The 214,450-nt window shown below is 41.8% G+C and overlaps 2 protein-coding genes across 5 annotated transcripts; one reads left to right on the top strand and one right to left on the bottom strand.

Annotated features, from left to right (window-relative positions):
- Positions 1 to 9,605: 9,605 nt before the first annotated feature.
- On the top strand, positions 9,606 to 29,603 carry pld6 (phospholipase D family, member 6). Its single transcript, XM_052022500.1, is given in 3 exon segments — positions 9,606 to 10,628; positions 28,852 to 28,928; positions 28,930 to 29,603. Coding segments are annotated over 3 exon segments (660 nt in total). The 5' UTR covers positions 9,606 to 10,222; the 3' UTR covers positions 29,107 to 29,603.
- Positions 29,604 to 35,676: 6,073 nt separating this feature from the next.
- LOC127573910 (myosin phosphatase Rho-interacting protein-like) lies at positions 35,677 to 214,165 on the bottom strand. Of its 4 annotated transcripts, XM_052022491.1 has the most exons (25): positions 214,033 to 214,165; positions 199,390 to 199,467; positions 194,781 to 194,846; positions 127,573 to 127,724; positions 112,962 to 113,046; positions 92,068 to 92,254; positions 90,490 to 90,625; positions 90,121 to 90,384; positions 74,451 to 74,592; positions 73,383 to 73,499; positions 72,677 to 72,733; positions 69,409 to 69,477; positions 68,280 to 68,369; positions 65,665 to 65,774; positions 59,623 to 60,169; positions 57,507 to 57,623; positions 50,850 to 50,997; positions 50,156 to 50,273; positions 49,094 to 49,253; positions 48,655 to 48,774; positions 48,261 to 48,347; positions 47,250 to 47,409; positions 46,612 to 46,697; positions 44,708 to 44,768; positions 35,677 to 38,127 (listed from the first exon to the last, which is right to left on the bottom strand). In XM_052022491.1, exons 1-24 carry the CDS (start codon positions 214,153 to 214,155, stop codon positions 44,736 to 44,738), a joined length of 3,252 nt encoding a protein of 1,083 aa, XP_051878451.1. In that variant the 5' UTR covers positions 214,156 to 214,165; the 3' UTR covers positions 35,677 to 38,127; positions 44,708 to 44,735. The 4 variants fall into 4 exon arrangements, with proteins under 4 accessions (XP_051878451.1, XP_051878450.1, XP_051878452.1 ...); XM_052022490.1 differs by lacking the exon at positions 44,708 to 44,768; XM_052022492.1 differs by lacking the exons at positions 44,708 to 44,768; positions 90,121 to 90,384.
- Positions 214,166 to 214,450: the final 285 nt, after the last annotated feature.

The raw sequence follows: 214,450 nt of genomic DNA, 5'->3' as shown, positions 1-214,450 counted from the left end.
GGGAAAAAGTCAGATCTAACAGGTAGAGAGGGTTTGAGGAAGGAGAAGCAGAGTACAGGCTATAAAAGTAGTAAGGTGGATGGGCTAAAGTGCATTTACTTAAATGCAAGAAGCATCAGGAATAAGGGAGATGAACTGACAGCTTGGATAAGTACATGGGACTACGATATTGTGGCTATTACAGAGGCATGGCTGACACCAGGGCAGGAATGGATATTGAATATTCCTGGTTTTCAGTGTTTTAAAAGGGCTAGGGAGGGGGGGAGAAGAGGAGGAGGGGTGGCAATACTGGTCAGGGACACTATTGCAGCTGCAGAAAGGGTGGATAATGTAGAGGGATTTTCTCTAGAGTCAGTATGGGTGGAAGTTAAGAACAAGAAAGGAGCAGTTACTCTACTGGGAGTATTCTATAGGCCCCCCGGTAGCAGTAGGGATACTGAGGAGTGGATTGGGAGGCAGATTTTGGAAAGATGCAAAAATAACAGGGTTATTATAGTGGGAGACTTCAACTTCCCAAATATTGATTGGCACTTGCTTAGTGCCAAAGGTTTAGACGGGGCGGAGTTTGTTAAGTGTGTCTAGGACGGATTCCTGTCACAGTATGTTCACAGGCCGACTAGAGGGAATGCCATATTAGATCTAGTTTTATGTAATGAACGGATCTATCGGTGGGTGAGCATTTGGGGGACAGTGACCACTGCTCCATAACCTTTAGCATTGTCATGGACAAGGATAGGGGCAAAGAGGACAGGAAGATATTTAATTGGGGAAAGGCGAATTATGAGGCTATAAGGCTAGAACTTGAGAGCATAAATTGGGATGACATTTTTGAAGGGAAATGTACTATGGAGATGTGGTCGTTGTTCAGCGATCTCTTGCAGGATGTTAGGAATAAATTTGTCCCGGTGAGGCAGACAAGGAATGGCAGGGTGAAGGAACCATGGCTGACAAGAGAGGTGGAACAACTAGTTAGGAAGAAGAAGGCAGCATACATAAGGTGTAAGCAGCAAGGATCAGATAGGGCTCGTGAGGAATATAGAGTAGCAAGGAAGGAACTTAAGAAGGGGCTGAGGAGAGCAAGAAGGGGACATGAAAAGGCTTTGGCAAGTAGGGTTAAGGAGAATCCCAAGGCTTTTAACTCGTACGTGAAGAGCAGAAGGATGGCTTAGAGTAAAGGTAGAACCAATTAGAGGCAAAGGTGGGAAGCTGTGCCTGAAAGCTGTAGAAGTGGGTGAGGTTCTCAATGAATACTCCTCTTCAGTATTCACCAAGGAGAGGGGTCTTGATGACACTGAGGATAGTGTTGGTGAGGGTAATGTTCTAGAACATGTTGATATCAAGAGAGAGGATGTGTTGGAGCTGTTAGAAAATATTAGGACAGGTAAGTCCCTGGGGCCTGACGGAATATTCCCCAGGCTGCTTTGGGAGGTGAGGGAGGAGATTGCTGAACCGTTGGCTAGGATCTTTGAGTCCTCATTGTCCACGGGGATGGTACCGGAGGATTGGAGGGTGGCACATGTTGTCCCCTTACTCAAAAAAGGTAGTAGGGATAGTCCAGGGAATTACAGACCAGGGATCCTTATGTCTGTGGTGGGTAAGCTGTCAGAAAGGATTCTAAGAGATAGGATCTATGATCAATTAGAGAATCATGGACTGATTAGGGACAGCCAGCATGGATTTATGAAGGGAAGATCTTGCCTCACAAGCCTGATAGGGTTCTTTGAGGAAGTGACCAGGAAGATTGATGAGGGTAGTGCAGTGGATGTGGTGTACATGGATTTTAGTAAGGTGTTTGACAAGGTTCCGCATGGTAGGCTTCTTCAGAAGGTCAGAGGCCAAGGTATCCGGGGAGGCTTGGCCATGTGGATTCAGAATTGGCTTGCCTGTAGAAAGCAGAGGGTTGTGGTGGAGGGAGTGCATTCGGATTGGAGGGCTGTGACTCGTGGTGTCCCATAGAGATCGGTTCTGGGACCTCTACTCTTTGTGATATTTATTAATGACTTAGATGAGGGGGTGGAAGGGTGGGTTAGCAAGTTTGCAGATGACACAAAGGTCGGTGGTGTTGTGGATAATGTGGAGGGCAGTCGAAGCTTACAGAGGGATATTGATAGGATGCAGAGCTGGGCTGACAAGTGGCAAATGGAGTTCAATTGGGAGAAGTGTGAGGTGGTACACTTTGGAAGGACAAACTCCAAGGCAGAATACAAGGTAAATGGCAGGATTCTGGGCAGTGTAGAGGAACAGAGAGATCTAGGGGTTCATATCCACAGATCACTGAAAGTTGCCACACAGGTGGATAAGGTAGTTAAGAAAGCTTATGCGATGTTAGCTTTCATAAGTCGTGGGGTCGAGTTTAAGAGCCGCGAAGTAATGATGCAGCTTTACAAAACTCTGGTTAGACCACACTTAAAGAGTACTGTGTCCAGTTCTGGTCGCCTCATTATAGGAAGGATGTGGAGGCGTTGGAAAGGGTGCAGAGGAGATTTACCAGGATGCTGCCTGGATTAGAGAGTATGGATTATGAGGAGAGACTAAAGGAGCTAGGACTTTACTCATTGGAGAGAAGGAGGATGAGAGGAGACATGATGGAGGTATACAAATTATTAAGAGGAATAGATGGAGTGGACAGCCAGTGCCTCTTTCCCAGGGAACCAATGCTTAATACAAGAGGGCATGGCTTTAAGGTAATGGGTGGGAAGTTCAAGGGGGACGTCAGAGGGAAGTTTTTCACCCAGAGAGTAGTTAGTGCATGGAATGCGCTGCCTGGGGTGGTGGTGGAGGCTGATACATTGGTCAAGTTCAAGAGATTGTTAGATAAGCATATGGAGGAATTTAAGATAGAGGGATATGTGGGAGGAAGGGGTTAGATAGTCTTAGGTGTGGTTTGAAGGTCGCACAACATGGTGGGCTGAAGGGCCTGTATTGTGCTGTATTGTTCTATGGTTCTATGGTTCTAAGTTTTTACCTGGATTAATCTGGGCTACCTGGCTTGACTTTGGCAATTTCCAGGTATGCTTTTGGTTCTGGCCTACCTCTGCTGAGCCTGTTCACAATGATTACAACCTGGGTGAATTCCCAATTAGCCTGAACTTCCAGCTTGGGCTGGTGAATTTTGTCTCTGAAATTTTGAACTACCCAGGTTTTGCTCTTTCTTTTCACCCACAGTGAGAGCAAATGAGATAACAATAAACAATCACACCAATAATTGCAGCTGGCAAATTTTACATTGGCTTTCTTACACTCTGGTCTAACTAAGAGACAAACAGTTTTTAATTCACATTCTGTTCTTTACACATTTTGTCCATTTTTTTCTGCCAGTCCTATACATTTAATATTTAATGTATAGACTTGTTACTACCTGGAGGGAATAACAAATGGAAATGATGCTGCTTGAAGGAAAAAAAAATCAGGATCATATGGTAAGCTCAAGGGACTGTGGATTCTTGAATATATTTCCTTCAAAGGGATGGAATAGGCATGATGGGCTGCATGGTCTCTCTCTGCACAGTTTGATTCTATGACTGCCATTGCTTAAACATCACAGCTGGTGATCACACAGGAATGATGCTATGAGTGAGCCACATTTTAAGCATCTTGCTTTCCAGCGAAGAACTTCTTGGCTGTTTGTTCTGCCCTCCCACTGACTACAACAACCAAATCCCATTAATAGTATTGTCAGCCATCTCTGTCTAAATAAATTCCGCTGATAACATCTCAAGTCTGGCATCTCATTATCCTCTATGCTTTCTTACCTCTATTTCTCATTTACCTGTGAACTGACACATCTAGCATGCTGCTGTTTGTAGGTTCTAGCTGTGGGCAACTTGGTTGTCCTACTTCTGACTTCACAGTAGTGAGCACAGTGGTGTAATAGATGTTTCCTCACCACTCCTGTGCTATCTGTGTGGAGTTCTCCCTCAGACTGCTTAGGTTTCCACAAGGTGCTTCAGTTTCCTCCCAAATTGGTAAATTGGTTTATTATTGTTACATGTACTGAGGTACATTAAAAAAAATTGTCTTGCATACCGTCCATACAGATCATTTCATTACAACAGTGCATTGAGGTAGTACAACCTAAAATAACAATGCAGAATAAAGTGTTACAGTTACAGAGAATGTGCAGTGCAGGTAGATAATAAGGTGCAAGGCCATAACAAGGTAGATTGTGAGGTCAAGATCCATCTTACTATACTAGGGAACCATTCAATATTCTTATAACAGCAGGATAGAAGCTGTCCTTGAGCCTGTTGGTACATGCTTTCAGGCATTTCAGGCAATGGGAGGGGGGGAGAAGAGAGAATGGCTGGGGTGGGTGGGGTCTTTGATTATGTTGGTTGCTTTACTAAGGCAGTGAAAAATGTAGACAGAGTCTATGCAGGGGAGGCTGGTTTCCATGATGCGCTGAGCTGTGTCCACAATTCTCTGTGGTCACAGTTGCCATACCAAGCCATGACACATCCGGATAGGATGCTTTCTAAAAAAATTGGTGGGGTCAAAAGGGACATGCCAAATTTATTTCGCCTCCTGAGGAAGTAGAGGCACTGGTGAGCTTTCTTGGCCATGGTGTCAACATGGTTAGACTAGGACAGGCTATTGGTGACGTTCACTCCTAGGAACTTGAAGCTCTCAACCCTCTCAACCTCAGCACAGTTGATGTAAACAGGAACATATGCACTGCCCCCCTTCCTGAAGTCAATGACCAGCTCTTTTGTTTTGCTGACATTGAGGGAAAGGTTGTTGTCATGACACCATGTCACTAGGCTATCTTTCTCCTTCCTGTACTCAGACTCATCATTATTGGAGATACAGCCCACTATGGTGGTACTATCCACAAAGTTAAAGTGGTGTTACAGCAGAATCTGGCCAAGCAGTCATGTGTGTATAGGGAGTACAGTAGGGGGCTGAGGATGCAGCCTTGTGGGGCACCAGTATTGAGAATAATCGTGGCGGAGGTGATGCTGCCTATCCTTACTGATTGTGGTCTGTTGGTCAGGAAGTGAAGGATCCAGTTGCAAAGGGAGGTGTTGAATCCCAGCTCTAGGAGTTTGGCGATAAGTTTGCTTGGAATTATAGTGTTGAAGGTGAAGCTGTAGTCAATAAACAATGGTCTAAGGTAGGTGTCTTTACTGTCCAGATGCTCCAGAGATGAGTGTAGGGCCAGGGAGGTGGCATCCGCCATAGACCTCTTTCGGTAGGAGGCGAATTGCATTGGGTCCAGGTTATCTGGGAGGCTGGAGTTAATGTGTGTCATGACCAGCCTCTCGAAGCACTTCGTGATGATGGATGTCAGAGCCACTGGGTCATTAAGGCACGTTACCTTGTTTTTCTTAGGTACCAGGATGATAGTGGTCTTCTTAAAGCAAGTCCCACATCCCAAAGATGTGCTGGTAAGTTAATTGCTCCTGTAAATTACCCCATTGTAAGTAAGTTGCAAAAGGGGAGGTAATGGGCATTTGAGAGAGAATGTTCCAGGGAATAAGGAAGGAAAAGAGACTGGTGGGATTGCTGAGCTGGGAGCTGTAATGGACTCAATGGGCTGAATGGCCTCCTGTGTCTTATTGAGTAAGTCCACACTTCATAAGACACACCTTATTTTCCATAACATGTGCTGTGACATCCCAAGGTTATGAATGGATGCCATATAAATGTTTCTTTTCTCTTACCCAGTACAGATAGCTGTCATAATGGATGAAGCTGAAATGAAATGACCATCAGGCTCCAGATACTTCAAATTCATCAGCAAGGGCTAAGCTATGAGTAAAAGCTCTTGGGGCACTTGCTTTGAGTATGGATGTCTGTAAATTTAATAGGTCATTTAGTGGAAATGGGTAGGGCTAGAAATGAAGATCTCTGGTACTGAATGATTCGGGGTGTCCTCTTGTGATGGTCTGTCCATCTAGTCTCATCTTTTCATGATGCTATGAATTCTGATTGCTCTTTATATTAGACGTTTCCAAAGAGCCCCTGTTATGGTTCATGAATCATTCATACACCTGTGTACAATCTATATTCTGTTTTGCTGTTGTGGTTTTAATTTTACTGTATCACCTGAGTTCTCAATACATATAGTTTCAGAATAACTGCAATTGTGGGGTTACATTTGTAAAGACTGGTTGAATTTCGAACCTCCAAATATGTGGCTATTAAGTCATCTTTGACATAGAAGGTTAAATGTAATTCGGGTCATCCAAGAGGAATTATCTCCTTATGAAACACAATTGGTGTCATCTAGGCTCAGTGGAAACCATTCCTTCTTTCAGAATATTATGAATTCATATTTTCTAGCTTTTAATGCTTAATCTAAATTTTTGCTTCAGTGCCTGAGGGAGTGCTGTCCCAGGAATGTCACTTCAGTTGAGACACTAAATCCAGGGTCTGTCCATGTCTTCAAGTAGACATAAAATATCCCATGAGTCTAAGCTAAGAGGTGCAGAGCATTCCCCAAGTGCCTTGGCCAACATCTTTCTCCATCCACCTATGACAAGAGACTATTTGATCAATCACACCAATCACTGTGGGCAGTCCTGATGCACATTTTTGACATTGAAAATGTCAACAATTCCTTCTCTCCCCCCCCCCCTCCCCACCCCCCACAGATGCTGCTCGACCTACTGAGTTCCCCCAGCAGATTGTGACTCCAGATTCTAGCACCTTGTGTCTCTTGTGTCTGTACTGTGGCAGAATTGGCTGTGTGCCTGTTCTAACAATGTTGTTATGGCTGTATGGCTGTCTGGAAGGGCTTGAAAGAATGCAGTAAAATGGGTTGAGTACTGCAAAGTAATTAGTATTATTTGAGAACTAATTTAGTACCCAGGTAATCAAGTCAAGTTTATTGTCATGTGCACAAGTGAGATACAGTACATGAAGATCTTGCTTGTAGCAGCATCACAAGTACGTAGGTTCAAACAACACACAGAATATATTTATATATACATTCTCTGTAACTGTAACACTTTATTCAGCATTCTGGTTATTGTCTTCCTTGTACTACCTCAATACACTGATGTGATGAAATAATCTGGATGAATGGCATGCAAATCAAAGTTTTCACTGTACCTCAGTACATTTGACAATAATAAAACCAATTTTAAATTATACATAAAATTACACCATACAGTGAAAAAATAAACTGTGTAAATACAAGACCTTAATGCAAAAAAAAAGTCAAAATCAGAGACAAGTCCATGGTAGTGCAAGAGGTGGTCCATAGAATTCCTTTGCTGAGGTAGAATTAGGGTTGTACAGGTAGATTCAAGAACCTGAGGGTTGTAGGAAAGTAGCTGTTCCTGAACCTGGTAGTGTGGGACTTAAGGCTTCTGTACCTCCTGCCCAATGGTAGCAAGAAGAGGGCATGTCCCAGATGGTGGGGATCCTTGATGATAGATGCTATCTTCTTGAGGCAGCACCTCTTGTAGATGCTGTCGATGGTGGGGAGGGCTGTGCCTGTCATAGACTGGGCTGTGTCCACTACTGTCTGCGGCCTCTTGCATTCCTGTGCATTGAAATTGCCATACCAGGCCATGATGCAACCAGTCAAGATACTTTCAATAGTACTCTAAAATTGTACATTTCAATATGTGCTGAATTAAAGTTCATGAAAATGTATTGCCTTAATTGGGAAGATTTCTGGTAGTTGAGCAATATTCCATGGGCTAGAGGAGAATGATTGAAAGTGACCAGGTTCTGATCACAAGCTTCACTGGCTAACTGCATGCTACATCAGTCTGCACACTCCACTAGCGAGCATAACATGGGGTTTTAAGACTGAGTAGTGAAGTATTTCTCAATCATTAAATTCATTAAACTCCCATGGTAGGACATCCAAATGTCCTTTCAATATTGAAAAGACCAAAGCTATTGTCTCTCTCCCTATCATAGATGCCATTTCCCTGCAACCAATTCCTTTCCTCAGCCTGGCAACCATTTGAATCAGAAACAGATTTAAGGCATGATCCCAAGATGACCTTTGGACAACACATCACTGAGGAGTTTTAATCAAGAAGTATTAAACAGTGTACAAGATGAATAGAAAACAGTTACTTCCTTTAGCAGCGACAGCAATAACCAGGGAACATAGAATTAAGTTAAATGGTAAGAGTAGAGGAGAGCTGAGGGAACATTTTTCTTCCAAAGTCAGAATAATAGGAATCTGAATCCTATTGTCATAAAAACACCGTGGATGCTCGGTAAAGTTGCCTGACTCTGCCCTGCCAAATGAAGGGTCTTGACCCAAAATGTCAACTGTCCATTTCCCTTCATCAATGCTGCCTAGCCCACTGAGTGCAGATTTGGTTGCTATGACGAAGGAAGGACTTACTTTTCCTGGAAGATTTAAGATATCTTTATTAGTCACATGTACATCGAATCACACAGTGAAATGCATTTTTTGTGTAGAGTGTTCTGGGGGCAGCCCGCAATTGTTGCTATGCTTCCGGCACCAACATAGCATGCCCACAGTTTCCTAACCCGTACATCTTTTGGAATGTGGGAGGAAACCAGAGCACCCGGAGGAAACCCACACAGACATGGGGAGAACGTACAAATTCCTTACAGACAGTGGCCGGATTTGAAGCCAGGTCGCTGGTACTGTTATAGCATTACATTAACCGCTACACTACTGTGCCTGCCCAGTGCAGTGCAGTGTAGATATTCCACGATCATTTTTAATGTTATTAATCTTGTGATGAGGTGAACAGAGAGGGAAAAAAGATACAATCCATTGAAGGATTAAGCAATGCATTTTTGGGAAAGTAAACAAGGCAAGAGAATACACCATTGCAGGAGTATAGAGGAACAGGAGACTTAGAAATACCTCAGATACTGTAATGTAGAAGGAAGGTGGATGAGGTGACTAAATGTGTGCAGTATACTTTACTGGCTGAAACATACAATAAAAGAATGCAGAGGTCTGCTAAAACTGTATGAAACACGAGCTACACAAGAACTAGAGGCTGGTGGGTGATAGGTAGAGAAGGATGAGAGAGAGGAAAAGGGATAGATGGAGCCAGGTTGCAGGGGGCATGGAAGTTGACACAGAGGCTGGAAGGTGATAGGTGGAGACACAAGAAGCTGCAGATGCTGGAATCTGATAAGTAAGGAAGGTGATAAGTAGAACCAGATGAGGGAAGGATGATGGGCAGATGGAACAACTTGGTGGAGAGCATCAAAACTGCATGATTGGAATAAGGGGTGAGAGAACCTGGGTGAATCAGGAGAGAGGAAAGGAAAGAGAGTAAAGGAGTACTATCTCCACCTCCCCCCACCTGGCCATCATCCCCCTCCTCACCTGGATCCACCTATCATCTACCAGCCCTGACTCACTCCTCCCTTTCTCACCTCTTTATACTGGTTATCTCCCCTCTACACTCTCAGTCAAGAATGCAGGGTCTCAACCATCCTGCCTCCACAAATGCTGACTGTCCCAACTCCCCCAAAGTTCCTTCAGTACTCTGTTGCTCCAGATTCCAACGTCTGCACTCTTGTGTCTCCAGATTTACAGGGATGTTGATATGGAATTGTAGTTATGAGGAGAGCCCATCTACGCTGTTTTTAACGTAGATTGACACTGGAGATTCCTTGAGGGAAGACTTAGTCAAGGTGCATAAGATTGTGAGAGGAAGTGGACAAGGTGAACTGAACATTTCCCTTTTAGCAGAGTCCCAGCTTCTGACATCATTCCCACTCTCCTCCTCCCTCATCTACCTATCACCACCCTCACCTGGATCCATCTATCACCTGCCAGATTTTGCTGCACCCGTTCCCTCCACCTATTTATTCTGGCTATCTCCCATCTTTCAATCCAGATGAAGAGCCTCAACCCGAAATGTCGACTGTCCATTTCCGTCTATCGATGCTGCCTGAGGAGCGGAGTTCCTCCCGCGCCTTGTGCGTTGGTCGAGATTCCAGCATCCGCAGTCTCTTGTGTCTTCTCTCTAGCAATAACTGGGGACTGGAATTATGTTAACTGATGAACGCAGAGGATAGTTAGGGGAATCTTGGAGGGGGTGGTGCCTGGAATTCACTGCCCAATAAATAGTTCCGTCGATGCAGAACCCACCTCCCACCACAAGCGCTGTGGCGGAGACCAGTCCGCACAGCAGCTCCGCCAGCGTGCGGGGGTGTCGGTCAAGACGTGGATGACGTCACGGAGCCCGGGGCCGTGCGTGCGGCTGATTTGGCGGGCGGCACGCGGCGCGGTCGGTTGGGCGAAGGCGTCGCGAGGATGTCCCTGAGCGCGTGGGCGTGGCGGGGCCTGGCGGCCGCGGCTACCACACTGCTGGCAGCCGAGGGGCTTTACTACCTGCTTCGTTACGTGAGGTGGCTTCGTGAGCAGCAGCCCAAGGTGCTGTTCTTCCCGGCGCCGGTGACCTGCGTGCGGCCGCTTCTGCTGGCGAGTCCCGGGCGCTGTGACTGCAGCCTGCCTCACCGGGAGAGCTCGCTGAGCAGCCTGGCCCGTCTGCTGCTCGCCGCTCGCCGTTCGCTGGACGTCTGCGTGTTCTCCATCTCCAGCGCCGATCTGGGCGGCTCGGTGCTCGCCGTGCACGGTCGCGGGGTGCGCGTCCGCGTTATCACCGACTCCGACTACATGGCGCTGGCCGGCTCGCAGGTGGGCACCTTCCGGAAGGCGGGTGAGTGACATCTGCCTCCAGCTAACCCCGTGCTCGACGCCTGCGGTGGCCGGTCTTCGTGGTTAACACGCCGGCGTCACAGTCCCCACATCCCGCAACCCACCCCAACCAAGAGCCGGGTTTGCTCGGCCCAGGACCTGCACTGCCTACACTCCGAGTTGTCTCGGCCCTGCCCGGACCCGCCCCACCTGCACGGCGAGTTTGCTTGGCCCGGCCCCGCTGGGATCTAAATATTGCAGCGTATTCAATATCTAGAAAAGACAGACAAAATGTAAATGGAGAGATAAGAGGCTGCAGATGGAATCTGGATCAAATGCTCAAAAGCAGGGTCTCTACCTGAAACGTCGACAATTCCACCAACTACCCCCCTCCCCCGTGCTGCTACTTCCCAACCCCTGAGTTTCTCCAGGGGTTTGCATTTTTTTTTCGCTGATAAAGTTAATAAGCTAAGGTAATGCTGTTACAGTATGAATGAACAGTACAGCAGTTTTAAGAAAAAACATCTCAGACCCTTGTATAGAATTGGAATCTGTTTGAGTGGTGCTAAGAAGCAGCAGGGGACAGAAAACATTGGTGGGAATTATTAATGGGTCTCTGGTAAAGTAGTGGTGTACTTAATGGGGGAAACTTAAAGGTATGAGGGAGAGGTTGGATGGAAGCTATGTTAAAGAGTATGATAGTGACTAGCATTTAAAGAAATAATACATGATTCATAGCAAATATGTTCCTTTCGGCATGAAGACACAACTGGAAATATGGTACAGCTACTTATTGCAAGTGAAATTAAAGATGGTATTAAATCTAAGGAAAAGGCATATCCAGTTGCCAAAAAAAGCTGCAAGCCTAAGGATTGGGGAAATGTACAATTTGGCAAAGGATGACAAGGAAATCAATAAGGAAGGGGAAAATAGAAAATGAGAGTAAACTAGTGAGAAACAAAATCTGAATTTCTATAAGTAAAAGTGAAATTGCTGGCAAGAGCAAATGGGGTCCTTTATGAACAGCCAGGAAAATTTATAAGGATAAAGATCCTAATCCTTTACCACCTATTTCTGGCAACTTTATTAGCCTCTTTCTTTGATTTAACACTATATTTTCTCCTCTCAGCTATGGATGGACCACTATTTGTGCTGTTTTTTGTGCCTTAAAGGAATATTGTTTTGCAAATAGTGTATTATTCCTTTAACTGCTAGCCAGTTTCCCAATAAATCACAGCCATCTGGTCATTCATACTCCCATAGTTTCTTTTGGTTAGATTTAAGATCCTAAATTCACCCTTGTTGGCATCTGAATATCCACCTTCAGCTCTCTGCTCTACAACCCACAAACATTCACCCATACTACACATTCCTATTTTTCACCTTTCCCATGTCCCTCTTGCTGTTTGCCCCCTGCCCCCCATCTTGCCTCCTACCACTTCCTACAACTGATTGGTGACTCAACTCCAGTCTCTGCACTTTTCCCCTGTCAGTGGCCCTCTCCTGTACCCTTGCCCCCTCTAACTGTACCTTCCCATCCAGACTCCTTTATGATCCCCCGACTTCTTTCTCAGGAGTTCTGTTTGTGTACTAAATCCCTGAAAATCTGGCCATCTACCTCACTGCTCTTCATTATATTTTGTGTGCTGATTAACTTAAGTGTTCCTTACAAAGCAACAGTGACTGCATTTGGAAATGCATTGCCTCCCAAAGTGATTTTATCCTTCTGGAGCATTCTTTACTGGTTGTTGTTTTATGGTCCACAGTATTAATGAAATAGCTTTGAAACACCAAGTAACTATGGGCATAAATGTGCAATCATCAATTTTGCAAGTACTTTACTGATGCAAATGATGCAGTTTTCATCCCATGAGGATCAATATTTTGTTCTCCATATTTTTTGTTGCCAAGAAAGCTGTTAGCATGCAAGTATTACTTAATGAAGGCTCATACTTAGATGGAGGTAAATTAACTGATGTGCCCAAATTGTTTAATGCATTTGGTGTTCAGAAATATTTGGCAAATTAAAACATAACTGCCACAGTTATCATGCCTTTTTTGGAAGACAGTTGAGAGAGAGCTGTGAGGAGGATTCAAAATCATAAAATACATCAAATTGGAAGTGATATAATTTAACCTGAACTAGGGCCATGAATCAGTATAGAAAAAGCATAAAGTATGAGTTGACCATGCTAGATAGGGAAACTACATTGAAAGTTATGACAATAAACTACCAATGCCTAATTTATAAATTTTTAATGCACAAGCAGTCAGATACAAACAAAACAGGAAAATTGATCAAGAGAAGTAAAAGATAACTTTAGATCAAAGGAGCTCCTTTTATCCTTTTAGATCTTTTGATCCTTTAGATCAAAGGAGATCAAATTTCCTCCCACATATCAAACAAAATGTGCAGGTTGGTAAGTTATTGCCCCTACTTTGTAAATATCCAGTAGAATTTGGTGGGGGGGGGGGGGAGGAGGTGGGCCAGAATAAAATGGGTTAGGATAGGATTAGTGTAAAAATGGGTACTTGATGTTTGATACGGACCTGGTAAGCCAAAGAGTCATTTTACATGCTATATCTTTCTGACCCTATTGAATAGGCTTGTACATTGCCAAAATGTAGCAAGGCTAAGGACTGAAAATTTTCCAAATTGCTATATTAGGACCTAAGGCATTTATTAGAAAAAGGAAAGCAGAATACAAGAGTAGGCTAGTAAGAAACAAAATTAGGTATTTAAAACTTCTGTAGATATATAAAAAGGAAAAATGAGCAAAAGTAAGTATGCAGACAGAAACATGAACTTATTTTGGGGAATAAGAAAATGGCAGTGAAATTGAACAAATTTTGTCTCTTTTCATACAAAAGAGGTGGCAGGGAGCGAGGAAGCCTGTTGGGTTAAATTGCATTTATTTCAATGCAAGAGGCCTGACAGGTAAACGGATGAACTCAGCATGGATAGCTTACATTGGGCTGGGATATTATAGCCAATACAGAAACATGGCGAAGGGAGGGATAGGACTGGCAGCTACAATGTTCCAGGGTACAGGTGCTATAGGCAGGATAAAGGTGGAGGAAAAGGAGGGGGAGTTGCATTTCTTATTAAGGAGAACATCATGGCAGTAGCTGAGATGAGATTACTGAGGGATCGTCCAGTGAGGCTTTCTGGGTGGAGCTGAGAAATAAGGGGATGGTCACCTTGATTGGATTATACTGGAGGCCCTCTAATAGTCGATGGGAATTAGAGGAACAAATATGCAGAAGATTGCAAGAAAAATAGGGTTGTCATTGTAGGGGATTTTAACTTTCCTAATATTGACTGGGACTGTCATAGTGCTAAGGGCTTAAATTGGTGGAATTTGTTAAGTGTGTTCAGGAAAGTTTCCTCTGGCGATATATAGAACTGCAAAGCTTGACCTACTCTTGGGAAATAGGGTAGGACAATGTGACTGAGGTGTCAGTGGGGGAGCACTTTGGACCAATGACTGTAGTTATATTACTTTTAAATTAGTTATGGAAAGGGAGGATCTGGTCCACAAGTTAAAGTTCTACACTGTGGCAAGGCAAACTTTGATAGTATTAGATAGGAAATTGCAATAGTTTAATTGAGTAGCTTATTTGCAGGCAAAGGGATATCTTGCAAGTGGGAGGCTTTAAAAGTGAGATATCGCAATTATGCAGATCTTGGAGAGTGAAAGGCAAGGCTGGCAGGAATAGGGACCCTAGATGATGAGGGATACTGATGCTCCTGTTAGGAAAAAAGAGGCAAGGGACAGCTACAGGCAGCTGGAATCAAGTGAATCCCTGTAGGAGTATACTCAAGAAGGAAATCAGTGGGCAAAAAGGGGGCATGAGATAGCGTTGCAGAGAAGATTAAGGACAATCCAAAAGAATTTGTGTATATTAAGGGGAAAAGAGTAACTAGAGAGAGAATAGGGCCCCTCAAAGACCAAAGTGGACACCACCTCCGACCACTCAGTCCTGGGTGCGCGCACGCCCTCCCCCTGACCACTCAAATGGGTGAGGTCCTCATTGAACATTTCTTCTCTCCTATTTTTACAGTGGAGAAAAACATGCAGACTTCAGAACTTGAGATGGGTAATGGGATGTCTTGGGGATAGTCCACATTATAGCAGAGGAGGTACTGGATGTCTTGAAGCATATGAAGGTAGATAAATCTCTAGGGCCTGATCAGGTGTATCCAATAACACTCCAGGATGCTAGAGAAGAAATTACAGGAGATGTGGCTGAGATACATGCATCATTATTAGCAACGAGTGAAGTGCTGGAAGACCAGAGGGTGGCTAATGTGTGCCTTTATTTAAGAAGGGCTGCAAAGAGAAGCTTGGGAACTATAGACCATTAAGGCTAACATCGGTGGTAGGTACTTTACTAGAGAGGATTCTGAGGGATAAAATATGCAAGCATTCGGAAAGACGGGTTGATTAGAACATAGAACAATGCAGCACATTACGGGCCCTTCGGCCCACAATGTTGTGCCGACCTACATAAACCTTATCCACATTCTATCTATCTCCCTCTCTACTCCACCTCCCATAACCCTCTATTTTCCTTTCATCCATGTGCCTATCTAAGAGTCTCTTAAATGACCCTATCATATCAGCCCCTACCCCTCCAACCCCCAACAGTGCATTCCAGGCACCCAACACTGTATATTTAAAAAAAAACACCTACCTCTAACAGCGCCCCTGAACTTTCCTCCACACACCTTAAATGGGTGACCTCTAGTATTGGCCATTACCGCAAGGGGGAAAAGATGCTGGCTGTCCACTCTGTCTATGCCTCTCATAATTTTATATACCTCTATCAAATCTCCTCTCATCCTCCCTCTCTCCAAGGAGAAAAGCCCTAACTTGCTCAGCCTCTCCACATAAGACATGTTCTCCAATCTGGGTAGCATTCTTGTAAATCTTCTCTGCACCCTCTCCAAAGCTTCCACATCTTTTCTATAATGTGGTGACCAGAACTGAACACAATATTTCAGATGTGGTCTAACCAGGGTGTTGTAGAGCTGCAACATTACCTCTCTGCTCTTAAACTCAATCCCCTGGTTAATGAAGGCCAGCACACCATACACCTTTTTAACCACCTTGTCAACTTGCATGGCAACTTTGAGGGATCTATGTACTAGAACCCCAAGATCTCTCTGTTCCTCCATACTGCTAAGAATTCTGTCATTAACCATATACTCTGCCTTCAAGTTAGATCTTCCAAAGTGTATCACTTAACACTTCTCCGGATTGAACTCCATCTGCCACTTCTCTGCCCAGCTCTGCATCCTGTCAATATCCCATTGCAACCTTCTACGCTGTCTACTACACCACCAACCTTCATATCATCTGCAAACTTACCAACCCACCCTTCCACCTCTTCATTCCAAGTCATTTATAAAAATCACAAGTAGCAGGGGTCCCAGAACAGAACCCTGCAGAACACCACTAGTCACTGACCTCCAGGTCGAATACTCCCTTTCTACAACCACCCTCTGCCTTCTGTGGGCAAGCCTATTCCAAATCCACACAGCCAATTTTCCATGGATCCCATACCTCATGAGCTTCTGGATTAGCCTACCATGGGGAACCTTGTCAAATGCCTTGCTAAAGTCCATATATACTGCCACTCCACCTTCAATCTGTCTTGTCATTTCATCAAAAAGCTCTATTAGGCTTGTGAGGCATGATAGGGATAGTTAGCACAGCTTGGTGCATGGGAGATCATGAATTTGATTAAGTTTTTGGAAGAAGTAACCAAGAAGGTCAATAAGGACAGGGTGAGACGTAGTCTATATGGTCTTCAGTAAAGCCTTTAAGGTTCCGCATGGTAGGCTGCTATGGAAAGTTGGATCACATGGGATCCAGGGAGAGCTAGCTAATAATTGGCTTAATGGTAGGAAGCAGAGGTGATGGTGGAAGGTTATTTTTTTGGACTGGAGGCCCTTGACTAGTGGTGTTCCCGAGGGGTTAGTGCTAGGCCCATTGCTATTTATCATATATATCAATGACTTGGATCAGAATGTACAAGGCATGGTTACTAAGTTTGCAGGTGACACTAAAGTAGGGAGTGTCATTGACAGTCAAGATGATTATGACGATTTACAGATGAATCTTGATCAGTTGGGTAAATTGGTGGATGAATGGCAAGTGGAGTTTAATTTGGATAAGTGTGAGGTGTTGCATTTTAGGAAGACATCAGGGTAGGACATTCACAGTAAACAGTAGTGCCCTTAGTAATGTTGTAGAACAGAGGCATCTAGGAGTACAAGTACATCATTACCTGAAAGTGGCATCACAAGTAGACCTTTTGGTGGTGAAGGTTTTTGGCACACTAGCCTTCATCAGTTGGAGCATTGAGTATAAAAGTTGGAATGTTATGTTGCAGTTGTACAAAATGTTGGTGAGGCTGCATTTGGAATATTGTTCCGTTTTTGACACCCTGATAGGAAAGAGTGCAGAGGAGATTTATGAGGATGTTGCCAGGACTCGGACTGAGTTATGGAGAGAGGTTGAGCAGCTTGGGACTGTTTTCATTGGAGTGTAGGAAAACGACAGATGATCTTATAGAGGCATAGGTAGTGTCAATGTGCACAGTCTTTTTCCCAGGTTTGGGGAATCAAGAACTAGAGGACATATGTTTAAGGTGAGAGGGAGAGAGGAACCTGAGAGGTAATGTTTTCACCCAGAAGGTGGTCAGTATATGAACATAGAACAGTACAGCACAATACAGGCCCTTCGGCACACAATGTTGTGCCAAACTTTAAACCTCACCTAAGACTATCTAACCCCTTCCTCCCACATATCCCTCTGTTTTAAATTCCTCCATGTGCTTATCTAGTAATCTCTTGAATTTGACCAATGTACCTGCCTCCACCACCGCCCCAGGCAGTGCATTCCATGCCCCAACCACTCTCTGGGTTTAAAAAAAACCTTCCTCTGATATCTCCCTTGAACTTCCCACCCATTACTTTAAAGCTATGCCCTCTTGTATTGAGCATTGGTGCCCTGGGAAAGAGGCACTGGCTGTCCACTCTATCTATTCCTCTTAATATTTTGTACACCTCTATCATGTCTCCTCTCATCTTCCTCCTCTCCAAAGAGCTCCCTTAGTCTCTCCTCATAATGCATACTCTCTAAACCAGGCAGCATCCTGGTAAATCTCCTCTGCACCCTTTCCAACACATCCACATCCTTCCTATAATGAGGCAACCAGAAGTGGACACAGTACTCTTTTAAGTGTGGTCTAGCCAGAGCTCTTTAGAGCTGCATCATTAACTCGTGGCTCTTAAACTGGATCCCTCAACTTATGAAAGCTAACATCCCATAAGCTTTCTTAACTACCCTATCCACCTGTGAGGCAACTTTCAGGGATCTGTAGATATGGACCCCCAGATCCCTCTGTTCCTCCACACTACCCAGAATCCTGCCATTAACTTTGTACTCTGCCTTGGAGTTTGTCCTTCTAAAGTGTGCCACCTCACACTTCTCTGAATTGAACTCCATCTGCCACTTCTCAGCCCAGCTCTGGATCCTATCAATGTCCCTCTGCAATCTTCGACAATCCTCTACACTATCCACAACACCATCAACCTTTGTGTCGTCTGCAAACTTGCCAACCCACCCTTCTCCACCTTCATCCAAGTCATTAATAAATATCACGAAAAGCAGAGGTTCCAGAACCGATCCTTGTGGGACACCGCTAGTCACAGCCCTCCAATCTGAATGCACTCCCTCCACCACAACATTCTGCTTTCTACAGGCAAGCCAATTCTGAATCCACATGGCCAAGCCTCCCTGGATCCCATGCGCTCTGACCTTCTGAAGAAGCCTACCATGTGGAACCTTGTCAAATACCTTACCAAAATCCATGTAGACCACGTCTATTGCACTACCCTCATCAATCTGGTCACCTCAAAGAACACTATCAGTCTTGGGAGACATGATCTGCCCTTCACAAAGCCATGCTGGCTGTCCCTGATCAGACCATGCTTCTCCAAATGCCCATAGATCCTATCTCTAAGAATTCTCTTGAATAAGGGGACAACATTTGGCACCCTCCAATCCTCCGTACCATTCCTGTGGACAATGAGGACTCAAAGATCCCAGCCAAAGGCTCAGCAATCTCCTCCCTGGCCTTGCAGAGCAGCCTGGGGAATATTCCGTCAGGCCCTGGGGTGTTATCTGTCCTAATATTTTCTATCAGCTCCAACACATCCTCTCTCGATATCAACATGGTCTAGAACATTAACCTTACCAACGCTGTTCTCAGCATCATCAAGGCCCCTCTCCTTGGCGAATATGGAAGAGAAGTATTCATTGAGGACCTCACCCACTTCCACAGCTTCCAGGCACATCTTCCCACCTTTATCCTTAATCGGTCCTACCTTTACTCCGGCCATCCTTCTGCTCTACACATAAGTGAAAAATGCCTTGGGTTTTCCTTAACCCTAGTTGCCAAGGCCTTTTTGTGTCCCCTTGCTCTCCTCAGCCCCTTCTTATACCCTATGTTTCTCAAGAGACCTATCTATTCCTTGCTGCCTAAACTTTATGTATGCTGCCTTCTTAGGATACAGAATATATATTTAGAATTCAGTGGATACAGGAACTGTGGTGTACAAAGGCTATAAAAGGAAAAGAAAAGCTTACAAAAGGTACAGAGCTAGGTAATGTTAGAGATCTGGAAGAGTATAAGGCTAATAGGAAGGAAGTTAAGAAGGAGATTAGGAGAGCCAGAAGGGGGCATGAGAAGGCCTTGGCAGGCAGGATTAAGGAAAACCCCAAGGCATTCTACAAGTATGTGAAGAGTAAGAGGATGAAATGCAAAAGAATAGGGCCTATCAAGTGCAGCAGTGGGAAAGTGTGTATGGATCTGGAAGAAGTAGCAGAAGTACTTAGTAAATACTGACATAAAGTATTCATTACAGAAGAAGATCTGGGATATTGTAATGGGGACTTGCAGTGGGCTGAAAAGCTTGAGTATGTAGATATTAGGAAAGAGGATGTGCTGGAGCTTTTGGAAAGCATCAAGTCGGATAAGTCACCGGGACCAGATGAGATGTACCCCAGGCTGCTGTGGGAGGTGAGGGAAGAGATTGCGGAGCCTCTGACTCATCTTTGCATCATCGATGGAGACTGGAGAGGTTCCAGAAGATTGGAGGGTTGCAGATGTTGTTCCCTTATTCAAGAAAGGGAGTAGGGATAGCCCAGGGAATTATAGGCCAGTGAGTCTTGCCTCAGTGGTTGGTAAGCTAATGGAGAAGATCCTGAGAGGCAGGATTTATGAACATTTGGAGAGGTATAATATGATTAGGAATAGTCAACATGGCTTTGTCAAGGGCAGGTCCTGTCTTACGAGCCTGACTGAATTTTTTGAGGATGTAACTAAACACATCAATGAAGGGAGAGCAGTAGATGTAGTGTATATGGATTTCAGCAAGGCGTTTGATAAGGTACCCCATGCAAGATCTTATTGAGAAAGTAAGGAGGCATGGGATCCAAGGGGACATTGCAGTGTGGATCCAGAAGTGGCTGGCCCACAGAAGGCAGAGAGTGGTTGTTGAAGGGTCATATTCTGCATGGAGGTCAGTGACCAGTGGTGTACCTCAGGGATTTATACTGGGACCCTTGCTTTTTGTGATTTTTATAAATGACCTGGATGAGGAAGTGGAGGGGTGGGTTAGTAAGTTTGCGGTTGACACAAAGGTTGGGGGTGTTGTGGATAGTTTGGAGGGCTCTCAGAGGTTACAGAGGGACATAGATAGGATGCAAAGTTGGGCTGAGAAGTGGCAGATGCAGTTCAACCTAGGTAAGTGTGAAGTGGTTCATTTTGGTAGGTCAAATATATTGGCAGAATACAGTATTAATGGTAGGACTCTTGGCAGTGTGGAGGATCAGAGGGATCTTGGGATCCGAGTCCATAGGATGCTCAAAGCAGTGCACAGGTTGACTCTGTGGTTAAGAAGGCATATGGTGTATTGTCCTTCAATCGGGGAATTGAATTTAGGAGCCGAGAGGTATTGTTGCAGCTATATAGGTCCCTGGTCGGACCCCACTCGGAGTACTGTGCTCATTTCTGGTCATCTCACTACAGGAAGCCATAGAAAGGGTGCAGGGGAGATTTACAAGGATGCCCCCTGGATTGCGGAGCGTGCCTTATGAAAGCAGGTTGAGGAAACTCTGCCTTTTCTCCTTGGAGAATGAGGGGGGGACCTGATGGAGGTATATAAGATGATGAGAGGTATTGATTGGGTAGATAGTCAGAGGCTTTTCCCCAGGGCTGAAATGGTGGTCACAAGAGGACATAGGTTTAAGGTGCTGGGGAGTTGATATAGAGGAGATGTCAGGGGGTAAGTTTTTTTTTACTCAGTGGTGAGTGCGTGGAATGGGCTGCCGGCAACGGTGGTGGAAGCGGATACGATAGGGTCTTTTAAGAGACTGTTGGATAGGTACATGGAGCTGGGAAAGAGGGCTATGGGTAAGCCTAGTAATTTCTAGGGTAGGGACATGTTTGGCATAGCTTTGTGGGCTGAAGGGCCTGAATTGTGCTGTAGTTCTTCTACGTTTCTGTGTTTCTTCCTCCTCACTAGATGTTCAACCTCCCTTGTCAACCATGGTTCCTTCACCATGCCATTCTTTCTCTGCCTCACTGGGACAAATTTATCCCTAACATCCTGCAAGAGATCCCTGAACAATGACCACATCTCCATAGTACATTTCCCTTCAAAAATGTCATCCCAATTTACACTCAAGTTCTAGCCTTATAGCCTCATAATTTGTCCTCCCCCAAGTAAATATTTTCTTGTCCTCTTTGCTCCTATCCTTGTCCATGACAATGCTAAAGGTAAGGGAGCAGTGGTCACTGTCCCCCAAATGCTCATCCACCAAGAGATCTGTCACCTGACCCAGTTCATTACCTAATACTAGGTCTAATATGGCATTCCCTCTAGTCAGCCTGTCAATATACTGTGACAGGAATCCATCCTGGACACACTTAACAAACTCTGCGTCGTCTAAACTTTTGGTACTAAGCAGGTGCCAATCAATATTTGGGATGTTGAAGTCTCCCATGATGATAACCCTGTTATTTTTGTACCTTTCCAAAATCTGCTTCCTGATCTGCTCCTCTGTATCCTTGCTGCTACCAAGGGGCCTATAGAATACTCCCAGTAGAGTAACTGCTCCTTTCTTGTTCCTAACTTCCACCCATACTGACTTTAGTGAGGATCCTGCTACATTATCCATCCTTTCTGCAGCTGTAATAGTGTCCCTGATCAGTAACACCACTCCTCCTCTTCTCTCCCCTCCCCCCCCCCCCCCCCCCCCCCCCATCCCTTTTAAAACACTGAAATCCCTGGAATATTCAGTATCCATTCCTGTCCTGGTGACAGCCAAGTCTCTGCAAGAGCCACAATATCATAGTTCCATGTATTTATCCAAGCTCTCAGTTCATCACCCTTATTCCTGATGCTGTTTGCATTTAAGTAAATGCCCATCCACCCTACTACTTTAATACCCTATACTCTGCTTCTCCTTCCTCAAAACCTGTTTATGTTAGATATGGCTTTACTCCATGCACTTCTTCCACTGACCTAATCTCTCCGGTTCCCATTCCCCTTGCAAAATTAGTTTAAACCCTCCCGAACCACACTAGCAAACCTGCCTGCAAGGATATTGGTCCCCTCGAGTTCGGGTGTAACCCCATCCAATCTGTACAGGTCCCATCTTCCCCAGAAGATATCCCAATGATCCAAAAATCTAAAACCTTGCCCCCTGCACCAGCTCCTCAGCCGTGCATTCATCTGCCATCTCCTTCCTATTCTTACCTTCACTATCATGTGGCACTGGCAGCAATCCTGAGATTTCTACCCTTGAGGTTCCTGTTCTTCAGCCTTCTGCCTAGCTTCCCTAACCTCACTTTTCAGGACCTCATCCCTCTTTCTACCTATGTCGTTTGTACCAACATGTACCACGACTTCTGGCTGCCTTCTTTCCTGCACAAGAATGCTGTGGACCTGATCAGAGACATCCTGGACCCTGGCACCTGGGAGGCAACATACCATCCAGGATTCTCGCTCATATCCACAGAACCTCCTGTATGGAATGAGCAGCAGAGGAAGTGGTTGAGGCAGGTACATTAACAATGTTTAAAAGGCACCTTGACAAGTACATGGATAGAGAAGTTTTAGAGGGATATGGGCCAAACGTAGGCAAATGGAATCTTGGTCGGCGGTGGACCAGTTGGGCCAAAGAGCCTGTTTCTGTGCTGTATGATACTATGACTAATTTAATGGAGAAATATCCAGGACCTGGTGATTTGCATTCTGGATTATTAAATAGGGTGTTATGGTGATAGCAGATGCACTGGTCATTATCTTCCAAACTTCCACAGAATCTAGAATAGTTTCCGCGAAAGGGTACTAAATATAAGAAAGGAAGGAGAGAAAAGGGGAGCTATAGACTGGTTAACCTGACATCCTTGGTATAGGGAAAATGCTGGAATCTATTATTAAAGGCACTTAAATAATAAGAGTGAGTAGAGACAGTGTGAAACTTGTGTAAAGGAAATGGTGATTAACACATTTGGGGATTTTTCTTTACTCTTGTATCTAGCAGAACAGATAGTGAACCAGTTTAAGTGGTGTTTTTTGGACTTTAGAAGGCCTTCACTAAGGTGTGACATGACATTAAATTAGAATGCACAATGTTAAAATGCTGGAGTGGACTGAAGATTAGTTAACAAGCAGAAAATAGTAGGAACTAATAGGTAATGCTTGGGTTGCAAAGCTGTAAACACAGGTTGGTGGGGGCCCCAACTGTTCACAATCAATGATTTGAATGAAGAGATTTTGCATAATATATCCAAGTATGCTGACAATACAAAGCTAGGTGGCAGTGTGGGCTGTGAGAAGAACGTAGAGAGGCTTTGAGGATTATAGACTAGCTAAGTGAAGACTATTTAAATGGAGAAAGATTGCAAATGGATCTAGATGTTCTTGTGTACAAATCACATTTATCTTTATTGCAAGAGGGTTGAAATTTGGAAGTATAGAATTATTGTTAAAATTGTACAGGATACTGGTGAGCCTTTACCTGGATTACTGTGCACAGTTTTGGTCCTCTTAAATAAATTTGCATTAGAGACAGTGCAAAAGAGATTTACTAGGTTAATTCATGGGATTAGAGGATTGTCCTGTCCTGAGTGGCATAAGAATTATGGAAATATACAACCCTTTGAGGGTGGAGGGCTGACAGGCTAGATGTTACAATATTTCCACCAATGGGAGAATTTTGAAACAAGGGAAAATAGTTTCAAGATTAGAAGGTGGTCGTTTAAAACTTGAGGTGCATAGGAAATTCTTCTCACAGGTTGGTGAATTTCTGGAATTCTCCATCCCAGAGAATCGTGGAGTCTGCATCATTGGATGTACTTAAAGAGGAAGTAGATCAATTCCCTGATCTTTCAAAAATTTATGGCTATGGGGAATTGGCACAGAAGAGGAGATGAGGCCTGGAGTAGACCACTGGTGATCATATTGAATGACTGGGAGGCTTGCAGGGATGAGTAGCCTAATTGTGCTCCTATTTTCATATTGGCAGATGGAATTTCATGTAGAAATGGGAGGCCAACAGAAGTGGAGAATTTTTTTTTAAATGGTGAGAGATTGAGGTGGTGTTTGTGGGGGGGGGGGGGGGGGGGTGAATGCAGGTCCTGAGAGCATATTGGAAGGCAAACAGTATGTTGATCTCTGTGCAAAAGGATTTGAGTGCAAGGGTAGAGATATATGTGCACATCTGGAATATGTGTGTCGGGTCTTGTCTTCCTAGCTAAGATATACTTGCAATTGAGAGAAAGCAGCAAAGATTCACAAGATTAATTTGTAGAATATTACATTTGCCCTAGAAGAGTGGTTAAATTGACTAAGCCTGTGCTAGCCTCTCATCAGAAGTAGGGAAATGTTGGGAATCTACAATGAAAGGTGTTAAGAGAGGACACCCAGAAGAGAAAAAATTCTATATTGATTCAGCTCATTCCCATTAATGTTTGGACTATTGCATTGAATGACTCTGAGGATATGACCAGTAGATGAGGAGGGAAATCATTGGATGTGTGTTATTTAGAGCACATGGAATGGGGGTATGAAGTGAGAATAGGTAAATGGACAGAAAGGAAAATGTGAGAATAACCTTTCTTGGGTTTGTAGGGTGCAACTGGTGGGGTACCACAGGCCACAGCTACTCAGAATTTGTATCAGTGATTTGGCTGAGGGGACTAAATGTCATATTTCTAAGTTTGCTGATAATACAAAACAACGCAATATTGTGAATAGCGAGGAGGATGTTAAAGAGGCTTCAGAGATATAGACAAGCTAAGCGAAGTGGGCAAGAACATGGCAGATGGGACTATAATGTGGAAGAATGTGATGTCGCGCACTTTGCACAAAACAGTAAAGCAGTTTATTTTAAATAGTGACAGATTAGGAAATGCGTTTAAAGGTGTCCTTGATCATAAGTCACTGAAATCTGGCATGCAGGCGCAGCAAGCAGCTGGACTAAAAATGATAATATCGGCTTCAATTATGACAGGATTTGAATATAGGAGTAAAGTTGACTTATTGGAGTTCTACAGGGCCTCAGACTGCACCTAATGTATTGTGTACAGTTTTGGTCTCCCTTATCAAAAGGAGGATATACCTGCCATTTACTAAATGCAATGAAGGTTCACTAGATTTGGTCCTGGGATGGTGAATTTGTTGTATGAGGAGAGATTGTATATTTATATTCTGTTTAGAAGAACTAGAGGTGATTTCATTGAAACATACAAAATTCTTACAGGATGAATGTGGGAGAATGTTTTCCTGGCTGGGAGTCTAGAAACAGTCTCACAATAAGTGATAGGCTACTTAGCACTGAAATGAGGAATTTCAGAGTGTGTTAAATATTTGGAATTCTCTACCGTGAACAACTGATGGAAGAGTCATTGAGTTTATTCAAAACACATTCATACATTTCTGGATAGTTGGGCAGGCATGGTAATGTAGCAGTTAGAGTAATGCTAGGAAGTTGTGGGCATGCTGTGTTGGCGCCGGAAATCATGGCGATACTTGCGGGTTCCCCCAGAACACTCTATACAAAAGATGCATTTCACTGAGTTTCGATGTACATTATGACTAATAAAGATCTTGTATTTAAGGTGACTTAAGTAAATTGCACTAAAGTAAACTTGTAAATGATTTGGATGAAAATATAGGTGGGCTGATTAGTAAGTTTTGCAGAGAACCCAAAATTTGGTGGGCTTGTGGATAGTGAGGAAGGTTGTGAAAGGATTTAGCAGGATATTGACCAGTTGAAAACATGGGCAGAGAAATGGCAGATGGAGTTTTAAACTGGACAAGCGTGATTGTATTGGACTTTGGGAGGTCAAATGTCAGAGGGAATTGTACAGTAAATGGCAGGACCTTAAGTATTGATGTACAGAGGGACCTTTGGGTACAATTGCAAGTAGATAGGGTGATAAAGAAGGTGTGTAGGGCATGCTTGCCTTCCTCAGTTGGGGTGTTTAGTATCAAAGTTGGGAGGTCATTTTGCAGTTGTGTAGAACTTTGGTTAGGTGACATTTGGAGTATTGTGAAGTTTCTGGTGACCATATTTACAGGAAGGATTGTGGGGGCTTTGGAGCAGGCTGCTGAAGTAGTTCACCAGGATGTTGCCTGGACTAGAGAGTATTAGCTAGAAGGCAACCATTGGACAAACTTGAATTGTTTTTCTCTGTAGCATCAAAGGCTGAAAGGCAACCTGATAGAAGTGTATAAAATTGAGATGCATAGACAGGGTAGTAGTCAGAGGCTTTTTCAGGGTGGAAATGTCAAATACTAGAGGCCATGGGCTTAATGTGAAATGAGGAAAATTTAAAGGACATTAGACGGAAGGTTTTTACATAGTAGTTGCCTAGAACACGATGCTGGGGAGGTGGTGGAAGCAGATACAATAGCAACGTTTGAGGCATTTAGACACTATGAACAGCAGGGAATTCAGGGATATAGACCACATGTAGGCAGATATGCAGTTGGAATTGGCATCATGGTTGGCACAGACATTGTGGGCTGAAGGGCCACTTCCTTTGTGCTGTGCTGTACTGTTCTAAGTGACCGAGGGAGATATAGGAATGGATAAGAAAATGGCACTGAGATGGAAGATCAGCCATGATATTGATGAAAGGAAGAGCCGATTCCAAGGGTCTGATTGTCCTACTCCTCTGAATATTTCTGTCGTTGTGTAGTCTGTAGACTTTACAAAATTTTGTACACTTCAATTAGTTCACCTCTCATTCTTGTTAAGGTTACATATAGAATACTTAGCTGGGGTGTCTAGAACCACAAGTGATGGTCACCTGAGGAGTTGGCCAGTTAGGACAGATGAGACATTTTTGACCAGGTGATAGCAAATCATGGAATTCTGTATTTGGGTTGTGGAGGTATTGGTTTATTATTGTCACTTGTACTGAGGTACAGTGGAGAAACTTGTCTTGCATATCGATCGTACAGGTCAATTCATTGATGTAGTACAAGTAAAAACAATAACAGTAGAGTGTCACAGCTACAGAGAGAGTGCAGTGCAATAAGGTGCAAGGTCACAACAAGGTAGATGGTGAGGTCATAGTCCATCTCATCGTATAAGGGAACCGTTTAATTGTCTTATCACAGTGGGTAGAAGCTGTCCTTAAGTCTGGCGTATGTGCCCTCCAGTTTTCTTGTGGTCCTGGGCAGAGCAGTTGCCATACCAAGCCGTGATACATCCAGATAGGATGCTTTCTATAGTGCATCGGTAAAAGTTGGTGAGGGTCAAATGGGTCAAAGTGAATTTCTTTAGCCTCCTGAGGAAGTAGAGGCGCTGGTGAGCTTTCTTGGCTGTGGCATCGATGTGATTTGATCAGGACAGGCTGTTGGTGATGTTCACTCCTAGGAACTTGAAGCTCTCAACCCTCTTGACTCAGCACCGTTGATGTAGACAGGAGCATGTACACTGCCCCCTTTCCTGAAGTCAATGACCAGCTCTTTGTTGACATTGAGGGAAAGGTTGTTGTCATGACACCATTCCACTAAGCTCTCTATCTCCTTCCTGTACTCTGACTTGTTGCTGTTTGAGATATGGCCTACAATGGTGGTATCATCTGCAAACTTTGCGATGGAGTTAGAGCAGAATCTTGGCCGCCACAGTCATGAGTGTTATAGGGAATAGAGTGGAGGGCTGAGGATGCAGCTTGTGGGGCACCAGTGTTGAGAATAATCGTGTCTGGAGGTTATTGCTGCCTATCCTCACTGCAGTCTGTTGGTTAAGAAAGTCAAGGATCCAGTTACAGAGGGAGGTGTTGAGTCCTAGATCTCAGTCTGGTGACAAGCTTGCTTGGAATTACTGTATTGAAGGCAGAGCAGTAGTCAATAAACAATAGTCTAACATATGTGTCTTTACTGGTCCAGATGCTTCCAGAGCTGAGTGTAGGGCCAGGGAGGTGGCGTTCCACCTGTAGACTGTTTCAGCGATAGGTGAATTCAGTGGGTCAAGATTGGGAGGCTGGAGTTGATGTGTGCCATGACCAACCTCTCAAAGCACTTCATGATGGTGGATGTCAGAGCCACTGGTTCAGTAGTCATTGAGGCATGTATACCTTGCTTTTTCTTCGGTACTGGATGATAGTGGTCTTCTTTAAAACAGGTGGGAACCTGAGATTGAAGCAGGCAGAGGTTAAATATGTCCGCAGATACTTCTGCCAGCTGATTAGCACAAGATCTGAGCACATGGCCAGGGACACCATCTGGGCCAGGTGCTTTCCTCGTGTTCACTCTCCAGAAGACTGATCTTACATCCTCAGCTGTGATTACAGGTTCAATTTGCTTGGAGGCCGTCAGGGTGGGTGGTGACAATCCACTTGCCTTCTGTTCAAATGCACATAGAATGCGTTAAGTTCATCAGGAAGGGATGCGCTGTTGTTAACTGTGCAGCCCATCTTCGTCTTGTAGCCTGTTATGGCATGTAAGCCCTGCCATAACTCACCAAGTAAATTCGAGGTAGGGATAAAAAGATTTTTGGATATTAAGAAAATGAAGAGGGATGGGATTAGTGCAGGAAATTGACACTGATGTCAAAGATTAATCATGATTTTATGGAGTAGCACAGTAGGCACGAGAGGCTGAATGGTCAAATCCTGCTAATTGTTATGTTCCCTTATGACAGGTATAGAAGTCCGACATGATCAGGATACAAACTACATGCACCACAAATTCGCACTGATTGATGGATCTATTCTTATAAACTGGATCTTTGAACTGGAGTGCCCAGGCTATTTTTAGAAATAAAGAAAATGTAATAATAATTAAAAACATCGATATTGTGAAAGCATTTACAGGAGAATTTGAACGACTTTGGAATGAGTATGATCCAACAAAGTACAGCTTTCTGCACAAAGGTAAACGGAAACCACCAATTTAATCCTGCATGGATTCTACTCATTGGCAGTACATGGGGACTTTTGGATAAAGAACTTGTTTTTCCTTGAAACTGTATATTTTTATAAAACATTTATGATTAAAAAGACAAATGACTACAATGGATATCTATAGAAGTATATTTCTTATTGATATTGAATTTTCTGCTAAAATGCTCCAGTTCAAAAATGGAAAGGAGAAAAAGTTATTTTTGGCTCTAAATTAACAACCCATTTTTTATAGTGTCTATAACAATAGGAAATTGCACATAGAGTATTGGAAAGTCACCTCCAGGAAAAAAAAGTACACCCATTCTCTGCCTAGTGTACTAAGACAGAATCCCCCACTAGGCAGAGCATTGATGCAAGAAATGAATAGCAGCAGCTAAAACATTGGTTAAAGTGATAAGGTTTTTAAGGAGTGTCTTGAATTGGGAACTACAGTCAGATTTTAAGAAGTATTTCTGGAGTTTAGGGCCACAACAGCTGAAGGCACACTTGCTATTTGGTGAGTAAAGTGTGTGGATGTATGAGAGGCGAGGGATGGGAGGATACTCGGACTTCATTTGACTCGATCTGCGCTCCAAAAACATTGCAAAGTGTATTTTGGACTATTCCTTCCCTTCATTGGTGCACAGTACTGAGATTCTTCTGACATCAAATATAAAATGTACATTTTTGTTTTAAAACTTCTAGTGACCTATACTGCAGTAACTGCCAAATGGTTTAAATGCTGTTGAAATATGATCCCTGGACCAGAAAAGTGTACAGACAAAGTCTGGAAATGAAATAGAACTCATTTTACCCTACTGTTAGATTTGTTCATTTTGGAAATAAAATGCATGTTATTTTGCAGCCATCCTTATTTCATCTCATTATTGTTCTATCCTTTTGCATCTTAATTGTTTGACTAGTATGATGACTTTATAACATTTGAGTTTGAACAATAAATTGATGTAGCCAAAGGCCTTGGGGGTTAGAAAAAGCATTTGAAATCATCACTAATCTTATTGCCTATGGGAGATCATGATGGGCTATTATTCTTGTTCTTAGAAGAATTGTATCATTTTACACTGTTGCTGTCTTTACAAATTAAGAACATTGGTTTGACAATAATACAGTGCACCCATGTATTAGAAGGGTGCACTGTATTAATTCCTCAGATTCCATGAAATTGAATTGTTATTCCTTATTTCAGATTTTTGGTAGTAATTTGTGAATTCTGTAAGGGTGAATTTCCATTACTTGAACTGCCTTAATGTGGGGGTAGACAACTACTGATGATTTGGGATGATTTCTACTTGGAACATTATGTTTGATATCAAAAGGCTTTCCAGTATGTGTAGCTGGTACACTTGTGGTTTTATACACTTCAATAATGTTGGGTGTTGTAATTGATAATACTGCACTTTCATCTGAGTTGTGGGATTAATTTGTTAACACTTAAGAGCACTGAAAATATGTTTACATGGCAAGTCTTAACCTAACAGAGTAATTTCTTCTTTGAACCAACACCCCTGTGCCTATCCAAAGCATTCTTGACCTAACTTCAGGGAATTGCATTCCATTTTACAGCAGCTTCTGCTTTAGTTGCAGTGTAAATTCACCATTGGTGCAAGATAGGGGCAGTTAGAAGTGAACAACATTACCTGTAACTCAACTTGAAAATGCTTCACCAGAGACATCAAGTGTAAACAAAATGGACACCTTTCAATGGTAAATTAGAGGGGGATTCTGTCTTGAGTACACTAGGCAGAGAATGGGTGTACCTTTTTTTTTCTGGAGGTGACTGCTGTTCATAGTGTGGAGAAATGTATGTTACAGCACTTTTTTGCTCCAACTATCAGTGAACTATATGTCAAGGACTTGTGTTGTAAAACCATCATACAAACAATACTTCTGTAGCGTCAAAATAAAGATGACTTTAAAATGTGTTGATGTTGGATCTATCACTTAACCAAAATGATCAATGAATTAAATGATAGTGTTTGGGTATTGACCTTGACTGTTGTGAATATAAACTGTTGGTATTGGTCCTTGAACTTGTATATTCTGAACTTTTCTATTAGTACATATTGGGTCATTATCTAGTGGTTCACATACTGAAGCTACCTTTTGTGAATTTCACTTATACAAGAAAATAGGAACAGGAGTATGCCACTTGGCCCCTCAAGCCTCCCTGCATTCAATATGATCACAGCTAATCTGTACCAGGCCTCAACTCATCTTCTGTGCCTGTTCCCCATATCCCTCAAATCACTGATCTTTCAAAAATATATCTACCTCTTTAACTGATGATCCAGCCTCCACAATCCTCTGAGGTAGAGAATTCCAGAAATTCACTACCCTATCAAAAAGTTCCTACATGCCTTTTGTTTTTAAATTACCTCATTTTATGACTATGTCCCCTTGTTCAAAACACTTCCACAGTTGAAATGTGTCAACATCTATCCTTCTCATGCCCCTGTAGGATCTTGTTGAAACATATGCTCTCCACTCATTCTCCTAAACTCCAAAGAATGCTTCAGCTACTCGTGATATGACAACCATCTCATCCCAGGAAGTACCTTAGTGAATCTCTTTTGGATTGCCTCCAATGTAAGTATATCCTTTCTTAAATAAGTAGACCAAAAATATGCACAGTACTCCTGGTGTAGCCAGACCAACACCTTGTACAATTGTAACAATATTTTAACCCTCTTCTAATAAAGGCAAAATTGCCTTCCAAACTAATTACTGTACCTGCCTACTAACTTTTCATGATTTGTGCATAAGAACACAACATCCATCTCTACGCCACTCATTTGCAGTCTCTCTCCATTTGCCTGCCTTTTGTTCCTCATACTAAAGTGCGTGACTTCACAATGCCCCACATTAAACTCCATTTGCCAGATTTTAGTCCAGTCACTTGACCTATTTATCATCTTATTGCAGAGTCCAAATATCCTCATTGGCATGTACCCTCCCATCTATTCTTATGTCATCATCAAACTTGGAATAACACACTCTGTCCCCTTGTGCAACTCATTAATTGGGGGCCAAGAACTGATTATTGATATTCCACTAGTTATGCCCTTCCAGGCAAAAAAAATACCCATTTATTTGGATTCTTCATCTTCAATCCATTCTAACACACTTTCACTAATACCCCTAATGTTCCCCAAACACCATAGCTTATACACCAGCCTTTTATGTAACACATGGTGAATTGCCTTCTAAAAGTCCAAATACACATCTCTAGGTTCAGCTTGTTACATCTGTTAGAACCTCTTAACAAATTTGTGAAACAGTATTTGCCCCTCTCAAAATCATGACTTCTAAATCACCAGCTATTTCTTCTTTGATGATAGATCTCAGTAGCTTGCAAATAACAGACATTCAGCTAACATGCCAAAAGTTTCCTGTTCTTTATCCCTTCCCCTTCTTGAACAAGGTACTCACATTTGCTGTTTTTCAATCCATTAGTACCCTCCTAGAACTCATCAAATCTTGGAAAAACTTCTTCAACCAATGATCCACTGTCTCTGCATCTACTTCCTTTAAAAACCCTCTGGTGCAGGCCATCCAGTGCTGGTTTTCCAGTACCCAGTCTCTTGTGATCAGAATTGTTACAAGTTCTTCCATACTATTTCCATGCTAAACTGGCCCATCTGTTAGCTTTGGAATATTTGCACTGTCATTTATCGTGAGGCCTGATGCCAAGCATTGTTTCCTGTTATTAATTCCTCAGTCCCACTGTCCAGGGTTTCCACAGTTACCCTCTTGTACTTTTTAAAACGTTATTTATACAGCACAATAACAGGTCCTTCTGGCTCAATGAGCTTATGCTGCCCAGTTACACCCATGTTAACCTACTAACCTGTACGTCTTTGGCAATGTGGGAGGAAACTGGAGCACCTGGAGGAAACCCACGCAGTCACAGGGAGAACATAGAAACTTCTTACAGACAGCAGTGGGAATTGAGGAATTGAACCCCTATAACTGGTGCTGTAATAGTGTTGCACTAACCACTGTGCCGCCCCCTCTGTTTGCTTTGAAATGATTTGCTATCTTTCTGTCACTATTCATTCTCCATGTTATCTTTTTAATTACTCTCTGCTAGTTGCTGAAAAATTTCCTGGTTCTCTGGTCCAGCACTACCCTTTGCCACTTTGTAAGCTAGGGTTTTTGATTTACTGTTTTCATTTACCACCTCTGTTAACCACAGATGGTTCAGCTTTCTCATGGAATTATTCTGTCTAATGGAGATAAATTTCTGCTGAACATTATGAACTAGCTGCTTAAATGTATGCCACTGCTCATCCACTGACCTATCATTTAGCCTAGTTAGTTTGTCCACTCTTGACAATTCTACTTTCATAACATTGTAATTGCTCCTTAAGTTAAGGATACTGGTTTTAGAGCTGGGGTGTTTGCCTTCAAACTGTATTTGGAATTCTACCATGTTGTGATCAATACTTAGTATGAGATTGTTAACACAAATCTTTTATTCATGCTATCCCATGACACATGACCATATCTAAAATATGCTGATTGAAATTGCCCATGATGATTGCAGTTCTCTTCTTCCATGCCTCTGATATTTCCCCATTTGCGTTTATCCAATTGAGAAGCAACACCTAGAGGGCCTACCGCCTCTTTCCTCTGCTAGTCCTTATTTTCATCCAAACTATCCACTGCTATATCACTACTCAATACTGCATTGATACCTTCCTTGATTAACAACGCTACTCTATCTTCTTTCCCTTTTTGCCTCTTCTTTTGGAACATTGAATAACCTCGTATTACGTTCTAGTCCAGGTCATCCTGTAACCACATCTGTGTAATAGATATTTAATAAACTCATTTATTTCTATGTATGCTGTCAACTCATATCTTGTCACAAATGTAACTTGGAGTTAGATAAAGAGCTTCAGGCTTTAACTTTTTATAGTTTTTTTTTCTTGGGATTCAATTTTTGCTGCACAATTTTGCTTATTTTTCACCTGATGTCATACTTTTGATTTTCTGATGCAGGGGCTCAATCCAATTTCTTTTCCCCCTCCACAGATGCTGCATGACCTGCTGAGTGCCTCCAGCAGTTTGCTTTTTGCTCAATTCCAGCATCAGCAATCTCTTATCTCCTTTGATTTTGCATTCTCCACTTCCAGTATCCTATGCCACTGCTCTTTCATTTCTTATTCATTTATTAAACCAACTGGCACCAGACCCATTACTCCCACTAAAGCCCTATTGATAAACTATTTTTGTGATTTGCCAGAACACTGGTCTCAGCCCAGTTTAGATACAGCTTGTCCCAACGGAACAGCTTCTTCCTCCCTGTACTGATAGGTACCAGTCCCCATGCATCTGAATCCATTTTACCCACACCAACCTTTGAATCACACATTTAGTTCTCTAATAATCTGCCAATTTGCATGTGGCTCAGATAATCTGGAGATTAGCTTCAAAACTTGCCTGTGCTCTGACACTTGCACTTTTCAAACTAACATACCTTATGATTTTGGTTAATTATCAATGTTGGGAGTATTCCCTTGCTACTTTTAGAACAAGCTAGGCTCTTTTATGTCAATCTGAGTGGACAAACAGGATCTAATCTTGGTATTTTATCCAAAAGACCAACTTTGTGCATCACTCTCAGTACTGCATAACTGTCAGCCTACACTACTACTAGCTCAAATCCATGAGCCTATAATTGCTATCACTGAATCAAAGCTGATAACTTTTATCTCTAAATGTTTGAGGAACTGAAATATGGATGCATACCTCAGACAACTGCTTTGATGGTATTAAATTTTAATGTCTATCTACAGATGGGTGACATGTCGTTGCTGGAATAATTTTCCTGCTTTGGGAAAATAACATGGCTTGCACTCCACATTTTTTTTATTAGCTTTGTAGAGTGAGTGTTATATGAAATGAAGAGTTGCATAGCCCATTTGTAAGACAATTAGGTCTTCAGTATTTGTAATTTTCTTTCTTAAAAGGTAAAACAAACAAGTGAAGGGAAGTGCACAAATAGGATATGCTGAAAGCAGCAGCCCAGCTGGTTGGTTAACCACATATTTGCAATGCAAATTAGAACCAGGTGGCACCTGAAACTGTAAATTCAAAGGGCATTAAAGTTTTGCAGCCTAAATTTATATTAACTATTTCCCAAATAAAGATGATCATTTCAATACTTGTGCAAATGTTTAGTGTTTCAGTGGAACATGATTAGTATTCACAATGAAGCCTTTCCTCTTTAACAATTGTATCAGTAACTGTTTAGAAGTTTATCAGTGTAACCATTATACAAGTTACAAGGTCCAGGTCAAACATTAAAAATGAACTAATAGTAGTACAAGTTTGGATTTCCCTATTTTAAATGCTCCAACATTGCAGTCAAGAAGCAAATATAACAAGTTACCAGTTTGATAACAGTTCACTATACTAAGTAATACTATTTACAGACTAAGTGTCCAATGCCTTGTGTATTAGAAATGTGGAGTTTAAAGCAGTAAAGAAAGAAAAATAGTTGTAACGGGCCTCAACTCTGGCTGTCCTGCTCAAAAACCACAAGAGTTCAGAACCACTATGATTCAAAGTCTATTTATTTATCACTTTCACTACAAATACAATTTCTGACTGTGGTCCTTCAAAGATCACTGCCTCAGGCCACAGGAAATGTACCAAGCATCAATAAATCAGTGGTGGCTGGGCAGAAAGTACACCTGAACCCTGAAAAGCAGTGCTTCCATAAATAAGTCACACGTACAACATAACGTGCAGCATTTTCTATAATAGTTAATACTTGAGACTAGTTCTAGTATCAGGGTTGATGCACTCTGTTTGACCAGTTTCTTTCCCAGCTGCTGAAGTGGAAGCTTGGTGATATGTCAATGGTTTATGCCTTATGTTCAGTAATTAAAGAATTGTATGCTTTAGAATTTAATGATTTAAAGGAATGACCTCAAACAAAAGTTTTAATACCCTTTTTTTGTTGTATTCCTTATATTATGCACATATTTGGAGAGAAAACTAATACAGTTGTTGGAAATCAAACATCCCAGCCCCAGACAATGCTTAGGTGTTCCTGGGGGTACTGCTTTTAATTTGGGGCATCTATTATTGGTATCAAGCATTCCTGCATCAGGAACCTCACATCTGACTCCTGTAGCAGTCCATCAAGCACAGTACAGATGTAAAAATGTTTCTCAACAGTTATCCCATTGCCTCATTGTTCTTGTCAATTTAGCTATATAATTAACAGCTTTTTGGGAAAATGCTGATTGTCCTTCAGCACAACAAATTTGTCATTTCCCAATGAATAAAGACATGTAATATGACATTGGCAGATTAGGGTAGCTCCAACACTGCTAAAGAAATTTAACATTTAAATCATTTGAGAACTGGTGAAATTACTTCACTGGGCAGAGGAATACTTGGCACAAGGGAAATCAATTGCAGTGGTTGGGAGATCTCAGCCCCAGACATTGAAATTACCCTAAGAAAATCCTACAGCAAAGGCCCAGCCACCCACAGCCACTTCCCTCCAGGTTAAAAGTGAGTATGTCTGCTGATGGTTGTACGGTTTTTATTTCCAGATAATAAAGCAGTCCACACATACAGAAAACCCTGGACAAAATTCAGGCATAGATGAGTAACAATTGCACCATTTGATGATTTCCACCAAAAGCATCTATTACTGCTGCCTGTCATGTGGTAGCATTATCATCAGGAATATGTTGGGTTGGAATGCAATGCAATGATTAAGGTTAGCCTCAACCACAAAGTTTGATAGAAGTGACAAAACAGCCTGCTTTGGCACGCTATTCAACACCCTAAAGGTTTGCACACTCCATCAGCACAACAAAACAAGTTCATGGTAGCACCATCAAGGCTGCTTCTACTGAGTTCACTAAAGCACTGCCATTGTCCCTGAGAAAACAAGGACACCAGCATTTGCCAACACTGCTTAATTCAAGATCCCCTTAGCTGCAAAATATCCTGACTTGGAAATATATCGTTCCTTTGTTTCATGGTCAGAATCATGAAATTCTCTAACCACAACCCTGGGAATTTTTAATTACATAGACTGCAGCAATTAAGGCAGTATCTCACAAAGCTGTTAGGGACAATAAATACAGGCAGTGACACACACACATTGTGAATGAAATAAAAACACATCCCCAAAACGTTGACTCAGAGACAGATGGAGTACTTATTAAGCCACGTGAAGCACTATTGGACCCTTTCTGGCCTCCCCATTTGCTGGCACCACCTCCTATTTTAGTTTTTCCTCTTCCCATTCAATGCCTCGACTTCCAGGTACTGCTAACCTCCATAATTGTTGGTTGAAAGTCTATCTTTGTAGTAGATCCGTAGCAGTGGGAATGCTGATGGTGCTATCCAAGAGAAATAGACAAAAGGCTGATACTGAGCCTTTGCCCAATGTCATTATACAGAAAAGCATTTTCTGGATTCTGTGTCCATCTGCCTCTTCAATTCTCTAGTTATGGCTTTGATCTGGATTGTCTATTGGCAAGTGAACAAAATCGCCTGAGAAAGTAAGAAAAGCTCTTTGTAGCACCCCCCCCCCCCAACAGCTATCTGACCATTTGTCTCCTGCTTGGGTACAAAAAAAAACAAAGAACAGCAAATTTTGTATAGGGAATAGTACAGGAAGTACTTCTCTAATAGTACAGAAAAACAAAGTCAATTTTTAATATATATATATATAAAAAAAACAATCAGGTTACTTGAGAGCGCCTTTTCTATTCAACAACGCATTAAGTGCAACTTCAAGAACTTCAAGGTGAGGCTTATGAACTTGAACATATATGTTCACATTAAGTGAACTGAAGTGCAAAGTCAGAAAGAACCACATATTTGTTCTCTAAAGGATTAATTATTGTTAAGGTGAGGCAGTTTATTTAATTTGGAGGTGCAGATATGGCCTGAGGCAATGATGTAGCAATCGCCTCCTAATCCTTGGGTTCAAATAATTTCATCCGCTCTTGCACCGTGAGACCTTCTTTCAGGCTCTAAAAAGAGAGAAAAAAACAAGTTAGATGTACTGTTGTTTAGTAGTTAGATGTATTGTTATTTCTGTCCAAAAAAAGGATGCTTTGCTTTTTATTTGTAACATGGACAGGATTGAACTTATTGTGACTCATCATTGCTGGTGAGGGAAGTGAATAGCCAGTGAATGATGGAATTTGGGAATTAAACATTCGTCCACAATCAATGCAGGAACCACATATGTATCAGTTTCTTGCCATCCAAAATTACCATGAGCCACGCATGAAGTCTGTCTCTGTGACATTAATTATTGCTAAAAGCATGCACAATGTAGTTCAGTCACTCAGCATCCATATGTCAACAACCATGTATAGAATATCAAATTACTGTGGTACAACTGATATGTCCATCTCTATACAGGTTTAACATGACAAGAACCACATTTGCCCCACTGAACCACATCACTGGTTACATACATAATTGTTTTCATGGCTTCATACACCTTTAAACACATCCAGATAAAAGATTGAGAAAATAAAATCTGAAATTCTAGAATGTGAACTCTTATTAAGGGAAGAACTTGTGATTCATCACACAATCTAAGATCAAGATGATGATGTATAGTTCCTCAAGTGTTTATTTCACATGGCACTGGCTCAATATTCCTCACTGCACCAAAAACACATCCTGCAACAGTTGTTCACAGCATACAGATATTTCTTTTTGGTCCATTTCAGAAACTTCAACATAGCAGCAAGGGTCGAGTAGATAGGAGGTGCTATAGTCAGTTTGGCTTCCTATCATTTATATTTTGAACCAGCCACCTCCAATGCAATTTTTCTTTAATAAATTATTCCAACCTTTTTTTACAACGGTGGTGTACAACATTTCTGCAAACAGAATCCAGTCCAAGGCCTATGAATGAAACCTTTTTCAAAAAAAAATCTGGTTACAGGTGATTAATGATATTTTTAGTCCTTGAGAGGAAGACAAGTTTAGTACCAATGTAGTTTCTGTTAGGATTTGTACCAAACTACATCAACCTAATAATGGGCTCCTTATTTTAAAATATGGAGAATTGAGAATGGTGCTGACATTAGTTTAATGGCATAATTTATATGCATCAATTTTATAACAATATGAGCTCTGGAAAATCAGTAGTATTCTGGGTTCGTGATCTAATTGTTGATTTTAAAACATTCACTGCCTTACAAATTAAACAATGCAGGAGAACTGAAAACAGGGAGGCACTTCAGGAGTTTATAAAGTGTGTGGGGGAGGGGTACTTAAAGAAATTAGGGCAAAGAGGAGTCATAAAATATTACCGGTAGACAAGATTTAAAAAAATACTGAAACATTTTATAAATATATTGAGAGTAAGAGGATAACCAGGGAAAGAATAGGGCCCATTAGAGACTAAAGGGACAGTCTGTGCATAGAGCCAGAGGACATAGATGAGATCTTAAATACTTCACTAACCCAATGTAACTGCACTGTGTAATGAATTGACCTGTACGATTGGTATGCAAGACAAGTTTTTCACTATACCTCTGTACAAGTGACAATAATAAACCAATACAAACTTCTTGTCTGTATTAAGAAGGATATTGTAGTTAGAGAACTCAGGAAGGGAGAAGGTGAAATTCTAGAACAAGTTACCATTAAGGAGGAGGTATTAGATGCATTAGTGGACTAAATGAGATGGAAACCAGGCTGTATGGGAGGCAAGGAGGAGATTGCTAGGGCTTGATGGAGATATTTAAATCTTTGCTGGCTTCGCCTGAGACCAGATGACTGGAGGACAGCAAGTATGGTATCTGTCTTTATTCAAGAAGGGCAGCAGGGATAAGCCAGGTGTTTGTGTGTCTAAACTGAGTGGTAGGGAAGTTATTGGAAAAAATTCTGAGATATAAGATTAATCTACACTTGGAAAGGCAGGGATTAATCAAAGTAGTCAGTAAGACTTTGTTAGGGGGAGATTCTGTCTGAGCAACTTGACTGAATTTTTCAGAGGTTAAAAAAAAGTATCGATGAGGGCATTGTAGTTAATGTAGTCTGAATGGACTTCAGTCAGCCCTTTGACAAAGTACAACCTAAGGTTAAAGGCAAGTTGGATCCAAAACTGGCTTAGTAATAGGAGGCAGATTGTGAGGGTTTCTTTTCTGATTGATTGCATCAGTGCTGTAATCCTTATTGTTTTGTATATTAACATTTTGGTAGGAATGTAGGAGGTGTGGTTAGTAAATTCACAGATGACATAAAAAATGGTGGTATTGATAATGAGCTGCACAATAATATTGATCATCTGGTCCAGGGCATAGAATACAAGAACAGAGAGGTTATGATACAACTTTATAAAACATTGGTTAGGCCACAGCTGGAAGACTGCAGTTCTGGTTGCCACACTATAGGAAGGATGTGATTGCACTGGAGAGAGTGCAAATGGAGAGTCACCAGGACGTTGCCTGGAATGAAGCTTCAGTTATGAGGAGAGACTGGATAGGCTGGGTTTGTATCCCTCGAATAGAGGGGACTGAGGGGGAACTCGATGGAGGTATACAAAATTATGAGGGGCATAGATGAGGTAGTAAGAAACTTTTCCTCCCATAGCAGAAGTACCTAGAACTAGAGGGCATAGGTTTAGTGTAAGGGGTAAGAAGATTAGAGGGGATCTGAGGAATTTTTTTCAGCCAGAGGGTGCTTGAATCTGGAACATGCTGCCCAAGGGGGTGGTGGATGCAGGTACCCTCACACATTTAGCAAGTATTGAGACGAGTAATGAATTGCCAAGGCATAGAGGGATATGATCCAAGTGCTGGTAAATGTGATTAGTACAGATAGGTACTTGATGGTTGGAATGGACATGGTTGGCTGGTGGGCCTGTTTCCATGCTGTATGACTCCTTCATTACGAAAAATTTACTATCTATGACAGAAAGCCATGAAATGGAACCTGATCTTGTCATGTTTGTTGGATCAACTAACTCTCCCCTCACTTTCAATGCTGGAATACATCTTGTATAAGGGGCCATTCCTGCTGTGTGCAAGTTACCAAGCAGGCCAGAGAGGAACATCAAACTGTCTGGATGTGGCCCATGTTTGTAGGTTGTTCCATAAAGAATCTACTACATACACACATAGCACATCCTGCCAATGCTTCAAGTTTTCGTGTAAATATTACCAATAGCTTGTCCGGGTCCAACCATGTAGACACTGTGGCACAGAAAGCACATCAGTGCCTCTACTTCCTCAGAAGGCTAAGGAAATTCAGTGTGTCCCCGTTGACCCACACCAATTTTTATAGATGCACCACAGAAAGCAACCTATCCAGATGCATCACCACTTGGTATAGTAACTGCTGTGCACAAAACAGCAAGAAATTGCAGAGTTGTGAACACAGCTCAGTCCAACACGAAAACCATCCTCCCCTCCATGGACTCACTTCCTGCTGCCTCGGGAAAGCAGCAAAGATAATCAAAGACCCCTCCTACCCAATAATTCTCTCTTCTCCCCCCCTTCCATTGGGTAGAAGATACAAAAGCTTGAAAACATGCACCATCAGGCTCAAGGACAGATTCTAACCTGCTGTTTTAAGGCTCTTGAAGTGACTCCTCGTATGACGAGGATGAACTCTTGATCTCACAAACTACTTCATTGTGGTCCTTGCACCTTTTTGTCTACCTGCACTGCACTTTCACTGTAACTGTAACTATATTCTGCATTCTGTTACTGCTTTTCCCTTTGTACTACCTCAATGTATTTATGTTACAAAATGATCTGTGTGGACACCATCAAAACTCACCTGCTTGAGTTCAGAGATATATCCCTCTACATTGACAGGATCGAGATTTTCACTGTATCTCGGTACATGTGACAATAACAAACCAATTACCAGGTTTCAATTGCCATATTGTCAATGCTGATGGAAAAACCAAGACCAGTCCAGGCCTTAGCTTTGTATCTTTCAATGATCTGGTGACTAATTCATGTTTGTAGCTTGTTCCACATTTCCAAATAATCAGCTGAAATCAGTATCAATAGATTGATAACAGAGAAAGGAAACATAATAGTCAGCACACACCTTGTTTAAGCCATTTCCAGACTGGCACAGGTGGAAGTCAAGAGACTTAGAAGCATTACAGCACAGAGGGGGCCAATGGGTCATCAAGTCCGTGTTGGCTCCCTGTGGCCCATTCACTTTATGGAACAGTAACAGCTGGGGTCTCAACAATTAAAAAGGATGCAGAAAATTTTAGAGACACAAGAGACACTACAGATACTGGAAATCTGGAGCAATACACACAAAATGCTGGAGGAATTCAGCAGGTCAGGCAGCACCTATGGACGGAAATGAACAGTTGACGTTTCGGGCTGAGGCCTTTCATCAGGACTGGAAAGAAAGAGGGCAGAAGCCAGTAATGAAAGAGTGAGAGGAAGGGGAGGAGCACGAGCAGGCAGGTGATAGGTGAATCCAGGTGAGAGGGGGTGGAAGTGGGAATGATGCAAGAAGCTGGGAGGTGATAGGTGGAAGAGGCAAAGTGCTGAAGATGGAATCTGATAGGAGAAGGCAGTAGACCATAGAATAAAGGGGAGGAGGTGGGGAACGAGAGGGAGGAAGGTGTGGGTGATGGGCAGGTCGTGAGGGCAGGGAGGGGAAAGAGAAGGTAAAGGGGCCAGAGGGATAGGGGAAACCAAAGGGGGGGAGGGGGTGAACAGAAGGGAGTGGTTACTGGAAGTTAGAGAAATTGATGTTGATGCTGTCAGGATGGAGACTACCAAGATGGAATATGAGGTCTTGTTCCTCTAATCTGTGTCGAGCCTCAACTTGGCAGTAGAAATTGGCAAAAATATTTAAGTGTTGAGAGAATGAAAGAAAGAGAAATTAGAATGGACTCTTCCCGTTTTCCCAATCTTAGACAATTAAATTAGGGGCTTGTTTTTTATGCTGTTTGCTGATGTTAGGAATTTCCATATGGTAAGGAGAAATAGTAGCAGTGAGTGGGAGGGTTCTCCTATTTAGTCACTGCAGAATCACAGTCTATCTAGGGAAGAGTTCAGGGTAAATCTCAGAATTGTTCCTATATAAAGATGTTAGAACATTTTCCAAAGTAAATATCCTAATCTGCCCTTAGTTTACAAGTCTACAAGTTTACAACGGTTCTGCTGGGATAAGGTGTTGGATTTTAGTTAGTTCAGTAGCAACCCTGTGTAGTCTCCAAATCTCATTTTAATCTAAATGAAAATTCACCTGATTTGTGTTCAGAAGATATATCCACTATATTAACAGGACCAAGATTTTAGTGTGTTTGAGTGGAAGAAAGGGAGATGATGTCTAATCAAACAGAAATTCTGACTTTTCAGTAGTCTTTTTTAAAACATAATTGTATTGTCATAGTAGACAAAGAATTGAGTGACCAGCACAAAACAAATTAACAGCATTTGCAGTGAGTGGATTGAAGCTCGATCAAAAATATCGGTATCTGATTACATGTGGTTAAAATAAAACATGTTTCAAGTGTTTTGTTTTTCAGCCTTGACCTTTCTCAAAACGTTGTGCACCACTGATCAACAATTACATTGTGTTATAAACAGTTAAAAATCTAAGTACTGTTTCCACCGATATTCTCTGTGGTGTTTCCACAAGATTCTGAGAAGATTGGTAGCTGAATAGCAATTGATACTGAGCGTGCACAAACACCAGGCAATCAAAGCAGATAATTGGAAATAGAGTGAGGCTTCAGAACAAAATTTAAGAGAGAGTTACAAAATAATGGTAGTTAGCTCACTGACACTAATAGCAGAGCATGTGGCAATAATAAAAAAAAAGCTGTGGTTTCTTGGCAAGTAAAAGCCAAGGGAAGGAGATGAATCCCTAGAAAGTGATTATAAATACTGCCATACCTATAATATTATAAAGCAAAAGTAGCAGACATTGTAGAAAAGTATGACCAAAGTTAAGATATCCACCAGAAGGAATGGTTGAAGAACTGGTTTAGTTGAGTCAAAGGCTCAGGAGCTATTACTCAAACTTCTTAATGGAATAGATAGATCGAACCCTACTGATGTACTCACAACTGCTAAAATGTAGGCTGATGGATGGCCATGGGAAGGTTTATGTTTTAAGTTTCACTACTTTACACAGAGTGTGACTGAGTAGAATCATAGACCCAAAGAGTCAATGGAGCAAAGGTTGTGGAAAATTTAAAGCAGCATTGGGCAGGTAATTGAGGATTTGGGATGGCCATTAGGAACCCAAAGGCTTTTTCAGTGCTGGTCTCAGACCTTTTCTTGACCTCTGCCCTCAGCATAATTAGGTAAGGAAATGCCAACTAATTTTAAGCCTAGAGGCTTCAGAATGGCCATCAACATCCATTCATGCAACTTACAAGTGGATGGCATGGTTAGCATAAGGTGAGAAATTTCTGCAACTTAATGACACAAATCCATTTCATTTTGTTCCCCACCCTACTCCCCCGACTTCCATTAAGCAACTAGCCATTACACTAGGCTGACCACAGAACATAAGAAGCAAGGCAAGACCTTTAAAATAAAAACATGAGGGATATGCATGCAAAATAGGGTATTCAACCATCCTGATACCTACATAATAGAAAACTTGACACTTGCATCTTTCATCTTTCCCATGTGACCCATTCTATTACAGACTGTTTGAAGAAGAACAAGAAAAGAAATATTGAGAACTAGTGGAGCCAGGTAAAGCAATCAATCTTTTTACATCAGAACATATTGGGTTTCTTGTTGAACAAGAAAAAAATACATGTCAAACCCACGTGTGCTTTAATCTACAGCTTCATACCATCAAAGTTTAACTGATGCAGTAAAGCACCTAACATCAGTTATCTGAAGGGAGCACCATTCTACAATAGTAGTTAGGTTTAGAACAGTAGAGTATCACTAATGAACAATCTGAAACGACTGAGATAGCTAACTGGACTTCTAGAAGTTTTGTGTTCTTAAAAATTTCCCCCAAGCTCTAAGAATTAAAAACACCTGCTCTATTATGCATAAGATCATGGCCGAGCCTGTAACTTGTTACTTTCCTGCTCAGTGCCAACATGCTCCGATTCCTTAGTGTCCAAAAATCTATCCACCTGTGATTTTTCTTCCTACCCGAAGTGAATAACCCATATTTCCAACATTGATCTCATTGAAACATACAAAATTCTTATGGTGCCTGAAAGATAGATTCAGAGATGATATTTTCCTTTGTTGGGGCATCAAGAACCAGGGCAATACTTTCAAAATAAGGGTTGGGCAATTCAGGACTAAATGGAGAGGAAATTTCTTCACTCAGAGGTAGTAAATCTTTGGAATTCTACATCCATGGTGGCTGCAGAGACTCAGTTGTTATAGAGTCAGAGATATACAGCATGGAAAAGGCCTTTCAACCCAGCTGGTCCATGCTGACCAAGATGTCTATCCAAGCTAGTATATTCAAGACAGAGATTAATTGATTTTTTTTTAAACAATAAGGGATATGGGGTTTGTAACAAGAAGTGCAATGAAGTGAAAGATCAGCCACCACCTTACTGAATGGTGGATCAAGTGCAAGGGCTCAAATGGCCTACTCCTCCTCCTGTTTATGTTCTGTTGATACTCCATCCAACATAAATGTCCATCAGCAGGCTCTCTGCATCCTCTTCACAGCTCACTTTCCCTCCAGAATTTGAATCATAAATACAATTCAGTGCCATAAATAATGGCATTTCATCTCAGTCATTGATGTCTATAGATAACGGTTTAGGACTAATGTTCGTGGGGAATGGTACCCCACTAACACAGCACTCCCAATCCTATGACCATTGACCTTACTTAATCTTTCTGTAGTAGTTTGCCGTCATCTACCCTGTTGTCAAAATACTGCTAACTGCACTGAACTGAGAACATTGATCAGCACACAAACCTGAAGGCAGTGTGACTGAAGAAAACCAAAGTAATGTGACCAAGTGAAGGACAACCTTTAAACTGAGGAATTTTATGCAGCTTAGATGGCAGTTTAGTCCAATAGGTAGCTCTAGAACTAGGGCTGATGCAGTGTGATCCAAGCAGGAAATTTATGTAAACCCCTACTGTCATATTTTCGGGGAAATTTGGGATGCACAGAGAGCTGTGGGAGGGGGAGGAGGTGGTGTTCCAGCTTTTTTCAAAGCACAGAAATAAATACAAGACAGCTAGGGGATGAGTCTAAATATAGGACCATGGAATCTTTTCAAAGGCAGTGAGATTTAGTGAGGAGGAAAGCAGACACTGAAATTCACCAAAACTGCTAGAATTCCAGAGTGAAATATACTGATCAGATGGTTTTTCATAACAAAATACTAATTCCAATCTTTATGGATGTTCTAGATCCAGCTTTGTTCTTTTTAACTGGATAATAAACATTACTCATATGAAGGAGATGACAGAAGAGAAGGCAGGTGTTCAGTAGTTCAATATCTCACTGCCCAGCAATCCGAGTCAGTTTTTCACTATTTGTCCAGTACTCACCTTTGACCTCAGGGACCTCATAGACCTGCCAGAGCTTGGCTTGTCCTTCTTCAGAAAATCAGGGTTACTTTTTGATTTCATGATGTCTGGCAGTGGCAGATTAAAACAAAACAGAAAAGCAGAGATAAATTAAATATTTGAGATCATTGCACTGTTGAAAGAGATCAATCTTGCATCAAAGTTAAGAGGTATGCTGAACTGAAGAATGATGCAACTTATAACATTTTGAGAAGCTTATGTTGAGGGCCACGAATGAAAATATGAGCTGTGAACCACGTCTAGAGCACTGCTGAACACTCATGACTGCGATTAATCTCTGACAACTCAGGCACAACAACAAAGAGCGTGGGAAGACTATGAAGGGAAAAAGGGGGAAGCCAATCTGTCCATTGGGTATGGTCTGCCATTTTTATTAAACATGGCAGCTATCTGGAATCCAAATTCCCAGTCTTTCCTCACTTCCAAAGTAAATGTTTTGTTTCTTTTAATCATCTCTGCAATTGGTCAGAGGGATTTAAGTGTACAGAGTTTAGTTGTGTGCAGTCACTATAGGAAGGACCAGGCTACCTCTCTGACCTGTGTGCTATTCAAATAATATTTTCCTGAATTTTGAAATAAAGGAACTCTGCCATCTTTACCATAGCCAGTAACACCACGGTCTAATGCCTTCTCTCCCATTGCTTCAGTGGCAACTTTTAGTTGTTCTTTCAGCCGGTTGACATCACAATCAGCCTTTGCTCGAACAATGCTCAGCTCAGTGTAGATACCTTTATACTTATCTGTAGCATACTTCTTGTCCTACCAAAAAGTGCAAAAAGATAACATTAAGTTAACTGACTTAGTGGAGTTTTTAAGACAGAAAACTGTATAGAATGCCTTCTAGAAGAAAAGTTAACATTTATCACAGAAAATAACACTAATGTATTTTTACAGCATTGGTTTTGTTTTAAGGAGCTGTGTTTGGGAATCACAAAGCTGGTTAAGAATGGTTCAGTTAGTAATATAGAAAGGGTTACTGAGCTCTGGTCGGGAGAAAAGGACTCAATTTACATTATTAGAAAAGTAGTATCTAACACAGGGATATCATTGGCTAGAATTACATGACTGAATCACTATGAGAGATCACTATGCCAAAAGGCATTTTAGCACAAGCATAAACCATTTGGTCCATCTTTTCCCTATGCTGAACTTGGGTCCCTCTTGGGACAGATTTCAGAGTTCCATTTTTCAACTTTCAACTCCTATCTCATTTTCTCAAGTTTTTTTTAATAATTAAATTAATTATTACTTTTTGAATGTTGTAATTTGTCTAACAAGAAACACCACGCAGCAAAGCATTTCATATTACCATAATCAAGTGTGAAATATCTTCTAATCTGCTTCACATTATTCTCGTTTTGAATCTCTGCTTTATCAATTCCATTTATCATTTTGAACAATTCATGTCTCCCCCCCCCCATTCCTACTTTCAGAGAAAGCAGTCCTATTTCCTCCATATTTCTGCACATCTCAAACTCTTGATGTGATTCCCATTAAGTCTATGTTGCATTAGATCTTGTTTAGTGATGATACCAAAACTTCAGATGTGACCCAACTCTAGTTTTATATAATTACTGTAATGTATTTGTTACACATCTGTATTTACTTACCCTCAGTGCAGACTGTAGTTCATCCTTTAGAGAATTAATCTCCTGCTTCAGATACTGGATTTCAGATTCTTTGACCCGCAATAAAACCTGCAAATTTAAAAAGTTAGAAACCTTACTTCAGTTTTTACACTTTTCCTAATTGATAACTTGAGAGTCACTCAGGAAATACTTGAGCAGACAGAAGGAAAGGAAATGTGCAAAGGAACTTGTGTGATTATGTATGACTGTGTACAGGTCTGAGGTTTTTCTTACCATTGTGAATAGCAATTATTTGGCCTTCCATGTTGTCTTAAGATCAGAGAGGAGACCCTCAAACCGACATTTAGAAAGAGATGACAAAGACACACAACTTCAACAAACCAAAAAGAAATGGTACTTATGGCCCTGCCCTTACCTCCAGTTCGTAGACATCTTTCCCCAGTGAGAGAGGTGAGCCAGCACCCTCTTCCTTCCCCTCCCCAGTAATCAACACCCTTAATCGTGCAAATTCTGCAACCAGGTGCTTATTTAGCTCCTGTAAAATAAACAAGAAACAAAAAGATGGTTTAAGGAATACAGCTGCCATCCTGTGATAGTATGGGGTAGTCATTCAATGTTTTGATTGTAAGCTGTGCAAATCTGAAACATTTATTTGGAAAGCTAAACACAAAGTTTTTTTAGTTACGGAACATGGTTTCAGTCACATTAAAACATGCACACAACTCCAGGGGGGAATCACTGGATAGTACTCAAGAATAAGAATTCTGGATGTGTTTCCCATTCCGTGGTTCTGGGGCACAGATACATTTGTCCTTGCTGTCTAGCACTGTGAATACTACACTGTCAAACATTACCTGGTTGTGGGCATTTAGCTCCTGATTCTCACGCTGACACTGCCGAAGTGCCTGCCGTTCAGCCTCCAAAGCTTGAGCCAGGTGAGCATTTTCTAAGCACTTATGAGAGTACTGTTCTGACAGAACTTGCAGCTCCCGTTGGATAGAGCCCATTTCTTCTCTGTGAATTAGAGAAAATAATCAAAAGATCAGTGAGAGGACAATCATATTAAAAAAAATTAAAGTAGACAGATGTTTAAAAAAAAATTACTAGAATACATCTGATCCTAGACGGAGGTCATTCTTATATATAATAATCTTTTTCAGTTTGGTCAGTATGGATTTAAAAACCTTCATTTTACAGATATCAAGATCATGATTCAGAAAACTAACTTTTCAAGGTACTGTATGGCTGGAGTATGGTTGGATTGTCTGAGAACTTTATATTCCAGTACCCCGAGCAAATCTAAAATCTACAGATAAAGAAGTCCCAACGGTCTTTTGGTTTGTTGGTGCTTTTGAGCTCTAATCTGGACACTAGAACCAGAAGAGAGAAAAAATCATGAATGCTCAAAATTTCAAATACAGCCAGATAATGCTTAAGTTAATGAAAATCGAGATGCTAGAAATCTGTAAACAAAAATACTTAGTATTCCCCATCACCTCCATAACTTAAAACTAATTTGTGTTCTCTTCCCTAGTTTTGACAAACAATCTTTCCATAGATGTTGCCTGACCTACTAAGTGTTTCCAGCATTTGCTGTTTTAATTTAATTCTTCAGTCAGGTTAGATAGCATCGGTGGAATGAGAGTTAACTCTTCAGGTTAATGATGAATGGATATTGATGCAAAATGTTAATACTGTTTCGCTCTCTACAAATTCTGAGTATTTCAGCACTATTTTGAAAGCTTGATACTTGGACTTCCTGATGTTCACCAGGCCTAAGTACTCACCAGGGGTGAGAAACAGAGATACCTGTAACCAAAGCTGGTAACTGTTATTACATTGTTATACAAGTAGACCTTAATGGCACAGAGTATTTTGCTATCAACTTCTGAATGCTATTGTGAGGGAGCACTTACTTGTGCTGTCTGCCCAGAGCCTCTATATCTGCATTCATACCACTGATCTGCGACCGGTGGGTTTTCTCTAACTCTCGCTGCAACTCCTCTCTGTGGGCATTCTTCATTGCTTCAATAGCTACAAAAAAACAGGAGACAACAAAGATTGGCTCAACAACAGCAACTTCTAATGCATAGTTATTTTAACATCGTAAAACATTCCAAGGAGCTTCACAGGAGAGTTTTCAAACAAAATTTGACATAAGATTAGGTAAAGAGATACTAGTTAAATGACAAAAGAATTAAAAAGGGAAATTGGTGAGTATGTGGGAGAAAATAACTTGCAGGCCCGCAGAATGAGACATGGGGGAATTGCTTTGCTGGGAGCTGGCATGGACTCAACAGGACAAATAGCCTCCTCCTGTCTCATAATAAGTATGTTGGTATGTACGTTAGATACAAACAGAGGTGACATGGATATGCAGTTGGAAAGTGTTGGTATTTATCACCTAGAGATCAAAGGAAGAAACAATTTGATTCAGCCTCAGACAATCGGCAAGGAGAGGGATGGATTCAGTGGCGGGGACGGATAACAGTGAATCATCATGAGGTTACACGTAACAAAAAGAAACTAATTCTGAATTTGGAATCAATTATTGATGTAAAAGAAATTCAGATCCTCATACAAATTAATTTGTATATAAACTGTTTCTACCAGCTACAGTTGCAGCAGTTTCCTCAGCCAGTAGGCGGTCTTTCTCCTGCTCTAGTTTCTCCAGTTCACGCTGGTGCTGTTTTTGTAGCTCATCAATCACCTTCTGATGTGATTCTTCCATTGCTGTGAAACCACGCTCACAGGTTGCCTGCAGGAATGGATACAGGTTCGTTTACATTATATTGCATTGCAGTGAATGTTTAGGTCTGCTTCAACATATGTAATTGTAGTAGGTGATGCCCCTTCAGTATGAAGTTAGGTTATCCACTTTGGTAGGAAGAATAGTAAAACATAATATTGTTTAAATGGAAAACCACTACAGAATGCTGCAGAACTGACGGATCTGTGTGTTTTGGTACATGAAACTGAATTTTAGCATGCAGGTACAGCAAATAATAAAGGTGGCAAATTGAATGTAAACATTTATTGCAAAGGAGGTGGAGTTCAAAAGAAGTGAAGTCTTGGTACACTTTATAGGACTTTGAAGGGACCACATATACAGTAATGCACACACTTTTGGTCTCTTTATTCAAGGAGGGAAGTACTTGCACTTGAAGCAGTTCAGTGGAAGACTCACTCACTGCAGTTAATTCCTGGGCTGAGGGGATTGTATCTTATGAGGAAAGATTGAGCAGGTAAGGACTATACTCAACAGAATGATAGGTGATCTTATTGAAATAAAAGATTCTGAGGGTAATTGCTGAGAGTTTGTTTCACATCACGGGCGAATCATGAACAAGAGGACATAGTTTCAGAATAAGGGCCACCCATTTAAGACGGAGATGAGGAGGGAGTGTTCTACTGAAGGGTTGCGAGGTTTGGAATTCTCTAACCCAGAGAGCTGCAGTGGTTAAATCACTGAGTCAAGGCCACGTTCAGCAAATTTTACACAGGAGAGTCAAGGATTAGAGAGAACAGGCAGGAAAATGGAGGTGTGGGCACGGTCAGATCAGACATAATCTAATTGAATGGCAGAGCAGGCTCCAGAGGCAGTATGGCCCACTCCTGCTTGTGTTCTCATTTTCAATTGTATCAATAAGTAAATAACAAATAAGACAGTCACATCCACTTCCAACACTCAAGTATCATATAGTGGGATTCTAAATGCAGTTTAGTAATAAATGATCTGCTAATCTACTTGGATATTTTAAATCTAACCAATCACTGGAAAGTACCCACAAATGCAGATAACATTAACTAATTTTTTTTGTTTTCAGCTCTTCAATCCTGCTCCCCCAATTAAGTGCTGTAACCTACTGTACATTACAAATATGGAACATAACACTAAAACATCGAAGTAAAATATTAATTCAACAGAAATCTTCAAATTTATCAAAGGTGTCTCTAGTATTTTTCCAAGTTCTGCTGTGGTGCCCTCTAGGTGCCTCTGTCCCAGTTCATCACATGCAATATCTTTTGGGCCTCCAGATCCTGGACCCTTTCATGCAGCAGTAACTTGGAGTTCAGCTCTGCTTGCTTCTCAGCTTGCATCAATTGTCCACCAGCCTCCTGGACTCCGCACAGAGCACCTGTCTCTGAGCAGCTGTCAAGTTTTGGTGACCACATTCTTAGCAAGAATTTGAAGTTTTGGTGAAATCTCATTTCTAAATTTTCTCTTTGATATTACAAAAATATTTCTGAATGTGTAATCTTTTGCTCATATTGGTCACATGAATTGTGTTTTTCTGCTCCATTCTGTTTTAAAAGCTTTTGCATCTCATCTTGTAAACTTTCCAGTTTCTTCATTTGCTTTCCATGCTTTCATTCCTGATTCTGATCAATCATTTTGCTTTCTCAACATCTTTTTAAACATTTTATTATTGAGCTCCTGGGCACTCTAGTCCCAGCAAGAGGGGATTATATGCTTAAGGCCTTCTTCCATTCCCATTAGCTCCAGTTCCACTTCCAGTTCTTGCAGAGAGATCTGCCTTAGAGATTCATTTTCTTTTGCTAGCCCTGCATGAGCACAAGTAAAATCATGCCTTTCTTTCAGAAATATCTCTTGATATTTTGCCTGCGCAGCACTGAGAGTTTTGCATGCTCTTACCATAAAGAATCTATAATCACCATACAAATCTTTATCTATTTTGAGTTCCTTCTTATACTCTGTTCTTATTCTACAGAATACCTAAGTAATCTGAGTTTGAATCCTAGTTCCATGTAATAGGGTAGAGGATAATCTTTATTGTTTTGCACGTACTTCAGAGACTTACAAGAACTTCTGACAAATGCCTTTGGCTTCCTCTACAGGAGTCTACAGAGCTTCGAATAATTGCTGAAAGAAAATAACTTGTTCCTTCAGTTGTTCAGCTAATATTTCTCCAGGTTCTTCTGAAAAATATCATTTCATTTTGTTCTCAGAGAAGTGTTTCTTCAACTGCTTAACATATTTATAGCTAAACTTCAAGCCTCTTCCCTTTTCATTAATTTTTCAGGTAAACAAAAACTCTGGCTAGTTCACACACAATACATTAGTTCATACTCTTGGGGTCTCTTAGGTTTTCAAACTCCTCCATAAGCTGCTGTATGACATTGTTAAACTGTGCTGTCTTGGAAGCTATTAAAAGCCACCTCAGCATGTTCTCTTTCTGTTCAATTTCCCATCGAGTGTCCTGAATACATTTCATAGATTTTCCCATTTTTGTGCCGAAGGACTCCTGCACTTCTTTGCTATGCTTCAATAGATGCAGCTTCAGGTATTCCACTGACAAAATCATTGCAACATCACCATCTACCCTTATTGCTTTAGCATTTCCTTTTCATTGATGTTTTCCTCAAGTTCTTTACTTCTATCTTGAATTCTCCTGAAATTACAGCAGAACCTACTATACTGTTCAGTTCCCTAGTCACATCTTGAACAGCAAATTCTGATGACAACAACTGAGTTTCATTTCTGAGACTATTTTTCACCATCCAGAACAAAGGCTTCAAAAGTTAGCTTATCAGCGAAGAGTTTTGGTCGTCTTCATCTGAAGTCTCCTAGTGCCAAAACTCTTTCTTTTTCTCTTACTAGGAGAAATTGACCTGAGTAGTTCAACACCATAGTCAGATGTGCTATGGTGCATCTGGCCATGAGGTTCTTGCAGCTTTTTGTGCAGTTGCTGCAAAAATCTGTCCATTTCCTCCAGCAATGCAAAGCATCAAACTATTTTCAATCTCTAGCAAACTAGAAAGCTTTCTTTGCCTCAGTCTTATCTCTAAGGTGGCACTGGACATTCAGTTTACAGGTACCTATCAATGAACAAACGTGGCTCTACTTTAGCTGAATTAACCCCAATTAGCTGCAGGTGTCTTGGATTAGTTTTGATCTGTGTGCCTTTGATCAGCTGAACCTGCATTGTCGTTGAGTCAAGTTTGGTCAAACCATCCTAGAGCTCCATTTCAGTTCTCATCAAATGCACAAGATTTCTACTGTGCTGCTCTTCCATCTTAAGAATTACATTTGTTTCTTCAAGACAATGAAGTTTGTTCTGTTGTGTACAGACAATACAAAATAACCATTCATGCCTCATTTTCTAGAGGTTCAGTGTTATTGCTATTTTAGAAATTCCTTTGCCTTTTAGTACTCCTCTAAATTTGTCACTTTCTAGCTTGAGTTCCTCATTACTAAGTCGTAATGCATATAATGTTTTATTCTAGTTCAATAATTTGATACTTAGCAGTATTTAATTGAAACTGTAAGTCTTCTCTACAACTGATACTATTTTTGTTGGAGCTGGCAGAGCAGAGTTTCTGCAGTGCTACTCCAGTTTCTTCTATGCCTCTGCCAGGCAACTCCCCAGAGCAGTCATCTTTATGAGGGCTTCAGTAAATTTTCTGGTTTTTTTTGGCTTTAACATTCTCATTTACCTCTCTGGCCTCTTTTAGTTCTGCACTTTTAGCTTAAAACATTTTTTGAGTTAGCCAGACTACACCAGCTAACTTTTTGTAAGTATTCTCCTATTGTGAAATACAGTCTGTTGGCTCTTTAGCTTGGCAGTTTCACTGTTAGCCTTGACCAATTGATTAACCAACTCCTTACATCTGCATAGCACAGGAACAGGCCCTTTGGCCCACCATGTCTGCACCAACCACAATGCTAATCTAAGCCTGTACATGATCTGTATCCCTCTATTCCCTGCCTTGCCTATTCACGTGTCTGTCTAAATGCCTCTTGGTTGTTGCCATCTGATTCCACCACCTCCCCAGGCACCTACCACTGTCTGTGTAAAAAAACTTACCTTGCAAGTCTCCTTTAAACTTTCCTCCTCTACCTTGCCCTCTAGTGTTTAATATTTCCACCCTCGGGGGGGGGAAAAAAAGCTGTCTACCCTATCTATGCCTCTCATAATTTTATACACATCAGGTCACCACTCAGCCTCCGATGCTCCAAAGAAAACAATCCAAGTTTGTATAATCTCTCCTTATTGCTAAAATATTCCAATCCAGGCAATATCTTGGTAATCATATTTTGCATCCTTCCTGCATGACTCAAACCCCAAGATCCCTCTGTACATCAATGGTCCTATGGATATATTTACTGTATACATTTCTCTTGCACTTGACTTCCTAAAATGCATCACCTCACACTTGTCCAGATTAAACTCCCTCTGTCATTTCTCCACCCAAATTTCCAACTGACTTATATCCTGCTGTATCCTTTAACAACCTTTCTTACTATCCATAACTCTACCAATTTTTGTGTCATCGGCAAACATCCAAATCATATTACAAACAACAGAGTCCCAACACTGATCCCGGTGGAACACCACTGGTCACAGACCTCTAGTCAGAAAAACACCCTTCTACCACTACACTCGTCATCTATGACCAAACCAATTTTTTTCCTTGTTTACCAGCTTACTGTGGATCCCACGTGTCTTAATCTTCTGGACCAGCCTACTATGAGGGACCTTGTCGAATGCTTTACTAAAGTCCACGTAGAGAACAGCCACTGTCCTTCCTTCATCAGTCATCTTTGTCATCTCATCAAAAAACTCAATCAGATTTGAGAGACAGGACCTCCCTTGCACAAAGCCATGCTCACTATCCCTAACAAGTCCATGCTATTCCAATTGCAAATAAATCCTGTCCCTATCTTCACCAATTATTTCCCTACCACTGGCATAAGGCTCACCAGCCTGTGATTTCCTGGGTTATCCCTGTTGCACTCCTTAAACAAAGGAACAACATTGGCAACATTATCCAGTCTTCTGATACCTCACCCATAGCTAAAGAGAATACAAAGATCTCTGTCACGGATTAAGCAATCTTCTTGCTTGCCTCCTTTGGTATCCTGGGATAGATCCCATCAAGTCCTGGGGACTTAGTCACCTAAAAATTATTCAAGAGACCCAGCAGCTCTTCTTCAATATCAAAGTGCCCTAGAATATCAGTATACCCTTCCCTGATCTCAGCATTATTTATGCCCTTTTCTTTGGTAAATACCAATGTGAAGTACTCGTTAACAACCTCATCCACTTCCTCCAGCTCCACATCTAAATTCCCTTTGTCCTTGAGTGGACCTACTCTTTTCCTAGCTATGGTCTTGCTGGTCTTGCTCCTAACATAAGTATTAAAATGTCTTGGGATTCTTTTTAATTCTACTTTCCAAGACCATTTCACATCCTCTTTTAGCCCTCCTAATTCCTTGTTTAATTTCTTTACTGATTCCTTTACATTCCTTGGATCTTCTCATTTTCAGCTCCTAGTTCCTCTAGTTCTTGCTCATTACCTGTCCCTTCTTGCATGGTGCAATTTAGTTGTCCCTGCAGTTTTTGTTTATCCATCTCCTGCCTGTGAATTACAGCATTTGCTTCCTCATAGTTTTGTTTTAAAGTCTGCATGCGGAGTTTGAAACAAACTCGTTTTGGAGATCTCTGTTTAATTTCAGGAGTTTTGGCCAGGGCTGATCAGGGCAAGTGTGTTCCTTGATGATGAAGTTAGTTATTCCAAATGCAGCTCCAGAGTGCCACATCTCTGGCCTTGCTGAATCAGTATTGCTGATCTTGTAGGTTAGTTCACTGCAGTCCTCTTTCCTGGCTTTGCTCAAGTACAAAATCCTGTTGCTTGTTGATTGGAACAGCGAGTGTGGGAAGAGCTATGACAAATTTTCTGATTTCTAGAGAAAATTCCCATCAAGACAGATCCACAAAATATTGCGAGGAGTTTGAAATACAAAGAATGCAGAAGCAGTAGGAATCAAACAGAGCCATGCAGAACTGTGAGCTACAAAGTCATCCAATGGTAAAGGGTAAGGAGAAAAGCAGATAAAAAGCTCAGGATACATAGTCCTTCAGCTGTGCCATCCTGATGATAAAAGCGAGAGAAGCGACTCGTGATTATAATCTGAAAAAAATTTGGTTTTGCTGCCATATGGTAACATACAAATGGAGCTGTAAACATGTAGCAAAATAGGCACAAACTAATTAACCAAAACCATTCTGGAAGGGAGTACAGTACTGCATTTATTATATAATGCACAATGTGGTACTGAGATTTAACACATACATGTACATGCTTTAAAAAAATCATCCCTCAAAAAACCTCTAAGTTCCAAAACTGATTATTTAAATACAGGAATGTAAGTAGGAGCAGAGGACATTTTAATATTGATTAATCACATTGGGCGTGTTACAGTCCTAAATAGTACAGCATAAAGGCTGTAATTGTGTTTACCTGCAGAACATAGCCATCCCTTGCACTATGCTCTCTTTCCTGTGCTGCCTTCAACTGCTTCTGCAATTCTCTGTTTTCTTCATGCAACCTGGAGACCTCCTGATATAATTTCTCCAGCTGCAGAGATAAGAATCACAAAATAAAGTTGCAGCTTCCTACAGTTGGGATAAATGACAAGGAACCAGAGTTACAGCCTTCTACTGAGGGGATTAAAGTTCTTAATAGAGATGCTAGATGTTAGACTAACTTCACACAGGGGATGGATAACTGAAATTTATGAAAGAATTATATGAAGAGGACAAGAGTTGTAACTTGCAAGGTAAACTCTTGCAGAAGAAAATTGATTTGTTCACAAGAGGCTGAGGGGTGACCATCTAAAGGTTTATAAAATTATGAGGGGCATAGACAGGGTAGATAGTCATAGTCTTTTTCCAAGTCTAAAACTAGAAGAGATATGTGTAAAGGGAGAGGGGAAGTATTTAAAGGCGATATGAGGGACAAGTTTTTCCACAGAGGGTGGAGGGTATATGGAACAAGTTGCCAGAGTAAGTGGTAGAGGCAGGTACTCTCACAGCATTTGGACAGGTGCATGAATAGGCAAGGAATAGAGGGATATAGGCCAGATGAGACAAATTGGAAAACCTTGTTCAGCATGGATGAATTGGACCAAAGGGCCCATTTCTGTGCTGTACAACACTGCACAGGATGAGATGAACAGGTGAATCTGCATGGCAAGTAGATTTAAGTATGTAGTACAAGCAAGAGCTAGTAGAGGCAAATAGAGTGATTTACTCTGAACTCCTGTTCAGAATTAATGCTAACTTGAAGTTACTTTCATTTGTTTGAGTCCTTTAGTGCCCATTTATTGCAGCATACTGTGGAAACCTGTTTTGTGCAGAACTTGCATATGTTTCAAGTGCCCCAAAGAAACCACAGATTTTAGGCACATTTCATTTAAGTTCAAATTTTCTTGCTAAGAACAATTGAAGAAATTCTCCATCACAGAAGGTTCCTAGAATGCACACTGCAGGTAGTGCTGGTGGTCACTCGTATGGTGGAAAGGGTGAGGAATGAAAGAGGAACCACCTGCTGGGATATTGCAAGGGATATTGGAGGACGTTTGAAATAGTCTGATAGATACAGTATTTTGGGGGGTGAGAGAGGAGGTGGAATATGGAGCAGTGTTATATAGTGCGAAAAAACTATGTAGTTCAATGCAGAAAATATGTATTAATATATTTTGGATGTCAAAATGGGGAGAAGAGTACTATCTTAACAAGCAAGCTTTAAAAATAAGGAATCACTGCAGTACACGAAGATCATGTCATAAAACAGAAATCCTTGGCTTTTCCAGGCTCAGGAATAGCTCATTTATTTCATGGTCACTTCTACTATTCAGTGAGATCAGGACTGATCTATAACTCCATATCTGCCTTTATCTAAATCCTTTGACAGAATTTTGTTAACTAAAGTATCAATCTCAGATTTAAAACTAATAATTGACTGAGCGGCAGCTGGCAATTGTGGAAGAAAATTCTAAACTTGGAACATTCTCAACTTCATATTTGCAAGGTCTAGCTGTAATTTTTAGATTCTGCCATGTAGTCCCAGTTGTCCAAAATTCACAAACAGTTGTTCTCTATCCACCTTACCGGTTCCCCTTAATATCTTGTAAATTTCAGTTAAAGCACCCTTAATCTAAATTTCAGGTTTATAACTTGAGTTAGGCAGCTTTTGAAGTATTTAGACAATCTTAGCGAATAAATAGATATATACCAAAGAACATAATTAGGAGCAGGGATTGACCAACTGGCACTTCCACTAAGCCTGTCCTATACTAATATATTTAAACCAATTTTCCCTCACCATTCACCCATTCCGATGAGAGACATAAAAGCAATGAAAATAAAAAGGTATTAAATTTAAAGAGGATAAGTTTTGAAAGAGGAGAATTTTTAATTAAAGGATGGTCATTTTGTTCAAAGTTTCTTTTTGCATTCTAAGAGCTGATTGTAAGAGATTAACATCACTCTCATTCATACTTTCAAATATTTCTATGATCATTTGAAAAATCAACTGTAGGATCTCCCACTTTGTAGGATTGGTTATACTTTACCTCCTTTTCTAGCATTAATGTTAGGTCCTGTGAAGGAGATCTACCTTCAGTGGAAGTCTGTACAGTGAGAATTGGAATCTGTTTCTCCTCACGTAGTGGTGTACATTCTACTTGCTGCCATTGATGTTCAATTTCCACATCAACGTTCTTAGGTCCTGGGCGGATGGATGTTGTAGTGGCCTCATCCACCTCCATCCTGTTTACATCATCAAGACCAGTTGATTCAAATCGCTTGCGCCTCTCCTCTCGCCGTCGTGCACGGTCCAGCTCAAGTTCCCGGGAGCCTGTTTCAGAATTAGACACAGACTTGAGGAACAGAGTAGTAGTTCTGCGGACATTTCCTCCACTGGACTGCTGTTGCCCTGGGCGAAAGTCTGCCCAGTCAAATGTTTTTGAACGCCCTTCTTTCCTTCGCTCCAAAGCCCTGCTTTTCTTTTGTTCAACTTCTAAACCAGCTCCATCAGTGGAGGTCAGTGCTGTCGGCCTTCCATCTATTGATGCACCTTCAAACAAAGTTTTCACTTTAAATTTCTCTTCTGGCAAGCTTCTGTTGGAAACCAAATAAAAATTACAATCATTAGTGTTAGAACTATCAGGTGTATATATTCATACAGTAGTTCTCTTCTCGATTCCCTTTAACTCTTCCTTTTTTTGTTCATTTATTTTGCATATACACAAACTGAATAGATTTGATGAGGGTGGGGATAATGCAAAACAAGATCACAAATACAATGTAAATGTAAAATACAAACAAATAAAAGCTGGAAATAGCAAGTTAGTGAAACAGAGTTAATGTTTCAGATGACCTTGCATCAGTGGCGACATAGGAGAATGCAGACGCTGGAATCTGCAGCAACAAACAATCTGCTGGAGGAACTCAGTGGGTCGAGCAACATCTGTGGGAGGAATGAAATTGTCGATGTTTCGGGTCGAAACCCTGCAGTAGGACAGAGAGTGGAGAGACAAGATGGCCAGTATAAAGAGGAGAAGGGAAGTGGCAAGGAACGATTCTGAGGCAATTGGTGGACTGGGGAAGGGTGTAAAATGACAGGCAAGTAGTGCCCGGTAGGGGAGGTGAATGGGCATCAGTGACCTTGCATCAGTATTTGGTGATGTGGTTATAACGCTGCACGGTCAGTTTGCAGCCAGAGTTCTGGCTTGTTGATTCAGAGACACGGGTTCAAATTCAACCACAGCGGTAATTATAATCATGAAACCACGTAAAAACCTATCCGTTCATTAATGTCCTTCAGGGAATAAAATCTGCCATCCTTATCCAGTCTGGCTTATATGTGGCTCCAGACCCAAGAATGGAATTGTCTTTGAAGTGTCTCCATATTTTAAGGGTAATTTGGGATGTAAAATAAATGCTGGCATTTCCAGCATCTCATGAACAAATTTTTACTTGGGAGCATTTGGGAGAAAGCCTTAACTAAAAACATGCAGGATAGTGCCATACATAAAAGAAAATGAAATGGTGGTTAACTAAACAACTTTATTCAAGCAATTCATAAATATGGTCACTGCAATTCAGGGAAATTTCTTTACCCAAAGAATTATTAAAATGTTACCTCATCGAGAGATTCAGGTGAATTTAAGGGAAGTTAGGCAAGTGCACTTGGGAGAAAGAAACAAAAAGACTGGGTTACATAAGAACATAAAATAGCAGGAGTAGGCCAAATTGCCTTTCGTGGCTGAACAGGATCACAGCTGATCTTTTATATTTTCCCACGCATATCTTTTTCTCTCGATTCCCTCAATAATATTAAAGGTTAGGTGAGGCAGGGAGGTAGGAGACTGATGAAGCACAATCACCAGCATTAACCAGTTAGGCTGTAATAAACCTCTTTTAGTAAAGGCTGGCTGTGGCTGTGATGTAATTCTGATACTCATGTAGCCACCACACAGAATTGCAATTTTGCTGAATAGCAAAAGCTGCAAACAGTAGACAGATCAAGCAACTCAAAGAAACCAGTGGATCACATCAAGGCTCTGCTGGTTGTGAATGGTGGGCAGTTATACAGCTAGAGGGAAGGGGAAGCAGCTTTCTCATCCTCAGTGGTATTGGAGCCCACACGTGACTGCATTAGGCAGAGGCATTTGTTATGCAAGATGAGTTATCTTGGCCTCCCTTCAAGTCCCCACCTTCGTAATGCCCAGCCAATTCCATTCATTCTGTTATAGGGCTGAGACCACCAAATAAATCACAGATGATGGGATACAACAGTCCAACTCTCATGCTGAAAGCTTTGAAAATCTCAAGTGACCCTTTCTCCAAGAATATCTCCACCCTCAACAATGGCTGGGCATTGAGTGAGAGACAAAACTGAAACACCTTCAGCCAGATGTAGCAAATAGATGGTCCACCTTAGCTTCCTCATGAGATCCCCACCTTCACTAAAGCCAGGAATCAGCCAATTCTATTCACTCCATGTGATACAAAGCAATGGCTGAGAGCATGGGAAACAGCAAAGCATTTGGAGCCAATGCTCTGTCTTTACCTCTCACCGTCTTGGTGAAGCAGCCAGCATAATCAAAGACCCCACCCACCCAGATCATTCTCTCTTTTCTCCTCTCCCATCAGGTAGAAGATACAGGAGCCTGAGGGCACATACCACCAGACTTAAGGACAGCTTCTACCCCACTGTGATAAAGACTATTGAACGGTTCCCTTATACAATGAGATGGACTATGACCTCACGATCTACCTTGTTGTGACCTTGCACCTTATTGCACTGCACTTTCTCTGTACCTGTGACACTTTACTCTGTACTGTTATTGTTTTTACCTGTACTACATCAATGCACTCTGTACTAGCCCAATGTAACTGCACTGTGTAATGAATTGACCTGTACGATCGGTTTGTAAGACAAGCTTTTCACTGTACCTTGTTACAAGTGACAATAATAAACCAATACCAAATACCAATGTCCCCGTTGTGGTACAGAAGACCCGTGCTTCAGAACTAACTGCACTTCCAGCCAAGCTGTTGCAGCATGGGTACAACACTGGCATCAATACAATAATGTGGAAAAATGCTCAGGTACAAATCTAGTACGTCATGGATAGTAAATGAGATACAGAGGAAGACAAAGAAAAAAAAGGCTCTTGTAAGCACCAGTGAGAACCAGACTGATTACAAAGGAATCAGTGGGGAAGTGAAAACTAAAGTAAAAGAGGCAAGGAGAGCACATGAGAAAAGATTAGCCACCTTCATAAATGGGAATCCAGAAGTGCTCTATGGGCGTATACGTAAAATAGTAAAGAGCGAATTCATGGAAGAGTGGGGATGATTAAGGATAAAAATGAGAACTTGCACAAGTATCATGAGTGGTAGTGTTAAGGTACTAAACAGAGAACTATGTATCTGTCTTCCCCCTGGAAAGAGGGAGCTTCCAATGTAATTGCGAAGGAGAGAGTTGAGACACTCAATACATTAAGTATTAATGCATGGGGAGGTACTTAAAGTAGATAAGTCACAAGGATCCTAGATTTTGAGGGAAGGACAGGAGGAAATTGCAGGAGAACTGACCATAATTCTTTATGCTCTTTGGATATGGGAGTGGTGACAGATGACTAGAGGGGAGTGAATGTTACTCTCTTGTTCAAAAAGGGGGTAAGGATAAGCCCAGAACTACAGGCCAGTCAGTTTAACCTCAGCAGTGGGAAAGCTTTTAGAAACATTGATCTGGGATAAGATTTATGGTCACCTGAAGGAAATAGATTGTTACAGCAAATCGTGATTAATGAATTTGTTAGAATTTTTAGATGAGGTAATGGAACGCAGATTTCCAGAAGATACTACAGGCTTATGAGCAAAGTTAAAGTATATGTCATAAATGGGATATCAATACAAAGCTGGCTAAGTAACAGGCAACAAAAGGTCATGGTAAAGCTGGAAGGTGAATAGTGTTGTTCCACAGGGATCACTGTTAGGGCCATTGTGTTATTTTTGATCGATACTATTAAACTAGGCTTGGGGTGCGTGCTACAATTTCCAAATCTGCGGCTGACACAAAACTTGGCAAACACATCCTCCCCAGCTTACAAACACCCAACTTATGTACAGCCTGTACACACGAGCAAGCATTTGGGAGACCGGTGGGATGGATTTGCCAACTCCTGCAAGTCTCTTCTGCCATGTGGGAACTTGGTTCATGGCCACATTTCCGACTTGCGAACGGTGCGGGTTGCGAACAGTTCACAGGAACGGAACCTGCTGTAACCTGGGGAGGCCCTGTATTGTGAACTGATGGGATATCAGTGATAAATCACAGCAAAATATAAACAAACTGGTAGAACAGACAAACGTTTGGCAGATCAAGTTTAATGTAGAGAAACATGAAATGATGTACTTTGTTAAGAATAACAAGAGGCAATATAGAATACAGGATGCTCTTCTAAAAGGGGTGTGAAGCAGAGGGGCCTGGAGATATGGGTGCACAAGTCATTGAAAGTCTCAGGGTAGGTTGAGGAAATAAGCCATACACAATTTATGAATACAGTATAAAAACAGAAATGTATATAAAACAGCTTAAGTATTAGATCCAATCTGGTCACTACAAAATAGGAAGGGTGTAAAGACATTAGAGGAGGTCCAGGAAAGACTTAGAAGAATGATTCCTGGGGTGAGGGATTGCAATTGCAAGGAGAGACTGTAGAGACTGGGAATGTTTTCTTTTAAAGAGAAGTCCAAGGGGAGATCTGATAGATATAAAATGATGTCAGGATAGAGTGGATAGTGGGAGCTTTTCATGTTGGTGGAAGGGTCTAGGACTACAGAGGAGAAAAAAAATTAAGTGTAACAATAAGAACTTCCTTATGCAGTGGAAAAAGGTTCCAGTATGGCATCATGAGGGAACTGGATAAATGAGAGGAAAAATTTGCAGGGTTACAGAAAAGGACTGGGTGGGGCGTGGGGGTGTTGGCGTAAAGTGAGTGGAACTAGCAAGTTGCTGTGGTAGAGAGATAGCACAGACATGATGGGCTATATGGTCTCCATGTGTGCTGTAACCATCCTTGGGTATGCTTGATTGCAGTAACAGGGAGATACGTCCCTGATGTCTGCCATAGTGAAGATCAAAGCAGGAATCCTCCTCAGCTGGCTCCACCCAGTGGTGGAACAGCTTCACCAAGGGCTGCAGTGGGCCTTCCTGTCTTCTAGCAGTGCAATGGGCATGAATTTTGAAACCAGATCTTGAGAGCAGCACCAACCACTGTACTTCATCTTTATTAACCCCATAAAAGATTATGAATCAATGAACTGAGAGGGATTATTGAGAATCCTTTTCAAGTCTGGCTGTCCTCAGAATTTCCTTTACAATCGTACATATGCCACATGATGATAAACCAGCAGGTCTACCACAGACCCAATCCCAGTGCAGACTGGGGTCAAGCAAGGCTCTGTCATTGCACCAATGCCCTCCTTAATCTTGCTCAATACATATCTGTATCTTAACTCCACTGCTCCTTACTGGAGTGGAGTTAATCCTATAGGGTGAATGACTTCCATTGCCCTAGCTTGCAGCAGCTCTTTTTGCAGTGGGGTACATTATGTGGCAGAGATCAAGGTTACTTGATGATAAACACCAGGTACAGTCAGTCAAAAATAACTCCATTATGTTATATATGCCTTTTTGATTTGCGGGTTCACAGGCAACCCCATGTTACTGGGGAGAGGGTTGCTGTGTTGCTAAGAAATGGCCCATATCATGATTTTCCATGACATGTCGCCACATCATCTGTGCGTCAAGAGATGCAAATTGGAAAAGATGTTTATTTATTTACCTTTATCCACCACATAAATTCCATGAGAACAAATTTTATTCTGTATCTCAAATTTTTGGGTGGTGATTTGTGAATTCTGGAAGGGCGAACTTCCATTACCTGAACAGCTGTAATTCAAGGGTCGCCTGTACTATATCAGAATCAGTTTCACTCCTTCCATTTAATTTACGAGCATCACCACGGACTGCACAGCTGCTAATGTTATATCACGTATTATGTGACAGTCGCTCACGCACGTGCTTCCTAGGCACCTACCTGGTCACATCTGGTGTATTTGCAGGATGTATGTTTTTCATTATTGCCTGGATCCAGTTCCGGCGAATCCCTGATGTCATGGCAGACAACGTGTATGCTTTCCCTTTTGTCTAGCTCATTGATCATAAAAAGATGTGTCAGTGTAGTCAGAGTCATACAGCATAGAAAGTCAGTTCTTCAGCACACTGAGTCTGTGCTGACCAAGCACCTATATAAACTGATTCCACATTCCCCTCAACTCTCCTCAGATTCTACCACTCACCTTTACACTAGGAGCAAGTTACAGTGGCCAATTAGCCTAATAACCCGCACAACTTTGGGTGTGATAGGAAACCAATGCAGTAATATGGAGAACGTATATTTCCATGTAGAGAGTACCAAAGGTTACTGGAGCCACGAGGCAGCAGCTTTACTAGTGTGCCGCAATACCACCCCCAAATACAGTGTAAAAGTGATCCAGCTTTGGACAGGAACTGTATAGCAAAAAGTGCTAAGGAAAGTAACTGACAACTGGGATTGCAATTTGCAAATATTGATGATAGCATGTCTCCAACTTAAAAATAATTCATAAATACCACATTATTACTGTTTTCAAATCATTATGGATCAGGATATAGACCAGTTACAGAAATGGAGAAATGGCAGATGGAGTTTAATCCAGGCAATTGTGAAGTGTTGCATTTTATGAGATCAAATGTAAGGGGAAAGTATACAGTTAATGGCAGGACCCTTAACAGCACTGATCTACAGAGGGATCTTGAGGTCCAAGTCCATAGCTCCCTGAACGTGGCAACACAAATAGATAGGGTGGTAAGAAGGCATATGGCATGCTTGCCTTCATTGGTTGGGGCATTACATGTAAGAGTCAGGAAATTGTATTGCAGCTGTATGAAACTTTGGTTAGGCCACACTTGGAACATTGTGTGCAGTTCTGGCCACCCCATTGCAGGAAGGATGTGAAGGCTGTGGAGAGTGTGCAGAAGAGGTTTACCAGAATGCTGCCTGGATTAGATGGTATTAGCTATAAGGAGAAGTTGAACAAACTTGGATTGTTTTCTCTGGAGCGTTAGAGGCTGAGGGGGGACCTGATAGAAGTTCATAAAATTATAAGAGGCATAGATAGGGTAAACAGAATCTATTTCCCAGGGTAGAAATGTCAAATACTGGAGGGCCTAGCTTTAAGGTGAGAGGGGGGAAAACTTAAAGGAGATGGGGGTGACAAGTATTTTTTTTATACAGAGTGGTAGGTGCCTGGAATGCACTGCCAGGGGTGGCAGTGGAAGCAGATACAACAGTGATGTTTAAGAGGCTTCTAGATGGGCACATGAATATGCAGGGAATAGAGGAATATGGATCATGGACAGGTAGAAGGGATTAGTTTAATTTGGCATCATGGTCAGCACAGACGTCGTGGACCGAAGGGCCTGTTCCTGTGCTGTACTGGGAGTCAGACTAGAATCTAAACATGGAGCTTGGCTGAATTATATATTAAAAAAAATGGCAGTCAGTTATATGCTGAAGTTCTGGATGTTTACATGCAAAATAGCAGTGATCCATGAGAGAACTGTAGGCTGGAAACAAAAAGAGGGATTTGGATGATTTCAAGCAGCATGACCAAAGCTTAACTGTTTCAAAAATCTTTTGAATTCCTCAATTACTTTTTCATCATCTGTTGCCAATTAAGCCATGAATAAAATTTGGAAAATTGCAGTCAGGGATACTTTGTACCCATCAATGTGAAAAATCAATTAAAAGTTCAATATACACAAGAACTGACCGGGATAGCACAGCCAAAGCATATACAGTCACAGTTTACAGAATGAACATAACCAGTTCATGTTTATCCACTGATCTTAGAAAGGTTAAAACAGCAAAGGTTTAAAAAACATCTTAATGAACATTTGACATTTAAGATAAAGAATAGATGATAAACTGTTTTTTGATTGGGCACATAGGTTAAGAAAGAAACATTTCCAGGTTAGGCAAGCTTCAGATACTGAGTCATCCTCCCTCTACACTGATACAATAAACATTTCACTGACTAAATGGAGCATAAAGCTCTTATTTCATATCACATCAAAGAAGAATGTTTGCCAGTTGAGCATTAATGGAGGAAATAATTTCTCTTGGAGGATCGATTCCCTAGCATTAGATTAAATAGTATTTGGGTGTGACTGAGAAACCAGAATGGTAATGAATCACTGTAAATTAATTTTGTCAATAATCTCACAGCTGCTTTAAGAACCAACCCTCAACCTGATAAGACTACTGAAAACACTACTAAGTTTCTGATCCATGAGTGAGACAACAGACAAACCCCTGAGCATTTATCCATCAAGAGGAAGTTAGAAAACAATCCAGTTATAGATTTTTAAGCTATCAAGCTCAATATAAAGGGAAGGTTGTCCAAACACAACCATATTGAAAGTAATACACAGTTTCATTAAAAGGGCCCAAATTACTGTGACAATACGCACACATACCTATTCTGCCTGCTCGGAAACAAAACTCTGGCTCAATACAATAAAAGTTCAAATGATCCTCACTGTATGAAATCATTGCTTCTTTTCATGAATTTATTCTGGAATATAATTTCAGGTGAAATCTATACTTACAAGAATCTGGAATCCATAATTCCTTTGAACTTCATATTCAGTCACATCATAGCAGCTACTTAAGTCAATCTCCCCATCTAAATCCACCGCCTGTAGAGACAGAAAGGAAAACCTTACAAAATGTAGGCACTATTTACAGCCAAAGAGGTCACAGTCTCAAAGTAAAAGATAGATCATTCAGGATGACGGTGAAATGAAATTTCACCCAAAGGGTGGAATTATCAATATTTTGAACACAAAAACTGATAGATTTTTAGATATTAAGTGAATCAAGTGCTTGGGGCAAAAGTGAAGAAAAGCTACATTGAGGCAAAAGTGAAGAAAAGCTACATTGAGGTAAAAGTTCAGCTATGATCTCATTGAATGGCAGCAGCTCTGAGGAGCTGAATGGCCCATCCTTGCTTCTATTTCAGAGCTATGCAGCGACCAAACTTAACTAATAAAATTCAGTCATTGTATTTTAAAGATTCAAGGCAAGTATCAGGTATTACTGTCTTTCAAGGTTCAGTTAAAACTAGATTGCAGCATACACAGCACTGGATTGTGTTGGCTGTTTTACATGGACAAATTTGCTATTCAGCATTTCTCTGTTTGCCTCCCACTACGCCAGAGCCGAAAAGCAAAAGACTGGATGATGCCAGCTTCCCACAGTAACTGCAACAGTACCATAACACATGCTCCAAGAACCAATCTAGTCTCATTGGTGTTCAGCATAATCTTGCCCACCAAATATCATTCTGTATCATCCCTTTGATATTGGGTCGAGCAGATCACAAATCCCCGACTTGGTCCCCAAGCTGTGTAACACTAATGGATTTCAGCTGTTGTATTTAACAGAAAGCTTCAATTGTCCTTGTTCTGTTTCGATTAAACAGGAGCAATTTAGCCAAGAGTCATTTTATTCACAACCTGCTGTAATATTCATATGGGAGTAACAGGAGTAAATAGTTCAGACCTATGCCTCATATTTCTTTGTATGTCATCACTAAGCCAGAAGGTTGAATTGTTGACTATCAAGAAAGGAAGTTTAGGGCCGAATCTGAAAAAAAAAATACACAATACAAGCCATAAAACATCACTGGCTTCCCACCAACTGCCCACTCTGCAAGGTAAATATTGTCCCACTCACCTCCTCTGCTGCAGAATCACGGTAATACTTTAGAACCTTGTCATTCAGAACAAACCAATGCTTCTTCCACTGTAAGAAAACAGAATACGTTCCTGAAACTTTCTTATTACCACATCCTTCTACCCTCCTTTCACCTATGTAGAAGTGCAAGAAACTGATTTCTATCACACAGTATGGACAGGAGAGTCTCCATCACTGCTGAAGGTGGACAGCTTTCAATTTTATGATTTCATATCAATGTTAGAAAAAGAGAATCAGAAATACCATGGACAAGATGGAACAGGAGCCTAAACAGGGTTGAAAATATAACAGTACTAGTTCTCAAAAAGTAAATAACAACACATATAAAAGTGCTTCACCTCCAGTCAATTAATTTGAAGATGTTTCTGGGGAGATGATAAATTGCTCTGTAAATAATTTTTCCTTCCATACCTTATTTCATACAAAACCTACAGATCATGACTCATCACTGGATGCCACCCCACCTGGAAAGGTTTAAATTTAGGCTTAAGGGTTACATGATTTTAACAGTGTTTTAAGATAAAATCTTTATTAGTCACATGTACATCGAAACACACAGTGAAATACATCTTTTGCGTAGTGATTTTGGGGGGCAGCCCGCAAGTGTCGCCATGCTTCCGGCGCCAACATAGCATGCCCATAACTTCCTAACTTGTACGTCTTTGGAATGTGGGAGGAAACCGGAGCACACGGAGGAAACCCACAGAGACACGGGGAGAACGTACAAACTCCTTACAGACAGTGGCCGGATTTGAACCCGGGTCTCTGGCACTGTAAAGCATTATGCTAACCACTATGCTACCGTGCCTGCTCATTAATGTTTGTTGCTTTCAACAGAGGACAGATTGATAGATTCATACAGCACTGAAACAGGCCTGTCTGCCCACTGTGTCCATGACAACCATCAAGCACCCATCTACACCAATCCCATTTGCCCTCTCACTTCCCCATCAACTCCCCCGTCCTTCAGAATTTTAAAAGTAAATTAAAAGAGAAAGACAGTGTGATACTTTTTATGTGTTGAGGAAAAAATGTTCAATTTTGAAATCATTTGCAAATAACAAATTGGTAAATCAGCAAGAAAGAGAAAATAATTTGCAAAAAAACTAGAAAAAAACAATTGTAAATATTTATGTAAGCTTTTATAGGAAAGAGATGAATGAGTTACATGTGACTCTTAGCAAGCAAAGACACATGATATAATGGTGAATAAAGAAATGGATGAGAAGTTAAACAGTTTGTTTTTGTCTGTTTACACATCAGAAAACAACAACATCTAGAAATAGTGGCAGACCCAGGGTTCAACAACAGTGAGGAACCTGAATAAATTATTAGCAAAGAAATAGCAATGGAGACAATAATGGGACAAAGGCCAACAAATTGAACACGGACGTCTAAATTCAGGGATTTAAAAGAAATGGCCACAGAGTTAGTGAAAAGATTGGTCATGTAAAATAAGGAGGGGGGGGGGGAATAGGGAACTCTGGACCAGTTAGCCAGATAGATCTAGTAGAATGTTAGAAAATTTTAAGAATTTATTATTAGCATCTTTGTATGGAAACGGAAAATCTTGTGTAGAAATAATGGCAGTTCTCAACAAACTATCCAGCATTCCCCCCTACTATAGGTGCTACCAAGTTCAGGGTTCCCATGTACACGTATACACACACACACAGAAAAGGGAACGTCCTGAATTGCTGGTAGCTGGTAACCAATCTTTTCTGCTCTTTGATGCTGGACTCCTGATGGTCTCCAGCTACAGGGCACAAAGCTGTGGAAATTCATTTAACATTTACAGTAGGAAATTCATCCAGACAAAGTGCATCAGGTTACAACTGGCATGGACGCATCCCTCTGGAGGGAGCAAGTTTTACACAATTTATATTTTTGAAATGTTTTAGCTGATTTAATTTTTTTTTAATTGTTTTAAATAACAAAACTCTTTCAGCATTTTTCGAAATGTCAGATACATTCAAAATAGTCATTGTTTTAGCACCTTTGACATCTGGCTAAGCTGGGGGAGTAGCTCAGCCAGCTATCAAACTTGTTCAGTATTTTTTAAATCAGTGGGGTTATTCTACCCCCTCTTCCTCATACAAAAGGATTTACCCTGAGGAAGCCTTTCTACTGCAGGGCCTCACCATTGAGGATGGAGCTGGCATTGTCCACAAGTTGGCCATGAATGCAATTTTAGAAATTCTTTGTAGGTTTGAGGCAAGCACAAGTAGCTTACTGTTGAAAACAAAATTCAAACCATTATGATTGGTCAGGTTCATATTTTGTACATGAACCTCAGAACACTGACACACAGATAAAACTAATCAGAAAATTTATGGTATGTTAACTTTTATATAAGAACATAGCGTAATATGTTAGCGCGACGCTATTACAGTGCCAGCGATCGGGGTTCGATTCCCGTCGCTGTCTGTAAGGAGTTTGTACGTTCTCCCGTGTCTGCGTGGGTTTCCTCCGGGTGCTCCGGTTTCCTCCCACATTGCAAAGACATACGGGTAGGTTAATTTGAGTTTAAAATGGGCAGTGCAGACTCGGTGGGCCGGAAGGGCCTGTTACCACCCTGTAGATAAAATAAAATAAAAATAAAATGAAAATAAATAAAGCTAATGGTGTCTTGATAAAACTGTACACAATACTTCCTACAGTTTTGATTCCCCACTAAATAAATAAAAATAAAATGAAAATAAATAACTGGCGTAAAAAGCTAATGGTGTCTTGATAAAACTGTACACAATACTCCCTACAGTTTTGATTCCCCACTAAATGAAGTAAATACTTGCCTTGGAGAGTTCATTAGAATTCAAGAAAGATTTACTAGTCCTAGTCTGATTTCTGAAACAAGAGGATTATCCTATTAGAGAGAATGAGTTGGGACACTAAATCCATATTACCTGGAGGTTAGGATAAGAGGTGATCCCACTAAAATACACAAACCTCTTGCTGGGCTTGAAGATGGCTTGTCAGCTGATGAGACTGAAACTACACAGCGTTTCAGAATAAGGGATCGACCATGGAAAGTCATGAACCTTGTCTTGACTTTCATGACTAATAAATCTCTACCCCAAAGGGCTGAGGATAAATGATCAATGAATATAATGAAGACAGAAAGTGATATGGGGATGGAACAGGAAGAAGAAGTGTAAATAAAATATTAGCCATGACCTTACAGAAATGCAAATTTAACCAATCCTTTGAAATGAGGAGGAAATGTACGACTATTTTAGTTTCTCACCTGGCCATCTGCAGAGAGCTTTGTCATCCAACCTTTCTTAAAATTCAGCAGGTCTGGCTAAAAACAGGAAATAACAAGAGATAAAAGACTGTCAGTCGCTTAACCAATAAAAAATTGTAAGTGAGAGGAAACTCTGCTACATCCTCTGATTAAGAGCAGGTGGCAGCATACAACTGAGAACCATACACCAACCGCAGCTCAGAGTCATGGTGAAACAAACTTGTATTCTTTGATTGGCTACAACCAGTAAGATACCTTTATTAGTCACATGTACATCAAAACACACAGTGAAGTGCATCTTTTTGCGTTACTGAGTATGTTCTGGGAGCAGCCCGCAAGTGTCATCGTGCTTCCAGCACCAACATAGCATGCCCACAACTCCTAACCTGTATGTCTTTGGAATATTGGAGGAAACTGAAGCACCCAGAGGAAACCCACGCAAACACACGGGGAGAATGTACAAACACCTTACAGACAGCGGCAGGAATTGAAGCTGAGTCGCTGGTGCTGTAATAGCATTACGCTAACCACATCACTACCGTGTTGCTCTTTTACTTCCATTCCCACACCTGTGTCCTTCCTTCAGCTCACATTTTTCTCCCTGTTTCTCTCTATACTTGCCACCATCACCACCTGTCAATCTTGCATTTTGTCCATGTTTCCCCATTTCCTAATATCCCAGTGCTTTGACATTGGATCTTGTTACCGTCACCGTCGATTCAGTTGTTCTCCTGTCCAGTGACTTAGCCCTGCGATACTGCGGAATAGACACTGCAGAAATGTCTGGGGCAGAGTTGATCTGGTTTGAATCAGACACAAAGTCCTATGGTGATAATAAGCAAATAAACAAAAGGTTAATTATTTATTACAGCACTTGTTTAAAGTACAGCTAGTCCAACACTGAAATCAATACCAGAATAATCTAAAGAAAGCATCTCCAACTTGTAGACAGGCATGTTATACATTGTTTTAGAGAGATGTTGGATAAAAATTTCAGAAGAAATGTTTTTGTAGCCCCACTGGAAATATGAAAAGAAAGTAGACTTGGGAACTCCTGAAATGATCAGTCTGAGAGAGAAGTCTAGGCAAAAGTCAACAGAAGGGTATATCAGGTTATATTGATACTATACAGACCAATTGTGAGACCAATTAATTGGCAAGGTAGTCCTGAAAGGCATGGGCTGACTGGGGACAGTTATGCATTTGTACAGAAGTGGTTGGGTGCAGCCTTGGAGAAGGGACAGGTGTTTCGGCACAGGTACATAGCTTTCAGAATGCCAGCATGAACACAGTGAAATGAATAGCATCATTCTGTGTTGTAAAGTATTATAGTTCTTAACAAATCTTGTTGAATTTTTGGAAAATGAAAATCAGTGGACAGACAAAGGGTGTAAGCTGATGCTCCTCAAATAGATTTCAGACAACATTCAATGAGGTATCACATTTGGAATGCATGGCTTTAAAACAATCAATTGCTCCTTGGAACAAGGAGTTTTACACATTAAATAGAAAGAGCAAGGAAATTATTTCACACTTGTAAGGAGAGAATTTTGTTACAGTTGGAATACTGCATGTAGTTTGGTACATTACAGTAGTTAAATCATGGTAAAAGAAATGGGATGGTGAAAGTTCAATAGGATAACACCAGGCAAGCAAAGAAAAATTAGTGCTTTTCCATTGGTGCTGATGATTGAGGCAAATCTAGCGAAAATCTTTACAAATCATAGATTTAAATTGGTAACTCATGGAAGATGGAAGAGTAAGTTGCGCTTACTCTTTTCCTTGGATAAGATCTCCTCTCACTTCGACCCCGATGTCTTCCACTGCAAACATTAGCCTCAGAAGAGGAAATGCATTCCACTTGCTGGGCTCTCTCAATCTCCAGTGCCTCAAACAGTTCAATGACTTGCGACCTCCTACAAGGGAACAATGGACACTTATCACATGACTCATCCATAAGCACTCAGCTTTAGATGATGGACTACTACACCTTTTAATTCATTCAACTTGTTTTCGGATATGCAACATTTAAACGGGATAGTGTGAGTACTAGAATTTTTGACAAAAGAACAATGTTGTAAGATTTTGTCTGTGCCAGATATAATAAAAGAACTCCAGTAAGATTAGTCAAATTTGAAAGCTAAAGCTATTAGTTAATGTCCTGGAATGTACAGTTTATTAAACAATTGCTGTTCAACTGTAATGGGATTTACACCATATATATTTTTAGGTTGCAACAATTTTCTTATCAAAATGCAAATTATTTGCTCATCTCATAATATCAAGGCATTTAAAGTTAAAAACAGATGAGATAAACAATGAATCAAAAATAATGCATATTACTGTGTTGGAAGCATATTTTCTTTGGATATTTCACAGTAGATGTGGAAACAGTGTAGATTACAGAATTGATAAAAACTTGACAGCAGCTGCATATGAATTCAGAGTTCATTTGAAAAGACTTTACCTGGTCACTATAGAATTCACTGATGTGTAATAAAATGGCTTGTAAATCTAGAATAAATTCTACTTCCCCTTTGTCATTAAACAATCATCATTAGTTCTAGAATGCAATACCTTCAGTGTTAGTTTAGATTATTAGATACAAATATATGTGAGATGAACAGCATTATAAGAAGACAGCACTAAACTTACTTGATTTTAGACCATGTAAAACGTCACCATATTGCATAGTTAAGATTACTACACTGTTTACTCAGCCAGGATCAAAAACGTGTTACTGATTAATTGACACCATGTTTTGACTGTGGTAAGAAGGGTAAACAGAAGAACCTAGAGAAGGAAGAAGCTACGGCATTGAGAGGTCCTGGGAGGAAAATAAAGTACAAGATACTTCAATGAATCTTGTGAAGCAATTTTTTTTGTCTTGCTTGCATCTCCTGATGACTAGATCATTTACTGTTGGTCCTATCCCACCTTTCCAATAGTGAGCCCACTTAAATCCATTCTCATGTAATTTCACTATAATTCTTACATTATTTATTAAATATTTATTAATTTCCTCTTTAAAAACTGGATGCTTCAAATGTCTCTTGTAGAGCATTCATGTTCAAATCTATCATGTAAAAAAGCCTCCAGCCTTCTCTTTTCATGTTATCCTTAGTTAACCCACATCCTTAATTAATCCAGAGTGGTAATTTTTTCCACTTTGCAATATCTGAGGTTTTCAAGTTATATTTGACAATGATGTATTTTTATGCTCACCACCCTTCATTGACTGGAATCCCAACATCTAACTGGAGTGTCTAAATCAGATGGCCAGTGCTGCATTTAATCATAGAACTACACAGCACAATACAGGCCCTTCGGCCCACCATGTTGTGCCGACCTTCAAACCACTCCTAAGGGATAGGATTTATGAACGCCTTGAGAATCATGGACTGATTAAGGACAGCCAGCATGGCTTTATGAAGGGAAGATCTTGCCTCACAAGCCTGATAGAGTTCTTTGAGGAGGTGACCAGGAAGATTGATGAAGGCAGTGCGGTGGATGTGGTTTACATGGATTTTAGTAAGGCATTTGATAAGGTTCCTCATGGTAGGCTTCTTCAGAAGGTCAGAGGCCAAGGGATCCAAGGAAGCTTGGCTGTGTGGATTAGGAATTGGCTTGCATGTAGAAAGCAGAGGGTTGTGGTGGAAGGAGTGCCCTCGGATTGGAAGGCAGTGACTAGTGGTGTCCCGCAGGGATCGGTTCTGGGACCTCTACTTTTTGTGATATTTATAGATGACTTAGATGAGGGGGTGGAGGGCTGGGTTAGTAAGTTTGCAGACGACACTAAGATCGGCGATGTTGTGGATAGTGTGGAGGGCTGTCGGAGCTTACAGAGGGATATTGATAGGATGCAGAGCTGGGCTGACAAGTGGCAGATGGAGTTCAATCCGGAGAAGTGTGAGGTGGTACACTTTGGAAGGACAAACTCCAGGGCAGAGTACTGGGTGAATGGCAAGGTACTTGGCAGTATGGAGGAGCAGAGGGATCTGGGGGTTCATATTCAGTTCACTGAAAGTTGCCTCACAGGTGGAAAGAGCAGTTAAGAAGGCCAATGGGATGTTGGCTTTCATAAATCGCGGGATTGAGTTTAAGAGCCGCGAGGTGATGATGCAGCTTTACAAAACTCTAGTTAGGCCACACTTAGAGTACTGTGTTCAGTTCTGGTCACCGCATTATAGGAAGGATGTGGAGGCATTGGAGAGGGTGCAGAGAAGATTTACCAGGATGCTGCCTGGATTGGAGAGTATTGAATATGAGGAGAGGCTTAAGGTGCTAGGGCTTTATTCACTGGAAAGGAGGAGGATGAGAGGAGACATGATAGAGGTATATAAAATATTGAGAGGAATAGATAGAGTAGACAGTCAGTGCCTCCTTCCCAGGGCACCAATGCTCAAGACGAGAGGTCATGGCTTTAAGGTTATGGGTGGGAGGTTCAGGGGAGATGTCAGAGGGAGGTTTTTCACCCAGAGAGTGGTTGGTGCATGGAATGCACTGCCTGGGGTGGTGGTGGAGGCAGATACATTGAACAGGTTCAAGAGTTTGTTGGATAGGCATATGGAGGAACGTGAGATAGAGGGATATGCGAGAGGAAGAGGTTAGGTAGTGTGAGGGTGGTCTGATGGACGGCACAACATGGTGGGCCAAAGGGCCTGTTTTGTGCTGTATGGTTCTATGGTTCTAAGACTATCTAACCCCTTCCTCCCACATATCCCTCTATCTTAAATTCCTCCATATGCTTGTCTAACAATCTCTTGAACTTGACCAACGTATCAGCCTCCACCACCACCCCAGGCAGCGCATTCCATGCACCAACCACTCTCTAGGTCAGAAACCTCCCTCTGACATCCCCCTTGAACTCCCCCCCATTACCTTAAAGCCATGCCCTCTTGTATTGAGCATTGGTGCCCTGGGAAAGAGGCGCTGGCTGTCCACTCTATCTATTCCTCTCAATATTTTGTATAACTCTATCATGTCTCCCCTCATCCTCCTTCTCTCCAATGAGTAAAGCTCTAGCTCCTTTAGTCTCTCCTCATAATCCATACTCTCTAATCCAGGCAGCATCCTGGTAAATCTCCTCTGCACCCTTTCCAATGCCTCCACATCCTTCCTATAATGAGGAGACCAGAACTGAACACAGTACTCTAAGTGTGGTCTAACCAGAGTTTTGTAAAGCTGCATCATTACTTCGTGGCTCTTAAACTCGATCCCACGACTTATGAAAGCTAACATCCCATAAGCCTTCTTAACTACCCTATCCACCTGTGTGGCAACTTTCAGTGCTCTGTGGATGTGAACCCCCAGATCCCTCTGCTCCTCTACACTACCCAGAATCCTACCATTTACCTTGTATTCCACTTTGGAGTTTGTCCTTCCAAAGTGTACCACCTCACACTTCTCCGGATTGAACTCCGTCTGCCACTTGTCAGCCCAGCTCTGCATCCTATCAATATCCCTCTGTAAGCTTCGACAGCCCTCCACACTATCCACAACACCACCGACCTTTGTGTCATCTGCAAACTTGCTAAGCCACCCTTCCACCCCCTCATCTAAGTCATTAATAAATATCATGAAAAGTAGAGGTCCCAGAACCGATCCTTGTGGGACACCACTAGTCACAGCCCTCCAATCCAAATGCACTCCCTCCACCACAACCCTCTGCTTTCTACAGGCAAGCCAATTCTGAATCCACACGGCCAAGCCTCCCTGGATCCCTTGGCCTCTGACCTTCTGAAGAAGCCTACCATGCAGAACCTTGTTAAACACCTTACTAAAATCCAGGTAGACCACATCTACTGCACTACCCTCATCAACCTTCCTGGTCACCTCCTCAAAGAACCCTATCAGGCTAGTGAGGCAAGAACTTCCCTTCACAAATCCATGCTGGCTGTCCCTATTCAGCCCATGATTCTCTAAATGATCATAGATCCTGCCTCTGAGAATCCTTTCTAGCAGCTTACCCACCACAGACGTAAGGCTCGCTGGTCTGTAATTCCCTGGACTATCCCTACTACCTGTTTTTGAATAAGGGAACATGATAGAATGTTGAATCAGATATGATACAACCAGAGATAAAGATGGGGTAGTACATTTACAACAACCAGTATCCTGTTTACAGAGCTCAGTAGCAGTTTCATAACTTAAGATTATGGCAGCTTGTTTAAATGGCAAGAACAATAATTGCTTTATTAATAGATCTACAGGGGTTACAACGAGGTATTCTGGGTAGACCGATATTTTAAATTTAGTGCAGCTGTTTCTGGAAACTGTTCACCTGCACTTTTTCAGTGGATTGACAGGAGAGGTGAGAAAGTATGCCGTATCCAGCTGATATGATCTCCAGTAATCCTCATTAGTTATTTTTTGCACAAAACACACAGTTGCTGAAATCTCCTAAGCATTGCACATAGGTAACACAATGCAGGCAGGCTGGCTGGCAAGAGCATAACAGTGGACTAATCTTAACTGGCAGTTAAACAAAAAACAAAGTAAATCATTCATGGTAAAATGAAGGTTTGATTTCTTTGACAAGGAGCAGGCAGAATCAGTCTTCTAGAATCTGCAATCAAATGGATGCGTGGCAGAGGGCAGGTGACATTGCTGGACACACAGCTAAGAGCAAATTACCGGCAACACCTGCAAAAGAGCACTGGACAATCAGAAATGGATCAGGAAAAGAAAAATCATCAGTAAATCATTAACTGTCTCCACTGGAGGTCATTCAAAAATCACCTGTGCATGCCAGTCTATGGTAAATATTGTAGGACTGGGGCTTGGCCAGTCCTTTAATATTAAACCAAAACAAGAACTTAAATGGTAACTAGTTAAATGCAGACCATAGCTAGACAGCAATTAAACCATGTCATTACAAGCTTTATCTGTGATGCTGTCAAGGTGGTTGTCAAGCACGAAATGCTAACAGCCCCTTCACTTCGACGTGACATTTTCCCATTGCTCCACTTGTTCTCCTTCCTTTTCACACGTCTTTCACCTCAGAGTTACATCATTTCCATCTACCCATTTCTTCTTTTTCCCTCCTTCACCTATATCAGCACTGTTTTGTTGTTTGTTTCCTTTCATTTATTTTCCACTTCCTTTGTTTATTTTTGTCCTGTTCCTTTCTGTCACTGAATGAAACAACAGGATAGGAATTCATCCTTGATTACATGCCCTATGCACTTAAAACAGCAGCAGTTGTAAGATCTGATTCCACTGAAGTTGATGGATTTCAGAAGCAGTCAGTGGATATCAGGAGTGCAATACATGGGTAAATATTTAATGCAAGTGACAAAGGACAAATTTCTACTCCAAAAACTTTGAGGCACAAACAAGTTGAAGGCAGCAGTATTAGAAGTATGGAAGCACCTTTGGGGTTTTGACAAGGGAGTACTTTAAAGGCAGCAGCATCACTGACAACTGCGATAGCAGATACCGGAAGGAATGCTGAAAGTGCTTTCATTCATCTGCTACATTCCTGGTCAGTTAGGAGAATAAGTCTGCTGCACCCTTGGGCTCTCAACCAGTTAGTGTTCCAACCTCCTTCTCAATTTCCAGCCTATAGCCACTGATCAGTAAGTATGATAAACAATAATGAGAAGCATTCACCCTAGTAAATACTGGCACCCATAAATGAATTGCTGATGAATCTCAGGCACACATACGAAGGGCTGATTAACTGAGCGTGCAATGAAATATCATAAGCCTTTGATGAAAAACATGACGATGCTGGAGGAACTCAGCAGGCCAGGCAGCATCCGTGGAGAAAAGCAGGCAGTCAATGTTTTGGGTCAGGACCCTTCTTCAGGACTGGAAGAAAACTTCTTCAAAGTGGGCATCCTTGAAGAGACTTCACAGTGGAGCAGTAATACTAGAGAAACAAAGGACTGCAGATGCTGGAATCTAGATGAAAAACACGATGATGCTGGAGGAATTCAGCAGACCAGGCAGCATCAGTGGAGAAAAGCAGGCAGTCAACATTTTGAGTTGAATGTTGACTGAAATGTTGACTACCTGCTTTTCACCATGGATGCTGCCTGGCCTGCTGAGTTCCTCTTGCATCATCGTGTTTTTCATCTAGATTCCAGCATCTGCAGTCCTTTGTTTCTCATCGTAAGCCTTTGCCTACTGCAGTCATCAGTAAAATAATGGAACGTGTTATCAACAAGTTATGAATCAGCAGTCATCTCCAATAATGTGCTCACTGATGCCCATTTTAATGTTTGCCAGGACCACTTGGCTCCAGACCTCATCACAGTTTTGATCCAAAGAGGAGACTTCCAGAGAGGAGGCAAGAATGATTGCTTGTGACATCATAGCAGCATTTGACTGAGTGTGGTATCAGGAAGCCTTGGAAAAACTGAATTCAGTGGGCATCCAGGAGAAAAAACTCCAATGGTTGGAGTCGCACCTTACACAATGGGTGGAGACTCAGGTTATTGGTAGTCAATCATTCCAGCCTCAGGATATTGCTGCAGGAGCTTCTCAGGACAGTGTCCTATGTCCAAATAACTTGCTTCATTGATATTCCTTCCATCATATGGTCAGAAGTGGGGATGCTCGCTGGTGATTGCATGTTCAATTTCCTTCAGAATTCCTCAGCAAATGAAGCAGTCCACACATGCACACAGCAAGACATGGCCAGTATTCAGGCACAAGCTGATAAATGACCATGACACAGGAGTACCAGCCCATGACCAACAAAAGTCAAATCATCATGTTTCCCACTATCAACACCCTAGGGGTCACCACTTACCAAAAACTCAACCGGACCAGCCACAAATACTGTGATGAAATGAAAAGGTGAAAGGTTACTACAAGTAGCTCATCTTCTGATGCACCAAAGACCTTCCACCACCATCAAGAAACAGCTCAGGAACATGACAGATTAATCTCCACTTGAACTCAAACTTGACATGGATAGTAAGTACCCTCCCACCACCAGCATACCACAGTTACAGTATGTACATTCATAATGTGTGGAGTCAGTTATACAGGTCCCTAGGCCCACCGTGTCCACGCCAGTCATTAAGTACCTACCTGTACTAATCCTATTTTCCAACACTTGGCCCCAAGCCTTCTAGGCCAGGGTGTTTCAAGCGTTCCCCTACATCATTACTTTTACCTCTGTGATTTGCCTTCATTTAAGGCCTGTCGCACACTCCCAGCAAAGTGCTCAACCCTTTTTTTGTTTCTAAACTCCACTTATGTGACCTCATTTGAAGATTCTTCCAGGCTTTTGCATCCCCTCCCCATTCACACCTGAAGGTTCTATACCCTGGAATGTTGAGTTGTCAGTCCGGCCAACCTATTGCCATGTGTTCATCAACACCCTCAGTTCATCTGTCCTATTTGTCAGACTCCTTGTGTTGAAGTAGATGGAATCCAGCCTTCTGTACTCCCGTTCTGCATCCCCACTCCCTGCCAATAGCAATAGCAAACATCCCGTGCGAGTCACTGGAACCCTTCTAGTTCAGGTGAAAGTCGTCCAGTTTATACAGGTTCCACCTTCCCTGGGAATTGTCCCATTGATCCAAAATTCTAAAACCATCCCTCCTCCAACATCTCTTCAGCTAAGCATTTATCGACCAATTCCACAGCCTCTGGAAGAGAGGTCCAGATTTCTGTTGCACATTTTTGTGAAGTGCGTACATCATGATTATATTCCTGATTGAAGTGGCTTCAATTTTATCATTTCTCCTCTATCCCACACCAATTGCTCACAATCAAAGCGACATACATAAAGAGGAAGATAGACAGTAGAAATAATCCACTGTTTAAAGTCAGCTTCCATGCTTAACCACTGTTCAAAATCTGCATTGCCAGACTAGATCTTAATACTTTGTATATACCACAAGCTAATCATTGCCTTTTCCCATCCCTACATTTAAGATTTACAATATGTCTAAGAGCAATAGTATTTTCCTCTCCAACATGGGAAATGTAGAAGTTGTGCTTTCGTTGATTCTGATGTCATTCTTTGAGATTAAGAGACCATTCCCTCCATCACCAGCACACCGTCACTGCAATATGGACTATCCACTAAATACAATGGATATGTATTATCAAAACTTCTTCAATTGCCCCTCTTAAATCCGTTACTTTTCTGCATCAGAGAGGGGAATCAGGAGAATAACATTACCTCGAAAGCGCAAACCTTTCAAACTCTAGATTGATCACTACTCCTGTTATTGTTGGGTTATAATCCTGGAACTCCCTGTCATAGACATTTGGTTTCACCAATGTGAAGAAAGTGCTGTGTAATTAGTAATAGGCTTAACCCAAAGTAAAGCAAACTTGCACTCATTGCTGCATATCTCAGAGGCTGGCAGGAGATGTTACACCTGATTTCACACTGGGAATTTTATTTGCTCTAGGAACTGCCCATTTTTAACCTTCCAGCTTAATTTTAATCTCACACTGGCCTGGAACACAACAATCTTGGTTACTCACAGAACAAGATTTTACTAATTCTGTTGCTCCTGAAAGCACGTTATTCAAATAGAACACTCTGCCAGGCTTCTCCACAACTCTCTACAGCCTCACTGCCCACTGACTCCTATTGCCCACACTTAGGGCTGAACACTCCTTGCATCCTCTACCACATTTATGGACTAAAATGTAGACCCAGTGGGGTGGGGTGGGGCGGGGCACAGGGGCTAAACACCCTCTTACTTGATGACATGTAAACAGAATATAGAAGCACCACAGAAACCAGGGAAACATGGAATGCTGGTCGCCACAAACCTTTAACCAACCTTTGGTTTACAGTGACCCATGCTCTTATCTGGACTTCTCCAAGGAACAGCAAAAAAATTAGGCTACACTTCATCAACGTACTCTTCACTGACACCCATGGCCTGCAGTCTCAATTCAAGACTCAAAAGCCTTGACTGCTCTACAGTCAAGGTCATTTTCAGCTTCCTAACTTCAGGGTCATTAGTGACTGTTGCAGCTAATCCATGCCAATTCTCAGTTTGCTTCTCAACACTGTATTAGGGATGTCACCCAAGCTGCATTCTCAAGGGAAGAACGCTCAATCTTATTTTCTTTTAGCCCAGTGTAAGTGGCACTTTGGGCACAAGCACCTGTTAGTGCTTCAGGTTTCTCAAAAACACAAGTGCTCAGAAACAATGCCTCAGCTCCCGAGTAACCAGCTGTCAGGAACATCTGGCCTTCGCCTTGGACAGCCTGCACACCGCCTTCCCTCCTGCCTCTATCCCATCTTTACACAGGCCCTCTATCCTATGGTTGATTTCTGTAATAAAGGCTCCAGGTGATTCAATGAACCTGGGTGCACATTCACTTCCCTTACTCCTGAAGCACCACTTATTGCATGTGGTGCTTGTGCAGTGCATGTGTCGATTTAAGAACTTGGATTCCAAAGTTGCAGCTGCACAGCTAATTTCTGGCAGCTGCACAATGTTGTTACCAAGGAAAGTGGTACACATTTTAATGATGGTTGCATTAAGAAATCTTTACCTTATCAACACTTTAGAAAACAGTTTTGGAGCACTACACTTTTTTTTAAAAACAGTCCCAAGTCAAAGAAGATTTTAAACCCCTACCGTTGGCAGAAGGGTGGCCCATTATCATTTTCTCAAAAGTAAGTAAGGGCACAAAATAACCTTGTCACTGACTTCCAATTCCAATACTGATGTACTGAAGAAAAATCTTATTCTTGGAGAAAGCTGAAGCAATCAGCTACATCAAGTCATCCACAATTGTAATACTGTCTAACACCACGTGGGGGCAACAGACCACTGATCTTCAGAGCAATACAGCAATACTTTTATTTCAGGTGAACAAGCTTTTTATCTTTCAGTATTTTGATAAATCTGCTGCAGCTTGTCATAATTCTCTGATTTAGCTTATTCCAATTTTTCTTATCATTAGTCATCGATCTTACAGTATTTCACCTCCAATGCAGTTTAATTTACACTGATTAATACATATGTCAGGAGTCAAAGGATATTTGTACAGGGTAATAAACAAATAATTAACATTTCACCAGGATACGTTATGGTCCAAGAATTCCCAGGTGGGGTGGGGTGAAACTCATCCTTCCATGCTGAGGTAAACCATTCTTCAGATCTTGACAATTCATTTCCTGATGCTGATGGAGTACAGAGATGATTCTCAAAAGTTTCCATTCCAACGTTCCATTCCGCAAAATAAGTTTTCTCAGTGAACGGGCACATTATCAGAAGATATGTTTCTGTCCAGACATTATTACTTGATTCATGGCAAGAAATTTGCTGCTTCTAGCAGGAGTACATTTGCGATCACAGCGCAAAGAAAAATGTTCCTCCATTTCCATTTGTGCTCTAACTACCCCAGCTTCCTTTGAATTACACCCCCACCACCAATGGCTCCCATCCACTGATAGGAACAGCCTTGTGCCTGGATGGTGCTGGTTTTGCTAGTTACTTCTAAATCTGTTTGAGAGCGAGACTTAAGACAGAAAAACACAATAGACCATGATGCCTGTTGGTCTGCAACCCTACTCACTCCCATCGTGCCAGAGGTGGCTGGGCTGCTTCATTTTCTGACCTCTGGGTGAATAAGGTCACTGGAAGTGCTCTATGGTCCAACAGTTGCCATTTCAATTTTGCACAGATGGACCTCACAGCCAACATCAGTGAAAGTCTGTGGCCAGAGTGAGAAATTTGAAAGTGCAGCTTTAGAGCAACCATTTATGCCTTGCACATGTACACTCATGCCTGTATTGGCATCTCCAGTTTTCCGTCTTCCCACTTAAGAGGAATAACTGATAATACAGTTCTCTAGTCGTGGGTGGGAACATATGTAAAGGAACAGGCTCTCTAGCTTGTACCACCATTCAGTTAGAAGGTGGTTGATCTATATCTCAGCTGCACCTACGTGACCTAGTTCCATAACCCTAATATACGCTTGAATTCAATTTCAATGACCAGATTTGGAAGAGGAGCAAGGGAGGAGAGAGTTTGTGATTTCTACCATCCTTCAAGTGGAGAACGTTCATTCAAACATAGTCTCTGAACAGCTGAGCTCAGTCTGATCTATATGCAACTCCAGTAACACCAATATGATTTACTATGAACTGCCACTCAGTTCAGAGGACAAGCAGTGATGACCAGTAGATCCTGGCCTTGCCAATGACACATGCACACTGTTTCTCTTTCCTTCCCCTGGCCTTCCCTGCTTTCTTTAAGGTCCAATGCTTAGGGATGTCATTTGGGAATCACTTTCTTTTCATACTTGTTTCAATTCTTGGTGGCAGTGGAAAGGAAGGTTTCTGTGGTCAAGAAGCAATTATCAATTATAATGAACATTTGATCATGATAAAGATGGAAACTAATTAATGTATTAAAAAAAACAGAAGAAACAGGTGCAAGAGGTGTCATTTGGCCTTCGTTCCTGCTCCACATTTCAAGAATTAGCTATGGCTAATCTTCTCCCATTTCCTGCACTGTCCCCATATTCCTCGATTCCTTTAACATCCAGAAATGTATCAACCTCATTCTGAAGACAATCAATGACTGACCTTTCACAGCTCCCCAAGGTTAAGAATTCTAATGATATACCACCCTGGGTGAAGATATTCTCCTCATTTTGATCCTGAGGGGTCTAAAACTTATTCTGAGACTGTGGCCCCTAGTTCTAGACTCCACAGCCAGGCAAAACATACTCCTTGCGTCTACCCTGTCAAGCGCCCCAGTACATTTCAATGAGGCCACCTCTTTTTCTTTTAAACTGTATAGAATAGATGCCCAGTCTTATACGATATCCTTATATGATAGACCTGCCATCCCAGATCCAGTGAACCACAATCAGTAAGGATAGGCAGCAACAACTCTGCCATGACTATCCTCAACACTGGTGCCCCACAAGGCTGGTCCTCAGTCCCCTACTTTACTCCCTGTACATTCATGACTGTGTGGCCAGATTCCGCTCTAACTCCATCTACAAGTTTGCAGATGACAACACCGTAGTGGCCTGAATCTCAAATAATGATGAGTCGGAATACAGGAAGGAGATAGAGAGCCGAGTGACATGGTGTCATGACAACAACCTTTCCCTCACTGTCAGCAAAACAAAAGAGCTGGTCATTGACTACAGGAAGGGGAGTGGTGCATACGCTCCTGTTTACATCAACGGCTCAGAGGTCGAGAGGGTTGAGAGCTCCAAGTTCTTCAGAGTGAATATCACAAATATCCTATCCTAGTCCAACCACAGACACCACAGCCAAGAAGGCACACCAGTGTCTCTACTTCCTCAGGAGGCTAAAGAAATTTGGCATGTCCCCTTTGACCCTCACCAATTTTTATCAATGCACCAGAGAAAGCATCCTATCTAGATGCATCACAGCTTGGTATGGCAACTGTTCTACCTATGACCGCAAGAAACTGCAGAGAGTTGTTGTGGATACAGCTCAGCATATCACAGAAACCAGTCTCCCCTCCATGGACTCCATACACTTCTCGCTGCCTCAGTAAAGCAGTCAGCATTATCAAAGGCCCCACCCACCCCAGACATTGTCTTCTCCCACCTCCCATTGGGCAGAAGATACAAAAGCCTTAAAGCACATATCACCAGACTCAAGGACAGCTTCTATCCCGCTGTGATAAGACTATTGAACAATCCCCTAGTATGATAAGGATGGACTCTTGACCTCACAATCCACCTCGTCATGGCCTTGCACCTTATTGTCTGCCTTCACTTTCTCTGTAACACTTTATTCTGCATTCTGTTGGTGTTTTCCCTTGTACGACCTCAATGCACTGTTGTAATGAAATGATCTGTGTTGATGGCATGCAAAACAAAGTTTTTTCACTGTACCTCAGTACATGTGACAATAATAAACCAATTTATTTACCAATTTACTTTTACTGCACCCCCTCTACAGCAGGTCTATCCTTTTTTTTACATAATATCACCAAAACTGTACAGAATACTCCAGGTGTAGTCTCACCGAGCCATCTTTACTCTTGTTCTTAAATCCTCTAGCAATAAAGGCCAACATACCATTTACCTTTCTAACTGCCTGTGACACCTGCACATCAGTTTTCAATAACTTGTGTAGAAGGACACCTAGGTCCCAATTTCTCATCTTCAATATTTCTATTTTTCCTACCGAAGTGGTTGCCCTCACATTTCTCCACATTGTACTTCATCTGCGATGTTTCCCACTAGCTCACTTTGTCTAAATCCCTTTGAAGCCTCATCTCTACATCCACTCCCACTCACTACCCAACGGCCAGCTGTAAATTCTAACCACCATCAATGAACAAAGGTTCTTTTATTAGTTTAGCCTTCTGGCATTAGCCAGTATCTGATGACACTAACTTTGAAAAGATCGTTAAAATATTAAATATTTCACTTGACTTCCCCAACCATTCAACTGCTTTACATGGTATCAATACGGAAAATCAGGGTGTATTTTTTGTGCACAATGTTTAGGAGAAATTGCACAAAAACAGAAACACACATTTTCTAGAGAAATTCCTGGAAATTTTTTAAGATGACCTTTGGCCAAGGTCAGTCACTCCAAACTGCAGGCAAGGGAAATTTGATTCAATTAACCTGAGGGGGCTCTTTAAAGCAGCGGAGTTAAATTCAAAATGTTGCTATGTCTGCAAGAATCTTTCCTTAATGGCAATTAAAACAGTTTGAGAGTCAGGTTGTTCACTTGTTTAATCAAGTTACTGCATTATTTAGCCCCGAGGGTGAGAAATCAGGCATAACCTGCCAAGCAAGTAGAAACTCTTCACCACCAGAAAACAAATTGCAAGCAGCCATCCTTGTCACCTGGAGTATCAGCAGCTTGGGGTTTCTGTACTAATTCTTACATCACATGTACTGCAAAACCTGATGCCCATTACTGGTTTCCCAGTCTTGCCCAATCTCTCAGGCATGTATTTAATGGTGGACACAAGTTGTTTTTGCTGAAGAGTAAAATTAAGGTAATTGAGCTAATTACAGTAACAGTAATTGAAGCCACTGGTACACAGTGCGAGGTCCTTTGATGCTCAACAGGTTTTCAGAGAGACAAATCCAACTCCTGTGCTTTCAATCTCCTGTAGGTCTGTTAGAGACAGACTCAGAAAAAAGATTTAGCCTTCCATGCATGTACAATTATCCAATGTCTATAAGGCCACAATGACACCAAATTGTAAACTTCCTGACATTCTTTTTAAACAAAATGTTGTAATTTAAGAAGTGCACTGTTAATAACTGGGCCAGTTCAACACGCTCTGCATACATGCACTGTAATACAAGCTTATATCAGAATACCAAGACACACTTGTGTCAAAGGACTGGAAGCAATCTGGGGTCAGAAAACAGACGATTCCTTACCGGACAGCTTGAAGGTTTTTGGGAGACAGAATATGGGAAACAAATAAATCAATAACAGCAAGTTTTCCATACACTAGCAAAGTTCATGAACTCGTATTAACTAATTTTCAAGGTGATTGCTACTTGACCATGCAGACCTTCCTTTCTGCTAACACCAGGAACTTAATCAAGTTACGCTAGTACGGTATCAAACTGATTCATACTCGGCTCCTTCAATGTCAGTCTTAAGCAGTGAGGAAAGCAGAAGTCCAGGGAAGGAATTAAGTGTGCAGCAGAACATCTGAACAGCACGGTGAACTACTCTCCTTTATAGATCATAACCTCAAAGTACAGGTCCTCCCCAGGTCACCAAGGATTCCACTTCTGTGAAGTGTTTGTAATCTGAACACTCCGCAAGTCAGAAATGTAGCCATGAACCTAGTTCCCACGTGGCAGAAGATACCTGCAGCCCTGCAGCAGCTGCCAAATCCGTCCTACCGGTCTCCCAAACACTTGCTGGTATGTACAGGCTGAACACAAGTTGATCATTCGTAGGTTGGGGAGGACCTGTAGTTAAGACTCTTTGGAATAAAAGAGTCACAAGTATTGTAGAACATTGGTGAAAGGACTGAGTGCATTTTAAATAAGGGATTGAAGAACACATGGATAAGTTGGAATATAGAAGTGAAAATGTAGCAATGGATATGACACAAGTGGAAGCAGGCACCCCAAGCCCCAATTTAGTCCGTACCAGATGCCTCAGATAAATTCCAACCACCACCTTGCTGAGGAATGAAACATGGAAGAGGCCTCAAAAAGGTTATAGAAACTGCAACAAGCTGCAGTCTAAAATACATGCAAAATCTGAAAGGAGGAGCACCATGTTTGAACATGTTTTGTACATCAGAGTCTCCCTCATATTCTTGGTAAAAGAACTTTGTATATAAATCAGATGCATTTCAGCAGCCAAGTCCCTTCCAGCTCAATTTTTGCTTTAAATTAAAATAACAGGGGCTTAAGTGATAATCCTTGGTCAGAAACTATAGTGCATTAAAGGGTATATGAAAAAAAAAGTCAGTCAGATTTTAACAATTAATTTTTTTCCAACTTCAGTTTCTTACCTCCTTTCACGTCCAAATAAGCGATCCAACTCCACTCTACCAGGGCTGCAGGTTTGCAGCTGCTGCTCCTGCTGCTCATCCACTTGAAAGACCTGTTTGTTGCTGATCCTCTTGGCTCTGGGAACAAATGCAAGTGCAGCATAGTCCCGACTGGTCCTTGTAGCTGGGGAATGGCTTGGCTGTTCCCCAAGCCTGCTGTTTGAGCTTGCTATGCTCATCATTGTCACATCACTGGTCTCGGAGTCCAAGGAGCTCTGGGAAGAGCTAACACAAGAGCCATTGGAGAGAAAGTTACCTGCAGGAAGGAAAGAATTGCTGTACAGGCTAGAGTGGCACGGGACTACCATGCCACTTTCAGAGGAACTATACCTGTCAGTGGTGTTGCTGCTAGGTGAGGAGGTTAACTGCTTTGAGTCAGGCTTCAGCTTCTCCAGAGAAAAGTAGCCACTCTCTACACGTTTCTTCTCCTGGCCATCCAGTTCATCACCATTAACAACACTTTGTGCTATGTTTAGGAGGAAGACAACTTGTTTATAAACAGAGCAATTTTCATTAAACCTGTACCTCACCATACTTGTACACATGACAATAAACATGACTTGACCCAAGTATGAATATACAATAATCCTCTAAGCAAGGCAGCCATGCTGATAACACTACCTTAAATTCATTACAATGAAAAGCAGTAGAATTTTACCATCACTAGTGAAGGTAAATGATATGGTGAAGTGCTGCTCTCTACCCAAGGCCCAATCATTTAAGTCCTAGAGTTGCTGTAGAGTATGCTTTTGTAGGAAGATGCTATGCTTGCAAAGCAATGAACAAATGCAACTTGTACAAGAAGAAAGAGCAAAAAAAAGTTTATTTTATTCAAGCCTGAAGGTAGGTATGAGCTTGTGTCAGAGGAAAACCCTGAAAATTTAATGATATCACTGTACTAAGCGACTTGGCCAGTTTAAGTTGGTTAAAACACAAGTGGTGAATCACTCAAAAAAAGATTTTGGACACGAGGCACTTGAAAACAGAATCATAGTCTGAAAACAATCCAGGTCGTCTATATGCAATATTTGAGTTAATTCTATTTCCATATCATGCTCCTAGATTTTATTCTTAATATTATTACAAATTAAACTGACCAATTGTTCCAATAAGTTTTGTAATCAATTGTAGTGGTTTAACTTCCCCATAGCTCCAGCAACTTGTGTTTGATCCTAACCTTGTGCGTTGCCTGTGCAGAGTTTGCAAATTCCTCCCTGGGTTTCCCCTGGGTGTTCTGGTTTTCTTCCACATCAAAAAGATAACTCTCCCTGTTGCAGGCAGGTTGCAAACAAATCAAACAAGAGTTGAGGGGCACAGGAGAGAGACTAAGTTAAAGGAGCTACAGCAAAATAAGGGGAAAGGGAACTAATGGATTGCTCTGCTAGGAGCTAGCATGGTCCCTGTGGACTGAACCAGTATCTGAAAGATTTCTGACATTTCATTTTTAATAAGTACATAGATTGTTTTACTGCTGCTGTGTACTTTAAGCCAGTGGTGCATGTCAGTTAACAGTTTCATTTTGAATAACTGGATTCTAGGAATATCCCGAATCACAGCTAGGAATTTTCTACTGTTGTCAGCCAGTTCCTATGAAAATAAACGCTGACAGAGAAATTAGGTCCAATACTAAAATGCAAAGCCTAGGGCTAATTCTGAGTGTGTTAGGACAAATGCGGAATATTTCATCAGAAAGTCAGGAGGAAATCTGTAGTGACTGGCAATTTAAATTAGGGCAGGTGTTATGACTGCCCCATGCAATAGGCAGCTCCACCAAACAAAAAGGATCTCTACAAAATAAGCCAACTTATGGCCAATGGCTGGCAGAACCAACATTCTAGGAAAATTAAGAACCTAAGTTAGTTCCTGCTCTTTTCCCCACCCACCCCAATCCCTATTATATCCTCTCACCTTCTTTAGGCATTGCTGATGATCCAGTAGGAGACTGGGCCTGTGAAGAACTTCTCACCAGGTTACTGACAACATGTGGATCGTTGTTTTTAAGCTCCTCTTGCCAGAGTGTTGACTTGGTGCTGGGAACTCTCTCAGCACTTGGTATACTGCTACTGGTAACTGCAACTTTAGCAGGGCCAGGTTCCTGTGATAAGCAAGACGACAGTGTCCATTTGATACATATATCCATTCATTATCCAATTTGCATTAAATTAGGAATGTGATATATTCAATATATAAATTAATAATGGATACCAATAACTTGAGAAGTGGGATTCAAATAAGACTAAATTTTTAAGGCAAAGACTTCAGCAGCTGAATCCCTTGATTAAATGTCAGCCTTGAAGCTGCTGGCTAATTACCCTGCGTTTTTAAATCTAACGCACTGGGATTCTAAGGTTTGAAATGTAGTCCAGAGTACCACAATAATCTCAATGTTGTAGTAGTATTAAAACAGCATTGTGGATCTCCCTAATTCTATTTGTGGAGGTCCCCTAGAGACCAAAATCTTCAAATGCAAGGTTGATAGAACAGTATTACTGGATTTCACTATGTAATACCATGCTGTCAGTTTCAGCATAGCATATTCTACTGATCTGTTGCAAATTCAGGCTCAGATTTGTGATCTCTGCAGCCAGCTTTTGGAGAGACTTCCACCTACACAGAAGTATTAATACCTACTGAATGGATGCTGTAGTGAAATAGCCCGGAATTATGAGTGAATTTGACCGTCACAGGCAAAACAGTCCATGCACATATCAGCATGTATCAGAGATCACAGAAAATTATAGATCACAAAAAGGACAAAGGAATTTGAGTGTTGGTCCTCTACATAACATGGTTTCTGGAGAAATGGATTTAGTAGTAGCTGTTTGTTCAATGAGTATATAAGAGAGTTGATTTTTAGACAATTGAGGTTGGAGATGACAATTTTAGACAATTGGAGATGAATTTTGTACACTCTACCACTGTTGATGACATCCGAAGAAAATTTTCACCAGAGACAGTGTTGGGACAATCAAAAATCATAGCAAAAAGTCAGGAGTCAAGTTTGCTGACTGGTGCTAAAACATGTAGAAATGGATGCAGTTTTGCTCTACCCTGGGTTAAGCAGATTTTCAGCTCCTCCAAACCTGCTTCTGTTTGGGTTATATGAAGGAATTAACCAATTACAGAGCAACTCCGATAATTCGGTGCCAGGCTCACCCATTATTTACAGTGTATGACCTGAGGATCCAGTGTATAAGAGGGGTGTGCAGGTGTCTGGGGTCCGGTGTGTGGGCGGGTACACAGCTGGGGTAGGTGTCAAGTTCAGAACTCAGGTAGGTTTACAGTCAGAACCAAGGTCCAGTATGCTAGTATATTTCCTGTTTCTTTTAAACTCACTGAGTTCATTGTAAAATTTATTAAACTACTGTGTAACATGGAAAAAGAAGTTAAATAAAAGTGTGTTGGGGAATTATTAGGAGTAGCATCGAAAAATCTCTTGATCCGGAATGACCAAAACCATGAAGGCGCCCGATTACAGTACCTAAAAGAAAACCTGATACATAAATCAAGGAGGAACATTGTTTGTATGAATATCAACCACAAGCTCTACTCCAGTATGAAATGCAAGTAGTATGACTCTCCTGATAACTGCAGCCCCCACCACTCCACACCTTATGTTCATGGCTCCTAACTGCTCAGGTCTCCAGATTCATTTGCACAATTACCATCAAAACAATTCATTCTGCCAGCCACTTTAAACCTTCCAAAATGGAAAGGTCCGTAACTGACTTGCTTCTCTGCTCATCTTTTATAGAGAACAGACTTACTGACGAATCACCGATAACAGCGGCTGGTAAAATTTCAGTCACATCTGGTGCAACAGTGTCACACCAACAAGTGTGATGCTAATAAAAACAAAGTCACTGATAATATACCCTAGATACTGAGAACCAAATAGGATTTCAGCTTTAAATAACAGTGTCTCATGCAACAGACAGAAGCATAAATTATAAATATCATGCAAGGATACAACAAAATTAAAATATTAAAATATCTTAAATCAATTAAATATATTAACTCACAAACCTGTCATTTGTGGATAATAATCATGACAACCTACTCTGTCAAAAGCTCTTCTACCTTTATATTCTATAAATACAAAGACCGATGGGGTCATTCCTGCTATTGTTTAAGCTCACTTCAGTTTGTCCAGGAAGAGCTCACTAAAACAGGTTTCCTGGCATTTTCCAAAAATATACTTTCAGCTAATTCAATTTCCACAAAAAAAGGATTCTTATTGAAGCTTTCGTGCTTAGAAATTCAGTGGTACCACACCCATTACTTAGATGGAATAGTGACAGGGGACTCTTTAGTCAGGGGCACGAACAGGCACTTCTGTGGCTGGAAGCGAGACTCCAGGATGGTATTATGCCTCCCTGGTGCCAGGGTCAAGGATGTCTCTGAGTGGGCACAGGATATTCTGAAAGACAAAGTGAGCAGCCAGAGGTCATGGTCCACATTGGTACTAACAACACAGGCAGGGAGAAAGACAAGGTCCCCACAGGTAAGGAGAGAGACAAGGATTTAGGGAGTTAGGTAGAAAGTTAAAAAGCAGGACCCTGTACCACATGCTAGCGAGGCAAGAAATAGAAAGAGAGTACAGTTGATTGTGTAAAAAAAGGTGCTGGTGCAGAAGGGAGGGGTTCAGGTACACGGATCAATGGGCTCTTGCAAGGCAGGTGCAATAAGGACAGGTTGCAGATAAACTGGAAGAGAACCAATACCCTCACAGGGAGTTTTGCAAACGCCACTTGGGAGCATTTAAACTGGAGTGTCGGGGGGGGGGGGGGGGGGGTGGTGGGAACCAGAGGTCAGCAAGGTGGAGGGATTGAGAGGAAGGTAGAGGTTGCATCAAGTAAGGCTGAAAGGAAGGATAGGCAGGACCAGGTGGGACTGATGGGTTGAAGTGTTTTACGGATAAGGCAGATGAACTTATCAAGATTAGTGCTGTGGCCATTACAGAGACTTGGTTGAGAGTAGGGCAGGACTGGCAACTCAACATTCCAAGATTTAGATGTTTCTGATGCAATAGTGTATGCAGATAGTATGTAAAAGTGGAGAAGTTGCACAACTGATCAGGGAAAATGTCACAGCTGCACTCAGAGAGTAATAACCCCAATATTGACTGTGATTCCCTTAGTGCCAGAGGCTTAGATGGGGCAGAATGTGCTAGGATCATCCTGGAAGACTTCTTGAAACAGTATGTAGATAGACCAACCAGAGAAGGGGCCCCATATTAGACCTGGTATCAGGAAATGAGCCTGGCCAACTGATCGGAGTTTCAGTGGGAAAATATTTTGGGAACAGTGGTCATAACTCCATAAGTTTTAAGATAGTTATGGACAAGGATAAGACTAGACCTCAGGTTCTAAATTGAGGGAAGGTTAATTACAACAGTATTAGGCAGGAGCTGGGAGAGTAGATTGGAATAGGCTGTTATTAGGTAGCTCCACATTTGACATGTGGGAATCATTTCAAGGCCAGCTGGTCAGTATTCAGGACAAAATGTTTCTATGAGGAAAAAAAGACAAGGATGGCAAGGTTTGGGAACCTTAGATGATGAGATGTTGTATCAAAAAAAGAGGAAAAGGAAGCACATGTAAGATATAGGAAGCCGAAATTGGACAGGGCCCTTGAGGAAGCAGGAAAGAACTTAAACAGGGGATCAGGAGGGCTAAAAGGGACCATGAAATGTCCTTGGCAAGTAGGATCCCAAGGCATTTTATAAATACATTAAAAACAAGAGGGTAGCTCGGGAGAGGCCAAAGAAGTGAATTTATACCTGGAGCCAAGAGAAAGTGGGTGCGATACTAAATGAGTACTTTGCATCAGTAATCACATGGATCACATCAGTAATCAGCAATGACATGGAGGATAGCGAGATCAGGAAGGGGTATGCTGATATAAAGGGGCATGTTGACATCAAGGAGGTGGTGATGCTTCTTTTGAAAAACATTAAGGTGGCTAAGTCCCCAGAGACCGATGGGATCTATTGCAGGTTACTGAGAAATGCAAGAGAGGAGATTGCTGGGGCCTTGAGACCTTTGTGTCCCCTGTAGCCATGGACAAGGTCACAGAAGACTGGAGAATAGCCAACATTGTTCCTTTGTTTAAGAAGGGCAATAGGGACAAACCAGGAATTACAGGCCGGTGAGTCTTACATCAGTGGTATGAAAATTACTGGAGATTCCTAGGGATAGGATCTACTTATAAGTGGAAAAGCATGGACATTATGAACAGTCAGCATTGCTTTGTGTGGGATGGGGTGTCTCTTAAAAACTTGATTTGAGTTTTTTTTGAGGAGGTGATGGAGATGATTGATGAGGGTAGGGCAATGGATGTTGTCTACATGAATTTTAGTAAAGCATTCAACAAGGTGCCTCATGGTAGGCTGATCCAGAAGATTAAATCACATGGGATCCAGAGAGATTTGGTAGGTTGGATTCAAAACCAGCTTGGCCACAGAGGACAAAGGGTGATGGTGGAGGACATTATTCCAGCTGGAGGCCTGTGGAGGTGTTCCACAAGGATCAGTGCTGGGACCTTTGTTTTTTGAGATATATGATTTAGAGGAAAATGTAGATGGGCTGAAATGACACATGGAGTTTAATCCAGACAAGTGTGAGGTGCTTGCGAGGCAAGTTTTTTTTTGGCTACACATAGAGTGCCTGGAAACCACTGCCGGGGAGGTGGTAGAAGCAGATATAGTAGCAACATTTAAGAGGCATTTAGACAGTCACATAAACAGGCAGGAGGTGGAGGGGTATAGACCATGTGCAGGCAGATGGCATTAGTTGGAATGGCATCATGGTCAGTGTTGATATAGTAGGACAAAGGGCTGTACTGTTCAATTTTCTTTGCTAAGCAAATGTCCCAGTCTCAACATAGTGGACAGTAAGCACACACTCATTATGAGCCATGTCAGTTCAGGGAAAAAAAGGTGCCTTGCACCAGAATTTAAGCCCTTTCCAAATGCAAATAATACGCTTAATTCATATTTAAGGCACTATGTATAAAACTGGATTGCAAGAATGCAAGCAAGATTTAAAGGAGTTATCTGTTTGGAGCAGGTTGTAGCATATGCACCTCGTCAAGTTCCAATACAGCCCCACAGACCACTGCCACCATCTCCCAGTCATCTTCCCTGACTTTAGTGCCATTCACTTGGGGATCAGCTGCCCACAATTCATTAAACCCAACATTGCACAAAATTCTCTTCAGGATTTTTATTTCTTAAATTGAATTGATTTCTTCATCCTTTGGCTCCCCAAACATGGTGGGTACTGTACTAAATAGACAAACAAGCATCAAAATCAGTCTGAATGGAGTTAACCAATCTAAACTGAGGCAGAAGTGCTATAAATGGGCACAGCAGACCTGGGTGATGAATGGGAATATTTGTATTTCTGCTCAGATCACTGTACAGAAGTTCCCTGTGAAGTACACATGTGGTTGTTGAGCAAATAGTTAATAGTAAATGTAAAGTCAAGATTATCAGCTTTTTAGGAACAATTGTTAGGCAATTCCCTTTATTCTCATTTTCCAAATCTGTTTACATAATTTCAGCTGTGGCATTCAACCATAATTTACAATAGAATTACTATAATTATGCCAAAGTTGTTTGGAACTCTTCCTGTGCCTAATCTCCTTCATCTTAATGTTGTGTTTCTCCTGGCCTACTCTGATGGACTTTCTTTCCACATACTTCACTTAAGTGGTCATCCTTTGTGCATCTTAGACAAAGGACCACAAAACACCATCTGCTCCATTGTTATTCTCAAGTCCTCTCCTGTTTGGAAACACAATGCACCACTTTGAGGCAGCTCTTCTGCCCCAAATCACAGGGTACTGCCCGTGGGCTACAGTATTTGTTCCAGTATTGCCCAGGATACAGTCTTCCTCCAATAGTATTGTCAGTGCCAATGAATGTTTGTGAATATGTCCTCGGATTGTGACAGGTAGATCGATAGTTAAAAGGCATAGAGGTGCTTTCCTTTATGCACCAAGGAGTAGAATAAAGGAGCAGGGAAGTTATGTTAGAATTGTTTTCAATGTCGATGAGGCCACAACTCATGTACTGCACAGTCCTGCCTACCAGATTGCACTGGAGAGGATGCAGGGCAGGGATTTCCAGGACTGGTGAACTTTAGCTGTGAGGCAGGAACAGATGGGCTGGAAAAGAGGCTGAACAAAGACTTTTTTTGAGCTATATAAAACGATGAGGTGCCTGGATAAAGGAGGAGGACCAATTTCTCTTGGCTAAAGGGTGAAAACCCAAGGGGCATCGCTTTAAACTATGGTAAGGATGATAGGGGTCTGTATCTCACTGCCTCAGTTGCCCAAAGAGGAAGAAACTCTGATCACATTTAAAACAGTACTTGGATGTCTGTTTGAAGAGCTGTGACCTGCAGGGCTATAGACCTACTGCTGAAACCTTCTCTCCCCCCACTGGCCTCTGCATCATGAATTTCCAGAGATTAATCTAAACAACTGAAAATCTTACCACATTTTTCTCAGTGTGCAAAACTGTCCTTGTTCACAATCACAAAAGTGCAGCTGGTAGAGGTGCTGCCTCACAGTTCCAGTGGCCAGAGTTCAAACCCAAGCTCTGGTGCAGTCTGTGTGGAGTTCGCACGTTCTCAGACATGTGGGTTGGCAGGTTAATTGGCCATTGTAAATTACCCCTAGTATGTAGATGAGTGGGGAGTTGATGCAAACATGAGGAGAATAAAATGGGATTATTAATGTATGATAAGTGTAAATGGGTGCTTCATAGTTGGCACTGATTTGGAGGGCAGAAGAGCCTGTTTCCATGTTGTATGACTTATACGAAAATACATAATCTTGAGTCGAATTTTCCTTTCTCCTGTATTGTGGCTGTATGCAGCAATGTTATTGCAAGTGTCAGAGCCAAACCTGGTCCATGGTTCCCAAGAAAATTTTGCCTTACGGAAATTCTTTTTTTTAAAAAATATTTCAGATGTGAGCCATCTCAGTAAAGGTCAGGGACATTGAAATTATCCTCAGGAAGATTGTCAATTTTATTAAAACACTTTGTTGATGGTACAGTATATCATTGCTATTATTTCTGTTCTGTCTTAGCCAAAGCTCTCAGCCACCTGCTCTACAGCAAGTACTCTCTTGAGAACAGGAGACATAGCTACTTCACAGGAAACAAGCTTCATCTGCACATGGAGCTGAACAATTGATAATATCACTAACCACAGAAAGTAAACAAAATCTACTGAGCCCACTGAAAATTAAATATGAATATTTCCCAGTAGCTTGATAAAGAGGTGCTTCACTCTTGTGGTGTTCAAGCACACATTCTAGAGTAAGGGTCAGTGTGATTGGTTGACTGTTCTCAGCAAGAAGGCTGTTTGTTGACCATTTCCTTTAGACTGAAAAGAAAAATTCACTCTTCTCTACTTTCTGGGGACAACTTTGGAAAGTACACATACCAAGTACTATGAACCATTGAAACGTACAGCACAGAAATGGACCAATACAACCCAGCTCGTCCACGCCGACCATGATGCCTATCTATGCTGATCCCATCTGCCTGCATTTGACCTATATCCCTCTATGCCTTTCCTATGCAAGTACCTGCCCAAATACCTTTCAAACATTGTATCTACCTCTACCACTTCCTCTGGCAGCTCATTCCAGATATTCACCACCCTCTGTGTGGAAAAACTTACCGCTCAGATCTCCTTGAAATTTTTCCCCTCTCACCTTAAACCTGTGCCCTCTAGTTCTGGACTCCCCTGCCCTGGACAAAGGCTCTGACTCTCTACCCTATGTTCTTCATAATTTTATGAACTTCTACATGGTCACCCCTCAGTCTCCACAATCTAGTGATAATAAACTCAACCTACCCAATCTCTCCTTGTAACTACAGTGTCCCATCCCAGGCAACATCCTGGTGAATCTCTTCTGCACTCTACTGCTACCACATCCTTCCTGTAATGTGGTGACCAGAATTGTACACAATACTCCAAGTGCAGTCTAATATTTCGTGCAACTACAATATGACATCCCAACTCCCATAATCAATGCCTCAGCCTGTGTAAGTGAGCATACCAAATGTCTTCTTCCCAACCCTATCCACCTGTGTCACCATCTTAAGGGAACTATGGACTTGCACACCAAGGTCTCTCTCTACATCAACACTTCAAAGGGCCCTGCCATTTACTCCATATATCCTACCAGAATTTGACCTCCCAAAATGCACCATCTCACATTTGTCTGGATTAAATTCCACTTACCACTGCTCTGCACAACTTTCCAGTTGATCCATGAACTGCTGTATCTTTAGACAACTATTTTTTTTTATTATTATACATTCAAGGGGTGTGGGCTTTGCTGGCTGAGCAGCATTTAATTGCCTAGTCCGAGTTGCCCTCGAGAAGGTGGTGGTGAGCTGCTTTCTTGAATCGCTGCAGTCCTTGAGATGTGGGTATACCCATAATGCTGTTAGGGAGGGGGTTCCAAGATTTTGACCCGGTGACAGTCAAGGAATGGCAATATATACATCAGGATGGTACGCGCTTGGAGGGCAACTTCCAGGTGGTGTAGTACCAACACTTTTGCTGCCCTTATCCTTCTTGATGGTCACAAGCTCCCAGATGTTGATGAGGAGGACTTTGCAGAGTCAACAGGGCAGTTTTTACCATTATCGTTTCTGGTGCCTAGGTCGATTCTGGATTTCTAGTGGTTTATTACAACTGAATGGCCTGCTAGGCCTTTTCAGAGGGCAGTTAAGAGTTCACCACATTGCAGTGGTTCTGGAGTCGCGTGTAAGCCAGACCAGGTAAGGATGGTGAATTTCACCTCCTACAGGATGTTCAGTGAATGAGATGGATCTTTAAACAATTGACAATGGTTTTCATGGTCATCATTTGACTTCTTAATTCCAGAATTCGAATGTGAATTTATTAGCATCTGCCGTGGTGGGATTTGAACCTAGGTCTCCAGGACATTGGCCTGGGTATCTAGATTATCAATCCAGTGATAGAAGATAGAACAGTACAGCACAGAACAGGCCCTTCAGCCCACAAATGTTGGGCCAACACAACTAATCCCTTCTACCTGCAGAAATCCCATATCCCTCCATTTTCCTCTCATTCATGTGCCCATCCAAGCCTTTCTTAAAAGCCCCCAGTGAATTTGCCTCCACCACTCTATTAGGCAAACGCATTCCCGGCATCCACCACTCTCTGAGTAAAAAACGTGCCCCTGACGTCTGTTCTGATCCTACACCCCCCCCCCCCACCTTAAATGCATGGCCTTGCTCAATAATGGGAAAAAGATATTGCTTGTCCACCCTCACTATGCCCCTCATAATTTTATACACTTCCAACAGATCACCCCTCAGCCTCCACCGCTCCTGAGAAAAGAGCCCAAGTTTGTCCAGCCTCTCTTGATAACACATGCCCTCTAAAGCAGGCAGCATAAACCTCTTCTGCACCCTCTCTAAAGCCTCAACATACTTCCTGTAGTGAGGTGACCAGAAATGCACACAATACTCCAAAGGCAGCCTAACCAGAGTTCTATAGAGATGCATCACAACTTCTTGACTCCTGTACTCAATACCTCGATTAATGAAAGCAAGTATTCCATAAGCCGCCTTTACCACCCTATCTACCTGTGTAGCCACTTACAGTGAGCCATGGATTTGCACCCCAAGGTCTCACTGCCCTTCAACACTGTTAAGGGTCTTGCCCTTTAGAGTGTACTGCCTCTTGACATTAGTCCCACCAAAGTGCAACACCTCACATTTATCTGGTTTAAACTGCATCTGCCATCTCTCTGCCTACATCTGCAACTGATCTATATCATGCTATATCCAGTCTTCTACACTATTCACGACTCCACCAATCTTGGTATCGTCTGCAAACTTATTAACCCACCGATCAACATACTCATCCAGGTCATTTATAATACGACTCCACCAATTCTCATGTCATCTGAAAACCTCACTAATTAGACCACCTACATCCTGATCCAAATAATTTGAATATAACACAAACAACAATGGTCCCAGCACCTCCCATTACTGACTACACTAAGAACAGTAAATTGAATGAATTTGTGGATTGGACCAAACTACAGAGGAAGAAGTGAAAATGGAGGAAAAAGAATCAACTGCCCAGTTCCATCCTTAATTCAGGCCATATCTGTGTGAAGTTTGTGTGTTCTCCATGACCGTGAGGGTTTTATTTCTCGGCCCAAAGGTGTTCTGCAGGTTAGCTGGCTGCTGTAAATTATCTCTAGTGAGTGGGTGGTACAAGAAAAAGGAGTAAGTTGATGGGCATGAGAGAGAGAGAATAAGTTGCAAGGAAAATGGAGATATGGGACTGATGGAAGTGCTCTGATGGCTGGCATAGACTCAATGGGCCAAGTGTCCATTTCCTGTGTAATACGGAAATATGAGAAAGAATGAGAGATTTTAGAATTAGCACCCTCCAACCCCCACCCCCTAATTCCAAAATTTTGGAGGGGGTGGGGTGGTGGGGAATCTGAGGATCTGGCTCAAGAGGCTTCAGTGTCAAGAGGCAGAGTAAGTGAGTGGTCTCTTTCTTTCTTATTGCACAGTTAGAACAGTGGGGAATGGCAGTCAGGGAAGTGGTATGCTCCTCTTGCAGGATGTGGGAGGTCAGGGAGACCCCCAGTGTCCCTGATGACTACACTTGTGTGAAGTGCATCTGGCTGCAGCAAGTTGCAGATCATGACAGGGAACTAGAGCTGGATGAATTTTGGATCATTCGAGAGCCTGAGGGGTTGCCTAGGCAGTCACACCTAGGATGCAGGTAGCTGGGTGACTGTCAGAGGGGAAAGGGAATAGGCAGTCAGTGCAAGGTACCACTGTAGCTGTTCCCCTCAATAACAAATATACTGCTTTGGATACTGTTGAAGATAACCTACAGTGTTTCTGGCACTGAGTCTGGCTCTGTGGCTCAGAAGGGAAGTGGGGAGAAGAAGAACATGACAGTGATTAAGGGATTCATTTGTTAGGGGAACAGCCATGAGATTCTGTGGGTGAGAATGTGACTCCTGGTTGGTATGTTGCCTCCCAGGTGCCAGGGTCAGAGATGTCTCAGATTGAGCCCACAGCATTCTTAAGGGGGAGTGTGAGCAGCCAGAAGTCATGGTGCACAGTGGTACCAATGACAATAACTAGGATAAGGGATGAGGTCCTGAAGAGTGAATATAGGGAGTTAGGAAGGTAGCTCAAAAGCAGGACTTGAAGGGTAGTAATCTCTGGATTGCTGCCTGTGCCACGAGCCAGTGAGGGTAAGAATAAGAAGATCTGGCAGACGAATGTGTGGCTGAAGAGTTAGTGCAGGGGCCATGGTTTCAGATTTGTGAATCATTGGGATCTCTTCTGGGGAAGGTATGACCTGTAAAACAAAAAGGATGGGTTACACCTGACCTTGAGAGTGACCATGTTTTTGTGGTAGGTTTGCTAGAGCTGTTGGAGGGTTTAGACTAAGTTGGCAGGGGGGTGGGAACCAGAGTATTAGGTCAGATGATGGAGCAGTTGGTGTAAAGATAGATGCAATGTGAAGAGAGACTGTGAGGTACGGTAGGGTATAAAGGCAGTCACTTGGATGGGTTGAAATGTGTTTACTTTAATGCAAGAAGTATTAAGAATAAGGGTGGTGAACTTAGAGCATAGATCAATACATAAAATTATGATGTTGTGGTCATTAGAGACATGGCTGTTGCAAGGGCAGAATTGGCTGCTTGATGTTCCAGGGTTTAGATATTTCAAAAGGGATGGGGGGGGGGGGGGGGGAGGAGGGTGGGGGTAGTGGCATTGCTAATCAGGGATAGTATCACAGCTGCAGAAAGGGAGGACGTTGTGGACAGATCGTCTACTGAATCGGTGTGGGTGGAAGTCAAACAGGAAGGGAACAATTGCTCTATTGGGAGTATTCTATAGCCCCCCACCCCCCAAAAGCAACTGGGGCACTGAGGAGCAGATAACTAGGCAAATTTTGGAAAGGTACAAAAATAACAGTGTTCTCATGGGTGACTTCAACTTCCCTAATATTGATTGGCACCTCCTTAGTGCAAAAGGTTTAGATGGGGTAGAATTTGTTCGGTGTCCCCTGGAAGGATTCTTGACACAGTATATGGACAAGCCGTCTAGAGGAGAGGCCATACTGGATCTAGTACTAGGCAATAAACCTGGTCAGGTGACAGACCTCTCAGTGGGCAAGCATTTCTGAGATACTGACTACAACTCCTTGACCTTTAGCATAACCATGGACAAGGATAGGAGCAGACGATATGGGAAAATATTTAATTGGGGGAGGTCTAATTACAATGGTATTAAGCAGGAACTTGGGAGCATAAATTGGGAACAGATGTTCTCAGGGAATGCACAGCAGAACTGGGGAGGTTGGTTAGGGAACACTTGCATAGGGTCCTGGACAGGTTTGTCCCAGTGGGATGTGGAAAGGATGGTAGGGTGAAGGAACAATGGTTGACGAGAGGTGGAACATTTCTTCAAAAGGAAGAAGCATACTTAAGGTTTAGGAAGCAAAAATCAGATGGGGCTCTTGAGAGTTATAAGGTGGCCAGGAAGGAGCTTAAGAAACAGGAGAGTTAGAAGGGGTCTTGAGAAGGCCTTGCTTAGTAGGATTAAGGACAACCCTAAGGCATTCTACACATATGTGAACAACAGGAGGATGACAAGGATGAGGGTAGGACCACTCAGGGATAAAGGGGAAACATGCCTAGAGGTGGACAAGGTATAATGTGCTGGAGCATGTCGAGGTTAAGAAAGGGGTTAGTGTTGGAGCTTCTGAAAAACATTAGGGTAGATAAATCCCTGGGGCCAGACAGGATATACCCTGGGTTATTACAGGAAGTGAGAGAAGAGATTGCTGGAGTATTGACTATGATCATTGCATCCTCCCTGGCCACAGGAGTGGTACCAGAGGATTGGAGGATGGCAAACGTTGTTCCGTTGTTCAAGAAAAGTAATAGGGAAAATCCTGGGAATTACAGACCAGTGAGTCTTGCGTCAGTGGTTGGGAAACTATTGGAGAGAATTCTTAGGGACAGGATTTGCAAGAATTTCAAGAAGCAGTCTTATTAGGGATAATCAGCATAGCTTTGAAAGGCACAGGTCATGCCTCATGAGCCTAATGGAGTTTTTGGAGGTGACAAAGCAAATTGATGAAGGTAGAGCAGTGAATGTGGTATATATGGATTTTAGTAAGGTGTTTGACAAGGTTCCCCATGGCAGGCTCATCCAGAAAGTCATGAGGAATGGGATCCATGGAAACTTGGCTGCGTGGATTCAGAATTGGCTTGCCCATGGAAGGCAGAGGGTGGTAGTAAATGGAGCATATTCTACCTGATGGTCAGTGACTATTGGTGCTCTGCAGGGACCTGTTCTGGGACCCCAACTTGTGAATTTTTTATTGTATAAATGACTTGGATGAGGAAGTGGAAGGGTGGGTTAATAAATTTGCAGATGACATGAAGATAAGGTGGTGTTTTGGATAGTGTAGAAGGTTCTTGTAGGTTACAATGGGATATAGACAGGATGCAGAGCTGGGTAGAGATGTGGCAGATGGAGTTCGATCTGGAAAAGTATGAAGTGATGCACTTTTGAAGATTGAACTTGAAGGTAGAGTACAAGGTTAATGCTGAATTATTAACAGTGTGGAGGAACAGAAGGATCTTGGGGTCCAAAACCATAGACCCCTCAAAGTTGCCATGCGTTGACAGGGTGGTTAAGAAGGAATACGTTGTGCTGGCCTTCATTAGTAGGGGGATTGAGTTCAAGAGCAGAGGTAATGTTGCAGCTCTATAAAACTCTGGTTAGACCACACTGTGCAAGTAGACAGTGTTACAGTGGGGAATTGAGGCTTTGGCTCAAAAGGCTTCGGCATAAAGAGGCAGAGTAGGTGAGAAGAGGTTTCTTCTGGTAGGTTCTCTTTCTTTCTTCGTTATTTGTTATTTTCTTTGTATAAAACAGTGGGAATGGCAGTCAGGGCAGAAGTATGCTCCTCCTGCAGGATGTGGGAAGTCTGGGAGACCTCCAGTGTCCCTGAGGACTACACCTGCAGGAAGTGCATCCAGCTGCAGCTCCTCACAGACAGCATTAGGGAGCTGTAGCTGCAGTTGGATTAACTCTGGATCATTCGGTAAACTGAAGAGATGATAGATGGGAGTTACGAGGAGGCAATTACATCTAGGGTGCAGGATGTAGCTAGTTGAGTAACAGTTAGGAAGGGGAAAAGGAATAGACAGTCCATACAGGATACCCAGGCGAGCATTTCCCTTGATAACAGGTATATCGTTTTGGATACTTTTGGAATGGGGGGGGGGGGGTTGGTGGGGGGAGGGTTGGGAATGAATAACTGATCGAGAGCCACAGCAGCTGGATCTCTGGCACAGACACTGGCTCTGTGGCTCAGGAAGGAAAGTGGGGGGGGGGGGGTAAGAAGGGAAAGAGGAGTGAGATAGTGATAGGGGATTCATTGGTTAGGGGAACAGACAGGAGATTCTGTGGACAAGAACGAGACTCCCAGATGGTATGTTGCCTCCCAAGTGCCAAGGTCAGGGACGTCTTGAAGCGAGTGCGCAATACTCTTAAGGGGGAGGGTTGAGCAGCCAGAAGTCACAGTACACATTAGCACCAATGTCATGGGTAAGATAAGGGATGAGGTCCTGGAGTGAGTTTTGAGAGTTAGGAAGGAAGTTGAAATGCAGGACCTCAAGGGTAGTAATGTCTGGATTGCTGCCTGTCCCAAGCACCAGGGAGGGAAAGAATAGGTGGATAAGGCAGATAAATGAGTGGCTGAAGAGTTGGTGCAGGGGTCAGGGGTTCAGATTTGTGTATCATTGGGATCTCTTCTGGGGTAGATATGACCTGCACAGAAGGGACTGGTTACACTTGAACTTGAGGGACCAATGTTCCTCTGGGCAGGTTTGCTAGAACTGTTGGGGAGGGTTTAAGGCTAGGTTGGCAGAGCGATGGGAACCAGAGTTAGTTGATGGATCAGTTGGTGTAGATGTGATGTGTACAGAGAATGTGAGGAAGGATAGGCAGGGGACAGGGCTTAAATGCAAATCAGTTAGATGGGTTGAAATGTGTTTACTTTAATGTGAGAAGTGTTAAGAATAAGGGTGATGAACTTAAGAGCATGGATCAGTACATGGAATTGCAATGTTGTGACCATAGAACCATACAGCACAAAACAGGCCCTTCGGCCCACCATGTTGTGCCGTCCATCAAACCACCCTCACACTATCTAACCCTTTCCTCCCGCATATCCCTCTATCTCACATTCGTCCATATGCCTATCCAACAAACTCTTGAACCTGTCCAATGTATCTGCCTCCACCACCACCCCAGGCAGTGCATTCCATACACCAACCACTCTCTGAGTGAAAAACCTCCCCGACATCTCCCCTGAACCTCCCACCCATAACCTTAAAACCACGCCCTCTTGTATTGAGCATTGGTGCCCTGGGAAGGAGGCGCTGACTGTCTACTCTATCTATTCCTCTCAATATTTTATATACCTCTATCATGTCTCCTCTCATCCTCCTCCTTTCCAGTGAATAAAGCCCTAGCACCTTAAGCCCCTCCTCATATTCCATATGCTCTAATCCAGGCAGCATCCTGGTAAATCTCCTCTGCACCCTCTCCAATGCCTCCACGTCCTTCCTATAATGCGGCGACCAGAACTGAATACAGTACTCTAAGTGTGGTCTAACTGGAGTTTTGTAAAGCTGCATCATCACTTCGCGGCTCTTAAACTCAATCCCACGACTTATGAAAGCTAACATCCCATAGGCCTTCTTAACAGCTCTATCCACTTGTGAGGCAACTTTCAGTGAACTGTGAATATGAAGCCCCAGATCCCTCTGCTCCTCCACACTGCCAAGTACCTTGCCAGTTACCTTGTACTTTGCCCTGGAGTTTGTCCTTCCAAAGTGTACCACCTCACACTTCTCCGGATTGAACTCCATCTGCCACTTGTCAGCCCAGCTCTGCATCCTATCAATATCCCTCTGTAAGCTCCGACAGCTCTCCACACTATCCACAACGCCGCCGGTCTTAGTGTCATCCACAAACTTACTAACCCAGCCTTCCACCCCCTCATCTAAGTCATCTATAAATATCACAAAAAGTAGAGGTCCCAGAACCGATCCCTGCGGGACACCACTAGTCACTGCCCTCCAATCCGAGGGCACTCCTTCCATCACAACCCTCTGCTTTCTACAGGCAAGCCAATTCCTAATCCACACAGCCAAGCTTCCCTGGATCCCTTGGCCTCTGACCTTCTGAACAAGCCTACCATGAGGAACCTTATCAAACGCCTTACTAAAATCCATATAGACCACATCCACCGCACTACCATCATCAATCTTCCTCGTCGCCTCCTCAAAGAATTCTATCAGGCTTGTGAGGCAAGATCTTCCCTTCACAAAGCCATGCTGGCTGTCCCTAATCAGTCCATGATTCTCTAGGTGTTCATAAATCCTATCCCTTAGAATCCTTTCCAACAGCTTACCCACCACAGACGTGAGACTCACCGGGCTGTAATTCCCTGGACTATCCCTACTACCTTTTTTGAACAAGGGGACAACATTCGTCACCCTCCAACCCTCCGGCACCAGCCCTGTGGACAACGAGGACTCAAAGAGCCTTACCAGCAGTTCAACAATCTCCTCCCTTGCCTCTCGAAGCAGCCTGGGAAATATCCCGTCAGGCCCCGGAGATTTATCTGTCTTGATATTATTTAACAACTTCAACACATCCTCTCTCTTGATATCTACAACCTCGAGAACATTACCCTTACCAGCACTCCCTTCCACGTCATCAAAGCCCCTCTCCTTGGTGAATACCGAAGAGGAGTATTCATTGAGAACTTCTCCCACTTCTGCCGCCTCCAGGCACATTCTCCCACCTTTGTCTTTAATCGGACCTACCTTTACCCTAGCCATCCTCCTACCCTTCACGTACGTGAAAATGGCCTTGGGATTTTCCATAACCCTACTAGCCAACGCCTTTTCATGACCCCTTCTAGCTCTCCTCAGCCCTTTCTTAAGTTCCTTCCTCGCTACTCTACATTCCTCACGGGCCCTGTCTGAACTTTGCTGCTTATACCTTATGTATGCTGCCTTCTTCTCCTTAACTAGTCGTTCCACCTCTCTTGTCACCCACGGTTCCTTCACCCTGCCATTCCTTCTCTGCCTCACTGGGACATATTTATCCCTAACATCCTGCATAAGATCCCTGAACATCGACCACATCTCCATAGTACATTTACCTTCAAAAAGGACATCCCAATCCACACTCCCAAGTTCTCTACTTATAGCCTCATAGTTTGCCCTTCCCCAATTAAATATCCTCTTGTCCTCTCTGCACCTGTCCCTGTCCATGACAATTTTGAAGGTTATGGAGCAATGGTCACTGTCCCCCAAATGCTCACCCACCAATAGATCCTTCACCTGTCCCCGGTTCATTTCCTAAAACTAGATCTAGCATGGCATTCCTTTCTAGTCGGCCTGTCGACATACTGTGTCAGGAATCCCTCCTGGACACATTTAACAAATTCCGTCCCATCTAAACCTTTGGCACTAAGCAGGTTCCAGTCTATATTTGGGAAGTTGAAGTCTCCTATTATAACAACCCTGTTATTTTTGCTTCTCTCCAAACACTGCCTGCCAATCTGCTCCTCTACATCTCTACTGCTACCGGGGGGCCTATAGAATACTCCTAGTAGAGTAACTGCTCCTTTCTTGTTCCTTTATTCCACCAATACGGACTCTAGAGATGATCCGTCTACAACACCCATCCTTTCCACAGCCATAACAGTGTGCCTGACCAGTATCGCCACCCCTCCTCCTCTTGTCCACCCTTCCCTATCCCTCTTAAAACACCGAAAACCAGGAATATTCAATATCCACTCCTGCCCTGACGTCAGCCACGTCTCAGTAATAGCCACAATATCATAGTCCCCCATACTTATCCAAGCCCTCAGTTCATCTCCCTTATTCCTGACGCTTCTTGCATTTAAGTAAACACACTTCAGTCCATCTACCTTACTACTTTTATAGCCTGTATTCTGCATCTCCTTCCCCAAAGCCTCTCTACCTGTTTGATCTAACTTTTCCCCATCCCCTTCTTCCTCTGACCTACTCCTCCGGTTCCCTTCCCCCTCACAAACTAGTTTAAACCCTCCCGAACTACCCTAGCAAACCTAGCCGCAAGGATATTGGCCCCCTTCTGGTTCGGGTGTAACCCGTCCTCTCTGTACAGGTCCCACCTTCCCGAGAAGAGATCCCAATGATCCAGAAATCTAAAACCCTCACTCCTGCACCAACTTCTCAGCCACGCATTTATTTGTCACTTCCTCCTGTTCCTGCCTTCACTATCGCGTGGCACCAGCAGCAATCCCGAGATTGCCACCCTTGAGGTCCTGTTCCTCAGTCTTCTGCCTAGCTCCCTGAACTCACTCTTCAGGACCTCATCCCCCTTCCTACCTATGTCGTTGGTGCCAACACGGACCACAACTTCTGGCTGCTCTCCCTCCCGCTCAAGAATCCTGTGGACCCGATCAGTGACATCCCGGACCCTGGCACCTGGGAGGCAACATACCATCCGGGATTCAGGCTCACTGCCACAGAACCTCCTATCTGTTTCCCTGACTATCGAGTCCCCTATCACTACCGCATGTCTCTTTCCCACCCTTCCCTTCTGAGCAGCAGTACCAGTCTCAGTGCCAGAGACCTGGTTACTGCAGCTAGGCCCCTGCAGGTCATCCCCCTCAACAGCCTCCAAGGCGGAAAACCTGTTACTGAGGGGAACAGCCTCCGGGGTTCCCTGCTCTGTCTGCCTGCCTGACGACTTCTTCCTCTTCCCTCCCCTAACAGTCACCATTCTATCTGCATCCTGAACCTCAGATGTACCTGCTCTAAAGGGGGGGGGGGGGGGGGGGGGTGGTGACTGTCTCCTGATGGACCGTGTCTACATAACTCTCTCCATCCCTTATGCTGCACAATGTTTGTAGCTGCGATTCCAGCTCATCAACTCTGAGCCGAAGTTCCACCAGCCTCAAGCACTTACTGCAGATGTGGCCATCTTGGACCGCAGCAAGGTCCACGAGTTCCCACATCAAACAGCTGCAGCATATGACCATGTCCTCCATCTGAAGGTAGTTACAGAGACTTGGCTGTCATTACAGGGACTTGGCTGTCATAAGGGCAGGAGTGGCTGCTTGAGGTTCTGGGGTTTAGATGTTTCAAGAGATGGGGAGGGAGGTAGAAGGGGTGGCATTGCTAATTAGGTAGTATCACAGCTGTAGGAAGGGAGGACATCATAGAGGGATTGTCTATTGAGTCAGTGTGGGCAGAAACAGGAAGGGAGAAATCACTCTATTAGGAGTATTCTTAAAGGCCCCCAAATAGCCACTGGGACACCGAGGAGCAGGTAAGTGGGTAGATTTTGGAAAGGTGCAAAAATAACAGGGTTGTTGTCATGGTTGACTTCAACTTTCCTAACTGATTGGCACCTCCTTAGTGCAAAAGGTTTAGATGGGATAGAATTTGTTCTGTGTACACAGGAAGGATTCCTGACACAGTATGTAGACAGACTGACTAGTGGAGAGGCCATGCTGGATCTGATACTAAGCAATGAACCTGGTAAGGTGACAGACTTCTTAGTGACCACAACTCCCTGACCTTTAGCAATAACCATGGACAAGGATAGGAGCAGACATTATGGGAAAGTATTTAATTGGGGGAGAGCAAATTATGATGGTATTAGTCAGGAACTTGGGAGTGTAAATTGGGAACAGATGTTCTCTGGTAAATGCACTGCAGAAATGTGGAGATCATTTAGGGACCACTTGCATGGGGTTATAGATAGGCTTATCCCACTGAGACGAGGGATAGTGTGTTCAGTTCTGGTCACCACATTGTAGGAAGGATGTGGAAGCTTTGGAGAGGGTGCAAAGGAGATTTACCAGGATGCTGCCTGGATTAGAGAACATTTCTCATGAGGAAAGGTTGAGCGAGCTAGGGATTTTCCCTTTGGCGCGTATGAGGGAGAGAGGTGACTTGATCGAGGTGTATAAGATTATGAGGGGCATAGATAGTGAACAGTCAGCACCTTTGTTCCCAGGGGGGCAATGGCCAATACCAGAGGACATCTGTTTAAGGTGGGTGGAGGAAAGTTTGGGGGAGTTGTCAGAGGTAGGTTTTTTAAAAAGTGGTGGGTGCCTGGAATGCACTGCTGGGGGTGGTAGTAGAGGCTGATATAATAGGGACATTAAAAAAAACTAATAGTTAGGCACATGGTTGTAAGAAAAATGGAGGGTTACAGGCTGTGTAGGAGGGAAGGGTTAGATTGATCGTACAGTAGGTTTACGTAGGTCGGCACAACATCATGGGCCAAAAGGCCTGTACTGTTCATTCACATACTGCCACAAACTACGTTCCCACATGGCAGAAGATGCTTGCAGCCCCACAGAAGTCAGCAAATCCATCTCATCGGTGTCCCAAATGCTTGTATGTATGTACGGGCTATACAAGTAGTGTTGTCGTAACCTGGAGAGGACCCATAAGTGCATGATATCCATTTCCTGCAGGCAGCCCTGCTTCTCAAACTCCAAATCTGATAAATGATTGTTTTGTGTAATCTGAGAACATTTTAAAATAATTTTAAAATGAGTGGTACACACATAGTAAGGCTAAATTCCACTAAGTACAATGTTTATCTGACATGTGTTTACCTACATGATGTCTTCCCACATTTTCTTTACCTGTAGAGTAAGAGGTTCCACTTTCCGTTTCTTCTTTTGATTCTGTTTATTGGTGCGTGGATACACAATCAGTGTTTCAAACCAGCTGAAAGATACACAAGAACAACACATTAAACAGCAACTATTCATGTCTCAGAATTTTATTTATAACAAATAGGAGTTTACTCATGTTAAATACAAAGCACAAAATACAGCATTTTGTGGCTATGCAAATGGTTAGGAGTAACAAACAATGAAAAATCTATAATGCAGAACTCAGCTGAGTAACACGGGCCAGTACAATAGATGTTAATACTAGTATTGATTTGGTACCAAATCATGTCAAATGTATTGAATTTCTATTTGGTTTGCAGCAGGTACATAAATATGGTTTACCATCTTATGAGTTGATATTGCAAACAACATAGCCCAAAAATGAAAATGCAAAAACTTTGGTTATATCAATGTTTTTGAATTTAAATTTTCAGTCGCTCATATCACAGTGAGCTAAATTTACTTTAATCTTTATTTAGTCTTTAACTGCACTTGCCTCATTTATTTTGTCAGCCCATGATCTTTTCTGCAGCTGAGAATCTCACTGTCTACATTACAAACTAAACATCTATAGTTAATTGTAGCACTGTCACCTTGGAGTAAAAAGATTACATGTTCAAGTCCCACTGCAGAGACTTGGACACAAATATTTGGGTTGGCACATTAGTGCAACACTCAGGAATTTCTGCACTGACAGAACTACCATCAGTTGAGTTAAACTGTGGCCCTCTCTCTTGCATGGGTGGATATAATAGATCAGAAGGCAATATTTCTCAGACTGGGGTTGTTTTCCCTGGCAATCTTGCTAATACTGAGCTGACTATCCACGTCACAAACTCATCATTTGATCTTTATCATATTGCTGCCTGTGGGACCTTGCTGTGCTCAGATTGGCCTCCACATTTTTTTGTTACAAGTGACTGCACTTCAAAAAGTACATAATCGACTATATAAAAAAAATCTTTGAACCAAGGCCAAGAAAGGTAAATGCAAGTTTTCCTCTTTCTCAAATAACACAGTATAGATCACGTTCACACTTGTTATGAATTTAAACCAGTGCTTTCCTATTTGCACTAAATGTCTTTAGTCTTTGCTAGGCTGTTAAAGATGTTTTGTTTGTATTTCAGGATCTGAGAAACAAGGAATCAAGCCACAAAATAGTAAATTTAAGACTCCAATATCACTTGTATTAAAGGAATCAAGATTTAGGGTTAGTGCAGATACTGAGGTAAAAGATCAGCCATGGTCTCACTGAATAGTATAACGGACACAAGGGGCCAAATGGTCTATTCCTATTTCCCTCATTTTAAACAGCCAGAAATGTCACAGAATCTTGCAAATCCTCTTCATGCTCAGAAAATAGTCTAAGCACAGAGCTCATTAAGGTATTCAAAAAGTAGTGGCAAGAGCAAAAAATTGACCAGCCTCAAAGTTAGAGATTAGAAATACAGATTAGTGAATATACTGAACAGCCTTGGAAAGAAAGTGATTGATCAACCTTTAAAAAAGAACTAGATTAACATGTTTGGAGATAGAGATACTAATAGCATGTGTGTTCATTTATTCAAGAAAATAGAAAGAAACAAAAGGGTAGAATTTAGTGCTTGCTTGCATTAAACTCGCAATGTAGTTGGAGCTGGGTAAGATACTGTGCTTCAAAACTTTAGTTCCAGAATTTTAAAAACAGTACGATACACAACCTCTACTGTATTAGATAATTAACCAAACAAGGACGCATTTCTACCATCTTTTCATTCCAGCTTTATATATCAGATGACCACACACAAACCCTGAATAGAACAGGGTTGCTGAGACTAAAAGAACAGATTTCTCCCAACTTCAGGTAAAACAGGCATCCACTGACTGCAAAGAAAAACTCAATGTGATGCCATCCCATGTTCCACGCTACAAAGTGTGTGCATATGGATGTTAGCTAACAAAAGGATCATAACTTCACACTTTCAGAAGCATAGATGGAAGAGATAAAGAATGAGATCAATGTGGTCATGTGAATTATCTTGGCTAAAAAGATCAAGATGTCAAATTAGTTTGGATGGAAATAAGAAACGGAAAGTAATTGTTGGGAGTTGTCTAAAGACTCACCGACAGTAACTGCACTATAGTACAGCAAAATCATGACTTCATGGAGACTTGCAAGTACAGCAATAATAGAGTCATAGAAAGATACAGCAAAGAAACGGGTCCTTCAGCCCACTGAGTCCACAACGATTATCAACCACCCATTGACACTAATACTACATCAATCATTTTTTTTGTTCTCCCTACATTCTCATCAATTCCCCCCAAATTCTACCACTCATCTACATACGAGGGGCAATTTACAGCAGCCAATTAACCTACTGACTCCCACATCTTTGGGATGTGGGAAGAAAATGAAGCATACAGGGTTAACCCACATGGTCTCAAGAAGAACGAGCAAACTCCACACAGACACCACCCAAGATCACGATTGAACCTGGGTTTCTGGTGCTGTGAGGTAGCAGCTCTCCTATTTGTACCACTGAGCTGCCACAATAATTAGATAATTCAAATTGGCAAAGGTAGCCTTAAGAATAGGATCATTGGGTATATTCGGACAATTTCTCAGAACAATACCTTGTAAAACTAACCAGGAAATAGGTTGGTCACATGTAATGAGACAGGATTAATTAACGTCTCATTACATGTGGGGAAGAGATCATAATATGGAAATTTCACATGCACTTTGAGACCGAGAAACCAGAGTCACAAACTAGTGTCTAAACTTGAATAAAGACAATTACAAAGGTAAGTGGATTAGTGGTATAAAAGTGGACTAGAAAAATAGATTAATAGACAAGTCAATATATCAGCATTGGCAGACAGTTAAGGAGGTATTTTCTAACTCTCAACAACTGAAAAATAAGGAAGTTAAGGACAGTATTAAATTGAAAGAAAAGGCATACAATGTAACAAAGATCAACAGTAGGCCTGAAGATTGTGAACAATTTAAGAAGACAGGCAGAAAATAGATTATGGGAGCCAGCAAGCAAGAAATATAAAAAAATCAGAGAGAAGGTAGTAGGGATAGTCCAGGGAATTACAGACCAGTGAGCCTTACGTCTGTGGTGGGTAAGCTGCTAGAAAGGATTCTAAGAGATAGGATCTATGATCATTTAGAGAATCGTGGACTGATTAGGGACAGCCAGTATGGATTTGTGAAGGGAAGATCTTGCCACACTAGCCTGATAGGGTTCTTTGAGGAGGTGACCAGGAAGATCGATGAGGGTAGTGCAGTAGATGTGATCTACATGGATCTTAGTAAGGCGTTTGACAAGGTTCCGCATGGTAGGCTTCTTCAGAAGGTCAGAGGCCAAGGGATCCAGGGAGGCTCGGCTGTGTGGATTCAGAATTGGCTTGCCTGTAGAAAGCAGAGGGTTGTGGTGGAGGGAGTGCCCTCGGATTGGAGGGCTGTGACTAGTGGTGTCCCACAAGGATCGGTTCTGGGACCTCTACTTTTCGTGATATTTATTAATGACTTGGATGAGGGGGTGGAAGGGTGGCTTAGCAAGTTTGCAAATGACACAAAGATCGGTGGCGTTGTGGATAGTGTGGAGGGCTGTCAAAGCTTACAGAGGGATATTGATAGGATGCAGAGCTGGGCTGACAAGTGGCAGATGGAGTTCAATCCGGAGAAGTGTGAGGTGGTACACTTTGGAAGGACTAACTCCAAGGCGGAATACAAGGTAAATGGCAGGATTCTGGGCAGTGTAGAGGAGCAGAGGGACCTGGGGGTTCGCATCCACAGATCACTGAAAGTTGCCACACAGGTGGATAGGGTAGTTAAGGCTGCTTATGGGATGTTAGTTTTCATAAATCGTGGGATCGAGTTTAAGAGCCACGAGGTAATGATGCAGCTTTACAAAACTCTGGTTAGACCACACTTAAAGTGTACTGTGTCCAGTTCTGGTCTCCTCATTATAGGAAGGATGTGGAGGCATTGGAAAGGGTGCAGAGGAGATTTACCAGGATGCTGCCTGGATTAGAGAGTATGGATTATGAGGAGAGACTAAAGGAGCTAGGGCTTTACTCATTGGAGAGGAGGAGGATGAGGGGAGACATGACAGAGGTGTACAAAATATTAAGAGGAATAGAGTGGACAGCCAGCGCCTCTTTCCCAGGGCACCAATGCTCAATACAAGAGGGCATGGCTTTAAGGTAATGGAGGGGAGTTCAAGGGGGACGTCAGAGGGAGGTTTTTCACCCAGAGAGTGGTTGGTGCATGGAATGTGCAGCCTGGGGTGATGGTGGAGGCTGATACGTTGGTCAAGTTCAAGAGATTGTGAGACAAGCATATGGAGGAACTTAAGATAGAGGGATATGTGGGAGGAGGAAGGGGTTAGATAGTCTTAGGAGTGGTTTGAAGGTCGGCACAACATGGTGGGCCGAAGGGCCTGTATTGTGCTGTATTGTTCTATGATTAAATGCAGCTTCAAGTATATAAAAAGCTAAACCATAGTAAACATTGGTCCTTGGGGGATGAGCCTTGGGAATAATGGGAAGAGGAAGTGGCAAAATCATTGACCAAGTATTTTATAACAATGATCTGGATGAGGGAACTACATGTAATATCTACAAGTTTTCAGAGCTGGGAGGGATGGGGGTGTGCTGTGTGAAGGATGCAAAGTGGCTCCACTGTTGGTTAGACAAGTTGGATGAGTGGGCAAATGCAGTTCAAGGTGGATAAACACCAGGTTTTCACTTTGATACTACAAACAGAGAGACAAATTATCCGAATGGTGGTAGAATGGGAAAAGGGAAGGTGCAACAAAACTTGGGTGTCCTTGTACACCAGCATGGAAAGCAAGTGTTTGGGTGTAAAAGGCACTTATTAGATTAGATATCTTTATTAGTCACATCTACATCGAAACAGTGAAATGCATCTTTTGCGTAGAATGCTCTGGGGGGAAAGCCCACAAGTGTCGCCACGCTTTTGACGCCAACATAGCATGCCCACAACTTCCTAACCCGTACATCTTTGGAATGTGGGAGGAAACCGGAGCAAACCCACGCAGACTTAGGAAGGCAAATGATACTCTGGCCTTCATTGTAAGGAGCAAGGAAGCCACAGGTGTACAGGGCCTTGGTGAATCTCCATCTGGAGCTGTTGCATAGTCTTGGTCTCTTATCTGTGGAAACATGTTCTTGCCAGGGAGGGATTGCAACAAAGATTTGCTAGACTGATTCCTGGGATGGTAGGTCTGATGTAGGGGTGAGATTAGGTCGATTAGGTCCATATGCAATAGAATTTAAAAGAATGCGATAAGAATTTTACAGAAACCTTTAAAATTATAAAAGCACCAGACAGACTGAATGCTGGGAGGATGTTCTCAATGGCCAGCATGTCCAGAACCACTGTCGTGGCCTCAAGGTATGGGATATGATCTAGAGAAATTTCTTCACCCTGAAGATGCTGAATCTGTGGAATTCTCTACCACAGAAGGGAGTGGAGGCCACACCGGTAGATTTATTTCCCAATGAGAAAGGGAGGGATGGTTAGGACAAAGGTTACCTTCTTTGCAACTTAAAATTATCTATTTTATCTCTTTCCTTTTTCTGAACTGAACTATTAACTCTGTCTCTTTCCACAGATGGTGATCAACCGGCTGAGCGTTTCTAGCATTTTCTGGGTTTTATTTAAGAATGAAAGGTGTTGGACGTACAGGATTCTGAGGAAGCCAGAGCCAAAGGGGAGGATCAGAATCAGGGTTTGCCCATTTAAGACAAAAATGAGGACGAATTTCTCATCCCAGAGGGTTCAGTGTTTTTGGATCTCTCCAGAGAACTGTGGAGGCCAAATGATTGAATATATTCTCTGCCAAGATAGATTTTGGTCAATAAAGTCAAGGGTTATGGGGAACAGGCAGGAAAGTGGAACTAAGGCAATGCTCAGATCAGCCATCAGGATTGTGGGCCCATTTAGCCTACTCCTTATATTCTCATTGTACCATAATCTAGCAGGCTGTTCAACCATGCTGTATTAGGCTTACAGAGTAAAGTAACATGCTTTTTAAAAAATACCTAAGTATAAATAAAGTTGAAGACACATAGTGCAAGATATCACCAAAGATGAAGAGAGTTAATCTCAGGAAGCAGCAAGTAAACAGTAGAGGAAAGGTGCTGGAACTACCTACAAACTGTATGCAGTAAACAGGAATGGGCAAGGAATTTTCAGGATGGTGTGGATATGTTTAAAAAAAACTTATGGCACAGTAGGCATTTATTATTCCTACACTAGCTCTTAGAGAGAACAATCTCACCTTTACTTCCTGACCAACAGACCGCAACACCTTTGCCACGATTATCCTCAACATTCGTGCCCCACAAGACTGCGTCCTCAGCCCCCTACTCTACTCCCTATACACTCGTGACTGCATGGCCAGATTCTGCTCGAAATCCATCCACAAGTTCGCAAATGACACGATTATAGTGGGCCGAATCTCAAATAACAATGAGTTGGAGTACAGGAAGGAGACCAAAGAGCCTAGCAACATGGTGTCACGATAACAACCTTTCCCTCAACATCAGCAAAACAAAAAAGGTGGTCATTGACTTCAGGAAGGGGGGTAGTGCACACACTCCTGTCTACATCAATGGTGTTGAGGTTGAGAGCTTCAAGTTCCTAGGAGTGAACATCACAAATAGTCTGTCCTAATCCAACCACATAGATTCCATGGCCAAGAAAGCTTACCAGCACTTCTACTTCTTCAGGAGGCTAAAGAAATTTGGCATATCCCCTCTGATCCTCACCAATTTTTAGGGATGCACCACAGAAAGTATCCTATTTGGATGCATGAAAGCTTGGTATGGCAACTGCTCTGCCCAAGACCACAAGAAATTGCAGAGAGCTGTGAACACAGCTCAGCACATCATGGAAACCAGCCTCCCCTCCATGGACTTCTCACTTTCTCAGTACAGCAGCCAACATAATCAAAGATCCGACCTCCCCAGTAATTCTCTCTTCTCCCCCCCCCCCCCCACCCCAACTGGGCAGAAGATACAAAAGCCTTAAAGCACATATCACCAGGCTCAAGGACAGCTTCTATAAGATTATTGAATAGCCCCCTAGTATGATAAATTGGACTCTTGACCTCACAATCTACCTCCTTATGGTCCTTGCACCTTATTGTCTGTCTGCACTACATTTTCTCTGCATTCTTTTATGGTTTTTCTTTGTACTACCTCAATTCAATGCATTGATGTGATGAAATGATCTATATGGATGGCATGCAAAACAAAGTTTATCACTGTACCTCAGTACACGTGAAAATAATTACCCAATGTACCAGTTTCACCTAGCACCACATATGGGCTTTGTCCTTTACCCTACAGGTGTTTATATCATTATGTACCTTTCCATTTCCCTTATATAATTATTATGGAATAACCCTAAACCAAAGTATTCTAGATTCTCATTTCTCTGCTGGATGTTTTGCCAATGACTGAAACTATGACTTCCAATTATTGAAGACTCACCAGAAATAAGTTTTCTTCAGCTACTCTTAAAACCTCACATTACCTTGAAAACCTCCAATATGTCATCTCATAATCTCTGGTTCAAGGAGAATAGTCCTGACTTTTCCAACCTCTCGTCATAACTCAAGTCTCTCTTCTCTTAACACTAGAACAGTTATTTTGAGCAAAATACATTGTTTGTATATTCTGTAACTCAGGTAATCTACAGTTTATGTCCCTTTTAAACACATCAACTTGCTCTGCCACAGTTGTATAAACGCACAACTTGGTCTCTGTGTTAATTTACACTTTGCTGAATTGTACACTTCATACATCATTCCCTCCAAAGGGCATCAATTCACATTTCTGCACAATGAACTCAATCTGCCAATGCTTCTACCCATTTCTCCATCTTGCTGTTCAGAACCCTGTAACTATCATCAGCAATATATAATTATGTCATTTCATACTTACTGCAAACTTTACACTGCCACAGACTGGTCCAAAGTCTAAGTTGTTTATAAAAACTGCAAAGGGAAGATGACGGGGTAAAAAAATACCACAGCAACCCTTTCCGATATGAAAACATCCATCCACCACTTCTGTGCTTCCTGCCACACCATCCTAAGAAACATCTGTGACCTTTGTTGAATGCCTTCCATAAATCCATGTGTATATCTCACTTTTCTTCCCCCCTCCCCCCCCCCAACTTTTTCTGTTACCTCATAAGAGTTCAATCAATGTGATCAGACACATTTAGCCTGTAACAAATCCATTGTTTCAGCACAGACTAGAAGGGCTGAATGGCCTGTTTTCTGTGCTGTAGTTTTCTATGGTTTCATTCAGACTCCATTTGATTAATCACACTGTTCCAAATTAAAAATATATTCAATCTTCGGTTGACTAGCCTGTAGATTCCCTATTTATTCTTCTGCCATTTCCCAAATGGTGACGCATCACTAACAACCCTGAAGTTCTCTACCACAACTCCTGTATCCAGAGGCAAGACCAGTGTCACTTCTGTTTCCACTTTTGCTTCTTTCAACAACCGAGGAAGCATTTCATATGGATCAAATAATTAACAATTTCCAATAAATAGTCAAGGTTATCTATCTATCTATTTATGGGATGAGCTTACTACTGGCAAAGCCATCATTTATTGCCCATCCCTACATTCCCTTGAGAAGATCGTGATGAGCCTCTACTTGCATCACTGCCATTTTCTGCTAAAGGTATTATACACAGCCATTGGGTAGAAGAATACAGGATTGACAATGAAGGGACAGTAGTATTGTTTCAAATCAAGATGAAACTTGGAGGTCATCCTGCAGGTAATGATGTTCCCATGCATTTTGCAGGTGCTACACACTTCAGCTACTGTACATCTGTGAAAGGGTGAACGTTTAAGATAGTGGATGGGATTCTAATTCTTTTATGGGCTACAATATCTTGGATAGTATTGACTTTTGAGTATTAGAAACATAGAAAAACCTACAGCACAATTCAGGCCCTTCGGCCCTCAAAGCTGTGCCGAACATGTCCCTACCCTAGAAATTACAAGGCTTACCCATAGCCCTCTATTTTTCTCAGCTCCATGTACCCATCCAACAGTCTCTTCAAAGACCCTACCGTATCCGCCTCCGCCGTTGCCAGCAGCCCATTCCACGCACTCACCACTCTGAGTAAAAAAACTTACCCCTGACATCTCCTCTATACCTACTCCCCAGCACCTTAAACCTATGTCCTCTTGTGGCCACCATTTCAGCCCTGGGAAAAAGCCTCTGACTATCCACAGGATCAATGCCTCTCATCATCTTATACACCTCTATCAGGTGCCCCCTCATCCTCCATCGCTCCAAGGAGAAAAGGCCAAGTTCCCTCAACCTGCATTCATAAGGCATGCTCCCCAATCCAGGCAGCATCCTTGTAAATCTCCTCTGCACCCTTTCTATGGCTTCCACATCCTTCCTGTAGTGAGGCAACCAGAACTGAGCACAGTATTCCAAGTGGGGTCTGACCAGGGACCTATATAGCTGCAACAATACCTCTCAGCTCCTAAATTCAATTCCACAATTGATGAAGGACAATACACCATATGCCTCTTAACCACAGAGTCAACCAGTGCAGCTGTTTTGAGCGTCCTATGGACTTGGACCCCAAGATCCCTCTGATCCTCCACACTGCCAAGAGCCTATATTCTGCCATCATATTTGACCGACCAAAATGAACCACTTCACACTTATCTGGGTTGAACTGCATCTACCACTTCTCAGCCCAACTCTGCATCCTATCTATGTCCCGCTGTAACCTCTGACAGCCCTCTATACTATCCACAACACCTCCAACCTCTGTGTCATCCGCAGACTTACTAACCCATCCCTCCACTTCCTCATCCAGGTCATTTAGAAAAATCACAAAGAGTAAGGGTCCCAGTACAGATCCGAGGTACACCACTGGTCACTGACCTCCATGCAGAATACGACCCTTCAACAACCACTCTCTGCCTTCTGTGGGCCAGCCAGTTCTGGATCCACATTGCAATGTCACCTTGGATCCCATGCCTCCTTACTTTCTCAATAAGCCTTGCATGGGGTACCTTATCAAATGCCTTACTGAAATCCATATACACTACATCTACTGCTCTCCCTTCATCGATGTGTTTAGTCACTTCCTCAAAAAACTTCAATCAGGCTCGTTAGGCAGGGCCTGCCCTTGACAAAGTCATGCTGACTAATCCTAATCATATTATACCTCTGTAAATGTTCATAAATCCTGCCTCTCAGGATCTTCTCCATCAGCTTACCAACCACTGAAGTAAGACTCACTGGTCTATAATTTCCTGGGCTATCTCTACTCCCTTTCTTGAATAAGGGAACAACATCCGCAACCCTCCAATTCTCCGGAACCTCTCCCATCTCCTCGATGATGCAAAGATCATCGTCAGAGGCTCCACAATCTCTTCCCTCACCTCCCACAGCAGCCTGGGGTACATCTCATCAGGTCCCGGCGACTTATCCAACTTGATGCTTTCCAAAAGTTTCAGCACCTCCTCCTTCCTAACATCTACATGCTCAAACTTTTCAGCCTGCTGCAAGTCCTCACTACAATCCCCCAGATCTTTCTCCGTAGTGAATACTGATGTAAAGTATTCATTAAGTACCTCCGCTATTTCTTCTGGATCCATACACACTTTCCCACTACTGCATTTGATAGGCCCTAATCTCTTGCATCTTATCCTCTTGTCCTTCACATACTTGTAGAATGCCTTGGGGTTTTCCTTAATCCTGCCCGCCAAGGCCTTCTCATGTCCCCTCCTGGCTCTCCTAATTTCCTCCTTAAGCTCCTTCCTGTTAGCCTTATACCATAGAACCACAGAACCATAGAACACTACAGCACAGAAAACAGACCATTCGGCCCTTCGTCTGTGCCGAAACATTATTCCGTTAGTCCCATTTACCTGCACCCAGTCCATAACCCTCCAGACCTCTCCCGTCCACGTATCTATCCAATTTATTCTTGAAACTCAAGAGTGAGCCCGCATTTACTACATCAGATGGCAGCCCATTCCATACTCCCACCACTCTGAGTGAAGAAGTTCCCCCTAAACCTCTCCCCTTTCACCCTAAAGCCATGTCCTCTCGTACTTATCTCTCTTAATCTAGGTGGAAAGAGCCTACTCGCATTAACTCTGTCTATACCCCTCATAATTTTGTAAACCTCTATCAAATCTCCCCTCATTCCAAGGAATAAAGTCCTAACCTGTTCAGTCTTTCCCTGTAACTCAACGCCTGAAGATCCCGCAACATTCTAGTAAATCTCCTCTGCACTCTTTCAATCTTACAAATATTCTTCCTATAGTTAGGTGACCAGAACTGCACATAATACTCCAAATTTGGCCTCACCAATGTCTTATACAACCTCACCATAACATCCTAACTCTTATACTCAATACTTTGATTTAAGATATTCTTCCAGATCTTTAACATTACCTAGCTCTCTGTACCTATTGTAAGCTTTTCTCTTCCTTTTGACTAGATTTATTATAGCCTTTGTACGCCACGGTTCCTGTATCCTCTCGTGATTCCCCTGTTTCATTGGAACATGCCTATGCAGAACTCCACACAAATATCCCCTGAATATTTGCCACATTTCTTCCGTACTTTTCCCTGAGAACATCTGTTCCCAATTTAAGCTTCCAATTTCTTGCCTGAGAGCCTCATAATTCCCTTTACTCCAAGTAAAGGCCTTTCTAGTCTGTCTGTTCCTATCCCTCTCCAGTGCTATTGTAAAGGAGATAGAATTATGATCACTATCTCCAAAATGCTCTCCCACTGAGAGATCTGACACCTGACCATGTTCATTTCCCAATACTAAATCAAGCACAGCCTCTCCTCTTGTAGGCCTGTCTACATATTGTGTCAAGAATCCTTCCTGAACACACTTAACAAACTCCACCCCATCCAAGCCCCTCACTGTCGGGAGATGCCAATCAATGTTTGGGAAATTAAAATCTCCCATCACAACAACTCTGTTATTATCATACCTTTCTAGGATCTGCTTCCCTATCTGCTCCTCAATATCCCTGTTACTATTGGGCGGCCTATAAAAAACACCCAGTAAAGTTATTGACCCCTTCCTGTTCCTAACCTCCACCCACAGAGACTCCGTAGACAGTCCCTCCATGACGTCCACCTTTTCTGCAGCCGTGATACTATCTCTGATCAACAGTGCCACTCCCCCACCTCTTTTGCCTCCCTCCCTGTCCTTTCTGAAACATCTAAAACCCGGCACTTGAAGCAACCATTCCAGTCCCTGAGCCATCCAAGTCTCTGTAATGGCCACCACATCGTAGCTCTAAGTATTTATCCAAGCTCTAAGCTCATCCGCCTTGTTCACAATACTCCTTGCGTTAAAATAGACACATCTCAAACCGGTCTGAGCACACCCCTTCTCTATCACCTGCCTATCCTTCCTCTTGTACAGACTACAAGCTTTCTCTATTTAAGAGCCAAACACCTCTTCCCCAGTCTCTCCAGTTTGGATCCCACCCCACAACAATTCTAGTTTAAACCTCCCCGCCAGGATATTGGTCCCCCTGGGATTCAAGTGCAACCCGTCCTCTTTGTCATTGGGGCTCTTTGCCCCAAAAGAGCCCCAATGATCCAGAAATCTGAATCCCTGCTCCTTACTCCAATCCCTCAGCCATGCATTTAACCTCCTCCTCATTCTATTCCTATACTCACTGTCACTTGGCACAGGCAGTAATCCTGAAATAACTACCTTTGAGGTCTTGTTAGATGTGCACAATGTAAATGATGAGTATTCCATCATACTCTTGACTACTGCTTTCTAGATGGTGGCAAACCTTTGGGAAGTTGAGAGGCAGGTCATTTGCCGTAGGATCCCAGCCTCAGCTGGCAGTTACAGTACTTAACTAGACCAGTCTAGTTAAATTTCCAGTCTTTGGCAAATGCCTAGAATATTCATGGCAGGAGATTTGGTCATTGTCAAAGAATAAAATTATGCATGACAGGGCACAATGGTTTTAGTATACTATGAAACCAAGATACACAGCATAACATGATTATACATGAACTGTTCAAAAAATACTGCTTAAGGTGACGTCATTAGTCTGGGTACAGGCTGGTTCTTGTGGGAATTACCACAACAAACACCCGAGGACTCTGGCAAATTATTTGTTTAATCCTATTGCAGTTAAACTGTAGAATAATCTTTACTGATTTGCAATCCAGAATAAGAACAGCAAAGAAGATTTTTTTTAAATATTAAGATTCATAAACTGCCATTCAGCCAACAAATGTTCAGTATAGCAACAGCAACCACGACAGAAGTGAACATGTTAGACAAGTTTTGAACGCTGAGCACCTAGAGAGGACAAAGCCCAATTACAATAGAGTTTTGTCGCATGTCAGACTGAGTTTATTTCAATTCAATATAACAAAACACAAAGGTGTGTAAAAGTAACCCTTAAATTAATATATCTCCCTTGTTGATGTAATTCATTTCATTGCTTCATTTTCCTAATTTACTCCTGCAGGAACCTGTTTTTTCCTTACTTATTGCAGCCAACTGTCATCCTCTCGAGTGGATGCTATTGATTCCTTTCTGCATTTCCACATGGAGCCAATTGCCCTTGTGTATGTTTTCTAAATAGCACAATAGATTGGTTTGGAGTGGGGTTCATGTTATTTGTCAGGAATGTGGATGTAGGAAATCACTACAATTTGTTCAAATTTACAATAAGAATAACCAAAAGTAAAGGGATTAGAGAAGTAATTGTACAGACAAAACAGTGGTCATGAAATACAATGCCTGTAGTTAATTCCAAGATATTATTCAGTTACTCACGAGAATGTTAGGGAAAGAAATGAGATACTTCAACCTACTGGCATCCTATAGAAATACACAGGATAAGAAGCAGAATAGACATTTGGATTGATTCAAAGTTTTAATTCAAGTTAAACTATGTTTGCAGAGCAAGGTGATATTGGTGCAACCAGATCAAGACTTTCAGGAAAGGGTTCTTCACACAAATATTGCTCAAAGCCTATTAGTAGTCCAGGAGCAGGATGATATATGTAAAAATAAAGCAGCAGCTGGATGTTGTTTGAGACTTGAGGGCAAGGGGAGGGGAAACTAGTGTTCTATTATTAAAATTCTTTATTTCTCTGATTTCCTTATGTAAAGGAAATTCTTCTTCATCCTTATGAATAAATGATCAAATCTCTGATGCAGTAGAGATTTGAATTTTCATATCAAACTTAATAGTGAATTAATTTGAAGTACAGTGATGTATGCTAAATGCATTAAGTTTCTGAGAAATGTGATAAGGCACTTTATATATGCAAATCACTTCTTTTGTTTAAAATGCGAGGGCTTTTTGACAAGGGCATCAAGTGATCAAATTAACCCAGATCCTTTTCATTCATTGACAAACCTGGCCCCAGCTAATCAAGTGCATGACAAAAATGGAATCAAAGATCTGTCTGCCAACTAGCTCAGAAACATGCTGAGATCAGTCATGACTCCAAGCAACAAGTGGGTTATAATATCAGAAACTCACCCATTGATGGTTTCTTTACTTTCTGCACGAATGAAGTACTGTTTTTCTGGTGTTATGATACATAGAGAGTTCTTCTGAGCCGTCTTACTCTCTCCATCAGTAACATCAGTAGAGAGATTCATATTGATGGTACCTTGCGGAAGAGTGGTGGGCTGTTAAGAGCAAAAAGAATTCTGAGCATATTTTCTTTAGCAATCTTAAGTATTCCACAGTCTTATTTAAAAACAAACCACATTAGAAACAATGTTTCAATTGTTAATGAATAGTTATCATTTTCAATAGAGTCAATTCAAACGCCTACTTCAAATTCCAGAGAAGTTAATGGCAGCCAGATTAATGCATTTTCTCAAATATTTGATATTCACCTGGAATTAATGCTTGCACATTTATTGTCTTACTATGAATTGGTCTATCACTTTTGTCTTTAATGGGCTACTCTTCTCCCCCCCCCCCCCCCCACCATTCACCTGCCCCCAACTGCCAAGTAAAATCCAAGTAAAACTCCGCTGCCTAAAGTCTTGTATATGCAACACTTATGTTCATTAGCCTCATTGGCTGCTTGTCCATCAACAGTTCAGATTTAAAATTCTCAGCCACAAGCTCAAATCCCATTCACATCTTTGTCCCTCACATCTCTGTAACTGCCCCCAATCCTATATCCCTCCCAGAATTCTATACTCCTCAAATTCCCCATTCTATCACTCTAATATTGCTAGCGATGCTTTAGGCATGTGGGCCCTAAGATTTGAAATTCTCCTACCTCTGCTTCTCTCAACACACGGTATAACCAATCATTAAACATTCATCATATCAACTTCTCTGGCTCTGTGTCAATGCTCATCTGGTCACATTCCTGCGAAGTGCCTTGGGATGATTTCTTTATTAATACACAGATACAAGCTGTTGTTGAAATCAACTTTGCATTCTCTATATCCTATAATTCCTACTGTTGATACAAAGCCATTGTTCATGTAACTAATGTTTTATCTTAACCCCCACAGTTATAATAGTCTGTATAACTAGTCTGCCTGTGCTGCACCTATTCCTGCTTTGTTTTGAATATAGTCATTATGTGAAGGTGGTGTCTCACTATCTGAAATCTGTAAAGCACTCTTTGCAGTCGATATGATTCTGTGTTTAGTACCAGCATATCCCTAAATTATGAAGTGTTGAGTACCAGTGATACGAGATCCAGCCATTTTCAAAACGTAAAAGTCAATGGGATGGCTCGAAACATAAACGGCACACTCAAAACGTTCTGTTACTCTCGTTCCCTCTACAATCAGTTGGAGATTCATTGTCTAATCTATGAGTTAGACATCAGAAATGGTTTATTGCTCTGTAGCAGACAGTATTGTGAGTTCAGTAGATTGTGAAGTTGCCTGTTTGCATTGAATGAATGTTATCACACATTCTTCTTGATACATTTTAATCACATTAGTGCAGGAACCATAATTCCACTAATGGCTGCACTGTTGCATCAGTCGTATCTTTCTGGCAGCACCAGTCTGAGCAAACCTACCAAGACTACCCTGGTGTTAACACCATTTGCAAGACATTAGGGGGTAGTAGCATTAACATTCAATGTTACATCAATTTTAAAGCAAATCTTTACCAGTAGTGAAGGCAATGCAGACACAAACACATGGGTTTGCAAATCTGCCATAGCATAAAGTTGCCAGTTCCCCAAAGTTTCAACATTGGACTTGAGTGCTCTCAGACATTACAAAGGTTAAATTCAGCAGGATGACATGATACTCCAGTTTAACACTTTATAGCAGGAGGAAGCATGGCATGAAGTGACTCCACCGGATAGAAATAGTTAGCACCAAAGAGGAAATCTTAATCCCTGCCCCAGAATCAGATATATTATCACTGACTTATACAACGTGAAATTTGTTGTTTTGCGGCAGTAGTATAGTGCAAGACTTAAAAATATTATAAATTACAAAAGTAAATAAATAGTGTAAAAAAAAGAGTAATGAGGTAGTGTTCATGGTCTGTTCAGAAATTTGATGGCGGAGGGGGAGAAACTGGTTCTGAATCATTGAGTGTGAATCTGCAGGCTCCTGTACCTCCTCCCCAATGGTAGTAACGAGAAGAGGGCATGTCCCGTATGGTGAAGGTCCTTAGTGATGGATGCCGCCTTCTTGAGGCACTGCCTCTTGAAGATGTCCTCTATGGTGCGTAGGGTTGTGCCCATGATGGAGCTGGCTGAGTCTATAACCCTCTGCAGTCTCTTGCAATCCTGTGCATTGGAGCCTCCATACTGTGATGCAACCAGTCAGAATGCTCTCCACCATACATCTACAGAAATTTGTAAGTCTTTGGTGACATATCGAATCCCTCAAAGTCCTAACGAAGTAGAGCTGCTGGCATGCCTTCTTCCTGATTGCATCAATGTGTCTGGCCCAAGATAGATCTTCAGAGATATTGTAACCATTGAGGTTTGGACCATCCAAGGAAACCATTCTGAAAAGGCGGTGCACTCTTAAAATATTTAAGTGAAACTCTCAAATTTTGAGGTCAACTTGAATTTATTTTTTGGTGACCAGGTATCCCACAACACGGGAAATTTCATACTGAAAAGAGACAGGAGCCGCCAAAAACAGTTGAAATTGTTTTTCCAGCACAGTTTCAAACCCAGAGGAAGTGTTTGTCAAGCAACTCTTCTGTTGTAGTTACTCGGCCTTCAAAATCTCCCCCATCTCTTGATCATTCCCCAATGCTCGGGTCTGTCTTCCATGAATCCTGGCTACAGCCTTGTATCATCTGCTTTCTGAGGGAGCATGCTAGTCAACCAGGCCAGCCTTCAACAGGAAGCAAAGGAAAAATTCCAAATGAGGTGCCACTATTAATTCATCAAGGCATCCACAAATCTGATGGTTTTCTGAACACAGACTCTTGCGATAAGGATTTGACCTGAAGTCTCATGAGATCAGGATTTTCCTGAGCTTTTTGTGCTCAGTTGGTGGCCAAATAATAACAGCCAAAGTTTGGCAAAAAGCTTAGAAGACTGGTACAGTGAAGGTAATCAATGAATTATTCTAGTTCCAAAGGCAACTGATTTACAATGGCTAAAGGTTTCATTGCATTTGCAAACATCCTGAGTTTATAACAGAGGTGGCGGATATAATTTTCTACAGTCCTGATTGCAAAAATTTTAAGCAAATGGAAGGGCATTGTCAAGTCAGGAAACATTTTTTTTCTGCAACTTCTGGGTAAACAAGTTCAATAATAACAGGAAAGTGAATATGACACAAGGACTCAATTATACCCACACCTGGGACCCACACAGAAACCCTCAACTGGGTATTCTCACATCCGCCTAGTTGTTTCTCACATTCACATTGAAAGAGTGGTTAATTCCTTACACAGGCTTATGAATTGAAAGAAATCTTGTACTATACAGCACATTTCTCCTCAGAATGTGCCCATGTTCTTCACCCCCAGTGCAGTTATTCAGTCGCTATTTTAATGCAGGTAAACATTGAAAATTAATAAACAATTCCAGCTGTGAAAGTAAGTGAATAAGACTTCCCATAAATCATTCATTATTAATATTTGCAAATTCCTTTTTCCTTTTGTGAACACCTCAGTGCCTCCTTAGATATTCTGTTGATTCAGAATAAACCTGAAAATTGTATGCATGGCCTTGCAACATGTAGTTAATCAATAAGACTGTTCAATATTCAATAAATTTCCAACAAATCAAGACTGATCTCTCCTTCCCAAACAGTGGTATTTCTAGACCTGCCCTTCTTGGGATATTGAATTCCACAGAATGTTTGAGTCTGCACCTGTCTGCCCCAGGGTCTATCATTAACCCAGTACTATTCCCGACAGATGCTTTGAACATTACAGGTGTTCCTCCTGATTGTAGTAACTCCAACCACCATTACTGTATGCTTCCTTCAGGCATCCAGTTCAAACAACTTTACTAATCATAAATAACTGAAGGTATAACCTTGAAATCCTAATGAGCAGCTTTCCTACTGCAATGAATCCTAAACTATGACTTGTTGTCCAGAACAAGCACTTACTTATTAGAAAACAGCAAAGGGCACAAAAATGCACACTGCTCTATTCACACTAATCTGCATCAACCAGAGGATTAGAAGTAAAAAAGAACTCTGTTGATCCCAGCCAATTCACCAGTCCTAACACTTGGCTGATAAACTAATACTCGTTTAATAATGATCTATAGGTAGGAAGAGGATAGAGAGATTGCTGCTGCTTACCAGAAAGAAATAATGGAATCCTTGGACTAGGAATTTGCCACCCAAACCTCCTCTCAGCCAAATATTATCCTTGGGATTTGAAAAAAAATCAGTCAAGAAACTAAAATGATTCTTAAAGATAAATCTACTTCCTTTGAGCTCAGCCATTAGATGCTCTGTTCAAGACTAAAGGAGCTGGGATTTTACTCATTGGAGAGGAGGAGGATGAGGGGAGACATGATAGAGGTATACAAAACATTAAGAGTGGACAACCAGCACCTCTTTCCCAGGGCACCAATGCTCAATACAAGAGGGCATGGCTTTAAGGTAATGGGGGGGGGGGGGGTGGGCAGGGAGTTCAAGAGAGACATCAGAGGGAGGTTTTTCCACCTAGAGAGTGGTTGGTGCATGGAATGCGCTGCCTGGGGTGGTGGTGGAGGCTGATACGTTGGTCAAGTTCAAGAGATTGTTAGATAAGCATATGGAGGAATTTAAGATGAGGGATATGTGGGAGGAAAGGGTTTTAGGAGTGGTTTGAAGGGTGGCACAAAATGGTGGGCCGAAGGGCCTGTATTGTTCTATGATATTGTCATATAGATCAAAGAACTGCCAGCACGTATTTCTACTGTGCTAAGGTTGCTGGCTTCTTTCACGCACGTAACTGGAGTTCTAAATGTTTTTTTGGCTGGAGTGAAGGGAGTGAGAAAACTTGTCAGGTTCCCACTCCAGCTTACTATTATTTCCCTTGTTGGAGTAGGGCACTTGTGAAAAAAGACAGGATAATACTGAGTAAGAGGGTGCATGTGTACATGCTCATTTGATGTCTGTAGTCACCCCTTCCCTGATCCAGACGTTGAAGGCCTATCTTACTAGCCTGAAATAATGGAATAACTTGGACACAGTGATACGGCCTGAGTGGTAACTGGACCTCCAATGATTCACCACAGTCCTCCCCTCAAAATTACCCTGAAAGCTTTAACAAAGTTTCATCCAAAATATTGCTGGCTATAAAAGCTACAAGGCTTTTTTCCCCCCACTGTCATCACCATTTGTCTGACTGTTTGAGTTAAATGCCTGAAGGAAGCATGAGTGTATATACTGTGATGGTGACTGAAATTGCCATAATTATAAGAGGAAAAACCTGCAATGTTCAAGGCATCTGTCAGCAATAGTAATGGGTTAATGGTAGACCCTAGGGCAGGCAAGGGTTATCAAACATCTTGTGATATTCATGAACCCAAAAAATGAAGTAAATAATTATCAGAAAGTGATTTAAAAAAAAATATAAAATTAACTAAAAATATCTAAAACATTATTGGAATAAAAATAAATTAAAAAATTTAACTTACCTTGCCCCTTGCTTTATTATTTACAATCCCCACTGAAATTAACAGTGTTGTGGATCCTGTCTCAGGATCCAAGAAGCTGTTACCCATTGAAATCAGTTGTGAAGTGAAGATGCACTTTGTGTTCTGAGGGCAAGTTCAGGATTTCCATGATCAAAACCACTGAGTCCTTTGTGTCTGTAGTAACTCCAGCCTCTCACTGTACATGTGGTTATATTACTTTCAGGCATGCAGTTCAAACAGCCTTATAAATGATATTATAGTAAAAACCTCAAGTTTTACAACTACCAGTACTGGGGCAGTGACTCAACAGCTTATAGGCTTTCAAGGGTATTTTGAGGGCAAGATTTCACTGAACCACTGGAGGCTCTGCTGTCACTCAGGACATATCACTGTGTCCAGGACACTTTGGGCTAGGAAGGTAGGCCCTCCACATCTGAACACACCAACAGAACCAAACTATGAGCAGCAACAATCTACAGACTGAAAGGATAAATGTGACTAGTTGTTCTGAATCTATTTAACCAGGAGAGTCATTACACTTCACGTCACCAATGGCTTAAATTTAGAACCAAAGTCATCCAAATGCAGATTTTTCAATGTGTATCCTGCCATCTATTCACGAACTGGAGTGAATATAATTGGATTTGGAACATTAAAACCCATCCTAAGTAAACATAAAATTTTATTTAAAATCCTCGTGTGCGCATCTACAAGAATCATTCTGCAGAAAACAACATGCTGCTATGATCTCTAATCTGTTTAAACGTTCGACTGATGTGGCAAGGCATCAAAGGAAATGCTGGAATTCCTCACATAGTGAAGGCATTAACTTTTAATAGGGTACTTTCCTTAACATTTTACATTTACTTGCTCTAACATAAATCTATGCATCTTGCTCTATCTTAGTTTCAAATCCAGGAACATGCTCTAATATTCCTGATCTAAATGCTTCACTCTTTACAAAGTCCAACAGATAGATACTTTATTCTTCTGAGTAATCTCCGTATGATTCAAGAGAATGTAGCTATCACCCCTCAAAAATAGGGGAAATACCATAATCAAGAGTCACTAGCTAGTCACTAGTAACTCAGGTTCAGACCCAATTTGAAAGGCCATCGACACTATCCCGAAAGGTTTTTTGCTAATACTTTGGGTATAAATGAACAGGTTGCAGTGCACTCAACACGAGAGTATATTCAATTCTATATAAGAGGAGGAAGTTCAATGACACTAAAACAGTTCCAAAGCTGCTAGATTTTCACATTCCTTGCCTTAATCATGAGTAGGAATGGGAGACCAGATTGGAAACTGTTTTAAGTTTTCACATCTCACTATTATAGAACTCAAGATTCTTCCTGGCCAAGGACTTGCTCTGATCACTCATCATCATATCAGTACAGCCTGTACCTAACAAACCTGCAATGTTTTTACTCTATTAAAGGTAACAAGTAGTTGATCATGATGTTGCACTCAGGAAAGATAGTTTTGGTCAAAAAAATGACATATTTATAGATGTCTTTCACATCACTTTATTGAATCCCAAGCTGTTAACAACCAATAAAGTACTTGTGAGGGTTTCTCCTGGCTGAGGAGCATAGAAATAGGAGTCAGTATCAAAATGCAGGGCAAGCTATTTCAGAGTGAAATGAGAATAAATCTTTATAATTCTTTATCCTGGAGAGTTGTGGCAGCTCAGTCATTGATTTCATTCAAAACAGAGATGGATAGATTTTTGGATAGGGATAGGGCAAGAAAATGATGTTGAGGTAGATCATCAGCCATGATCGTGCTAAATGGTGAAGCACGGTCAGTGGTTCCTTCTTATATATAAAAAAAGGCAGACAAATTTACATCCAAGAAGCTCTCACAAACACAACAGATGTTCTGTTTTAGAAACATTGATCAAAGAATACATTTTGTCAAGGTCACCGGGGGATTAACTCCTCTTCTCCTGAAAATGGTACGATGGTTTTTTTTATTTTCCACCCACCCAGGAGTATCTTGGTTTAACAATCAGCTCCACCACATTCAGTAACTGCACTGGACTGTCAGCACTTGTTTTTGTGTTCAAGTCACTGGAATGAGACTCTAATCCAAAACCTGACTCACAACTGAGCCACAGCTGATTTTTTACTATAAACACAAAACACCTTTAATGTTATTTACAATGATGATGCTGAAGAATGAACATGTTAGAGCTTCTGGAAGCGGCAATAAGAAAAATACATCTAATTACCAATGGGGGCTTGTGACTTCAGCTCTTTCAGTGCAAAAGTGATACATTGCAATGTGACGCACTCTGTTTTGGGAATTGGGAGAGGTTTGGTACTTAATGTATGCAACACTATAATTGTGGCTTCATGAACAGCCTAAGCCCTCACTAACTATTATGTCAAAACAGCACTTGACCTATCAGCTTCCATCCCCAGTGGAACACTCAAGTTGCATCTCAATAATAGATATCCTCCTGTAATAGCAAACACTTATATCGTTGTAAGTACTAAGGTTCCAAGATAAAGCCAAACCACTCTACAGTTTGAGAGCAACGTGATCCCAAGTCTAGAATGTTAATAAGATGCAAGGAAGTCCCAATACATTTGCAGTTATTTATTGCTATTTCACTGCAGTGAAGCTAAAGAGTTTTTCCTTACACCAATGTTAAATAGAGGACAGCCTTTGAGCTGTCTGTTAGACACACAAACACATCTGTCAAACTGCCCTGTAACAAATACAAATGAAAGATTCAAATGGACAAGTTATACTACCCTGTCAAATCCCATGAAATAAACTTAGTAAAGTCTTGAACCACATTAGATTCTTGGGATCCTGGGTGAGAAGAAGTCAATGACCCCTTAAATTTAATTAAATGCATGAATAGGTCAGTTACATTAATAAAGCAAACCAAAAGCTATGCTGTGCAGAAAGTGCTGGACACACAATGCGAGTTTTACAATGATAAAACTAATGATATAGAGACAGAGCAATACAACACAGAAACAGGCCCTTTGGCCCAATTCATCCATGCTAACCAAGATGCCCATCTAAGCTAGTCCCAGTTACTTTGTTAATGTCTTTATGTTTCCACTCAAAAGAACAGTCAATGTTATTTAAGCATAATTTTTGCCCGGCTGCTATTTTCATGTTCCTTCATTGGTATAATTTTATGTTTTATCATTTCATTGTTACCTTTTGTAATACTACTGACTGTTCATATTGCCTAGTTAATCTTCCTATTAATAGGATTAGGTACAACTGCACCACATAGGTGCAGCACTCCAAATGCTTCCAGCTGCCAAGTCTCAATCTTCCAATTCCAGTCTAATTGCCAAAATTTATGCAACAGCCAAGCAATGCAGTTTATGAATGGTTGACTGCTGAACTGTATTCATGAGGGCACCAGGCAGGGACGTCTGTTTGGCTGGAGCCCCATAGGCCCATCTATTATTGTGACCATGATTAATCTACCTATACACTCCATCAAACTGTCCTGAGTAAATAAAAACAGAAGTGCTCAGCCAGTTAGGCTGCAACTATGGAGAGAGGAAATAAGTTAACAGTGCAGTCGATGACCTTTTGTCCACGCTCATCTGAAGAAAGGTCATCGACCTGAAACATTAACTCTGCTTCTCTCTCCACAGATACAGCCTGACCTCTGATTATTTCTGGCTTCAGGTTTCAGCCATCTGCAGGATTTTGCTTTTAGACTTCTGGCCAAATGCCTTGTAATGACACTGGTGACAATGCAGCAATCCTCAGTGCAAGCCTACATCAGAACCTTAAGTGTTATAATCCACAACCCTGAAGCAAAGCAAATGTGCTCCAATGAGCCAAAACTGATATACAGACATTAAGAAAATCTTAGCTTCACACACCTCTGTACAGTAATTGTTACCAACACCTAAACTGTATAAAACTGTTCATTATCTGTTCAAACCATACAGATTTCCTAAAGTAATAAGTTTGGGCAACAGTTATATTTCCTGAATCAGACTTTGTCTCTATGCTAATCAAATGTTTTTGACAGAACATTGAAAAAGAAAGCTTTCTTTTCCAACTACAATAAGATAGTGGGATGTCAAAGTGTTGACAACATTATGAATAAGCACTATTGTTAATTGTTCAAAATATCGGTTCAGGAAAGAACCAAGGGAGAACAGAGGTAAAAGGATCACAATGAACATGAATTTGGCAAAACCAAGTAGAGCTGAAAACTTGAGCGAAAACAGATAAAGTAACCTTGCAGTTCTAAGATTCCCTTCTAAGATTTGATACCCAAAATATTGACTTGTCTGTTCTAAGCATATATGCTGCTAAATGTTTCCACCAATTTCTGTTTATTATGAAGATTTATTGCATTTGCATCTTTTTGCTTTTTCTTAAGAAATTTGCTTAGCCTGGTTTTCACCACTATTTATCTTCTCAGCACCCAACTCCAGGCGTTCTATGCAGCTCCAAATGAACTGCCACCCTGCTGTATTCAGATTTATGATGATATTCAACAATCCTCTAACCAGTCCAGTTAGCATTTTTGCAATGCACCGCTCCACCATTTACTGCTGTAAGCATGCTCTGCGTCTACCTCGTCATGGCCCTTGCACTTTATTAGTCTACCTGCACTACACTTTCTCTGTAACTGCAACGCCATATTCTGCATTGTGTTTTTTTTCTACTACCTCAATGTAATTATATATGACATGATCTGTCTGGATGGCACGCAAACAAAAGCTTTTCACTGTATCAATTCTGCATTGTGTTTTTTTTCTACTACCTCAATGTAATTATATATGACATGATCTGTCTGGATGGCACGCAAACAAAAGCTTTTCACTGTATCTTGGTACATGTGACAATAATACACCATAAATAAAAATAATAATCTCTCTCTCTCAGGCTGCAACAGTTTCAATAAAATTTACAGTTGCTCCATACTGGTTCTCAGTTCTGCATCATCTTCATTTTATCGTCTTTGGTTTTAAAAGAAAACTTTCTATTTTGATATTTCAAGGATCAGGAACTTGTATCTCTTGATAGAGCTGGATCAAAATCCTTGATCCTCTTCTTAGGTCTAATTCTCAAACTGTAATTTTTTTGATGAAGATATCTTTTTTTCTTACAAGTCTGATCTCAACTTCTTTGTGAATCATCATGCCAAATCCTGTTCCCATTCCACTCTGACATTCCTGCCTTTGGCCTCCCCCACAGTTGAAAACCAGCTGAATTCAAAAGTATCTGCCTTTGGCCCCTGCAGGCTTGTGGTCTGAATACTGCCTGTGGTAACCTCAGACCTTCGATGCAGATTTCTACTTTTTCTCACGTTTTCCATTTCATTCCCCTCGATCTTGAAAGTTTTTTAGCTGAGTATCTTTCCCATGCCTTTCTCACCAGCAATGTTTTGACACTATTGTGGAAGCCAATGACAGCCAAGGCAAGACTTATGGCAAACAATGTATTCTACATTAAAAAAAAGCAAGACAATAAAAATGCATATTCACTCAATAGTCTGAAAAACAGTATTTACAGAATCTATTTCATACGCAAGTAATGACTGTACCTTCAACTACCAGAGCCCCCAGGCTCTGGAATTCCTACCCTGAACCTCTCCACCTCGCTCGCTGCTCAAAGATACCTGAAAACCTCTCTCTTTGACAAGCTTTTGATCAGCTCCCCTCACACAGTTCCACATAGCTAAATATCAAATTTTGTTTGCTGACCCACCTGCGTCAGACCTTAGGACATTAAAGGCATTAATGCAAGTTATCACTGAGATAACTTCAGTAGCACCTGTGATATCCCCACCCCTCTAAAATTGCAGGACTCAAAGCCCTTGACCACCCACCTCCATTTTAAATACAAATTATTTGGCCATAACGCAACAGGGAGAAATTGACAGTTTAGAATATAGAGGAAGTTTAGCCCACTGGCTAACACTGTTGGACACCAATTAAAATGGGAAATGTCCTGTAAATCCAGTCCGATTCTGCCTTCAGGAATAAGAAAATTCATCTGCACTATTTTGCACAATTGATATAAATATTAGGCTATGTTTAGTGAAGCATAGATACCCCAAATATTTAAAAGCAACTTTAACTTCCTCTTCAAGTTAACAAAGTTTTCACCCAATGACATTTTTAATTCCATCACCTTCCCTACTCCATGCCTTAAATCACAATTGTACCTGAGCACTGCCCTCTCGCCAAAATTCATCAAATCCAGTGCAGGTAATGTTCAACAGATTGTGAATTTGGCTTCAAAAAAAATTGAACAAGGTCTAGTTCCTGCTAAAGTGATTTCCATTTCTCTTTTTTTTAAAATATAAAGTGGTAAAATATCACCAACTATCAGAGATCAGGAATCAGAGTTCAATACATCATTTTCAGATTCCAAGGTGAGAAGGGGAAGTTTAAAGGAGATGTGGCGGGCAAGTCTTTTTTATACAGAGAGTGGTAGATGCCTGGAAAGGGCTGCCAGGGGTAGTGGTGGAAGCAGATATGACAGTGGTGTTTAAGAGGCTGTTAGATAGACAGATGAATATGCAGGGAATGGAGGGATACAGATCATGTACTGGACGAAGAGAGCAGCAAACAATCTGCTGGAGGAACTCAGTGGGTCGAGCAGCATCTGTGGGAGGAAAGGAATTGTCAACATTTTGGGTCAAAACGCTGCATCAGAACTGACCACAGGCAGAAGTCATTTAGTTTAATTTGGCGTCATGTTCTGCAGTCATCGAAGGCCGAAGGGCCTGTTCTTGTGCTGCACTATGTTCTATATGAGTAGTCTGGATTACTTTCAGTGATTAATCCAATAGTACGAATCAATTTAGTGGCAGGAATTATAAGGAGGAATATAAGGAGGAGAGCAGTATATTTAAATTCATTGACTGCGGATGTGAGAGATTGAAAAAGCAAACACAACAGTTTTGTTAATTTGTTAAAGTTAAATGAAAAATGTTTACAAATACCAGTAAAAATTCCAGATTGACCTTGCAGAGAAATAGCAACAAGGCCCATGTGGACAATGAAAAATATTGCTTGTGACTTAATTTCTGAAATATACAAACAAAAAAAACATATGCTGGGTACTTCATTACATTCACATAACCCCATCAATGAAACCTACCACAAACGTGCACTGTAAACTTACTCCTAACCTTCATAGCATACACATACTTCCACACCATTCAAACATGCATGTACAAAGACTGCCTACTGTTTTTAAGCATACTCGTACCAGGATTACAAAAGATCTATATTTACTTTTGCATCACTTTTTCAGCTGTCCCAAAGGGACTTCAACAAGTTTAGTATCAATGGTCAGTATTAACATGGTGGGCTAAAGGGCTTGTTTCCATGCTGTATGACATACGACTCTAAGAATGAAGTATTTCTTGAAGTCTCTTGTAATGTAGACAACCAATTTAACAAAACCAAGCCCACACAAGCTCCAGTGTGGTAATGACTAAAGAAACAATTTCAGAAACATTGACTGAAGGATAAATATCAGAGAGCCACCTTGACTCAGGATCTTTTACGTGCACCTTTGGGGAAGACCAAGCCAATGCCACCACTGATGTTGGCAGAATCTCAGATGATGATGAGGAGGAGTACTGGAGAGAGATAAGTAGGACCTGAAAGATAATAATCTCAGGATTACTACCTGTGCCATGTGCTAATCAAAGTAGGAATAGCAGCATAGTTAGGAATGAATATGTGGCTTGAGCAGTGGTGCAGGAGGGAGGGTTTTAGATTCCTGGGGCATTGGAACTGGTTCTGGGAGAGGTGGGACCAGTACAAACCAAACAGTCTACACCTGGACAGGACTGGGATAATTTCCTAGGGGGATTGTTTGCTAATGCTGTTGAGGAGTGTTTAAACTAATCTGGCAGGGGGATGGGAATCCATGCAGAAAGACAGAGGGAAACAAAGCAGAGACCAAGAGCAAAGGGTAGAAAAGAGAAAAGTAAGAGTGGAGTACAGAAAAGTCAAATGCAAAGGACACAAAAAGTTACTAGATTCTAAAGGGACAATGAGTGTAACGGCATTTTATCTGAATGCCCGTAGTATTCGAAACAAGGTCAGTGAAATTGTGACACAAATCAGTACAAAGGGGTATGATTTAGTGCCCATTACAGAAATGTCATTGCAGGGTGGAGACGAGTGGGAATTAAATATCCAAGGGTATCAGGTAATACGGAAAGATAGGCAGGAAGCTAAGGGAGGTGGTGTAGTGCTCTTAATTAAGAATGAGATCAGGGCAATAGTGAGAGATGATATAAGATCTAAGGAGCAGAATGTTGAATCCATCTGGGTAGAGATTAGGAATAGTAAAGGAAAAAAAAAATCACTGGTGGAAGTTGTCTATAGACCACCGAATAGTAATATTATAGTGGCACAGGCAATAAACCAAGAAATATTTGATGCGTGTAAGAATGAAATGGCAGTTGTCATAGGCAAATCAAGTTGGTCGAGGCAGTCTTGAGGAGGATTTCATAGAATGCATTCATGATGGCTTTCTTGACCAGGGAAAAATGCTATCTTGTATCTGGTCCTATGCAATGAGACAGGTAAAATTAACAATCTTGTAGTTAGGGATCCTGTTGGAAAGAGTGATCATAGTATGATTGAATTTCTCATACAAATGGAGGGTGCAATAGTTAGATCTAAAACCAGCATATTATTCTTAAACAAGGGAGACTACAACAGGATGAGGGAGGAGTTGGCTAGCGTAAACTGGAAGCACAGGCTATATGGTGGGACAGTTGAGGAACAGTGGAAAACTTTCAAAGATATTTTTCACGATGCTCAACAAAAGTATATTCCAGTTAAAAGCAAGGACAGTAAGGGTGGGGAGAGCCAGCCTTGGATAACTAAGGAAATAAAAGAAGGCATCAAGCTGAAAGCTCATGCATACAAAGTCGCCAAGAGTAGTGGGAAACTGGAAGATTGGGAAAACTTTAAAAAGCAACAAAGAACCACTAAGCAAGCAATAAAGAAAGGGAAGATAGATTTTGAAAGTAAACTAGTACAATATATAAAAACAGATAGTAAAAGTTTTTATAATTATATAAAGTGGAAAAGGGTGACTAAAGTGAACGTAGGTCTCTTGGAAGATCAGAAGGGGTAATTAATATTGGGTAATGTGGAAATGGCCGAGGCCTTCAACAACTATTTTGTGTCGGTCTTCACATTGGAGGACACGTCTAACATGCCAAAGAGAGATGTTATGGATGCAATGGGGAAGTGAGGACCTCGATGCAATCGTTGTCACTAAAGAGGTAGTGATGAGCAAACTAGTGGGCCTAACGGTAAACAAGTCCCCTGGTCCTGATGGAACGCATCCCAGGGTATGAAAGAAATGGCAGTAGCAGAGGCATTTGTGATAATTTACCAAAATTCTCTGGACAGGTCCCAACAGATTGGAAGACAGCAAATGTCACACCACTATTTAAAAAAGGATGAAGGCAAAAGGGAGGTAACTATAGGCCAGTTAGCTTAACGTCTGTAGTCAGGAAAATGCTTGAAGCTTTCATTAAGAAAGAAATAGAGAGACATCTGGATAGAAGTGGTTCCATCAGGAAGGGCAGATCCTGTTTGACAAACCATAGAACAGTGCATCACAATACAGGTCCTTCGGCCCACCATGTTGTGTCGACATTTAAACCTCACCTAAGACTATCTAACCCCTTCCTCCCACATATCCCCCTATTTTAAATTCCTCCATATGCTTATCTAACAATCTCTTGAATTTGACCAACGTACCTGCCTCCACCACCACCCCAGGCAGCACATTCCATGCCCCAACCACTCTCCGGGTAAAAAACCTCCCTCTGATATCTCCCTTGAACTTCCCACCCATTACTTTAAAGCCATGCCCTCTTGTATTGAGCAATGGTGCCCTGGGAAAGAGGCGCTGGTTGTCTACTCTATCTATTCCTCTTAATGTTTTGTACACCTCTATCACGTCTCCCCTCATCTTCCTTCTCTCCAAAGAGTAAAGCCCTAGCTCCCTTAGTCTCTCCTCATAATCCTTTTTTCTTTTTCAATCTTTTTATTGAATTTCAAATTAATATACATAACATTAGTGATTATACATATGGTGTGAAGAGATCGGGATAACAATAATAACAGTTAATATATACCCTCACTGGGAGTAAAATATATAATCTGGACCTCCCAATCTCTTACTAAGTGAACATGATACAAAAAAAATTTGAAAAGAAATGTAATTATATAAAAAGAGAACCCCCAAATCAAAAAATAATAATAATAAACAAAAGGAAACCAAAAACTTCAAAAAAAAACTGGACTGATATTTCTTCAGTTAAAAATAAACATTATTAGTCATTAGCTCTGCTCCTCTATATTCAAAGGTTATTGAAAGGGATTCGAAAAAGGTCTGCTTATATCATATGGAAATACTGAATAAATGGACTCCAAACTTTCTCAAATTTAGGCGAAGGATCAACAGTGCCACTCCTAATTTTTTCTAAGTTTAAACATGTTATAGTTTGAGAAAACCATTGAAATGTAGTAGGAGGTATAGGGTCCTTCCATTTAAATAGAATGGATCTCTTGGCCATTAATGTAACAAAAGCAATCATACAACAAGCAGAAGCGGATAAATGGCCAGAATCCATCATTGGTAACCCAAAAATTGCAGTAATAGGATGAGGTTGAAATAATGTTAAAAATGTCTTTCCAATATTTTTCCAAAGGAGGGCAGGACCAAAACGTGTCAAGGAGGCCACCTCTGAATTACATCTGTCACATATAGGATTTATATGGTGAGAAAAACGGGCTAACTTGTCCTTAGACATATGGGTCCTGTGAACCACCTTAAACTGTATCAAAAAGTGTCTGGCACACATCTAGCTTACATGCCATAACAGGCTACAAGATGAAGTCAGGCTGCATAGCTAACAACAGCGCATCCCTTCCTGATGAACTTAACGCATTCTATACGCATTTTGAACAAAAGGGAAGTGGATTGTCACCATCCACCCTGACAGCCACCAACGCAGCTGAACCTGTGATCACAGTGGAGGACGCAAGATCAGTCTTCTGGAGAGTGAACACGAGGAAAGCACCTGGCCCAGATGGTGTCCCGGGCCGCGTGCTCAGATCTTGTGCTGATCAGCTGGCAGAAGTATTTGCGGACATATTCAACTTCTCCCTGCTTCAATCTCAGGTTCCCTCCTGTTTTAAGAAGACCACTATCATCCCGGTACCAAAGAAAAGCAAGGTAACATGCCTCAATGACTACCGACCAGTGGCTCTGACATCCGCCATCATGAAGTGCCTTGAGAGGTTGGTCATGACACGCATTAGCTCCAGCCTACCAGACAACCTGGACCCACTGCAATTCGCCTACCGGCGAAACAGGTCTACAGCTGATGCCATCTCCCTGACCCTACACTCAGCTCTGGAGCATCTGGACAGTAAGGACACATACGTTAGACTATTGTTTATTGACTACAGCTCTGCCTTCAATACAATAATTCTAAGCAAGCTTGTCACCAAACTCTGATACCTAGAACTCAACACCTCCCTCTGTAACTGGATCCTTGACTTTCTAATCAACAGACCACAATCAGTGAGGATAGGCAGCAATCCTCCGGCATGATTATTCTCAACACTGGTGCCCCACAAGGCTGCGTCCTCAGCCATCTACTCTACTCCCTATACACGCATGACTGTGTGGCCAGATTCTGCTCTAACTCCATCTACAAGTTTGCAGATGACACCACCATTGTAGGCCGCATCTCAAACAGTGATGAGTCGGAGTACGGGAAGGAGATAGAGAGCTTAGTGGAATGGTGTCATGACAACAACCTTGCCCTCAATGTCAACAAAACAAAAGAGCTGGTCATTGACTTCAGGAAAGGGGGCGGTGTACATGCACCTGTCTACATCAACGGTGCTGAGGTCGAGAGGGTTGAGAGCTTCAAGTTCCTAGGAGTGAACATCACCAACAGCCTGTCCTGGTCAAATCACGTAGATGCCACGACCAAGAAAGCTCACCAGCGCCTCTACTTCCTCAGGAGGCTAAAGAAATTCGGTTTGTCCCCTTTGACTCTCACCAACTTTTACCAATGCACCATAGAAAGCATCCTATCTGGATGTATCACGACTTGGTACGGCAACTGCTCTGCCCAGGACTGCAAGAAGCTGTAGAGGGTTGTGGGCACAGCCCAGCGCATCACGGACACCAGCCTCCCCTCCCTGGACTCTTTCTTTACCTCTCGTTGTCTTGGTGTAGCAGCCAGCATAATCAAAGACCCCACCCGCCCGGGACATTCCCTCTTCTCTCCTCTTCCATCGGGTAGAAGATACAGGAGCCTGAGGGCACGTACCACCAGACTCAAGGACAGCTTCTAGCCCACTGCGATAAGACTATTGAATGGTTCCCTTATACAATGAGATGGACTATGACCTTACGATCTACCTTGTTGTGACCTTGCACCTTATTGCACTGCACTCTCTCTGTAGCTGTGACACTTTACTCTGTACTGTTATTGTTTTTACCCGTACTACATCAATGCACTCTGTACTAACTCAATGTAACTGCACTGTGTAATGAATTGACCTGTACAATCGGTTTGTAAGACAAGCTTTTCACTGTACCTCGGTACAAGTGACAATAATAAACCAATACCATTGAAGATGTATTAACTAATTGGAGAATTTTCTTCCATGTCTCTATAGGTAAAAGTATCTGGAGTTCTCTTTCCCATTCATTCTTAATTTTAGCAAGTGTCTCTGGATATATTTTCATAATCAAATCATAAATTATTGCTATCAAGCCCTTCTGATAAGGACTAAAACCTAAAATTTTTTCCGTAATTTCAATTTTATATGGTATCGGAAAAGTAGGTAAAATAACTTTACAAAAATTTCTAATCTGTAAATATCGAAAAAAAATGTGATCTAGGCAAATTGTATTTATTAGACAGCTGTTCCAAACACAAAAAACAGTTATCAATGAATAAATCACGAAAGCATGTTATTCCCTTCATTTTCCATGAAGAAAAAGCTAAATCAATTCTGGATAGTTGAAAGAAAAAATTGGATTGGATAGGACTTGATAAAATGAATTTATTCAATCCAAAAAATTTACGAAATTGAAACCATATTCGTATTGTATGTTTAACTACTGGGTTAATCATTTGCTTACTCAATTTAGTAAGTGCAAAAGGGAGTGAAGCTCCTAAAATAGAAGCTAATGAAAATCCTTGCTCGGACTCATACTCAAGATACACCCATCGAGGGCATTGAATTACATCTAATTCTTGAGCCCAGAAAATTAAATATCTAATATTAATTGCCCAATAGTAAAATCTAAAGTTAGGCAAAGCCATACTGCCATCCTTTAACTTTTGTCAATATTTCTTACTTACCCTTGGGTTTTTATTCTGCCATATATATAAAAGAATTTTAGAATCAATAGTATCGAAAAAGGATTTTGAGATAAAAGTTGGAACCGCCTGAAATAAATACAAAAATTTTGGTAAAATATTCATCTTAACCGCATTAATTCGACCAATCAATGATAGAGACAATGGGGACCATTTAGTAAACAATTGTTTAACATGCTTGATTAAAGGTAAGAAGTTAACTTTGAATAAGTCCTTGTGCTTCTTGGTAATTCTAACACCCAGATAAATAAATAATCAGTCACTAATCTAAATGATAATTGCCTATAAATTGGGACTTGAACATTTAATGAGAAAAGTTCACTCTTATTAAGATTTAATTTATGACCAGAGAAAACACTAAACTGAGCGAGCAGTGATAATACTGCAGGGATAGATTTCTCCAGGTTAGAGATATAGAGTAACAGGTCATCTGTATATAGTGATATCTTATGGGTCCCCTTTCCATGAGTAATACCCAATATGTTAGAAGAGTCCCGAAAGGCAATTACCAAGGGTTCCAAGGCAATATCAAATAATAAAGGACTTAAAGGGCAGCCCTGTCTAGTGCCTTGAAAAAGCCTGAAAAAGGGGGATCTCTGATTATAAGTATTGAAGCCAAAGGTGTATGGTATATCAATTTAATCGCGGATATAAAATTTGGGCTAAAATTAAATTTCAAGCGTGTTGAATAAATATTCCCATTCGACTCTATCAAACACCTTCTTGGCATCTAGCGAGATAACACACTCTGGAATTGTAGATGAAGGGGTATATACAATATTCATTAACCTCCTAATATTAAAATGCAAATAACGATTCTTAATAAATCCTGTCTGGTCATCAGAAATAATTTGTGGAAGTACCTTTTCCAGTCTAGAAGCCAATATTTTGGAAAAAAATTTGGAATCCACATTCAATAAAGAAATAGATCTGTAAGATGCACATTCAGTGGGATCTTTATCCTTTTTAAGAATTAAAGAGATAGTTGCTTCATAAAAGGATTGTGGTAATTTACCTACTGATAGGGCATCTTTAAAAATTTTACCTAACCAGGGAGAGAGAAGATCAGAAAGGGATTTTAAAAATTCAACTGTAAACCCATCGGGACCAGGTATTTTACCCGAATTCATTGAAGAAATTGCTTTCTTTATTTCTTCCTCCAAAATGAGTGCATCTGATATTAAACGTTCATTAAGTGATAATTTCAGAATCTTCAAATTCCTTAAAAATTCATACATTGATGTAGAATCTTCAGGAAATTCTTCTTGATATAAAGTAGTATAAAATCCTTGAAAAGATTTATTAATTTGATCATGGTCCACCGTGTAATTACCATCTCATTTACAAACTTTAATAATCTGACGTTTAGTTGAAGCAGCTTTCAGTTGGTTGGCCAACAATTTACCAGATTTATCACCATGTATATAAAACTGACTCCTAGTTTTGAGTAATTGATTTTCAATTGGAAATGTTAATAATAAACTGTGTTGTAATTGAAGTTCAGTTCTCTTTTTATAGAGCTCCAAATTAGGAGCATCAGAGTATTTTTTTTTAAATCAATTTCTTTAATCTTATCGGCCAATATACGTAATTCATTATTAGTTTGTTTTTTCAGTCCAGCAAACTCTGAAATAATTTGACCACTGATATAAACTTTAAAGGTATCCCATAATATCCCACTGGAAATTTCTTCTGTAAAATGAGTTGAGAAGAAAAAGGAAATCTGTTCTTTAATAAAATGAACAAAGTCTAAATTCTGCAGTAGAGAAGGATTAAGTCGCCATTGTCTGGCACCAGAGGGTACGTCCGCTAATTTAATTGGTAGTTTCAATGGCGCATGATCAAAAACAGCAATTGCATCATACTTACAGTCAATAACAAATGGAGCTAATCGAGAGTCGATAAAAAAGTAATCAATTCTCGAGTAGTTGTGATAGACATGAGAAAAGAATGAAAACTCTATCATATGGGTGTAGAAATCTCCAAACTTCTAAAATTCTGGAATCAACTAAGAAGGAATTAATAAAGACAGCGGATTTGTTTGGAAGTACTTGATTCGACACAGATCTATCCATCGAAGGGTTTAAACAACAATTGAAATCTCCACCCATTATCAACGTATATTCATTTTAATTAGGAAAAGATGCAAATAAATGTTTAAAGAACTCGGGATGATCAAGATTAGGTTCATAAATATTAACCATAACAACTTTTTTGTTATGAAGTAAGCCAGTAATTAATAAAAATCTACCATTCAGGCCTGAAATTGTTTCATGATGAACAAATGAAATCAAGGAGTCTATAAAAATAGAAAGACTCCTTTCACCTTTGCTCGTGAATTAGAATGAAACTGTTGACCTCTCCAAAATCTTAAAAAGCGCTAATTATCCTCTCCTAATACGAGTCTCCTGCGCAAAAATAATCTGAGCATTCAGTCTATGAAAAACTTTAAAGATCTTCTTCTGCTTAATTGGATTATTTAAACCGTTTATATTCCATGAAACAAAATTAATCATCTTATCCATTTTAATAGACTAAAAACATATGGTATGTAAAGGGTTAAACTTACTGCACAGGAGACTCACTAACAGGAAGAGGAAAAAGAGTTCAAAGAGGAGCCGGATATGATGACAATTCTGGCATATTTGTAGTTTATCAGTCCAGAAGAAGAAAAAAACAAGAACAGCCCCACCCCCCACCCACAAAAGCCCAAAAACTGGCCAATAGACAGCTATGCTACCCACTAAATCCCTTAACCCCACCTCTTTTGGTGGCAAATCTCCAACTTAAAAGGAATGCAAGACACCACCAATAGTCAAAACATGAAAGTCCAAGTATCCAAAACAGGATTTTGAAATGTAAACAGGCTTACTGAGAAGGTCTACACAGTCAAAAATACTGACAGTTAACATTTAAAAAATACAATCTTACTATTATTTCAAAAGAAAATAAACGATCAGTCAGATTCTTAATTATTACCAAAACAATCCATTAAAAATATTAAAGTAAAATAATAAGGAAAAAAAAGAATTGTTAAATAGAAACATGATAAGTATCCATGTTCCAGAACCGAGCACGGAAGTGTTAACAAAGGGCAGAAAAATATCTCCAGACTTAAAAAATGTTCAAATCTGTAAGTTAATTATTACCTAGAGAACCAAATAGGTATAAAAATCAAAGAATAGCATATTTCTTAAACATCTGAAGTCAAAAAGTTAATCTTTAAGAAATTCTTCGGCTTCCTTTACAGAATTAAACCATTTGCGTGATTTGTCAGGGAGTACAATCCTCAGGTGGGCTGGGAACAATAATGCAGGTTGATAGTTCCCTTGATAAAGTCGCGACATAAATCGGTTTATGACGCAGTCTCTCTTTCATAACTTCTGGGCGGTAATCTTCAACCAGACAAAACTTCCAATCTTTATATTGGATCATTCCTTGATGAAGAGCAATTCGAATCAAATGCTCTTTAGTACTCACATAGTGAAATCTCAATATTACTGGCCGTGGTTTTTGGTCTGCCGGGGGTTTTGGTCTTAAGGCTCAGTGAGTACGATCAAGTATGGGACGTACAGAGAAAACTTCAGAGCCAAACACATCCATCAGAAGTTCGGAAAAGAATTCAATAGGATTACCAGATTCAGCATCTTCGGGAAGGCCAATAATCCTCAAATTGTTTCTTCGACTGCGGCTTTCTAAATCAATAATCTTCTGTCTTTGCTGTTCCAGTATTTGGGTGGTCTTTTTCCAGTGAGCTCAGTCTATGATCTCTCTCTTTGCCAGCTTCATCCAGTTCAGCAATTAATTGCTGTTGTTTAACATTTTCCTGTATAAGTGTTGTTTGTCTGTCTTCAATCTCCTTTAACAGAGTTTCCAAAGTGGAAAATCTCTGATCAAGTTTTTTATCCAATTTAGAAAGAGCTTCCAAAGTAAGTTGAGGGTCTCCATTACCCTTGCTATCAGCTGCAGCTTTAGTTCTGGTGTTCATTTCCGGCAATTAAAAATCAAAATCGATCTTATAAAAGTATTATAAAAGTCTTATTAAGGGGTGGTGTACAAGAGATTAAAAGGTGAGTGGAGCAGTGCCAAGATGCAACCTACTCCATCTAACGCCACCAAGAGAGTCTCTCTCCTCATAATCCATACTCTCCAAGCCAGGAAGCATCCTGGTAAATCTCCTCTGCACCCTTTCCAATGCTTCCTATAATGAGACGACCAGAACTGGACACAGTACTCCAAGTGTGGTCTAACCAGAGTTTTGGGGAGCTGCATCATTACCTCACGGCTCTTAAACTCAATCCCACGATTTATGAAAGCTAAAATCCCATAAGCTTTCTTAACTGCCCTATCCACCTATGAGGCAACTTTCAGTGATTTGTAGATATGAACCCCCAGATCCCTCTGCTCCTCCACACTACCCAGTATCCTGCCATTAACCTTGTACTCCGCCTTGGAGTTTGTCCTTCCAAAGTGTACCACCTCACACTTCTCCTGATTGAACTCCATCTGCCACTTCTCAGCCCAGCTCTGCATCCTATCAATATCCCTCTGCAATCTTCGACAGTCCTCCACATTATCCACAACACCACCAACGTTTGTGTCGTCTGCAAACTTGCTAACCCACCCTTCTACCCCCTCATCTAAGTCATTAATAATTATCACGAAAAGTAGAGGTCCCAGAACCGATCTTTGTGGGACACTGCTAGTCACAGCCCTCCAATCCGAATGCACTCCCTCCACCACAACCCTCTGCTTTCTACAGGGAAGTCAATTCTGAATCCACATGGCCAAGCCTCCCTGGATCCCATGCCCTCTGACCTTCTGAAGAAGCCTACCATATGGAACCTTTTCAAACGCCTTACTAAAATCCATGTAAACCACATCTACTGCACTACCCTCGTCAATCTGCCTGGTCATCTCCTCAAAGAATCCTATCAGGCTTGTGAGACATGATCTTCCCTTCACAAAGCCATGCTGGCTGTCCCTAATCAGTCCATGATTCTCTAAATGCTCATAGATCCTATCTCTAAGAATCCTTTCCAACAGCTTGCCCACCACAGACATAAGGCTCACTGGTCTGTAATTCCCTGGACAATCCCTACCACCTTTTTTGAATAAGGGGACAACATCTGCCACCCTCCAATCCTCCAGTACCATTCCCATGGACAACGAGGACTCAAAGATCCTAGCCAACAGTTCAGCAATCTCCTCCCTCGCCTCGCGGAGCAGCCTGGGGACTATTCCGTCAGGCCCTGGGGACTTACCTGTCCTAATATTTTCTAACAGCTCCAATACATTCTCTCTCTTGACATCTACATGCTCTAGAGCATTAACCTTACCAACACTGTCCTCAGCGTCATCAAGGCCCTTCTCCTTGGTGAATACTGAAGAGAAGTATTCATTGAGAACCTCACCCACTTCCACAGCTTCCAGGCACATCTTCCCAACTTTGTCTCTTACTTACAAGACTTACAAGAGTTCTTTGAGGATATAATGAGCGCAGAGGATAGAGGGGAGCACGTGGATGTTGTATACTTGGATTTCTAGAAGGCGATCGATAAGGTGCCACATAAAAGACTTATCCATAAGATAAGGGTGCATGGAGTTGGGGGTAACATTAGTATAGATAGAGGTTAACCAATAGAAGGCCGCGAGTTGAGATAAATGGATGTTTCTCTGGTTGGCAATCAGTGGTGAGTAGGGTGCTGCAGGGGTCGGTGCTGGGCCTGCAACTGTTCACGATATACATTAACGATTTGGAAGAGGGGACCAAGTGCTGAGTATCTAAGTTTGCTGATGACACTAAATTGAGTGGAAAAGCAAATTGTGCGGAGGATGCGGAGCCTGCAGAGATTTAGATAGAAAGTTTTAAGTTAGATAGGTTAAGATTTCAGATAGGCAAGAGTCTGGCAGGTGGAGTGCAATGTTGGTAAATGCGAGGTCATCCACTTTGGGAGGAAAAATAGAAGATCAGATTATTATTTAAATGGTGAAAGATTGCAGCATGCTGTTGCATAGAGGGACTTGGGAGTGCTTGTGCATGAATCGTAAAAGGTTGGTTTGCAGGTGCAACAGGATATCAAGGCGGCAAAATGGAATGTTGGCCTTCATTGCTAGAGGGATTGAATTAAGAGCAGGGAACTGGTGAGGCCGCACCTGGAGTACTGCATGCAGTTCTGGTCTCCTTACTTGAGGAAGGATATACTAGCTTTGGAGGCGGTGCAGAGGAAGTTCACCAGGTTGATTCCGGAGAGAAGGGGGTTAGCCTATGAGGAGAGATTGAGTCACCTGGGACTATACTTGCTGGAATTCAGAAAAATGAGAGGGGATCTTACAGAAACATATAAAATGATGGAAGGGGTAGATAAGATATAGGCAGGAAGGTTGTTTCCACTGGTAGGTGAGATTAGAACGAGGGGACCTAGCCTTAAGATTCGGGGGAATAGATTTAGGACTGAGATGAGGACAAACTGCTTTTCCCAGAGAGTAGTGAATCTGTGGAATTCTCTGCCCAGGGAAGCAGTAGAGGCTACATCATTAAATATATTTAAGATTTTTGCATAGTAGGGGAATTAAGGGTTATGGGGAAAAGGCAGGTAGGTGGATCTGAGTCCACAGCCAGATCAGCCATGATCTTATTGAATGGTGGAGCAGGGTCGACAGGACAGATGACCTACTCCTGCACCTATTTCTTATGTTCTGATGTTGACCCACACTTAATATTTCAGGAACAGCTTCGTCCCCTCAGACATCAGATTTCTGAACAGTCCATGAACACTACCTCGTTATTCATCTTTTGCACTATTTATCTTTGTAACTTATGATAATTTTTATGTCTTGCACTGTATTGCTGCTGCAGAACAACAAATTTCACAATATGTCAGTAATAATAAACCTGATTCTGATTCTTGGGTTAACATGTTATCGAAATGATAGTTCTATTAACAGTACATCACACAGTACTTGAGTTCCCACCTACATCTTTGTGCTCAAGACCATGGAGTACGATTTGAACCTGGAATTATTGAATCTCAAGTAAGAGTGCTGTGACTGAGCCATAGTTGAAAATGCAACAAATTTCTGGTGCTACCCCTAAACTTACATATCCTCTCTGAGGCTGGTTATGGCACACATTAATTCCAGCCTCTCAGACAACCTTGACCCACTGCAATTCACCTACTGCCAAAATAGCAGACAACATCTCCCTGGCATTACATTCATCTATGGAGCATCTGAACAGTAAAGATACCTAGGTTAGACTATTGTTTATTGACTACAGCTCTGCCTTCAATATTATAAATTCTAAGCAAACTCATCTCCAAACTCCTAGACCTGGGAATGAACACCTCCCTTGGCAGCTAGATCCTTGACTTCCTGACCAACAGACCGCAATCAGCAAGGATAGGCAGCCACACCTCCACCATGATTATTCTCAACACTGGTGCCCCACAGGGCTGCATCCTCAGCCCCTTATTCTACTCCTTATACACTCACATCTGCATGGCCAGATTCTGCTCCAATTCCATTACAAGTTTGCAGATGACACCACCGTACTGGGCCACATCTCAAATAACAATGAATTGGAGTACAGAAAGGAGATACAGCCCAGTGACATGGTGTCAAGACAACAACCTTTCCTTCAATGTCAGCAAAACAAAACAGCTGGTCTTTGACTTCAGAAAGAGTTTGGGGGGGGGGGGGGGGGGGGGGGGGGGGAAGCGGTGTACATGCTCCTGTCTACATCAACTATGCTGAGATTGAGAGGGTTCAGAGCTTCAAGTTCCTAGGAATGAACATCAGCAATAGCCTGTCCAAGTCCAACCACCAAGATGCCATGGCTAAGAAAGCTCATCAGTGCCTCTACTTCCTCAGGAGGCTAAGGAAATTTGGCATTTCCCCTTTGACCCTCACCAACTTTTATTGATGTGCCATAGAAAGCATCGTATCCAGATTGCTCTACCTGTGACCGCAAGAAACTGCAGAACTGTGGATACAGCTCAGCAAATCATGGAAACCAGCCTCCCCCTCCATGGACTCTCTCTAAACTTCTCACTGCCTCAGTAAAGCAGCCAGCATAATCAAAGACCCCTCCCACCCCCTGCATTCTTTCTTTTCCCCTCTCCCATTGGGCAAAAGATACAAAAACCTTAAAGCATGTACCACCAGGCTCAAGGACAGCTTCTATCCTGCCATTATAAAACTATTGCACAGTTCCCTAGTACGATAAGATGGACTCTTAACCTGACAACCTACCTCGTTTTGATCTTGCACCTTATTGTCTACCTGCACTGCACTTTCTCTGTAACTGTAACAATTTACTTGGCACTCTGTTATTGTTTTACCTTGTACTACCTCAATGCACTGTTGTAATGAATTGATCTGTGTGGACAGTATACAAGTTTTTCACTGTATACTGTATAATAAAGCAATTTACTAATTTGGACTGTTTCCAGAACTTAACCCAGTGATGAGCAGCTGCTGTACATAATCGTAAGGAAAATGAAAGGCAGAAATCACAAACCATTACCATAAAATTCTTTTTCAGGCAAGATATTACACATGTGAATGAAGCAGACTCTCAGTTAGACCAGTAGATTAATGACTAATAATCCAATACACAACAAAAATGCATGAAGCTTTGGTGCCACAAACTGAACCCATTCAAATTTCCATATCAAAGTCTCTCAGATGGGTGGCATCCATAATTCCTGCTGTGCCAGGCCAGTGGAAAGGAAAACAAGAGCAACATTAGAATTAACCTACTCGGCTTTCCTCAGCACAATTCCTCCCTCCTTTCCACAAGTGATGTTTTCTCCTTGGAGTAATGTTCTATAAATACCCAGTGGAAGTACTTTTTTGAACCTCATATGAAAATCAATATAGAACAGCAGATAAAAATAAAAACAAAGTGCTGGAAACACTCAGCACCCACAGAAGGAGAAACAATTAACATCTCAGCTCCAGGACCCTTCATCAGAACCAGGAGAGAGAGAAACAAGTTAGTTTTCATTAGCAGAGAAAGTGGGGGAGGGGGATGGTAGAGCAAAGAGAATTTCTGATAGGGTGAGAGACTGGATGATCTAATGTGGCAATTAAAAGGCAGTTAAAATCAGGTTAAGCTTCTTTGTCCATGTAAGGCATTGCTAATTGCAATATATATATCATAGATAGCCAGTACAGAGAGATGAGGGGAAGGGGTGGGGCAAGAGCTGGAAAGCAATAAATTGATCCAGGTGAGGAAGGGTTAATTGGCAGATGGAGTCAGGGAGTGAGGGGTGGAGATAGAGGCTGGAAGGTGATTGGTGGAGACAAAGGGCTGCAGATTATGAAATCTGATACGCGAGGAAGGTGAAGAGAGGAACAAAATAAGGGAGAGATGGTGGGCAGATGGGAATAGTGGGTTGATAGGGGACCTAGTGGGAGGAGTGTTTGAGTGATGGACAGGTGGAGAACATGGGGTAGAGGAAAGCAAGTGGGTGATAGAAGGCTGGGGGAGGGGAGGCAGTGGTTTTGCGTTTTTCCAGCATTTTCTCTTTTGAACCTCATCCATTTTGGTTAGGCAGTGTCAAGAAAGTTGGCTGAACAGGTCCACACCTGCCCTCCTGCATTGCCCTTTCTATATATTTGTAGAAGTATTTACAGTCCACTTTTATGTTCCTTGCATGTTAACCTTCATATGTAATTGTTTTTCTTTATCCTCCTTTGCTGAAAAACAACTTGCTTCCAATCCTCAATTATCTACTTTGGTATTTTTACGTAAATCCTCTTTGAATCTCATAATAATTAGTTTTATTTCCTGTTAGCCACGGTTGGGTTGTTTTCCTTTTCATATTTTTGTACCAAGCAGGAATGCATCACTAGCAGATCCTTTTGTTTTTTGAATGTTAGCTATTGTCCATCCATTGCCATGCTTTTTCATTAATAAATAAAGCACTAAATGAGCCTCCCATGCCAAAGGTGCCATCTTTCTAGTGGTTCTAAAAAATCCTTGGCACTTGTTAAAGTAGTTAATTGAACTTTTCTCCTGTATCCTTCCTGGCTAATATTTATTCCTCAACCAATATCACCAAGATAGGTTAAGTGATCATTATGTAGGCCCTCACTGCACTCAGGATGACTGCTGTGTTTCCTACATTACAAGAGTGACTACACCTCAACACTATTTCATAGGTTTAAAGAATGTTGGGACTTTGTAACACTAATTGAGCTGTATGAAAGTATACCATTTGTTCTGCCAGCCCATTTCAAATGGTCATTAAAAGACAGAGTGAAGGTGATCAAGAGCATGAGCCCTCGATTCATGCAGTGAGGTGGTGCCACAGATGTGACTGAGACCATGAGCTTTTCCAGATATGGAAAATCAGTGGCCTAAGTAGTTTCTGTAGTTCTGAGTTAGCAATGTGGGAGTGTCACAGATACCAACAAGACCACAAAGTCAGCCACAGAAATTTCATGAAGTGCAGCATTAAGGAAATTGAAGATAAAAATCAGGAATAGTAAAAGCAGCAGCGAGTTAGTGAAAATCAGTTCACAATGATCAGTCATCAGCTTATCTGTGCTATACAGAAACAAACCCAAACAGTTCTTGCATATGAATTCACATCAAGTTCAAACTTAGTTTAAAACCTACTTTTGATTAGCGCCTTGCTAACATACGTCTTTTGCTTGGCTAGCTGTGCTTTTTTTTTATTGCATGTTCACAGGATTTCTTTCTTTCTAAACTCCTTTCATGCACCTATCCCTGCCATCCTATCCCACATCAAAAGGATCCTGCGACAGAGCAGTGCTTTTTCAGAAATATGTTAAAGGATAATAATTTTACATTAAAATAGAAAACCTCACTTCTTTTGTCTCCCTCATTGCTCCAACTTATTTAACATCAGTTTTTCAACTGGTTAAATGGTGAACCTTGTTGAGACCAATCATAGTAAATTCAGCCACAATTCAAGCACAAACAAAATGAGAACAACCAGAGTATCTTGGCTGTCAAAAGGCGATTTTAAGGAAAAAAAAAGTGAAACAAAAGGAATTCTGTAGATGTAGAATATACACAATTATTTGGATCCTACACTGTCCAATCATTTAGCATTGGTTCTGTGCACCACACCCGAGTATTATCTCAACAAATAAAATGCTATGGCTTTCAGGTATTGTTATCTCCCAAACTTACGAATAAAGCACATGAAAAAAAACAAGCTAAAGGCACATCACCAATCATGAATTCTACTCCTCCTCAGCTGATTAGGGTTGCAAGAAGCTAAAGCTGCTACGTGGACCATGGAATCTTCTGATCCCTTTCTTCTATTCAATTCTTAGGGGTTCAGGATGACTCATTTCTGTTCACGAACCTTCAGCCATCTCAGAACCAACACAGTATCTTCTGTACAATAGACTCACATTCTCTGTGTGGAGACCCAAGGTGTTCACTGACTTCCCTTAGCTTTCACAATGAGTTTAGTGCCTATCCTTTTGTACACTTAAATGAAGGAGCCAGCATTGATTTGGAGCTTGACCTTGAGTATGCACATACACAAGCATCATTTGAGGCGACTGAGGTTAAAGAATTTCCCATTATTCATGTAGGTTAATGTCACTACATCAGGAAGCAGCAATGTGGTGAAGATTGCGAGATTGGTTTGATGACACAGCCTTGCCGGATCCCAGTCTCAATTGTTATAAAGTCTGTGCTGGAACCATTGGTTATGACCAAAACTTGCATGTCAATCTGTAAAAGGCGAAAATGATAAATGAACTTGAGGAAAGCCAGATTTGTGAAAGATTGTCCATAATCCCTCCCAGTTATCAAGCTGAAGGAGATTGAGAGGTTGAAAAGGACCACGTATGGTTGGTTCCACTCTACATTTTATCTGAATTTATCACACAGTAAAGGTCATGTCTGTTCTACCTCCTGATGAATGAAATCAGACTGCGGCTTCTCACCCACTGGGGAGGATCCTTGTGATGACTTTCACTGTAGTAAACATCATGATAACTCCACTGTAATTACCACACCCAGATTTGCCTCCTTTTTGAAGATGTCTCTAAGATCCCTGGCATACTCTCCTTTTTCAGATGAGGGAGATATGGTGAAAAATTCACACTAGAACACAAGAAAATAGGAGCAGGAGTATGCCACCAGGTCCCTCAAGCCTGCCCCGCCAGTCAATCTGATTCTGGTTGATCTACGTTGGCTTCAGCAACTCTTCTGACACAGTTCCCCATAGCTCTCAATTTTTCAAAATCCATCTCCACTTTAAATAGATCTAGTGATCAGGCCTCTACATTTTAGCATGTCAGCAAGGATAGTCTTCTCCAGAGGCCACCTTGTTTTCAACTATCTGTTCATCTTGCCAGCTGGGTAGCCCCAAGACCATCACGGACTAGCGTGCTGTTGACAGAGGCAAGGACACTCACATCAAAGATGGTCTTACGGAGATTTTCAAGATGCTGCTTTCAGTGGACACTGCCTGCCATATTGTGTGGATTCATCGGCACCTACAGGCCATCTGCTGCCCAAGGACCCAACTTGACGACAGCTAGAAGCAGGAGACAGCTCACCTTCTGATCCAAATCCAGTGTCAAAATGAGGAATCTTGATAGAAGTGTTTCAACAAATTTGAGGGGGGGGGGGTTGAATTTTATGGAGAGATTGTGAAGAGATGAAAAATAGAGATTGTAGACATGGAAATTCCTCTCAACTACTGGCACCTGCACATGCCTGTCCCCTAAAACTGCCCAAGTGGGCCTTCCAGCAGAAATTTCCTCAAGGAAGCCAGTTGATTGGCAAGTCCTTGCAAAGCCCAGCCATTCTGCTCTACTGAACTGAATGGAGTCACTGCAGCTGCACCAGATCCAACGAGCCGATTTCCCACAGTACTAGTGTGTCCCAATGCAGGATTTCCCAGAAGAGTTCAGTATTAAGTGATGTGGACTTGGCAATGACGAGCAGCTATGTGGAAGTCTGGGACTTCTGCATTCGTACCTGTGACCTCCCAACTTTTTGTGGAAATTTTATGCTACCAAATGCAGGAAAGATTCCGAATACTCTGCTTCGAAAGGTCACAGAGAGTCCTATGAAATAAAGGAATCTGAACTACAAAAGGCAAAGCATTGTGGAGGGAATAGCCTAATGTATGGTACATCTAACTGCCGTCACCAAAGATGCAAGTTTTAGAAGAAAAACTTTCCTGAGTATGCCTTCCTGCTCTAAAGTGTTCAATTCCTGCTGTGATGATTGTTGCTGCAGGTGAAATAGCTGACACTGCAACCATTGCTCATGGATTGTGCATGATCCAATGCAACCAATTTTCCTTCTCCATCTTGTCTTTTGTCGTTGAGAACTTCAACTGGACTCAGTCACCGAGTCACTGCCAGTGAGAGTTTGTGGATTCTGTCATTTCTTCCACTGTGCATAAACAAATCCACCAGGTGAAGCAGTTGCAACACATCTCCTAAAATGAAGATTTGGAACACTAAAGAGGTTGCTGTCCTTTGCTGCTCACGAACCACGCAGCAACTGACTTGTGCAGATCCCTACCCCTGAATTCAACGACAAGATTGATCCAACACCAAAACAGAAAAGTTGGAGTAAGCGTTGGCCCTTCAGGCTTGTTCTAACAATCAACGTGATCATGGCCAATCCTGTTCTCAATACCTAATCCCTGTACTCTCCCCATTCCCCTTTTTTCAGGAATCTGTTGAGCTCCTTAAATACTTGGCATCTACAGCCCTCTGTGGTACACCACCCTCTTGGTGAAGAAATTTCTTATCATCCAAGATGACTTACCTTGTGTTCTGAGACTGTGACTGCTATTTCCAAACACCAGAAGACACAAGCTCTCTGCATCCTGCCTGTCAAAACGTTGTACATTTCAATGAGATCTACTCTCATTCTTCTAAATGCTAGAGAATACAGGCTAACTAACCGAAAGTCTTCTTGTATAATAGTCCCACCATCTCAGGAATCAGTCTGGTGACCATTGTTGCACTCCCCTCTATCCAAGCACATCATTTCTTAGCTAAGACAATCAGAAGTGAACACAGTACTCGAGGTACAGTCTCACCAAGGTCCTGTGGAATTGCAGTATGACACCATTGCTCCTCTGCTCAAAACCTCCTGAAATGAAGACCAATTTACTATTTACTCAACTTGTCTAAGTTGCCCTGAAGGTGGCAGCACAGATGGTTGGTGAAGAAAGCATAGGGATACCTGCCTTCATTAGCCAGGGCATTGAATTTAAGAGCATGGGAGCATTTGGGACTATTTTATAAAACATTGGTTCAGTCACATCTGGAGTATTGTGTTCAGTTCTGATCGTCACACTATAGGAAGGATGCGACTACACTGGAGAGAATGCAGAGAATATTCACCAGGGTGTTGCCTGGGACGGAATGTTTCAGTTATGAAGAGAGACTGGATAGGCTGAGTTTGTTTTCCTTGGAGCAGAGGCTGAAGGGGGATCTGACAAAGGTAGACAAAATTAGGAGCAGCAAAGACAGGGTATATAGTCATAGAGCAATACAGCATGGAAACAGGCCCTTCAGCCCAACATGTCCATGCTGACCACATTGTCCACCAAGCTAGCCCCAATTTCCTGTGTTCGGCCCATATCCCTCCAGTCCCCACCCCTCCATGTACCTATCCCAGTGCTTCTTAAATGCTACTATTGTACCCACATCAACCACTTCCTCTGGCAGCTCATTCCATACACTGACTCTGTGGTCCGTCAGATCCCTTTTAAATCTTTCCCCTCTCACCCTAAATCTATGTCCCCTAGTTTTGGATTCCCCTACCCTAGGGAAAAGACTGTAACCATCCACCTTATCTATGCCTCTCATAATTTTAAACATTTCTATAAGGTTGCCCCTCATTTTCCTACGTTCCAAGGAATAAAGAGCTAGCCTGGCCAACCTCTTCCTATAACTCAGGCCCTCTCATCCTGGCAGCATCCTCGTAAATCTTTTCTGCACTCTATCCAGTTTAACAATGTCTTTCCTATAACTGAGTGACCAAAGCTGTACACAGTACTCCAGGTGCGGCCTCATCAACGTCTTGTACAACTGCAATGTAATCTCCCAACTCCTATACTCAATACCCTGACTGATGAAGGCCAGTGTGCTAAATGCCTTTTTCACCACCATCTACCTGTGACGTTGCTTTCAATGAATTATGCACTTGTACTCCTAGATCCCTCTGTTCCATTACACTCCCTAGTGCCCTACCCTTCATAATACAAGTCCTACTCTGGTTTGACTTTCCAAAATCCATCACCTCACAATCAGTATTGAAATCCATTTGCCACTCCTTGGCCCACTTCCCTAACTAATCGAGATCCCCCTGTAATCTACGATAACCTTCTTCACTAACACCACCACCTAATTTTGTGTCTTCCACAAACTTACTGATCAAGTCTTGTTCATTCACATCCAAATCATTTATATACATAACGAATAGCAGAGGTCCCAACACTGACCCCTGCGGCACACCACTAGTCAATGGTCTCCATTCCAAGAAGCAACCTTCAATCACCATCCTCTGTTTTCTACATTCGAGCCAATTTTGAATCCACCCATCTAGCTCTCCCTGGATTCCATGCGACCTAACCTTCCAGACCAGCCTGCCATGCAGGACCTTGTCAAAGGCCTTGCTAAAGTCCAAACAGACAACATCCACTGCCCTACCCTCATCTACCTTTTGGTTACCTCTTCAAAGAACTCCAGAAGATTCGTTAAACATGAATTTCCATGCACAAAGCCATGCTGACTCTTCCTAATCAACCTGTCTATCCAAATGCTGGTAGATCCTGTCCCTCAGAATTCTCTCCAGTAACTTCCCCACCACTGATGTCAGGTTGACTGGCCTGTAGTTCCCTGGCTTGTCCTTGCTGCCCTCTTAAACAGAATAACATTAGCCACCTTTCAGCCCTCAGGAACTTCACCAATGGCTAACAACAAAGCAAGCATCTCTGCAATTTCTTCTCTAGCCTCCCACAATGTCCAAGGAAGTACTCGGTCAGGCTCTGGGGATTTATCCACCTTAATGTGCTGTAAGGCTGCAAATACCTCCTCTCTGGTAATATGAATGTTCTCCAAAACATTTCTACTTGGTTCCCTTATCTCTTGAGCAACCATTTTCTCCTAAATGAATACCAAGGAGAAATATTCTTTAAAAATCCCACCCATCTTCTGTGGCTCAAGACACAGGTGGGCCTGCCAATCTCTAAGGGGGCCTACTCTCTTCCTTTTACTCTTAATCTATAGAACCTCTTGGGATTTTCCTCAACTTTACCTGCCAGATCCAACTCATACCATCTCTCTGCCTTCCTGATTTCCCTCAAGTGTATTCTTAATATTTTTATAGTCATCCAGGGATTCACTCATCCCTGACCTCCTTAACTCAGTGTATGATTCCTTCATTTTCTTGACCAGAGACTCAATATCTCTCATCAGACAGGGTTCCCTAAACTATGCAATAGTAGGAAATGTCTCCCCATAGCAGAGGTATCTAAATATTAGAGGGCTTAGAGTAAGGGATTTAGAGAGAATTTGAGGAAGAACTTCCCCCACCCAAAGGGTGTTTTGAATCTGGAACACACTGCCTGAGTGGGCAGTGGAGGGAGAGACTCTCACAGCATTTAAGTAGCATTTAGATAAGCACTTGAATTGCCAAGGCACAGAAGGATATGGACCAAGTGCTAGTGAATGGGATTAGTATGGATGGATACTTGGTAGTCAGCAAGGACATGTCAGGCCGAAGGGTCTGTTTCTGTGTTGTATGACTCTGACTATTTCCACCCTACAGCTCCCACCACCCTTCTAGAAATAAGCCACTGAAATAGTAGTTTACATAGAACTGTAGGAAAAGTTTTTAAAAACTCCTAAAGCAATATTTCCCAAGTTCCCGAGGCATCAGATACTTCATGTTTATGGAACATAAATTACTGGAGCAGCTTCCTTAAAGGGTCTGGCTCTCCTCGAAACAGAAGTTTTGAAATAAACAAGGATTCATTTGGGCAGTAATCCAGACATGGATTGTCAGTGACCTAATTTGGGCATGGTTGAGAAAACTACAGAGCACAGGGGCCACAAGGCCAGACCCAGCTCCTGGCTTCCCACAGGAACCATGGCCTCTACTACCTGAGAGGATGCCAGACTTGGAGTTCAATGACCAAGGTACCAGGCTGAGAGAAAGCTTAACATTAAGATTCAAATTAAGATTTCTTTATTAGTCACATGTACATCAAAATACACAGTGAAATGCATCATTTGTGTAGCACATTCTGCGGGCAGCCTGCAAGTGTCGCCACGCTTCCGGTGCCAACATAGCATGCCCACAACTTCCTAACCTGTATGTCTTTGGAATGTGGGAGGAAACCAGAGCACCCGGAGGAAACCCACGCGGTCACGGGGAGAACATACAAACTCTGTACATACAGTGGCCGGAATTGAACCCAAAGCTGAAGGAAGCAAAAGAACTGAAATTTGACAAATCTGCTTGGCATCACTTTTGCTTTCTAATGTGTCTGTACAGTGGAGATCTGGTTCTGGAAATGTTGTCCCTTTGTTAAAAAATTATTAATTTCAACTTCAGTATATGCTGCAAGGTCCTTCTTTAGACTTTTCAAACAGACTCCATACTGCTACCTGGCTACTTGCCAGTATTATTTAAAAACTTATTTTTCTCCTTTATCCACAATACATTTCCCTAATCTCCAGAAAATGGCATCTCTCACTGGGATGCTACTATCAAACCAGCTGAGAAGCCTACAGTGCATCACCAATTGAGTGAATGTTAGCTACTTAAAAAAATTTCACTCAAGCACAAACCTGTCCTTATGTGATGTACATACATGCTTTTTTTTTAAAACAAGGGTCACCATATAGCGAGAGAGAATCCTGCCTCATTTCAAATCGATGAAGAGTGAACTCCAGCACAGGTAGGGATTGAACAGCACCCTTGTGTTGCTCAGATCCTCACTGGATACACTAAGACACCAAGGGAGGAATCCCACATAAATATTATAACCGTCTTAAGGAAACAGCTGATAATATCCACTTTTAAAAAGGCAAATGGACAATTAAAAAAAAGAAATGAGCAAGGCAACAGGATTAGTGCTTAGAGAGCAAACACTGGCTGGATGTATTGAATCAAAAAAACAAACTGCTGGAGGAACTTAGCAGGTCAGGCAGCATCTGTGGAGGCAAAGGGATAGTCGATGTTTCGGGTTAAGACCCTGCATCAGGGCAGGCAGGGTCTCAACCCCAAACTATCCTTCTGGCTCCACAGATGCTGCCTAACCCACTGAGTTCCTCCAGCAGTTTGTTGTTTGCTGCAGATTCCAGCATCTGCAATCTCTTGCATCTCCTGCATCTCCAGGATGCACTGAATGGTCTACTTTTCTCCTCCTATGCCCTTGCCATCTCGTTCACTGTTTCTGAAATACTGTAAGATCAAAACCATGAGCATGTACATGTAGGTTTCAAATCTGCACAGGCCAGCAGGAACCACAGAACCCAATCTCTTAACTCACAACTTCATGAATTTTATTATTTATGGTCAAATTTTTATTCAGATCTCCTTGTTTCAAATTCCACAAAGTTTCATAGCAGCACAGAATATTATATTAGTTAAAGGAGCATGGAGTGGGTTACCAGTGGCGGAAACCTTCACTGGAATGGTTTCTCTTTGGAATTTAAAAGAATATTAATTTTTGTGTGTGGAAATATTTTATTTGGCCTCAAGCAACAGAAATCAAAGCACAGAGGAAACTCTTTGCACAGAGCTTCCTAGGCCCCATGCTCTCCTTCTTTAAAACTTTCCCTAAAACCATTTTTCTTCTTTGGCTGCTTGTCTACCTCTGAAGAAATTTGCAATGTTTTATGATGTTAACAGTGTGATAGATGCAAGCTTTCTCTTCTTGTTTCAATGTGAAATTCATCTTCAGAATTTATTTCGATATTGGTGTTAAAGACACCTGAGACTTCTTCCATCATCTGATTTGAGGCCTCCACTTCCTGCAGAGGTTCAGGTGCAAGCCATGTTGCAACTCCAGCTCATGGCGTGAAAATAATCATCATCATCAAGGATGTCCAGCCACTGGATTTCATCAACCAAGCCAGTTAGTGCCAACTCACACCTTTCTAACTGCAGCAAGAATGGGCAGCACAATGGCACACCTGGTAGAGCTGTTGCCTCACAGCTCCAGTGACGCAGGTTCAATCTCTGATGCTGTCTGTGTGGAGCTTTCACATTCTCTGTGACCACGTGGATTTCCACTGGATGCCCCACCTATATATATGAGTGGTAGACTGTAGGGGGGAGCTGATGGAATGTGGGAGAATAAAATGGGTTAGGAAAGAATTGATGCAATAATGGGTGCTCAATGATCAGCATGGACAGTGAGCCAAACAGCCTGTTTCCATGCTGCATAGCTCCATGTCTATCGTATAGCTAGCTTACTGACCTCACAATTGTCAAAGCTCAACGTCCAAGCCAACAAGGTCAAATTTCCCAAGCCAGCCTGGAGGGTGAAAACAAAAACTAAAATCACAACACACTCTGGAAATGAGCAGTACATACCAAACCTCACCACCGTTCCTTCAATAATGTGGCCAGCAAACTGGTCAATCGGAACAGTCAACAATGCACAAAATAACAAAGATATCACTAACAGATTAATGTTAATCTTGTACCGAATTTGAAGGGTTAGTAAGACGAGGAAATGATTGAAAAATGCCAATCACCTCTTTAGGTGGTTTAGGAACAGCTTCAGACAGCTGAACGCCAGTAGTGGCAGAGGGGATGAAAACTACCTGTGCTCCAGTTCTCAGAGCAACACTGGGGCCTCCGTATAATGTTTCAATGTTAAAAATCTCTTGTGTCTTGCAGGAGTCCTGCTTACAAGGCAGTGACATCCCACTGACCATTTCAAACAGAATTGCACTTAGCTGTAGTTCAAAGACTAATATACACTAATGCAACAGTTGCTCTCTGTGCAGTTTACATAAACAGCATCCTCACTAACACCTCTCCATATATTATCAAAGCGGAATTGTAATTGTATGATAAGAATGCAAAAATGCAGAAATTGGGGCTGTTTCAATATCTGCAAGTCCAATTTATTTTGTTATTCAAAACTGATACGCATAATCTCTTCTCTGATAAAAAAAATTAATCACTTTTCAAACTTCTCTCTCCACTGCTTTAACATTGCACTGATTGGTTAAAAAAAAAAGCTGGGCTTAGAAACCAGTGATCTAAATATCCGAAGTTTCTGCACGCTATATGACAAAACATCCCATTGTTCTAAGTGTAAATAATGTCTCAGGCTAACTTCAGGGACTCTCTCTACATGTAATGGATGCCATTATTGTATGCAAGTGGAATAGGGAAAGTTTAATAGTTACTACAGAATCAGCTAATGCACACCCTCTATTACTGCTTCTTGCTGTGCTAGATACTTGGAGCCAGCAATTCCTTGTACCTTGCCCAACTGGCCACCTCCCATATACAAGCATGGATGTCAAGTTCTAACAGACTATTCAACTGCATGGAATCTTAAATGTGCCCCAGTTATACTCACATCAAATTTGTGTGTGCAGCAGTCGTTCGACTGTGATCAGGATTTCCCAATTACATTATTCTCCTTACACCCCCTCCATGCATAAAATCTTATTTATGCTTTATTATTTAATCACAACAGATAGAGCCAATAACCTATGCAAATAAAGCAAGCAGGGTAATGATCGGGAGAGGAAGAGACATCTCCTAGCCTGACATCAGAACATGCTGCAATTCAGTGGCAGTGGTGAGGCGCAGGAGCCTGGTGAACTTGAAGACTAGAGGAAGATGGAGATGTGGAAGTCCACAGGGTTAAAATGAATTAGAAATGGGAGGGAGCGACACTGGGGCAGGTTGCAAGAAGCTGTGACAGATCAATCATAACCTGAGACACCAGGGATCAATAAGCTCTTCTTACGGTGAACTTGTTGCATGGTGAAAGATCTAAAAAAAAAGCAATTGGGTGTGGAAAATTTATCCTATCATTGTTATGCCTGGAGGTCGAGGGCTGGCAGGGTTAGGAGTTTAAGGGCTAATAAAATTTAATAGAATAATTGTGCATAATCCCCAAGGCACGTGGTGCAATCACACTTGCACCCCTCTGACTCGAGGTTGGTGTTGGGCCACGGGACTATAATTGGCTGACTGGTCTATGGGCACAAGGGCATGGAAAACAAGACTGCAATTAGTCAGGGTATCAGTGCCAGACGTGTTGTTACAGACACAGAAGGCCAAATCCAGGCATCACCACATTTCATACATTTGTAACCCAGCCAGGAAAAAGTCTTCTCCCCCAACCCACCACCCTAATGTAGACAGTAATTATTACTGGAGGATAGGAGGAATTGAGTGGTTAAGCCTGATGAAAAATTGGTTTCATGAATGAACAGAGTATATGCAGGGGAAGGCAAGCAGAGGCAGATCCATCTTTGCCCCGTCCCAAATAATTATCTTTAAAAGCACAGTGTATATGCATCTGTATATATATTCGTGTGTGACCCTCCAAAGGCCAACAAATGTAAACTCCTGGGCACATCCCTGTTGATGATCAACATTTTATAGTCATAGTGTCTTACAGTCTGGAAACAGGCCCTTTGGCCCACCGTGTCGGCACTGACCATCAAGTACCTATCAACAATAATCCCAGTTTCCCCCCCTCGCATCCCCACCAACTCCACACTCTCGCCCCATCCCAATTCAGTCTTCATCTACCTACATTAGGGGACATTTACAGTAGCTAATAAACTCACTAACCAGCACCTTTGGCATGTGGAAGGAAACCAGAGCACCCAGGGGAACCTCCCATGGATACAGGGAGAACATGCAAACTCCACAGAGGTAGCTCAGAAGGTCAGGATCAAACCCAAGACTCGAGTTTTGAAGCAGCAGTACTAACCACTGTGCCAATGCAGAGTGAAATAAGAGATGCTTTGATAAAGGGATGGTTGAAATTGTAATGGAAGGGCAAGACCGAGTGATAGAAGGATTAGAAAAATAGGGAAGGGAGATTAGTGTTAAAGACCAAGACAAAGAGCTGAGTTTCCAATTTAACCCTCTCAAATGCCTTTTGATGTTTTACCACAGTAAGAGCTCTGTACATGCAAATTGCTACTGTTACACATCCATGTGTGGGGAATAAAAGTTCCTCACAGTGACTCCTGTCAGCTCTAGCAACGTTTATTCATTCAGTCCTGGCTCCTTTTGCAAATAAAGCTACCATTGAAGAAAGATGTAAAAACAATTGCACAGTATTTCTCTTTTGTAGTCTGCAGCCCACTAAACACAGTATCATTTCATGTAAATATAATATACACAGCTTTGTTTAGATTACATCACACATTACTTTATTAGCAAGCTCCTTACACAATGTATATCGAATACTGGATCCACTTACATCACAGACCTGTTACTTTGCTTTCACTACCTACCAATAGGTCTTCCAGCAGAAGGTGACAATGTTTTCATGTGGCCTGGTTTCATTTTGCTCCCCACACTCACCTTTGGCTGAACAGAAAGATTGAAAGCATATCAATCCCAAACACAGAGGCTTTTCCTTCTAAATTGTGCTCTGCAGTCTGCATATACTGCCTTACAGCTGACACCATAGGGTGGGACAACCTTCAATACATTTGGGTGGAGTTGTTAAACCCAGTCTTGCACCAGCCTGATTTACTTCATCCACACAGTTTAAACTTGTTTATAGAATAAACCACATTATTCACAATGCATACAGCAAACCTCATCTACATGCAGCTCAGCTTCTGCAGACTTTGTTAATTTCTACAGTAAATTCATTTCCTGAGTGCGTGCAAACGAATCTCGCAGAAGTGTGAACACAGTCCAAGGGGTCCCTATTCCCTCCCACAGAAAACTTAATTGAGCATGAGCAGTAAAGTTTTTTTTCCCCTACTTTCTACTAATGGTTAATTTAAACAATTCTAAGAATATCATGGGAAAGAGCAACTTGGAGCCAGTCACTCTCATTTGTGATTCTCACTCAACAACAGAATTTGGAAACTGTTTTAGTTAAGCATCTGCTTGCAATTCTATCTTGCCTCAAGCCTCCTTTTACTTCCTTAAGAAACTATTACAGACAGAGACACAAAGGGCAATTCTAGTAAATACAAACACTTCAAAATCAGTTCTGGCCACTGTTAATATCCCACTGATCTTCACAGTACATCCAAGTACAAACAAGGCAAGCAGCAGAATTTTAACTCTCTGCCTACAAATATTTTCTCTACATTAAATGCACATTGTTAAACAATGGGGTTAGGTGGTTATAACTGCTACTGTGAGGTGCCTGGGTTAGCAGTTGGTTTCCTGATATTACCATCCATCAGTCAAATGACTGCTGTTCCCCACACTAGCCAGAAGGTGAATGATCCAGCCCCATTTATACAAGTGGTTCATAGCTGCGAGCTGAAAGCTTATGAGCAAAGGCAACTCACAGAATCAACCAAGATGACTGGTCGGCAATGGACAGAGGGCAACGGACAAATGACCCCTTGCATCATTAACTAGAATAGTCAGAAAATAAAGCAGTAGGAACAAACCTGCATTCATATAGTGCTTGTAATCTCAATGTTCCAAAATACTTTAAATCAGGCTTTTTTTTTTAAATTGTATTCACACTTGTTAAGTAGCTAAACCTGAGATACTCTTTTCAAATAACATGGTCTCAAAGAGCTATTGAATTGAATTCATTTCCCAGTTAATCAGCTTTATTGGTGGTGTTTAATAATGGAAAATTTTTTTCTTTCTAATGTGGTTGGTATATTTTGTACTGACCTGGGTATGCACAGGGGCACCTTGGCTGAAAACCTCACCTGGAAGATGGCATCAACAAAGCTTTGCTTCTCTGATGCTACAAAGAAGCAGCAATCTGGAAGGTTACTCGGGAATGCAAAGTCAATACTACAGGTATTGGAATGTGAAACAGAAATGCTGGAAATATTCAGATCACACCATATCTGCAGATAGAGAAATAGCTGAAATTTCAGCTTGATGGTCATTCATCAGAAGCAATGAAAGCTCTGATGAAAAAAATCATCCAGCTGAAATGTCAATGCTGTTGCTCTCTTCATAGATGCTGCCTGCCTAAGTATTTCCCCTATTTTCATTTTGGTTCTGGAGTGGAGTTTATACTGACTTCTTGATAATGAGAACATTACCCAATAGATTCAAACTGGCAAGCAAGTAAGTACCTTAATTAGTGAAGGTATGCAGGAATGATTAACAGATGTGCTGACACCTGACACTGAAATGCTCCAGTAATGGTTGAAGATGGGGTAGGTCATGGCTTTGATGTGGTGAATGGCTCTTGGGTTTCAACCTTGAGGATGCCCCAAGGAGAACAACACAAAACTGAGGAGCAGCACAAGTTGACTTTCAGTGAACATAGTGATGAATTAGAGAAGAGATTATAAAAGTTGTGATATGGAGAGTGTGGTGTGCATCACTAGTAACACAAGCAGCCTTTTCTATTCTTTCCAGATACGAGGAAGTGTTGAAAAACCCTTTTAGATATGGAGGTCAAATTCTCATCTTGGACTAACTTGGGGAAGAAACTGTTAGCAGTAAACAGAAGTTCTTGGAGGTGGCTTTACCAAAGCATGGAGCTGCACTTTAAATTAGATCATTGGCTTTCACCTGCAGCTCGAAGCTTGAACAAACCTACTTTAATATGAATATATTTCCACTTTATGCTAAGTGATAAACCTTGGTAAGAAGCAATTCATCAACAGGTCATAATTGCCATCCAGCCATGATGAGAGTTTGTAAAGCCTGGTTGTTTTTCCTCTGGGGAACAGAGGTCTATGGAGATATATTATTAATGATTCTTCAGGAAAAGGTAAATTGAATCCTAATGTTTCAGACTGCCACAATCTCTACAGCCAGCTTGTAAGGTACCTCAGAGAGATAGTGCAAAGATGTTTTAGATTTAAGTATTTCCTGCAGAAGATGGTGAACACGTGCTACAGACAGTGAAGCAGGTGGTGCATGAAATTAGACATTTGAGAGAATGGCAACTGAGAATTAACTTCAAAGCATGCCAATAAGAGTCTTTAATTGTCATATATTTTCATACTACACAAATAATGATTACAGAAATACAATTACTATTCCTTGTCTTTTGCCTCTAACCCTGTTGCGACTAGCTGATAACAGATGCAAACCCTTCCATAATATCACCCCAGCCAACGGAAGATCTCAAACCACTGTCAACATGTGAATTATATATTTTCTGATTAGGAAACCTACACTTTACCTAAAGGAAGATCTCATTCGCTGTGTGATATGGGAGCATAAACAGTTGTTGGGAAATTGTTTTATGCTAACAATGTCAGATCAGGAGGAATCCCATGGCATGAGGGAGAGGTGAGCAAAGTTACTACCTGCAAACATTTTTGTTTAGTGCCACAGAGCAAGGAGTGCATTAGGATAACAATTCCAATGGCTTGGAGCATGCCCAGTGTGTCTGAGCCACACAAATCCAAGTCAATCTATGTTCAGTTAATTTTGAGAAATAAATATGTATCACATTCATCCCAGGTTTCTTCAAATCAACTGTGTAACTGTGGGTTATTCAAATCAAAAGGTGTGGCTATGGGAACTCACTTAAGTACAAGCTACAGTGGCATGCAAAAGTTTGGACACCCCTGGTCAAAATTTCTGTTACTGTGAATAGCTAAGTGAGTAAAAGATGACCTGATTTCCAAAAGGCATAAAGTTAAAGATGACACATTTCTTTAATATTTTAAGCAAGATTACTTTTTTATTTTCATCTTCTACAGTTTCCAAATAACAAAAAAGGAAAAGAGCCTGAAGCAAAAGTTTGGGCACCCTGCATGGGCTCCAAAAGTTTGGGCCCCCTTTGGCAAGTATCACAGCTTGTAAATGCTTTCTGTAGCCAGCTAAGAGTCTTTCAATTCTTGTTTGGGGGATTTTCACCCATTCTTCCTTGCAAAAGGCTTCTAGTTCTGTGAGATTCTTGGGCCATCTTGCATGCACTGCTCTTTTGAGGTCTATCCACAGATTTTCAATGATGTTTAGGTCGGGGGACTGTGAGGACCATGGCAAAACCTTCGGCTTGTGCCTCTTGAGTTAGTCCATTGTGGATTTTGACGTGTGTTTAGGATCATTATCCTGTTGTAGAAGCTATCCTCTTTTCATCTTCAGCTCTTTTTTTTACAGACAGTGTGATGTTTGCTTCCAGAATTTGCTGGTATTTAATTGAATTCATTCTTCCCTCTACCAGTGAAATGTTCCCCATGCCACTGGCTGCAACACAAGCCCAAAGCATGATTGATCCACCCCCGTGCTTAACAGTTGGAGAGGTGTTCTTTTCATGAAATTCTGCACCCTTTTTTCTCCAAACGTACCTCTGCTCATTGTGGCCAAAAAGATCTATTTTAACTTCATCAGTCCACAGGACTTGTTTCTAAAATGCATCAAGCTTGTTTAGATGTTCCTTTGCAAACTTCTGACACTGAATTTTTGTGGTGAGGACACAGGAAAGGTTTTCTTCTGATGACTCTTCCATGAAGGTCATATTTGTGCAGGTGTCACTGCACAGTAGAACAGTGCACCACCACTCCAGAGTCTGCTAAATCTTCCTGAAGGTCTTTTGCAGTCAAACAGGGGTTTTGATTTGCCTTTCTAGCAATCCTACGAGCAGTCCTCCTGGAAAGTTTTCTTGGTCTTCCAGACCTCAACTTGACCTCCACCATTCCTGTTAACTGCCATTTCTTAATTACATTACCAACTGAGGAAACGGCTACCTGAAAACACTTTGCTATCTTCTTATAGCCTTCTCCTGCTTTGTGGGCATCATTTATTTTAATTTTCAGAGTGCTAGGCAGCTGCTTAGAGGAGCCCATGGCTGCTGATTGTTGGGACAAGGTTTGAGGAGTCAGGGTATTTATAAAGCTTTGAAATTTGCATCGCCTGGCCTTTCCTAACGATGACTGTGAACAAGCCATAGCCCTAACAAGCTAATGAAGGTCTGAGACCTTGCTAAAAGTTATCTGAGAGTTCAAATCTCTTGGGGTGCCCAAACTTTTGCATGGTGCTCCTTTCCTTTTTTCACTCTAAAATTGTACAAAACAAAAATAATACACTAATCTTGCTTAAAATGTTGAAAAGAATGTTTCATCTTTAACTTTATGACTTTTGGAGATCAGTTCATCTTCTACTCACTTAACTATTCATAGTAACAGAAATTTTGACCAGGGGTGTCCAAACTTTTGCATGCCACTGTATGTCCTTGTTACATTTCTACACAGGCCCCCTCCTCACCTCTTTTCCTACTATATTGGTGACTATAATGGTGCTGCTTCCTGCACTTTTAGAGAACTCAAATATTTCCCCACTTTTGCTGCCACTCTCACTCTTGCATGGTCCACAGCTGACTTTGCTCTACCTCTCTCTCAAGCAATAGGTTAGTGACAAATATTCATAACAATCTCGCAGACTCCCACAACTATATAGACTACACCTCCTCCCACCTGCTTCCCACGGGACTCCATTCCATTCTCTCAGTTCCTCCAACTCCCTTGTATCCATTCTGATGAAAAGAATTTCCACACCAGTGCTTCTGAGCTGCCTACCTTTTCTCTTAATCTTTTGTTTCCCTCCACAATAGTTGACAAGGGTCTTAGCTGTGTCTGTTCTATTTCACACGTGCTCTCAATTCCTCTCTTCTCAGTCACAGAAGGATGGGATTTTCCTTGTACTCACTTTCCACCGACCTCAGTAAGTTCCACCACCTCAATGAGATTCCACCTCCAGACATGCCTTCCCCTCCATTCCCAGCATTCTGAAGGAATATTTCTACTTGCTACTCCGCTGTTGACTCTTCCATCTGCAGCAGCCTCTCCCCTGCTTATGTCACTTCCCCATTGGAGAAGATGCAACAACTGCCCCTTTACCTCCCTCCACTCAAGGACCCAAACTGCCCCTTTACCTCCCTCCACTCAAGGACCCAAACTGCCCCTTTACCTCCCTCCACTCAAGGACCCAAACTGCCCCTTTACCTCCCTCCACTCAAGGACCCAAACTGCCCTTGCAAGTAAAGCAGCAATTCACTTGATCATCTTCCAATCTATTGTATTGATTGGCCTCATACCAGTGACTTGCACTTCAAGTAATTGGGACCAAAACCAGAAAAAGCAAATCAAACTTGTCAACCTTACCAGCAGCTTCAAATAGACATGACAGCCCACTGAAGTTAAAGCTACAGGAACATCCCTTAATTTATAACAATATGACTTTACAAAAGCGGTATACCATTTTTGTAACCAAAGCCAAAGGCTAACCCAATGCTTCTTCTGAGAGTGTAATATAACAGACTGATGAAAGTTGATGCATCAAAAATGCTGATGACAAACTTGTACACCTGTAAAATTTTGATTTTACAATTTTACATTAAAAATGATGTAGGCTGGTTAACTTTTAGCACTTGTATTTCACAATTAATAAATGCTGAACTCAAAAAAAAAACTAAAACGTGGACTTGCAACAGAGTAACCTGATCACTTACCCCTCAAAAGCTGCCTCAACAGTGATTAATGCCCACAATGCTTAAAAAAAGGATGAAAGGTCCCAAATAAAACATCAACACGTATTTTTTTGCTTTTCAGGTGCTGTACCAGCTGCCAATTTCCCTCTTCCCAAAGTACAACAGTGTACTTACATTACATATTCACGGCTGGAAACTGTTCAGGAACAGAACAAACCCCAATATGATGTATATCTAACATTAAAGCAGCCACATGATTCTATTCCAAGCTAGTCAAGCTGTTGAATACAACTGTCTTCTAAGCCTCTTGCTAATGTTAAGGCAGTGCAATTAAAGATTATCACAGAATGAAGTAGTTCAGCTGCCAGCACCAGGATAAGACATTGGCTGTCATTTCAAAAGTATATAATTCTAGAGCAGGGCTTATGTTTACAAGCCTGAAACGTTAATAATGCATTCTTGCCAAATTCAACAGGCTTTTCATTGGTGAAAGCAACATTAAATGCACTCCCCCAGCACTGAACAAAATGAATTCTGCTGGAAACTTTCAGGCCAGTTCCTGCTAATCATACAAACCTATGCTGTGGGTGAGCTCACACTGGAACGTTTGATAATCTGATGACCTCTAAGAGTTATGGAAAATAGGCTTGTGCCCAATACATGAAATCAATGAGGCTCACCCCAAACTGTACATGCCACAGGGAATTTCTCCTAACTATACTTCACAGGCTACTGAATGCCATTAAAGAGAAATAACCGTCCTTCATAGAACCTTGGATTAGCGGCTGTAGGAATAAAGAACTCAAATCCTGTTTCCTGGAGGCTTTCCAGAATTGCTGACGAGAAGGACAAGAGAGCTCCCAATATAAACAAATGATTAGGCCAGGATATGCAGCCTTTTAGATAAGGAAAGAATGTTACTGCAACACATTTAACTCTGACTTTCACACACTTCTATAGGGGTACATCACCTCGTATCTTCCCTCAAAAAATATAATTTTACCATTGCTTAACAAAAGCAACAGAGTCAACCAATGGCAAGAATTTAGACCAGAAGGCTGAGAAATCATTAGCGCTTTACTCGATGTCTTACAAAAATTTAACTCTTCACACAGACACACACACACGTGTACAACAAAGCAGTCTTCTTCTTAGGCAATCTCTTGGCATCTAGGATAACTCAGTTCTACTCCATTTCTGCGGCTAACGATGCCAGCGTGGGCATCTAGACCCTGCCACAGACGAGGCTGATGGAGCAGACAAGCAAGCTGGTCCATTCCTTCTACAGTTTTTGCAGGGCTCCTGCGTGGTCCCAATGCATGGACTCGAGGTTCTCAATACCAGCCCAATGCTCCTTTTCCACCTTGAGAGGCCATGGTTCAGAGACCCCAAGGATTCAGTCAGGCTGTTATGTTGTTTTAAGAAGGTTTGAGTACATTCTTTAATCTCTTTCTGTCTGCCTTGGAATAAAATGTCTGCTTTGGGAGGCTGGTGCAAGGCACAAAGTTTTCTGCCCAAGGTAGCCGAATGAGTTTCACTAGGGCCTTAATACTGAGGAAGTTGGCCAGGGAGAGGACACTGACATAGACTTGCTTATCATTCCAGATAATTTGGAGGACTTTCCACAGCAATGTTGGTGCCACTATGCCAGTTACTTCAGATGTCTGCATCGGTAGTCCAAGTCTCAGAAGCATACAAGCTGGCAGGTATCACTGCTGCTTGATAGACCATGAAATCTGTTGCAGAAATGATCTTCAAGTGCTCTTTTCCTCAACTAACCAAAGGTGCTAGCATGTTGAAAGCAGTGGTGAAAAATAATTTACGATTACAAGGTCTTGCAGCTCAAAGCATGAGGGCAAGGAATCATATAAACAAAAGGGTAAGTTTGTGCTACAGAGCAGGGCAATGGGCAAACCTTTCACTTAGTACACCAAGCAATCAAAAAGACCTTCACACCTCTTTCTAAGCTCCTATGTAATCTCAATTATTTGGATAAATGAACAGTTTAAAGCAAAGAAGCCAGTTCTTTAAAACAGCCAAAAGTACATCAATAAACTCCAAAATCAGAAGGTTTGAGACTCACTGAGCAATTTTTCAAGGGGCGACATGAATAGTCAATGGAGGAAAACAAATCAAAATGTTGGATCCCTGCCTTAAGGCACTGTCAGCAGTCCTTCCTCCAGCTTACAAATCAAACCACATGCCTGAACCACCACCCAATAAAGTACACACTATTGTGCCCAGTCATTCTCCCAGAGAACACTGGAGCAGGACGATGAGCTCCCAGCCAGAGCCCTGGGGCAGGCTGACTCCTTGCGTAGCTGCTGTACCAGTCTCAGTTGAGAAATCTCAAGTAGTATTGCACAAAAATAAACCAAGCACTGTGCATGTTTAGATACTTTACAATGGTTTGCAGTATTCTTGGATATGCTCTCCATCATTTGAATAACAGTGATAACTATCATAGAGTGCACAAAAAGGAGGAAATTGTGTAAAAATCCTTCATAAAACCACTTGCCCCCATTTTTAATATTGCAGTTAATTCAAGGCCCTATAGGAAGAACATGAAGGTTTGAGAGAGATGCCAAGATAAGTGGCTGGATCAGCATCAGGGTGGAGAGACTAGAGAAACTAGGGCTGTTTTCTTTAGGACACAAAAGTTACAAGGAGATCTGGGAGATGTTCAAAATCTTGAAGCATTTTTAAAGAAAGTAAATAAGGAAAAAACATTTGCAGCATCACATTAGTTGGCAAACAGAAGACACAGATTTAAGGAAATCCAGGAAAAATGATTCCAGGAAAAAATATTTACTTTGTGAAGTAAATGTACTTCCTGAAAAGATAGTGTGAACAGTTTCAACAACAACATTAACGAAAACTTTCTGGAATACGAAAGAGCAGGGGAGTTGAGTACAATGTTGGGACGATTTGAATAGCTCTTTCAAAGAGTCAGCACAGGTATGCTGGACTGAATGGCCTCCATTGGTACTGTACAATTTTCTTGTAAACCATGTGGCTATGCTGTGTGACAGCAAGATCAGGCTCTAATCTTATATTTCATCATCTATTGTCTACACGAGGAATTGCCACTTGCACACTGGAACACACATCCGGCACATACAGCAGCAGCCTGGGTGAGTCAGCACTTTAGGGGGGGGGGGGGGGGGGGGAAGAGGGGGGGGGGAGGGGGGGTGGGGTGCAAAAAATCTGCAAGCACAGAATGGCCTGGATTTTTGCAGTCAATGGTGAAGCAACAGTGATTATTGTCAACCAAACAATGCTGGCTACAGATATCTTGATATCTCTATGGAGTGGACTCTCTTTTCCAAATTAGTTGTTTTCGGGCATCAGTTGAAGGGGATCACTGACATCCAGCAGCTGTGATATCATCAAGCTGACTGAGCAGCCAGTGGCATTAAGGAATTCACACAAACAAACTAGAATGATCATGCACAATATTTTAATTAACGTTAAATATTATAGTATTAAGATTGGCACATGGACACACGATTAAAGTAGATGGTGAAATGCAGTATTTCTGAAAAAAATTAAAATGCATTTTATTTTGTAATATTTACACGAACAAATTCCACATACGTAAATTGTTTTCTTCTGGATACTGATGTGTTTACCAAGCAGTGATAATGGCTTAATGGGTAAGAACTCAGTCATGGAACAAAGCATGTTTTATTTATTTGTTTTCTGAGATGTGGACATTGCTGGAAATGCCAGCTTTTATTGTCCATCTCAATTGGTCCTCCACATGTGAGGCCTGACTCAGTGAGACAGCAGATTTCCTTCCCTGAAGCAGATGAGTAAACCAGACAGGATTTTACCAGAATCTGGTGGCTCCATGGTCAACATTACTGACTCTAGGTTACAGAGTCATACAGCATGGAAACAGGCCCTTCGGCCCAACTGATCCATGCCAACCAAGATGCTCCATCCAAGCTAGTCCCATTTGCCAGTGTTTGGCCTATAACCCTCAAAACCTTTTCAATCCATGTACTTGTTCAACTGTCTTTTAAAAGTTGTTATTGTACCTGCCTCAATCACTTCTTCTGGCAGCTCATTCCACATGGATACCATCCTGTGTGTAAAAAAAAAGTAAATCTTTCCCCTCTTGCCTTAAACCTATGCCCTCTAGTTCTTGATACCCCAACTCTGGGAAAAAGACCTATCTATTCACCCTATCTATGCCCCTCATGATTTTATACACCTCTATAAAATCATCTCTCAGTCTCCTATGCTCCAAGGAATAAAGTCCCAGCCTGTCCAACCTCTCTCTGAACTCAGTCCCTTAAGTCCTGGCAGCATGTTAGTAAATCTTTACTGTACTCTTTCCAGTTTAATAACATCTTTCTCATAGCAGGGCAGCCAAAACTGAACACAATACTCTACAAGTGTGGCCTTCACCAACTTCCTGTACAACCACACCATGACTTCCCAACTTCTTTACTCAATGGAGATAAATGCAGACACTGGAATCTGGAGCAACACGCACAAAATACTGGAGGAACTCAGCCTGACATGCTAAGTTCCTCCAGCATTTTGTGCATGTTGTTTTGTACTCAATGCCCTGACTTATGAAGGCCAGCGTGCCAAAAGCCTTCTTCAACACCTTGTTACTCCATTTTCAGGGAACTATGTACTTGTACTCCAAGGTCCCTCTGTTCTACAATGCTCCCCAGGGCCTTGCCATTCACTGTGAAAATCCTAGCTGGATTTGACTTTCCAAAATACAACACCTCACATTTATCCAAATTAAACTCCTTTTGCCATTCCTCAACCCACTTATTCAGCTGATCAAGATCCCCCTGATATTTTTGATAACCTTTTTCTTTGTCCACTACACCACCTATTTTAGTGTCATCTGCAAACTTACTAACCATGGCTTGTACATTCTTATCCAAATTGTTGATATAGATTACAAACAACAATGGGCCCAGCACCAACCAAGTTTGTTCCAAATTTATTTAATTACTTGAATTTAAATTCTCCAGCTGCAATGGTGGTTTTACGCTCATGTCCCTGAATCAATGGTCAGAACTCTGACTGCTAGATCAGTATCTCAATTACTAGTCTACCAAACCACAAGGAATTATACAGAAGGATTGGTTTACAAGATCTTGCCAATTTAACCAATTTTATTTGATTCCTGTAGAGAAAGCTGCAAAACAGTGCAGCCTGTGAGGAAGACCAGATCACTGGCACAACATCAGGATTGTCAAGTTAAACCATGAATGCAAGTAATCCTGAATTTGTCACTTTCATGCCAATAGTTCTGTGGCCACCACAATTACAGAACTTGGCCAATGATTCTGGAGAAGTTCGATGTCAGATGTTTTCTTGTCCTGGGCATTTCCCTCTTCACAGTTTGTATTACGCTATGGATTTGGTCTGAACTCACTTAGGTGATTCATGGAAAGTTTTCATGAAAATAGTGAAATTACTTGAGAAGACAGAATCCATCAAATGAATCTCTTTTATTAAAAACAGGCACAATGCAAGTTAAATTCACTCACACTTGGTTCCATCATAAAATGAGTGTCTCAATCCACCATGGCTTTCAACTAATACTGCTATTTCCAAAAAAAGACTGTAGCTGAGTGTTATTAAATATTCTACTAGCAATTAAACAAACATAAGCACAACATAACCAGAATGTATGCCTTAACCTCCTTTGCCTAACACTAACGTATCACAACAGAATATCACGTTTCTTGAGGAAAACCTAGCCAAACTACATATTTTCAAACATTTACATATAGAACCATAGAACAACACAGCACAATACAGGCCCTTCGGCCCACCATGTTGTGCCAACCTTCAAACCACTCCTAAGACTATCTAACCCTTTCCTCCCACATATCCCTCATCTTAAATTCCTCCATATGCTGATCTAACAATCTCTTGAACTTGACCAACGTATCAGCCTCCACCACCACCCCGGCAGCGCATTCCATGCACCAACCACTCTCTGGGTGAAAAACCTCCCTCTGACGTCTCCCTTGAACTTCCCACCCATTACCTTAAAGCCATGCCCTCTTGTATTGAGCATTGGTGCCCTGGGAAAGAGGTGCTGGCTGTCCACTCTATCTATTCCTCTTAATATTTTGTATACCTCTATCATATCTCCCCTCATCCTCCTTCTCTCCAATGAGTAAAGCCCTAGCTCCTTTAGTCTCTCCTCATAATCCATACTCTCTAATCCAGGCAGCATCCCGGTAAATCTCCTCTGCACCCTTTCCAATGCTTCCACATCCTTCCCATAATGAGGCAACCAGAACTGGACACAGTACTCCAAGTGTAGTCTAACCAGAGTTTTTTTTAAAAGCTACATCATTACTTTGCAGCTCTTAAACTCGATCCCACAACTTATGAAAGCTAACACCCCATAAGCTTTCTTAACCACCTGTGTGGCAACTTTCAGTGATCTGTGGATATGAACCCTCAGATCCCTCTGCTCCTCTACACTGCCCAGAATCCTGCCATTAACCTTGTACTCCGCCTTGGAGTTTGTCCTTCCAAAGTGTACCACTTCACACCTCTCCGGATTGAACTCCATCTGCCACTTGTCAGCCCAGCTCTGCATCCTATCAATATCCTTCTGTAAGCTTCGACAGCCCTCCACACTATCCACAACATCACTGATCTTTGTGTCATCTGCAAACTTGCTAAGCCACCCTTCCACCCCCTCATCTAAGTCATTAATAAATATCACAAAAAGCAGAGGTCTCAGAACCGATCCCTGCGGGACACCACCAGTCACAGCCCTCCAACCCGAATGCATTCCCTCCACTACAACCCTCTGCTTTCGACAGGCAAGCCAATTCTGAATTCACACAGCCAAGCCTCCCTGGATCCCTTGGCCTCTGACCTTCTGAAGAAGTCTACCATGCGGAACCTTGTCAAACGCCTTACTAAAATCCATGTAGACCACGTCCACTACACTACCCTCATCAGTCTTCCTGGTCACCTCCTCAAAGAACCCTATCAGGCAAGTGAAGCAAGATCCTTCCCTTCACAAATCCATGCTGGCTGTCCCTAATCAGTCCATGATTCTCTAAATGATCATAGATCCTATCTCTTAGAATCCTTTCTAGCAGCTTACCCACCACAGACTGGTCTGTAATTCCCTGGACTATCCCTACTACCTTTTTTGAATAAGGGGACAACATTTGCCACCCTCCAATCCTCCAGTACCATCCCCGTGGACAACGAGGACTCAAAGATCCTAGCCAATGGTTCAGCAATCTCCTCCCTAGCCTCCCGAAGCAGCCTGGGGAATATTCCATCAGGCCCTGGGGACTGTCCTAATATTTTCTAACAGCTCCAACACATCCTCTCTCTTGATATCTACATACTCTAGAACATTACCCTTACCAACACTGTCCTCAGCGTCATCAAGACCCCTCTCCTTGGTGAATACTGAAGAGAAGTATTCATTGAGAACCTCACCCACTTCCACAGCTTCCAGGCACATCTTCCCACCTTTGCCTCTAATCGGACCTACTTTAACTGTAGCCATCCTTCTGCTCTTCACATACGAGTAAAAAGCCTTGGGATTCTCCTTAACCCTACTCGCCAAAGCCTTTTCATGTCCCCTTCTTGCTCTCCTCAGCCCCTTCTTAAGTTCCCTCCTTGCTACTCTATATTCCTCATGAGCCCTGTCTGATCCTTGCTGCTTACACCTTATGTATGCTGCCTTCTTCTTCCTAACTAGTTGTTCCACCTCTCTTGTCACCCATGGTTCCTTCACCCTGCCATTCCTTCTCTGCCTCACCGGGACAAATTTATTTCTAACATCCTGCAAGAGATCCCTGAACAACGACCACACCTCCATAGTACATTTCCCTTCAAAAATGTCATCCCAATTCACACTCTCCTTGCCTTATAGCCTCATAATTCACCTTTCCCCAATTAAATATCTTCCTGTCCTCTTTGCTCCTATCCCTGTCCATGACAATTCTAAAGGTTAGGGAGCAGTGGTCACTGTCCCCCAAATGCTCACCCACCGAGAGATCTGTCACCTGACCCAGTTCATTACCTAAAACTAGATCTAATATGGCATCCCCTCTAGTCAGCCTGTCAATATACTGTGACAGGAATCCATCCTGTACACACTTAAACTTCACCCTGTCTAAACCTTGGGCACTAAGCAGGTGCCAATCAATATTTGGGAAGTTGAAGTCTCCCACTATAATAACCCTGTTATTTTTGCATCTTTCCAAAATCTGCCTCCCAATCTGCTCCTCAGTATCCCTACTGCTACCGGGCGGCCTACAGAATACTCCCAGTAGAGTAACTGCTCCTTTCTTTTTCCTAACTTTCACCCATATTGACTCGAGAGAGGATCCCTCTACATTATCCACCCTTTCTGCAGCTGTAATATTGTCCCTGACCAGTATCGCCACCCCTCCTCGTCTTCTGCCCTCCTCCTTATCCTTTTTAAAACACTGAAAACCAGGAATATTCAATATCCCTTCCTGCCCTGATGTCAGCCATGTCTCTGTGATAGCCACAATATCGTAGTCCCATGTACTTATCCAAGCCCTCAGTTCATCTCCCTTATTCCTGATGCTTCTTGCATTTAAGTAAATGCACTTTAGCCCATCTGCCTTACCACTTTTATAGCCTGTACTCTGCTTCTCCTTCCTCAAAGCCTCTCTACCCGTTTGATCTGACTTTTCCCCATCCCCTTCTTCCTCTGACCTACTCCTCCGGTTCCCATCCCCCTCGCAAACTAGTTTAAACCCTCCCAAACCACCCTAGCAAATCTGCCTGCAAGGATATTGCCCCCCCACCCCCCCTCAGGTTCGGGTGTAACCCGTCCTCTCTGTACAGGTCCCACCTTCCCCTGAAGAGATCCCAGTGATCCAAAAATCTAAAACCTTCCCGCCTGCACCAACTTCTCAGCCACTCATTTATTTGCCATCTCCGCCTATTCAGACCTTCACAATCACGTGGCACTGGCAGCAATCCCGAGATTGCTACCCTTGAGGTCCTGTTCTTCAGCCTTCTGCCTAGCTCGCCAAACTCACTTTTCAGGACTTCATCCTTCTTCCTACCTATGTTGTTGGTACCAACATGAACCACAACTTCTGGCTGTTCTCCCTCCTGCTCAAGAATGCTGTGGACCCGATCAGAGACATCCCAGACCCTGGCACGTGGGAGGCAACATACCATCCAGGATTCATGCTCACTGCCACAGAACCTCCTGTTTCCCTGACCATTGAGTCCCCTATCACTATCGCCTTCCTCTTCTCCTCCCTTCCCTTCTGAGCAGCAGGACCAGTCCCAGTGCCAGAGACCTGGCTACTGCTGCTAGGCCCCTGCAGGTCATCCCCCTCAACAGCTTCCAAAGCAGAAAACCTGTTATTGAGGGGAACAGCCTCCGGGGTCCTCCGTACTATCTGCCTGTTCGTTTTCTTTTTCCTTTTCTCTGCCCTGACAGTCACCCTTCTATCTACTTCCTGGACTCCAGAAGTACCTGCTCTAAGGGGGGGGGGGGGGGGGGGGGGGGGAGGGAAGGGAAGAGAGAGGTGGTGACTGTCTCCTGATGTACAGTATCTACATAACTCCCTCCCTCAATTTTGAGCCAAAGTTCCTCCAGCCTCAAGCACTTACTGCAGATGTGGCCAACATGGACCGCAGCAAGGTCCACAATCTCCCACATCAAGCAGCTGCAGCACACCACCATGTCCTCCATCTGAGATGATTCTTTTTTTATCCCCCCCTACCTAGTTTTTTCCTACTTAAAAATTTATAACAGATAACAGGGAAAACTTACCTTTATTTTTTTTAAAATTTTATTTACAGCATGGTAACAGGCCCTTCCAGCCCAATGAGTCTGTGCCGCCCATTTTAAACCCATATTAACCTACCCGTACATCTTTTGGAATGTGGGAGGAAACCGGAGCACCCGGAGGAAACCCACACAGATACGGGAGAACGTACAAACTCCTTACAGACAGCAACAGGAATCGAACCCCGATCGCTGGCGCTGTAATAGCGTCACGCTAACCGCTACGCTACCAGCTACTCACCTGCCTCACCCCTTTAAGCCGAAGCCCCTTGAGCCAAAGCCCAAATCACTCTGCTCACTCTCACTCTGCTACCCACTCCGACGCTGCCTGCTGGATATGGTGGTTTGCTTTTTAAACTGCCCGTGCTTTACCTGCTGACGTCACGAGTCTTATACTCTGTGGTATAAGAAAAGTAATTCCAATCTGTAATATTATGTGAATTCCTTGTTAAGAATGGAAAGGAGAGTTGAGAGGGGTGTGGAGTATGAATTCCAATTGACTGCGTTCAGTGAATTACGTATTCTATTCCATTATTTTGACATTTATTCCATTGATTATAATCCTATGCAGACACTGTGCACACTATAAATTCTAACAACTGCTGTTGTAGCACACTGGTAACTTGGGATCAAATTTTCCCTTAAAATACATGCTTCATCTTCCATTTTTTGCCCTTAGCTGTAAAAAGTACGTCTCCAAAGTTTACAATCGCAATATCTGAAGAAAAGCTCCCACCCCCAATTCAGGGCCAATGCTGCTAACATCAAAACAAAAAAATCACTCACCCTTTGCCTGTAAACATGCCAGTTCCCTTGGGTCTCTGTTTGAACCATGGGAGCCCTTGCACTATTGCAGTTTTCTCAGGCTAATTGCAGTGTAAAGCACAAACGGAATGCCTGCTGACATCACTTAATCTGACAATTCCAGGAACAGCAAACATGCAATGCATGGAATTTTGAGAAGGGTCACAATATTTTCATTAAAATATTGTCTATTGGTATTTAAATAGAGAACTCTTAATTTCAATCAATGCAGCCTTGTACAAGGCTGAACTAAAGTAGAAATCCACAGGGATTACTGAGGTTTCACAACGTCAGACTTTTGAAGCCTTCACCAAAATAGTTACAGATTAAGAAGATTTCCTTTGGACTATTATTGGATTTAAGACAAGAATTTTGAGCAATCAATTGATTCACTTTCGAAGGAAATACAAGTTCATCTGGCAAGTGAAGATTAACCATCTTTTTAAGTTCTTCAATTTCTCACCAGCAGCTTTCCTGTCCCCTTCCCACATTCTCTGCCTTTTCAGTTCTAACACTGCCGTTTGTCTCACAGCCAGTGAGACTAACATACAGAATGGACAAGACTTGATATAGAAGTGGCAGAGGGGAGATGGTTACTGACTAACACTGGACAAGGAAACTCTCATAAAGCTGACTTTAAAGGTAGAGTCCAGCGGATACACCTTACTCCAGCATTGAGCTAATATGTACCAGCCTGGTCCCACTTCAACTGGGAAGTAAAAACCTGGAACCAGGTTATTGCTTTATGCTTAGAATTGAGACATCTCATCTGTAGGCTTAACTTTCAAACAACATTCTGTTCAGCACTACCTCTCCCTAAGTTAATGCAGCAAATAGCCCAACATCTCTCACATGAAGCAGAGGGGAAGGGGGCCCTAATGGTAAAAGATGAAATTAAATCAATAGCAAGAAGCAATATAGGATCAGAAGATGTAAAATCTTTGTGGACAGAGTTGAGGAACCACAAAGGTAAAAAGACTCTGATGGGAGTTATGTACAGATCTGAGTAGTAGTCAATATGTTTGGTACAAAATACAGCAGGGACTAGAAAAGGCTTGCGAGAAAGGCAATGTTACAGTGATCATGGGGGGATTTCAATATGCAGGTAGACCGGGAAAGTCAGGTTGCTAGTGGGTAGTGGACCCCAAGAAAAGGAATTTGTGGAATGTCCACGAGTTTTTTTTTAGAGCAGCTTGTGGCAGAGCCCACTAGGAAACAGGCAATTCTGGATTTGGTGGTGTGTAATGAGGCAGACTTGATCAGGGAGCTTAAGGTGAAGGAACTCTTAGGAAGCAGTGACCATAATATGACAGAATTCACCCTGCAGTTTGAGAGTAGCTGAAATCTGATGTAACGGTATTACAGTTGAGTAAAGGTAACTATAGAGGCATGGAGGAGGGGCTGGCCAGAGTTGATTGGAAGGGGACCCGAGCAGGTAAGACGGTGGAGCAGCAGTGGCAGGAGTTTCTGGGAATAATTCGGAAGACAGCAGAATTTCATCCCAAGGAAGAAGACGCATACTAAGGGGAGGACGAGACAACCATGGCTGACAAGGGAAGTCACAGACAGCATAAAAGTATAGCTGAAGCCAACAGCACAATGCCCATCTTATCCCAGCTTCTCAACTTCAGAGTCAACAATTCAGTCACAGAGACACAGCAAGAGAGCATATACTTTCACAATGGGAGCAAGAACTGCCTGCAATGTCCAAGATAACAGCTAACAAAATTCCCTCACTCTTGTCAGCAGAGAGGGGTAGGTGAGGGTAATAGGGCTACAAAAACAGTGTCAAAATCATCAGCTTTCTGCTGTAATCCGGTGTAACCAGTCGATATTAGTGACAGCAAAACAATTAAATAAAAACAACTAACTACTTCATGAATAAATCATCTTGCTTCTCCTCAAAACAGGAAAATTGACCTGGAAGTCTGTGGGTTTTAGAGCAAGGAGAACTCTTGCCATAGACAGAACTCGCAGAGTGCTCTTCTGGTGCCAAGCACAACACTTCACACACGCGCAACATCTGTGTAAGATGGCAATGGAAAAAGGCACATCACAGCAAGAATTCAATCAGCAACATAGCCTGAAAAACAGCAGCATGCACAGACCAGACTAGCAACACCACATCACACTTCTCCATAATTACTCTCTGCAAAATGGACAATTGCTCACATTACAAGAGGCCTGGGGAGCTCTAGGACTCTCTGGTCTAGAATTTTTTTGTTAGCTTCCCATCTGCCATTGCTGCTGATCCGCACATTAACTCTGCGTACTTTTCAATGAACTCCCCCAACATCAAATCGGTCTCCAAAACTGGACAAATCCTCAATGGTAGGAGAGTGCAATGGAGCTGGGGTGGAGGAGGGGTTCTAGAACAAGACCTGTCTTTGTTCGAAAATCATTCAATGTTCAAATACATTTCACACACATTGAAAAAAAATTCAAAAAAGATTCAAAAATTAAAACAAATATTCTTAAAAGACATGTAAAAACAATTAACACTTAAACTGAAACAATTTAACAAGCAAATTATCGGAAACTTCCCTTTGTGCCCACAGCTGTTCCTTCCATTTAACTGAGCAGAGAGCTGGTTCTTTCCAACTGAAGCAAGCTGTCTGGGCAGAGTTCTCACAGAAGTGCTGGGAATCTGCATTTTGCTGCTGGACTCTCCAAGTCGAAGCGCTTTCAGCCAGACTCCCCATGTGGGAACCCAACATTGGTGTGCATTCTTGTAAAATACTTCCAACTATAAATCCAAGCCTTCTACATTCACCCGGAAATGCCAAGGTTGTTGTAGTTACCCTTACAAATATTAAGTAGATAATTACAAATATTTTCTCTCATAATCTAGGCCCATTAAAAAACATACCTTTTCCCTACATCCTGATTAGAAGCAGTCACGTCAAGGGATTGTGGACTCATCTTTCTTTATTTCCTTTCAGTTGCAGAATTGCAACTAGCTCAACATCTATTTTGATATTGTTGCCTTTCTTTCTACTGTTGGACTAACAAAGCTCATAGCCTAATTTGTTTCCAGATGCAAATCTGAAAAAACACCAACAGCTAAATATCAATTTACATTTATGTTGCTGTCAGGAGCTCTGCTACCTTTGGCTGTCAGGCTAATGTTTTACCTCCACATCAGTCATCTTTGTGCTGTAGGCTACATTAAAAAAATTCACGACACCCCCCTCACTCTTGTCAGCAACGAGATTCAGAACATTATCATGACATTACTAAAGAATGTATTGGGAATAGGAACACCTACAATAATACTGTATGGACCTTTCCATAAAAGCATAAAAAGAATCTGGAGTAGACCCTTCATCTGTTCTACCATTGACCAGGATTATGTCTAATCCTTTACCTCAGTCATTTTCTTACCCTAACCCCATATGTCTTGATTCCCTTAATACCAAAAAAAATCTATGAATCTCTACCCTCGACTAATCCCCTCCACAGTCCCCTTGGGGAGAAAGTTTCAAAGATTCACTACCCTCTGAGTGAAGAAATTTCACCTCATCTCAGTCTTGAATGGCTGACCATTTTGAGACTGTGACCCAATTCTAAATAGTCCAACTAGGAGAAACATCAACTGAACATCTACCCATCAACCCCAGTAAAAATTTTGCACATTTCCATGAGGTTACATCTCATTCTTCTGAAGTCAGAGTATAAGCCCAGTCTGTTTATTCTCCTCTAATATGACAAACCAACATCTCATGAATCAATGTAGTGAACCTTCACTTCAGTTCCTCTATTGCATGTATATCCTCAGACAGGCAGAGCAGGCATGTACAATGTATCCAAGATATAGTCTCATCTAGGTCCTACATGGTTGGAGGAAGACATCTCTACTCTTGTATTTAAATCCTCTTAAAATAAAGGCTAACATCCCCTCTGCCTGCCTACCTGAATGTTAACCTCTGCTAACACTCAGGTCCACCGAACAAGAACATCTGAAAAAGACTCTGCCTTTCTAATTTTTCCATCAGAGCTTGACCTCTCATATTTCACTTTACATTCCATTTGCCTTGTCCTCATTCATTCACTTAACCCTCCCGAGGCCTCTCTGCATCTTCCTCACAGTCCACACTATCTATATGAAAACCTAAATGGTCATACACGATTCCTTGATCCAAATACAGGCAGTCCCCAGGTCATGACAGGGTTCCATTCCTGAGAACTGTCCATAACCTGAACTGCTCATAAGTCGGAAATGAACAACAAGTGTGGGAGAGGATCACAGAAACAGCTGTGACAAGAGAGCGAGGAGACACGGGAAGAGCAGCCATCAGCCAGTCTCACCGATTCAGCGAGTGAGCGAGTCTGCTCAGCACTCCCAGCCCTGCTCAGCTTGACCCAGCCCGATTATTGCTTGAGTGGGGGCTAGTGGGAGAGAAGGTAGACTGAAATACTCTTCTTACCCGGCAGAAGATGCCTGCAGTCCTGCAGCAACCGTCAAATCCATCCCGCCTGTCTCCTAAATGCTCAATCATATGTACGGGGTGCCCAGAAGTCCAGCATTGGTGACCCAGGGATGGTCTGTAACTAATTCAGATTGTGAACAACTGAGGCACCAACACAGATCACCTCAGTATTCCAAACCGAAATTGACCCATTTATTCCTACTCTGTTCCCTTTCCACTAAGTAATCCTCAATCCTTTCCCCTGTGTTAACCCCGATATCACACACTCTAATTTTGTATAAATCTTGAGTGGCACCTTATCAAAAGCCTTCTGAAAGTCCAAATATGCCACAACTGGTTCCACCCTGTATATTCAGCTAACCACATCACAAAACTCATAATAAATTTATCAAACACGATTTCCCTTTCATAAATCCACAATGATCCTGCCCAATCCAGATATTCCACCCTGCTACAATTTCTTTAAGAACTGATTCCAAACCCTTTCCCTCCTGCTGGTGTCAGGCTAACTAGTCTATTGTTTACTGTTCCCGCTCCCCCCCCCACCCTCCTTTCTTGAATTTTCTTTTCTTATATTTGCTGCTTTCTACTCTCAGGAACCATTCTAAAACCAATGGACGTTTGGAAGGTGACAACCCATACATTCACTACACCTCTGCCTCCTCCTTCAAGGAGCATCTTAAAGGTTCATCAGAAGAGGGCTTTAATTCCCAGTGGTCGGATTCATCATGAAAATTGTACTCAAAAGAAGTCTGACTCAGCTTATCACACAGTGGCCCCCAAATTAACTTCCAGAATACATAATTGTCCTTCTAAAATTATGATTTCTTGAAAATCTGCCTTTAATCTAACAGTTAAATTCCACGTTATGCCTAGCTAATTTGAGACCATCACTATATAATTTATCAACAGTAATGAGATACGGAAATCATTCTTCCAACCTCACTTTGTATCTTCACTTACTTACAAACTTGGAAGCAGATAGATTAAATGATCTTCTCAAACTCTAGTTACACATTATAAAAGCACTGCTGCCTCATTCTGTTGACCTCCACAAACCCTTCATATATATACACACACACACACACACACACACACACACACACTCGGGTTACAAAGTTAATCTGTTTCATAAGAACAGAGAGCAAAATTACCTAAAAATAAACATCAAATAAGGTTATAGTTCAATTAAACTGCATAAACCAGAACTAAATGCAGTTTTACTATCGTAAGCCTTTATTTAAAGTTTGGAGAAAGAAGGGCAATTTGAGCTCTTCTACCCGGAGGCTATGAGCATTTATTTCTAGCAAGGATTTGAAGGGATGATGACAATCTCCCACAGTTTGGTTATGGGGAGGTGGTGGGGAGGTGGTGGAGAGAGGTAGGACAAAATAAAACAAGTAGTGTTATTCATATTTCCTTATCCAAAGAGCAGAATCCAAAAGTTACAATTGACCTTCAAAGGTCATGAGTTATGTACGCTGCTTGTCAGTAACACACTGGAATATAAAGTCACTCTGTAGTCAAGGTTCACTTCTCACAAGCTGCTAGTTGCACAGCCTTCTCTTCATCTCACTTCTTAAGATGTTTATCCAAAAGTACATCTTTATCTGTTCTCTTGCTCACCCAGGACACCTCTGCTCCTAGCCAAATTGCTCTGTCACTGAATTCTGTCATTTTTTGTTGGGCACAGTTCCAATTCAATAAAATTCCCATAAATTAATTGATTGACCTCCAATCCTACAACCACACCTTCAGAACCAATCCACACACTCAGGTGGAGGGTGATCAAACAAAAGAGCCACCTACACATCAGCTCTCACCTTGCACTGCCTGTACATCTACATTCACAGTCGCTACTTGTTAATCTCCACAGTGTAAGTAATACAGCAGGGAAGCAATAATAATTTTAAAAAATCACCCATGGGAAGTGTTGTTAAGGAAGAAGCAACATGAAGCAAGACATTGAAATCACCAAGATCTTGCCCAATGCACAAATTGGCACCAATGTTAACATGAAAACTGATGAAACCGCAGTCCTCTGTACCTTGAATGGTAAAGATCTGACAGGCAAACCACAGGGCTTGCCACTGTCAATTTTGAATTACATTCCAGAAACATTTAGTCAATCACTCATCATTCAGACAGGACATATTTCCCGGGAAACAGGTTATCAGATAAACTGAGGGGCTCATGCAACAGGTAACTTATAACGTGAACCCAGAATCATCCATTATTTTTAAATGGAACCTTGTCTAATATTACACCACATTCATAGAAGGTGCAGCTTTCTGTATGCTTTGACAATGAAGTCCACCTTTTCTCTAAATGCTTTTGCTCTGATTTCAGAATTAACAAAGCACCAGCAGAATACATTACAAGAATTATTAAACAACGTATACTGCATGTCAATAGTCGTTTGAAGTGGTTCAGTTGAACATGAAGCATTGTGTTGAATCTTCTGCACCCAGCACTAAGACAAGTATGCAATCAACAAACTATTTCACAGACACAATATTCTTTGTCTGCCACATGGAGCCAATTTAAAATTTAAACACCTGGACTAAAGGATTCTTTAGTTATACACTGCAGCCTCCTCACTCTGTCCAAATTCATCTGACATACCAGCTCATCCACTCATACTCACAAGAGAAGCAATTTAGCCACATTTACAAATGGTCCCAGAGTTCTAAACATTTCCTGTCGCTCAAGACAGCCTGACTTAGCAAGAATCCGGACACTGACAACGACAACAGGACAGATATTTCCCTGGGCCAAATGCAACATTTGCTGCGTGGTTTCTGGTCTTTCTTCTGCTTTTGTACTAGTCAACAGCAAAACTTCCAAATACTTGAGCCTCTTTCTCAACATCTTTCCTTTTTATTTTTTTCACTCCCACTAACTAAAAGCTATTTGCCTAGAAATTCTTTGACTCCTGAAAGACACGTCTAAAAGACACTGCTTTGGGGGTAGGGGGAGGCTCCACCACCAATTTTGCTTTCAGGGAGCTCAATCACAGACTAGGCCATGACACGGGCTGCTGTTGAGAAATGTCACACTTTAAAATGTGCTCTAAAGGCCTTATCTCCACAACGTATGGTGTATTGTCCTTCATCAATCGTGGAATTGAATTTAGGAGCTGGGAGGTATTGTTGCAGCTATATTGGACCCTGGTCAGACCCCACTTGGAGTACTGTGCTCAGTTCTGGTCGCCTCACTACAGGAAGGATGTGGAAGCCATAGGAAAGGTGCAGAGAAGATTTACAAGGATGCTGCCTGGAATGCAGAGCATGCCTTATGAAAGCAGGTTGAGGGAACTTGGCCTTTTCCCCTTGGAGCGACGGAGGACGGGGAGGGGGGGGGGGGGACCTGACAGAGGTATATAAGATGATGAGAGGCATTGATCGGGTGGATAGTCAGAGGCTTTTCCCCAGGGCTGAAATGGTGGCCATAAGAGGACATAGGTTTAAGGTGCTGGGGAGTAGGTATAGAGGAGATGTCAGGGGTAAGTTTTTTTATTCAGAGAGTGGTGAGTGTGTGGAATGGGCTGCAGGCAACAGTAGTGGAGGCGGATACAATAGGGTCTTTTAAGAGACTCTTGGATAGGTACATGGAGCTGAGAAAAATAAGGACTATGGGTAAGCCTAGTAATTTCTAGGGTAAGGACATGTACGGCACAGCTTTGTGGGCCGAAGGGCCTGAATTGTGCTGTAGGTTTTTTTATGTTTCTGACAGCACCTTCAACATTGCAGAGTTTATCAAGCTGAACAGACGATAGAAATTGAGAGGATGGAGATGGGGTTCAGGTGGCAGGAGGGGATGGTTGTGGTCTCAGAGTTAAGGGGCCTGATCAACATCAGCAGTGGCAGGGATGATGTAATGCAAGCAAACACCAAGAAATATGCTTAAAGCACCTCAATCACTGCAGCCATGGACTGGGCAAGTGTGGTCCCCTTTAAATAACACAGACTCAGAGCTGTTCTCTTGTTAAGGCCCACCTGTAGGTGAGTTACCTATGACATTAGCAATTAAACTTTGTTCAAATGATATCAAAACGAGTGATGCATGGCATTTGAGTTGCTGATCAAACTTGGCTGCCTCTGTGCATTAAGGGACAGAAGACCAGATCATATTTTAGAAACTGTGCAACCCCTATACAAATCACATTTACTGAATAGGTTTTAAATTAGTTTGCATTCTGCACAAAAGTATTGCACTGTGCAAAAGAACTTCTCTCATTGTTTCTCACAATGACTTTACCTCTTGGCTCTGCTGTTTGAACTCCCACATCTTTGCTGTATCTACAGTTGTTGGGAGAGCAAAGGCACCGGTCTGCAACTCATACCCCTGAAACTTCACAGAAGATCAACAGAGCAAATCACAAAATACAGGCTCAATAAACTGAAGCAAAACCAAGAAGTGACCACAGCAATGGCATCAACAACAACAAAAATCAGAACAGCAAAAAGAAAGGAGGTGAAGATTAGAAAACTGACAAGGGAAGCTGCAATTACACACTTCAAAAACTCACCTGGCACATGAAAACTCAACATCTGCATACCAATCATTGCAATCTAGCCCAGATATAAACAAATGAACTTACGGAGTCATCCAGTGCGTAACGTAGTAGTCCATGCTCATACAGAAGAAAAAACCTTCTCTGCCATTTCTGTAAAAGATAGATTATGTATTCAGCATCATGTACTGCCTCAACCATTAAATACAAAGTTGTTTGTAAAATAAGGCAACACCAATGATGCGGATGCTTTTGTTTTGATGTTCACTTTAATACTGCAGTTGAGCATCTGACAGCCAAGTCTAGATCTTAACAACTGGCCACCCTGCAGATGCCAGACATTGGAAAATAAACTGTGGCAAAAACCTACCTTAGCAATAAAACATCAGCTCAGAAATGCTCATTATTCACACTAAAATGTCAAAGAATAATATCTTACAACATTTTACAAATGACCAAGGATGAATGAAAGAAAGAATGGATATCTGACACAGGAATTAGAGCAAAGAGAAATGAGATCTTGAAAATAATATTTCCATCTCAAATAACTTTTATAAAGTACAAAGTAAATGTATGTTTCAAATACACCTTTATCTTGAGACTTCCCATATGATGTCTTCCTTCACTAAATCTGCTTTATTATAATGGTGAGTACATTATCGTTATGTTACAATTCATTAGCATCATAACAGTGAAAGACACCACAAATTGCATGCTAGGTCCCAGATCATTCACGAATACTACTGGTGAACTAACAAGTCTCTGGGGTTTTGAGACACTACAGTACATTCTCTTGGCTTGCAGCACTATGAAGGTTCCTGAGGTAATAGCAGCATGGGAGGGGTTACACTGAGGTTTGGTAACATTCACTTGATCCCCCATGGGAGTGGCAGTGCCAGTGTGAGAATCCCAGGGTCTAGGCAGTGCTGAGGAGAAAGCCCTGTGATTTGGCAGCACTGAGGACAAAGAACCTGACGTTATGCACAAGTAGTTGGAAGGGTGGGGCATAATGTGAAGTAGAAGTTGTGAAGTACAGAAGGAGAAAGAATCCTGAGAATTGGAAGCATTTTGAAAAGAAATTGGATAAGATAAATGGATAAAAGTCAAATAGTTTTTGACTGGCTACTGAAATCTAAAGTAATGTTTTCAGATACCAACCCATAAACAAACACAAGGCTGTTTAAATGTCTTGAATCTAGTGTTTAGATCATTTGGTGGAAGATGAGGAATGATGAGAAATCAAAAATAATTCTTTATAGAAAATACATATTTTTCTCAGTAGGAATGTTTTTGTTTGGGCTAGAACCCAACTCAATTCCCAAATAATTGGAAGAGTCAGGAGCATTTTTTCAGTTCAAGTTCAAAATTATTCACACTTTTGCCTAAATTTCATAAATTCAAGTATATCTGTCACTGCAGGTTTAGAATCTCAGACCAATTACAGGCAGTCCCCAGGTTACGTAAAGGTTCCGTTCCTGAGAACAGTCCGCAAACCAAATCCTCCCCAAGTCAGAAATGTCTATTTTCTCTAGTCACCCAAACCACATCACTTTACATAGACTGGCTATAATTCTTTCATTTTATTGAATAATCACCCTAACATTGAACTAACAGAATGTATACTGTATACAATCATTAATGAATATCATGAAACATTTATTATTACTATCTTGAACAATGCTTTAAAAAAATGTATGGATGAGTTTGCACAAAGTCAGATTTCCGTAAGTCAGGTCATCCGTGACCTGGGGAGCCCCTGCATTTGCATAAAAATTGCAACAATGCAAGCTGTTCAATAAACCACAAATGCCTTCTTGCAAATAATATGTAGTTGCTGAAAAATCTGAAATAAAAACAGAAAGTGGAAATACTCAGCAGGTCATGCACCTTCAGTGGAGAGATTAACAAAGTTAACATTTCAGAGCGATGACCATTCATCAGCACAAGCAAAAGTTAGAAATCAAACATGTTTGAAGTTGAAGAGAGACGGGAGGGGAGAACAAAGGACCTGAATGTGTCACGGTACAGATTAAGATAGACTATGGCACAAACAATGGTGGTGCTGGCTGTGTCCTCATGGTGAAGATTTGTTAATGACAGGTGTCATCAGAAGCAGGCAACTGAAGAGGAGGCGAGAGGTTGGGTGGTGGGCGGGGGGGGTGGGGGGGGAAGAGGGAACAAAAACGATGTTGAAATTGAGAGGTTCAAACTAGAAAAGCAAAACACCGCAGGTGCTGAAAATCTGAAACTGAGAATCATCAACCTGAAATGCTGACTCTGTTTCTATCTCCACAGATGCTGCCTGACCTGCTGACACTTTCAGAATTTTCTTATTTTTATTCCTGTTGGATTTGCAGAAGTGATCACTTTGTTAACTTACTGCTGTCGACCAATGTAGATATCCTTCTAACTCCTGATCTCTCCACCAGCAGCAGACCACCTCTTACCTCATTAATACTGAGTCTGCCAAATTCCATAGTCAAATGTACCACCTGGGTATTTTCATTTTCTTTTTCAACAGCTAACCTTAAAAAGAGTCAGAAAGTTGTACGGCAAAGAAACAGGCCCTTCTGCCCACCACATCTAAGCCAACCATCATGCCCATCTATACTAATCCCACTTGTCTGCCCTAATTCCATAGCTCTCTATGCCTTCCTCATACAAGTACCTACTTAGATGCCTTTTAAATGTTGTTACTGTTCCTGCCTCCACCACCTCCTCTGGAAGCTTATTCCAGATACAAACTACTCTGTATGAAAAATTTACCCTTCAGATCCCCTTTAAACGTCCTCCCTCTCACCATAAACATATGCCCATCTAGTGTTAGACACCCCTACCATGGGAAACAGACGCTGACGATCTACCTTTGCCTCTTACAATTTTATAAACCTCTATCATGTTATCCCTTAGCTTTCATCACTCCAGGAAAGACAGCCCCAGCCTTTTCAATCTCTCCTTAGAACTCAAGCACACAATTCAGGCAACATCCTGAAGTGTGGCAACAATACTCCAAGTGTGGTCTCACCAATATTTTGTCCCAATTCTGTACTCAATGCCTCAGCCAATGAAGCCAAATATGCTTTACGCCGCCTTCACCACCTGTCTACCCGTGTTGCTACTTTCAGGGAACCATGTGCTTGTACTCACTCATAGGTCTCTCTGCTCAACAAAACTCCATAGGATCCTGCCATTTACTATGTCCTGGCCTGATTCAACCTCCCAAAATGCATCACTTCACATCTGTCCAAGTTAAATTCCATTTGCCATTACCTTGCCCACTTTCTCAGCTGATATAGGTACATAAAATACTATAGATACCCATAGTAACCTTAGACAACCTCATTCATTTTCCACTATACCACCAATTTTAGTGTCATCTGCAAACTTGCTAATCATGCCACCTACATTCATATTCAAATCATTAATATATTGGTCATTGGTCTCCAATCTGAAAAACAACCGTCCACTACCAACAAATCAACCTTGTATCCAATTGGGTAGCTCACCCTGGATCCCATGTGTTCTAAGCTTCCAGACCAGCCTATCATGCAGGACCTTGTTAAAGGCCTTGCTAAAGTTCACGTAGACAACATCTACCAATCTGCCTGTCAATCCTCTTAGTCACCTCTTCAAAAAAAAAACTCAAATCAAATCCGTGAGACATGATTTCCCACTCACAAAGCCAACTATCCCTACTGAGTCCTTGCCTTTCCAAATGCAAAAAAATTCTGTCTCTCAGAATCCTTTCCAATAACTTCCCCACCACTAATGTTAAGCTCATTGGCCTGTAGTTCCCTGGATTTCCCTTTGCAGCCCTTCTTCAATAAAGGCATAACCTTCCAGTCTTCTGGTACCTCACTCATGGCTAACAAAGTTACAAACATCTCTGCCAGGCCCCCAACAATTTCCTTCCTTGCTTCCATCACATTCTAGGATACACCTGATCAGGCCCCAGGGATTTATCCACTTTTATGCATTTCAAGACCTCCAACACCTCCTGATATGCTCCAGAGTATGAGTGTTCTCTCCCCTGATCGCAGTCTATATTGTTATTTGTTCTACAGATGTAGCTTTGACCATTACGAAGAATAATTGCTACATACACATGTAAAGACCAATTTATTATCAGCCTCTCCATTGAGATTTTATTATTGCCCTTTATCAGCTGCTCCCTGATGTCTTTTATACCTGAAATGAAGCCAAAGGTGGAAGGAGGAAGAATTGCGTAAATGTAAACTAAATATAACTCGGCACTATTTCAGATGACTATTTCAGCACCACCTTGCTAGAGAGACACCAAGTTCCATGGCAATCCTTGCTCACCCAGTTTCCCTGCACCGTTTGGCAGTGTTCTTACCCACAAAAAAAATCCCATCATAACTGAGCCCAGTGCAATAGATTCAATTTTACTACTGTGGTCACAATTATCTTTTAATATTTTAGTCACTGTTCTAGCAAAGCAACATTGCTTGTATATCTGATATACACCAAAGCCAGCAGAGGTTTAATTCTTAAGAATCAGATTTATCATCACTGACATACGTCGTGAAATTTGTTGCTTTGCGGCAGTAGTACAGTGCAAGATATAAAAATTACTAAGTTACAAAAAAAAATCACAATAAATAAACATTTAATAAATAAACACCTGTTAACAAATTATGCAAGCAGCAGCAAAACAAACTATTTTTCAACTTACCCTTGATCGCTGCACTGGGTTTTCAAAGTCAGTCCCTTCCGGAGCCAACAGCAACCAACCCCCATAGATAGGCTTTGCCTGAAACATAATGCCACACTCAATAATTTAAAGATTAACTACAAGAGTCATAACTGATATAAATATAACATGTAGAAATGTTTCCTCTTGCAGTTAAGGTGCTGATCCTTGCTGGGGTAGGAACATTTCTTCCAAGAAATAGTGAGTCGTGGACCTTTGTGAGACATCTTAACCCCTGGACATCTCTTATCCCTGTTGACCAACCTCCCTCTTTCTCACACATACCTTTCCTCCAGCAAATACTACTATCAGCAGTAGTTTTTTTGTTCAGAATCCTTAACACAGATTAGACAAGGCCAGATATTATACTCTAAATTACTGCCTGTAGATTGGAGTGTGAACTTTGGATCTTCAACATCTGGACTGTTCAACAGTAGACCACCTGGCCTGGAAGCAAATGATCCATCAGAAGAGCCAAGGCCAGATATTTTAGTCAAACTTAACAAAGATAGAAGCCAGTAAACCAATTATACCAGAATGTAATCTAATTCTGTACAGTTCTGTGCATTACAATTATCCAAGTTACAGATCAGAATGGCAAACATTTTCAAAATGGTCAACATGTCCACATTTACAACAAAAGATTCTAGATTAAGAAGCAGTCTTCCATGACAGTTTAAGCAATCACACCTTCTGCTATTTCTGTCTAAAAGCAACATGGGGCACAGTAGCAAAGCTTGTTAACTCTCTGACAGTGTCTTGAAGCCAGTGTCTACTTCCACCACAGACTTAACTTACCGTTACTGGAACTGAAGCCACAGATCTTCCAGTAAGCCAAGGGAAAGTCATGTGTTTGCTCCTGGCAATCGTCACATTAGTATACAAGTATAGTGATTAGTATCCCTGCATATCATATGAGAGACCAGGGTTCAATTCCTCAAGAGGGAGGCAGTAATAGACCAGCAGAGTGGCACAGCTGGTAGAGCCACTGCCTCACAGCTCAAACATCCTGGGTTCAATCCTGAACCCAGCTGGTCTGTGGAGTTTGCATATTCTCCTTGTGACTGCATGGATTTCCTCCAAGTGCTCCAGTACCCCCCCACATCCCAAAGACATGTGCACTAGTAGGTTAATTGGCCACTGTAAATTGCCCCTAGTGCGTAGGTAAATCGTATAATCTGGGGGAAGTTGTTAGGAATGTGGGGAGAGTAGGTTACACGGGAAATCAGTACGGAAAGGGGTTCTTCAGTGAGCCGGCATAGACTCAATGGGCTGAATTGCCTCTTTCTATGTTGTAAGGAAATATGGAAACACACAAGTCTAGATTTTTCTGTATTTTCAACAGCTCTCCAGGGTCAATGACATTTAAAAACAAAATGCTATAGTTGCTGGATATTTTGAAGAAAAATCCAAAATACTAATGTGGTCAGACACCAACTGTGAAGAAAGTAGAGGAACTTCAGGTCAATAACCTCTCATCAGAACCAAAGCATTAACAGCCAGCCCAGTCCCTCTCCACACACCCCTGGGTTCCTGGTGCAGATGAGAAGGACAATTTCACAAGCATGTTGTGCCCTGGACTCCGGCAGCAAGGTCTGGATCGCAAAAGGGCCTCCACCGCACAAGTAGGAAATCCCGCCAAAGAAACACCCTCACACAAAGCAAGAAAAGCCCCAACCTCAGTTTTACCAACTCTCAACATTGTTAGGGCTTTTCAATATTTAAGAACTATTGGTCAATAATTAAAGTTTTTTTCTGAAATAATTAATATTAGCTAAAAACTATTCCATCTCCTAATCCACAGCCTTCAATTCCCATCAAAAACAGCAGAGTTTTATTGTATCCAAGAGGCAATTCCTTAGCTAGTGAATCCACATGTTGCCTTCCAAATCCATCAGTAAGTCCCGTACTTATTGATTTGAGAGCATGTGTTGAAGTCCTGGACATACCACTTAAATGGCTAAATTCCAGTAGCCCATCATCTGTTTCTCTCTCCACACCTTAACTGACTTGCTGAGGAGCCACAGTGACCTGCTGTTGCCCTACAACCCAACATATTACCTGAACACATCCAACTCCAAGCACTCTTCATTTGACCTGCAATTTCTTAGATAAGTTGGAAAATCAAATGCTTAGTAACTGCAGGTGAAGCATCTCAGAATTTTAAAATAAATTTCTGGTGTGCCACTTGAATAATCCTGGATGCGAGGTAATTGGCACTGCAGAATACAAGTGAAATCACTGACATATGAAACAGACTGCAGGAGAAACAAGAACAGACAATTCTCCTTGTAAATCACTTCCTCAATCTGATCCCATTCATTTTACTCAAGTAATCAAGTTCATCGGCACACTGACTGGTGTAGGCAAGGTACATTCAAGGAAGGTTATTTCCTTTCTTCTGAAGGCCAATAACATCAAAATGAAGCATTCATACCAGAGACTCAAGCACAAAAATCTAGGTTGCAACTGCAGCTCTATACTGAGGGAGTAATGCACAGCTGGAGATCCCATCCGTGGGACGACACACTAAACTGACACCCTCTGCTCTCAGGTGGACATAAATGATCCAATGACACCATTTTGAAGATGACCAAAGAACTTCTCGCTGTTATCCTAACAGACTGCTGTTCATGGGAGCTGTCTATGCGCATCTGGGCTGCCACTTCCTATTTTACAATGGTCACGGCATTTCAAAAATACTTCATTGACTGTAAAACACTTTGGCATGTCTCAAGGGTGTAAAAGGCATAATGTAAACACATTTTTTTTTGTTTCTTAGCAAATTCAGTCTCCACATGCAGAAACTGATTTTGATTACACAACAGACTGTTAGGTTTCTAGAGTTTTACAGTAGATTTTGATCAGGATCAGTCACATATACCTCAGGAAAGTTTGCTAATGCAACTCAGGAGGATTTAATTTGGTGAGGCAGGGTGTGGGACCCAGAATGACAGTACAACAGATGGGAAGACTCACTCATACGTAGAAAAACAAAACAGTGGGATGAGCACACAAAGACAGGAGGGGAAGCATGAGAGAGCCAGTAGGCTTAACTGCATTTAATTTATTGTCAAGAGCCTCACAGGTCAGACAGATGAGCTGAGAGTGTGGATCAGCACATGGGATTATGACGCTGTTGCAATAACAGAAATGTGGTTGAGGGATTTGGGACTGGCAGCTCAATGTTTCACATTATAGATCTTTCAGGTGTGAGAGGGAGGTACAAAAGGGGAGGGGGTTTTGCACAGTTGATCAGGAAAAACATGAAGGCAGTACTCAGGGAAGATACACTGGAGAGATTGGCCAATGAGGTCATATGGGTAGAATTTAGGAATAAGAAAGGGGCAGTCACTTTGATGGGGTTATTCTATAGGCAGGCACTGTAGCATAGCGGTTAGCGCAATGCTATTACAGCGCCAGCGATCAGGGTTCGATTCCCATCGCTGTCTGTAAGGAGTTTGTACGTTCTCCCCTATCTGCGTGGGTTTCCTCCGGGTGCTCCAGTTTCCTCCCACATTCCAAAGACATACAGGTAGGTTAATTTGGGTTTAAAATGGGCAGCGCGGACTCACTGGGCTGGAAGGGCCTGTTACCATGCTGTAAATAAAATTTAAAAATTTAAATTTAATTTAAAAGCCTCCCAATAGCTTTCCCACCATTGACTGGGATTGCCTTAGTGCAAGGGGCTTAGATAGGGTGGAATTCATAAAGTTCATCCATGAGGGTTTTCTGAAGCAGAATGTAGAGCATCCTACTAAGGAAGGGGCTATACTTCACCTTATCTTAGGAAATAAGAATGGGCAAGTCATTGAAGTGTCTGTGCAGGAACCTTTTAGGAACAGTGACCAGAGTTCAGTAAGCTTCAAAGATAAGGTTGATCCTAATATTAAAGTTTTAAATTGGGGGAGAGCTGGTTTTAACAATATAAGAGAGGGGAAACAACTTCTGATAAGTGGAGATGTTTAAAAGAGAGCTAGTAAGCATTCAGAGTCAGTATGTCCCTGTAAAGGTAAGAGGAAACGATGGCAAGTTCAGGGAAACTTGGTTAACAAAGGATACTGAAGGTTTGATCAGGGAAAAGGAGGAAACAAACGTCAGCTATAGGACGCTGTTATCAAATGATTCCTGAGGTTTATAGGGAGAGAACTTGAACTTTCTGCAACCACCCCCTGATTTTTATTTTTTTTTACAAAAGATTTGAGCATTGCTGGCAAGGACAGCATTCATAGCTCAGCCCTAATTAGGAAGTTGGCTGTGAGACACCTTCTTGAACCACGGCAGTCCTTCTGGTGAAGGTGCTCCCACTGTGCTATTCGTTCGGGACTTCTTGGATTTAGACCCAGCAATGAGGGAGTGGCAATAAACTTCCAGATCAGGACAGTGAGTGACTTGGAGGGGAACCTGCAGGAAATAAGTTTGGGAGGTTCTGCCAGAGCAGACTGGGTAAGTAACTGCAGTGCAGATGTTGTGCACCAGAGGTGGAGGAAATATTTAAGGTGGCTGAAGGGGTGCTAATCAAGCAGCTGCTTTTCCTGGATGATACTGCACTTTGAGAGTTGTTGGAACTACACTCATAAAGACGTGGAGAGTATCCATCACACTCCTGATTAATGCTTTCAGTGTTTGGAGGCAAGTCGCTCACCACAGGATACCCAGCCTCTGACAGCCCTTGTGTCTGTGTGTGTGTGGCAGCTCCAGAGACCAATCCCAGGATGTTGATGGTGGCGAACTCAGTGGTGGTAATGCAGTTGATGTCTTTCTCATTACCCTTTTATATTTTAATCACTCCTGCCTTATATTTAACACAGGCCTTCCCCTTCTAGTCTCTTCTCCACTCCCTTCTTCTCCGAATCTTAAACTTTATTTGATCTCTAACTTTTCCCTGATCTGAACGTTGAGATAAAACATTAGCTGTCTCTCTCCACAGCTCCTGCCTGACCTGCTGTGTATCTCGAGCATTCTCTATTTCAGATTCTCAGCATCAACAGTAGCTTCTTGTTAAAAAAAACATTGCAACAGGACGTTAAAAGCATGGTGTTACAAGCAGTGCATTTACAGGACTATTCCTCGAAATGTTACAGAAACAAATTCATGCTCCTGTGCTGTTTCATACCACATCACAGGCCTGACCCCTCTTCATTTCATTCACAAAAGTCAATCACAAATCCCTGCTCCAAGAAGGCTCAATTCAAACATTCAATTCAGAAGACCTGAACAATCAGCATGTCAGAAATAGCAGCTTTCACAGCTACAACAGATCAATAGCAAACAAGAAATTTGTACCAAAGAAACCATAATCTAGTCACAGCCAGGCCATGCATCACAAATGCACCTTGGCTCTGAACTATTACTCTCTGAATGAACTGGTCACTCTGGGTGAACCTATTTTTTTGACCCTTCATGTGCTACATAATCTGTAAAATAAGGGGAAGAAAGAATCTGTTTGTTACAGGGAACAGCACTGCAAAAATTTAACAATTCCACACTGAAAGAAGCATCTTTGTGTATTTTTTTTATTTCATCAACTTAGGTGAAGATAAATCATCAGGAATTCCACATGTCAGGATTTTTGATGACAGTCTTGATATAATTTGGAGAATATCACTATTAGGAATATAAATCAACAGAATGGCCACATGCTGGGGTATAAAGACTGGAATTTAGACACAGCATCTATCAAGATTGCTGAAATAATGGTGATTTACTGAGAACATTCCTGTGAACATTTATGCACATAATGTTGCAGTGGCTCTATTCATTGTCCTCAGCATGCGTTGGTTGCCAAGAAACCTTCACCCAGGTAGCTGCTGGCTTCAATGGCAAGCCCAGTTGTCCAATCTATGGTCACTGGGGCTAGGAGAGATCAAGTCATTAGCTTCCTCCCCAGTTAAAAAAATGAAGCAGCTAAATCAAAGAGTCCATGAAACATGGCAAGAAAGCTAAACTTAGAGGGGTGACTTTCTCCTTAACTTCAAGGGCAAACAGTTCCAGACAGTCTTGTAACAAGAATTCTGGCAGAAATAACATGGTACATTTTGTTATTCTCAGTCACTCCTCACAGCAGAAAGTGACGTTATGTAGATATTCAACTGCTTGTTCACAACTGATTCCAAAGCAGCCTGGCTAAATTCACATCTTTCATTTTGTTTTCTGGGCTGGAGCTGTGCATGTGGAGGCGTGCGAACCATGTTTCTGGTTCATGAAAGCAGTTTTATTATTTTGGCTATCACAGGACTAGATCCTGACCAGTAAAGGTGAAGAGGTCACAGGATATGGAAAAGACTGATGACACTGAGGAAGGGAAAACATTGATGTTCAAACTGAAAGTTTGCAGCTGAGCACAGTGACACAATAGGGCGACAGATGAATGTGCTGGAAGGCAGTTCAAGGCTACCCCAAACATGTCTGGAAGAGGAAGATAATAACCAGGTCTCCAGAAAATAACAACTTGAAGTTTGAGAGAGGCCTTTATTGTTGCCGTGCACATGATCTAACATAGCAATCTCCTTTATGTTTGTAGTTATATGGATAATAAAAATATCCAGGACAAACTCTGCCGTTGCCAGCCAGGATTTCATTCCTTTATCCAGCGCTGGATTACCCCAGATCCCAACAACAATGGGCTCTTTCTCTTTCAGTATCAGATTCAAAATTTGCATATAATAATTCCACAATTTCTATAACCTTAATGGAAATAAAATTGGAAAGGACAAACTTATATTTATTTAATGTTTCACACAATATCAAAGTTCCATAGCACTTCAGATATTTGGAATGTTGTCCATGTTGCATGTAGGAATCACAGTAGTTAATTTGTACACAATAAGCATCACCAAGAATAAGAATCAGGTAATCTACTTCAGTGAGATCAGTAAGACAAACACCAGCCTGGTCACCAGCAGACCCTGCTTTTCTTCAAACAGTGCCGTGCAATCTTTTACCCAGGAGCACCTTCAATAGAGCAGACTCCCTCATCACTGTACATAAACAATAGCAAGGATATGTCCCAGCTGGGAACCACTTCTCCACAATCTTGCCCAGTGCCAGGTTCTGTATTAAGAGGTAACTCAAACACTTATCTGCAGTTCTGACTATTCACGATTCAGATAGGCTCTTTTGGATAAATTTGGTTAGGGGGAGGGGAGCAGGAATGGTGATTACAGGGAAGCAGTATGGAAAAATCAGTTTAGGTTACATTGATTAAATGTTCGTCCAACTCCATCTGATTTTTACCGGGTTTACTAAACTCATCAATTCTGTCAGTGCTTACAGCCACCAGTCCTCTTCCAATGAGGATGTGATCACTAAAGATTGAATCAACTCTCTGCTCTTCCATGGGAGAGCAAAATATTAATTTGTTATTTGGACTACTATTGAATAATGCAATCTGTCACAAGGATTTAGCTCTGATATTAAACTGAACACATACTCCCTTTCTGCACCAGAGGGAGAGAATTCACAATTCAAGTCTCAAGTTTCACATCAGCAGCAAGGAAGAGAAAAGAACAAGAAATAATCAACTGATTACCTAAGTTAGGAGCAGGAAAATATATCCTATAATTGGAGATCAAATAAATTACCACTTAAAGGGACAAAGACCAGAGATGGTCAATAGATTTGCGATATGATCATATTTAACTAACATGGCTCAATGACAACTTCTTCACCTGAAGGCTGTGGGTTCAAGCACCATTCCAGAGATTTCAGCACAAAACTGCAGGCCAGAGCTCTAGTGCAGTCTCAAGGGAGTGACACACCACCAGCAGTGCCACATTTTGGAAGAGGCATTAAACTGAGGTCCCATTGCTTTCTCAGATGGACGACTCCAGAGAAAAGCAGTGTCCTGGCCAATATGTTTCTCAGACATTATCACCAAAGAAATATATTATCTGGTTGTAATTACACTCATGCTCCTAGGAATCTGCTGCTTGCGAATTAGCTGGCATGCTTCCTGTAGCATATAACTGTGACTGCACTTCAAGAGTATTCACCAGCTATCAACCACTTTGAAAAATCACAAGATCACAAAAGCCACTGCACAAATCCAAGTCTCTCTTTCTTTAACTGGACAGAATTTTTTGAATGAATGGCAAACAGGAGAAGGCAATTAGGAAGTTGTGGGCATGCTATATTGGCACCAGAAGCATGGAGACACTTGTGGGCTGCCTCCAGAACACTCTACACAAAAAAGATGCATTTCACTGTGTGTTTCGATATACATGTGACTAATAAAGATATCTTATCTTAATAAAGAAGGCAACTGCCACAAAGTGCTATATTTGCAACACGCTGTGAAAATTACCACACAATTAAAACCAGAACTGCCCAGTCTCTTCCCACCTACATCCATGACACTTCTGAATGTCTTCAGAGTTCCCAATCCAGCTAATCCCTAACTAGTATTTTACCCTCTCTTTATCATGACATTGACCAGCTAAATTTTTTCATCCCACTCTCTCCCTATAACCTACCTCCTCTGAATTCACAGCTCTCCATTCACCACGGATCAATCCCAACACCAACGTTTAACCTGCGTACAGGGATGCTGATATTGCTCAAAAATTAACTTCCACCTTACTGGACATCAACTTTCTGACAATTGCCTATTTTCTTCTGGACCCTGACTCAACCATTGAAGATTGGGTTATTCTCAGACAATGTCAAGCCTTATTTCCTCTGGAGACCTTTCCTCCACTGCCTCCAGCCTCATAATTCTTCAATCACACAAAGCCCACTTCTACTTCCTTCCCAAGATCTACAATTAGGACCGTCCAACAGCACCATTGCTCCAGTCAGTTCTTATTAATTTCTTGCTGTCTTTTCTTCCCTGACCCGGTTTCTTTCCATCTACATCCACAACACTTCTGTATCTTTCACCTTGCACTGTCAGTTTAATTTCTCCTGCCTTCCAGCTCTCATACACACTTCTTTTTGTTTTCTCCTTCCCTCCCCTCTTTCTCTGCATCTTATTTTCTATCTACCTATTCCAAGTTCTGATGGAACATTAAAAGGGTAAGCTGGCAAGAAGTAAACTATGGGAAGTTATAAACAATGAAAGGGGTACACAAGCAACAGAAGCTGTTGATATATACACAAAATGCAAAGACCTGACTGAATATTTCCAGCAATTTCTGTTTTTATTTCTGACTTTCACCATTCCCAATATTTTGCTTTTGCAGCAGAAATGCTGGTATGGACATGAAAATAATTGCAAGCAAAAATTATCATTAACAAATGATTCATAGTCTTGCAGGTAGTTGTTTGTGGCACTCAAATTTATGAATAAATTTTACATGCAACATACACTTCCTGTGGTCATTTTTGATGTTCATTTGACAATATTTCCTCACTATTACTGTTGAAAATATCTTCCACTCAATTTTGCAGTCATCCTCCAACTTTGGCCACTAGGTTGAAGTCCCCAGTAATTCCAAGTTCTTGTCAGTTAAAAAGCATTCCATCAACTGACTGCAGGCAACAAGCTTTAATTTTACTGGAACAGAGAACCATCTAAACCTTGGGAGTCTATAGGAGCAAACACTGAAGATTTCCTTTGATGCTAAAATGAGAAAGGCAATAAACTAACAGGAACAATGCAGGAAGAAAACTATAGAAAGTCATAAACAAAAGAAAGAGCAAATAAGCAGCATGTACATTTTATATCCAAAAGGTGATACAATATGTATCTTTGGAACAACAAATTTTAATATCTGCCATTATTAATAGTTTTGGAATAAGGTGAGAGAATCTAGGACAGTTCATCATAGAGTAGAGGCTGAGAGGAGATTTGACAGAGATGAACAGAATTTTGATCATTTAGAGGGGATAAGTAGTGAGAAACAGCTCCCATTATCAAAGGGTTCAGGTAAAAATTGACAGATTTAAAGTGATTGACAAAAGATCCAGGGATGACAAGTTGAAAAATTTTTAAGAAACATAGTGATTGGGTGTAATCTGGAATGCACTCACCGGAAGCATGGTGGATGCAGGCACGCTTGTGACTTTCTGAAGGAAACCGGATAAATACTAAAAGTTTTTTTAAATGGTATACCTGTCTACATTGCTCTACAAAAAAAGCCAACATAGACTCAGTAGGCTGAATGGATGTAACAACAAGCAATGAAGAAAAGAGGCCACTAAATGGAGAAGGGTGATTTTGAACTTGATATCAAGAGAGATTAATACAGGAACAAAGATGCATAAATCAGACCATGAAAAATAATCATCTGACATTTTGGGCTCCTTGCTACAAGAAGGATGTCAGAATTCTTCAAATAAGCTAGTTCTAAAATTTATCAAGAGGGTAGCAGGGATGAGATGCAAGGAAAGATTACAGTGATCAGAGTTTTGTTTTCTTGAACTGTATAACTTTGAAGAAAATTTGATAGAGGTACTCTACATGATAAACAAGTGTGCAGATTGACAGAGAAAGGAACAGGCCACAATCTCAAGAAAACATTTGAATCATAAATACAGACACAAACAAAAAACATTCTTATGTAGTTATCAGAATGTGATTTGCTTTGTCGATAAGTTGCCAAAGCTGATAATAATATTCAAAAAGGCACAAATATAACAGGCAAGGGCAGGAAGCAAGTAAATAGGTCTGGTAAATCAGTGCAAAAAAGACCCAAATTCACCGTGAACGTGGCAAAACGACTCCCTGTACTAACATTTCTAGGTTTTGTACTTTGTTTAGTCTGGGACAATTATTGATAGCTCCACAGTAGGTGCTACATTCACTGTGCAGAGATGAGAATATATACCACAAGCTTGGCAGCACTGTGAACCTCTCACTGACCGAATGACCTGTATGGCCTTTATTAGTAGTAAGTGGAAACTTTCACTATCTAATATACTGAATATAGTGACCATCATTTCAATCTCAAGACATCTGCTACTACTACCCTATCCAAACTATCAAAAACAAGGCAGTGATCGCACGGATGAACTGTTGCTGCTTTCTCCTCACATCCATCCACTGCAGACAGCAGAGCAGATAAGGCAGAAAGACTGAGGGAAGAGTTGAATACATAACTGAACAGAAGCCAACTAAGAATATTCATTTCTTAAAACTACTTAAATATTGTCAAGTCTTTTATATTTCAATATGCATCTTCCAGTTCAGTTCTAGATCCAAGAGTACTTCAAACCTACAAGAAAGCACTCACCTGTTGCATGTCCTGTGCAGCCAAAGAGAACTCATAACACAGGGAACCGTGCACATGTACCCAACGTGATGAAAATTCAGCACATTTTGCCATTTCCACCTTCTGCATCAGCAGCCCTGTGCACTAGCAATCCATCAGATCAGCCCATTCATTCACTTCACGAGTCAGCAAGCTGCCCCACCCGCACTCCATATCAATGAGTAAACAGCTGCACCTCCATTCCATATCACCCTCCCCACCCAATTCACATCATTCAGCAGCCACACCTCCTGCAGGTTACTTGCAACTGGTCTATCGCTGCATTTTCTCCTTATTAGAATGCAACATAATGTCCCATGCCTGCTCTAGTAGAAATCAGCATAGAGTCCCAGCTGTACAGCACACAAACAGACCCTTCAGCCTACCATGCCCATGCCAACATTTTTGCCCATCAGCACTAATCCCATCTGCCCACATTAAAACCAAATGCTTTGCCTATTTAATTATCTATCTAGTTGTCTCTTGAACGTAGTGATTGCATCTGATTCTACCTCTTCTGGCAGTGCATTCCAGATATCCACACTCTGTGTAAAGAAACTTACCCCTCAAATCCCCTTTTAAACTCCTTCTTCTCACCTTAAATCTATGCCTTCTTGTTTTTGATATCCCTACCATGGGAAAAAGACTGACTACCTGCCCTATCTATGCCTCTCATAATTTTAGATAACTATCAGGTCACCCCTCAGCCTCCTTCACTCCAGGAAAAACAAGCCCAGCCTTTCTGATCTCTCCCCAAAACTGAAGTCCTCCAATCCAGGGAACATCCTGGTGAATCTCCTCTGCACTCTCTCCAGCACAATCACATCCTTCCTACAGTATGGCGACCAGAACTGCACACAATGCTCCAAGTGTGGTCTAATATAACACTTCAACTATTATATTCTATGCCCCGACCTATGAAGGCAATTATCATCCTCCTGCAGGATGTCATCAGCCTGCACTCCACCTCTCACCCCCCACTGCATATTTTTCAGCTCACTGTCCTTAGTGCAAAAGATAGACAAAATTATGGTCAGAGGCAAGTTTCAAGAAAGGACTTAAATGGAAAGACTAAGATAGTTAAGACATAGAAATTTAGGAAGACTATACTAGTGTGTGATGTGGAACAAGAAGATACACAGACATGGAGGCAAGCCAAGAGCGCACTGGGTCTTGTATTAAATGCATGGATGAGCTGCAGATGGACAGGGATGGAGAGAGAAGCAGTGATATCAGAGGTGAAGCTGAAGATACTAGGTTGGAAACTCAACTCAAGGACAGGGAGGGGAAATGACATTTATGTTGTGATGCAGAATTTGTGCTGGATTTTGACTTCCCAAAGTTTATCTTTAATAAATGTTGTCTTGTTGAGCCTGGATTTGGACAAGCTGCCAAACAGCATGGGGAGCAGAGAGATGGGGAGGCCCATGTCAGATTTTTCTCTACATTAATTTTCTTCTCAGATAATGCTGTAGCAGTGGGAAACATTGACCAGCACCCTAGCTGGGACTGGCGAACAGCTTCACTGGAAATTTATCGGCTCAATGCTTGTAATTTTCCTTCTATTAATATTTAGCAGAAATTGCATTGAAGACACCTGCAGTTTTCTAATCAGTTGCCTGATGTGTGTAAGTCCCCCCATTGGCACCAGGCTGCAATGTTCCAGGACCACCCATGAAGAAAAACGAGGTGTAGGCACCTGCAGAACTGCAGCTCAGCAAGAATTACCACTTTCAGGAGTTGGAAGGAAAAAGCAGAAAAGGCTGGAGTGGTTTCAAATTACCAAACAACAGTGTCATTGAAAGACTCAGGATGGTGTCATGAACACTTTAACTGAATCACTTTCAAGTAAATCCACACAAAAGGTGTCTTCTTATTGAAAGCCAAGGCATGCAGGCATAATTAAATCCCTGCTTTAAAGCTGAACAATACATTCTTACTTTTAAGAGTTTTTAAAAAAACTGACTATACGAAGCAACTGGATAGGTTAAAGCATTAAGAGCTTCACGATACAAGCTGAGAATGCAGACATAAAACTGAATTGTTGCTTTCTTGGAAGAAGGGTGTAACTGCAGTTGATAATTTACACAACCTGAACAAGAATTTCTAATGGGAAAACTTGACACAGCAAAGAAATGAAGTTGTCAGGTTTTTAATATATTATGTATAGAGTTTACATTATGACTTTCTGGCAAGGTACGTTTTTCCTTATGCTAGATCTGGCATTGAGTAATAAACTGGACATTTACATTGGACCAATACATGGCGACATCCTCAACAAAGATTGGGTGGCAGATATAATCACTGAAAATTTACAACAATCGTAAGTGCAGTATTTACTGGGATAATTGGGGAAATGGAAATTCAAAATTAAATAGATTAGTGAGATAGCACTGGAATTTTAAAAGGCATGCATTTTTTTTGGGGGGTGGGTTGTAGCAGAAACTATTCTTACATTTTTAATTTAATCAATAATTTAAAGTTTAAGAAATCAGCACATGTTGCAAATGCTAAAATGCAAAAGTAGAAACAGAAGATGCTCGAAATGTATGAGAAGCTTTGTTAGAATTATCCAGGAATCTTTAATTTACTTCTCCTTAACTATTAAACCTAGTGCGAGCTTCCAAAATATTATTTTAAATTAACTAGTCAACTTTACGGGACTTGGTAATGAAGTATTCGTGTTAAATACTGAACTTTAAAAAAAATATTGATAGAAACTTAAAGACCTCTGAATAAGCCCCTGGGCTGAATTCACTGAGCTCTGTACACAGAAACTAAACGCAAATTTGACCTTGATATAAATCAGTCAAAATAAGTATAGGATCGAGACCTAATTATACAGATTACCCATCGCACTTTGAGGTCTGGGGTTAGACTAAGCAATTCCCACAATAAATGAAACGATTATATAAACACAGCATTCTAGAAATTACAAGTCTCAGGAGGCAGTTCGTTTAACTTTCTACCGTATAGGATGGGATGGGAGACTCCAACTTTGTATCCGACCTAAAACAAAATTAAATGACCAGTTGGTCACCGACATCAGTGTACCAGCCTTGCCGGACAGTGGCTGGGGCCAGGGGAAACTTCTCCCCAGTGAGAACAACACACGGAGAAGTCCTGTCTCTCCCTGGACACACAATTTGTGGATGTGAAGGGTTAACTCCCTGTAAGCACCCGGCCTGTGCACAAGCCCCTCTGTAGCCCGCCCCGAGAGACGGTGGAGTAGGCGCCGCGACCCATGTGGACAGGACAAGACGGGAAGGGGGACGGACCCCATCCCGGGGAAGGGGGGCGCAGGTCCCAGGACAGCGCCGGGCTGTGCGCGGTGGTCTCCCCACCTCCTGGCCCACTGCGCAGAGAACTGGCGACCCTCGGCGGCGCCGAGACCCGAGGGGCCCGGCGCGGCTCGCAGCCTCCGGCCGCTCACCTGGTTCAAGTCCTGGTCGGAGGCGAGGTGCGACTGCCGCGCTTTGAAGCAGTTCTGACACTTGCTCTGGTTGAAGACGTTGGCCTGGAACTTCCTGCAGGCTGCCGTTTCTTTGGCGGACATGGTCCCAGAGAGCGGCGGCCAGGCGAGCCCGGGCCCGGGGAACTCCCATGGATGTCGGGCGGAGCCAGCGAGGCTGCCGGAGGCGGGACTCCCTCTCCGGCCGCTAACCGGCGGTCACCCCGCTAATCGCCGCCGTCCGGTCGCCGAGCTGCATTCCCGCGGGGGGGAGAGAAGCCGAGGGTGTGCCCGGGGGTCGAGCTCACCCAGAGCCGTCTGCTGGGGGTCCTGGCCCCGAACACTCCGACCGGCCGCCCACCCGCACATACAACGCCGGACCCAAGCAGCAGCAGCCCCG

Source organism: Pristis pectinata, chromosome 8 (genome assembly GCF_009764475.1).
Source record: "Pristis pectinata isolate sPriPec2 chromosome 8, sPriPec2.1.pri, whole genome shotgun sequence".
Taxonomy (NCBI): Eukaryota; Metazoa; Chordata; class Chondrichthyes; order Rhinopristiformes; family Pristidae; genus Pristis; species Pristis pectinata.
The sequence above is the reverse complement of the archived record's forward strand: the minus strand, read 5'-3'. Positions and strand labels throughout refer to the sequence as shown.

Excerpts from the sequence above, each read along its gene's own strand:
- LOC127573910 (XM_052022490.1), bottom strand. The coding sequence starts at position 214,155 with ATGTCCGCCAAAGAAACGGCAGCCTGCAGGAAGTTCCAGGCCAACGTC. Across the intron at positions 65,775-68,279 it reads ATTATGGATTCCAGATTCTT|ACAAAAGGGAAAGCATACAC; the intron begins GTAAGTATAGAT and ends TCAATGAGCTAG. Across the intron at positions 46,698-47,249 it reads CCGTGGTGTTACTGGCTATG|ACATCATGAAATCAAAAAGT; the intron begins GTAAAGATGGCA and ends TGCCACTGCCAG.